At 41.6% G+C, this 288,358-nt stretch overlaps 3 protein-coding genes and 1 long non-coding RNA gene across 5 annotated transcripts in view; 3 read left to right on the top strand and 1 right to left on the bottom strand.

Moving 5' to 3' along the window:
- shha (sonic hedgehog signaling molecule a) overlaps positions 1-17,295 on the top strand; it is a 20,679-nt gene extending 3,384 nt beyond the window's left edge. The window contains exons 2-3 of the mRNA XM_055664321.1: positions 2,031-2,292; positions 15,392-17,295. Coding sequence (XP_055520296.1) covers positions 2,031-2,292; positions 15,392-16,092 — 963 coding nt within the window. The 3' untranslated portion in view covers positions 16,093-17,295. The remainder of the gene's footprint in view (positions 1-2,030; positions 2,293-15,391) is intronic.
- Positions 17,296-58,339: 41,044 nt separating this feature from the next.
- rbm33a (RNA binding motif protein 33a) lies at positions 58,340-208,955 on the bottom strand. Of its 2 annotated transcripts, XM_055664312.1 has the most exons (20): positions 208,791-208,955; positions 197,986-198,064; positions 183,931-183,979; positions 180,086-180,156; positions 162,180-162,534; positions 158,593-158,727; positions 153,022-153,190; positions 143,300-143,481; positions 139,550-139,835; positions 135,352-135,410; positions 124,632-124,755; positions 124,086-124,405; positions 122,159-122,329; positions 121,201-121,269; positions 113,346-113,669; positions 101,140-101,760; positions 87,554-87,754; positions 83,216-83,404; positions 69,329-69,417; positions 58,340-66,488 (listed from the first exon to the last, which is right to left on the bottom strand). In XM_055664312.1, the coding sequence occupies exons 1-20, from the start codon at positions 208,807-208,809 to the stop codon at positions 66,437-66,439; spliced, it is 3,564 nt and encodes a 1,187-aa protein (XP_055520287.1). In that variant the 5' UTR covers positions 208,810-208,955; the 3' UTR covers positions 58,340-66,436. The 2 variants fall into 2 exon arrangements, with proteins under 2 accessions (XP_055520287.1, XP_055520288.1); XM_055664313.1 differs by lacking the exon at positions 121,201-121,269.
- A 108-nt stretch (positions 208,956-209,063) lies between these two features.
- Positions 209,064-225,223, top strand: LOC129714589 (uncharacterized). The gene is made up of 3 exons (XR_008726366.1): positions 209,064-209,503; positions 218,475-218,667; positions 223,448-225,223. It is a non-coding gene; the product is annotated as an uncharacterized LOC129714589 (long non-coding RNA).
- A 5,252-nt stretch (positions 225,224-230,475) lies between these two features.
- Positions 230,476-279,423, top strand: cnpy1 (canopy FGF signaling regulator 1). Its single transcript, XM_055664306.1, has 5 exons — positions 230,476-230,938; positions 259,180-259,295; positions 276,378-276,584; positions 276,945-277,041; positions 279,003-279,423. Exons 1-5 carry the CDS (start codon positions 230,821-230,823, stop codon positions 279,044-279,046), a joined length of 582 nt encoding a protein of 193 aa, XP_055520281.1. The 5' UTR covers positions 230,476-230,820; the 3' UTR covers positions 279,047-279,423.
- Positions 279,424-288,358: the final 8,935 nt, after the last annotated feature.

The raw sequence follows: 288,358 nt of genomic DNA, 5'->3' as shown, positions 1-288,358 counted from the left end.
GCGCAAGTGATTTCTGGTGCAGCGGGGAAAGCGTTGAGAGTGAGATCACAGCGAGTCGGGCAATTTGTGGAGAGAAAAAAAAACTTGCTCGAAATCCGTGTCTCAATGAAGAGGAAGGTGCAGAGATGTGGGCCCGCCCTGCTGTCTGCGCGCAGGGGTATTTGCATGAAACTATCGTGTTCATTGTGCCTCGTCCGATGTGCGGTGTAAAAGGAGGAAATCACTCCCTCTCCCGCCAGCCCACAGAGTCGATAGTAGACTTTGTTTATTGACTAATTGGGCGTTAAAGCCAAATGGGTTCCCCGTGTACCTTGATCTGGGTGCCTAACTAGGAGAGAGCGGGCATCAGGCAGGGGCGCTGTTTATTGCGGGATGAATTATAGGGAAACTGGTCGCAACGTGCGTAATGTTGCCCCGTTGGTACGGAAGTCCAAATGACAGCAACACAACACGAGTGATGCTGAACTCCGTGCCTCGACCACCCCGCCCCCCATATGCCCCCAACAATCCGCGCTGCCGTCTCCAAAGGCCTTTGTGGCCCGCATTGGGGTGGCGATGGGGGAGAGTTGGCCGGGAGAAAGGCGAAGCCGCCACAGACGTCAGAGACCAGCTCCTTGACTGCAGTTTTATCCCACTTCCCCGTTCTCGGTGTTGGCGGCGCGGTCCGTGGGAAATTCCGGCCGATTTACAGCGGCGAAACCTCCGCGTATGTCAGCGAGCCGTGTATAAAATGCCCCATTCCTATCGGGTTAGGGAGGCCGATCAAACCACTGAGCAAAACTCAAATTGCTGGAGAAACTCAGTGGGTCAGGTAGCATATGTGGATCCGAGTTTCCCCATACCTCCCCCTCCCCCTCCCCCATATATAAACCATAGCATGTGTGGGAAGGCACTGCACATGCTGTGCCTTAACCCGAAGATAGATACAAAAACCTGGAGTAACTTAGAGGGTCAGGCAGCATCTCTGGAGAAAAGGAAGGAGTGACGTTTCGGGTCGAGACCCTTCACCATAGTACTGCCATTTCAACCCTTCCGACTCGAAAAAACATCGCCTGTCCATTCTCTCCCCCAGATGCTGCTTGACCCGCCGAGTTCCTCCAGCACTTTGTATTTTGCTCACGATTCCGGCATCTGCTGTTCCCCGTGTCTCCCAAACATTGCTGATGTCCGTCGAACCCCGCTGTCCCACGCACGGGCACCGAGTTACTGCCTGATCTAGATCAGGGGAAACGTTAGATATCTTTCCCAAAACCAGCCGATGTGCTGGCTGTTTCCACTTTGTTTTACCTTAGTTCCATTTACAAAGTAATGCATTAAGAGGGGAATTAGAAAGGCGATTGTGGGTGTAGTAAGACGTGGGCTGGCGAAGCGACCTCTTTACCGTTAGATATAGATGTCTCTGTTAATCACCAACAAGACACAAAGTGCTGGAGTAAAACCCTGAGGGTCAGGCAGCATCTCTGGAGAACATCACAGGTGATACCTCGGATCGGGACTCGTCTTCAGTCCTTGTGTCTCTGCTAGTGAGTGACACGCTAATGGGTCCGGGGTGGTGCGGCGGTAGAGTTGCAGCCTCCCAACGTTAGAGTCCCGGCTTACTGGTGATGTCTTTACGTTCTCTCTGCCCTCTGTGACCGCGCGGGTTTTCTCCGGGTGCTTCTGTTTCCCTGCACACTCCAAAGATGTGCAGGGCTGTAGGTTAATTGGCTTCTGTAAATTATCTCCAAGAGTGTAGAATACAACTAGTGTACGAATGGCGTGTAGCAAGGAACTGCAAACGATGATTCACACCGAAAATAAACACAAAATGCCGGAGTAACTCAGCGGGTCAGACTCTGAAGAAGGGTCTCCACTCGAAACGTCGCCAATTCCTTTTCTCCAGAGATGCTGCCTGACCCGCTGAGTTACTCCAGCATTGTGTGTCTATCTAATGCAATGCATAACGGCATGTAAAAACATCCTCAAGTTGACGGCATCTTTAACTGAGGTCTCGTTTCCACCTTCTCTCCTCTTTTATTCATCTTTGACAGAGGTGTAAAGATAAATTGAACTCTCTGGCGATCTCGGTGATGAACCAATGGCCCGGGGTGAAGCTACGAGTGACCGAGGGCTGGGACGAAGACGGACACCATTCAGAGGAGTCCCTACACTACGAGGGCAGAGCTGTGGACATCACCACCTCCGACCGGGACAGGAGCAAGTATGGCATGTTGGCAAGACTGGCTGTCGAAGCGGGCTTCGATTGGGTGAACTACGAATCCAAAGCCCACATCCACTGCTCGGTGAAAGCAGGTGAGAGGCAGCGCTTCTTAAAGAAACTGCGCAAAGTCACCTGTGATTAACGTGATCATATTTCATATCGGAATCACACATTTTTAATCTGAAAGCACCCCAGGCGCCAGTCAGAGCTCCCTGTCACTCATGCAGGGTGCGGGCGCGTTGGTATTGTCGAGTGGTTTTACTAATCTTGTCATGATTAATATGGTCATTAGTTCATGGTGAATGGGAGGAAGTGTGTGTGTGTGTGTGTGTGAGAGAGATGGAGATAGACAGAGAGATGCAATAAAGCAGGACGGTTCCCTGAAGGTGTCGTCAGGCGCTCCGCTGGGAGTGGCCCAGGTCTTCTGAGTCAGTAGGATTGTGGGTTGTAGGCGCGGTGTAGGGAGAGGGTGTAAACAAACTCCAGTGTACAGATGAGCGAGTATCACAACAACCACAAAATAAACTGACCACATCCTTCAGAGCTCTCCGAGTTTTCCGTGTATCACACTGCACTCTTTAACTGACACTTCGCCGAAAACCAGAGCCTGAATCGGATGCAAAACTGCCCACAATCCCAACACGTTATTTGCTTCAGACTTTAGACTATAGAGATGCACCTCCCACACAAGCACTATCCTACACATCAGGGACAATTTACAGTCGCCAATTAACCGGCTATCCCGTGGGCTTTGGAATGTGGGAGAAAACCTGGGCACCGGGGAAAACCCACGCGGTCACACAGGGAGAATGTACAGACAGTATAACGTGGTCAGGATCGAACCCGGGTCTCTGGCGCTGCACCACTGTGCTCAACTCTTTAGAGACCTCAACTCTTTATAGACCATCGACTAGTGGAGCATTGAATGTTAGAGCACAGGATCAGACCATCGGCTCAGAGTGCCGCTACCGAACATGATGCTAACCTGCCTGCACATCATCCTCATTCCCTGCATTTATATGTCCCTATCCAAAAGTATTTTAAACGCCACGGTCACATCTGCCTCCACCAGCGCTGCCGACAGCGCATTCCAGGCACACGCACACTTGTGTAAGTAAAACATGGTCCTCACATCTTCTTTAAGCACTGCCCCTCTCACGCTAAAGCTGCGCCGTCTAGTATTTGATATTTCAATGCTGGGCAGAAAAACAAGGTTCTGGCAGTCTACCCTATACATGCCTCTCATAGTTATATATGCTTCCTCCGGAGATACCGCCTTTCGGACCCCCCCCCCCCCCCCCCCCCCCCCCCCCCCCCCCCCCCCCCCGTTCTGTGCGGTGGCAGAGTTAGTATTTTAGTAGAACAGGGGGCATTATTTCTGGTGCCCTGCCCATTTTGTATTTACCTGCCCCCATCATTAAAACCGAGGTGCCAGCGGGCTTGCTGCATGCTATTGGCTACGACTTTTGTATAGGCTTTAAAGTATAACGGGACATCCATACACTTAAATTCAACCCTTCCCTTGTGCCTTGTGGAGACAATAATGATGCCCCGGTAGTACCGTCCAATTATTCTGGTTGTCGCAAACAGAGACTCCATCGAGACCCAAGGAACTGCAGGTGCTGACATCTTGAGCAAACCACAAAGTGCTGGAGGAACCTAGCGGATCCGGCAGTATATGTGGAGGGAATGGACAGGCCACGTTTGGGGTCGGGACCCTTCTTTAAACCCAAGAAAAAGTCCGAAGGGAGGTCCCGACTCGAAACTTCGCCGGTCCATTCCCTCCATATACGCTGCCTGACCGGTCGAGTTCCTTTAGCACTTTGTGTTTTGTTTGGAGACTCCACTCCACTCCAGAGCGCGCTCCACATCTGGCCGGCATTGCATCTGGGGTTAGAGTTGGTTTTCGCCGAAGGAAAATTCTCCAGATATTTAATGACTGAGATAGTTTATGCTCAACTTAGAAGCAACCCATGTGCTGGTGGGGTCGACCGTTCGCTCCACCAAGACACCGGGTAGTTAATCGGATCCAGCGTGAAATATAATTACTGGGTAAGAAGGAACTGCAGATACCTGAAATAGCTGAAAAATCGGATACTGTTATCCGCGGGTGTATAGGTTCCAGCATGGAGCAAGGCTAATTGATCAGGGATCAGCAACAAACCACAGTACTGTAATGGTGATTCAAGAGGTTCATGGAAACAAATGATGCATCGGATTTCTGGAATCCTATTGCTGGGTCTGTTTTCTAGGAGTTAACAAACCGCTAGAACCCGCCTTTCTGTTCTGTCTTCCCTCGGGAATACGCATCAGTTGTTCAGAGGGCGGTTAATTTTGTTTTGCTTTAGTTCAGTTTAGGGCTCTTCGCATAGCCCAAGCGGGCTAGGATAATGTCGAAAACTACACACCAGCAGAATCTATACATCAAACCGCTAAGATTCGTTTTGTGTCAGATATTTCAAGCCATGCTCAGTCCATTCAGTCATCGCCAAGAAATAAACCATTATACTGTGTAAATATGGTATACAGGATGTAGTGGAAGGTATGATTAGTTGTCTTATTAACATCGGAATTCAAAGCCTGTGCTCCAAACCAGAAGAAGACTAGGTCATTTTATCTCTTTTTTCATCATATATATTTATCATATATATCATATATATTTCATCATATATATTTATATATCATTTATATCATTATATATATATCATTATATATATCACACACACACACGTGTGTGTGTGTGTACATACATATATGTGTATATATATATATACATATACATTTGTGTGTGTGTGTGTGTGTGTGTGTGTGTGTACATATATATATATATATACATACATATATGTGTGTGTGTGATTTCTTCTCTCTAGAGATGCTGCCTGTCCCGCTGAGTTACTCCAGCATTTTGTGTCTGTCTTCGGTTTAAACCACCATCTGCAGTTCCTTCCTATATATATACACGAACCGTGTATTGTTTATTTACTGTGTAGGAAAGAACTGCAGATGCTGGTTTAAATCGAAGGTATACACAAAATACTGGAGTAACTCAGGCAGCATCTCTGGAGAGAAGAAATGGATGACGTTTCGGGTCGAGACCCTTCTTCAGACCCATTCCTTCTCTCCAGAGATGCTGCCTGTCCCGCTGAGTTATTCCAGCATTTTGTGTCTGCCATTGTTTTTTTTTTACTGTTCACGGTGCGTTCTCAATATTTTGTAGATCACTTGCTCTTTGTCCCGCATGATGAAGTTACTAATTAGTGGTCCAGGATATTAATTGCACTTCTACCCAACGAAACCCCATACTTTTACATGCATTTTCTCCAATTTCCTGGTAGACACTGAATGCTCGATGTGTTATATAAGTGTATGAGGTTGAACATACAAATGGCAAATATTGAATGTGCGCCACAGACTTTACCTAAGCATCTGTATAGAGAACTTTCCGCTTGTATCTTCCAACACTATGGGCCGGGTTTGGATTAGATTTGTCATTAGTTTTTGCTGAATGATTCGCCACTTCTGGATTAGCCAATGCAGGATTAGGATTGATCGACGATTTTACCTCCATTAGGTTCTGGAACATTATTATAATCAAATAACCCCATTAATCGGCATCTCCGTAATCACTTTGTCGATTTCTCTCTCTCTCTCTCTCTCTCTCTCTCTCTCTCTCTCTCTCCCTCTCTCTCTCTCTCCCCTCTCTCTCTCCTCTCCCTCCCTCCCTCCCTCTCCCTCTCTCTCTCTCCCCTCTCTCTCTCTCTCTATCTCTCTCTCTCTCTATCCTCCCCTCTCTCTCTCTCTCCCTCTCTCCCTTCTCTCTCTCCCTCCCTCTCTCTCTTCTCCCCTGTAAATACATATATATATATATATATCTTCTAGCACTATCTATACTCTTATATATCTACCCATCTATCTCTATCCATCTTCTATATCATCTCTATGCATCTATATCTATTTATCCATCTTTCTATTCATGTATCTGTTACTCCATCTGTCTCTATCACAACCCGACTCTGTCCGTTTCTCAGTTTTCACGATTGTTTCCCGTTCTATCTACTCCGCGTGGTTGCGAGATGACAAGTCCCAGGTATCCGTAAGTCTATTCATTAAAGTGACCTCGCAAACGGGCGGCGAGTAGTTGACGGGAAAGCAGCGAGGTGGCGACCATTGAGATGCTGCTTCAGACCCCGAAGGCGATAGGCGATCGGCAAACTCTCTCTCTCATTAGTCGTACCTGCTACGCCACTCACTGTCTTAGAGAAGAATTAACCGCGCTGTGCGTGCCAACAAACAGAGATCTGGAATGATTAGATAGAAACGCCGTGAAGACTGGTCTAACGTCTGGTCTAATCTTGCCCTCCTGTTATTTCTCTCTAAATAGGAGGGCGACAAATCTAACATTTAAAATTCCGAACACACTGGGCTATCCAAATTCATCTGAGCCCATGTCATGTGGGTCGTGTGACTGTACCACGTAGATTTGCCTGACTATTACTGAGCACTGTTAGACCTGGCTCCGCTCCGTTTGTTCCGCCACTATTTCATGCCAGTGAATCATATGAGAAGATTAAACGCTGTCTGCGGAGGAGAGGAATTCCAGAGAGGAAGATTCGTTTTTTACGTCTCTATTTGCTGAAAGAATGATCCCGGGGAGAGGAATTCAAAGCCGGGGTTGTCTCGAGTCGCGATTCATTGTCAGGCTAACAGAGGAGACGGGGCCATTGATGCCGGCCCTATAGTTAGCGTCTAAAGCCAGCCTCGGTCATTTAAAATTCAAATACACATCTCGAGTGTCCAGAAAAACGAACAGTGTTTCTGCTGTGCAAATACCGCTTGCAAGGAGCCTTAACATTCTGGTGTGCAGCGTATGTATGTGTGAACTGACACATAGGAGGTTCCTGCACCTGAGCAAATAGCGAGAGAGAGCTGGGAAAAGAAAAGTGGAAGTCATCCTCTCTTCCACGAGTGTCTCGTTTTATTCGTCGTATCAGAATGACAATGCGGCGCCTTTATTGGATTTTAATTAGTCGGCACGGACTGAATCCCCCGCCTCTGAGGAAAGCATTCACCGACCTTAGAGGGTCCTTTAGACCGCAGCGCCCGCCACAACCTTGAAGCTTGCAACCAGAATCCATTAGTTAAATAGTGTAGGGAAGGAACTGCAGATGCTGGTTTAAACCGAAGATAGACGCAAAATGCTGGAGTAACTCAGCGGGACAGTCGGTATCTCTGGAGAGAAGGAATAGGAAATGTCACAAATTCCTTCTCTCCAGAGACGCTAGTTACTCCAGCATTTTGTGTCTACCACCACCAGTTAAAATGTAGACGGCCGCATCTGCAGTCGTGCCCATAGCACCCTCTACTCCCCACATAAACACTAACACTTCGGAGTGTTTACTTGCTGTGACCAGCCATTCAACTGAAATCCCCCACCCGTTCGTTTCTATTAAACAGAGGCGAGAAAGTCGTTAACAGATCAATAAAATCTAATTTGCGGCTCTTTTTCGCCAATTATAGTGCGATTTCCTGAGAAGTAGACGGACGGCTTGTTTCCAAACGCGCTTGCCGCGTGTAATGGGACGAGAGTTGATTTTTTTTTCTTAAAGTAGAAATTGCTGCGTTTTAATATTGCGATCCTTGGTTTGACCCCCTCGCCAATAGCCTATGCTGCATCTGGTTAACGAGACAGCTCAACATTTGTCCGATCATCCTGCCCCTTCCCACAATGCAAAAATAATCAATCTCCTTCAGAAAGCTTCCTTAGAACGAGATTGATACTACATTTCAACAAGAAAGAAGACAAGTCCAATGGTTAGACATAGATGGGGTAGAGTCAATAGGGAATCTCTTGGGGCTAATGGAATTAAGGGATATGGGGATTGACAAGGGATATATATGGTGCAGGTACTGATTGTGGATGATGATCCATGATCATATTGATTGGCGGTGCTGGCTCGAAGGGCCGAATGGCCTACTCCTGCACCTATTGTCTATGTTTCTATGTAATATCTTTTCCCCAGGGTGGAAATGTCAAAGACAGAACATAGCTTTAAGGTGAGAGGAGCAAGGTTTAAAGGAAATGTGCGAGGCAAATTTTTTTTACATAGGTGCCAGGGGGTGGCGGTGGAGGCAGATACAATAGCGACGTTTATGAGATTGGTAGATTGGTACACTGGTTATGTAGGGAATGGAGAGATATGGATCAGATGCAAGCAGAGGAGATACGTTTAATTTGACATCATGTTGGGTACAGACACTGTGGGCCGAAGAGTCTGTTCCAGTGCTGTACTGTTCTATGTGGAGGAAGGAACTGCAGATACTTGGTTTACACCAAAGATAGACACAACATGCTGGAGTAACTCAGCGGGCCAGGCAGCATCACTGGAGAAAAGGAAGAGGTGACATTTCAGGTGGAGACCCTTCTTCTCCAGAGATGCTGCCCGACTCACTGAGTTACTCCAACACTCTGTAGCTATCAATCTGTAGCTATCTATGTTCTATGTTTTAAGTTTACAATCTGTAGCTATCTATGTTCTATGTTTTAAGTTTAAATATCAAATATAATTGGCAGTTTTACGTGGAATAATTCAAGAGGGATTGTATAGAACTGGAAATCTCCCCAAATCCTGTTTATTCATTGCTGACCATTCACTTGCCCCATAGATGGTCATTTGATTATTTCTTTGTATGTCCCAGTTACCCATGTACCTCTCTGTCTGTGTGCTTAGCTATCAATCATTATACCTAGCTCTTATCTATGCACCTATATATTTATCATCTCTTTTTGTTTTTATCATATATCTTCCTATTTAAGAATCTGGGTGTCCACAATTTAGAAGGAATGTATGTGTTTATGAGAAAGCACAAAATACTGGAGTAACTCAGAGGGTCAGGCAGTATCTGTTAATGGAGTTAATGGATAGGTGACATTTTGGGTCAGGACCCTTCTTCAGGCTGGAATATATCTGTACAAAATCACATGGATATGTACAAAATCATGAGAGGAATAGGTCGGCTAGGCACACAGAGCCGTTTGCCCAGAGTAGGGGGATCAAGAACCAGAGGACTTAGGTTTAAGATGAGGGGGGGAAAGATTTAATAGGAACCTGAGGGGTAACTTTTTCACACATAAGGTGGTGGATGTATAGAACGAGCTGCAGGAAGAGGAAGCTGTTTAAGAAAGTTTAAGAAACATTTGGACAGGTACATGGATAGGGCAGGTTTAGAGGTATATGAGCCAAATGCAGGCATGTGGGACTAGTGTAGATGGGACTTGTTGGTCAATGTGGGCAGGTTGGGCTGAAGGGCCTGTTTCCACACTGTATGACTATGACTTTATCTCTCTAAAGCTAGCATCGTTGTATCTATTAATCTAGTCACAACAGCAACATATTTAACTTTTTATGCTCGAACAAAACACATATTGGTGGAGGATCGCTGTGGGATAGGCAACATCTGTGAAGGGAATGGGCAGAAGACATTTCATGCCAGGACATTTCTTGAGATGTTATATGTCCATTCCCTCCAGAAACCCCTTGGCCCTCTGTGTTCCTCCAGCACTTTCCTGACACAAAACATTGTTTGTTCATTCCCTCAACAGATGCTACCTGACCTGTTGAATTCCTCCAGCACTTTGTGTTTTGCTTGTGTATCCCACATCTGCAGTTCCTTGTTTAAGGTTCAGCTTAAGGTTCAGGAACTCCCCCTCCCATTCCGAAATCCGACCTTCCTGTCCTGGGCCTCCTCCATTGCCAGAGTGAGGCCCAGCGAAAATTGGAGGAACAGCACCTCATATTTTGCTTAGGTAGTTTACACCCCAGCGGTAGGAACATTGACTTCTCTCATTTCAGATAGTCCTTGCTTTCACCCTCCTTCCCCTCCCCCTTCCCAGCTCTCCCACAGCCCACTGTCTTTGCCTCTGTCTTTCTTTTTCCTGCTCCCCTCCCTCCCCGACATCAGTCTGAAGAAGGGTCTCGACCCGAAGCGATGTCTATTCCTTCTCTCCATAGATGCTGCCTCACGCGCTGAGTTCCTCCAGCATTTTTGTCTACCTTCTGCAGTTCCATGTGTGTCTATCTTTTTATTCTATGTGGCACATTGTATAGCAATGGGCGACAATGAGAACTAAATGCTCGTCAAAATGTTCAAAGCTTTTCCTAACATTGAGACTAATGGGTGACATAGAAACGTTTTGAATATTAATATTTAATTTGAACCCCCCCCCCCCCCCCCCCCCCCCTCCCCTCCCCCAATTCCCTCCAACTCCAATTCCTAGCAGGGGATTCAGAAAAAAAAACTTTCTCCAAGGGACATTAGGACAGTAAAGGAAATGTGTAAGAAGGAACTGTGGATGCTGGTTTAAACCAAAGCTGGACAAAATATGCTGGAGTAAGTCAGCGGGACAGGCAGCAACTTTGGAGAGAAGGATTGGGTGACGTTTTGAGTCGAGATGAGTCGTCACCCATTCTCACCAGAGATGCTACCTGTCCCATTGAGTTACTCCAGCATTTTGTATCTATTTATTGGGACTGTAAAATTGAAACCACAGGAGTGTTGTAGATGAATAGTCAAGATCTATTTACAGGGAAACTGTATAATCATCTGAGGGAGAGGGGAATGGAGGATTAAGTCAAGTCAAGTGAGTTTATTGTCATGTGTCCCTGATAGGACAATGAAATTCTTGCTTTGCTTCAGCACACAGAACATAGTAGGTATTTACTACAAAACAGATCAGTGTGTCCATATACCATAATATAAATAGATACACACATGAATAAATAAACTGATGAAGTACAAATAACAGATAATGGGTTATTAATAATCAGAGTTTTGCCCGAGCCAGATTTAATAGCCTGATGGCTGTGGGGAAACAACACATTGGCGGAAACAACAACACAGAGTGTGGAGGAACTCAATGGGTCATGCAACATCTCTGGAGAACATGCATTGGCGATGTTTCGGGTTGGGTCTTATTATTCTGATTGATATGAATGATGAAAGATGGAATGAAGTGGGAATGGTGCACAAATGCTGACATGCTCCAGTTGGGCGGAATATCCTCTGCTGATTTTTCACATGACCCGGGATAGTAGGAATTACGTCAATTGCTTCTGTCCTTCGCATCCCAGATAGTCATGGACACTAAATAATAACAGCCTACTAAATAAACTAACGACAAAATTAAAATGTTTTACTTAAATTAGTAACTATCCTTAAATTCAGTGTATAATCAGGACCTGTACTTTTTGACTGTGTCTGCAGTTAACTTAGAATATCTTGCCCTTTGCCTGACCCTGCTAGACTTGCTCGGTAGTACCCTATTATCAGTGTCACGTGCTTCTTTTTAAGTCTTACTCTTTTTGGATTGAAAAAATGTAAACTCAGTTATACCGCTGCTTGATAAGGGAGAACTTGTGGAATTCATTGCCACAGATGGCTGTGGAGGCCAAGTCATTGGGTATTTGTAGGGCAGAGATTGACAGATTTGTGATTGGTAAGGACTTCAAGGGTTACGGGGACAAGGCAGGAGAATGGGGTTGAGAGAAAAAGATAGATCAGCCATGATTGAATGGCGGAGTAGTCTCGATGGGTCGAATGGCCTAATGCTGCTCCTATGACTAATTAACATGAACAAATTGTACAGCACTCTACAATGAGTGAAACCTCCAAGGCCCAGTACAACAATCATTAAAGAGATTGAAGTAAAAAGGCTAATGGAATGTTAGCTTTCACGTTATACGGACTGGGAGACAAGGATAGAAGTGCTGGTGCATTAACTCAGTATGAGTTGGGCCGAAGGGCAAGTTAACCTGCGTTTAACCATGAGTCTAACCTGCGTTTGAGGCAGCTTACTCAGGAAGGATATAGTGGTGTTGGATGAGATGCAATGCCAGCTCTGTACATTTGCTAATGTGTCTAGTTTCCTTTACTATCTGGGCGGATGGGAATAGATCGGGTAAACACACAGAGTCTCTTGTCCAGAGTAGGGAATCGATAACCAAAGGATGTAGGTTTAAGTGATAGGGGAAAGCTTGAATGGAAACCTGAGTGGTAACCTTTTCACACAATGAATGGTGGGTGTATGGAACGAGCTGCAGGCTCGAGACATGCACTACAGCAACATTCAAGAAATGTTTAGACAAAGTACTTGGATAGGTCAGGTTTAGAGTGTTATGGGCTAAACATAGACAGGTAGGACTAGTGTAGATGGTACATGTTGGCCAGTGTGGGCAAGTTGAGCCAAAGGGCCTGTTTCCATGCTGAATGACAATATGACTATGTTACATTTCTATCAGGCTATTAACTAATCCCCCCCCCCCCCCCCCCCAATCCTACCCCCCCCCCCCCCCCCCCCCTGCTCACCTCTCTTCTTTAAAACACCAACTTCCAAAGAAAACAATCAAAGTATATCCAACCTTTCTCCTTATAGCTAATACAATGTAGTGCAGATGTCAGGAAGAGTGCTGGAGTAACTCAGCAGGTCAGGCAGCGTATCTGGAGATTGAGATGGGTGAGTTTTGTGTCAGGGCCCTTCTTCAGAGTGAGGAACTGTCGGTCGAGACACTTCTGGCAATCTGAAGAAGGGTCCCAAGTCCTGAAACGTCTTCTACAGTTTTTCTCCAGAGATGCTGCCTGACCCATTGAGTTACTCCAGCGCTTTATGTCTATCTTTGGTTTAAACTAGCGCCTGCAGTTCTTTCTTTCCAGTGTTTTAAAACGGGTCAGTATAACGCTGCATCATCCTCTCTGGAGTTGTTGAGTCCAGGCCTAATAAAAATTACAGACTGATTTAGATACAGATTTGTCAAACAGATACAATAGAAGCTTTAGACAAGAGGCAAATGAATAGCATTAAGGTGCAGGGCTGAGGATAATGCAAGGAATGGTGCGATATGGATCACATGCAGGTAGAGGAGATTAGTTTATCTTATCATTATGTAAAGTATGAAGGACCTGGTCCTCTGCTGTGTGCTCCATGTTCTTCTCTTCATAGTAAAGCACAGTTTTAGCAGAGGGTTGTGTTTCTGGAGGTGTGTGATTTCACTTCTCTGGGCTCCTGAAGCCGATTAAAGGCAGCACAGTGTGGTGAGGAGTGTGCTAATAGCATTGTTGCACAAAACTCCCACAGTGGATGTTGTATTTAAAGATCTTCAGGGAATCCAGCAACACGGTTAGTGCAAGAGATTGGAGCCAAGGTGAAACATTAACCTTGATCTTATGGAATGGAGAGCAGGCACAATGGCCAAAAGGCCAAATCCCCCTAGTTCTGTGTTGTAACATTACAACAGATGGCACAATGGGCTAAGTGTTCGGCTGGCGACCGGAAGGTAGCCGGTTCGAATCCCGCTTGGAGTGCATACTGTCGTTGTGTCCTTGGGGCAAGACACTTCACCCACCTTTGCATGTGTGTAAATGTAATGTAATTATGTGAAGCACTTTGGGGTCAATGCAAGTTGACTAAAAATGTGCTATATAAATAAGATTATTATTATTATTATTCTCATTACTATTTTGTATTGGGTTATTCAATACCACCAGCAGGGGTAAGATTTATTAAGAACCCACAGGTCAACTATTTTACACAAAGGGTGGTATGTATATGCAACAAGCTGCCAGAGGAGGTAGTTGAGGGAAGTACTAACACAACGTTTAAGAAACATTTAATCAGGACATGGGTAGGTTAGGTTTAGAGGGATATGGGTCAGACACAGGCAGGTGGAACTAGTGTAGATGGAGCATGGTGGGCCAAAGGGCCTGTTTCCATCCTGAATGTGGCACCATCACAATGCTCATTGCTTCCGAACTGTGTGCAGTTCTGGTCAGCACAATACAGGAAATATGCGGAGGCTTTGGAGACGGTGGAGGAAAGGTTTACCAGAATGCTGCCTGGATTAGAGGTATTAGTTCTAAAGCAAGATTAGACAGGTTTAGATTGTTCTTTCTGTTACGCCGAAGGTTGAGGGGAGACTTGATGGAGGTATATAAAATCATGAGAGGCATAGAAAGGGTAGGGTGGGAATGGCAAAGACTAGAGGATACAGAGGATACAGCTTTAAGGTGAAAAGAGCAAAGTTTGAAGGGGGTGTATGGGGCAGGATCTTTACACAGAACAGGGGGGGTGCCAGGGGTGTGGTGGAGGCAGATAAGACTTTTAGAGATGCACATGTACATGCAGAGAACGGAGGGATATGGATCACGTGCGGTTGGGAAAATTAGTTTCCCTTGGCATCCGAACTGTGTGTAGTTTGGTTGCTCCATTACAGGAAGGCTGTGGTGGCATTAGAGAGAATGTGGACGAGGTTCAACAAAATCCAGTCTGGATTAACATTGTGGGCCAAAGGGTGCTGTACTGTTCATAGAGTCATAGACTCATACAGCATGGAAACTGGACCTTCAACCCAACTTGCCCACACAACACTAGTCCCACCTATCTGTGTTTGCCCCAAATCCCTCTAAACATATCCTATCAAAGCACCTATCTAAATATTTCTTAAATGCTGTGATAGTACCTACCTCAACTACTCCCTCTGGCAACTCGTTACATATACCTACCCCTGTTTGTGTAAAAAAAAAGTAGACCCTCAGGTTCCTATTAAATCTTTCTCCCATCACCTTAAACTTATGTTCTCTGGTTCTTGATCCCCCTACTCTTGGTTAAAGACTATGTGCATTTGCCCTATCTAGTCCTCTCATGACCCTATACACCTCACTCATCCTCCTGCGCTCCAAGGAATAGAGTCCCAGCCTGCTCGACTTCCAAATGCTTCATGGTCCTCTACACCCTTTCTAGCTTAATATGATCTTTCTTGAAATGAGGTGACTAAAACTGAACACAATATTTTAAATGTGGCCTCACCAACATCTTGTACAACTGTAACATGACCTCCTAACTTCTATGCTCAATCCTCCGTCTGATGGAGGCCTTCATGACCACCATATCTACTGTGATGCCACTTTCAATGAACCATGTACCTGCACTCCTAGATCCACCTGCTCTACGACACACCCCAGAGCCTTGACATTCACTGTGCATTATATTATATATACTCGTACTAACACCAACATGTCCCTGTTCCTCTTTTCCAACAGAAAATTCAGTGGCTGCTAAATCTGGAGGCTGTTTCCCTGCCTCAGCGAGAGTCAGTCTGGAGAACGGCGACACCAAACAAGTCAAGGACCTGACGCCGGGAGACCGGGAAAATTCAGTGGCTGCTAAATCTGGAGGCTGTTTCCCTGCCTCAGCGAGAGTCAGTCTGGAGAACGGCGACACCAAACAAGTCAAGGACCTGACGCCGGGAGACCGGGTACTGGCGGCAGACGAGCGGGGCAACCTCCTCTACAGTGACTTCGTCATGTTCTTGGACAGAGCTGAGGAGGTGGAGAAAGTTTTCTACGTGATCGAGACACGAGAACCTCGCCGCAAACTCGCCCTCACTGCGGCCCATTTACTTTTCGTCGGGCACGCTACGAACGAGGGGCAACTCGGACTGAAGGCAACTTTCGCCAGCAAGGTGAGGTCGGGACAGCTGGTGTACATCACGGACGGAGACAGTCACCGGCTGCGACCCGCCAGAGTCGACAAGGTTTACCTGGAGGAGATGATCGGTGCTTACGCTCCGCTGACTATCCAGGGCACGGTGGTGATCGACCAGGTCCTCACCTCTTGCTATGCAGTGATAGAGGAACACTCGCTGGCTCACTGGGCTTTCGCCCCTGTACGGATGAGGTACACGGCCAGATCTTTACTGCTGCCCAGCGACCCACCAGCGGTCAACTGTACTGTCCAAGCAGGTGGGGTCCACTGGTACTCCAGCGCCCTGTATCAAATAGGCAGGTGGGTACTGAATGGCGCGTCCATCCATCCTTTGGGAATGGCGCTAGACTCCAGCTGAAATGGTTCACCCGCATCCAGACTTTCACAAACAGAACCCGCTCAAAGTCAAATCAAACAAAGCCGAGTTTCCACAAGAAGATTTCCATGGGGATATTTATTTCGTTTTTGCTTTATTTTACCTCCCTTGTTTCTCTTGCCTGTTGTTGATATCGTCTTCTTGTTTAACGGAAAAGAAACTGGAACTTTGGAAAGCCTTAAAACTCCGTCAATAATTTATTCCTCGGTGACCCCACCAGAACGGAAACTATTTTGTGTGGTCAGTCAAGGAGAAGAATATATTTTTCTATCTGTTTTTTGTCCCGTGCAGCATTCTACAAACGTTTGCAACGAATTATCTTGTTGTTTTTTGTAATCTCTTCTTCCCGCTCTCATTTTTGTTTTTTTAATTTCTCTTGTCTTTTGGACAAAGCTACACTTCGTTGGGGGAGGGGGGGGGGTCCACAAATTATATTTTTATACACAGAATTGTAAATTAGATTTTGGAGACATCATTACTTAACTGAATCACATTTCGTTATTTGAAATAGTGTAAAATACGAGAATATATTATTTTAATTTAAAGTCTAGACGCAAAAAATTATAACGTTTTGACCATCCCATCTGCGATGTATCGTTTGATATTAAACGTGCTATTTTGTAAACAGGATGTGCTTCAGATAAAGTAGGCGTGTTCAGCGAACATATGTCCCTCCATCAACTGTGTCGCCCTTGACATCTCCATCTGGGACTGAATTTTATTCAGAAGAAATTATTTTTTAAAAGTGACAAACCTTGATGATCAATAATCATATTCTAATGAAAGTAGTAGTTTGTACAAAGTTTTTTTTGCATACGAATTAAAATTCGACAAAAAAGCTGTAAATTTACTAAAACCGTATTATTTGCATATTTTGTAATAGATTAATACAGTAGTTTTATAATATAGAAATGTGCCAAATACTCTGAATATTATTGAATAGCATTTCGATTACACGCGACTTTTGATAATCGAGAGGTAAAGAGAGACGCTGTGTACAGATACTTTAAACTATTTTGCAAAAATGAAAAGAGATATTTATGTTTTAGGGTCAATCTTTTACGCCACAGCATACCGGACGTGGAATGGTTGTAATTTCTGCGGCAAGGTCCGGAAGACCGTGTCATATTTTACATTCTATTTGATTCAATCATTCTGCAACTTATAAAAAAAAAATGTAAGAAACGAACATATTGCTTGTAGCCATTATTTGGTCGCTTGCGAACCAACGGACTTTTCTCCCCCTTTTGTTTTCACAAACGTTTTTCAAAAATAAATTTAACCTGAAGTCCAATGCAACGGATCTATTTTGGAGAAGAGCGTGCGGGGAAGTTTGTTTAAAAACTGCAAAACATACAATTTACCAAGGTATTTATGACGAGACCTTCAGCTCCGAACACCAAACATACCGAGAGTTAATTTGTTCTTTGTACCTTTTGATACCTCTAGTTTCCCTTTCCCCCGACTCCGAGTCTGAAGAAGGATCCCTGCCTGACCTGCTGAGTTACTCCAACACTTTGTGTCTATCTTCCGACGGTTTAAAAGTTCTTTAGATTATTAATCCTCATATCATATTATTTTGCACAAGGGGTCCCGACCCGTAACGTCGCCTGTCCATTCTCTCCAGAGATGCTGCCCGGCGCGCTGTGTTACTCCAGCAATTCGTGTTTCCCACGAGAGCTTAAAACAGTCTAACGTTCCTGCTGATACCGTTATGCCCCTGTCCCACTTAGGAAACCTGAACGGAAACCTCTGGAGACTTTGCGCCCCACCCAAGGTTTCCATGCGGTTCCCGGAGGTTGCAGGTGGTTGCCGGAGGTTGCAGGTGGTTCCCGGAGGTTGCAGGCAGTGAAAGCGGGTAGGGAGACTGACAAAAACCTCCGGGAATCGCACGGAAACCTTGGGTGGGGCGCAGAGTCTCCAGAGGTTTCCGTTCAAATTTCCTAAGTGGGAAGAGTCAAAGTCATAGTGCGGAAACAGGCCCTTCGGCCCAACTTGCCCTCGCCGACCAACATGTCCCAGCTATACTAGTTCCACCTGCCTGCGTTTGGTCCATATTCCTCCAAACCTGTCCAATCCGTGTACCATCACTGTGGAAATCGAACTGTAATCATAAGTTTTACCAACTCCAGCTTCTGAAGCGAATGTGTCTGGCCAACTGAATTCAAAGGATCAATGAAGACTATGCATACCAGTTATTTTAGTGAACCAACCCATTAGCCTTACGAAATGACTTCGCTTCCCCTTAGATGGTTGGCATGTGCTTCCACCGCAGGCAGTACATTGTAGATCAGCGAGGCTCATGACCCCCTCCCCGTCTCTCACAGTCATAGAGTCTGCATACACCCCTCTGCATATCTCGCCGACTAAGCTAGTCCCACCTGCCCGCGTTTGCCCCATAAACCTCGAAACTTTTCCTATCCATGTACCTGTCCAAGTGCTTTATTTTTAAACGCTGTGTAGTACCTGCCTCAACTACCTCCTTTAGCAGCTCGGTCCATACACCAACCAGCCTCCGAGCGAAAGGCACGATGGCGCTAACTGGAGTTGCTGCCTGACAGCGCCAGAGACCCGGGTTCGACCCTGACCTCGGCTGCTGTCTATGCAGAGTGTGTCCGTTCTCCCAGTGACCGCGTGGGGTTTTCCCTGGGTGCTCCGGATTCGGCCCACATTCCCAAGCCATAAGATTTGTAGGTTAAATGTGTAAGAAGGAACTGCAGACGGTAGTTTAAACCGAAGATAGACACAAAAAGCTGGAGTAACTCGGCGGGACAGACCGAAACGTGACCCATTCCTTTTCCCCAGAGATGCTGCCTGTCCCGCTGAATTACTCCAGCTTAGGGATTGTAGGCTAATGGGCTTCTGCAAAATTGTAAATAGTCCCTCAGTGTGTCTGTATCTCTAAACTAAACTAACTATATACTAAACTAAAGAGAAACACGAAGTATAAGAGTAACTCAGCGGATCAGGCAGCATCTCTGGAGAAAAACTTGCTCCAGATACGGTTGATTTGCACAGAAACGCTATCAGCAGGAATGTTTTCCTTGAGAGATGCAGCCTCGTCCGCTGAGCAGCCCTTTGTGTTTATCTTCAGTTCCTTTCCACACACTCAACTACCTCCCCCGCATCTCGTTCCTTACACCCACCACCTTCTGATTCGCATTAAATCTTTCCCCCCCCCCCCCCCCCTCGTTTTCAACCCACGCTCTCTTGTTTTAGTTTCACCTACCGAAGAGTCCGCCAGGGACTGACTATATCAGGGATTTACATTTATCAAATATACAATTATAAATTATAAAAGGACTGGACAAGCTCGATGCAAGAAAAATGTTCCCAATGTTGGGCGAGTCCAGAACCAGGGGCCACAGTCTTAGAATAAAGGGGAGGTCATTTAAGACTGAGGTGAGAAAAAAACGTTTTCACCCAGAGAGTTGTGAATTTGTGGAATTCCCTGCCACAGAGGGCAGTGGAGGCCAAGTCACTGGGTGGATTTATGGGTGGATGGAGATAGCGCTCTAGGGGCTAGTGGAGTCAAGGGATACGGGGAGAAGGCAGGCACGGGTTATTGATTGGCCATGATCGCAATGAATGGCGGTGCTGGCTCGAAGGGCCGAATGGCCTCCTCCTGTATGTTTCTAAGTCAATTAACTTGTTGGAGGAAACCGACGATCTCGGAAGGAGCCCCACGCAGGTCACGGGGAGAACGTACAAACTCCGTAGTCGGGATCGAACTGGGGTCTCCGGCGCTGCATTCGCAGTAAGGCAGCAACTCTACCGCTGCGCCACCGTGACTGGGTGAAAGATTCACTGCATTCACGCTATCCCCCCCATCCCCCCCACCCACCGCCAAATCCCACTATGTCTTTTTGTCGGATTAAAGCTCTCGACCCGAAACGTCACTTATTCCTTTTCTCCAGATATGGTGCGTGACCCGCTGAGTTACTCCAGCACCTTGTGTCTATCTGCGGTTTAAACCAGCGTCTGCAGATCCTTCTTTAATCACCCAGCACTACACGGACCCGGGTAGGAGCAACGGCTGCCGTGTGTTTGCTTTCTCTAGAGAGGCGAGGCTGTTTGAAGCGGTACAAATTATCTGGCAAGCGGTTTGCTCAGATTAAAACCAGTCTTTTGCAAACCACTCCCGCGAACGAGGAGGCGTTAAAGACCCAGCTTCCTCAGAGACGCGTCTCGTACCTTCCTTCTGGAGCGGTTGCTATAATTAACTTTAAACAAAACCCGTGCAAGTACACAGACACGGATGATTGAAGGGATTCCGTTCGCATTTTAAACATGCGTGTTGCCCTGACAAGTAGGTGCTAACTATACGGGGTATAATGACTGCTTTAGTTAGTCCCGAGCAGCGTTCACAACCTCGACTGCGCGGGGTTATGTAATATTTACTTGCGGAAAGTTGAACTAAGCTACCAAATGCAACGGTCCCAGCCGGCAGCCGGCAGCCGCAGACGCATTAGATTGCTGCTATTAGTCATGGAGACAGCGGCCTTCCATGACCAAATCCCCAAATTAAATATAACACCGCTTCAGAGCAATGCGTTAACATTAACCTGTTGTAAACACAAGACAGTAACACTGACTTCCAGGATTACAAGCAGACTTTAGTTTAGTTTAGAGATACAGCGCGGAAACAGGCCCTTCGAGTCCGCCCCGCCAAGCGACCCCCGCACACAAACACTATCCTACACACACTAGAGATCATTTACATTTTTATCAAAGGCCCATTAACCTACAAACCTGTGCGTCTTTGCAGTGTGGAAGGAAACCGGAGCGCCCGGTGAAAACCCACGCGGTCACACGGAGAACGTACAAACTCTATACAGAAAGCATCGCCATCGAAGCGCTGTGAGGCACCACTGTGTCGCCCTAAATCCACGCCACCTCACTATGACTCTTGTGTCCACAAGTGCATTCCATCAGTTGCTTATCTTCTTTGCACATCAACCTTAGTGCTTAAGACAATGAGGCATTTTACCATGAGAATCCGTGCAAAACTAAGCCCAATTGCTCTCTCCTGCCCACGGTAACTCGAGGCTCTTCATCATTGCTGCATGTGCATCCTTTATTGGTCCTTTAGAGGACAGAGCGTCTGAAACAAGTGACAGACGATAAACACCCATTACACAACCATGTTCCCTCTCCTAGGCGGTTAAAATCCAGTAAGAGCTTCCTAGCCAGCGTCACCCCATTGGGAACAACACCAACTGGAGCTTGCCTCTAGATGTGGAAGAACAGACTAGCTACTGTCCCCCATTTCCACCAAGATGGGCACATACCAGCAGCAGAGCGCCTATCACCAGGTGCTCATGAACACTGGCCGAACTGGAGATGTCTCAACCGACTGCGAACTGGGGTCGGGCGGTCAAGGGTGACAATGCACAAATGGGGCTACATCGAGGGTTCAACAACCTGTGGCTGTGGCACATAGACCCGCACAATGCAACACCTACTGCAATTCAATGCCCATTGTTGAATAATCCATGTACTACTGCAGATCTTGCACTTAACACTCCAATAGTGCAACGATGTGTACAACAGTGGCGAGCCACTGTACAGCATAAGGACATGAAAGATGATTGATGATCTAACAACAGTGGCTGGTACAACAGTGCACAGAAGTCATGTGACTGCAACACCCAGCTGCTAAAGGTGCACAACCCCTTATACATTTCACATGGCTGAAGGCTGGTCGGTATGACTGTATATCTGGCAGAGCTAACAAGAAAGCATCTTCTATTAAAGCCAGCCAGTTCTCAACCAGCAAGAGATAAAAGCAGCAGCTGATGCAACAATGTGTTAGAAGTCATATCACACGTTACATTCAGTTCTCAAAGGTACATTTACACTCTTCAATGCAGCAGCTGTATAAATCTTTAGTTTAGTTTAGTTAAGTTCAGTTCAGGTTAGCTTAGAGATACTGTGTGGGAACAGGCCCTTCAGCCCACTGAGTCCATGCTAACTATCGATCACCCATACACTAGTTCGGTGTTATCTCAGTTTTGCATCCTACACACTAAGGGCAATTTACAAAAGTCAATTAACCTACAAACCTACATGTCTGTAGAATGTGGGAGGAAACCGGAGCACCCGGACAAAACCTCTGCGATTGCAAGGAGAAAGGACAGACTCTGTACAAACAGCACCCGCAGTCAGGATCAAACCCAGGTCTCTGGCACTGTAAGGCAGCAACTCTACTGCTGGGCCACAGTGCCACCCACATTTACCTAGACCACATTTGGAATATAGTGTGCAGTTCAGGTCACCGCATTAGAGGAAGAATGTGGGGGTTTTGAAGAGGCGCAGAAGAGATTCTCACAACATCGCCTGAAGTGCAGGGCTACAGCGAGAGGTTGGATAAACTTGGATCCTTTTCTTTAGAGGCTGAAGGACAAGCTGATAGAAGTATATAATATCTTGGGAGGTATAGGCAGGGGAATGGATGGGCAAGATTGTAAAAGACTAGAGGGTTTAGCTTCGGGTGAAGAAGATGTCATTTCATTACACCGGGAGTGGTCAGTGCCTGGAACATGCAGCCAGGAGAAGTGGTGAGGACAGATACACTAGCCAGATTTTAAGGGCATTTAGAAAACATATTCGCACTTTACTTTAGACTTTGGAGATACAGCGTAGAATCAAGCCATTCGACCCACTGAGTCCACGCCGACCAGCGATCACTCTGTACACTAGCACTATTCTACAATTTACAATTTAATTGAAGCCATTTAACCTACAAACCTGTAGGTCTTTGGAATGTAGGAGGAAACCGGAGCACCCGGAGAAAACCCATGAGACCACAAACTCCATACAGACAGCACCCATAGTCAGGATCCTGGCATGAGGCAGCAACTCTACTGCTGCGCCACTGTGCCGCGTGTACTGCAAAGAGCAGGTGGGGAATTGAGGAACATAGACCAGGTGCAGCGTAAATTGGCATCATGGTCGGCACAGATATCGTGGCCTTACGTACTTGTTCCTGTGCTGTCCTGTACCATAGATGGACACAAAAAGCTGCAGTAACTCAGCAGTTCAGGCAGCATCTCTGGAGAAATAGTATAGGCGATTTCGGGTCGAGACCCTTTTTCAGACTGAGGGATTCTCGAAGGGTCTCAATCTGAAACGTCACCTATTCCTTTTCTTCAGAGATACTGCCTGATCCGCTGAGTTCATGCCCCTGTCCCACTTAGGAAACCTGAACGGAAACCTCTGGAGACTTTGTGCCCCACAATAGGTTTCCGTGCGGTTCCCGGAGGTTTTTGTCAGTCTCCCTACCTGCTTCCACTACCTGCAACCTCCGGCTACCACCTGCAACCTCCAGGAACCGGACGGAAACCTTGGGTGGGCGCAAAGTCTCCAGAGGTTTCCGCTCAGGTTTCCCAAGTGGGACAGGGGCATTTCTCCAGCATTTTGTGTCTATCTTCGGAGCAAACCAGCATCTGCATTCCCTTCCTAAACACTGTACTGAAATGCAGCCTGGAATTCCTCTTTGTCACAGCCATGATGAGGTTGTTCCAAAGAGTTTGAATTCAAAAGCATTGTTGCAGCTGACACTGTGATTCATTCTGGTTTCAGCACGGGCGGTTAGCCTGCCCTTTCACACTCCCCGGTTACACAGCCTCAAACAAACTTTGTCTTCTCAAAACAATTGTAGCAATCGTGCTGGGTAGACCCTGATAACAGGAGTCAAGGTCCCATCTCCAGTTAAATGAAACACAGGGTTGATGATTAACAGGCGGGGGTTTCCAACTCCTGGGAAAGATGCCTCAGAATCCAGGAGGATTCCCTGGGTCAGAGACTCACTAAAACCCACACATCAGCTGTCAGAGGACATAGGTCTAAGGTGAGAGGGGGTAAAAATGTAATGAGAACCTGAGGGGTAACCTTTTCACACAAAGGGTGGTGGGTATATGGAATGAGCTGCCGGAGGAGGTAGTTGAGGCCTGTACTATCGCAATGTTTAACAAACGTTTAAACAGGTACATGGATAGGGTAGGTTTAGAGGGATATGGCCCAAACGCAGGCAGGTGGGCAAGTTGGACCACGGGTCCTGTTACCTCACAGTAGGACTTCATGACTCTATGAGCTCTAGGAGCATTTACCCGCTGGATAAAGCACGGGGCATCTCGAATTGTGTCCAGATTTGCACGGGCGGAACGTGGTATGTTGTGGCAAATGGTTGGGATTGCTTGGATTTTGTCAGTTTGTCAGGATATTTCGCCTCATCCCCATCCCCCACCCCTTTGCCATCATCAGCCCTTTTCCACAAGTTCTCACTTGTACAAGAGCCTCACTGAATCGGGCCGTTGCTTCAGGCAAGTACAGAGCTATCTTCTCCCGTCATAGGCTCACCCCAAGATTAGATTCAGGACAGGTTGGGGCAGCACAGTGGTGCAGCGGTAGAGTTGCTGCCTTACTGCACCAGAGATCCGGTTCGATCCTGACATCGGCGCTGTCTGTATAGAGTTTGCACGTTCTCCCTGTGACCGCGTGGGTTTTCTCCGGCTGCTCCGGTTTCCTCCCGCACTCCAAAGACGTACAGGTCTGTAGGTTAATTGGCTTTGGTAAAATTGTAAATTGTCCATAGTAGGATAGTGCTAGTGTACAGGTTTGCGCGGACTCTGTAGGCTGAAGGACCTGTTTCCACGCGGTATCTCTAAAAAGTAAAGTAGAGTGTGTGCACAAGGTTCCAACCTCAAAGGGCAAAACCAAATGAGGACAAGGCGACCATTTTGCTGAATATTTACTCTCGGTCCATCTAGGCCTATGGGGCCCCCTGGATGCCAACTATTTCGACTTCCCTTCCCATTCCCACATTGTCCTGGTCATCCTCCATTCCCAGAGTGAGGCCACATGCAAATTGAAGGAACAACAATTTCACCTGGGTAGCATACAACCCAGCGGTATCAACTCTGCATTCTCTAATTTAAAGTGACCTCATCTCCTATTCCCCTCCCCCCTCCCCCTCCCCCTCCTCCCTTGGGATGTGGGCCAAATGCAAGCAGGTGGGACTAGTGTAGACGGGGCATGTTGGTCGGCGTGTGCAAGTAGGGCCGAAGGACCTGTTTCCACGCCTTATGACTCTGACTATAACAACTCTGCCCAAGACGGAGATAAATTACAGAGTTGTGGATGTAGCCCGGTCCATCACATAACCAGAATCTCCACTACTGGCTCTATCTACAGTTCACTGCAGTATCTACAGGAAAGTGGCCAACACATCTAAAACCTTTCCCATCCTGGCCAATCCTTCTCCTCCTCGCTCCTGTACAGAAGTGTGAAAGCATGCACCACCAGACTCAGGAACACCTTCTTCCCCTTTGATATTAGACTTCTAAAAACCCATCCATAGGCTAGGATGTCCAATAGTTCAATTCTACTCTACCTCATAATGGACATTCGACCTTGTCTCAGGAACTGTTGCGATTCAATGCTGAGAACTATATTCTGCACTCTATATCTTTTCCTTCACTCTACCTATTTTACTTGAGTTGGACCTGATTGTATTGATATATAATATTATCTGACAATTGGATAGCGTGCAAAAGAAAGCTTTTCACTGCACCACACAACAATAAACCTAAACCTAAACAAAAACGATGGCCCAGTTGGCAATGGTAACAAGTAACTAAACCAATCAAACTATCAGAATCAAACTGGATTTTTATCCCAGTGGCGGAACTATGGTGCATTGGTAGCGTTGTTACCTTACAGTGCCGGAGACCCGGGTTTGATCCTGACTATGGATGGATGCCATCTTACTGAGTCTGTATATTCTCCCTGTAACAGTGTGGGTTTTCCCCGGGTGCTCCAGTTTTCTTCCCACACTCCAAAGACGTACAGGGATGGCTTCGGGAAAGATTGTAAATTGTCCCGAGTGTGTAGAATAGTGTTAGTGAATGGGGATCATTGGTCAGACGGATTTTGTGGGCCGAAGCGTCCATTTCCACACTGTATCACTAAACTAAGCTAAAGTAACGTCAGGAAAGATGGACAGAAGACTGATGACAATCAATCATCAGGTGAGAAATTAAAGACTTCAAATATTATCTTGTTCCACAATAAGTCAGCAACTGTAAGCATGATGTTGGGCCAGTGTCAACTGATCTCTGTTTTCTTTGTGTTGTTTCACATTTTACAATGGATGCTGCCAGAGAGGTCCATCACACCATTTCCAATGCTGTTTGCAGCCATGTGTCATGCAGTGAACTCAGCTACAATCTGGTCCTCAATGGCTTAATCAGGGGTGAGGAAACTGCAGCCTTAAGGCCATATGCGGCCTTCTAGGCCATTAAGTGCGGCCTTTTGAATGAATCCATATTTTGTAGAACAAATCCTTTTATTTTTATTAATATGTTATTGTTCATCTTTTATTATTTTAATTTTAATTTTATAATGAACGTATTTAAAATACCAAAGAGTAAAAGAAGATTCAACAAAATAATCCTCCCCTTTCTGTGTGATATCGTGTCGAAGCAAAATGGCTTGAATGTTTCTTTGCAAGGTAAAACTAAGTCTATATATGATATGTGGCAAAGAATCCAAGCATTTCGATAAAAGCTTGGATTTTTTTCAAAACACTTCTTCCTCAAAATGAAATTTCGGATGAACATTTTCCCGAGTTAATGAAGGTCATTGATGAGCAGGAGGATTCATGCGAATCGGTTGAAGAATACGCAGCTGTTATAGACTTATTAATTAAAGAATACAATGGAAGGTTCACTGACTTTGAGAATCATGACATCACACTCAAATTAGCATTTCAATCTCACCTAGTTGATGTCTCCAAGGCTCCTAAAGAACTACAGATGGAATTGATTGAGCTCTCAGAAGATGGCATTTTAAAGTCCTTATTTGACGCTAAGAGAGATCTGATTAAAATGTGGAAAAAATGCAGTAGAATACCCACGTCTTCGCAACATGCACGAAAAATGCTTTCTTGCTTTTCAACCACTTACTGTTGCGAATCTGCATTCTCCTACCTAACCCAAATCAAGCCGCCCTTAAGGTCACAAATGACGGATACCCATCTAGAAGATCAGCTGAAACTGCGTACCTCCATGTTGCAACCAAATATTCAAATGCTTTCCCACAAAAAGCAGTCACAACAAAGTTATTAAAAGGTTAGTTAACATTAGAATTAACATTTTTTTTTCATCTTCTTGAAGTTAATACATAGTACCTGTAGTTAGATTTTTACAAAATAATGAACATTTTGAAGTATATCTAATTGAAGTTTCTTGGATGCGGCTTTATTAGATTACAGATAACTTAATGTGGCATGCCAACATGAAAAGGTTCCCCACCCCTAGTTTAATGGTGTTTTAGTTGTCACATGTGCAACTGCACAGTGAAATTCCTTTTTGCATATTTATACATGCATGCGCCGCCATGATTTGGCACCAGTTCCAAAGTCCGAAGTCCCTCTGCTCGCCCGGACATCTTTGTGTCCCCGGGGCGCCTCCTGCAGCCGATCTTGAAGGAGCTGGACGCATTACCCTGGTTCACCCTTCTAACGGCCCTTGCTCCTCACATCCAACATCTCCAGTTGGTCAGCATGGACAAGTTGGGCCGAAGGGCCTGCACCTGTGCCGGATGACTCTGTGATTGTCTTTATCCTGGTACTGCACTGAGTGGGAGCAATGAAGTTAAATCAGCACACATTAGTAAATCCCTGGACAGAAGGAAGAGGTGAATATGAATGTGAGATAGCGGGGTTACACCACTGGTGAAAGCGATAGAAAAACAAATCAGCTTGGAAAGCAAAGAATAGTCATAGATTCACAGTTTGAAAATAAGTCCTGCTTATCCACTACGTTTAACAGATCATTTACAAATAAAGACGAGGTATTACATTGAAATAATCACATTAGAACATGGAACATAGTACAACACAGGAACGGGCCCTTTGGCCCACAATGTTTGTGCTGAACATGATGCCAAGCTGAACTGATCTTATCTGCCTGCAAGTAATCCATATCCCTCCATTCCCTCTACATGTGCCTATCTAAAAGCTTCTTCAATGCCACTATTATATCTGTTTCCATCACCACCCTTTGCAATGTGTTCCATGCCCCACCACCCTCTCTGTAAAATAAAACCTGCCCTGCACATCTCCATTAAACTCTGGCCATCTCACCTTATAGCAATGCCCTCTAGTGTTGGGCATTTCAAGCAGCCAATTAACCTACACACCGTCACGCCTTTGGGATGTGGCAGTAAACCCGAGCACCCGGAAGAAACCCACGTGGCCTCAGAGAGAATGTGCAAACTCCACACAGACAGCACCTGAGGTCAGCATTGAGCCCGCGCCTCTGGCGATGTGAGGCAGAGACTCTACCAGCTGCACATCTGTGTTGCCCAACTTAATCTGTAAAAATAAAACCAACAATTTGATGAAGAAACCCTTAGAAATAAAATGTTAACTCAGAATTAGCAAAATTAATCAAGAACTTCAAAGGAACATTGACATGCAGCAGAAAAAAACAGTACAACGTTATTTCCGCAAGACACAATGCGTGGACAAAGGTTCACAGGGGAACCTGTGAGAGATAAAGTGAAATATTCTGCTCTTTTTATTTAATTGGTTACAAGTTCAGCCACAGGCAGCATAATCATATTTGTGTTTCAGAGGGAACTGCAGATGCTGGAGAATCGAAGGTTACACAAAAAAGCTGGAGAAACTCAGCGGGTGCAGCAGCATCTATGGAGCGAAGGAAATAGGCAACGTTTCGGGCCGAAACCCTTCTTCAGACTCATATTTGTTGTGGCTGAACGAAAAGTTACTGGAGCCGAATATTTGATTTAGTGGACTCTCAGCGCCATCTGCTGTAGAGAACGTGCAATGCAGCACTAGGAGGCAATTCATCTTTCACTCCAGAGTTCCAGGATTTTTAGGTTGTTTGTTGTCATATGTACCGAGGTTTATTGTTCATGTACATATGTTTATTATTGTCATATGCACTGAGCTACAATGAATAACTTTGTTTCACATGCTATCCCATCAGATCAGATAACACTATACATAAATACAATCAAACCAAGCTTAAGATGTACAGCACGGCAGCGCAGCGGTAGAGTTGCTGCCTTAATGCCCCTGTCCCACTTAGGAAACCTGAACGGAAACCTCTGGAGACTCTGCGCCCCACCCAAGGTTGCGGGTGGTTGCCGCAGGTAGTGGAAGCAATTAGGGAGACTGACAAAAACCTCCGGGAACTGCACGGAAACCTTGGGTGGGGCAAAGTCTCCAGAGGTTCCCGTTCAGGTTTCCTAAGTGGGACAGGGGCATTACAGTGCCAGGAACTCGGATTCAATCCAGACCTTGGATGCTTTCTGTACGGAGTTTGTACGTTCTCCCTGTGACCACGTGGGTTTTCTCCAGGTGCTCCCGTTTCCTCCCACACTCCAAAGACGTACAAGTTTATAGGTTACTTGGCTTCTGTAAATTGTCCCTAGTGTGTAGCATAGAACTAGTGTACGGGTGATAGCTGGTCAGCATGGACTCGGTAGGCTGAAGGGCCTGTTTCCATGCTGTATCTCTAAACTAACTAAACTAAACTCGACTGAAGGGAAAGACGCAGATGCAGAATATAATAAGGGCCTGTTTCCATGTTGTATCTCAAAACCAAACTAAATGATTAACCTTTCTGGCAGGGTCAGTGCTCTCAGTAGATCAGACTAACTTGTTTTCTCTCTTCCCTGTTCTGATGAAGGGTCTTGGAGCTGATGCGTTCACTCTGTTTTTCTCGACACAGCTTCCAGATTTCCGTCACATGCAGTTCTGTCCATCGTTGAGCCAGGCTCATGGACTGACCAATGGATAATCCACTCAGTCAAACAGTAAGAACGTTGATGAATTAGGATTCCCCACTACCAGCAGATGAACGCTACATATCACTTGGAGAAAACTTGCCACTCAGCCGCAAAGACTGGAAAGTTGAGGAGCAGGGAGCCGCTGGCGACGAGGGATGCGAGGAGTGGGCCGGTAGGAGAGGGACCAGGGTATTGCCTGCAGTGGCTTCAGGGCCGGCTGCAGGAGGAGGGGCCCGGGACATGAAGGTGGTCGGGCGAGGAGAGGGACGTCGGTTTGCGTGCCTAGCCGGTCAAGGGGCTCGTGCATGTGTGATCTATGCAAAAAGAATGCAGTGCACACATGACAATAAAGCACCATTGAACCATTGAACTACTCCATGTGTGCTTTGGACTTTAGACATTAGAGATACAGCACGGATACAGGCCCTTTGGCCCACCTAGTCCGCCCCGATCAGCGGTCATCCTAATACACCAGCACTATCTTTCACACTGCGAACAATTTGCAATTTTTACCAAAGCCAATTAACCTACCAACCTATATGTCTTTGGAGTGTGGGAAGAAACCGGAGCGTCCTGAGAAACCCTTGTGGTCACAGTGAGAGCATGAAAACTGGGTACAGACAGCACCCATTGTCAGGATGGAATGTGAGTCTCTGGCTGTGTAAGGCAGCAACTCTACCAATGCACCACTGTGCCACCCTTGCCCCAGTGCTCTGTGTGAGGATCTTCTGATCGCTTTGGACACCATCTTTTAATATTTAATGTAAGCAGTTCCATTTATGATGTTTCTTCAATTTAATTGTCATTGCCCCTAGAGGTCCAATCGAAATGCCGTTAATGCAGCCATACATTACACCAAATGCGACACAACTGCTCCATAGCTTATAAGGCCAAAAAAAAATTTAACATTGCTCTACAGAGTTCAAACACTCAATTTCATTGGCGGCCCATGAAGCCACGCCGGGTGGTGCGAGGTCGCACACCGGGTCTTGGTGTTGGAGCCCCCGGTGTGCGCTCGCAAAGTCCCACGGCCATTCCAGCCGCGCGGGGCGGTGTAGTGAGGCCCTGCTCCAGGAGCTCTTCAACCCCGCAACACGGGCGGGAGAATTCGCCGTTGCAGGAGCCCCGAAAAGCGGTCTCTCTCCAGGGATCCACGGGCTCCCGGCGCCGCTGTCCGCAGACCCGCAGCAGCAGCCTCCGACTCAGCAGCGGCATCGGCAGCAGCAGCAGCAGCGCTCCTCCACCGCTCCAACCGCTCCGGACTCGGCCAGCCCCGCGACGGCAACGGTGAGTCGGCACCAGAGTCCCCGGCTTCTTCCTGTTGGAGGCCGCTCCTCGTTGCGGCCTCAACGACAACGGAAACCCGACGAGAAAAAGGTCGGGTCTCCAGTGCAGGGAGAGATTTAAAAAGTTTCCCCCCCCCTCCCCCCACCCCCCCACACACACACCCCAACAAAAAAATAACAAAAACTACATTAAAACACAGACAGAAAATAATAAAAACGCAGACAGACTGCAGAGGCCGCTGCTGGCCAGAGCCGCGCCGCCTATTCTTCAATAACTCGGCTTCTTCTCCAATCATTATTAATGGCACTGCCTGCGCCTGCTCCATTTATAATGAAACTTAACATTGCTTACAATTCTAACACTCAATTTCATCGGCGCCCATCCAAATGTTTTTGAACTGATTTGCAAGGTTGAGATACGAGAGACTGCAGATGCGGACAACTGAAGCAAGACAACAAACTGTGGGAGGAACTCAGGGCTCAGGCAACATCTGTGGAGGGAAAGGAATGGCCCTGCATCAGGACTGAGAGAATAGAGAGAGAACAGTCAATATAAAAAAGACAGAGGAGATGGGGTGGTGCAAAAGAGCTGGTAGACGATAGATAATCAGAGAGTGATACAGTGTGGAAACAGGCACACACCAGCCAACATGCCCCATCTGCACTACGACCCACCTGCCTGTGTTTGGTCCATATCCCTCCAAACCTGTTCTATCCATGTACCTGTCTAACGTTTCTTAAACGTTGGGATAGTCCCAGCATCATATACCTCCTCTGGCAGATTGTTCCTTAACACCCACCAATCTTAGTTCCTCCTTCTCCTTAAACCCATGTCCTCTGGTCCTCGATTCATAAACTCCTTAAACCCATGTCCTCTGGTCCTCGATTCATAAACTCCTTAAACCCATGATTCATAAACTCCGTAAACCCATGTCCTCTGGTCCTCGATTCACAAACTCTGGGCAAGAGACTCTGTGCATGTTACCCGATCTATTCCTCTTATGATCTTATACACGGACTGAGCAGGGATGAAGGATGATGAGCAGAGGTAACCGGGAATGGGAAGAGGAAGGGCGGGGTTGGGAGACAGAGGCTGGGGGTGATAGGTGTAAACAGGTTAGGGAAATTAAATGGCAGAGGGGGGCAGATGGGATGGCGGGGAGAGAGGGGGAGGCAAGGGAAAGGCGAAGGAGGAAATAGAGTCAGGAGGGTGATATGTGGATGCACAAGAGGAGAAAAGCTCTGATGAATAAAGAGGGTAATAGGATTTGGAAGGACAATCAGTGACATTGCCATGTGTGTATATATTTATTCATGTGTGTATATATTTATATTATGGTATATGGACACACTGATCTGTTTTGTAGTAAATGCCTACTATGTTCTGTGTGCTGAAGCAAAGCAAGAATTTAATTGTCCTATCAGGGCCACGTGACAATAAACTCACTTGAACTTGAACTTGAACTTGAACTCATTGTTGCAGCCAGGGTCATTGGCGCCATTTCACACAACAGGGAGAATGACATTGTCGCCACTTGATTCAGGATTAATCTTCAATATAGGGAGATAATTCCTTCTTCTCACTGGAGTATTGCCTGCAGCTCTGGTTGCCCCAGCACAGAAGGGATGCAGAGGCTTTAAAAAGAGCACAGGCAAGGTTTCTGAGAATGATGCCTGGAATAGGGGATGGTAGCTACAAAGAGAGGCTGAACAGACTTGCATTGTTTTCTCTGGACTTTAGACTTTAGAGTTACAGCGTGGAAACAGGCCCTTCATCCCACTGAGTCCACGCTGACCAACAGTACACTAGCACTATCCGACACACTAGGGACAATTTACAATTCACAGAAACCAATAAACCTACAAACCTGTACGTCTTTGAAGAGTGGGAGGAAAGCACAGCACCCGGAGAAAACCCACGCAGTCACAGGGAGAACCTACAGACAGCACCCGTAGACAGGATCAAACCCTAGTCTCTGGTGCTGTAAGGCAGCAACTTTACTGTTCCGCCCCACATGTGAGAAGTTGAACGGGAGACCCAATGTAAAATTATGTAAAACTATGGGAGGCATGGACAGGGTAGTCAGTCAAAGCCTTTATTCCAGGATGGAATTGTCAAATACTAGAAGGCATAGCTTTAAAGTTAGAGGGGCAATGCTTAAAAGAGATGTGTAGGCTGTCTTTTGCAGGCAATGTTAGGAGCCTGGAACACACTGCCAGGAATGGTGCTTGAGGCAGATATACGATAGTGGCATTTAAAAGTATTTTCGATAAGCACATGGTAATTGCAAGGAATGGAGGGATATGGATTATGTATAGACCGATAAGACTTGGTCTTGGCAACATGTTCAGCACAGACATTGTGGGCTGAAGGGCCTCTTCCCGTGCTGTTCTATGTTCAATGGTCCAAGTTGAAGTGGGATCTTGGAAAGCCAGCTGAATCTTGGGCAACAGTTGTATCTGAAGGATGCCGCTGTTGAATTGCCTTAGTAAAGTACTACATACCATCAGGCGATGTTAGGAGCCCAGCTCACTTCCCTCTGAGATCAAGTTGATGGCTGCAACGATTTGGCTTCAGTGTAATTCATCAGTTTCTGATGCAAGTAAAATTCCTTCTGACTGAACTATTAGAGAGAATCTTGATCATCTGCTGAATATTTCATTAGATCTGCCTCCAGGGTGCATTTACTCTTGGCTCATTGAAATCTGTCTGTGTTACACAACCTCATAATTCCTTCTTTCCCAGTTGCTAATGAGAAATCCCACTGATATTTCACGTTTATCTATCTATCTATCAGCGTCCTGGTAACATTCTTCACTCTTTCCATCCCTCCCCCACCCTCATCGCCCTCCTGGTTTCACTGTTGTCCTGCTTATTTTCACTGTTCTTATCCCCTTTTCCACAGCCAACAATGGACCATTGTGGGCTCCACCTTTCCTTGATCATCGGTGCTGGCTTAAAATTGTTCTTGCCACACCTTTCATTCATTTGTTCTTTGTACCTTTTCATATCTTTAATTTCCCACTCCCCTGACTCGCAGTCTGAAGAAGGGACTCAACCCGAAATGTCACCAGTTCCTTTTCTCCAGAGATGCTGCCTGACCCGATGAGTTACTCCTGCACCTTGTGTCTATCTTTCCATTTCCATTTGCCCAGGAATGGGGATTGTGAGGAAGAACGTATTAATGACATGACTGAGGACCACATCTCTCTGGCCTATTGGGTTAATTCCACTGGCAGATGCTTGAGCAAATCTGATTTACAGTACTACCTCAGTAAGGACAGCAAGTCAGTAGACTTCCTTGACAGTTCATTTTTTGAGACTCATGTATTGCATTCTCTTCCGCCATATCATGAGGACCTCTCTGGGCACATCATACATCAGTGTTTTGATCAGAAAGGAGCCCCCTAAACGACATTGCTTTGGTCATTTTATGATTCCATCTACTCAGAGATGCTCCCTCCTACCTAACACTTATTGCGGTCGAACTTGCCCGAAGGCTCGGTGGACCACAATACGGGGAGGGAGCAGCTGGAGATGTAGGATGTGAGGAGCAAGAGCCGGTAGGAGGGTGAACCGGGATATTGCCTCCAGTGCCTTCAAAATGGGCTGCAGGAGGCACCCTTGGGTCACAAAGTTGGCCGTGTGAGGAGATGGACGATGGTTCGCGGGTCGATCCATTTGAGGGCGATGGAGCAAGGCTGGGGCTTACTGCGTTCGGGAACCACTCCAGTAGACCAAACGGCAGACTTTGGACTTTAGACATGGCGCCAAAACATGGCGGCACCTGCATGTGTAAATATGCAAAAATAATTTCACTGTGCAGTAACACATGAGACAAATAAAGCACCAATGATTGATTAAGCATTGATAATACAATTCCCAAATCAAAATGCTGCATATGATTGCAGTCTGGTGCAAAAACTACAGACACTGGAGGTACTCAGCAGGCTGGGCAACATCTGTTGAGAAAGAAGCAGGGGGAATGTTTCAACTCAATGTCCTTTCATTTGAAAAGTCTTGGTTAACTTGGCCACACTCCGTCCACATTGTTAGATCTCTGGGTCAGGAAGAGTTCAGGCATTTTGGTAGGAAAGATAGTCTTAGTGAAAAGGTGATCACTGGTCGGTGCCAACTCGGTGGGCCGAAGGGCCTGTTTCCGCGCTGTGTCTCTAAGCTAAACTAAGCGTGTTATAGTATCTTCTTCAACCACCTCCTCTAGCAAGCTCGTTCCACATACCCGCCAGCCTCTGAGTGAAAAAGCTGCTCCTCAGGTTCTTATTAAATCTTGCTAAAGATTCCTAAACTAAACTAATCGCGGTTCTTAATTTGCGAATTACTGGCTAACTTGCCAGTGATTTCAAGAGGAAACTCTTCCGTTTCGTGTAGCGCCTCTTGTAATGTCCTCGGGACATTTTAGAGGCCCCGAGAGTCAACGACACACCTTGATGAAGTGCAGTCGCTGCTGCAGTGTGATTGGTTTTACCTCCATTCCCATCGGTGGAACTCCGAACCCTCCATTATCTGCCAGTCTCCATCCCTCACCACCGTGGCAGATGACAGAATTTACTCCGTGAATTAAGCAAGATAAATAAAAGCTGCCCAGAGTGAATGCACTCGTGGTTTGGAAGCACTTTAATCTCGGAAGCAGACTAACAACTCACAATTGACCTGAGACAGAAAGGAATTACAGACCACTAACTCTGACAACATTTGCTAGAAAATGTTGAAATCTATTGTTAAAAAAAGAAAGAATCCGTATTTAGAAATTGATTTGACCGGATCGGCGCAGATTGAGTATAATTTCTGTGGCAACTTTGCTGGAGATTTATAAGGTTGCAATTAGTAAGATCAAAAGACGTGTGTTATCCAAATGAGGAGCACACAAGGTTGAGATAATTTAGGAGCAGGGATGGAGGATTGGTTAAAGGAAAGATAACAGAAATGGGACATAGATGGATAAACAAAGGACTGTGGATGCTGGTTAATGCACAAAAGGACACCAAGTGCCGGCTTAACTCAGCAGGTCAGGCAACATATCCGTTGGAGATATGCATGGGTGATGTTTCAGGTCAAGTGTTTAGTTTAGTTTAGAGATGCAGCGCAGAAACAGGCCCTTCGGCCCACTGAGTCCGTGCCGACCAGCAATCGCTGCACACTAATACTATCCTACACATACTGGGGACAATTTACACTTATTCAAAGCCAATTAAGCTACAAACCTGTACGTCTTTGGAGTGTGGGAGGAAACCGAAGAGCTTGGTGAAAGTCCACGCAGGTCACGGGGAGAACGTGCAAACTCCATACAGACAGCAGCTGTAGTCGGGATCGCACCCGGGTCTCCAGCGCTGTGAGCGCTACAAGCCAGCAACTGTACCGCTGGGCAACCGTGTTAAGGAGCAGAGGAAGCTGCAGAACTTATGCTGTCAAAACAGAGGCAGTCAGTTCTGGCTTGATAACTGGGAGGAGTTCATAAATTCATAAGTTCATAAGTGATAGGAGCAGAATTACGCCATTCGGCCCAACAAGTCTACTCCACCATTCAATCATGGCTGATCGATTTTGCCCTCTCAACCCCATTTTCCTACCTTCTCCCCATAACCACTGATGAATATCAGCGAGAGAGCATCAGTGACAGTTAAGTGAATGGTTTATGAGTGAGTGCAGAGGAGGTTTAGAGGATGCTGCCTGGATTAGAGTGCTTCAGCTACAGGGAGCAGTTGGATTGACTTGGATTGTTTTCTCTCGAACGTGGGAGGCTCAGGATAGACTTGATAGAAGCATATAAAATTATGAGGCATACATATGGTAGACATTCAGAACCTTTTTCCCAGGGTGGAAAAGTCCAACACTAGAGGGCATAGCTATAAGGTTGAGAGGGGGAAAGTTTAATGGAGGCATATAGGACAATTCCAGAGAGTGGTAGGGGCCTGAAATGCTAGACAAAGGAGACAGAGATCGACTTCAGCCAGCGTATATATTGTGTGGGAAGAAACTGCAGATGCTGGTTTACACTGAAGATAGGCACAAAAAGCTGGAGTAACTCAGCGGGACAGGCGGCATCTCTGGAGAGAAGGAAAGGGCGACGTTTCGGGTCGTGACTGAAGAAGAGTCTCGACCTGAAACGTCACCCATTCTTTCTCTCCAGAGATGCTGCCTGTCCTGCTGAGTTACTCCAGCTTTTTGTGTCCATCCCCAATATGCATTGATGGCACTGATTAGTTCCCATAGAGTAAATATCACCAGCATCTTGTCCTGGTGCTATTACTCACATCGAAGCAATGGCCAAGAAAGCACACCAATGCCTTTACTTCCTTAGACCACTTAAGGAGTTCGGCAAGTCACCAACAACTCACAACAACTTCTACAGATGCAGCGTAGAAAGCATTTTATCAGGAGATATCAAAGTTTGGTTTGGAAAAAGCTCAATCCAAGACCGCAAAAAATTGCAGAGAATAGTGGGTGCAGCCCAGACCGGACATAGACACAAAAAGCTGGAGTAACTCAGCGGGACAGGCGGCATCTCTGGAGAGAAGGAGTGGGTGATGTTTTGGGTCGGGTCCCTTCTTCAGACTCTGAGTCGACCCAAAACGTCACCCACTCCTTCTCTCCAGAGATGCTGCTAGTCCCGTTAAGTTACTCCAGCAATTTGTGTCTATCTACACAAACCAACCTCACTTCCATTGACTCCTTCGACTCTTCATGCTGCCTCGGCAAGGGCACCAGCATAATCAAGGTCAAGTTGCACCTCGGTCACTCCCTCTCCTCCTCTCCCTGTGACCACCTAGCGGTTCTCCGGATGTCCCAGTTTCCTCGCACATTCCAACAACGTGCAGGGTTGTAGGTTAATTGGCTTCTGTAAATTGTCCCTAGTGTGCAGGGTAGAACTAGTGCAGGGGTGATTGTTGGTTGGCATGAGCACGGTGGGTGAAGGGCCTGTTTCCACGCTGTAATGCCCCTGTCCCACTTAGGAAACCTGAACGGAAACCTCTGGAGACTTTGTGCCCCACCCAAGGTTTCCGTGCGGTTCCCGGAGGTTTTTGTCAGTCTCCCTACATGCTTCCACTACCTGCAACCTGCGGCAACCACCTGCAACCTCCGGGAACCGCATGGAAACCTTGGGTGGGGCGCAAAGTCTCCAGAGGTTTCCGTTCAGGTTTCATAAGTGGGACAGGGGCATTACTCTCAACAAAAACTAAGACATTGTTGTTACAGTTTGTAGGAGAGGAAGGCAGCCAATATGCAAACAATAATATCTTGCAAGCTGCAAACAAGGTGAAGGATGTTGATCTAATTCTGGCAGTGTGGTTCACGAGGGAATGTTGGGGGTCCAGAAATGTCTGTGCTGACCTGTCAGATGGGGCCATGAAATGTTTTACATTTAACAATGTGGAGAAAGCCAAAGTTTGATCTTCTCTGACAACAGGCCTGTGACAGTGCGGCACTCACTCCGGGGAACATCGGTCATATCATATTTATTTGTTTAATAAATATATTGAGGATACGGGTAACAATGGTAAGCACAGTATTTGTTCAAAACCAAAATCTGTGCAAAGGATAGAGGATCAGGACCTATCACAACGTTTAAGAACCATTTAGACAGGTACAAGGATAGGACAGGTTTAGAGGGATATGGGCCAAATGCAGGCAGATGGGACTCGTGTAGATGGGACATGTTGGTCGATGTGGGAAAGTTGGGCCGAATGGCCTGTTTCCATTCTGTATGACTCTACGACTCTAAGTACAGCGCAGCAGGAATCAGGGGTGAGGACAAGTCCCTCCATTCTTCTCAGACTGAGGGGACTTGGACTCACCGCCAACAACTTCTCCCTTGACTGCCCTCACATTAAAAGCCACCCCCTATCTTACAATCAATCTGAAGAAGGGTCCCAACCTGAAACATCACCCCTCCATGTTCTCCAGATATGCTGCCTGACCCCGCTGAGTTACTCCAGCACTTTGTCTCTTCTTCAGTCCAAAGGATGCTGCCTTGGATGCTGCACGATGGTTTGCTTCATAGGTGACTTCCAGCAGAGTGGCGGAGTGTATGGTACCCACCTCCTAAAGTTTATCGCACCTATTGTTCCCGGCAGCTCGCCTTTCCAAGTACTAATCAGGCTTTTGAGATTGGACAAAATCAGATACTTTTTTGGTGTCTCGACAGTTTAGTTTAGTTTAGTTTAGTTTAATTTAATTTAGAGATACAGCATGGAAACAGGCCATTTGGGCCTACACATTAGGGATACTTTACAATCTTTACCAAAGCCAATGAACCTACAAACCTCCACTTCTTTGGAATGTGGGAGAAACCCAAAGCACCCGGAGAAAACGCACGCGGTTACGGGGGGAGACAGTACAAACTCCGTACAGACAGCCCCCATAGTCAGCAACGAACCCAGCTCTCTGGCACTGTAAGGCAGCAACTGTACCACTTCACCACCATGCCACCTCATGTGGAGGGAATAGAAAGGCAATGTTTCAGTTCAGGGCACTTCTTCAGACAATGTCCAGCTATGAGTACTGAGCAGATCCTCCTCCTGAGAATCCTTGGAGGGTTGTAAGATTGCAAGGGATAACTAGTAATGACAGGTAGAGAGGGCAGCCAGGTACAGCTTTGAATACCAGAGTGAGAATTTTTTAAACTGAGTTCTTGTCTGACTGAGATCCAGTGTTGGTCGGCAAACAGATGAATGATAGGATATTATAAAGGTACATATAATTACGGAGCTGAGGTCAAGGGAAGAGTGTTCCTGTATCCACCAAGCTCTCCACCACTATGCACAAGAAGCACAAGAAGCACAAGAATTACGGAGCTCGGGAAGCATACCATAATCAGCCACCAGGTGTCACACAGTATTACTGAATCAAGACTCGACCATGATACCTCCCCGGCCCATTCATTATTTCTCAAACCAAATCACTGCATTTCTCCTAATTTGTGCCATTAATAAAATATTGTGATTTCTTTTTAGAATTGCCTGCAAAAGGACATCGATTGTATTCACAAAACAATCCCAGTGAGCAAATTCATAAATTCATAAATCATAGGTGCAGAATTAGGCCATTAAGCCCATTGAGTCTACTGCACCATTCAACCATGGCTGATCTATCTTTCCCTCTCAACCCTCTTTTCCCCGCATCGCTTGATGCCCTTACTAATCAAGAGCGTGTCAATCTCCGAATTAAAAATGCCCATTGACTTGGCCTCCACAGCTATCTGTTGCAATGCATGCCACAGATTCACTATCCTCTGAGTAAAGAAATGCCTCCTCATCTCCTTTAGAAACATAGAAACATAGAAATTAGGTGCAGGAGTAGGCCATTCGGCCCTTCGAGCCTGCACCGCCATTCAATATGATCATGGCTGATCATCCAACTCAGTATCCCGTACCTGCCTTCTCTCCATACCCTCTGATCCCTTTAGCCACAAGGGCCACATCTAACTCCCTCTTAAATATAGCCAATGAACTGGCCTCAACTACCCTCTGTGGCAGAGAGTTCCAGAGATTCACCACTTTCTGTGTGAAAAAAGTTCTTCTCATCTCGGTTTTAAAGGATTTCCCTCTTATCCTTAAGCTGTGACCCCTTGTCCTGGACTTCCCCAACATCGGGAACAATCTTCCTGCATCTAGCCTGTCCAACCCCTTAAGAATTTTGTAAGTTTCTATAAGATCCCCTCTCAATCTCCTAAATTCTAGAGAGTATAAACCAAGTCTATCCAGTCTTTCTTCATAAGACAGTCCTGACATCCCAGGAATCAGTCTGGCGAACCTTCTCTGCACTCCCTCTATGGCAATAACGTCCTTCCTCAGATTTGGAGACCAAAACTGTACGCAATACTCCAGGTGTGGTCTACCATGACTCTGTACAACTGCAGTAGAACCTCCCTGCTCCTATACTCAAATCCTTTTGCAATGAAAGCTAACATACCATTCGCTTTCTTCACTGCCTGCTGCACCTGCATGTCTACTTTCAATGACTGGTGTACCATGACACCCAGGTCTCGCTGCATCTCCCCTTTTCCTAATCGGCCACCATTTAGATAATAGTCTGCTTTCCTGTTTTTGCTACCAAAATGGATAACCTCACATTTATCCACATTATACTGCACCTGCCAAACATTTGCCCACTCACCCAGCCTTATCCAAGTCACCTTGCAGTCTCCTAGCATCCTCCTCACAGCTAACACTGCCCCCCAGCTTAGTGTCATCCGCAAACTTGGAGATATTGCCTTCAATTCCCTCATCCAGATCATTAATATATATTGTAAATAGCTGGGGTCCCAGCACTGAGCCTTGCGATACACCACTAGTCACTGCCCGCCATTGTGAAAAGGACCCGTTTACTCCTACTCTTTGCTTCTTGTTTGCCAGCCAGTTCTCTATCCACATCAATACTGAACCCCCAATGCCGTGTGCTTTAAGTTTGTATACTAATCTCTTATGTGGGACCTTGTCGAAAGCCTTCTGGAAGTCTAGATACACCACATCCACTGGTTCTCCCCTATCCACGCTACTAGTTACATCCTCGAAAAATTCTATAAGATTCGTCAGACATGATTTACCTTTCGTAAATTCATGCTGACTTTGTCCAATGATTTCACCACTTTCCAAATGTGCTGCTATCCCATCTTTAATAACTGACTCTAGCAGTTTCCCCACTACCGATGTTAGACTAACTGGTCTGTAATTCCACGTTTTCTCTCTCCCTCCCTTCTTAAAAAGTGGGGTTACATTTGCTACCCGCCAATCCTCAGGAACTACTCCAGAATCTAAAGAGTTTTGAAAGATTATTACTAATGCATCCACTATTTCTGGAGCTACTTCCTTAAGTACTCTGGGATGCAGCCTATCTGGCTCTGGGGATTTATCGGCCTTTAATCCATTCAATTTACCCAACACCACTTCCCGACTAACCTGGATTTCACTCAATTCCTCCAACTCCTTTGACCCGCGGTCCCCTGCTATTTCCGGCAGATTATTTATGTCTTCCTTAGTGAAGACGGAACCAAAGTAGTTATTCAATTGGTCTGCCATATCCTTGTTCCCCATGATCAACTCACCTGTTTCTGACTGCAAGGGACCTACATTTGTTTTAACTAATCTCTTTCTTTTCACATACCTTTCTGAAGGTGTGCCCTTTTATTCTGAGGCTATGGCCTCTGGTCCGAGACTGTCCCACTAGTTGAAACATCCTTCCCACATTCACTCTAACTAGGCCTTACATTAATCGGTAAGTTTTAATGAGCCCCCCCCCCCCCCACCATCCTTCTAAACTCCAGTGAGTACAGTCTCAGTGCTGTCAAACTCTCATCATATGTTAACCTAATGATCTCCGGGATCAATCTCGTAAATCTCAAGCAAGACGCCTTTCTTTGTTGTGCAAATTATTGCAAGCTGCTTTGAGAAGCTGAAGATTAAAGATCAATTGGTCCGCCATGGATCCTTGTTCCCCATGATCAACATTACCTGTTTCTGACATTGCAACTGGCGGTGGCTACATTTGTTTTAACTAATCTCTTTCTTCTTTTCACATATCTTTCTGAAGGTGTGCCCTTTTTATTCTGAGGCTATGGCTTTGGTTCCCAGCAGTTGCTTTTATGCACAGGGTTTGTAAACATCCTTCCAACACCGAATCCCACCTCATGGGAACTAGGCCTTACATTTTAAGTGGCGGTGGCTTAAAGAGAACTGGCTATGGTGTCCCCCCCCCCCCCCCCTGTCCCCCCCTCCCGATTCATTTTTCGAAACTCACAGCGACGTAGTCTCAGTTGCTGTCAAACTCTCATCATATGTTAACCTGGAGCTTGGGACCCGGGTGGGCAATCCTCCAAATCTCAACCACACTCCTCCATCCAAAACAATTTTTGTAGGTTCATTGGCTTAGATAAAAGTGTAAATTGTCCCTAGAGTGTAAGATAGTATTAGTGTACGGGGATCGCTGGTCAGTGGGCGAAAGGGCCTGTTTCCGCATTGTATTCTGTATCTCTAAACAAAACGAAACGTGCTTTATTGTTATATGTTTCCGACAGAACAATGAAATTCTTACCTGAAGCAGCACAACCGAATAAATAAACATAGAACTCTGTAAACAATATAATAAATGAGAAAAAATGTTTATTTATGTATTGTTCATATATATATATATATATATATAGAATTCTTTCTCATTTATTATATTGTTTACAGAGTTCTATGTTTATACATTCGGTTGTGCTGCTTCAGGTAAGAATTTCATTGTTCTGTCTGAGACATATAACAATAAAGCACGTTTCGTTTTGTTTAGAGATACAGCGCTGAAACAGGCCCTTTGGCCCACTGAGTCCGCGCCAACCATGAAATATATATGAAATGTATAAAAAATGTATATATATATATATATTTCATCTTTATATATTTGGTTGTGCTGCCTCAGGTAAGCATTTCATTGTTCTGTCTGAGACATATAACAATAAAGCACGTTTCGTATTGTTTAGAGATACACACACAAACAGGCCCTTTGGCCCACTGAGTCCGCGCCACCACACATGAAATGTATAAAAAAACACATATATATACACACACACACACACACACACACACACACACACACACACACACACACGCACACACACACACACACACACACACACACACACACACACACACACACACACACACACACACAAACACACAAGTAAAAACAACAAACAAACAATAATAGTGCAGAAAGACAAAACCAATGTCCCCAAGTCTATGGCATTCAGAGCACTGCATTTTATTTCCTTTTTGACCATTTACACGATAGCTTTCAGAAAAGTTATTATTCAACTCAATCTGCTTGGCTGAGCAGGCAGCGGACTCCCGATCGTATCAGCGGCTGCTGATTAATGAAGACCTCCCTTCATCTCCCCTCTGGTTTATTCCTGCCTTTCACCTTAAACCTGAGTGGCCAGTCACCAACACTGCTGCCACTAGAAACAATCCCCCTTCCGCTGATTGACATGATATCATCCTGATTGGAGTGCATTCCACTCACATTCACTGCCAGTAGCATAAATATTTTATGCCAATATTTTACGCATGTAAATGGTCTGTGATCTTATTATAAGTTGCTATAGTAACAACTAGTTATCTTAGCAAGAACAGACAAATGGATAAAAAGTTAACATTCCTCCTCAGTCCATTGGGGAAGGCAATTAAAGCTGGATGAACATCAGCCGATCGTTAAATAATACCAGTTTGATCACCATCTTTTGCCATTTAACCGATAGATGGGGAAGAACAATACTTAGCATTGCCACTATGAGGCGATGTTTGCACACAGTTTGGAAGGAGCAGCGTGGAGAACATTGCAGGTGGATGGAGTAAAAAATGTAATTGGACAATAAGCAGAGGTAAAATGGCAGGAGAGGTGGCACACTTTGTTGGTCAGTATTTGCAGACAATGTCACCATCTACTTATAGCTGTCCTACCTTCAGGCACAAAACGTTCTTCGGTGAATTAGGTTATTCCCACATAACTGCAGCTCGTCTGGCAATCCATGGGGAAATTATTTGTAACGTAATGACCCTGTTAGGTATTTTCATTCTGCACCTCAAGAGATTCTCTTTCCCAAGCCTTTATACAATCTCCCACACGGCAGGTTCACATTTTTTTTCGTACGATAAAAGAGGATTGTAGAATTATGTTAAATAAAAATAGTATGCTCTGAAATTTTTGTTTAGTTTATTATTGGCAGGTGTGCTGAGGTACAGTGAAAAAGCTTTATTGTTATAGAGTCGTACAGCGAGGAAACAGGCTCTTTGGCCCAACTTGCCCATATACCAACCACCATGTCCCCACCACCAGTGTCACGTATTATCCAGTCAGCTAAAAGACTACAACTGATTAATCAGGCCATCCACAGTGTACAGATACAGGGTAAAGGGAATATAATTTAGTGCAAGATAAAGTCCAGTAAAGTCCAATAAGGTAGAGTGAGGGTCTCCACTGAGGTAGATGGTAGGTCAGGTCCGCTCTGTAGCTGGTGAGAGAATGGTTCAGTTGCCTGATGACATGCTGGGAAGAAACTGTCTCTGAATCTGGTGGGTTACGTTTTCACATATCTGTACCTCTTGCCTCTTGGGAGAGGGCATGTTTCTCTGTTGATTCTTGATGGTATGTAATGTTGGGGTATCCCCAGTTAAACAAGGGGATGGTGAATTCAAAATTCATCATCAAGTGGTTTCAAGAGTCAAGGGTGTTTAGTTGTCATCTGCACCAAAACAGAACAATGACATTCTAACATAAAGCAGAATGGTGCACATACAGTTTTTTTTTAGAGATACAGCATTGAAACGGGCCCTTTGGGCAACCGAGTCCACGCTGACCAGCGATTACACGTACACTAGTTCTTTCCGACACACTATGGGCAATTTTTCAGAATTTTTGGAATGTGGGAGGAAGCCAGTGCACTCAGAGCAAACCCACGCATTCACAGGGAGAACGTACAAACTCTGTACAGACAACTCCTGTAGTCAGGATTGAACCCCGGGTCTCTGGCGCTGTTAGACAGTAGCTCTACTGCTGCACCACTGTGTCGCAAAGATCAGGCTGAAGAACCCCCGTGATATCTCCGCCCGGTGTAACAGGTTGAAGGGGCTGAATGGCCTTTTCCTATGAAATCAACCGCAGCCTTTGAAGGGACATGGCAAGTCAGAATCGGTATTGGTATATGACTGTCGCGTGTACCGAGATACAGCAAAATAAACAGAGTGCAGAATGTAGTGCTCTTACTGCAGAGAAAGTGCAGAATTTAAAAGTGCAACAGTCACAATGGGGTTGGGTGGGAGATCGGGACGACCACCTTAGCTCGTGAGAGGTCTGTTCAAAAATTTGCTAACAGCGGGGAAAAAGCTGTTCCTGAATCTGGTTTTATCATCTGGGAATGACTTGGCCAATGGGGAAACCAAGGGGTATTGTATGAAGCCAGGCATTGAATTTGCTTACATGGAAGTCCACAAACAGCAGTGTGATAACAGGCAATCTGTTTCAGTGAGGAGTATATATAGGCCAAGACACTATGATAACACCCCTGTTATTTTACTAAATAATGCCAGGGGACCTATTACATCCACACGTAGAGCTGACAAGCTCTCAGTTTAACATCTCATTTAACAGACAACACCTTTAGCCAGGCAGCATTCCCTCCGTACTGTACTGCAGGGTCAGCCGAAATATTTGTACTTACATTTTCAGAGTGGGATTTGAACCCGTAGCCTACACACTGAGAGAAAAGTGTCACCTTAACCAAAGCCACAGCCAAGCGAATGTACCTGTTCCTTTAGGAGAGCTAATTCACCTGTGCGGGCCAAGTGACAACTGTTCAGCGAGAGCAGGAGAATTGAGAATTAACATCAACGGCCAACAAGGAGCATTTCAAATCAGTCTGGTTATTTCTGTCCTCCCTTTCCCAGTGACCTTGCCACCGGGAGGAGTGAAACAATTATGAAACCGTTAACCCTATGTTTGCTTGAAGGAAGCAAAGTCAAATGAGCTAACAGTCTATTTCAGCAGCAAGTGGAGTGAGTTTAGTGCATATTTCCTGCCTGTTTCCTCCGTACCATTTACACACCTCCTCTGTGTACAGGGTACTGGAATTGGCTCCAGCAGAAACAGCAACATCCAGCTAGATCTGGGTGCAGCAGTAAAAATGATCAGGGCTTTTAAACGCAAGTTTTGAACAACACAATTTATGACACAGGGTCTGAAGAAGGGTCTCGACTCCAAACATCACCTATCCCTTTACTCCAGAGGTGCTGCCAGACCCGCTGAGATACTCCAGCATTTTGTGTCCATATTCAGTGTAAACCAGCATCAGTGGTTTCTTCCCACACAATTTAACATTGTTTAGTTTGGAGATACAACGTGGAAACAAACCCTTCAGCCCTCCGAGTCCGTCAACCATCAATCACCCGTTTACACTTGTTCTATGTTATTCCACTTTCTCATCCACTCCCTGCACACCAGGAGTAATTTATAGAGGCCAATTAACCTACAAACCCGCAAGTCTCTGGGAAATGGGAGAAACCGGAGCATCGAAAAGAATCCAAGAAGTCGCAGGGAGAACGTGCAAACTCTATACAGTTATTACTAATTATCTAAATGGTGGCCGATTGGGAAAGGGGGAGATGCAGCGAGACCTGGGTGTCATGCTACACCAGTCATTGAAGGTAGGCATGCAGGTGCAGCAGGCCGTAAAGAAAGCGAATGGGATGTTAGCTTTCATAGCAAAAGGATTTGAGTATAGGAGCAGGGAGGGTCTACTGCAGTTGTACAGGGTCTTGGTGAGACCACACCTGGAGTATTGCGTACAGTTTTGGTCTCCAAATCTGAGGAAGGACATTATTGCCATAGAGGGAGTGCAGAGACGGTTCACCAGACTGATTCCTGGGATGTCAGGACTGTCTTATGAAGAAAGACTGGATAGACTTGGTTTATACTCTCTAGAATTTAGGAGATTGAGAGGGGATCTTATAGAAACTTACAAAATTCTTAAGGGGTTGGACAGGCTAGATGCAGGAAGATTGTTCCCGATGTTAGGGAAGTCGACCCAGGATAAGGGGTCACAGCTTAAGGATAAGGGGGAAATCCTTTAAAACCGAGAAGAACTTTTTTTCACACAGAGAGTGGTGAATCTCTGGAACTCTCTGCCACAGAGGGTAGTTGAGGCCAGTTCATTGGCTATATTTAAGAGGGAGTTAGATGTGTGCCCCTTGTGGCTAAGGGGATCAGGGGGGGATGGAGAGAAGGCAGTTACGGGATACTGAGTTGGATGATCAGCCATGATCATATTGAATGGCGGTGCAGGCTCGAAGGGCTGAATGGCCTACTCCTGCACCTATTTCTATGTTTCTATGTTTCTATCACCCGAGGGAAGGATCGAACTCGGGTCTCTGGCACCGTGAGGCAGAAACTCTACGTTGCACGATGTGTTTTCCATGTTCTTTCATGCTGATTTAAGACCAGCTCATCGTAAACAGACCATGGCCACGAAATGACCAGGCCCCAAATTAGAAATGAGTGACTCCACCCCTCAGGGAAGGATCTTCAAATGGAAATCATGTCCCAAGCACATCATCTGCTTTAAAAATAAATCAAATTTGCTAAGGGACTGGTTAGTATACACCAAAGTGGTATGTTGTATAAAAGATAGACACTATTTGCTGGAGTACGTCAACTGTTCAACCAGCATCTCTGGGGGAAAAAGAAAGGTGATGTTTTGGGTCGTTTTTATTTAACGGTCAGGCCTCCAGACAACATCGGCACCTCCCTTCTTTGTGGGTTTGATGATAATATCGGGATTGTCGCAAAGTGAGCGAAGGGCTTGGCGATCAGAGGGGTGAGATTAGAGTAGATAACGGGAGTGTAAGTCAAGACGGTTGATGTCTCGCTGGCAGGTAGAGATAAAAAGGTCCAAAAAAATATGGTCCCACAAGATCATAAAAAAATTAAACGTGATTTTCGCTGGTTTTAATGTGATCTTCAGAACTGTACGGTTGAGTAGCCTTGATAATTATTTTTCTGTTAAACCTGCTTTATTAATGAAAGTAGATCATGTTTTCTAATTCATCGATGATTTTGTGGTCAGGGTTGTACAAAGATTTTATCAGACATTTTAAACCATATACAAAAAATGTGTTTTCAAGTCTACCTTGAGCAGAATTTCTGACTGCACATGAGGCTGAAACTCTACCCCATTACATCAGTCCTGCTTTTGAGTAGTGATTGTGATATCTTTGAGATTCACCGTGAAACATAGTTTAGTTTAGTTTATTGTCACACGTATCGTAGTGCAGTGAAAAGCTTTTCGCAGCAACTTGAGCACAAATATCTGGGAGGTCACTCAGTGATTCTTTGCTCTTCTGTGGGGAACAGTGGCGGACTGGGTCTAAAATATCGGTTGCCAGGAGACAAAGGGGGCCCACTTCATCCGGGGCCCATTTGATATAGAGGGCCTACTTCATCAGGGGCCCACCTGCCATCGGGCAATCTGACACCCTGGCCAGTCCGCCACTGGCGGGGAACATTGTGTTGGAACATTTCCAGCATTGTCTTCAGAAATTAACATCTGAGATGAACTTCAGGTTCACTATCCTTTCTGTTGAAGAAATTTTAGTTTAGTTTAGTTTAGAAATACAGCGTGGAACACAGGCCCTTCGGCCCACGAGTCCACACTGACCTATAAACTAACACTATCAATAAACACGGGACAAGTCACCATTTTTACCGAAGCCAATTAATCTTCAATGGAACAAAAATACCATGTATATATTCTCTCATCATAGTTTAATCCATGGAGTTCTGATTCTGTTGAATTTGCACTGTACTCCTTTGGAGCAATGACTAGTATAGTACACTACATCCCACATGTGTTTAAACCAGAGATCTGCATAGACCAAAATTAATATAATATTAACTAATCACTATCAATTAAGACATATATATTCCTATATTTTCCCGATAATAGTATTGCAAAAGTGAAGTACGAATATATATTTTGGGATTGATGTTTGGAAAGACATAATGAATCCATTTAGGAAAATTATATTTGCAAGAGGTATTTCAAGCAAAAGAAGCACCTGAGCAAAAAGAGAAACAAAATAATAATAATAATAATAATAATAATAATAATAAGCCTTTATTGTCATTGTACTTAGAAATACAACAAAATTAGGAGAGCTACTCCTGATCAGTGCAACCAAAACAAGTCCAAACAAGACAAAAACACATCCAGTACATTCAATACATTATTTAACTGCTTAAAATAGTAGATAAATTATAATTATCACACCTAGGTAGAACATTGGGAGAATATTACATTTTAAAATTTAATAAATACTTTAAAAGAATTAAAAAAGAAGAAATATTAGCTGAGTGGTCTGTTTTATAGTGGAATGGATGACAACATTCTCATGTCGTGTAGATATTTGATGAATTCAGAGTTCTAATGGCCCAGGGAAAGAAACTGTTCTTGAGTCTGTTTGTCCGGCTTGTAACGCACCTGTATCGCCTACCAGAGGGCAGGAGGGTGAACAGGAACAGGAACTGGAATGGAGAAACAAGCTTTTTTCCTTTTTTAAATTAGAGATCATAGAAGCAATCTGGTTTCTTATTTAATGATGTTTTTACTCGTGCAAAGTAACTAAACATTCCAATTCAGATTTTCATTTTAGACTTTGGACTTTATAGATACAGCGCGGAAACACATCCTTCGGACCACTAAGTCCGCGCCAACAAGCGATTATCCCGTAGACTAGTTCTATCCTACACAGTAGGGACAATTTACATTGGGAGTGTGGGTGGAAACCGGAGCACCAGGAGAAAACCCACATGGTCACTGGGAGAACGTACAAACTCCATACAGACAGCACACGCAGTCATGAATGAACCCGGGTCTCTGGCACAAATGAGGCCGCACCACTACCACTGTGCCGCCATGTATGTCAAAAGGCTCGATACCAGGGAATTGTAACCTGACAGTAACTGATGTTGCGAAAAATAAAATCCACATTACAATAACTTGATAGAATTTTGTGCGCAACATTTTTGCACTCAGTGTGCCAAGTCTTTACTTTGCCACTAAGTTCAAAATCTACGCCATCGGTTTTTTTGGTTACATCTCGAGAACTGAATTGTCGTCAGATGACAGATTGGAGGATGATTGATTTTTTTTTTTTGACTGACATTGATTTTGAGAGGACGATAAGAATATTATATCACAAGCAGAACATTATATCCTTCAACAGTTCACACTATATTCATACAAACAGAATATAATATCCATCAGCATGTGAATACAAGGCACCTTTGTACGACAGATACTCAAAGTTGACATTACACGAGAATGATTCCGTTATTTTTTTCACAATTGCGCTGGATAAGTATAATTTGGGGCTAAAATTAGAAATTAAGATCTTCTTCACTGGAGACCCTCGGACTATCTTTACTGGATTTTATTTTGCACTAAACGTTATTCCGTTTATCCTGTATCTGTACTGTGGATGGCTCAATTGGAATGATGTATAGTCTTTCCGCTGACTGGTTAGTATGCAACAAATGTTTATCACAGTACCTCAGTACATGTGACAATAAACTAAACTAACCTTGGGGTAGGTGAAGCTTCTGTGCTACCTGGTCCCCCAGTGTTAAAAGATCTATTATAAAAAAAATAATTAGCCTCTTTTAATGAGGTCCTTGTATCTGGGAGATCTATTGGTGGAATTGCAGTGACAACTGGAAGGCCACTAACTCCAAGGAAAGGGCCAGTTCAACTCATTGACGGGAGGAGCAGCAAAGTTTGCCTGAGCTCCCTCCTAGCTACCTCAGAGGCATCTTGGCTCGGCAGTACTGTTGAGTGTACTTTTCTAAACACAGCTTTTCTGCTGCGGTTTACACTGTGTGCCTTTCCTCCCAGCAGTTGTGAGCTCAGGATTGAAGCTTGCAATAACCTTGATGGGCCTGTTAGGCAAAAACAAAATCTTTCCATCTGATCTCTAAACAGCTTGTTGCCTTCAATGGATGATCACATGACAGTCTTGTATCACTCAGGGCACTTCCTAAGATCTTCAGCTGAGCAAGTCTGGAACACCAGAGTATGTTTACCAGATCAAAAGCTCCCTGCAGTTTTAGTTGAATTGTGTGTAAGACATCCTTTTATTCAAACAAAAAATCTGTCATGGATTGGGTATGTAGTACAGGCGCTGTGTTACATTACAAGGAGAGCTATTTAAGATGAACAAATTATATGTCGAAAACGCAATTGAGGATGTTTAAAATGTACTCAGTGTCATAGCCAGGTTGCATTGCTTGTTATCAAAGGTTTTAACCATTATGAAATAAATATTTTACAGTGAAACATGCATCAACATCAGGCATACCCCTATTTGTCAAGGTAAGGTGTGGATTTAGGGAAATAGATTGTCCACTGAGTTCATATCAGTGGAGTCAAGGAAGATAAGTTGCAGTGGCACACATACCCCCAGTCCTTTCAATGGATTCCCAGATCAATCTAGTCTCTGTATAAACAGTACAAGTTGAAAGAGATTATGGATGTGGTTATGAAAGAGCGAGTAGTCAGTAACATGCACTCTCTCTCTCCCCGTCTCTCTCTCAAAACCCTTCAGGTCTTCAAGACTGCAAATGTCAGGACCAGTGCTACATGAATTACATTACTTCTGCTTTCGTCTGAAACGGTGGTTTAGGTTTGTCCACGGGGACTTCTGCCCAGGAAGGGGCTGGCAGTGGTCCAGCGTTGCAGCATGACTCCAGTATTTTGTGATTAACTCAGTGTTCTCAAGATGTCTGGAACGGCGCTGTGAAAAGACAAGGCCTGCCAGTGTTGACACATCCTGAGGACCGAACCACACTACACCACGCAGTACAATCGGACGTTAAAGGGTCAATGGTGGAAAGGGGCTATTTAAGATTGGATGAAATTCTGCACTGGATTACAATGGTGCATTAGAAACATAGAAAATAGGTGCAGGAGTAGGCCATTCGGCCCTTCGAGCCAGCACCACCATTCAATATGATCATGGCTGATCATCCAGAATCAGTACCCCGTTCCTGCTTTTTCCCCATATCCCGTTAGCCCTAAGAGCTAAATCTAACTCTATCTTGAAAACATCCAAAGAATTGGCCTCCACTGCCAAGTGAATTCCACAGATTGACAATTCTCTGGGTGAAAAAGTTTTCCTCATCTCAGTCCTAAATGGCCTGCATCTTATTATTAAACTGTGACCCCTGGTTCTGGACACCCTCAACATCAGAAACATTTTTCCTGAATCTAGCCTGTTCAATCCTTAAAGAATTTTATGCTTCTATAAGATCCCCTCTCATCCTAAATTCCAGTGAATACAAGCCCAGTCGATCCATTCTTTCATCAAAAAGGAACTGCAGACGTTCCATTGGTTCCACTGTTAGCTCCAATACTAGTTCCACTCTCCTCCTGATTAAATATTACTGATTGTATGCCTCGTTGTCACCTTCCCCTCAGCTGACAATCTACCATTCTGCAATTCCTTAACATAATCTGCTTCGATTTGTTGTTTTCACACCTGACCTATCCATATCCCTGTCTCCCTTTCCCCTGATTCTAAATCTGAAGAAGGGCCTTGATCCCAAACGTCACCCATTCCTTCTCTCCAGTGATGCTGCCTGTCCCGCTGAGTTACTCCAGCACTTTGTGTCTATCTTCGGTTTAAACCAGCATCTGCAGTTCCTTCCTACACACCAGATTAGTTTATCTTGGCATCACGGTCGGCCCGGACAAGGTGGACCAAACGGCCTGTACCTGCGCTGTACTGTTCTGTGTATACAACAGGTTACCCAAGGGGACGGCATGGTGGCGCAGCAGTAAAGCTGCTGCCTCGCAGCGCCAGAGACCCTGGTTCGATCCTGACGACGGGTGCTGTCTGTACGGAGTTTGTACGTTCTCCCCGTAACCTGTGTGGGTTTTCACCGAGATCTCCACTCCAAAGACGTGCAGGTTTGTAAGTTAATTGAATTGGTATAAAAGTAAATTATCCCTAGTGTGTGTAGGATAGTGTTAGCGTGCGGGAATCGCTGATCAGCATGGTCTCGGTGGGTCAAAGGGCCTGTTTCCCTGCTGTATCTCCAAACGAAAAACACCCATCACAAACACTAACTAATGAATCATCAAAGCAGTCATGATTTGAGTTTGCCTTTACACATTCTTGCCCTTCCTTTTATCTCTTTTGCATTCGATCTTTACTTTTCTTTCTGTGCCTGGTTTAAATTTACCAGTTTTGCCATTTCTCAATTATTTAATCTCCTTGGTTGATCTCTCTGAAAGTGACAACCAAATGGCAAAGGTAGCATATGCTTTCCTTCAGCATTCAAGTCATTGCCTATAATGTCGGGAAGTCACGTTGCAGCTTTGTAAACCATTGGTTTGGACCAGTGTTCAGTATTTTGTGTATTCCGGTGGGCCGGATTTAGGAAGACTTTCGAAAGGATGCAAAAGTGATTTATTGGCGATGCTGTTTGGATTAGAAGGTATTAGCTGCAAGGCGACGTTGTTCTCCCCGTAGTATCGGAAGTTAAGGGGAGATGATAGTTTATAAAATTATGAGGAGCATTAAGGGTAGACATTCAGAATCCTTTACCCAGGGTGGAAATGTCAAATAAATGGTATTGGTTTAAGGTGAGAGGAATAGTCTGGCCGTAGGCTCTGCTTATCAAGTCGAAAGCACTCCTCCAAAAGGCTGCTAGCTTAGGGCAAGACCAAAACATATGACTATGGTTGGCAGGAGATTGATTACATCTGTTGCAGGTGTCCCTAACAGCAGGGTAAATTCTAGATAATCTTGCATTTGTGTAGTGGACTTTGCATTGGATTAGGCCATGACGGGCACATATGGAGGAAGAATGGATCAAATCCAAGGCAGAGTCCCATTGTTGGTCTGTTAGTTTCGTATTCAGCTCACCCTCCCACACAGCTTTTAATGAGGTATGAGGTTTCAATATAACCGACCCTAACAAGTCATACAAAACAGAGATGCATTTCTTCCGGTTGGGATCTAGAGCTAAGATGGTATCGGTCAGGGTTTCAAGGGGGTGATTTGGGAAATGGGGGAATGTCTTCTTCACAAAATCCCTAATCTGGAAAAAACGAAAAAGGTGGGATTTTGGGAGGCTATAGTTGGACGCGAGCTCCGCAAAAGACGAAAAGATGCCATCCTTGTATAGGTTTTTGACACTACTGATACCGTTGCTATGCCAGGTTTTGAATGCGTGGTCTGTACTTGAAGGTTTAAAGATGTGGTTTTTAAGCAGTGGGGTCAAGATGGAAGGGCCTTGTAAACCGAAGTTTTTCCTGAGTTGACTCCATATCTTGAGCGAGGGACGCAATTGGGCCTGCACCCACAGATGTTATAGGAAGGGGGAGTTGGGAGCATAGGATAGACCGCAACGGGAGATGTGAACACGCCTTATCCATGTGTACCCAGGTCGGTAGGTGGTCGCAATCATCATTCATCCAATACAGGAGTTTTTGCAAATTAGCTGCCCAATAGTATCGTCTAAAGTCAGGAATTGCCAAACCGCTGTCACTCTTAGGAGACTGCAATATCGCCTTTCGGATTCTAGCCGGTTAGCTACCCCATAAAAATTTAGATATTGTCCTTTCTAATTTATCAAAAAAAGATTTAGTGATAAGTATAGGGACGTGCTGGAAAAGGTACAGGAATTTGGGTAGGACGACCATCTTGACCAGATTTATCCGGCCCACGAGGGATAGCGGTGAAACTGACCAGCGGTCAAAATCTCTTTCAGCTTTTCTCAACCAGAGGCAGAAAGTTTGTGCGAAACATATCAGATAAGGGTGTTGTGATAAAGACGCCGAGGTAGCGAAACCCGTCCTCTGCCCATTTGAATGAGGTTAAAGAGCGAGGGAGCTGCTTAGTCAATGAGTTAATCGGTAATAGCTCACTCTTTTGATAGTTAAGTTTATAACCAGAATACGTGCCAAACCGTTCTAAAATATTCGTAATCACAGGGAGAGAGCCGACTGGGTTCGAGATGTACAGGAGCAGGTCATCCGCATACAATGAGACTTTATGAGTTGTGTCGAACCGTGTAATACCTTTAAAGCCCTTCTCTGAGCGTAACCAAATTATTTTCATTTTTTTCCCATGTGCACCGTACCTATACCCGTATAGACTTCTTTCTCTTAGATAACAGACTGCTCTCCAAAATCAAATCCAGCGAGTATCATAGCATCGTAATATCAGATCACGCTGCAACCTCCCTCGATCTCCACTTTCGTATACGAACTAACCCCTTTAAACAGTGGAGGTTCAACTCCTCATTATTAGCAGAGGCTCACTACATGCAATTCTTGCACTCCCAAATTACCTTATATTTTGAGCTGAATGACTCGCCGGACATAGAAAGAGGTATACTCTGGGAAGCTTCAAAAGCCTATATTAGGGGCCATTGATATGCAAAGATGGTGGGATACGAGGCAGAAAGGATTAGTTTACTTTGCCATCATACTTGGCACAGATATCATGGGTCTAAGGGCCTCTTCATGTGTTGTCCTTTGTGCCATGCTCTTTACTCAGAACATGGTGCCCTCTACGTTTCAGCTGATGCCGAGTGAATTACACTAACACTTCTGGACAGAAGACATTTGGTTCATCGATCTACATTATGCTCTTGAAGTTATAACATCTTCAAATTTTACTTTGCAACTTGAAACTCACTTCAGTCTTTGCAATATTCTGCCATTTTGTATTTGTCATTGAATTTATTGTTGTTATTATCATAACCATGTATTTTATTTACCCTATGAGCTGCGTGCGAACAAGAATTTCATTGCACCCTTTGTATATGACAATAACAATAAGAAAACTTTCAGATTAGTTTAAAGTCAGAGTTAAAGGAACAAGCTCTTCAGCTCAAATTGCCTATGCTGAACAATTTGCCCCATCTATGCTAGCTCTACCTGCCCTCATTTAGCTGATCTCCCACTAAACTAGTATCTTGCTTCAGTATTTCAGACTGATGCATACGAATAGCAATCTGACTACCAGAGGCCTTTCCAGAAGAGCTTGTGTCCTTTAAAATGGTCAGCAATTAATTGGCAACGCCTGGTAGAATTTTAAACCCCCACTTCTTTCTGAGAGATTATGTTGGTAGATTATCTTTACCACTTCTGCTTCATAAGTGGCAGAATGTGAACTTTACATTTATGCTGTCAAAACCATGTACTAGCTTTTACAGAACATATTAAAAGAAAATAGACAAGACTACATTTAATAAAATATCCAAACTATTGTTAACAATGGCAACAAACATCTATTTCCCCAATTTTTGCCACACAAGAAAACTACTCGGTGAATAGATCTTCCATTTTTCTTTTAAGACTGCTACTCTTTCAGCTGCACTTAAGGTGGTGGTTGGCAGATGAGAAATTTGGAAAGGGGAGAACAATGATGAGAGAGAAAAGGAAGCCACCGCTTTCTGAAACTTAACACAATGGATTTGTGAAACAAAAGGCAAGCACTGGAATTCTATGTAATTGCACCTCCACACCAACAATCAACACAAGTAAAGAATTCTTGGGAGGATTTTCAACAGCTGTGAAACCAAGGTTGAATGTGAGATTATGAAGTCAGTACATACCGTGAGCAATTGTTGAAAAGCAGAGACATTTGTGCAGTTTTACAATAAACTGGGTGCCCACCCAAAACGTCATCTCGCCACGTTCTTCAGAGATGCTGCCTGACCCGTTGAGTTACTTCACTTCAGCATTTTATGTACTTCTCTGTAAACCAACATCTGTAATTCTTTATTTCTACTTCCCGATTCCTGTCCTTTCCATTTACTCTGACCTAAACGTACAGCAGTGAAGCATGAGCTTTGGCTCAAGCATGTGCCATCAACAACACATTTAAACAAATCCTCTGTTAATACCCTAGTTTATTCTCTCCATATTCTCATCAACAATGAATTGGACTGAATTGAATCATAGAGGAATACAGTGTGGAAACAGGCCCTTCGGCCCAACTTGCCCACACTGGCCAACATGTCCCACCTACCTGTGCTTGGTCCATATCCCTCCAAACCTGTCCTATCCACGTACCTGTCTAACTGTTTCTTAAACGTTGGGATTGTCCCAGCCTCAACTACCTCATATGGCAGCTTTTTCCATACACCCACCACCCTTTGTGTGAAATTGAATTGAAAGATGGAAAGCATGGAAACAGGCCTTTTGACACACCATGTCCATGTCGACCACCCGTTCACATTCTACCACACATCTATAAACCAGGGTGTTTACAGTGATTAATTAATGTACCAATCTGCATTTCTTTGGGATTTGGGAGGAACCCGGAACATCCAGAGGAAATCCATTGGAGAATGCAAATGACCTCTCCTCATTTTTTAGTAATTGGATAACCATTTTTACAAAATAGCACTGATGTGAATATTGTTAATTGAGTGTTGGGAAAGAAACGCCAAAACAGAAAACATGTCCGTCATGATCCTATGAACTCAGTATTTAACAAATGAGAAATCATTATTGTGCCTGTCTGTGCTCCAACTCAAAATGAGACAAAATATACCAAACTCATTTTAGAACATTTTATTATTATTCATTTTACTCACAGTTCAATATAAATACAATTGTTGATATTAAAATTCTTTATTTTTAAATAGTAAACATGAGAAACAAAAATCTTATGCACTCCATAAATAATTGACATAAGGACACGAAAGAAGAAGATTGAAAATAAAGAATCAAACATAAGATATTTTAACAGATTAATGCATTTAATAAAACATTGTACAGTAATATTTGGAGCGTGAAGCAACTCCAAATCCATTAGCATTTAGAAACCCTGAGAGTGAGTACTCCATTGTAATGTTAATGCTTCTGTAATTCCCAAAGAGCATCTATTTAAACCTCAACTGTAAACTCAGGTTAGGAAGGATCAACTTCAGTGACAGATATAACTTTGAACACAACAACCCTTTTAAGTTAACCATATGCAGTTTTCAGGTGTCGAACTGCTAAGCACTTAATCGTTTCTACCACAGAAAACAGTGGGCAACTCAAGTGAAAGGCAATCCCTCTACATTCCTCCTGTTGGCTTAAACTGTAAGAAAAACAGTAAGTTAGTGCCATACATTAGGATAATTTCAACATACATTTAACAAGCTTGCAAAGTTCCAGGGTTATCTCCTCCATAAACCATCTGCAAGAAAAACTAATTAGCAAATAAGCATACTTTTCTTAAAGATATTACCAAATCCTCAATCATACAATGGAATCTCCATCACCACCAGAAAACAGAACACCAGAGTTTTTTTAAGATGGCACCCATGTTCTTAAACTATCATTTACTTTTGGGCATGATATACATGCAAAACATATCAAAATTTAACAGCAGATAAACTTTTATCAAAACCCTTTGCCTAAAAATTATATGCAATTAGTCGTCTAAGGAATCAGCATGAAAATAGTATTACCCAAGCACGCGTTTGTCATATAAAAAAATTACAACACCCTCAAAAACAAATGTAAGCACTCATCAATGTTATTGGAGGCGATGTTTGCGATGTGCTGGGACTTTGAAAATGGTGCCAAAACCTGGCAACTCTTGGATATGAACTCAGTGGAGTTTCTATACATTCTGTATTTAATCTGGGATTGTACTTGTGTATGGTAATAATTTTACTGAACTGTGTGGAAAAAAAGAATTTCACTGCACCTTAGTACATGTGATAATAAAGAACCATGAACCATAATCTTAACTCTTTGCAGTTTGCTTATAGAAGTGAATATTTATATTCAATATTCAATTGCATATTGAATCTTGAATTCAATCTTGAATTCATTATTCAAGTGAATACTTCTATAAGCTATAATACTTCTAAAAGTTATTCACTGAGAGAAGTGAATAGCTAGGTTGCAAACTAGAAAAGTATAAACCACAAGATATAATATTGGTTATGTGTGGAGACAACTATTTCCTGAAAATACAATTCTAAAATCGAGGCAGCATATCAGGAAGTACCAAACAGATTCCTCCATAAGTTGAATTAATAAAGCAAGGAATTCTCTGTGGATTAAACAAGAGTTATTCAGGGAGAAAATAAAACAGGAAGCAGACATATATGGCATATCAAAATACTGCGTCTGTAAGGACAGATATCTGTTAGAAGCTTCATCCTGACACCAACTCCTACTTCTTAGTTCCTACAAAAAAATACATCTGTGAATAATATTTAATCATTGAAACGCAAACCCAGTGCAGGCTGAATCAGTTTCCCTGCCAACCCTCAGCCCAAGATTGGAGAAAAACACACTGGGGATACCTTATAGTTTAAGATAAAGGCTCTTAAGTATAATGCAAGGTGCTCAGTGGGGAAGAAAAACAAAGTGAATGAAGGGATACTGCATAAATAATAAGATGGCTCTGAGCAATTCAGGCATTGTGGGAAAGCAGAGTTACTTCACACTGATGAGTTTTACTTTCTTGTCTCATCTGCTTAGTGAACAGCTAATAAAATGATTCAATAAATGTTAAGGTCAACTCTCTCCAGTTTACAGATTTGCTCAAATCATCTGCTGTGGTTATCTATTTTAACAGTGCACAGCCGTCATCTAGGATCACCAACAGTTCATAATGACTACAAGGGAATAATGTGGTCCTATTTATTTTCTGATAAGTCTCTCATACTTTCGTATTGCTTGAACCCAAGACATTAAATAATGTATGGATGGGGAGGAACATCATGGGTTATAGTGAGGATGCAAGCTGAATATGCAAAGCAGCAGATAAAATATACTTTTTCAGACCCTGAATTTTTGTGAACTCATTATTTGAACTGGATAGCAATAAAAATAATCTAAATGCTACGGGGATGTGAGATAGGAAACACATGCAAAATACAAAATCATTGCAATCCTTCTTGCATAATTTTTACATAAATAAAAAAGAAAATGCACCCAATACAACAATAAAAATTTTTTAAATACAATTATCCTGAAATATTAAGGAAATATATTTTTCAGCATCTTACCATGCTGAATACTTTTACACTCAAACACAGCAGATTCAAGTGGTTGCAATTTATATATCGTCTAAGACAAAACTAAACACAAATGATCAATGTAACTGTTATATAGCAAGGGGAAACTTTAGTTTATGTCTAAATACAGATGTTGTTGCTCATAATGCATTCTTTCGTGGAATCCCTGGGCCAAGAGATGCAGGAACGAAACAGCATACAAGTTGATATTACAACATATAAATACTGATCCTTCCCAACTGTGTTCTGTAAAGCGCTCTGGTAAAAGCTACACATAGATTCAATGTGAATCAGTTTGTTTATTTAACATGTAATGGTCTCAATTACCAATACCAACCTATTCAATAGTTTTAAAATAAATCTTACATGATATCCTTTGGATTCGTAAGATGTTAACCACATAAAACTGTGGGTATGCTTACTATCTAAATAGCCATGGATATTACCTAATTTTCCAGTAACCAGTTTAAAATAAAAACAAAAATATTTTCATGCAGACCCATTAAGTTCTGTTTCTTCTTAAAATAAAAGCAGTGTGGCATATTTGATATACTGGGAAAGAACATGCTTTAGCATTTTGTACTTCTAATTAGCTCTGCATAAATGCAGCAACTTTGAACTGGTTATTGTCAAAGAAAATAAAATTGAAAGTATATAAGTGCTTATTATATTCAACCGATTGAGAGACACCAGTTATAAATAATGGACAGAAAGCAATGTCAATAAGTGATCACGAATGGTTGCAGGGAAAAATATGGTTATTCTTAACGCACTGAAGCTATAGATGTAAATATGGGTGAACTGCAATATGTAATTTCTTGAATTGTTATACACAGCTTGAATGAAGTAGCAAAATAGCTCAAGAAAACATTGAACCTTTGTGGCACGATTCATTAACTCTTGCTTGCTCTACCTTATATATAAATATTAATTGAATTTCTCTACAAGTGTAAGGGAAAGCAATATATATATATATATATATTTTTTTTTTAATTCTTCTGTAATCCACCAAGTGAGTAAGTGAAGCCAAATTTAAAGTAAACAAAGCAACACCACGTAATAAATAAAGCATGACAATAAACTTGAACAATGCTACACTAAAGTCACATTACAAACGCAGAAGCGGCAGCATATTAACAAAACAAAACCAGGGAGTAAGGCTCGGTAATATTTGAAATATCCACACAGCTCAGTATTAATTCTAACCTTGTGGCAGGATATACAAATCTAAACTACACAAACAGAAGCCCAATACGTCTTCACTGACAGACAAATACATTGCTACCACTCTAAAAACATACTAAAAGCTACATCTCTTCCCTTACAATTCCGTCTTTTAGCTCTTCCACAAGCAAATGCAAGTTGTGGCCTCTTTGAAAAAGGATCGTAGAGGGCACTTCACGTTCTCCAAGTAGAATGTTTAAAGATCCTTCATATCTTGACTGCTCATCAATTATCTTCCATACTTTCAAGTTATGCAACTGAGTTTGGAGGAGGAGGAGGGGCTGGGAGTCCATTGAATTACACTAATCTATCAAAAATAATTTGACTAAAAATAGTCAAGAATTTCACAAAATGTCAATATCTGGGTGCAATTGAATGCACAATTAAATGAATACATGTGGAATATATTTAAAGGAGAAAATATTCCGTTTACAGATGTTAACCTACACAACTCTTTAGTGTTAACCAGAAACAATATAACCAAAACACTACATTTTGGTGGTGAGGGGAAAAAAAGAGTAGGAAAGAATGCTTTCCTTAAAATGTTTTGAACCACATCTTCTACATACAGTATTCCAAAACTCTCATACAGAATGTGCGCTTTTCACATTTTCATCAGTGGTAAGCTGTGAAAAATCAACTAGGATGCTTCAGGAATCATGCGATGACTTTATCCAAATTGAGCAAGAACTGCAACCCACTTGTTAAAGTTGGTGATGTGTTTGGGAACATTAGAACATTAGTAAAACGGCAACATGACTCAATCTTTCCTGAAGCACACCATAAAAGCCTTCAGTTTACTGCTTACACATTTGTAAAATGTAAGTTGTCCTTGCACTTCAAGGCAGGTACTCATTTTAGAATACTGCATGTACGAGATTTAAAGGTGGCCAATAACACATTTTTCGACAACCCTTTAAACCATGGTCCTGGCTCAATGCTGTATAAAGTACAACTTTATCTGTGTCGATGTGTGGGACAGCCCATTTAGATGCTACTAACTGCTTACAAGATTCCCACTGACATCCAGAATATGGTTATGCAATTCGATTCAAATTACACCATTTTAAAACTCAACCCCACGAACACAAGAAAGGATTCACTGCATATGGAACGATAAAACAGTAACACCCCAAAAAATATTTGGCTCCACATACACACTGAGGAGTTTGTAAAATATCACCTCTGAGTAAAAAGACTCATGCAAATAAACAGGAGAAAGTACATATGGAAGAACTGTGATCTTTATAAAAATGTATTAATACACAGAATGTCTTGTTCAGTTCAATAGTCATTGCATCCAATAAACTTCCAAATACATGAAAAAAACACAAGCAACTTCAGAAAGTATTAGCTACTGCAAAACTTCTAAAAAGTAGATGGAACACCACGGACGATGACTTGAAAGCATTTTGCTCTACTTGCATGCTGCTGTACAAATGCTTCTTTACACTAAGTGAAATCCACCAATGTGTGGTGAACAACACTGATGATGGTTGCAGCAAATCTTCTTCTAAACACCTATAGGTTTACCACACCTATATCCTTAATGTGATGTGTGTATTCCCCCACTTTCTCTTCCTTCTGGCAACAATTCCACTACCATTAACAAATGACTATATACACAAGTGAACGCACGTCCCTCTAAAGCTTCAGCTTTGAAAATTGCTGTTTTGGTATTGAAAGGCAGACTTTACAGTATGTGTATACACACAAGTATATATATATATATATATATATATATATATATATATATATATATATATATATGCTTTACATTTATACGCTGTATATTGTTGCTGGGGATATGCACAAGTTGTAATCCATTTGTTTTTCCGAAGCGAAGATGGTATATGCAAGTGTAATATCAAAGAGGACCAAATATTAACTCTGTTTATGAGTGACACAATGCAAACCAAATAAAACTACAAAAAAGGTCAACGACCCATACCATCTGTAATACCTTCCAATCCATCTATGTGTGATCATGATATAGCAACTGTTCCTCATATAGAAAGAACCAGCAGAGACAGATCCATTCTGACCCTATTTTGTTAGATTAAACAAATGGCATACAACAAGATTCTACTTCTTTCAACAGAAGTTTATGGTGGGGGGGAGGGGGGGGGGGGGAAACAACAAATGAAAACCATCATGATACTTTCAATCTTTGTACCGAACCAGTATTGACCGTTTGATCAAAACCAAAACAACTTGCATAAACTCAATTACACCAGGGTTTACAACCTGCCCTTGTACTGCCATTGTCGGTAAACCTCCAGTGATAAAATCTCCAGTGTTTATGGTCATAAATCACCATTAACAAAATATGCAATTAAATAATAATAAATTCTCAAGGTACAGCAAGATCTGACAAATCGGGATTAGTAGCACTGTTAAATGTTATAACTTACATAGTTACACAAAATGAAACCCTGCAGGGTTGACTCTCTCAAACGTTACATTAAAATCTTGGTTCTGCTAACACCTATATAGTTTGCTCCATTACAAGACAGATTAAGTATCCAAGTTCCCCTAACCAATAAATCTGTAGAAACAGTTTCTCCAGCTGCACTTAAATTAAATTTTAATCCGAATGCTGATTGGGTCAAAGAAACCTGATTTGATTGCAATTCATTTTGTTGCATAGAATGACTGATAGGGAAGTCGAGCACCTCGTTTAGCACAAACTCAACAATTAATTCTCAATTGTCTGAGTAAGAAATACAATGCTATATCTAATTAAAAAAACTTCTGCAGGTCTACGGAGCATACGTTAAAACAGCATCTAAAACAATTTTCATCAACAACCCTGTGTACCCTGCAATAGCAACCCTGCTTCTTAACACCTTTCAGTTTTCAGTGTCACTGCCAAAGCAGAATCCCATCCTTTTTAGAAGGCCTAATTCTACCAGCAATCCAAGATGAGAAAACTGAGTAACTCAGCAGTCACTGCCTATGGCGGTGTTTATGTATAAGCAGGTGACAAGAATTCAACAGATTCATTATAATAGTTAAACAAAAAACTAACTGATAAGACAGGGGAATGAAAACCTGATTCTGGATTTTAATATGCATCTATTTTTGTACGCGCTCTGTGCTGTTTATAATACTCAAGTACAAAATCAAACGTTTCACATGAAGTAATAGACAACTATCATCACAGTGATATATCCTCTAATGTACAACGGTTGATGAAAATATTTAAAACACTTGCACAATGTCTTGAAATAGACCTTAGACCAATCACAACTTCATGGTCTATAACACGGGGAGGGGAGGGGGGAAATCAACCATAGATCAACCTATAGGAATGTATCAGCATTAATTCTGCAACTCCTTAAGCATCTCTGATAAACTACCCAACGGCATCTAACTTCAACCTTTAATTTTAACAATGAACTTTGTATTGTCCTCTTCCACTCAAAAAAACGTTTCCCAGTTGGATATCAAGTATTTTGAACGTTTGAAGGTTAAATCCTTCAAATTTATTTTGCCATAGGTTAAAAATCTTCACATTCCAACGCTAGATCTGATCTTTCATTCACTCCTGAACAAAAAGGATAGGTATATTAAGGCAACCAGCAGAATATATAACCCATTTTTCTTCAAATCATATCTTTTGAAAAAATTAAATGTAGACTTCTTACTGACAGAGCATTTTTGTGCTTAATTATTAATTTTCCAATAAGTCAATTTTACCAAACAAAAGTAAAACTCCATTCCACAACAAACAGGCAAGTCCTCGTCCAATACACTCCCTTCAAGTTTCTATCTAACATTATATATCGCGGCTCAATTCAGGAGGTCTAAAAGAATGGAATAACATGAACTTGGAACTCAGTCAGTAGCATGCATTCCTCAATGCAACTTGGCTCTTTCCAATTAATTCTTACTCGAATGTACATAATGATGAGTTACTTGGAAGCTAGACATGCCATTGTTACGAGATAGCTTAAAAAGGGGGATGTATTTCACACAAATCTAACCCTGCAAGGAAAGAAGTCTGCAGCAACCATTATCTAGTGTTATTCACCGTAAACGTCTTCTATTATATAAGCAGCCGAACTACTTCTACAGTGCCTACTTCAGTCACTGTTCACAGATAAGTCATTCTTTGTGGTATTTTCAATCCACATAGGTGGTTTTGCCAAGATTTTGTTCCATTTGGTGACAAGAAACAAACAGGTAGAAACAAGAGTACAAACAGTCTTCTTCAGTGTCATTACATACTTCAACCCACAATGGACTTGGGTCAACTCCTTTGGTTTCACCAATTTGACAGCTTACACACTGGCTAGAAATTGATTGCTGTATGGTAGGTAGCTCTGCCATATCACATCTTCACTGGACTTGATCTGATCTTCTGCACTAGTACGTAGCTTTGTTTCCATTCAAAGAATAATCATTCATCCATGATCAGTGCCACATTGATATGAGAGAGATCTATCATGTGCCTGCAAAAATATCCAAGGAAAAGTAATGCTAAAGCAATTGAAAGAAGCCCAAGATTTGAAAAATCAATAGCATGTAAAATCAGTATCAAAAACACAAAGTCTTGCAAACACTATCAACCACAATCAAATAATATCACATAGAACAAGTTGTCCTGCAACTTTAGGCTGTGCACGCCATATGCAAGAAGAAGTAGTGGGTCAGGCAGCATCTCTGGAGAAAACGAATAGGTGTCATTTCGAGTCGGGACCCTTATTCAGATTAAAAATGTGGATGCTGCCTGACCCACTGAGTTACGGCAGCATTTTGTCTTTCTGCAATATTTAATATCATTATTATGCATTAATAAAGCAGCAGGTTCTCTGACAGTGAAAAAACAAAATTTACTGGGCAAATTAAGTTTGTTTCAAGGTAACTTTAAACATGGGTAGATATGCAAAAGAGCAAGACAAAAAAAAGTGTAATAATACCCACCCATGATCACTAATGGAGGAAGTAGTACAACCTTGAAGTATAAATTGTACTTTTGGTTTAGTTTAGAAATACAGCATGGAAACAGGCCCTTCCGTCCAGAGTCCATGCTGACCAACAATCATCCATTCACAGTAGTTCTATGCTAAACCGTTGTCTAGTCTACTCCCTACACACTAGGCGTAATTTACAGAGACCAATTAACCTAACAGCTGCACGCCTTTGGCATGCGGGAGGAAACCCCAAGCAATCACAGTGAGAATGTGCGGAATCCACGAAAGATAGCACTCGATGTCAGAATGGAGCCTGGGTCTCTGGCACGATGAGGCAACAGCTCTTTCAGCTGCAATACTGTGTAGCCTTATATCATAAAAGAATCTCCGGATGCTGTAAAATAAGTTAATATACACAGACAGCGTATTTACTGTGATAATTATGGTTCAGTTTTCAGATAGAATGAAAAGTAAAAGGTTTGCAATTAATCTGCATCTGCTAAGACTGATGGGATGAGTTACTGCAACTTTATATAGAATGGATTGATGGCAGAGACACAATGTGCAATCGCAGTGATGGAAAAGAGTTATAATCTATTAATCAGGTTATTTAGGCAAGTGTCATTAATATGTATAAGATATAGAAAAACATTGTTTTTTGATTAACTCCAGGTGAGAGGAATCTGATTTTTTACAGTAGTGTTTATTTTTTACTGTTATGCATTTTATTAAAAAGTAAAATATACAGTGCAAGACAGCTCTATTTCCCAATGTTGGAGATCACTTAAGTGATACAGTGTTGACTCGCTTGATGTTTCAATAACCAAAGAATAATACTCACCCAAAACTGAACTAGAGGGCAAAATTAGAGCACATGATATTGGGGGGTAGGGTACTGACATGGATAGAAAATTGGTTGGCTGACAGGAAACAAAGAGTAGGGATAAACAGGTCCATTTAGGAATGGCAGGCAGTGATTAGTGGGGTCCCGCAAGGCTTTGTGCTGGAACCAATGTTTACAATATACATTAATGATTTAACTGAAGGAATTAAAAGTAACATTAGCAAATTTGCAGATGACACAAAGCTGGGTAGCAGGGTGAACTGTGAGGAGGATGCTATGAGGATGCAGGGTGACTTGGACAGGTTGGGTGAGTGGGCGGATGCATGGCAGATGTACTTTAATGAGGATAAATGTGAGGTTATCCACTTTGGTGGCAAAAACAGGAACGCAGATTATTATCTGAATGGTGTCGAGTGAGGAAAAGAGGAAGTACAGCGAGATAGAAACATAGAAAAAAGGTGCAGGAGGAGGCCATTCGACCCTTTGATCAAGTCTTGTGATCATGGCTGATCGTCCCCTATCAATAACCCATGCCTGCCTTCTCCCCATATCCCTTGACTCCACCAGCCCCTAGAGCTCTATCTAACTCTCTCTTAAATCCATCCAGTGACTTGGCCTCCACTGCCCTCTATGGCAGGGAATTCCATAAATTCACAACTCTCTGGGTGCAAAAGTTTTTTCTCACCTCAGTCTTAAATGACCTCCCCTTTACTCTAAGAGATCTGAGGGTCCTTGTTCATTAGTTACTGGAAGTAAGCATGCAGGTACAACAGGCAGTGAACAAAGCAAATGGCATGTTGGCCTTCATAACAAGAGGAGTTGAGTATAGGGGTAAATAGGTCCTTCTGCAGTTGTACAGGGCCCTAGTGAGACCACACCTGGAGTATTGTGTGCAGTTTTGGTCTCCAAATTTGAGGAAGGATATTCTTGCTATCGAGGGAGTGCATCATAGGTTCACGAGGTTAATTCCAGAGATGGCGGGACTGTCATTTGTTGATAGAATGGAGCGGCCGGGCTTGTATACTCTGGAATTTAGAAGGATGAGAGGGGACCTTATTGAAACATATAAGATTATTAAGGGTTTGGACATGCTAGAGGCAGGAAACATGTTTGCGATGTTGGGAGAGTCCAGAACCAGGGGCCACAGATTAAGAATAAGGGGTATTGTGGAATTCTCTGCCTCAGAAGGCAGTGGAGGCAAATTCTCTGGAGGCTTTCAAGAGAGAGTTGGATAGATCTCTTAAAGTTAGAGGAGTGAAGGGACAGGAATGGGGTACTGACTGTGGATGATCAGCAATGATCACAGTGAATGGCGGTGCTGGCTGGAAGGGCCGAATAGCCTACTCCTGCACCTACTGTCTATTGTCTATAATTTACGAACAAGCAATCAAATTCAAAATAAATTCAACCTTTTTTTAGTTTGCACAGAAAATACATTTTACGTGGATTACAAGTTTGATTGTTGAACCCAATTTGATGCGTCCTTTTCCAAATGTTTCCTTTCTAGCGAGAGAACATAATGATGGATAATTACCTGTGAAATTTCTGCTGAAACGTTGAAGCATGTGTCGGCTCCTTGAATTTTGCAATGGCTTTTCGTTGCTCTCGCATCATCTTGAAGTCCTGCAACAGCATTGCAAATGGTATAGTTTTGTAATTTGATTTTTGACAAAAAGCCGTGAAAAAGTGAGATTCAAAAGGGAACAGGATAAATACTTGAAGAGTTTCTTTTTAATATGGGAGTATAGAACTGCGGGAAAATCTGGCCAGAAGACAATAGGCAAAGCATATCCTTCTGTGCTGCCTCCTTCTGTCGTTTTATGCAATAACACAATATTCACAAATTTATCTGTTAAGACAAACCCCCAAAAACAATTGCACACTCATGTGGTAATCATAAATTAGTACAGTATCAGCTACAAGACAAACTGCAAGCACTCTGAACACCAAATACAAGTTACACCAAACTCAAGTTTAAAAATAAATTCAGATATTTTCTCTCTCTTATCTATTTTGCTTTCATTGTTCATCTTCAACTTGCACTTATTACATTCTTCACCATTCGCATTTTGTGTTGCTCCCTTATTCATTCTACAGGTCTCATGGTTTTTTATTCTCCATAATGTACTCTTTGAATGCCTGGTGAGTTATGGATGACTCAGAATTACTTAAGCTCAAATCAAAATACTAAAGCTATCCTATTCAACTCTAACCAAGGTCTGTCTCTGCCTTCAAATCCTATTTCCCTGCCAGACATGGGATTCATTGAAAACTCGCATAATTTCATTATCCTACTTAACTAAGATTAACTGAAGCTCTGCCATGAATACTCTTGCAACAGCAACATTTAAATAGCGTTGTTAAAATAATAGAACATCACAAGATACATCGCAAGAACATTATACGTCAATATTTGGCACCAAACCAAATAGGGGACGTCAGAGCTTTGTCAAAAAGCAAGCTTCAAGTAGATTTAAAAAATAGAATTGGAGAGCAGAAGATATTTATGGAGGAATACATAGAAACATAGAAACATAGAAATTAGGTGCAGGAGGAGGCCATTTGGCCCTTCCAAACCAGCACCACCATTCATTGTGATCAAGGCTGATCATCCCCAATCAGTAACCCGTGCCTGCCTTCTCCCCATATCCCTTGATTCCACTAGCCCCTAGAGCTCTAACTAACTCTCTTTTAAAATGTTCCCGTGAATTGGCCTCTACTGCCTTCTGTGGCAGAAAATTCCATAAATTCACAAAAGTTTTTTCTCATCTCAGTTGTAAATGGCCTCCCCTTTATTCTTAGACTGTGGCCCCCGGACTCACCCAACATTGGGAACATTTTTCCTGCATCTAGCTTGTCCAGTCCTTTTATCAGTTTCTGTAAGATACCCTCTCATCCTTTGAAATTCCAGTGAATACAAGCCCAGTCTTTCCAATCTTTCCTCATATGATAGTCCCGCCATCCCGGGGATTAACAACGTGAACCTCAATAGCAAGGATCTCATTCCTCCAATTAGAAGACCAAAACTGCACACAATGTTCCAGATGTGGTCTCACCAGGGCCCTGTGCAACTGCAGAAGGACCTATTTACTCTGATACTCAAATCCTCTCATTATGAAGGCCAACATGCCATTAGCTTTCTTCACTGCCTGCTGTACCTGCATGTTTACTTTCAGTGACTGGTGTACAAGGACACCCAGGTCTTGTTGCACTTCCCTTTTTCCTAATCTGACACCATTGAGATAATAATCTGCCTCCTTGCTCTTGCCGCCAAAGCTGATAACCTCACATTTATCTACATTATACTGCATCTGCCATGCATCGGCCCACTCATTCAACCTGTCTAAGTCACCCTGCAACCTCCTACTGTGTAAAGTACTGTTAACACCGAGTCATAGAACTTCATAATAAGTACTTTAATAAGGATACATACAGAAACCATAACTACAGGTACTGTAGGCTCAAAGTCGTAGCTCAAAACTGAAAGTATGATTGCTTACATTCCACTGGATGGCATGGTGGAAACTGGACGTGGATTAGGGATCGGGTCCTAAATAGCAAAACCAGACATGGATCAAATCAGAAATAGTGATTGATGTACACTAGCATCCTCTTCGCAGTTAACAATGCCACCCAGCTTTGTGTCATCTGCAAATTTGCTAGTGTTACTTTTAATTCCATCATGTAAATCATCAATATATTTTGTAAATAATTGTGGCCCCAGCACCGAGCCATGCGGCACTCCACACGACATTGCCTGCCATTCTGACAGGGACCCGTTTATTCCTACTCTTCGTTTCCTGTTTGCCAACCAATTCTCTATCCATGTCAATACCCTAATACCATGTGCTCTAATTTTGCCCATTAATCTCCTGCGTGGGACCTTATCAAAGGTTTTCTAAAAGTCCAGATCCACGACATCCACTGGCTCTCCTTCATCCATTTTACTTGTCGCATCCTCAAAAAATTCCAGAAGATCAGCGTCAAGCAGGATTTCCCCTTCATAAATCCATGCTGACGCTCCGTTATTACTTCTTTAATAATTGACTTTAAAATCTTCCCCACCACCGATTATGTCAGGCTAACAGGTCTATAATTCCCCGTTTTCTCTCTTGCTCATCTCTTGAAAAGTGGGTTAACATTAGCTACCCTCCAATCCACAGGAACTGATGAATCAATAGAACATTGGAAAATGGTCCACAATTTCTAGAGCCATCTCCTTGAGTACCCTGGGATGCAGACCATCAGGCCCTGGGGATTTATCAGCCTTCAGTCCCATAATACCCAATACTATTTCCCGCCTAATGCAAATTTATTTCAGTTCCTCTGTCTCTCTAGATCCTCTGTCCTCTAGTACATCTGGGAAATTGTTTGTGTCTTCCTTAGTGAAGAAAGAACCAAAATACCTGTTCAACTCTTCTGCCATTTCCTTGCTCCCCATACTAATTTTACCTGTTTCTGCCTTCAAGGGACTCATATGTGTCTTTACTGATCTTTTTCTCTTAACATACCTAAAGAAGCTTTTACTATCCTTCTTTATATTCTTGGCCAGCTTACCCTCGTACCTCATCTTTTCACCCCACATTGCCCTTTTTGTTACCTTCTGTTGTCCTTTGAAAGTTTCCCGATCATCTGGCTTCCCCCTACTCTTTGCTATGTTACACACATTTTGTCTTAGTTTTATTTCATCCCTAAATTCCCTTGCCTGCCATGGTTGCCTCTTACTCCCCTTAGAATCTTTCTTCCTCTTTGGAATGAAAGAAATGATCCTGCATCTTCTGGATTATGCCCAGAAATTCCTGCCATTGCTGTTCCACCATCTCTCCCGCTAGGATCCTTTTCCAGTCAACCCTGGCCAGCTCCTTTCTCATGCCTTCATAGTCCCCTTTGTTCAACTGCAACACTGACACTTCTGATTTACCCTTCTCCCTCTCAAATTGCAGATTAAAATTTATCATATTATGGTCACTACCTCTTAGCAGTTCATTTACCTTGTTCCCTTATTAAATCTGGTTCATTGGACAACACTAAATCCAGAATTGCCTTCTCTTTGGTAGGCTCCAGTACAAGCTGCTCTAAGAATCCATCTCGGAGGCACTCTACAAACTCCCTCTCTTGGGGTCCAGAAACAACGTGACTTTCCCAGTCTACCTGCATATTGAAATCTCCCATAGCCACAGTGGCATTACCTTTGTTACGTGCCATAGTTATAGACCCTCTTGATCTTTTGCTTATGATGATTATAGACATAATGGAAAGCCTTTTGGGTAAATAATTACTTAGCCAACATATAAACTATGACAAGAGTCGGTGTTTCTGTTAACTATTTTGGTTTTGCAATTTCATGGAAAGATGTTGTAGAACTCAGAGAAGGCATAAAGATAGATACCTCTTTGTGTTGGGGTCTATTGTTAATTACCCTTTCTCGGCAGTAACTGTTAATGTATTCAGTTGTCCATCTGTTCTTTAGAAAGCTGGACCAAAATCATACAATTATTAAGTTGGCAGAGCAAATGTTCCCGTGATGAGGGGGGAACTATTTATTCATTTTCTGGGTACTTAACTGCCCTTAAGAAAGGTGATCCACTGATTTTATCAACCACTGGAATGCTTCTAGTAAAAGTATCCCCACTGTGCAGTTAGGCAAGAGCCTTCTGATTTTAGACCAAGTGACGATGAATCATTGCCGAAAAGGTTACTCTATGTTGTAAGGAAATATAACATCAATCAAACATGATTTACCATTCTTAAAAACATGTTGGTTATGCCATATCATGTTAATTTATAAGAGCCCTCTGTAATATATTGAATGACAAGTTCTAACATTCCCCTCTTACAGATAAGCTAACTGCTCTATAGTGTTTAGCATTCTGTCTCTGTATCTTTCTAAATAAATTTTTTTTTTTGCAATTTTCCAAACTAATGGAACTTGTCCAAATGCAGGTATTTTTGGAAATGTAACACCAATGCATCAACTATATCACCAGCCAATGCTTTGCAGCTCAAGATGAAGTGCATCAAATCCCAGAGACTTGACAACCTTCAACAATTTGCTCAGTTTCACATTCACAGTAATAACAGTTCCTCCCTGTCTTTCAATTCCCAATTTACAGCTATTTTTGAGATACTATCTGGCATCCTTTAAAGTGCAGCCTAATGCAAAATAGTCAATGAATTCATCTGTCATCTTGCTGTTTTCCATTATTTATTCCCAAGACACTCTCCACAGGAACAAATCTAACCTCAAGTATTTTCTATTTTATCTATAAACTCATTTTCTAATTTATATTTATGGCTAGCTTTGCCTCATACATATTTCCTTCTTCTTCATCAATAACTTGCCTTTCTGTACATAAAAAATATATTCTGACCAATCTTCAAACATGTCACATGCTATGATTTTTCCCCTTAAATTTAATATCACCTTTAATTTTTTTTAGTTAATCATAAATAATGTATCCTCTTTGAAATTGTCCCTTCTTGTCAGAATGCATCGGCACACTACCCCAAATAACAACCCTACATTAGCACCAAACTACTGTAAATAAGGCTGCACCCTATCCACTGGCTTGCATTATTATGGTCTGGTTTACCAAGTATAACTCATAATTTATTGAAAACTTGTGTTCTGTACGACGCCAAGTAAAAATGGCATTGTTCTGGTCTTGATGCATATGACAATTAAATACTCTTGACTCTCTTGCTCGTTATTTTTAAGGTACCTTTAAATGTCCAACACTGCATTTTGAATGACCAATTCTTCAATATTCCAGTTGACTTTAGTTAATGTCTGCTTTCACACCCTCGTAATTGCTCTTCATTTACAGTATCAGCCTTGGATCATTTCTCTCTATACCAATCTGAATGTAAAGTTCATATTATGATTGTTGCTACTCATGATTAAATGTTGCTCCACAAACCAAGTCTACTATAGCGTGATCTTTGGTTGGCTCCAGAATGTACTATTCCAAGAAATTATCCCAAAAGCAAACCATCAACTTCTCATCCAGATCAATTTTCTCCTGTTCATTTATTTACCCAGTCTACACAGATTAAAATCAGTGAATATCACTGCACCCTTCTTCCTTTATACTCTGTACAACTATGTGGTGATGTTATAGTGGCTATAGCACCATAACACCACCCCATTCAGCTTTATTTATTGTTGCTCGCCTTGAGCGATTGGCAACTAAGATTTAAACTTCCAAATCACTTCCTATGCCATACATGGACAAGGGAAAATATGGTATGGAAGGTGAATGCATGGCATAGGGAAGATTCACATTTTTGACAATCGAGACGGGATAGTTTTCATGTAATGCAAAATTAGTCAAAACCATAATAGAATAGTTGCAACAGATTAACTGCAAAAGAGCAGATAACTGGGAGAGAGTAGCTGGCAGTTTTGACATAAGGAACGAGGGCCAACAAACGGCACATGCTTCAGTCCAGTCAGAAGCTGTGATTAACAAACTGCTGGAGGAACTCAGCCGGTCAGGGAAACGAACAAACAACATTTTGGATTGGGACCCAACAAGAAACGTTGTCTTGCCTATTTTCCTCCACGCATGCAGCCTGAGCCACTGAGTTCCACTAGCAGTTTGATTTTATGCTCAAGATTCCAGCAACTGCAGTCTCATGCGTCTCCGGATCAAGTGATTGTTGGCTAAATTTGACCGCCATCAGTAGAGGCACAAAGAAAAACGATAGGACCAGTTTTACACTATATGACACCAATCGCTAGTCATCAGTAAGTCATGACAATGATAATGGACAAATTAATTCATCAGAAGAGGAACTTTTCTTGTCCTTTTTGTGAACCAAGTTATTTTTTAGTGCTACTATTACCATCTGAAAAGCTCGGCTTGAATTATTTTTGGCCCATATGGCTCAGTTCTTCACGAGATAAATTCAAGAGCCACCAAGGGAACTCGTTATATGGACTTTCACCAAAATAAAGTCTACATTGCTCATTTAGAGTTTCCTGTCTTCCACAGTATTTTTATTCCACTGCCTCATTTGCATATTTCCAAGTTTTTTAATTTGAAATAGAGATTTTTTTTTTTGCAGACTCCGAGTTCCTAACTATCCAGTCTTTCATTTAGTGCTGGGTAATTAGTAGAGACATTCAGACTGATGCCCAGTGCTCATTAAATTACCAATTTGGGAACAAAATATCGACAGCTTTCTTCTCCTGCTATTAGCATTTTAGAATTTTTTTGCAATTGAATGCAACTACTTTTGAGTTAGTTAGCATGGTGTTCGGGAGACTTTAATATGAAAGGCATTTTGACAGTAAACCTGCAGGCATGTCAGGTGTTACCTCCTTTTAGGTTATGTCAAATGAGTGCTACACCAGTTGTGAGACTAAAAGAAACTCCATGTGTTATGTTTTGGCTGACATTCAATTTAAAAACAGCATTAAACATAAAACATATCCCCTCCAAAGGCCTTTCCAGATCACAGCAACAAATTTGCTAAAGGAAATTCTTGCAGCCGTTTTGTCTTTTCAGCTTCTGATAATGATCCAAATTATTTGTCTGCATAAAGCTACACATTAAAAAATAGTATCTTTATCCTAATAGGAAATTCACATAATTAAAAACTGAAACAAATGATGCCTTAGAAATTACAGTGGTTTAAACTGGAAACACTGATTCTCACCAACTAGCGTGCGGTCCAGACCTTCCATCTAACACATTGGATACCTTTGAACTAACTATAATTGGACTTTATCTTGCACTAAATGTGATATCCTTTATCTGTGCACTGTGGACAGCTTGATTGTAATTATGTATAGTCTTTCCTTTGACTAGATAACATGCAAACAAAACTATTCACTGTACCTCAGCATAAATGACAATAAATTAAACTAAACTAAACTGATAGCTTTGCAGGACATTGAATAGATAATTGATGAATTCAATAACTTTGCCAGCAGATATTGGATCAACCAGGTGGCTTACCATTCCATTCCATTATAAGGGACACAACATGAAGTTTATTGGTAAAGGCAAAAAAAAAATCGAAAGTTTGCACACAGACTTTATAAAACTGTGTAGAGCAGAGAAGACAGGAAATTCTACCAGATAGACACTGTGTCTGAATATGTACACTACTAAAGCTGAAACAAAATGGGCATGGGGTGAAAAATTCACCGTTGTCAATGATATAACCCTGCTTGAATTTCACAATATTTGAATATTAAAGAAGGGCAAGTGAAACTACAAAGTAGATGCGTTTATGAGGATAAGCACCCAAAAACACGCTCAAACACTGGTGGAAGTTGAAATGCCAATAAACAAAAGTTACAAAAGTTAAATTGTAAAAGTGATGTACATTCCCCTGCAACCGCAATAGATGCAACACCTGTCCTTGTACCTCCTCCCATCGAGTCCATCCAGGGACCCTCACAGTCCTTTCAGTTGAAACAATTTACATGTATTTCCTCTAACCTCATTGACTGCATCCAATGACCAATGTAGGCTCCTGTACATCGACAAGACGTAGACTCAGTGACCATTTCGCTGAACACTTACTCCCAATCCGCCAAGGCCTATTGGATCACCCGGTTGCCATCCATTTCAACTCCCCTTCCCATTCCCAAGAAGCGATAGCCTTTTTGTTCTGTGCCTCCTCCATTGCCAGAGAGGCCACACACAAATTGGAGGAACCGCACCTCATATTTTGCTTGGGTTGATCCTTTATAAACCTCAACATATACAATACTCATCTGCAAAACTCCTTAAGCAAGTTCCTCGAGTCATCTTCTCCATTGTTCCCAATAAATGTAATCATTAAATCTAGCCATATGCAAATTCTCCAGGTTTGGATAACCTTACAATCTTCTCCAGGCTCAAACAATGCACTTGCCCTCTGCCATTCGCATCCCCATCAATCCCACAAATACACAAGAAAATAATACAATTATGCAACAAGCCGGGCGGCATTTGCAAATCGAAAAACAAATTTAACATTTGAGAAGCAAAGAACTGCAGATGCTGGTTTCTACCAAAGATAGACACAAAGTGCTGGAGTAACTCAGCGGCTCAGGCAGCATCTCTGGAGAAAAAGGATAGGGTTGGGACCCTTCGCCTAAGGAAGGGTCCCAACCCAAAACGTCTCCTATCCTTATTCTTCAGAGATGCTGTGTGACCCAGAGTTACTCCAGCACGTTGTGGTTCTCTTCAACATTTTAGATCAATGACAGAATTTTCTTCTAGCTCAGATTCTCTTTTAAATTCTTCAGTATTCTGAACTCAAGAGTTGGCTTTTGCATCACCCTTCCTCGACAACATATTCTTCGGTCTATTTTACGCAATTCTCTGAATAACATGGAATTAATACCAATAGTTGAGCGATAAAATCAAATAAATATCTGGGACGACCAATACAACAAACAGTATTAAATGGATTATTTTAATGGATGCCAGAAACCTGAAATAAAAACAGAAAATGTTGGGGAAAAAATTAGCAGGTCACGTTGCATGTATGCAGAGTGAAACAGTCAAACTGAAACATTACTTTGCTTCACTTTCACGACCTACTGAATATTTTCTGTTTTTAGACAGGATCAAACCATTGCCAAGGGGAGTGCAAAGATTTGCAAAGGACACCAAGTTTAAATCGGATTTTGAATTGAACCTCACATTGTTTACCTGCAATGCATTAAGCAGAGTCATGAATATATTAATCAATAGAGCACAAAATGGCAGTTGTCTGTTATTGTACAAAATACAACCACAGCTGGTTAAAAATAAGGCACACTGAAGTTGTGCAATGACAAGCGCCTCCACACACAAATGATCAGATTAAAACAAATCAGATTTTCACCGTGGAATAATTAAGAATGAGAAGGAGCCCTTAAGAAGACAGCAGCTGAAGGCCAAGCAAAATGTGCATTATATAAAAGTTAATGAGGAAGCGAAGTACAACTGTAGATTTGAAAACCTGCAGGTTTTGTAGTTATAGCAATGGAATACTACTTGACAGCACTTATTAAATTTTGGCTTTATGACAAAAACATTCACTTCAAGTATCTGCAATTAAAAAAAAAACATAATTGACTATGAGTGATCATACTGTACATGTGCATCAGGGGACTTTTCCTTGAGAAATAACTGGAGACATAAACCTAGAAGCATTATTGGTTGCAAACAGATATTAAAAGGTAAATTATTCAATGTAAGATTCAGCAATCTGCTTTCTATGAAGAAGTTATGCACTATACATCCTGCTTAACTAGAAATATCAGTGCTACCTGTCCCATGAATAAATCCTGGCAGAAACCCAAGGAATAATGTCCCTGCACATTTTAACACCTAATTAGCGTCACACTTAAAATAGTAGAGAGAGAAGGTGCGCTGAAAGGCAGAAAATGAAGCAGACTGTAGGAAGAATAATTTATATATGATACAGACCAAGTAACGGCTCCATGGTTGAACCATATCCAACCCTGTCTTTTCTGAGACTGAAGGGTCTCGACCCGAAACTTCACCCATTCCTTCTCTCCAGAGATGCTGCCTGTCCCGCTGAGTTACTCCAGCATTTTGTTTCTACCTGTCTTTTCAACTATAATTTATCTTGTTCAACAAATTTTATCCATACCATTGAATTTCCTCATATTTTTTCATTCAAATATAAAGATGTGAATATATCAGTGAATAATTAAATATATATACATACATTTACTCAATTGCCTTCATCTACCTAATTAGTTACCTCAACAATTTGCAGACAATTTAGTTTTTAATACATTCCTGTCAGTTATCTTTTGTTCACTAATTTTGTACCAATTTATCAGTCCTTAAGAATATGGAACAGTATAGCACAGGAACAGATCTTTCAGTTCACCATGTTTGTGCTGACCATGATGCAAATCTAAATTAATCCCATCTGCCAGTACATGGACTATCTCCATCTGTTTACTACCTGCTCATGTATTTGTGTAAATGCCTCTGAAAAGTTACTTCTGAAGGGCCTGTCCCACTAGGGCATCATTTGCGCGTCACGGAGGTGGCGCATCACGACGTGTAAATGATGTCACGTCATGCGTCGTGACGCGTAAATGATGTTGCGTAAATGGCGCGCAAATAACGCCCAAGTGGGACAGTCCCTTTACTGCTTCTTACATCTCTCTGGCAGCGCATTCCAGGCACCTACCACTTGCTGCGTAAAAGAACTTGCCTTACAAATCTCCTTTAAACCACTTCCTCTCCCGTTTAATCTAGATGTTCTGGTGTTGAGCATCTTGACTCTGGGAGAAGATCTCTGACCATTTATACTATCCATGTCGCTCATAATTTCATGCACCTTTAGCAGATCGACCCTCAGCTTCTGGCATGCCAGATGAAACAATCCAAGTTTGTCCAACCTCTCCTCATAGCTAATACTATCCAATCTAGTGCTCGTGAACATTTTCTGCACTCTCAAAAGCGTCCACATGCTTCCCATACAGTAGACTGGAACTGCACACAATACTGAACAATGTGCCTAACCTCAGTTTTATGCAATTGAGAATGTCTTACCCCAAAGAAGGCTCCCCAATAATTTTCCCGCCAGTGACGCAATGCGCCTCGGCCTATAATTCCTGCATTATCCCAGTTGTCCTTTTTAAACAAAGGAACAACTTTGGCTATTTTTCAATCAATCAACTGGCACTTCACCCATGGCTAAAGAGGATACAAAGATCTCTGTCAAGGTCTCAGAAGTTTCCTCCCTTGCTTCCCTCACTATCCTGGGAAAAATCTCATCTGGCCGTTCAAGATAAAATGCCATAGAATATCAACACACCCTTCCCTAATTTCACCATTATCAATGTAATTTTACTTCGTGATTACCAAAGTGAAATATTCATTAAGTAAATGTGGTGAATTCAGAATTTTCTGTCAGAAGACATCTAACCAGGCAAGCTTATTTGATGGTATTCTCTAATGACAGCAGTTTACATATCCTGCAACGTGAAGATGCTGTTGGAGCAGTAACAAGCAATACAAGCCAGGCTTCCACATTTAAACCAGGAACTAAAGTGCTTCTGCAGACACAGGCCAATATTCTGTTTGAATTTCAAAAGTCCATTGAGAATTCTAGCAGGAAAACCACACATCATTTCTCCCACCTTAATAATTCTCTCCCAATTAAAGTTGCACTAAAGTTGCACAACTTTAAAAACAATTTACCACAATTGACTTAATTAGAATTGCTAAGTCTAAAGTACTTGTGTTTCTCCCCAATACACTTGCTTCAACCCTTTGATGCACTTCTACCCACCAGAACCAGGTGCATGAACTATATTTTGTTTTGACAGTTATCACTGCCAGCACATCTCCAAAAAGCAACTTAAAATACAAGGAGCAATAAAGTGGTTCGACTATTCCACAAGCTCTTATCTGGAATACAACAGCAATTCCTTTTGGTGTTTAGCTAAATAGCCCCCAAATTTCTCTGCAAATACTTGAAATGGTATTTATATCTGAGTATCATTAGGGGAAACTGGGTTCAAATAAATTCTCATAAAAAGAAATTACGAACCAAAATTTCTGTATTTTCAGCTTATCAAGAATTCATCTGAATGGTTGGCAGAAATGGATAGAAATTGATCCCGCGAGAATCCAGTTAATTTGTTCACTCCAGTTTTACTTGGAGGACTTGACTCAGAATGACAGTTAATAGGAGTTATTCAACCCCTGCCAATAATAGCAATGCATTTGGCCAGTCATAAATTCTTTCCCTCTGAAGTGATTACCAATTGCTTTAAAATGAATTAGCCAGCTTCTTAATTTAATCTGAATGTGTAATAATACTGATTTTTTAACCATTCACTGAAAACTTACATCTATTTCAAAATTATTTTTAAAAAATGAAGCTGCTGGAAATCTGAAATAGAAGCAGAAAATACTGGAAACACTCAATATATCAGGCTGTATTTGTGCAAAGAGAAATACTTTAAGATCTGAAACTCCTTATCCCTCAACTGATCTTTCCAAAGAGGTTGCCTAACCTACCAAGTGTTTCCAGCAATTACTGTTTTTATTTTCCATTTATTTGTCATTTATTGTAACCTGCTCTCACAACCTCATCTTTATCAACAACTATCTTTGACTTTGATTTATTCCATAAGATATTTGAGTGATGGGTCTCTCTAAAGACATTACTGCACTTGCTGAATGTCTTTATTTCAGATATACAGTATCTGAAGTATTTCCCTTTAAAGTTTTTCTGCTATAATACTTTCAAAATCATATTTTAAAATATGAAAATATTAAATATTAAACTATTTTAAAATTATTTACCGATGAGGGATAAAACAACATACATTATTGTGGAAAATGCTGTAAGTTGGCAAAGGCAGAGGGGGAAACGTGAATAAAGTAAGACCACTGGGCTTTGTGGACAAATTAGAACATGTGAGTGACAGCTTAACTAACAACAAAGATGGCCAGTCAAAAGCCAATGAAGGTGTAAAGCAGTGCAAGAACAAGCTCTAGACGAGAGGGATGGGAAAGTGTGAATTGTTTTACCAGTTCTGAGGTAGGCCAGTCCTTGATTCCAGCTTTTACGCATTTGTGCAGTCAAGTTCCTGAACACTACAGAGCACTAACTTCAACTATGAACATCTATGGACTGTCTCGGGTTGCATTAATTTTTTTTGCATTTTTTTAAAAATTTCACTAATATTGTGATTATTGTTATTGAATTCATTTATTATATATCATCTATGTATATTGTGTTTACAGGTCTGTTCTGCTGCTGCAAGTAAGAATTTCATTGTTCCATCGCTGGTACATATGACAATTAAACACTCTTGATTCAACTCTTGACACTTAACTGGTATTATTACATAGTTAATGGAAGATGACAAAAAACATCTGATTAATGCATCATCATTTTATTTAACCTACAAAATTAAAGCGTTAACTTATTAAAAAAAGATCCATGATTTCCAAACCACGGCATAAAGAAACCATCCAAGATGCAGCGATATGAAAAAATGGTCAAGGGCAAAGAATCCCAAGACAAATGAGATGGAAGAAAGTGTTAAGACTCGAGGTAAATTATAGAGCAGAATTTGGGTGATGCACAGCAATCTACATCCAAATCCAGACACTTCTGTCAATGAGGGTGACAAGCTAAGACAGGATGCTGCCATCTGTGCATTAGAAAAGGCGTAAACCATGTAAAAAGCTGTATGCTAATACATGTCCTGCAAATCATAAAATTTACCAGAAGCTGCAATTTATTGTTCCCACATATTATCACATTCTTTAAACTATTTAATCCAACATGGTAGTACTTACCAACAATAAATGTCTGATAAACTTTACACAAACATTAGGTTCATAGATTTAAAAGAATCAAAGCAGATTTTTAATAGTCTTACAATAATTTGTGTGATAAAAAATGCATGCAAGAGGTCATTTACCTGAATAGGTCCAACTGACATCAGCAGGTTTTTCAACTGGATATCAGTGGTTGAAGAAGAAAGCCCTTCAATTGACACCACACATGGTTGAGGTCTGCATTCCACCACTCGCAGATTCTGTTTATGTTGCATCATGCGTCCTCGGCCCATCTGGCCTGGTAATGCTATGCTGCGCCCCTGCATAATGACCTGTAGAGAACACAGCACTCAGCCAATTTATTTTGTCCTTGGGGTGTCAGCTTGTGGCTCGAAACTTTCCATGGGTCATATAGTGGCTTCACAGCAACGTGGTATGACCGTACAGTTTAAGACAAGGTTATATCTTTGAAGGTTTTGTGCCCTGTATTTATCTAATAACCATGAGCCCTTAAATCTTGCATCAATTTCAGTACTTTCAACTTGAAACAATATTATAACAACATGATCTAATTTATATGCGCATCTATGTGCCATCTTTATCCTGTCTGGTATGTCTCCAGACCCACAGCATGTTGTTGACTTTAAACTGCCCCTGAAATCACCCAGCAAGCCATCCTGATGTAACAAACTGTGACTTCAAAGCACAAGAATAAATATGGATCAACTATCCTTTATTGACCTCGGTAACAGTCTTGGTGTCAAACACACAACCAGCAGAGTCAACCCTGTAAAGTCCTCCTCTCATCACCAGGGGACCTCTGGCTAATTTAAGAGAACTGTCCCACAGATTAGCCGTGCAATAGCAAAGTCATACTCAGAGAATAGCATTTCTCAGCCCATGCCCCAGACTCCAAGTTTATGGCCTGCCTGTATGGCAAGGCTAATGCATCAGAGTAGCAGCATAGTACATGGTTAGATGGAATGAGCCATGGAGTCAGAGTCATACAACATGGAAACAGGCTCTTCAGTCTGTGGTAACCATCAACAATTCAACCACCCACACTCGTCCTAAACTAGATGTTACTCCTATGTTATGGCCATTCAGATAATGGAAATTCGCCCTTACAGAATCCACACACTGTACAAAGATTGAAGATACGGAATAAAATTAGTTCTCTTGGAATTTGTTTGGAAAAAGGGGAAATAAATCCCCCCCCCCCAACATCTTTCTTGATGCAAGTGCAGATGTCGTGGAAATCTCAATTGGAGCAGATTTCCATGAATGCACACAGCCTCCTGCAAGACTGGAATCGCTTTATAATCCTTTTGTTATTTGCGTGAACACATTCCTGTCAACTCCCAACATAATTTACCACTCCCCTGCACACAATGGACAATTCACAGCAGCCAATTGAGAGCACTGGACAGAGTGAAAGCTAGTGAACCAGACAACATCCCAACAGCAGCGCTGATGACCAACTCTCCGGTTCTAATTGTAACTCAAGCCAAGCTCTTGTGTTACGGTTAACACATGGGCATCTACGCAACATAGAAAATGACCCAGGTCTGTCATGTTCATTAAATACTTCCAAATCAATCTAAGAGCATGAAAATCAAGACCAAACAAGTATTTAACACTTTCAGCCAGCTCTGCCATGCATCAAAATCCCAGCTAGTCATATACCTCTGCCGTTGCCCTGTATTATTCCCTTATCCTCTCAATATCCAGATATTTATTGATTTCGTTCTGAGTAAATGGCGATGACTATCTTCTACTGTAGAGAATTGCAAATAGTTAACCATGTTCAGGTGCTTCATGAATGACCTTCATGCAATCATGAGATCAGAAGTTTGCTGATGATTGTTCCATTTGAAACTCTTCAGATAATGAAGCAGTCCACAACCAAATGCAGCAAGATCTGGACAATATCCAGCCTGGGCTGATAGATGCAAGTAATATTCGCACCACATTGTGCCAGACAATGACGATATCCCTCAAGGGAAAATTCCACTATTACTCCCCGACCTTCAATGGCATTACTAATCTCCACTCTTGATATAATGGTGGTTGCAACCATTGACCAGAAATTGAACTGGAGTAGCCATAAACTCAATGTGGCTACAAAAGCAGGTCAGGGGCTAGGAATCCTGCCTACACACACAAAGCTCAAGTTCGGAGTATGATGGAATATTTTCCATTAGCCTCATTGAGTGGAATTTGAAAACAATCAAGAAGCTCAACATCACATAGTACATAGCAGCAAGCTTAAAAGGCACCGTCCACAACAATCCATTCACTTCACCGATGCACTATGGCAACAGTTTGTACCATCAACAGGATTAATTGCACCAAACTCACAATCTCTACCAGCTAGAAGGATAACGAAAGCAAAGACATGGAAACACCATTATATGGAAGTTCTACAAGCCACAAACCCATCCTGTCTTGAAAATGTATTATCAATGGATCATAATCCTTAAATTCTCTCAACAATACTGTGGCTTAAGAAGGCAGCTCACCAGCACCTTCTGGCAACAAGGGATGGGCAATTAAAAGGCTACCCGTGCAAAGGCCACGTCCCTTTAATGAATATTTTAAAGAAACATCATCAATTTAAAGTCAGTTAGTTTGCAAAGAAAGACCAGTAGAACCAGCTCAGGGAATCCAAGATGGAATAGATTGCCACTTGGCCAACACAAAGAACATAAATCAATTACAATGCAATTAAGGGCATGCTGCACATAATTAGCAAAAGCTCCAATAGAAACCAGATGTAATGAAAGCATAGACCTCGCTCAACTCTTTGGTAAAAGTCCTGAAACATCAGGAAATGATTATTCAAACCTCAGCCTCAAATTTCTAAGAGACGATAATTAAATCGGCAAGTTAAATGTAAAGTGAAATCTAAGCAAATTCAACAAGCTTATCTCAGCTGCAAGTTAAAGTTTGGTAAGCCTGAACAAAAATCATGCTCTGCACTCGAACAATAATCATTATTGAAGATTATCTAGATTTGGAATTGATAATAACTGGACATCAGTAGAAATGGTGTGACATACATCACTGACTCAACAGCCAAGACAAGAGAGAGATCTGGAGCCTTGAAGCCTATAACAACGCTAAAGGGTGACAAGTGTCATTTGGAATGTATGTAAATAAGATATAATCAATTGAAAACTTTACTTAATTAAATTTCATTTAATGACAGCATAGGACAGAAATTTCATTTAACAGGACAGCTGGGGTTTAGACTAAAAGTTCCTGATGTATCAGACAACATAGAAACATAGAAATTAACAGGAGGTTCGGCCCTTCGAGCCTGCACCGCCATTCAATATTATGGCTTAATCATCCAGACTAAAAGTACCTCCTTCTCTCATACCCCCTGATCCCCTTAGAACTAACTCCATCTTAAATATAGCCAATGAATGGCCTCAACACCCTCAGCAGAGAGTCCAGAATCTTTATTTGTGCTTAGAATACAGTCGCATTGTGGTTAGGGAATCAAACAACCAACCCAATAGCCAAGTTCAAATTCCACCAAATCTACAAGTTTTGAAGTGTATTTTTAATAAACCGTTAATTTGCAAAGTAGCATCAGATAAAATGAAAGCTGTTGAAATGTTTGAAATCAAATAGGTTCAAAATAACTATTAATACTTTCTTTCAACCCCAGGTATGCTTTTAACTAGCCTGTGTTAAAGGGAAAAAATTGCTATTATTTAAAGCTCTTCAAACCACATGTCCTTGTAGAGTTTTGCATGCAAATTAAATACTGCACTGCTGTAATGACAAGATCCCAACATCTGTAAAATAGCTTAGTTTGATTTTCAAAGTTCAGGATTTTGCCATGAACATATTAGCTGGTGACTTTCTCGACTGCAATACGGACAAATCATATTGATGAATTTCAGCAAGGCCCATTTTCAATGATTACCTTTATCCACAATGGAAAGTAAACCTGGTGCACAATCCAATTTCAATGAAGATCACATTAGGCAAACAACTAAACTTACAGCAATAGTGCTAGATTGTAATGAGCAGAGCATAGTTGAAAAGTACCCCAATGTGCCTCGTCATCCTACCCCCTCAGCCCACTACTGACCTCAAGGTAAAATGCAAATCACTTTAACAACGCTTCAGCAACAGACACTGCTTGCAAACGGTAGCATTGCTAAAAGGAAACTACAGTATGTCATCTTCAAGCAGGTACAACATTGGTGAGATTTATCAAAATCTGTTAACATCATTTCAATATACAAAATGTAACAACATCCCAGGTGAATGCTTCTTTCTCTTTAAAGTTGAAACACAGTATTAAACTTATCTTCTGCCAAAACGTATACATGCATATTGTAATAATTTCACATTGCTGGCCCATTACTGCCGTTGGGGTTGAGGAGATCTGTAATACTTTGAACCTCTTTTATCAACACAACATACGGCATTTCCAGCATTTGAAAAGTACACATGCTTACCCGGTTCTGTTGACTGGCTAAATTATTTGCCATTCCCAGCAGCTGTGGTACAGACTGCTGCCGCTGTTGTTGCAGTCGATGCTGTTGCGCTCCTTTTGTCAATGTGACCTTCCGAACGGTCTGTTGTTTCTGGAGTTGTTGCTGGTGCTGCCGTTGAAGCTGGACCTCGGGATGAGAAAAGCCAGTGTTCTCGCTCCCCTGCTGCAAGAACACAGCATCACGCTGCTCAGTGTCTTCACTCAACACAAAACCTTTTTATCACCCACCATGTGCTAAAAGCTATTTGACCTTGCAAAATTTTTCAAGATATAAACTACACATCACGCTGAGGAGATAAATTCACCTCGCTGATAAAAAGACAGCAATTTAAATCCATTTTGCAGGACAAAAACAGAACATTTCATGGAAAATATTCCCTTTACTTCCAAAAAGGGATAAAACCATGCACCAAAATTGGATGATCATTTTAATATCCACTAAGAATAGCAGTTGAACACCCTCAACGACATTCCAAAAACACGGAGATGAATCACTCAGGAATTTATGATTTTACTATCTCCACTGATTTCGGCAAGGGTGCCAAAATTCCATACTGCTGGATTCAAACGGTAGTTCAGGGACAGGTTAAAACAGCTGTGTACCTGGTGTGGAGCTGTGTATCATCTGCGCAAACGTCAATCCGATTGCAACACGCCATCCCAGCAGTACCCAAAGCAGGGAAACCAGACCAGTACAGATTGGTTCAGGATTTGCGGTCCATTAATGCCATAGTAGAACCACTTCATGCATTGGTGCCTAATCCAGCTCACATCTTAGCCCAAATTTCAGCACAGGCACAGATCTCTCAATAGTGGACTTACAACATGCCTTCTTCTCCCTACCTCTGCACCAGGACAGTCAGTAACTTTTCGCCTTCACCTACAAACAACAACAGTACACATGGACTCAATTGCCTCAAGGATTTGTGAATTCTCCAACATTATTCTCCAGGGACAGCTGCAAACCTTAAGCTTTCAATGTGGCTCCACCCTAGCTCAGCATGTGGATGATTTACTTGTAGCCAGCCAAGAGGAACAAAGCAACCGCAAAGATACCACTCAGTTATTAAATCATCTATCAGCACTGGGATATGTAGTCTCCCAATCAAAGGTGTTAATGGCCCAGCAGAAGGTGAAATTCCTTGGTGTGATACTATCAGCAACAGAACGGAGTCTGGAGAAAAGCCGAATCGAACCAATCTGTGAATTCCCTGCACCACAGTAGGCAAAGTAAATGAGACAATGGCTCGGCATGGTAAACTATTGTCGACAGTGGCTACCTAACATTGCTCTGGACACTAAAAATTTAACACCATACACTACTATGGAGGCAAGGTTCAATTGTCTGAGGAAACTCAAGAAGCCTTTGATAATCTGAAGAAATCTCTTACAGGCACCAGCATTAAGACGGCCACTTTATGATCGACCATTCCAATTATATTGCACAGTCCTCTCTGATTGCTCCACTGCAGTTCTCACCAAGAAACATGGAGACAAACATCGAACAGTAGCTTACTACTCCTCAAAGATTGATCCTGTAACACGAGGACATCCGATTTGCACACAGATCTTGACTGCGATCTACAACAGTGTATAATCAGCTGCTAATTTGATTTTACAACAGAACATAACAGTATACAGTTCTCACAAAAAAGCTGGAGAAACTCAGCGGGTGCAGCAGCATCTATGGAGCGAAGGAAATAGGCCACGTTTCGGGCCGAAACCCTTCTTCAGACTGATGAGCCCCCGCTGTATACAGTTCTCACTCAGTTGCTGCCTTGCTGGACAGCTGCAAACTCAACACCTCACCATGGCTTGCCAGAATAAGTATGAAATATACCTGGTCAACAACCCCAAATTGCAGTTCAAGTATTGTACTACCATCAATCCAGCATCCTTTCTCGATAAACCACCAGAAGAACAGATTGAATCAAGGCATGACTGTCTATTTGTAATCAAGGAAAATACTTCTGTTAGGGAGGATTTAACAGATATTCCTATGGCAGACCCTGACCTAACCCAATAAGTGGATGGGAGTGCATCAATCGGACTCCTAGGAGAAAGGCTTTCTGGATATGCCATTGTAGATCAAACTGGGAGTAGTACAGAAGCAGCTGCCTCCGAAGCACCATTCTCTGCCCAACAAGCAGAACTGTTTGCCTTAATAAGAGCCTGTATCGTAGGGAAGAATATAAGCGTGAATGTTTACACCGACTCTAGGTATGCCTTTGGAGTGGATCATGACTTTTGCCAGTTGTGGAGGAACAGAGGATTCTTGACTTCAGCGGGAACACAGATGTCCCACCGGAAATTAGTATCAAGCCTTAATTTTGCCGAAACAAATTTCCGTGATAAACAGTAGTGCCCGTACTACAGGTCAACCCCAGTAGATATAGGAAATTGTGCTGACCAAGAAGCTAAAGAAATGGCACGGGAGCGCAGGGTGGTTGTACCCTGATGAGGCAGACTAAAAGTGTCGATGAAGCCAAGTCTCCTCGGAAAAGCCAAGACGTCATTAGGTTACAGGAGGACGGCCCTGTGAAAAATGCGAAATGATGGAAACAACTCGGTTGTACGGTTGATTGTCTGTCAGGATTGTGGGTTCCCGGCAGGACAAATTTGTATGTCAGATGAATTAGCAATGTGGGTATTTGAATGTGTACACTTTGCAACTCATTGAGGTGCTCAAGCAACCAGCGATACACTGTTAGCTACATGGTGGCATCTGAGGTTGCTGAGCCGTTGTCTGATCTTTCAGCAACATAATCCCGGGAAAGGTGAAAACTGTGGAAGTGGGAAAACATCCTTACCCATGGGTCCTCTTTGAAACCCTCCAGATGGACTACATTGAATTGGTTAGATGTCAGGGATATAAGTATGTGTTGGTATTTTTAGATGATGTATTCAGCAAGTGGATTGAAGCCCATCCTACAGCGGACAACAAAGCCTCTACAGTGGTCAAGGTACTCATGAGAGAGATTATTCCGAGATACGGATTTCCAATTTGGCCAAGTTCAAATAATGGTCCTCATTTTGTAGGACAGATAAATAAAGAGTTTTGGGAACGAATCGGCATCCAGCAGCAGTTACACTGCGCCTATCGACCACAGGCTGCTGGGCTTGTTGAAAGAGCTAACCAGACATTAAAAATGAAACCTGCTAAATTAAGAGCTGAGACGGGGGTTAATTGGTTTAAATTACTTCCTGTAGCATTATTCCAGATACGCACTACACCATGCTTGAGCATAGTGTAGTGCGCATGCTTGAGCCCAGCAGAAATTGTATATGGTCGTCTAATCAGAACCCCATGGAACCAGAGTACCTCAAGAGTTGTTAATTTCCATCATACAACCACAAAACTGACTGATTATGTCTTATCATTGTCCACAGTAATAAAAGATTTGCATTCCCAGGGTACATAGAACTACCACCTTTAACTACCTCATCTAGAGTTGAGCCCGGTGATTTTATGGTTGTAAAGAATTGGGTAAGAAAGGGTTTGGATGCTTGGTGGGAAGGACCTTATTAGGTCATCCTCACAACCCAGACTACTGCCAAGGTAGAAGGGAGAAATGTGTGGGTCCACCTTCACCATTGTAAAATTATCGGTAGTAAAATTTAAGCTGCTAACTTTTCTTTGAGAGATTTCTTTTAGTATGGATGAGTTGAGTTCCCCTAGACACTGCTGCCATTTGTTTACTTTGGACTACTGGGCATAAGAAGGAAGCATACTAACGTGATTGGCCCTAGAGGATCCATGCCCATGAACAGTTGGGAGGTGGAAACTCATTACTTGGATGTCTTAGAATCTACGCCCATGAAAAGTCGGGAAGTGGAGACTTACTCCAAGCACAACTTCACCATCATCACTGTTGGACTACTGAATTATGGACTGTTGTCATTTCACCCTGCTTGTAAAGATCATGCAATGGAATCCTTTACGGAAAGTGTTGGTTATTATGGAATGATGAAAGAGGGGGGGGGGAATGTAGATATGCAGGGATTTGGGAACTTTGGAAATGGCAGATATCTGTGAAAGACTGGGCTTCACAGATAGTGATAATACATTACAAGGTGCTCGAGACCCATGTGACCTAACTGTCGCCAGTAAGTCTGGACCTCTGAAGAAGCTCCAGGAAGCTTCAGCCCATGTGACCCACCTGTCGCCACGAAGTCTGGGTTCCTAAAGACGCTTGTTCTGTGTTGGTGATTGGTCTAGAGGGGTTACCTAATTTAATATGTTTTACTTTGTTTCTGTGCACTGAATAGGTGCTGTGATTGGTTTGTAGGGGTTGCCTCCCCCTGTACTTTCGCGCCGTTAGTTTTCCTGCCACTATACAGGGGTATATTAGGGCGATCTATCATTGGGGCGTGTCAGTTGTCTTTCCTTCTGTTCCGTTTACGCGAGGCTGCTGAGGGCTCGAGTGAGTGCATCCGAGGCCGGCTCCGTGGTGTAGTATACAAATAAAGAAGGGTTTGGACTCAGTGGTTTTACTGAACCAGACTAGGGAGAGAGTATTAGATCCGAAATCAAAAATCCATGACCTCAATGAATTGTAGGTCAGGCTCAAAGGGATGAATGGCCTACATCTTTTTATCTTTGGTCCTCTACAATGTTTGGTTACTTTGCATGTAAATGTGTGCTCCTTTGATGGACTTCTGCACCTCAAACTCATTAATTGCCACATATTTAATTAATCCTTTCTTCCCATTTAACCTGCACTGATGTCTTTCTATAGAGCAGCTCTCTCCTCACTGTCAACCATAACCATTTATCATAGTGCATGAGTGAGACATTTAGTTCAGGACTAATCCACTGTACTGTACATAGTAATTTTATATTACTGTATACTTTAATTTTTCACCATTGTGTTATATACTATTAAAGTTTGTACACTACACTAATACCAACTGCTGACGGTTAAAGGTACAGAAATAGAAGGTTTTGTAAATGCTTTCCAAGCCTAAGGCACAAACTTTCAAATGCCCATTTTTTAGACATATAATGAAATTCTTCTCTCAGAATCTGAAGATAGATTCCAGAGTTCTTTTCTGCATAGAAGATTTTTAGCTGGATCAGGTTGGCTGTCGTCTTCCTTAGAATCTTCACTTGATGCAATAATTTGCTCAATAATATTTTGGATGATTTAATCATCAATTAATGTTGACATCAACATCAGCATCCAAATTCGCCCTTTCTTCAAGTTATTTGTCACTACGAACGAGTGGGTTTGAGGATTCAATAGTTTTAAGGATATTCAGGATTTCACTAATTAGCTTCTCTTTGCTTCCTTTGAAACTTTTAAAATCCTTCTCATCAGAGGAATCGTTCTCAAACATAATGTACTGTAAAGTCTCCTCCGGGCTCTCCTCAAAGTTCGATTCTTCACAGAACTCCACACGCATTATAAATTATAAATAGCATCTTTGATGATGAATTTGGATTGAAATCCTTAAATGCTACCTTTAGAGTTCGCTAGCTTGTGCATTAAATCCTTCCTGCAGAGCAGGGATTTTTTTTTTTCAGAATTCTTTGATTGGCTGCATTGGGGATGTCACAATGACAGACTGGAAAGCCAGAAAAAAGACTTTGGAGGGTGGGTCTGCAGTGAGCAAAGGGAACGATAAAGTGCAGGATATAGTTCTCAGCATTATAGCTCACCAGTTCCATTGACAAAGTCTGCAATGAGCCAGAGGTGGATCGGACAGGAACCCTAGCTTATGGAAGGACCGATCTGATAAGAGGGGAAGAAGCTGTTCCCAAGTCTGGTGGTGCCCACTTTCAAGCTCCTGTACTTTCTGCTGGATGGGAGCAGGAAGGAGGAGGGACAAGTCTATCATTATGTTGGCTGCTCGTCATAGCCAGTGTGAAGTGTAAATCTGGTGTATGTGATGGACTGGGCTACATCTACAACTCTGCACATTCTTGTAGTCTTGGGCAGAGCTATTCCCAAACAAGCTGTGATGCAACCCAATAGTATGCTTTCTATGGTGCACTTCTCAAAGTTATTAGAGGCATGCCAAATTTCCTGTCTTCTGAAGAAGTGGAGGGGTTTGTTGCCTTCTTGGCTATCACATCAATGTGGTTGGTCCATGACAGATCATTGGTATTATTAATGCCAAAGAACTTGAATCTTTCAAACATTTTCACTTTGGCACCATTGATGCTGATTTTGGCATGTACTCCACCGTGCTTCCCGAGGTCAAGAGCTAGCTCCATCATCTTGCTGACATTGAATGAGAAGTTATTGTCCTGACACCGCGGGCGGGCGGCCCAGGATTTTAACACCGCGGGGCCTGGTGTCCGAGTTCGCCGGTGTCCGAGGTCTGGCCAGCGCGGCCTGAGAACTTTTGACATTGCAGTCTTCAGGGAGGAGTGGGTTCAGTTGTCCTGAAGACACCGATGATGTTAGAGGGCCTGAGAAAATCGAGTTGGCTCTAGACCCCGACCTCGGGTGGACTATGAGGGAGAACTGGATATTTTTAGTGCCTTCCCTCACAGTGAATTCTGCTGTGGGGGGACGTTTCTTGTTGATTTCTATAGTGTACTGTTTCTGTGTCTTTTTTCTCTTTTCTCTTTTTTCTCTTTTTTTTTATGGTTTTTTTGGTTTTTTTCCTTTGATTTTTTCAATTTATTTAATTAATCTCTTGTAAAGCCCCTTGTTTCAAATACTGGTTTTTTTGAAAAGTGCTATATAAATACGATTATTATTATTATGCAGATTATTAGTATGTTAGTAAGTTCTCTGCCTATTTCCTGTACTCATTATTGGTTGTAATTCAGCCCACCAGTGGTGTCACCTGCAAACATTTAAATGGACTTAGAGCTGACTTTGGCCATACATGCAGAGGGAGTATAGTAGGGGACACCATCACCAGTCGATTGAAGCACTTCATGATGGTAGAAGACAGAGCCACTGGACAGTAATGATGAAGGCATATACATTATTTTTCTTTGAAACCAGGATGAAAGAGGTCTTCTTGAAGCAGGTGGAGACCTCAGAATAGAGTAGTTAAATGAAAAATGACTGAATACCCCTGCTATCTGATCTGCACGGGTCCAAATATGCTGCCAGGGTCGCCATCTGGGCCAGTTACTTTCTGCAGATTCACTCTGAGGAAGGCTGATCTTACTTTTTGTACAGGCACACCTGAGAATGGCAGGGTGATGTTCCTCCTCTGACCATCTGTTCATAGTGGGCGTAGAATGCATTGAGCTCTTCGTGGAGGTGCCCATTGTTGATAGGCATACTGCCAACCTTCGCTTTGAAGCCGATTATGGCATGCAAGTCTTGCCACAGTCTACAGATGTCAGTGACATTGCCTCTGGACTCCAGCTTGATTTGGAATTCCTTCATGACATCCCCAATGGTTCTGCAACGGTTGTAGATAGATTTCTTGAACTAATCTGGATTGTTTGACTTAAATGCTGCAGACTTGCACTTCAGCTAGGAATGGACCTTGCAATTCATCCAAGGTATCCGGTTGGGGAACATTTGTATCACCTGTTCCACTGATTTTCCACTGGTAGATGTGTGGTGCCCTAGAAAGCTCTTGACCTTGTATTTTTTCAGCAACCAAAAACGTTATCTGCGACTGCCTACTAGGGTGGTGAAGCTGTGGAATTCTGCCGCAGAAGGCTGTGGAGGCCAAGTCAGTGGTTATATTTAAAGCAGAGATAGATAGATTCGTGATTAGTACAGGTGTCGCAGGTTATGGGGAGAAGGCAGGAAAATAGGAAAGAGATAAATCAGCCATGATTGAATGGCGGAATAGACTTGGGCCAAATGGCTAATTCTGCTCCTATCATTTATGATCTTATGGTGGCATAAGCATGAACAGTAAGATAATGCTTCAGTTAGCTTAAACCTAGATGCATTTCTCTACTTTTCACTTACTCTTGTTGATTCAGGAAGACAACAAATCATGCACCAATCTCATCGGCACAATGAATTTGTTTGGGAAAGGGCACAGCCCATGTTCAACCACCATCTTCCAAAAACAGCTGACTATATATTTTAGCTTTTTTTTCTCTCTGCCAAAATACCATGTCTTCACCAACCAGCAAAAATTTAGTTTTGTAATTTCCATCATCTCAAAAGTCTCTAGCCTATTCAATCAGCATAGATTGAAACACCAGCACGCCCTCCAAAATTTCAAAACACAGTGGAGTCACAAGAGACTGCAGATGCTGAAATCCTGCGCAAAAAGCAAAAGCCTGGAAGAACTCAATGGGTCAGCCACCATCTGTCGAGTAAAATCAACAGCTGATGTTTCTGGTTCGGATCTGATGGAGTAGGGGAAGAAAGTTGGAAAACGAAGTAAGAGGTGGGACAAGGCAGCTATGATGTAGGTGGATACAGGTGAGAAGGAGGCGCTTGGTAGATAGGTGGAGTAAGTGAAGATGGCTAGGGGTGAAAAGGAGACAAAAGGATGTCAGATAAGGAAAGAAGAGTGAAAGGGGGGGGGGGGGAGGATATGAGTGTAAGGGAACAGGGAGCTTGGGAAAGTGGGGAATAAAAAGGAAATATGGGACTTGGGACGGGGGATGAGCATACAGAGGGGAACGGAGCAGGGTAACTACGGTAATGGGAGATGGCAGGTGAAAGGTTGCCCACAAGGGTTGTGGTGGAGGGTCAAGGGAAAGTGTATTACTTGGAGTTGGATAATTCAATGGTTAAAAAGGTAAAATGGTAAAAAAAAGGTCTGAAGCAGGGTCTCGACCCGAAACATCACCCATTGCTTCTATCCAGAGATGTTGCCTGTCCTGCTGAGTCCAGCATTTTGTGTCTACCTTTGATTTAAACCAGCATCTGCAGTTCTTTCCTGCATTCAATGTTGATACTATTAGATTGTAAGCTACACAAGCGGAATATGAGGCGCTGTTCTTCCAGTTTGCATGTGATCTTACTCTGACACGGGAAGAGGCAGAGGAAAGAAAGGTCAATATGGGAGCAGGAAGGATAGTTAAAATAGCTCACAACCGGGAACTACAGGCCTTTGTGGTTAAAGCGCAAATGTTCAGCAAAAATGGTCACAATACACACTTGGTCTTGACAATATAAAGGGAGCCACATTGGGAACACTAAATGCAACAGACGAAGTTGGAAGAAGTGCTTGTTAGCCAGAGGAAGGAGTTGAGGCAGGTACAATAATAACATTTAAGACATTTGGAAAGTTACATGGATAGGAAAGATTTGAAGGACATGGGTCAAATGTTGGAAAGCAGATCTAGCTTAGTTGGGGCATCTTGGTTGGCATCGACAAGTTAGGCCAAAGGGCCTGTTTCCATGCAGTATGACTGGAATGGTTGCTGTGGTCAATGGATGGAAGTGTTATAGCTAATTGTTTGCAGAGAAAGGTGCCTGGGGAAGGGGTGGATTGAGCGGGAAAAGATAAGCAAATCAACGAGTTGCGGAAAGAGTGATCTCTATGGAAAGGGGTGAGGACGGGAAGATGTGATTGGTGGTGGAATCATATTGAAGGCGGCGAAAATCAGACAGTGATGATTTGGATGCGGAGGTTGGTGCAGTAAAAAGTGAGGGCCAGGGAACTCAATCTTTGTTCCGTCTGATCCTCCCATGTCCAGTCCCTTCCAAGCTACATCTTGGCAACACTTCACACGATCTGTATTACTTACTTAAACTTCCAATTCCTACGCCCCCATCGCCTAATCTTTCCTACTTTACACGCTCTTTTATCACTTCAGTAGCTTCCAAATAATCTACTCCATCGCCTAATCTTTACCATGGATGCCCAGAACCTTGACATCTTCATTCCCCATCGGAACAGTCTCAGGCCCTCTGACTCTTCCTTAGCAGAGGCCCAAACCATTCCCTCAACGAATACTTTCCTCTGCCAGGCGGAATGAGTCCTTACCCTCAACGACTTCTCTTTAGACTCCTCACTTTTTTCAAGTCATAGATGAAACCATGGAACCTTACATGGGCTCCAGCTAGGCCCGTGTTTTTATTGGTTACATTGAACACTCATTGTTCCAAATATACCCTGGTACCTTTCCCCAACTCTTTCTCCACTGCATCAACGACTGCCTCGGGACTGGTTCCTACACCTGTGCAGAACTTGATTTCATCAACTTCACAACTGAAATTGCTCTCACCTGCTCTCAAATGAACGTAGACGTTCTCTGGCACCATTCCTTTCTCCATCTGTCTCTGTCTCCATCACAGGGAACAGATTATCAATTGACATCTATAACAAACATCCCACAGCTACCTTGACTGTATCCCTTCCCGCCCAGCCTCTTGCAAAGATGCTATCCCTCACTCTCAATTTCTCCATCTACCCACACCAACACCCAAGATGATCTCAGTCGTCCTAGCCCTTCCACCCTATGATGACTGAGATAAAGTAAACGGGGATTCCTCCAACGCTCTTCACACGCACACTTCCCCCCACCTCCATTGTGAATGTAGCCATCACTAGTCTCCTCTGTGCACTGCTGCAGTTCTGCTCTCACTCTCCCTCCCCACAAACAGAACAATGATACGTTCCCCTGCTCCTCACATTTCACCCCATCGTCCATTTCTTTCCCATTGTCACAGAGCCCACCCTCTCTGCAATTCCTTGGTTTGCACATTCCAGAGATCAAGGACTTACAACAAACATGGATCACAGTGAGGAAGGGGTTTGGAGTAACAAACACCGAACCTAGACGATATGTTGCATAATACAAAGTGGGGCGGCAGTGTGAGTTGTGGGGATGCAGCAACAAAGCTTCAAAGGGATAATGACAGGTTTAGTGTAGAGAGAAGGTAGAACAGAATGTGGAAAACTGTGTGGGCATTTACCTTTGAAGAATAGAAAATATAATAGCGAACTCCTCTTTTTAAAATTGTAAAAGGCTGAAACGCGTGTTGGTGTTCAGATGAACACTGGATTGCCTAATACACTAATCAATGATAGTTAATGTGCTTCTTCAGGCCTGACTGCCTAACTATAATCAAGTGTCTGGTTTTGTTCATCATTCGTTCCTACTCTCCTCTTCATCTAACACCTTGTATTTAATGTTCGCAATGTTAAAGGACTGACCACTGACTGCATAATTCTCTTTAAACATATTTTTTTTTCAAAACCAAATAATTTAACTTTCAATTGGTAGAAAAACTATCCAATTCTTAATCCCAATATATAGCATTTCAACGTAAATAAATACAGTAAGTACAAGTCAATAGCTTGACATTTTCATAGCAATGGCCAAAAAATATTTGATAATATGGACAATATAGTGCTTAAAAACATGAACATTTGTTCAGGTAGACAAAAATGCTGGAGAAACTCAGCGGGTGCAGCAGCATCTATGGAGCGAAGGAAATAGGCAACGTTTCAGGCCGAAACTCTTGTTCAGAACAGTCCCGAAACGTTGCCAATTTCCTTCGCTCCATAGATGCTGCTGCACCCGCTGAGATTCTCCAGCATTTTTGTGTACCTTTGATTTTCCAACATCTGCAGTTCCTTCTTAAACATTTGTTCAGGGATGCTTGAAGTAGACGGTTTCCAATATTGAGTCATCATGACACGGAACAAAGATGTAAGATTAAATGCTGGAATCGTGGAAGAATACGGGATAATAATATTTATAGATTTCCTTTTCAGGGTTAGTGGTCAAATCAAAAACAAGGAATTTTACATGGAATAGTGGGTTGAAGGAAATTGGGTTAAAAGGTCAAACAGCATCTGTGGAGAGAGAAGCAGAGTTAATGCTTCAACAAAGTGGAGAAACATTAATTCTTGCCCTCTACACTAACGCTGCCTGAACTGCTGAGTATTACCAGCATTCTGACGTCATTCTCTCCAACTGCAGTTTTTGCCTTTTCTAATGGTTTAAAGGGAACTTTATGATTTATAGTGGTTAGGCTTCTTTGCCTAAGGGAAAAATGAACAGACATTAACTCGCCAGGAAGAACCATTTATATTTTGTGCATATGTCTAAAGGTTTTTGCAATTATCAAGTTTAAAAGGACATTGGAATTTTTCAATAAAATGTCCTTGATTTTTAAATATCAGTTACATCTTCCTAAATATCTTCAGTATTCTCTTCTATAAAATACATTTTTATCAATGATTTAACTTTAGCAAATACATAGTCTCCAAATGTGCATGTTTCTGCCAGAAAACCATTATGTTTTTATTAAATTCCATCAGTTTTGTCTGGAAAAAATCCTTTCCAAAAGACCATAAAAATCTCACCGATTAAATCTTATTCCTATTCCAACACAAGCAAGCGATGATAACACCAAGTACATTCAGCAGAGTGCAAATTGATTAATCCCCTTCTATAGAATTGCACCTCTCTTGATTACACCTATCAAATGTTAAGTACCATTATTCTGAAGTAACAACACATGACAAATTCCCCATCCATTTGCTGCAGTCTTTGTGGTCATGCTAGTCTGTACTAACGCTGATGAAAAATTAATTTCCCTTATCTACAACTAAGTCCCGAAATCCAAATCCTGCAAACTGGCAACTCTTTCTGTACAGGTATTATGAAAACCTCTAAAGATTAATTGCATGTCAGGTGACATTAAATTAATTTCTGTATTCCTGACAGACATTTGATACTCTGTACTGAGAGAAAAGATAACATTGTCAAAGTGCACAGAGCGACAGCAGTGCAGCTTCCCGGGCAGCATTGCAAAGATTCTCTTTATAAAAAGGCTACACTGCACTGTCAAAGGCACTGCCACCAATTCAGCTGCCGGCAGACTTACCAAGACAAGAATCTATTAACAGTGACACAATGCTTTTATTACGACTTGCAAATAAAAAAATTTCAGATTTATGTCCAAATCCCATCGGCATTTACAGGAAAATAAGCAGATTTAACTTTCTTCTTTCATTCTAAGCCGCAATCATTTGAAGTATTATTAAGATCGGTCTAAAGTTTAATTAGTACACATGGGCTTTACCTACAGGCGATTTTATTTTGTCGTTATTATAGATTATTTTTGGACTTCAAGTCATACCATCTGGCAAAAAAATCAGATCACCATAGAATCAAAATGTTGATATTTTTTTAAAGAGTATTTTTATCAAGCTATCTTACGGGCATACTTAAGAGATAAGCCAGATGGTATCCCATGCTTTCTCAATATGCTCAAATGTATAAGGAATCTGTGAACTACTGTCGAAATCACTTAATACCAAATCAAAAATATCCAAATAAGGTAACACAGTATGAATAATTACTTTCATCACCACAAATGAAACCGTAAGATGATTTGCCAATGTACTTCAAAAAATAAATCTTATATCATCTTTGGTAATATCCAGTTTGAAAATAATGGTCATTTAAAGCAAAGCGATCCAGAAATAAAATAAACAAAACTCAGTAGATATCTGCAACATATATAAAAATAATTCACGTGAATTTAGCTAAAGTAACTGCTGTTTATGCATTGAAAGCTCTCCTTTCCTCAAGGTTTTCTATTGATACTCCTGACTAATATGAAAAACATTTTTAAAATATTTATTTATTTTAATTTAGCATTATTACACATTTTTACAAAGAAACGTAGGTCTTACCATTGTTGGTAGCTTGAGTACCCTTATTTTGGGATTAATGTGAGGCCCATCCCCTCCTCCACTATTCATTCTTTGCATTACTGTCCGTTTAACACCAGGCTTTAATTCTTGGGGCTTGACTGCAGATTGTACACTGGGTCCAGAAGTCCCAACTGTTTTAGACTGGGCTAGTTTGGGAAACTGCAGTTGATTTAAGGGTGCAGGTCTGATCTGTTTGATTTGGTTGACATTTCTTCTCATTTCTGTCTGAATTTGAATATTTCCAGATTGTTGAGTTCTATTGACTTGCTGCTGTACTCCTATACTTTGTTTTCTTGTGAACAGTCTAGTCTTTATATTTGGCTGTTGGTGATTTACAGCCTGTAACAAAGCTGGGTTAAAATTCTGGGGAGCCTGTTGCGTATTTGCTTGGTGTTGATGTTGTTGAGGTGGTTGTTGGGCTGCAAGTGGTTGTGGAGGCTGCTGCTGTTGTTGTGCAAGTCTTTCAAGAAGTTCTTTCTTTCGGGCACCAGCTTGCTGCTGCCGTCGAAGCTCCTTCTGTCTCAGTATTTCTTCTCTGAGTCTTTTCTGTTCCTCAATTTTCAAACGATACACTCTCGTTTCTTCATCTTCGTCTGGAGACTGGCAGAGGGGAAAAAAGGATTAATAAATTTAATAAAATAAAATGTCGATATTGAATGAGATTAATTTAAACTACTTTGAAACCACCTTTTTAAGAGCTGAAGCTGGAAAGAAATCTTCCTCTGACAAAATTATACAATCAGTAACTTGGAGATAGTAGTCTGCAAGTTTGTTGCCACAATGAAAATAATGAGGAGTTAGTGGAAATTACAGCAAATCCAGGCAAGATGCACCATTTTTTTTCTTCTTAGTTTTAACCTGGTATTGGCAATGAGTGGTAGTCGGTGAACTGGTGTGTTACTCGTGTGAACTGTGGGAGATGAAAGAGAAGTCATGTTTGCAGGAAGTGTATTCAGTTCGAGCTTCTCACAGATCATTTGATCCAATCAGACCGATCGGAGGGTGAGATGGACTCAGGAAAATATAGGAGGCAAAATGCGTTATCGATAGGAGTTTCAGGGAGGTTGTCATACTACAAGTTCAGCTGGATGGGTAATTGCCAGGATTGGAAGACAGATTAGAAGTCTTCTGGGACTGTTCCTCTTTAACAAATACATTGTTTTGGATACTGTTTGGGGGTAATGGCCTGTGGGAAAAGCTACAGCTTGATCAGTTGCACTGTGGTTGGCTCTATCGTACAGGAAGGTAGGTCAAAGTCTAGGCGAGCAGTAATGATAGGGGACTCTGTAGTCAGGATCATTGGTAGGCAGTTCCATGGATATGAGAAAGACTCCAGTATGGCATGTTCCCTCCCTGATGCAACAGATAAAAAATGTCTCTAAATTGCCACGGGACATGCTGAAAGGTGAGGGAGAGCAGTCAGGGGCCTTAGTCCATACTGGTATCAATGACAAAGGCAGCGATGTGGTCCAGCAAAGGTAATACAGGGAGATAAGCAGAAGGTTAAAGAGCAGGTCCTCAGTGGTTGTAATCTCAGGATTACTCCCTGAACCACATGCTAGTGTAAGTAGGAATAGGTGGATAAAGCAGATTAATGAGTGGCTGAAGAGTTGGTGTATGCATGATGGCTTCAACTACTTGGACCACTGGGATCTATTTGGGGTCAGGAGGTGTCATGTACAGGAGGGACAAGTTACATCTAAACTGGGCAGAGAGGAAGAGATTCAATTTCCTTGTGGGGGTGTTTGTTAGTGAATCTCGGGAGATTTTAAACTAGTTGAACAAGGAAATAATACCCAAAGTGGAAATGCACCAGATGAGAAAGAGGAAACAAATATAGAGGCTAAACCAAGTTATTTCACCAGGCAGAGGCAGGACAGGGGAGTGGAAGGTCTGATAGGCTAAACTGCATTTATTTTATGAAAAAAGTATCTTGGGTAAGACAGATGAACTCAGGAGCATGGATCAGAACTGAGGATTGCAATATTAAACCTATTCCAGAAGCACAGCAAAGAGACAGGCAGGGAAATCCCTAGTAGGTATACAAAAGCTGGGAAGGAGTTGCTGGGGAGAGAGTAGGTCCCAAGAATCAACATGGTAATCTATATGTGGAGCCATGGGAAATGGGCAAGGTTTTAAATTAATACTTCTCATCTGTATTCACTGTAGAAAAGAATATGAAAGCTAGCGGGTTCGAGGGAGGGAAAAGCGATATTCTGAATCATATCACCATTAAGAAGTTAGTGCTGTTGGTGGTCCTGAAATGCACACAGATCAATAGGAGAATAATAAAGAGAACAGAGAAAATGCAGGAAAATAAGTCTCTGCCTGAACTTAGACAAGAACTATAGGATGTGAGCTCAACTTTGAGTTGAAACTTCTTAGTCTGCATTAGATTGATGAATACCCAAAACATATGTTCCTTGGTTTTACTTGTTTTCTTTCACATTTAAATTTCCTTAAAATTACGAAGTATCTTATTCCCTCTTTTAATTTTGTAATATTTTAAGCAGTACATTAAAATTACCAATTACCTTCAAACAAAATATACACTGAAAATTTCCCTTTCTTTACTTAGTTTCAAAAATTGATTATTTTTGTTAAAAGGTTTTTAAAAATGACAGATGCAGGGTTATAAGATTAAAAGCCAAGATGCTGGAATTTTGAAATAAAAACAAAAAAATGCTATTAATACTCAGGCAGTGTCTGTGGAGCGGGAAAAATTAGCTAATTTCATCTTGCTAAGATGCTGGCGATGCTGGCTCGAAGGGCCAAATGGCCTACTCCCGCACCTATTGGGAGATTGCACGGCAGTCGGGTCACGACCCATGACCCGTACTGTTGCTACACTACGCCAATTGGAGTACACGTGATGAACTGCAGGTAAGCATTTACCATTGTTTCCAGCGTAGCGGGCCCGTTAAAACCCGCCGAAATTGTCAATTTTTGTGCTGTAAATAATTATGGAAACCGGGATAAGTGTGTGAGACATTTATCCTACTTCAGAATTCCAAAAGTGAGGAGAAATGACGATAGATAGAAGTGATAACTGAAGGGACAACAACAGCCAAAGTGCTTGGCGAGCATTGGCTGTTTGCTCTCTGCATTTCATCAATAGTAAGGCATTATTCGTGTTTTTTCTTGATTCCTTTGGCATCTAAAAAGTTTCAGAAGTGATAAATCTGGCTGTAAAATGTAAAAATCGCCCATGGTTCTCAAGGGCGTTTTTACATACAAAATGTGAAAACACCTCTGAAGCAAACTTTACAGACAGATTTATCACTTCAGTATCTGCACGGCCAATGTTCGCCAAGAACTTTAGCTGCTGTTGCCCCTTCAGCTATCGTTTCTCATTACCTTCATTTCGCTTCACTTTTGGAATTCTGAAGTTGGTTACATGTCTCTCACACTTACCCCGATTTCCACAATTTTTTACAGCGGAAAAATTCAACATTTTGGCGGTTTTTAACAGGTAGGAAAGTACACATTTTGTGTATTAACAACATATACCGGAAGCTGCAATGTCCTCCAGATGGATTGAGCGGCTCCGTGAAGCCCTATGACCCGGTGACCTACGTGCAACCCCCTGTTGTCTATTGTCGAACCTTTTGCAGTTCTAATGAAAGGACTGTTTTAATCTGTGGCGAAGGGAGTGGACAAAACAGAGGGAATGTCTGTGATATGATGAATATACACCACATCCCTGACTTCTGCCCTTTGCTCCCTCCGCCTCTCTGCACATAAAACTTGTTTGGTTTCTAACTTCCCGTTCTGAAGGTCATCGACCTGAGAAGCCAAGCTGAGTTCTCTCTCCACAGATGTTGCCAGAACTGAATATTCCAAGCAATTGCTGCTTTTTGGAGATTAATATGAAAATATTTAATCAATTAGAGCAAGCCACATAACCAGAAATACAAAATTCAATACTTGCAAATCTTGGCAAACCACTGCACACTAACATTTTCAGTTTTGCTGCAGTTTTCATTTTTCCTGCAGCTTTTTCCTCCAATTGATCCACTTCAAAACTCATTGATAGATAAAACCAACAAACGATCCTCAAAAGCATCAACAGCATGCCATATTGGTGCAGAACTACTGCAAACTCAAGAGAAATATCAGATCCTACAGGAATCTGGCACCATCTTGTATCCTTCAAGTTCAAAGTTATAAAAAATGCGGTCTTAACTTGGCCATAAAGGCCACAAGAAAGGATTTTGTGCATTTATTTATTCATACTGATGTGTGGAGGGCAGGGGAAGAAGAACACCAGTTTATTTAGGTGTTTTCCTCCTAACCTCCTCACCCCAGAAATCTTCACACTAGATTCACTCCTTTAATGCACGGCTTTATATTTAAAAAAATTAACAATTGTTATTCTCAACTTAAAAGAAAACAAACTAAAAAGAAAGCTCACATCATAACAATCCTGACAATGTCCCTGTCTTAGCAATTCCAAGATAGCAGCCAAGTTCTGCCCAATGATCTGCATGTTTGTATCCATTTTCAGTGAAGAAATATGACAAAATAGCAGTTGTAGAATGACTATAACAATGAGTTGTGAAAAGGCTTTATGTATTTATTTTTTTTTAAGTTAGTAACAAAGAAAACAATGAGACATAAATTAGACAAATCTCCAGGACCTGAAAGCCGGAACCACATGAAAAAAAGTGTAGAAATGTGGGTTAATTTGATCAAGGTTCTACAAAGCTCCTAGATAGTCACTCAATGAATCAATTAATATTGTCAGTTTAACAGCAATTCTGAATGTTACAAGAATCTCAGAAAATGGGTCTTGAAGCAATTGCAAAAATCAAAGTTCATCAAAAAGTGTCAAACATGAATGGTAAAGTTAGATCCCATATGCCAAATCGAGTTAATTATTTTTAAAAGGTCGCCAGCATGATGGATTGGGGAGTTCCCTTGCATGCTATTAATTTACTGCCACAGAGGTATTTGATAAGATTCCCCAAGTTTATTGAAATGCATCAAACTTTGCAGAATTGGAGGTAATTTTATGACATGATATCTGGTTGGCAATTAACAGAAGGAAGGAAAGGTTACTTCTGGATTGTCCAGTCACTGACACGTGCACCCCAGAGATATGTAGAAGGTCTCATCTTTTCAACATATATGACAAAAAAAATTGGATATCTAAATTTACAAAATAACACAAAGTTGGAAGTTACTGCAAGCTATACAGATGGGAGACTGGGAGTGACAGATAGAAACAATAAAATAACTATGATACATTTCATTCTGGGTGAGAAATTCAAACCAGAATATTCGAATGGTAAGACTGATGTGAAGGAGCAAATCATTTTGGATTAATATGCACATATGGCTCCAAAATGTGAAAAATATTATATAATATGAATCCCTAAGTGAAGTGAGGTGTTAGTTGTGCAGAACTTTGGCCTAATTCAGCAAAATGATGCTCTGAATTCCTTGCATTCAGATTATTGTGACCGAAGCAGTCATGTATTAAAATGGAAAAATGTATGCCAAAAATAGCATAGTTAGATAATATGCAGTAAAGCAAACAAGCAAAGTTTTTCAATGAAGATTGGCACAAAATGCAGGAGGAACTCAGTGGGTCAGGCAACATATCTGGTGAAAAAGGATAGGGAACTTTTTGGGTCAAGACCCTTCTTCAGACTGAGAATCAGGAGAGAGGGAAATGAGGTACACAGAACAAATTGAACAAAATATATGCAAAAAGTAATGATGATGAAAGAAAAGGTGGAGCCCACAATGATCCATTGTTGGCTGTGTGGAAGAGGATAACGAGTGAAACAAACAGTGAAACTCAGCTGGACAACAGTGAAACGAGTATGACGACTAAGGTGGAGGAGGGATGGAGAGAGGTGATGCACGGGTTACGTGAAGTTAGAGAAATCAATATTTATACCGCTCAGTTGTAAGCTGCCCAAAGCGATATACGAGATGCTGTTTCTCCAATTGGCCTCACTCTGAGGTGGCCCAGGACAGAATGGCCAGTAATGGAATGGGAAGGGGAATTAAAGTGTTTGAAAACTGGGAGATCGTGTAGGCCAAAGCAGACTGAGCAAAGCTTTTCAATGTATCTCAGTACATGCGACAATAATAAACCAATACCACATTGGAAATAAACGCCTTTTAAATTCTGGAAGTTTAGTTTAGTTTAGAGATATAGCACAGAAACAAGCCCACCGAGTCCACGCCGACCTGCGATCCCCACACATTAACACTATCCTACACACACTAGGGACAATTTACACAAACACCAAGCCAATTAACCTACAAACCTGTACGTCTTTGGCGTGTGGGAGGAAACCGAATATCTCAGAGAAACCCACACCGTCACGGGGAGAACGGACAAACTCCGTACAGATAGCACCCGTCGGGATTGAACCCAGATATCTGGCCTGCAAGCGCTGCAACTCTACTGCTGCACCACTATTTAGCATATCAGATTTGAAGAGGACATAAATGTAAAGTAAGATTATGGCCTTCTTTAGAGCACCAAGGCTCCAAGTTACAACCTGCCCACCGATCGAAGTGGATGTTGAATGTTTTCCCTGTGGCCAGGTTCTCCCTCCCCCAACTCCCAGAGTCCACTGGCTTCCTCCCCATCCAATTAAAGATGGTAGATTAATTGGCTATTATAAATTGCTCCTAGTGTAAATCAAAAGAAAATAGAAGAGCATCAGAGAGAATAAGCTGCAAGAGAGGGCAGCACAGTGGCACAGCAGTAGAGTTGCTGCCTTACAGCGCCAGAGACCCGGGTTCAATCCTGACGATTAGCGGGTTTTCTCCGGGATCCCTGTTTTTCTCTCATACTCCAAAGACGTACAGGTTTGTCGGTTAATTGGTTTGGTATAATTGTAAGTTGTCCCTAGAGTGTAGGATAGTGTAAGTGTGTGATCGCTGGTCGGCGCGGATTCAGTGGGCCAACTAAACTAAACAAGAGAGAAAAACAAAGAGGAGGAATGAAACCGATGAGATTGCCATGTTCTGCAATGACAAGGCCACCCTCCCTGTCGTAGGATGTTCAGTCAAGATGGTGCGTCTGATTGAGCTGATGTTTCACAACTACAGTGACCCAGGTTCACACCTGACATCAAATGTCATCTGCCCAATCTCCTTAAAGTTCTGAAACTGCAAATTTAACGATATATCTGCAGTGGTGATCTAGGAAAATCTTAAAATAAGTAGAAATATCAACTAAAAACTTGATTTCACTATAAAATTATAGATATTGACCCCAGGCCAATTTTCCTGCAGGTTAATTTGCATAATTCATATTTCATACTTTGATAATGATGCACGTAGCATAAGCCATATAACTATAAAATAAAAATGTGACTAATTTATTTGAAAATGTTGTTTCCAGACACACATTATTGCATAAAATACTATAAATCTTACCATCACTCAAAGCTGGAAAATAATTATCCCTTATCTAGTCTCTCCTAAAGCTGATATATGTAAGGATACAGATACAAGAACAGTACTTCAGTCACATGATATATGGCTAATATCCTTATCCTCTCTATAAAGATTGGGGCAGTCACGAAGGATTGCAGGACAGTGATTGATAAAATCCAGCTGAACAGGCAGAAGGAGCTGCTGAACATTTCTGAACAAAGGGGTGGCACAAAGGGGTGCCTTACAGTGCCGGAGACCTGGGTTTGATCCTGACTATGGGTGCTGTCTACGGAGTTTCCCCTTGGGCTTCATCCAGGTGTTTCGGTTTCTTCCCACATTCCAAAGACTTGCAGCATTGTAGGCTGCTTCTGTAAAGTGCCACTAGTGCATAGGAAGCAAAACTGGGATAACATGGATCTAGTATACAGGTGATCGGTGATCGGCACGGTCTCGGTGGGCTGAAGGACCAGTTTCCACCCTGTTTCTCTAAACTAAACTTCCTACAAAGCAGTGCTCTAGCAGTACTGCAATATGTTGGGAATGTGAATCTAAATCATATTTTTCAATTCCTAAAGTGAGACTTGAACCTAGTGAGTTTTCTGAGCCCATAATGAGATTAACAAGAATCAAGGAACTGCAAATGTTGGATATCTGAAATGCAACCAGAAAATGCCAGAAACACTTAGTTGTTCCAACAATATCTGTGGAAAGACAAACGGGATTAATGTTTCAAGTTCAAGACCCTCCTTGAGTTCTGACAAAGACATCATTTGCAGCATTTTTTTTTAAATCACGAGGAGGATAACTTTGGATAATTAAGCTCTCCTGAATCCTGGAACGGGGCAGTTGCATAACCCCAAGCTTTTTCTTTAATATTTATAAAAGCCAGCATTCTAATTCAATTATAACACAAATAGATTTTGATTTCCAAAGAACACAGCACATGCCGACATGGAATTCTTATTGAACAACGTCTTCTCAATCTTAAAAATGTCACTGAAAAACATTTCATTTGGCACCACTCTTGCCTTTAACTCTATGCTAATTGTTATTTCAGTTCTCATTCAATGGTGCAGTTGAATGCTGTATCATCACAGGAGTGTAAAATTGCCTATTGGTTTCAATGATTCAGGTAAAGTAAAGAAAAAAATACAATACTGTTCCACAAGTACTATCGCAACGTTGAAGAGACATTTAGACAGGTACATGGATAGGATAGGTTTAATGAGATACTAGACTAGTTACACAGGAGGCTTGGTCCCCCAACGCAATATGCCACCACTCACACTTAGCCCCCAACTGCACAGGAACAGCTCATTTCCCCTCATCCCTAGCACTCTCCCCCTCTTCACCCTCCCTCTTCTTTCCCCTCCCTTCTCCAATCCCTTCCCCACGTCTCTCCTTTTCCTTTCCCCTACCCTCAGTCGCTCCCTCCCTCCCTAACTCCTCTACCCTCCCTCCTATCCCTCTATCCCCCACTCCTCACCTCCCACTATCCCCCCACTACCCCTCCTCACTTCCCCCATTGCCCTCCTCTCCCTCTATTCCCCCTTCTCCCCCACTCTCCCTCCTCACCACCACCCTCTTCTTTTCCCTCTCCTCGTACCCTCCCCAATCCCTCCCTCACCTCTCCTTTCCCCTACCCTCAGTCACTCCCTCCTTCCCTCAATAACTCTTCTCCCCTCCCTACTCCTCTCCCTCTATCCCCACTCCTCCCCCACTCTCCCTCCCCAGGATCTCGAGGTTGCTGCTCCTCTCCCTTCTTGCATGCCCCAGAGGAGCATCAGCCGTCAGCGCCCTCAGATCCAGGCAGGAAGGGGGAAGAGCTCGGAGAAAAGACGGGTGAAGTGCCATGGGGAAGAGGGGGGTATCACGGGGGAGGGTGGCAGGAGCTAGTGAGGGAGACCAGAGGGAAAGGGGCTGGAGCTGCGGGATGTTGCGTTTGGGACTCACAGTGGGCGCTGGACGGTCGCCTCCGCCGGGATCAGATTCACAGCTTTCTGTTTGGCGGCATCGCCGCGCTGCTTCTGGTCCGTTCGAAAATTGTGTCCGGTTGAAGATCTCCGCCGGCCACCTCCAGCATCCCTCAGTTCCAGTAAAGATGCGATGGCGCAGTAAGGGGCGGACGGTCCCGGGGAGTGACAGGAGAAGAGACCAATCAGCGCGGCACTGACTGGCAGGAGAGGAGATTGATCTGCGCACGTGCGTTTTTACGATTTTTAAACCTCGCTAACTTTTACTATTACCGATTGCAACAAAACTCGTTGCACTCGCAGCACAGGAAATCGGTGAGTGAGCTGGCAAAAAATCGTAGCGCTATCGAGTACCGTTTTTGCACAAATAGGAAAACCGCACAAACCGGAAGAGCACAAGATCAGAGCTTTAGTTATGTATAGATTGCCCAAACCCAGGCAGGTGGGACAAAAGTAGACGAGGTATTGGTTGATGTGGGTAAGTTAGGCCGAAGGGCCTGTTTCCACGCTGAATGCCTCTATGAAGTAAGGATCTTCAGTGACACCCAGAAATAGCCACACTCTGAAGCAGAATAATTGATCAGCTGCCCAATTGCTGCTTTGGAAAATTGTTGGAGTCAAACTGCCTGTTGCATTTGCCTCCAAATACCATTCGCCTCCAACTATCACATTTCAGAATAATAATTCTGGAGGATATGAGGAAGAATCTTTTCACCCAGAGTGTGATGTGAATCTGAAACATAATGCCTGAGAAAGTGGCAGAGGCAGAGATTGTCACAACATACAGGTATATGAGTACTTCAATTGCTATGGCAAAGAGGCTACGGATCAAATGATGGTAAATGTGGTTAGTGTAGGTGGCGGACTAAATGGCCTATTTCTGGGTTGCGTGATTCTATCAAACGATACTGGAGTAAAAAAATCATCTCTGTTATATCTTAAGCTGATTCAATAATTACTTTCTGTCCATCGTAAAGTAAGTGGGGAAATTTGCTGAGCATTGCACAATGTTCAATTCAATTGCCAGCATCTCAGTAAACGAAGCCATCCATGCCTACATGCAACAAGACCTAGACATGATTCAGGCATAGGTTGATATGTGGCAAGGAATGGTCACGTCACTAAAATACCAGCCAATGACAATTTACATCAGGAGAGTCTAAGTATCTAAGCCTGACATTCAATGGTTGTACTATCACTGTGATACTCACCACTAACATCCTAGGTGTCATGTGTTACCAGAAATCCAATTGCACCAATGATTAAAGTGATGTCGTTTCAAGAGAAGGTCAGAAGCCGAGTATCCCAAGGAGATAAGAATCACCCACTGACACACAAAGAATTTCTCCCACATGTCAGGGATGTGATGGAATACCATCCTCTTCCCTGGATGACTGCGGCTTAACGACTCTTAAAAGGCAACAGCATCCATGACGAAAAGCCCACAGGAATGGACCTCATCCGCCACCCTAAATATTTGTTCCTTCCACCGGTTGTGCAGTGAAGAAGATTCAGTTTGCAAAATACATTGCAGTTACTTATTAAGGCAACTCAAACAGCATCTCCCAAACTCACAACCTCCATCATCAAGAAGGGGCATCAGACACAAAGGAATTTCAGACTGAACATTTCCCTTCAGATCGCACACTATGTTGACTTGGAAATATACTCGCATTCCCTCATTGTTGCTGGAATCTTGAGACTCCCCTCTTAACAGCATTCACTACGAATGCAACAATTCTAGAAGATTGCTCGCAACCCACTCTCAAGGTGAATTGGAAATGTTCAATAACTGTTAGCCTCTCCATTGACACCCAGGTTCCCCAAACAGAAGTAATAAATAATCTGATATCCTGCTTCGGTTATGGTGACTGAGGGATAGATATTTTCCAGGAAATAATTAAGAAACAATTAAGAATACACACTATACAGGGAAAACATTGGTTTTCCAATATATATGGATGAGTTAAGATGAATAAAACCTTCCTTTTCTGATGTAAATATGACGTCTATGATTTTGATCCAAAAGCACCCCACAACAGAGGCGTTGAAGCTCGTGCCTAAAAGAGCTCCTCTGGGCTCTCAAAATCTCAAAGTGTAGACAGCAAGCTGGTATGAGAACAATCTGTCCTCAACTTCTGAATGGGAACACCTTACAACAGCTAGACCACCAGGGACCACTGGGAAAATTTTCAGACTGTGCTGTGTCATGCTTTCAAAAATGTTAACTGCTGCATCCATAGCTGCAACATTAAATAGGTACTATCTTCTGCCTGCAAATAAAGTAACTGGTTGATTGACCATAATCCTGCTTGGAAAGAACAATGGACTAATGTTTAAAGGTCCTACAATATAAATTAAATATATGAATGAACATTATTAATAAGGATAATTAAGCAAAGAAATGCTACTCATAAATTAGTGCATGTTCTCTATTAAATTAAAAAAATACTTATGCATGGCTTACTCACTTGTTAAATACATCACAATCTCCGCATCCATGCTCCTGTTTATAAACCAACTAAATTCCTCATCTCTAATGAATGCTTCACATCCCAGGGCACGAGTACCAATAATTCTGCCCAAAAAATGAGTTAATTGAATGCTTCATAAATGAAGCCATTAAATATAAAGGATAAACTATGAATCTTGTTTTTCCAATACCAAATTTAAAAAAAATAAACGCCTTCAAAGTATAACAATTCACATAAACACTGAACAGATTAAAAATCAGCTGCCTACTAGCAGAGTTCTTTATCTCCATTTAAAAGCATGCATTGGCAAATATAGTTGAGAAATTCTAACCTCTCCCACTGTAGAATCCTGTGACACTGGCTTCTGCTTCTTGTTTTTTTGCTGCAAGATCTTCGGTGGCATCCTCTCTCCTGATGCAGGCTGAACAACAAGTGCACCTTGAGCAGTCTGGTTCATTCGAGTAGTGGTTGTAGATGAGGCAGTGGATTTTGACCAGGAAACAGTCGTAGCTTGAGCAGCAGGAGCCGACAGAGGACGGTGTTGTTTTGTGGTACTGTTATGCGGAGCAATAGGCAATTCACGGAGATTGCTGTTTCGTTGAGAAGCCTGGAATTGATTTGGAAGCTTATGGATGTTTTGAATACCAGGTATATTCTGCAGATAACAAAAATGTGCAGGAAGTGATATTTCGGATGACATTTTATCGTAAAAGACAATGATGTTAATAGTTTCATAATGATCAAAGTGGTATTAAACCTTTCACTAAGGAAAATAATTAAGCAATGCTTTTCCAAACATATATTTTTTAAGAGTTAGTAAAATTTCACAGAGCTCTCAAATCGATTCCCTTTTGTGTTTAACTTTGCTTAATTTCAACCAGACTGAACTGTTAATCACCCAACGATTTCTCAGCACTACCATCAGATGTGCAGGACCACAGTGATTCTGTTACTAGCTGCCCATTCCTCAATTCTAGATCAAATGAGCTAAAGACACAAGCTTAAATTCCACCAGGGGAATTTAGCCCCATGCACCCAATCAGCCATTGAATAACATAACAGGTAACCCTTTACCTCTGTGGCACTTGCCTGCAATAACATCATATCTTGTGATATTGAAATGCACAAACGCCTACTGGGTATAGAATTACTAACATATCATTCGCAAGATGGAGATTCCTCCTCATCTTTTTCTGAATGGTTAACATGTTATTTTGAGATTATGACCCTTGGTTATAGATATCCTAGCAAAGGGAATAATCAATTTCCTATAAGTTCAGTCAAGCCCTGAAAGGAGGTATATTAAAAAATTATCAGAATGACCAGAAGACAATCTAGTTAACCAACACCCTTTGGGGAGTGAAGCTGCTTCCCTCACCCGATCTTTGCAACACACAAAATCAAAGGAATGGGAGAACTCTTCAAGGGCAATTTGGGACGACTTGCCAGTGATTCCAAAATCCTTGAACAAATTATTTAGAAGATGTGTAAGCAAGGAAATGGCCCGAGGTGGGACGAAACGACTTTTGGCTGTAAAATTGATTTGCCAATTGTAACTGCTCTGACCCAGCAGGCAGATAATTAAAATCGATTCTAAACACAAATGAGAATTTAGGACAAATGTGGAAAGAAAGTTGAGAGATGATGGCATGAAATGGTTTCGAAGAAAATATATATTTCAGCTAAAGTACATTTGAATCGACCATAATTTAACCAGAAAATCGTACATCTTTTAGATTTAAGGATTATAAGCTTTAAAAAAAATGCCTTCTTCTGGAAAAGCCGGAGTGGCAATTCAATTCAAATATTCAAACAAAGACAAGTAATGAAAAATGTACCACGCTATTTTTAACTAACAGCGATTCCACTTTGAAGGAAATTACCCGAAATTCGGGAAATTCTGGTTGGTTTCGGGTAATTTTAAGGAAATGTAATAATTTCAGGAAATTTCTGCATGCGGCCTGTGAAGGGGTGTAAAGGTAATCCATACAGTATTGCCGGTTTGCGTTCAAAGATTTAAACAGAACGCTGTCAGTTTAACGCGTGGGAATTTAAACAAAGAGCTGTCGGCTGCAGTGCTACGGGTTCTAAATATAACGCTACCGGCTACAGCGCTATGGACAGAGCTCTGGGTCACAGCCTGTTCTGGAAAATGCTCGTATAACAATGAGTCTTTGGAATTCTCTTTCTCAGTGGAAGTTGAGCCTTTGATTATTTTTCAGGCAGTGGTAGAATTCTGGATAAGCCTAGAGGTGGAAAGTTACCAGTGGGTTGTGGGATTGTAGTTACATTGGGATTGGCCTTGATCTAACAGAACGGTGGGTGGGCTCAAGGGGCCGAGGGAAGGGTGGAGAGAGGGAGAGTGGGAGGGGTGGAGAGAGGGAGGGAGAGAGAGAGGGAGGGGGAGCGAGAGAGGGAGGGAATAAGAGGGAGGGAGAGAAAAAAGGAAGGGGGAGAGAGAGGGAGGAAGAGAGAGGGATTGCAGTTACATTGGGATTGGCCTTGATCTTACAGAACGGTGGGTGGGCACAAGGGGCCGAGAGGGAGAGAGGTAGGGGTGGAGAGAGGGAGGGAGGGAGGGAGGGAGAAGGGAGGGAGAGTGGAGAGAGAGAGAGAGAGAGAGGGATATGGGAGAGAAGGAAAGAGAGGGGAGAGGGGAGAGAGTGTGAGAGACAGAGAGAGAGAGGGAGAGGGAGAGAGAGAGAGGGGGAGGGAGAGAGAGAGAGAAAGAGGGAGAGAGAGAGGGAGAGAAGGGGGCAAGGGAGAGTGAGAGGAGGGAGAGGGAGAGAGGGGGAGGGGGAGAGAGGGAGGGAGGGAGGGGGAGGGAGGGAGGGAGAGAGGGATGGAGGGAGAGATGGAGGGAGAAAGGGAGGGATGAAGAGGGAGAGGATGAAGGGAGGGGGGGAGGGGGAGGGGGAGAGGGAGGGGGAGGGGAGGGAGGGAGAGGGAGGGGAGGGGGAGGCGGGGGCGGGGGGGAGGCGGAGGGGAGAGGGAGGGGGGGAGGGGGGAGGGAGAGGAGGGAGGGAGGAGGAGGGAGGGAGGGAGAGGGGGAGGGAGAGGGGGAGGGAGGGAAGGAGGGAGGGAAGGGAGGGAAGGAGGGAGGGAAGGGGGGAGGGAAGGAGGGAGGGAGGAGGGAGGGAAGGAGGGATATAGGAAAAGAGAGAGAGCAGGGACTGAGACACATGAGAGCATGTTGAAAAAAGAGGACAACGGAAGCTGCCTTGCATATCACTACGAGTGAGTAAACAGAAGCAGGCAGATACGGTGTCGTTACATAGATATGTTTTGCCTCGTTCTTTGTGTTGCTAATGTGTGCCAGCGGGGAAAAAAAACACACCAAATAGCACGCAGGAAGCATTTTTGAAAATTTCAGGAAATACCATTAAATTCCAGGAAATTTGGGATTCTATTTAAGGGAATAATTTTGAGGTGTGGAAGCACTGCAGCAACATCTAATAATATTTATTTAAAGGTAGTCTTACTTCTGGATAAGCTATTGGCATTAATGACAAGCAATTTAATTTTTTTTACCAGGAGCATGAAAGAACAGGTAGGTGAAAAGGAAGGGTGATTAGGTCTAGGTTAAGATCAAGATTTGTATTACCAGGGTTATCCATGAGAGGCACGAAGAGTCATGGGGTATGGAAACAGGTCTTTCGGCCCAACACGTTTTTGCTGACCAGGATCTATAACCAAGCTATATTTGGCCCATATCCCTCTTAACCTTTTCGATCCATGTTCCTATCTAAATATAATTTAAATGTCACTATTGTATTCATTTTTATACAAGATACATTTATTTGTCACATGTGCCAGTTGGCACAGTGAAATGTGATCACCATACAATAAAATATTACCCCTTACCCCTCCCCCACATAGAAAAAACAAAGAATCCCCAAACAAAACTATTTAGACAAACTAAAATTTAAAAAAAGAATAGGAAAAAACGGATAGGCTATAGGCAGAGGCGCCTTCAATGCAGCGCCCCTAGTGAAAATTTTATACTGTCCTCTGGCAACCTATTCTATATATGCACCACACTTTGCTACTCTAGCCCAGAAAAACGTCCATGACCATTTACCTCTCATAATTCTGTATACCTCTAAGCTCACCACTTACCCTCCTTCAAGCCTGGGAATAAAAGCCCCAGTCTATCCTGTCTCTTCTTTTACCAAGAGTCCTTGTAACACCCAAGTGAATCTATTCTGCATCCTTTCCAGCTGACATTCTTGCAACAGCAGGGTGGCCAGAACTGCACACAATACTCTCACCATTGTCTTGTACAACTGTAACATGACGACCTAATTCCAGTCCTTGTTACACTTTTAACACAATGCAAGATGTGAATGTTAACAGGGTAAATGATAGTGTGCACCAATGGGAACCACGAAAATGAAAATCAATAAAATTGTGAACAATTATCATTGAATCATTGTAAAACAATAAATATTGTATTACAAATAACTTGCTTTTTCTGTCATTAGCATGGGAAACATCCCAAATTGCAAGAGAAACAGACAATAAAACAAAAGCAAGAAAAAGGAATGTCCCCCCCCCCCCCCGCAAATAAAAATAAAAATATAAACAAGTGCAGAAAATGAAAATATAAAATGAAAACAGAAGCATCAGATGATTAGGCAGTCTCCGTTGAAAGATAAACAAAATTAATCATCAGGTTTAAATCTGACAATATATTTCTAAGAATTACACAGAATGGAAGCAGACCCTTTGGCCTATGATGACCATTGACATTGCGAGCTAGTCTCATTTTCCTGCATTTGACCCACATCCATGTAAACCCTCCCTAACCATGTATCTATCCAAATGTCTTTTGAAAGTTATACCTTCTGTATCCACTTCTGCGGCGTCCTCTTGCAGCTCATTCAGACTGTCTTGAGTGAAAAAGTTGCCCAAGGTCCCTCTTAAATAACTCCCCTCAGTTTAAGTCTATGCCCATTCGTTTTAGAATCCTCTACCCTGCGAAAAAGACTGAGTGTTCACTTTATCTCCCATAATTTTGTATATCTCTCTATGGTCGCTCCGTTGCCTCCTACACTACGAATAAAGCATCAATCCAGCATTTGTGTCTATCTTTGGTATAAACCAGCATCCTGAGTTGCTTTGTAATACATGTGTTTGAAAGCATTCACCAAATAGTGAAGAATCAGCGAGGAATTAACTGTTATTGAGACAATGGTTGGAGTAGACAATTTATCAATTCATTCTTTCCCCCGTATACTATATAATTCATAATGAGACACACATTAGTAATACCCTCTTCATAGGAAAATTAGGGACATCATTTTCACGAGACTACTCAAGGATGTCAGCTGCTAGCCAAAGTGGCACAAGCACTAATCAGGCCAAATAGAATTCAAGGCACTGAAGGAACTGAATAACTTAGGTTAGATCTTGAAGCATTCAGATTACTCTCAGCATCACCAAAATAAGCAAATATAATATTTCCAACTGGTTTTACAGTCATAGTAAAAGAAAATGCTGGAAATAAGTGCAGTCATCAAATGTACTTTCTCTGATATTTTTTCTTACAAAAGGTGACTTTGCTAAATGAGAGGCCCTTTATTTTATTCCCTAAGTGAACACGAGGGTTAACTTGAAAGTCTGCTCGTTTCCTCCATATAATTTTGTGAAGCAACATATAACTACACATGAGATAGCTACAACTTTATGACAACTTGAACGTATTCGTAACCTGACTATAATTTAATTTGTTCAAACATAGAAACATAGAAAATAGGTGCAGGAGTAGGCCATTCGGCCCTTCGAGCCTGCACCGCCATTCAATATGATCATGGTTGATCATCCAACTCATTATCCTGTACCTGCCTTCTCTCCATACCCCCTGATCCCTTTAGCCACAAGGGCCACATCTAACTCCCTCTTAAATATAGCCAATGAACTGGCCTCAACTACCTTCTGCGGGAGAGAATTCCAGAGATTCACCACTCTCTGTGTGAAAAACGTTTTCCTCATCTCGGTCCTAAAAGATTTCCCCTTTATCCTTAAACTGTGACCCCTTGTTCTGGACTTCCCCAATATCGGGAACAATCTTCCTGCATCTAGCCTGTCCAACCCCTTAAGAATTTTGTAAGTTTCTATAAGATCCCCCCTCAATCTTCTAAATTCTAGTGAGTACGAACTGAGTCTATCCAGTCTTTCTTCATATGAAAGCCCTGACATCCCAGGAATCAGTCTGGTGAACCTTCTCTGAAGGAAGGAACTGCAGATGCTGGAAAATCGAAGGTACACAAAAAAGCTGGAGAAACTCAGCGGGTGCAGCAGCATCTATGGAGCGATGGAAATAGGCAACGTTTCGGGCCGAAACCCTTCTTCAGACTAATTTATACCTCCGGTTAAAAATGGGAATGATTTTAGATAAGGCAATCTGTTTGCCGAGAAGGAACATTCGTCACATTTGGATCAAATACAAATAAATCACATTTGGATCAAATAGAGCTCTAGGGCCTAGCAAAATCAAGGGATATGGGGAGAAGGCAAGCACAAGTTACTGATGTGGATGATCAGCCATGATCACAATGAATGGTGGTGCTGGCTCGAAGGGCCAAATGACCTCCTCCTGCACCTATTTTCTGTTTCTATAGTACAAACACTGAAGCAAAGTGCTGTCTTTCCAGGAGGCAGAAATTTCTTCAGAGATCTATAAGATAGAATAGTTTAAAATGGAGAAAATATCAATATGCAAGAAGCATTTAGAGGGGTAAATAGATTCCTGTGAACCTTTATGGGTGTCAGTTTGATTCAGCACCAGTCTCACAAGTTTGGTGTGAAAGGTGCAAACCTCCATGACTTATATTTTATCACTTTTCATTAGTTGAAACAAATATACACATATAGATAGAGTGAGTAGAGCTGGTCAATGATTAGGAAATTAATACTGATTAATCACTTACTACAAAAAAACAAGCACAAGTTAATAGTTTTAACCAGTGTTAAAGAATAATACAATTCCAGGAAAGTTTAATGGTCCAACAGAAAATCATTTGCCTGATGATCTCTAAAGAGCTTTCAAAATCCCTCTGTTGGCTTGTCACTCTTTACTGCCTCCAGTGAGACAACCTCATATTGCTGCATTCCTCCAATTTTGACCAATGCCCTTGAACACGCTTGAGTTCCTGGCACCAATCCCTGTGGTACACCACTTGTCACAGGCCTCCAGTCAGGAAACCAATCCTCTGTCACAACACTCTGTTTCCTACCTGACAAGACAATGTTGTATCCAATTGGCTGGCACTCATGGGATCCCATGTGGTCTAACCTTCTAACTAACCTATTTTGAGGTACCTTGTCAAAGGCCAAGTAGGCAACATCTGCTTTCATCAATCTTCTTGGCCACCTCTTCATAAAACCTCAAGTTGTTTCAGACATGATTTCCTACACACAAAGCTATGCTGTCTATCCATAATCACTTGCCTTTCCAAATGCCTGTAGATCACCTCTCTCAGAATCACCTCCAATAACTTACTCACCACTGATGTTAGGCTCACCAGTCTAGTTCCTAGGCTTTTCCCATGTAGACTTTACTAAATTTGCAATTTTAAATCTCGTAATTAAATTTCGAATCTGTGCCCATAGCATAAAAAATGCTAATACAATTAATGCAAAAATTTGCTTCTATGTTCACAATGCTGAATAGATATGCCCAAGAATGAATGACATTCCAATGTTCCCAATGCAAGGCAAATCTTTGTCGTACCTGGTAATGGCAAGACAATTCATTAAATAATTTTCTGAGCAATTTGTTGACATCAGCAAAATTGAAGGCAATCCGAATAAAGTCACAATGCAAACAAATTCTAAATCTGATTTGGTTAATCAAGAGCATTTTGAGTGTCAAATACAGACAAGTATTAAACAATACTGGAGGAAGCAATTAACAGAGAAAGCCAGATTGAATAATTTACTGAATGGACAAAGGATATGGGACTTCTGCTTTTATCGAATAATCATGCAGATTATTGGTGCTGTACTTGGGTGCAAAAAAGAGTATATGTGCATTAGCAGTGGAAACATTTATAAAGAGGGATAATGTCAGATCTAAGTTATAGACTTCAGCTAGATTACTTAGTGATTAGTCATTACCACTTTGAAAGCTTTATAAAAAAAATGTGAGTGTGCAAACTGAAGTTAGATTTGTTTTTGATTACCTTTTCCAACAAGAACATGTTTCCAAAATTATTCATAGGACTGGTGAAGCTGATCCAGGTCGAGGAATACTGTTCACAATGAAAAAAGCTTCAAAAATTATGGGGGGACAGAATTCAGCAGGAATATTTCACACAATGAAAGCAGAGCTGAGAAATAAAGAAATATTTTTGAAGTGAAGATTATAAAACAAATTAAAAATGAGAGGAAATAGGGATATAATAGAAAAGCTAGAAGATGTTGAGAATAACTAAAAAGGGATTTGTTGATTGGACCCAATGACCTTTATTATTCTTTAAATTTTATATGCTCCAATAAACCTGCATTGATTTTTATTCTCAAGTCCTTTACCGTATGTCAGTTTTGCAGTTCTTCATATTATGCTCAATCTTAGATGCCCTGAAGCTATGGGCCATGAAGCTTGATGACTGACAAATTACCAGAAACTGTTTGTCTTCTGCAACTAGTGGCAAAGCACAAAACAAGGGCTTCAATTGATAGTTGACACAGACTGTTCAGAAATCAACTGCTTACAAGGTAATAATCTTGCAGTCTACGTCGGAATGCATGACATTGGATAACATTTCCAATAACAGGTGTCCATGTAAAGTAAAACAAAATCAGAATATCAAGACGCCTCCACTGAAACCTAGAAAAACAACACATTAGAAGTGCTGAACTGAAGTCAATCCGATATGTTTTATGATTAAAGGGTTAGCAGGATTTTTTTTCTATTTCACGCTGAGATAATGGGGTCACAGTGAGCCGTCATTAGTTAAATCAAAACACACCAATTTCTCTAAACCTATTGTCAAGCACCAAGTGAAGCACCAGAGTAAATGTTTCGGCTGGAACTCTGCTTCCAGATAACCGAGCAGTAAGTATCCAGATCAAAAGTTAAAATTACATTTCCTACATGATGACTGAATGAAACTTTTCGTAAATGAAGATGGTGCTTACATGTCGAAGCTTCATCATATTCTGCCGCTGCGGCCGTTGAAGTCGCTTGTCATTTACAGGCGTGGGAAGAATCTGTAAGTGTGGCCTAAACTGGTGTGGAGGATTGGGAATGATCGGCTGGGGAGAACAGCTATTCTGGTGTTGCGGCAATGGCTGCAGCTGCATGGGAGGCTGAAAAAATGAAATGAGGTTAACACTTCAATACCTGGAAGTCACCCACGTTGGGAAAAAAAATATATAGTCACGGAGACGCGGCATGGAAACAGGCCCTGCAACCCACCGAATAAAACCTATTTATTCTCTCCACATTGCCATCAACTTCCCCAACGCAATTGTAACATTCAACTACACACTATCGGCAATTTACCAAGATCAATTAACTAGCCAAACAAATCTTTGAGATGTGTGAGGAAACTGACGCATTTAGAGGAAAGAGGAGTCACAGAAAGAACAAGGAAACTTCACGTATACAACACTAGGGGTTAGAATAGACAAAATCACGTATCTTGCTCAAGTTCAGCAAGTACTGCGTACTATGCATTGCAGCAACCCGAGTTATTTTAACAGCATATTTTAACAGATGTGTATCTTGTTTTTAATTCCGTTAGTAAATCACTGATTCCCCTGCACTCTACTTTTTCCATCTTCTGAGAAGACAATTCTTCATTTCGCATGGAGAGATAATAATTTCATTTATTATTGATGACATTGCTGCTTTAATAGTTACGTTTACAAACAAACATCTTGTTTGCTTCAATTATTGGCACATACCATGAATATAACTTGGTGAAAATACTACCATGGTGATTCATATCTACTTAGCTTTTTGATTATAAAACTAACATTTTGTGCAAAAAATTGTTTTATTTCGATTTCAGAGGTCTACTCTTAAGGATCAGTGCAGGAGTAACTCAGCAGGTCAGGCAGCATCTCTGGAGAACGCAGATAGGTGACGTTTCGGGTGGAGACCCTCCTTCAGAAGGGTCCTCCTTTATTTAAGATGGCGCTTTTACATTTTACGCAAATTATTGATGAACAAAATTTATTTTAAAAAGCACATAAACAAGCCTGTTCATTGACACTGTGAATCTGAAGCTCTATTTACTACTTAGGCAGCAGAGGGCGCTGCTATCTGCCTCTAAGATTCTCTCCAGACATTTTCTGCAGCAAACAATTTCCTGTTCAACACAAACCCAGGACACAGATGATTCTTTTTGGCAGTTTCAACCAGAGCATTTTTTTAATGGTATGCTCTGGTATAGCGTACTGACACCTCTAAATAGTTAACAAGATTTTCACATTTCTAGAATTTTTTGAATATTGCAAAATGATTACTAAAGTTCAACAAACAAAAATAAACACATAATGCTGGAATAACTCAGCAGGTCAGGTGGCATCACTGGATAAAATAGCATTTTCTCCAGAGATGCTGTCTGACCAGCTGAGTTACTCCAGCATATTGTGTCTATCTTTGGTATAAACCAGCATCCTTTTTATTTCAAAAAACAAAATGTGTTCATTCAATTAGGCAATCATGCCACTAAACAGTTTAAGCAGCTTATAGGATAATGTTCTGATTTAGACACCAACAGTAAGGTATGATATGTGATCTGGCATCTTTTTGTCAACCAAAAAAAGGGTGCTGGTTTCATCTATATTGTGGCTTATCTAAATGTCCACCTGGTATGCTGTGAATTTTGGTTCAGAGAAAGCCAATAATCACAAACATTTAAAAACTGATTGATCAGAGAATAAAATAATGGTACTGTAAACTAGAAGTATCATCCTTCACAAAAAAACATCAATACCTAATATTCCAAAATCTTCATTTGATGCTTGTGCTACCTTCTGCTACCACAAATGGCAAAACATTGGTTACATCCTTAGTATTCCCATATAGCTAATTATTGTGCGTAATTCCTCATACCTGTATGTTTTGCTGGATGTGGGGAGATGGTGGAAATGGCTGCCCAGGAGCTTGTGGAAATTGTTGTCTTGGAGGAATGAATGGCCTTGGATTTAATAGACCAGGTTGGTTAAAGGGAGGCATTCCCATATGACCCTGGGGCTGAAGACCAGTTCTCAGTGAAGCATCCCTTGGAAACATATGATGTTGCCCCTGCAAGTTGAAACCTGGACCTGGGTGGTTGTACACCATGGGAGGTTGCAAAGACATTGCATGGTTGTTCATGAGTGGGGGAGGTGGACTCCGCTGTTCAAACAAATGCTGTCCTTGAAATCTTGGTTCTGCAAATTCAAACAATCATTAATCGTCTATGGTATAATACCAAGATATGACTTCATTAACGCGCTAATTAATTGCATTGTAAAACCTTTAGTTATTTCAGCATGATTAATAAAATGAACATCCAAGTTACCGGTAAGTATTTTGAAAACTATTCACAATTTTTATTGTTATTATAAACATTTCTTTTGACTGATGGTTTTAAAAAGATACTTCTCAATTGCTTACCACTAATGAAGAAGGGCTCTCTCTCTTGTGGGTGTGGGCCTCTCCATGGCACCGGAAGAGGCTGCCGAGGCGGCTGATTAAAGTTAGTCGGGACTGGAATAGGTGGCTGAAACTCTGGTGGATTCTGCCAAAGAAATAACAGTGGTCAGAGTCGGACTGACTGTTCTCATCCAAATGATGTAATTTCAAAGGTTTCACAGGTCTTTTATCGTCACGTGTACCAATTAAGGTACAGTGATATTCGAATTGCCATACAGCCATACAAAAAAAAAGCACCAAGACACTCAACTACTAAACGTTAACATAAATTGGCTTTATGTACCCATTGCTTTCTCAAATCAATCAGGACGCACAATATCTGATGTCAGAAATGAGTCCTCGCTATCAGGACAAACCATTTGATGACCATCCTGGATTGGCAGATTAACCATTTTCATTTGTAAAGAAATGTACTGTATTGCCCGGCAATGAAGAAGCTATTTTTTACCCAAAAATAAGGTATGAAAATTTACCTGCGTCTTGGAGGCCAAAGGTTAGATTGTTAGCCAAGAAAGATAGACTTGGCTATCCCTCAGTACAGCAACATCAAGAACGATGTTACTGTACCGAGGGATAGCCAAGTCTACCCCTCATTGCTGGCAGCTGGTGGGAAGCAGCTGTAAAGTGGGAAGTGGCTGTAAAAGGACAGCGCCGCTGGAGGGGGAGGGGGGGGGAAGAAGAGTTCCTTTCACAGTGTGTGGGGACTCTGGCCCGGGCCTGGGCTGCACAAAGTAGTAAACATGGCTGGGCTGCCAGTGGTAAAGTTGCAGGGAGGGCAGGAGCGTTGAGAAGGAGGGGGTCGGGGATCATTCCAGCAACTCACTCAGTAGCTCAGATGGCCACGAGCAGCCGCCGGGAATGGACAGAGGAACCGGCAGCCACCACAGCACCTTCTGTGATGGCCGTCCGCCAGCCAGCCAGCCAGCCAGCCACGGTGTCCTTTATCACAGGCACAACCGGTGGAGATGGTGGTTTGCAGGTCACGACTGGGCGGAAGGCTGGCTGCTCCGTCCCGGGCTCCCTCTCTCTCTCCCCGTTATGTGATCTCCCTGTACCAAGAAGTCCCCGTCCCTCAGACCTGAACAGCGCATTGTGGGACAGGCGAAGATGGAGGCTCCCTGGTCCTCATTGCCTCCTTGAAGGAGTTTCACATCTTCCTTTCTACTGACTAAAGCAAACCCTTGACCCTGTCCCACCAGCCTTTCCCCCCCCAAAATTTAGCAACTCAAAATGGGGGTGCGTCTTCGACGCAGATGCGTCTTCATTGCTGGGAATAACGGTAATTCAATCAATGGATCTCATCAACTGTGGCGTGGCGGTAGAGTTGCTGCCTTACAGCGAATGCAGCGCCGTAGACCCAGGTTCGATCCTGACTACAGGTGCTGTCTGTACAGAGTTTGTACGTTCTCCCCGTGAACTGCATGGGTTTTCTCCGCGATCTTTGGTTTCCTCCCACACTCCAAAGACGTACAGGTTGGTAGGTTAATTGGCTTGGTAAATGTAAAAAATATATGATTGTCCCTAGTGGGTATAGGATAGTGCTAAGGTGCGGGGATCACTGGTCAGCGCGGAATGTACAAAATTTCAAGTCCAAATTTCTAATTTATCCACAATTCTCTTGAAAGTGACCAAGTTAAGATTGTGATCCATTTGTTTTTAACGGGTTTAAAAGGCACAGAAGAATGTTTCCCAGTGGGAATAAAGTCCGGTTGCAAGCATAAGGTTAACTATTCCACCAGTCTGGTCAGCAATTTACTTGTTTGTCACTTCTGTGCAAAGGAATTATATGTGACATCTATTCATTGTACTTTATAAATAGCACATTCTACATCACACTTCACACCAGAGACAGAAAGAGGAAGAGATGCACATACTTTTCACCATAACTCTTAAAGAAAATAAGCAAAGCTGGTTCCTCCAATTGCAGAATAAAATCACACCTGGCCACTCATTTTATTTTCTCACAGGCTCTTTCCAGTTGAGAAATTAACCTTCTTTGGCATGTGAAACTTGCACAAATTATGCTTTTGCTTTTCAACCTTATGTTAATTATATGATATTATCAATGGTAATCCATCTTTTCATGTGGAATGATGGCAACTACTTACAATAGTAAAACAGCTGAAACTTCACATAAGGTGCTCAACAAAAAGTTAATCAACGACTGAAAGGAGGCACAGCCAACCAAAGGGATCAAATGACTATTGTACGACTTATCAGCTTTCTCAATAGCTTCAGCTGTGTAGTCACAAAAACCTTTAATTAAATACTTTAACAACACTGTTGAAATCTTACGAATTGTTCAACGAATTAATAGTGTCCGTCTTCAAGGCAGACATTTATTATTAATCCTACTTAAAATGTAAAATATTTATCCGTGAAAATAAATCTGATATAGTGGGTGAGCACAAGTTAATTCAACTGACTGTGTTTGGAGCAAAGAAGCAAAACCTAAGTAAATTAAATGATTGCTATACAGCAGGCATTACTACAACAATGCACAGTGAAGTATCTTCAGTTACTGGATATAGATCCCCTTATCTTCCAGACCAGAAGTGACAGTATCAAATGCTTGAGGGGGAAAAAAAAGATGTCATGAATAAACCTGTACGCCTATCTCTTTACATTCAAAGAGGCTATATACAGCAGAGTGGTTATTAACCTCAGAGACATCCCCTGGGCATACATTTTTTTTTGTGTTTAAGCTATATCATATGTTAGTAATAAATACAGGATCCCATAAATCTTTATTTAAGATCCACATTTACAAACAAAAACATTAACTATTAACTACTGCCTCTTTACCACTAGCCATTTATATTATGTATAAAGTGGGAGACTCAACACATGATAGTTCATTAGAACAATACTTAGCAAATGAACCCAATGAATTATAAATCACAAATTTAAAAATTAGATTCAAAAAAAAATTCAGACCATGAAAATGTTCTTTTTATAAAAGCTATCTCAACTTCAAAATGAACTAATGAGGACGATATGAAAGCCACCCTTGTAAAGTTTAATTGTATATCTAACACCTGCCAGCCCAAATCTTAATTTTATTACTCCAAGTACACATAATTTGCAAAAGTTTAAAATATATAAATAAGTGGGAATATGGCAATTAACACTTTAAGATGTCTATTCACTGATATGTGCGCAAGAGAGGTTTGAAGTCCTTTAAGCTGCTCTCTCATGTTAGATGTACCAGAATGCAAGCACATTAATTTTAAATGCAAGAATTAATTTGCAACTTAACATCTTTGAATATTATTTTTCCCCCCATAATTTTCAAATGGGCACAAGCAACAGAGAGACTGGGGTGAGGGGATGAGCTCTCATTTACCAATCTCTGAAAGCAAAAGGACAAATTGTTGATGATGTTAAAGCAGGTAATTATACTGTACAAATGGAAAGCAGTTAGGCTAAACTTTTATGAATCATTAGTTTGTCCTCAGTTGGAGCATTATGCCGAGCACAATGTTTATAGAAAGCATTTCAAGGATTTGGAGGCAACGGGGAGGAATTTCAATCACATGGAGAGCTCATAGAAACATTGTTCTCCTTACAGCAGAGATGAAAGGAGATTTTGTTGTTGTTCAAAAATTAAACGGTTATCATGGAGTAAATACTAAGAAACGACTTCCAACAATATCAACTAGATAGCTGGAGGGGTTAAAAATTAAAGTACTTAGCAAATTACCACAAAATGAGAGGAGATTAATTTAACATTATGATCCAGAATCACCCGCCCATAAGGGTAAAGGAAGCAGAACCAATGACATGTTTCAAAAGACAATTGATAAAATATTTGAAAATAAAATGTTTACAGCATTTTTGGGAAACGGCCGGTGATTGTGACTTGTTGCACTGTTATTTCAAAGAGCTGACACAGGAACAATTTAATCCTCCTGTGCTACCCAGTTCTACAATTATCAAACTCTTCAAATACGTCACACAGATGAGCATCTCAGTAAACTGCACAGATGCCAATAAAATATTTATACTTGAATGTCAACCTGAACATCAAAATTGGCAGGGGTGGAGAGAGTAAAATATTCAAGCCTTTTTAATCGTAGTATACATTTATCTAGTTTCAGTTACGATAACCACAAAGCTACTTGGCCGCATTGAAAATATCCAATACCAACACTGCCCCTAAAGGAAACTATTCTACCATCCATATCTGTCCTGGCACCCCAAAACCACCCATACACGGGTAGTGGTAGCATTTACTGTCCATCCCTCATTATTTCCAAATTACGGAGGAATTAAATCCTTAGTTCGGGATCAAATAGGGATGGAGAGTAAATGCCAGCATTACCAAGGATGTCCATGAATTAATAAACAAAATAAACATTTATATGCACCTGTAAGAAAATATTACATTTCTTTTCAATTCACACCAATTTGATCTCCTATGTTTCCGACCTCATAATTCTAGCTCGCTTTTATCCCACAGAAGCTGATCCACTATTACATCAAAAAGATCATTATTTCTGTCTGGGTCTTAAGGTTGTCAGCCATGGTATCAACTGCGGGGACATCACAGTAAAACCAAATTATCTCCATGTGCAATCCCAAATGGGATTTGCTCAATAGCAATTGTGAATCTCGCCTAATTTATCTTCAGTCACAAAAGGTGTTGAGGCCAATTGTATCTTGCAGCCTTGTTGACAAATCAACTGTACACATTGATCAGATACACCTCTGAACCTGTATATTTCAATCATTAAGAGACATAAGAGATTGACAATGTGGGATGTGGAACAAAAAAACAAGCTGCTGGAGGAACTATGCAGGTTAAGCGGTGTGTGTGTGTGGGGGGAACCGAACCGTCGACAGCTTAAGTTAAGGCCTTCCCACCATCAGTATTAAGAGTAAAGAGGGAAGATTGCTCGTACAAAGTGGAGAGGGGAGAGCCATTGCAGATACAATAACAACTTTTAAAAGACATCTGGACAGGCACATAAATAAGGACAAGTTTAGAGGGGCATGGGCCAAAAGCATGCAAATGACATTAGCTTTGACAGAGCATCGAGGTTGGCATGGACCAGTTGTGCCAAAGGCCTGTTTCCCTACTGTATGACTATGACTCCATCTTCCCTCTGTCCTGATTCAGGGTCTTGACTCTGATCAACTATCCCATCCCCCACCGCCCCCTCCCCCAACAGATTCTGCTTGACCTCCTCCGAGAATTTAAACTTCAATCATTAGTTCAGAGAACCAACTGAAAAATCAGAAATTTATTTTCATAATTTGCAACGGCTAGGGTTTAAAAAATACAAAATATAAATGTTAGCGTTGGGTAACTTAGCATTTAAGAAGGAACTGCAGATGCTGGAAAATCGAAGGTAGACAAAAGTGCTGGAGAGAAACTCAGCGGGTGCAGCAGCATCTATGGAGCGAATGAAATAGGCAACGTTTCGGGCCGAAACCCTTCTTTAGACCCTTAGCAATGTAACTTAGCATTGCTCCTGGATCCATATATGCTAGCAACTAGCCATATAAATGGCATTTTGCTCTAAACGTCCATACACAGAATCTAGCAGCAGAGCCCAGTTTGTCCAGATTTCCTCAGTCTTATACCAAAGACAAACCACATGGATTCTGCCATTGTCCAAAAATCCATTGATTTCAGTGGGACTAAAACATTGGTGGGTTTCTTTTTTTTTTAATGATCTTGCTTTAATTATTGTTTAAAGTTGTTTTGCTGCTTTATAAATTTTATTTAACCTTAATCACCTATTTTAATTTTAGAAATTCTAAATGCTGGTCATTAACCAAAATATGGCAGACATTTCTAATTCATTAAAAAGTCACTTACAACTTTTATAGTAATACTTGTTTGGCTTTCGAAAGCTTTTTAATGAAGCAGGACTACCTCAATGTGCCAGTGCTCGGCCCACATTGCTGGAGTGCTGGGTGGAACTGTCCTGCAGCATTTGTCATAGAGTCATACAGCATGGAAACGGACCCTTCAACCCAACTTGCCCATGCCGATCAAGATGCCCCATCTACACTCGTCCCACCTGCCTGCATTTAGCCAACATCCCTCTAAACCAGGGGCCTCCAAACCTTTCAGCATGAGGGCCACATTATATATTTGCCACATTTTTGCAGGCCGTAGGAAAAAATAAAGAAATGTCAGTTTTATAAATTTAATGAACTCAAAAAAGAATTGAAGTAATTCAAACGGAAAATTTTGATTTCAAAATTTTGCTGAATTGAGGATCCAATTATGAGGATGGACTTCAAATGCTCATCAGATAAATTTGCTCAACATTTAGACTTGACATACTTCATTCTTGAAAATGTTTGTTCACAGAGGTAAGTTGTACCAAAAATGGACAAAAATCTACAAGCAAATAGCTGGAAATTTATAAAACTCAATCAGATTTCTTTCTTTATACTTGTCTTTCAGTCCGTCATCTGCCGGAAGATTAATAATTTCCATTTGAAACTGACTTGGGAGATTTTCAACATTGCAATCGAATGGATTTTGAAAGAGCCTGATTTCATTTGCTTTGGCATCAAGGTCAGAAAATCGCTCATGAAATTGTTTTTTCATTCCTAAAATTACTTCATTTGCAAATGAGGAAAGAAATTCTTCTTCTGCTGAAACCTACTCCAATGCATTGTACAGGTGGAAAGGTTATATTGATGGTTTATCAAAGATGATCATAAATTTCCACCTCCCCAAACACTTGTACTGGGATGTTGCACCGGGCTTGCGTTATAGAGAGAGGTTTCTAGGCTGGAACATTGTTTTGGAGCAGAGAAGGCTGAGGGGTGAACTTATTGTGGGGCAGAAGATCATGAGGGGCAAGGCTGAAGTAAACACTCAGTCATTTTTTAAATTAGAGTGGATCGGCTTAAGTTGAGAGGAGAATTAAGAGGAACCTCAGGGACACCTGTTTTTCATTCAGAGGGTATTCCATATATGGAATGAGCTGCCAGAGGAAGCTATAGAAGTGGAAACAATTACACAGGTTTTAAAAGATATATATGGGCAGATATATGGATACGGATGTGTCATGGGACAAATGCAGGCAAATGGGACTGACCAACTTGGTCAGCATGAACATGGTGGGCTGGGGCGCGTTCCCGTGAAGTACAACTCGATGACCCTGTGAGCAACTTTAGATTTAGATGAAGCACCTTGCATTTACTGAAGTGGGAAACCATTTGTGCTAAGCTGTTCAAAGTGAACAGGTAAACATTCACAATCAGGTTGCACTGATCACCAAAGACTGCAACTGGTGCTCCTGAGCTACCCAACAAAGATCTGCAAAGAAATCAGCAGAGATAAACCCCCCCATAAAATACACTTAACCTAACCAGCATTGCTACCAATCACCACAATTCAAACAGAACAGCCTAAAATTGCAAACAACTAAAAAGAAAGGCCTGCAGCCAACATCCACTAACCTTGGTCACAGGAGTATACAGGAAGTATAAACGGGGAGGTGGAGTCAGTCCCAGGCAGCTTTAAAGGGACATTATCTCTAATGCAGCACCATGGCTTTCAATTTCAATTCGAAGCTGCACATAAACCCTCAACTTGATAGCCTACGGCAGACTGATGTGTAAGTTCCCGTGCTATGACAGAACCCGCTAAATAGCCCGCCGCACGGAACGTGCTAAGAGCTTGCTGCGGGCCAGATGTGGCCTGCGGGCCACAGTTTGGAAACCCCTGCTCTAAACCTTACCCATTCATGTACTGTCCAAATGTCTTGATTTAGTTTATTATTGTCAGGTATATCGAGGTATAACAAAACACATTTCCTTGTGTATTATCCAGTCAAAGACCACTATGCATGAGTACATTCAAGCCATCCAGTGCACCAATAAAGGGAATGTTGTTATACCCATTTGTGTATTTTAAATGATGTTATATTACCTGACTCAATTACCTCCTCTGGCAGCTTGTTCCATTCACCCATCACCCTCTTGTGAAACATTACCTTCAGATTCCTATTTAATCTTTCCCCTCTCACCTTAAACCTATGTCTTCTGGTTCTTGATTCCCCGACTCTGCGTAAAAGACTCTGTGCATATACTCTATCGATTACCAACATGATTTTATACACCTCGATACGATCACTCCTCATCTTCCTTCACTCCAAGGAATAAATTCATAGTCTGCCCAACCGCTCCCTATAACTCAGGCCGTCAAGTCCTGGCAACACACTTATAAATTTTCTCTGCACTCTTTCCAGCTGAAAAATAACTAGGGGCATGGGAGTACCATGTGCATAAGGAATGGGTCAGCAAGCTCTGGTCCAACATCAACGTAAATATGTTTGTTAATAATAATCAATGATTCACACCACCCTTGTCAAGCTCTCATCCCGCCGCCACAATCGCGAAAGTGGTACAAGAGCCTGAGGACCGTTGCCTCCGGTTTAGAGAACAACTTCCTCCCAACAACCATCAGACTCTTGAATACTGTGCAACACAAACCGCAACCCTACCTCGGCAACTATGATCCACTATATAATTTCATATAATAAATAAGCCCTGGAAATGCTTATAAACACTATAATTTAATATAATAAATATATAATTTCATTGTTCCATTTTGGTACAAATGACAATAAAACACTCTTGATTCTATACTTTGTTTAGGTTCCAATACATCCTTTGGTTTTTGTACTATTATGATCTGGTTACCTATTTTTACAGATTGTTAGCTTCTGGTTTTACAGTATATTTATGTATTGTGCTATTATGTCAATGGGCCTGTAAAGCGGCAACACCAATTTAATTGTTCAATAGCCAATACAATGACAATTAAATATCTTGACTATCCTAACTAATAATATGGCCTTCAACTAATGCCCTCAATACTTCCTATTTTAAAGCAATACAATTGACAAAGGTTTTATTAAGATCAGAATGGCAATATGCTTAACACCAGAATATATTATAGAAAGCAAAGATTAAGGACACTGCTGAGGAAGACTTTTGAAGAGCAGTTCTCAAGTATTCATGAGAACAAAATTGAAATAATTTAAGAGGCTTTGCTTTGAAATAAATTATTTTACTTAGAATGATCCTCTGGAAGCTATTCACAAACACTGAAATTGCAAATACAGTATAAAGTAAATTAAGAACCAAGCTTTAGTGCCAAATTTACACAAAATCATGAATATCATGGTCTCAATCAATAAAGGGCGACATCCACCTTGATTTCCTGGAAAGCTAGATTAAAACTATATCTCTCTAAAATTATTAATCTTGGTCTTGAAAATAATCAAAGGCCCACATGATATTAGCAATTATACGAACAAGAGCTGCAATACATAAAAGTCTTTAACAGGCTGCATTACAATTAATGGAAACATTTACGTTATTTTTTATTTCTTGATCTTCAAATACAATACACAAGCACACAGCTCAAATGCAAACCATATTCTGTATAGCTTCACAGAGGTCTGCTGATGGAAACCAGCGGATATGATTAAATTTGATAGTATGATAATATATGCTAATCATGATTAATCAGATGCCTAGTGGCAAATGGAAGTTGCTTGGTATTATGTCACCTGCATTTTAAATTGTGCACTGTATATGCCAGTCTGACAGTATTTGACAGCTGATACTGCATCTGCTCTACGCTGCCCAAGATGTGATGAGAGAAAATGCCCATCATTTCTTTACCACCTATAAACGTTATAATTACATTGCTTTACAAAACATGGTTTGAAAACACAAAATGCTCAGGCTAAAATCTTGTGTTACCCTGAACACATCTCTGCCTCATTTTTCTTTGCAAGGCCCATAACCTAAATGAAATGTAATTTGCTGCAGCAACCTTGTTCATACTCCATTTGCATAAACCGCTATGAGAATCTCTACCCAGGAAGTGTCAATCACCACCACCTGATGTCTTGTACCCTGTAGACGACAATGCTACTCTCCATGGTTCTGCACAATAACTACAGCATACTACCGATTTTCTCTTAGTTGATCTCTGTATCTATTATAATCTTGCCTGCAAATTCAGATTCCTCTGCTTGTTATTCCACCAGCTATACTGATTTGCAAGAGGACCAGATTTGAGGGGAATTTAGGTGTGGAAATTGCAAATATATTTTACAGCAACTGCATTAAAATAATACTGATGTTTAAATACTGCAATTGTTTCAGAGTCAATCAGGGCGACCCAGATAAAATTTGCAAGATACCACTGATTCAGACATACATTAAAGAAGCCAAAAAGAATAACAAATGCAAAACCATGTAGATATAGCAATGAAATGTCAGGAACTAAATGAATACACAGAATTTAATCAAGCCCTCTGACCTTGACTAATACCATCAAATGGAACAGTGGGAGTATCTCTTCTCTTTTATTTGAAAAATAATAAGATGGTGCGTTCATAGAGCAAAATTCTGTCTTATCTACTTTAATAGATTTTGCTTTTTAAATCGTATGAAGTCCATGTTATATCTCCTGTCGCTTTCACATTTGTAGAGCTTACAGTAAAATCACCAAACCTATCAAAGCATAAAGCTCCTATCAAACATTTCCAGCTGTGCAGGGAACCAACAATGTTTACAGATTCCCAAAACTTTATTTAGCTTTGCTGGTATTTAATTACTATGTTAATACTACTTTACAGAGGTACGTGCAATCAATATTGCAATACAAAGGGAAGCAGCTGCTACTCACCAGGAATCTCTGGGGGCCCACAGCAGGCCTCGGCTGGTTTGGCGTAGGCATCAAGGGCACTGCAATTACAATGAGGGGAAAAAAAACACCAGTCATTACCTTTGTGTTCTGACCTTTCAAAGCATTCAGGCATATTTGCTGTGAGAAATTCAATACTCAAAGCTGAAATTACATTATACTGAACTGAAAATAAATTATAACCACTTCTCTGCAATTGTTTGTACCAGAATATCATATTGTACACATGCTGTGTATAAATTATTACTTAAAACCATTTTGGATCTGTACCTATAGCAGTTAATGTTGTCAAAACAGGTTTTGACATAGGTACACTTCCAATTAAAGACCACTTGATCCCATCACAAACTGATTAAGCAAATCAATTGGCATGTGCATATTTTGACATGATTTGACACTGTTGGGGAACACTTTTATTAACATTTGTTTAAGCAAAAAGTGTGAATTAGGCGATAATCTTGGAAGGACTGGGTGTAAAGAACAGTTCTGAGGAACATGAACAAAAAGCTCAGAGCTACCAAATACATATTCATTCTATGAAATGGTATTTACTTTTATCAGCATTTCATCCATCGTCCCCAACCAATTACTGCTTTCCTTTCATCCCTGAAAGCTCAAAGGTATATTCCAGTATAATTCCATGTGCTGGCAGGTAAATGCTGCTTTATTCTATAAGTATATCTGCCGGTGGTCATACATCATTTTATACCAAAAATTGAAAAATATTGGAACAAATATCTGGAAATTAAAGGTGTGACCTCACAGAACGAATCATAAACAATTCTAAGTGACAAAATGGTATATTAGGAAAAACAACGAGCCAGTCTAAATCATCATTCTTAAAGGATTCTCACATTCCTTACATTCTGAATGTTTTCAAGACACTTATCGAAGAACACAAACATAAAAGTTTTAAACAAACTGAAGCGACAATCTATACAGGACCTTAAGTAGCCCGTTAGATAAAATGATTTCCTTCACATTTTTACTTAGTTACATTTGCCTTACTTTAAAGGTTGCCTCCAGCACAGACGCTAAATGGCTTCGACATGCTTTATTTGTGAAGTATGAATAAAGTACGTTTTTTTAATCATTTTAATCATCAACTGTCCTGAACATAACTGCTTTGCATTTGTCATTTAAAGCAAGATATACCACAAGACTTGACTAAAATTTACTTACTGCACATCAGAACTGATATGGCATCAGCCAAGTGGTCCACAAAAGCCTTGCAGGAATCAAGTTGATCATATTAACGTAAACAGTACAGCGATATAGTGATTAAGTTATTGGACTGATGTTTTGAGATCCGGAATATTAATCTGAAGGCAACAACTTGAATCTCACCATAGTAGCAGGATGAACTTGAATTCAAGTAATTAAATAAAAAGGTGTTTGAAATGGTGACCAAGGAACTGCTTGAATATAAAGGTTCAATCAGGAAGGTGTTCTTTCCTTACTTGGCAACAACGTGAGCTCATAACTGATGTCAAATGGCCCTAGCAAGCCAGGTAGCAATTATGAACCAATAAATGTACATTCTGTAAGTGATTAAAACAGAACAGAATCTACATAAGCATTCCTTTTAAATCCTAATACTAAACAGGCTTTGCTTACAGCTGTGGTGCTGAAAGCTACAATTGTTCATCGTTACATTAACTGCGATTGAATACAAAAAGCTTAATAGCTAAAGAAATGCACAGTAACCATTTAGCAGTCCACTGATGCAAAGAAATGCTCAAAGTGCCCGCAATAGGGTCTGACTATAAAAGCTAAATAATTTGTCATAATTATTCCCATTTAGATTGGAAGTATTTATTTGCAATTATTTTCAAAAGATAGGATTCACTTTAACTAATTGCTGAAGTTAAGTTTTAATTTCAGAGATACAATGGGGAAACAGGCTTTTCAGCCCATCGAGTGTGTGCCGACAAGCGATCACCCCACATAAACACTACCCTACACATGCGCGACAATTTACAATTTTTATCAAAATCAATAAACCTACAAACCCGCACATCTTTGGAGTGTGGGAGAAAGCGGAGTACCTGGAGAAAGCCCACGCGGTCACAGGGAGAATGCACAAACTCTGTACAGACAGCACCCGTAGTCAGGATGAAACCTAGTTCTCAGGTATTATAAGGCAGCAACTCTACTGCTGCGCCACTTGGGATTTAAGTGAGAATATTAACACTTCAAAATTAGGGTTTAACAATTTGAAGCTTCTTGAAAATTGATGAAAATTTTATTGCGACATGTTGATTCTAACAGTTCGACTTATAGTCTGGAATGAATCACTGAAATTAGTTTAGTTTTGAGATGCAGCATGGAAACATGCCCTATGAACCACTGAATCCACGCCAACCAATGACCACCCACCACTAGTTCTATCCCATGCACTTGGGACAATTTACGGAAGCCAATTAACCTACAAATCTGCGTGTATTTGGAATGTGGGAGGAAACAGGAGCACCAGGAGAAAGCCCACGCGGTCACAGGGAGAATGTGCAAACTCTATATGGACAGCATCCATAGTCAGGATTGAACCCGGGTGTCTGGACCTGTAAGGCAACAACTCTACCACTGCACCACTGTGCATGACAACACAAAGTAATAAAAATCAAACCAAAATTAATAAATTTGTGTATAACACGAAAACAGGTGTTATGAATCGCAAGGAACTTTGTCAAAGGCTACAGCAGTATATAATATAGCTCAAATAAAAAGTTCAGCAGAGCATTAGCAGTTGGAATTTACTCCCAACAAGTACAATGCATTTTGTACAATACAGAGCGATGCATTTTGGGAAGTCAAATAGAAGTAAAATATATATATATATATATATATATATATATATATATATATATATATATATGGTGAATGGAAGGGCACCAGGGAAAGTTGATGCGCAGAGATCTCAGGGCCCAACTCTATAGTTCCTCAAAAGTGGCAACACAGGTAAAATAGGGTGGTGAATGTGGCTTAAGGCATACCTCTCCTCATTTATCAGAATATAGAATATAATAGCGGTGACGTTATATTTCAACTTTACAAAACACTGGTTAAGCCACACCTAGGAGCATTGTATACAGTTCGGGTCGCCACAGTACAGGAAGGACGTGGTTGCATTGGAAGGTGTGTCGATAAGATTAATAAGAATGTTGCCAGGATCAAGAGCCTCAAGCATGGGTAAACTGGAGAGGTTGGGCTTATCGTCCCTGGAGCAAAGGAAATTGAGAGATTATCAGACAGAGATGTCCCAGGTTATGAAAAGTATATATAGGGCAGACAGTCAAAAATGGCAGGGGTATCAAAACAATACAGCATAAGTTTAAGATGGGAGGAAGTTGTTTTAAAGGGGATCTGAGATTTTGTGCTTTTTTAAGCACAGAAAATGGTTAATGTCTGGAATGCTGTATCAGGAGGTGGTGGAATCAGATATAAACACTGTTTAAGAGCATTCAAAAAGACATTTACATAGACAAGGCATTGAAGAATACAGTCCTTACGCGTATGGGATTAGTGCAGTTGGGCAAAATGGCTCAGCATGGGTATGGTGTGCCGAAGGGTCAATTTCTCTTCCTATGACACCAGGAGTCTCTGACATCAGCCATATCAAAATGAAGATTGGGCTGATTAAACTAGAACTTTTGTTTTACAAGTATTGTCAGTCTTTAATCTTGCTATACAAGTTATTTTACATATAGCAGAAATTGGTGTAGCATGTACCCAATGACAGAGTTAATAAATGTGTGATCCAAATAGCTGCGTTCAAGTTCTAGTCTGCGACGTTAAGGAACATCAAGTTTAACTGTTAAAGCATTGGGAATCATCTCAAATGCTTCTATCCATCGTGGGGAGGGGGGAGGGGGGGCAGTGCTCTAAAAGAGCTACAATGTTTGGTCTTAATGCCAGGCAACCTATGGCAAATTGGTCATATTTGCACGCAGAAGGCACAAACATGCTCTGATCTAATGCCACCTAAAAACAAAGGCCCTGTACCAATCCAGATTTGGGGTTGGAAGTGTTATTTGCAAGATATTGGTGTGGCAGTTGCAATCGACGTCCAGTTATTGCCTGAAGGTCAAGATTACCATATAATAACTTTAACATAACCATGCAAAAAGGACTATGATTTCTCTCAGAAAGCATAATTTACACAATCTTTTACAGTGCTAACCTTGGACAGGGGGAACCACTGGACCTCGGAAATGAGGATTTATATGAATGTTCTTTGGTTGTTGTGCAGGAATTACTGATTGATTTAAACTGATAGACGCAGCCTCTGAATTCTGTGGTTGCTCTTGCTGTTGGTGCTGCTGTTCTGGTTGCTGCGGAGGGCAAATGGATAATTGAGATGCGGAAGGATGTCTTTGAGGTACCAGGAGAGGCTGTGGCTGTTGTCGTTGTTGAAAATTACCTCTACCAGACTGAAGATCTGAGGAATTTACAGCAGTACGAGAATTCTGGGAAAAGAAATAACTGATTATTCTTTGTTTTCCACGGGAAAAAAAAAAATCAATGTTACTCAATGTTATTTTATACAAGGCATTATCTTATTACAATTTTATTTATTTTATTACAATTCTAAAACTGAGAATATGGGAGGAAAAAAATAATGACACACATTTTGTGGTAATCCATTACAAATTGAATTTGTACGACCATTCCAATTTATATAAATTCTTGAAACCATATCACATTATAAATATAACTTAGAATGCATATTTCAAAGCACTCGTGCAATGCTATAATTGCTACAATTCTAGTTTGTTTTTATTAATTTGAATATTTTCCATGATATTTAGAATCAACATGCAACATTAGGTTAGCTCAATTTTAATTTACAAGCTTTCTCCTCTTTGATCAGAAGGTTGTAAACTTGCATATTATTCTACAACTTCAATAAACTGTATGCAGAGCAATGAAGTATAGCAGCACTGTCAGATGTATTAACCCAGCGTGGTGTCCACTCAGCATTTTTTTGGTGAATGCCCTGTATCTGACTTTACATGGATCCTTGTTTCAACTCTCCTACAAGCGCAAAAGGAAAGTGCTCAACTGCTTCTCTTTTGATTCCTCTCACTTTCGCCAAGTTAAAGGTGTAGTAGTCATGGACCCTTGCATGTGCCCCAGCTATACCTGCATTTATGTCGGTTACGTCGAACACTCCTTGTTCCAGGCTGTGCCTTGTGCACTGGCACTTAACTCTTTCTTCGTTACATTGGCAACTGCATTGGTGCTGCCTCCTGCACCCACACAGACATCGTGATTTTTATTAACCACCACTAACTTCCACCCTACTCTCAAATTCACCCTGACTTCTCTGACACCTCCCCTTTCTTGGTCTGTCTCCATCACAAGGGACAGATTATCGACAGATAGCTACGAATCCTACCAAAACCCAGTTATCTGGATTACACTTCCTCCCACACTTCCTCTTGCACAGACACTATTCCATACTTGCAATTGCTCCGCGTTCATCTCTGCGGTATCTGTTTCCTAGATGGACGATTTCCATTTTAGGACCTCTTTCTTTAGTAAACATGGTTTCCCCCCTTCAGTCATAGATGTATCTCCCACTCATTTTCCCATGTGACCTGTAGTTCTGCTCTCGCTCTCGCCCCCCCCCCCCCACCCCCCCAAACGGAACAAGGATAGTTACCCTGGATCCTCACCTTTCACCCTACCAGCCACCACATGTAAAACATTGTCCTCCGATATGCCCGATGCTGCCAACCTGATCTCACCACCAGTCACATCTTCCCGTCTCCACCTCTTTCTGCCTTCTGCAGAGACCAGTCCCCCCACAACTATTTGGTTCACTCATCCCTTCCCATCCAAACCACCCCGTTCCTAGGTACCTACCCCTGCAACCACAGAAGATGTTACACCTGTCCCGAAACCACCTCCCTCACCTCCATCCAAGGACCCCAGTAATAATTACAGGTGAGACCGAGACTCATGTCCACTGCCTCCAACTTCATCTATTGCATCCAGTGTTCCTGATGTGGCTTCCTATACATCAGCGAGATCAAGCGCAGAACAATAATTCAGTCCACCAAGGGTCATCAGATCTCCCAGTTGCTAGCAATTTTAACTCCTTCCCATTCAGATTTTTCTATACACCAAATTCTCCAACTCCTCCTTTCCCCCCCTTCTAGACTAGTTGTATCCGCCACACTGGGGAATTAACCTAAAATCCTGCATGTCTTTGGAGTGTGGGGGGAAACCGGAGCACCCAGAGGAAACCCACATGGTCACAGGGTGAATGTACAAATTCCATACAGCCAGCACCCACAGTCTGGTGTTGTAAGGCACAAACTCTACTGCTGTGCCACTGTAACAATTTTTTCTATAGCTTATAACTTTGCAGCTTTTTCTGGTTATCAAAAGATTTCAACATTTTCATATTGAAAAACCAAATATAGGTCACTGGATTTTGTAAAATGGAGAATAATCATAAGCATCATAAAAATCTGATCTAATGGTGAAATAACCATTGAGCTGGTTATGAAGGCAGATTGCTTGCAAGTTCTCTATATTGAATGGATTAGGTAAAGAACACAACCCCGCATTCAAACCATCTCTCATCGACAAAACATATCAACAATGGGATAGACTGGGGATTAGGAAAGTAGGGGATATGTATGAATTGGGCAAACTGTTATCATTTCAACATTTAAAATTAAAATTTAAACTGAAGGATAATCAATATTTTAAATATATACAGATATGTGACTTTATGAAGAAATATACACATAGATTTCATACTATATTTTTAGACCCTTTAGAAGAAGCAATGAATATTAAGGCTGATTCACAAAAACTAATATCATACTTTTATAACAATATATTAAATAGAGAATTACCCTCAACAGAAGCACTAAGAGAAGATTGGGAACATGAGCTAATGATAAAGATCTCGAAGGATAGATGGGAAAAGTATCTGATGAACACACATAATTATTCTATTAATGCAAGACATAATTTAATTCAATTCAAATTATTACATAGACTATATTATTCAAAAACGAGGTTGAATAAATTTTATCCAAACGTCTCTCCCAGATGCGATAAATGTTTGTTTCAAAACGCTAATATAACACATTCATTTGTAGGATGTACAAAGTTGAATACATTTTGGAGCGATATATTTGATAAATTTACAAAGCTTTTCAAGTCAAGAATAGAACCTAAAACGGAATGGATTATATTTGGAATAATAGTAGAAGATATCAATTTAAATAAAGGCCAAAACGTATTTTTTAAATTATGGGTTAATAATTGGAAAGAAATTGATACTTAAATTTTGGAAAAATACAGCCATACCAACTGCTAAAATGTGGATTAGGAATATGATGGACATAGCACGCCTTGAAGAAATGAGACTCCGACTAATAGATAAATATGACCAATTCTTAAGGAGTTGGTCTCCTTTCATCGACTTTTTGGAATCATGTGATGCAGCGGTACCGTAAAGATTGCTGATTTCAGTTCATGCGGATAGATCTACATCTCCGAATAAAGATTTGAAATTTTCTCTTTTAAGGGGCCTTCTCTCCTATTTCTACTTTCCACTTTTTCTTTTTTTTTTTATATATACACACTTCACGTTTTTCTATTCTCTACCATCTATTTTTTCTCTTTTTCCCCTTTCTATTGTTTTCTTTTTCTTGTCTTGCTTACTTCCTTCTCAAAACATAAAACTAGAGGTTGTACATAGAATGGATTACGGTATGACATAGTTGGCACTTAAAATTAGGTTCCACTGTACTGTTTTGTACTGTATTAACTTCTAATAAAATTAAAAAAACAAACAAAAAAACACTAGATGCAATAGTTGGTCAATTCTGAAAGCAGTCAACCATTTCTTACAGTATGTCAACAAATGATTTAAGGAAAACAAGTGCAAATAAGATAGTGTTACCGGCAGCGTTGGAGGCACTTGGATCAAAGGTGGGCGCTGGTCTTTCCTCCTTCCACCATCTTTCCTTGGATCACAAAAACCAAATGGGCCTGGACGGCCTCTTCGCCCTCTTTTTCCTTGTTTCCGCTGACGTTCCGTCTCCTCAAATTCACGTAATGCTGCCTTCGCCTCATCAGAAAGTTCTGAGGTTAAAACGCAATTATTATTTCCTTGTGTTTATTATCAGAACATGAATGAATGAATGTAGAATGTAGATCAATAACTTTAATTCTAATTCAAATCTATTGCAGTAGTAATTATCATAACTCCTAACTGAATCATGAGTGCAATTGAAGGTGGGATTCAAATAAGTAACATCAATAATCACTAAAAAGTTAAAATACAAGTGCTAGAAAGCCGAAATAAAATAGATGCTGGTAATATTTTAGTCAATGACTTTTCAGAAGAATTTGGAAAAGACACTATTCTAGTCGACTCCATGATTGCACCACTGTGTAGACAATTAAGCCTGTACATATTTAATACATAAGGAACTGCAGACGAAGATAGTCACAAAAAACTGGAGTAACTCAGTGGGTCAGGCAGCATCTTTGCGAAAAGGAATAGGTGATGTTTCGGGTCGAGACCATTGTAGAGACTGAGTGAGGGGAAAGAGAAATGAGAGATATAGACATGGTTATAGAACAAATGAATGAAAGATATGAAAAAATGTAAAGATGATCAAGGAAAGGTGGAGCCCACAATGGTCCATTTGTTGGCTGTGGGCTAGGTGATCCCACTGTGGGCTCCATCTGTCCTTGATCATCATTACTTTTTTACATATCTTTCAGTCATTTCTTCTATATCACCATCTATACCTCTCATTTTCCTTTCTCCTTAGTCTGAAGAAAGGCCTTGACCCAATAGTCCAAAACAAATTCTCCAGAGATCCTGCCTGACCCATTGAGTTACTCCAGCTTTGTGTCTATCATAATTAATACATTTTTGTTAAAAAAAAATTATGCAAACCATTCTTGGCTCAACACAGGATTAAGAGCAATCAGTTAAGAGAGTTCAGTATGTCGAACTAGAATTCAACTTTTCTGGATGAATTCTGCCCGTGCTTTCAGCTGCTCTATATCTCACCATACCCTCAGGTGACCTTCTTCGCTATCTATAACTCAACCGAGTTATATATCATCTGCAAATTTACTAATCAGATTACAAAGTGTGTAATACAAACTTTGCAGCTCCAATGCCTGCAGTGCACTACTTATAGACATCCAGTCAAAAATATCCCCAACCACCAGTACCCTCTGCCAGGCCAATACTGGATCCAGTTTCCCAACACACTTGGTGCCCTGGTACCTTAACCTTCTGGAATCTCGTCAAAAGCTTTACGGAGTCAATATAAGCCACTTTTACTGTGCTGCCTTCATCAATTTTCTTAATTACCTCATCAAAAAACTTACATTCATGAGATTTTACCTCTCAAGCACAAATCCATCCCTCCTCCTCTTAATCAGTCCCTGCTTTTCCAAGTGATTTAAAACCCCGTCCCTCAATCATTTCCATCCGCTTCTTTACTATCCTTTTTGCATAAAGGGGCAAAATTATTTATCCTTTAGTCATCTGAAGCCACACCCAGAGCTAACGAAGATGCAATAATCTCCATTAGGTTCCAGCACTGTACTCCCCGCTTTCCTTTGCATCCTGGAGATTTATTTACGTGAATGTGTTCCATATCTGTGTGGTGTGGGAGAGTGTGCTGGCGTACTGTATAACCACATGGTATGCCAGCTGCTCTGCAGTGGACAGGAGAGCCCTTCAAAGGGTCATCAACACCGCACAAAAAATCACTGGCTGCCCACTGCCCTCGCTGAAGGACATCTTCAGCTCTTGCTGCCTTGGCAGGGCAGCCAACATCCTAAAGGACCCTTCCCACCCTGGACACAACCTGTTCCACCTGCTGCCCTCTGGCAGACGGTACAGGTCTTTCAAAACTCGCACAAACAGACTCAGAGACAGCTTCTACCCCATAGCCATACGTGAACTTAACAATGCAAAATAAGTAATAACACTCACATTCAACTGAATGGTTCTACCTCAGCTGCTATTGTTATTTATCTGTAAATTTTTTTAATATGTATATATTTTTACCTTTTCTTATATATTTAAAATTGCTCTGTGAATCGCACTGTGGGATTGACTTTTAAATTTTGTTGTACCATGTGCAATGACAATAAAGAGATTCATTCATTCATTCATTCATCTCTACCATTTGTGCCTTCCCGATTCAAACTACGTCAGAACAGTCAAACACACTCCGCGGCTTGGAGATCCCGAATCCGCACTTTCCTACCGGAGACCGCGGCTTCCGAATGTTATAAGGTGCTGGTGAGGCCACACTTGGAATATTGTGAGCAGTTTTAGGCCCTTTATCTGTGGAAGGATGTGTTAGCATTGGAAAGGGTTCAGAGGGGCTCACGAGAATGATCCCAGGGATGATTGGATTAAGGTAGGAGTGTTTGATGGCTCTGGGCCTGAACTCGCTGGAGTTTAGATGGATGAGGGTTGATCTCATTGAAACCAATCGGATGATGAAAGACCCTGATACAGTGGATATGGAGAGGATGTTTCTACTACCGGGAGAATCTAGAAACAGAGTGCACAGCCTTAGAATAAAACAATGTACCTTTAGAAAGGAGATGAGGAGGAATTGCTTTAGCCAGATAGATTGCTTCTTGATTAGTGTCCAAGATTATGGAAAAAAGGCAGGAGATTGGGTTGAAGGAAAAATAGCTCAGCCATGATTGAATGGCAGAGTGTCAATGGGCCAAATGGTTTAATTCTGCTCCTATGTCTTATCGCTACTGTTGTCATGCCTATCCACTTCCTTTCTGAAAGCCATGGTTGGTTTGGGTTTGAGATTATAAACCACTCTGCATTAAAAGATTATCCTCGCTTCCACCCATGCAATTTAATGTGTTCCCCTATTCCTTAACCATTCACAGGAGGTTCCAAGTCATTTACAATGTCCTGCCCTGGTTTAAATAGATAATAATCCTATTCTTGGAAATGCTGATTTGGGGATGCATAATGCCCAGAACAATAAGGACAACTCCTCCACTCTCTAAAATAGTGCCACTGAAAAAAAGACAGAGGTTGGGTTAAGGATCGAATCTGGGGGGGGGGGGGAGCCACACCCCCTTAATATCTCTCGGTGTGTCAGCCTCTAAATGCGTACTCTAGTGTCACAGGTCTCAGTTGAAGGGACTCGGATCTCAGTTAATTTATCAGTTTGCAGAAAGTGGAAGATTTACTTAGTGCTGTAACAATTCTTTGACAATTCTCTGGCACCAACTAATTGAACAGTTCAAGGAATAGAACATATTTTATATATTCGGTCGTTCCATAGCACTCTTCAGCAACTTAAGGTTAATTACCACCGTATGAAGGCAATAGCCAATATATAGCAATGACAGACAAACCCAACAAGATATGCAAGGTTATAAGGACGGACTTCACCTGAACGGTGCTGGGACTGGGGTCCTGGCAAATCATATAACTAGGGCAGTAGAGAGGTCTTTAAACTAAGTAGCGGGGGGGAGGTATCAAGGGGGGTAATAACGGCAGGGGTAGAGGAAATAGAGCAGGGTATCAGTGGGGAAGCGGAAAGTCAAAATGTGACAGGAGACAGAATGTATGAAGATAAAGCTTTAGATGTAAAAGGGGCAAAAACGGAAAGGAAGGGTAGTAAAAATCATCTGAAAGTGCTTTATCTAAATGCACGGAGTATTCGTAATAAGATAAATGAATTAACGGTGCAATTAAGTATGTATAGTTATGATATCGTGGCCATTACGGAGACATGGCTGCAAGGGGATCAGGACTGGGAGTTAAATATAGAGGGGTACTCGACAATTAGGAAAGATAGACAGGAAAGAAAGGGAGGAGGGGTGGCCCTTTTAATAAGGGAGGGAATAACGGCAATAGAGAGGAAGGATATTGCGTTGAAGGATCAGGATAGTGAAACAGCTTGGATACAGATAGAGAATAATAAGGGGAAAAAAACACTAGTGGGTGTAATTTATAGACCTCCAAATAGCTGTGACGCTGTTAGTCAGAACATAAATCTGCAAATAGTTGACGCATGTAAAAAGGGAACTGCTGTAATCATGGGGGACTTCAATTTTCATATTAATTGGGCAAACCAAACTGGGCAGGGTAGACTAGAGGAAGAGTTTATAGAATGTATTAGAGACGGGTTCCTAGAACAGTATGTCACAGAACCGACAAGGGAGGAGGCAATCTTGGATCTGGTCCTGTGTAATGAAGCAGGATTAATTAAAAATGTCATAGTTAGGGACTCGTTGGGAACAAGTGACCACAATATGGTCGAATTCCATATTCAAATAGAAGGGGAGCAGGTTGAAACTCAGGCTAGGGTGCTTAGTCTAAATAAGGGGGATTATGAAGGTATGAGGACTGAGCTGATCAAAGTTGACTGGGATAGCAGACTCAAGAATAAGACGGTACATGAGCAGTGGTGTACGTTTAAGGGTATACTGTATAACCTTCAAGAAAAATTTATTCCTATGAAGAAAAAAAGGGGTAAGGGTAAGAACAGTCAGCCATGGCTCAGTAAAGCTATAAAGGATAGTATTCGGCTGAAGGCAAGGGCATATAAGGTAGCCAGAGATAGTGGGAGGGTAGAGGATTGGGAAGCATTTAAAGGTCAGCAAAAAATAACTAAGAGATTAATTAAGACGGGGAAAATAGACTATGAAAGGAATTTAGCGAACAACATAAAAACTAATAGTAAGAGTTTTTATAGCTATATAAAAAGAAAAAGGGTGGCTAAGGTGAACGTTGGTCCATTGGAGGGTGAGACTGGAGAGTTGTTGGTGGGGAACATGGAAATGGCAAAGGCATTAAACGAGTATTTTGTATCAGTCTTCACCATAGAAGACACAAAAAATATTCCAACGCTGGATAAACAGGGGGCGGTAGGAATGGAGGAGCTAAATACTATTAAGATCACCAAGGAGGTGGTATTAGGGAAATTAATGAGACTGAAGGAGGATAAATCCCCTGGGCCTGATGGATTACATCCAAGGGTCTTGAGGGAGATAGCGGTGGGGATTGTGGATGCATTGGTGATAATTTTCCAAAACTCCCTGGAGGCAGGAACGGTCCCAGTGGATTGGAAAATGGCCAATGTAACACCTATATTTAAAAAAGGAAGTAAACAGAAGGCGGGTAACTATAGACCGGTTAGTCTAACATCGGTGGTGGGTAAAATGTTAGAGACAATTATTAAAGAAACACTAACGGGGCACTTGGATAAACATGACTTCATCGGACAGAACCAGCATGGTTTTGTGAAGGGGAAGTCCTGTTTAACGAATCTGCTCGAATTCTTTGAGGAAGTAACAACCCGGGTGGATAAAGGGGAACCGGTGGATGTGGTATACTTGGACTTCCAAAAGGCTTTTGACAAGGTGCCACATAAGAGACTATTGCTAAAAATAAAAAATTATGGGATTGGGGGTAATATATTAGCATGGGTAGAGGATTGGCTAACAAATAGGAAGCAGAGAGTGGGGATAAATGGTTCATACTCGGGATGGCAACCGGTAACTAGCAGGGTTCCGCAAGGGTCGGTGCTGGGACCCCAGTTGTTCACAATTTATATAAATGATTTGGAGGAGGGAACCAAGTGTAATATATCAAAATTTGCGGACGATACAAAAATGGGAGGAAAAGTAGGGGATGAGGAGGATAGGAAGAGTCTGCAAAAGGATATAGATAAGCTAGGTGAGTGGGCAACAACTTGGCAGATGAAATTTAATACTAATAAATGTGAAGTCATTCACTTTGGGAAAAAAAATGATAGGGCAAGTTATTTTCTAAATGAGGAGGAGCTGCGTTGTAATGCAACGCAAAGGGATCTAGGGGTATTAGTACATGAATCACTGAAAGTTAGTATGCAGGTGCAGCAAGCAATCAGGAAGGCCAATGGAGTTTTGGCCTTTATTGCTAGGGGGATTGAGTATAAAAACACGGAGGTCTTGCTGCAGCTGTACACAGTATTAGTGAGACCACATTTGGAATACTGTGTACAGTTCTGGGGTCCATACTTAAGAAAGGATGTACTAGCCCTGGAGGCAGTGCAGCGAAGGTTTACAAGATTAATTCCTGCAATGAGGGGATTGACATATGAGGAAAGGTTAAGTAGGCTGGAACTCTACTCTTTGGAGTTTAGAAGAATGAGAGGCGATCTCATTGAAACATATAAGATCGTGAGGGGCCTTGATCGGGTGGATGCATCGAGGATGTTCCCAATGATCGGGGAAACTAGAACTAGGGGACATAGTTGCAGAATAAGGGGGGGCTCTTTTAAAACTGAGATGAGGAAGAACTTCTTCACCCAGAGGGTGGTTAATTTATGGAATTCACTGCCCCAGGGAGCAGTGGAAGCAGAAACTTTAAATATATTTAAGACTAAAATAGATGGTTTTTTAGCTGCCAAGGGGATAAGGGGCTACGGGGAGAGGGCAGGGATATGGACCTAGGTATGGTTAGTATAGTAAGACCTGAGTGATCTCCTGGACAAGTGTCGATCGCCTAGATTGGGGTCGGAGAGGAATTTCCCGGATTTTTTTCCCGAATTGGACCTGGGTTTTATATCCGGTTTTTTGCCTCCCCCAGGAGATCACGAGGTTCTTGGGGTGGAGAGGGGTGATAGCGGTATAAAGGGGAGGGTAGTGTCTTGTGTTCTGTGTCTTGTGTCTACTGTTTGTGGGTAAGTGTGTCTGTTTAGTGTTCAGCCATGAGCGAATGGCGGTGCGGGCTCGATGGACCTGGTGGTCTGCTCTCGCACCTACTTTCTATGTTTCTATGTAAGTTGTTCCCTTATTGGTTGACAGGAGCACAACAGGCAGGGCTGCCGCCACACACCTCCAGCAACATGGGCTCCATCCTGACCGTGGGTGCTATCGGTGGAGTTTGCACATTTTCGCCATGACATGGGTTTCCATTCATCTCCCCTTTGTCCCAAAATTGTGCTGGTACATTAGCTGGCCAGAGATAGAGAACCAGGGGGACTAGATGGGCCTAAGCAGGAAATAAGCAGGAAAATGGGGCTGGCAAGAATGCTCAGAGCTGAAAGATACTCAATGGCTTACTTCGCATTCAAAGAAATTACCATTTTTAATTAAATACGAAGTATATTTCCTCCAAACTGGGTGTCATTTCATGCAAATGATCTTAACGAGTCTTATAATGCCACATAATTAGTTCTCCAAAAACAGGTGCTTACAAATGTACCAGTCTATCTAAAAAGTGATTGAGCTTTGGTTGTGACAAGCCACGCAGCAAGTGAATGAACATCTTCAATATTTACCAAAGATCAATGTAAGAAAAATATATATACACAACATCTGCACATCCCAAACAGTTTCAATATTAAAAACATGCCACTCAATTTGCACAAGGTTATACGAACAAAAATAATGGAATCCCTAACCTCATAACCTATTTAAATGCCCTGAAATCTCAAATCCCGATGAACATTTAACATCCCATCCAAAAGATGGCATTTCAGAATTCCCTCAGTACTACAACGAATTAAAATTCGATACAACATGCTGAAACCTTTGGATTCAGAATTGAATTTAAAATCGAAAATGTTGGCTTGGATAATTTTGCTGTTTAAGCTATGTTTACTTAAAGATTGAATTCTGCAGTTATATATATTAGACTTTCATAGTACTACAATGGAAGTAGATTGTCACAATGCTGCCATAAAGCAAACAAAATATTACTTGAAAAAGTCAATTGTCAACCGATAGAATATCAATGTCAGATAAGACTTTTCTCACCTCCTTATCTTACAAAACATTCAGATTACATCAACCCTCATAGAAGGCCTTTTATTTCAAAAGAGTACAGAATGTTTTCTCATATTTTTGTGCTACAGTGAATCAGCAATTATAAATGTTACTCGCACATTCTTAGATGTCGGAATTAATTTCAGTATAGACGACAATAAAATGGTTTCACACGACAACTCTAATCAGTTGGCAAGAATGCTTTCACCCAATAGAAATAAGCTGTCACATTAGGTCAGCAAAATCTGACAAAGTGAAGATTGCATTTGCAACTTCAACTGAAATGTCAATTGCCCTTTAAATGCTTTTTCCAAGTGCTTCAAGATTTCAGTTGAAAGTGGTTGCAGGCTTCCTTTTGTGTAGATGTTTATAGATTTTTCAGTTTTTTAACCTGTTCATTTTTATGCCCAAGAAAAAGCTAATAAATTTTCAAAACCTGTTATTTTGTTGCAACAATTAAATAATTTTAAAACTAAAAAAAAAACATAATTTTGCAAAACAAGTAATCTTTTTATAAGCAATGAACAGTGGAAAGAATAATATTCCAGTTTGCTTTCCAAGACCAAATAAAGAAAATAATCTGTAAACTAGCACCACAAAAAAAGAAGAGGCATTATTGCAGCCCTTGTTGGAGGGAAGCATTTTCTTTCTATTTTAATCTCCATTTCTTGGTGGGACAAGAAGAAAAAGAAGCAATCTTTTTCTTAATCTGCTCACAGGATGTGGATGTCACTGCCAATGTAGACAATTATTGTCCATCCCTAATTGCCCCCGAAATGTGCATGAAGGAGGGGGGAGGGGGGGGGTGGAAGAGTTAACGTTCAACCACATTGCTTGCTTCCAAGTTACATACGCACCAGATTGTCAAATGAAAGAAAATGTATTTGGAGGAATCGCAAACCAGGCGGATTTTTATGACAATGTATTAGTTTCAGTCATCATTGATGACATGTGCTTCTGCTTAAAATGCTTATTTATTTAATTACCAGAATGTAAATTTCTAAGCCGCTATAGTGCGATTCAAACTCATCTCGAGAGCAATGGTCCAATACACAATATGTCTTGGAAAGCAATCACCACAGTACAAGTTATCCATCGATATTCCAGCAACTGATGGTCTGGCACCACCTTTCCTCCGGACAAAATTATGAAAGGGCACTTGAAATCCCCCCCGACGTCCTCCTGAAAATGTGGCAGGTATGTTCCCATGGCCGACTTCAGAGGCCCATTTTTGCGGGTCAATATTTCAGGGCCCCCACCAGCCTAGGCGGAACGTTCTAGTACCAGAGGACTCCGCTCGGAGGCTCGTGCCAGATGACCCTCTGTACCGCATTTTCGGCAAACCTCAGGTCGACCCAGTAGTCCTGCTGGGAAAGCGGAACCTCAGTCCCCCCCCCGGCAGCCACTGAACTGGCCCTGTTGTTATTTCTTCGGGCAATTCATTAACTGCCGCATGGCTCCCCGAAATACAAGTGTCACTGTAACATTTATTTATGTTTAATATCTGTTCTATTTAAGTTTCCTCTGTCCATGGCGCTTTAACAATCATGAAGACTGCCTATTTTCACTCCAGTAACATTCTCCATCGTCACCTGCCTGAGTTAACTAATGGTGAAAGCTCACTGATTACATCTTCCACTTCAACAATCACATGCATCCAAATCATCTTATTCCAGGGGGGTCAACAAAAAATTTCCTCATACTAAAAAAATCTTGAATTTACCTCCTCACATCAAAATCTCAGCAGGTTTGAGTTAGCTCCCGAGTCAGGATAGCAAAAAAAAAAAATTGGGAAATATCTTTTTAAATATGTTGTACAAGATTTATAGAACATATTTTGTTACTTACCCAAGGTGTCTGGTATATTCCTCCTTTTTCTTGCTGCATCTGTTAACCTAATGACAGTTCCTTCTTTCCGTTCAGTTTTAAAACGAATTCGACCAGATTCTTCATCGTCATCATCTTCATCATCAGAAACATCCTTCTTTTCTACCACTTCATGTATAATCTTCACAACCTAAACAATTTAAACAACAATACTGACATCTACAGCAACTAAAATTAGTTTCACATTTACTATTTAATTTAATATCACTGAATTTTTTTCAAGTTTTTTTTTTTAGTTGTTATTCGTTTTTTAAGGAAATGGTCACTGTTTGCAAAGCCTGCATTTATTTGGCTGAAGTGGTGGAGATTGCCTTATAGAATTGTTGCAGTCCTTCTGGTGAAGGCATTCCCCCCAATGCGGTTTGAAAGGGAGATAAAACTTTCAGACCCAGCAATCTGAGAGGTCAATAAGCTTAAAGGAGGCCGTGATTTGGAGAAGAACTAGAAGCCCTAGTGCCCCTACAGGTTTGAAGTCTTTGCTCTTTTGTTCAACGTCAAGGATTTGGGAGATCCTTGACCTTGAATTAGGTCAATTCTGTGGCTGACAGTTTGTTGGCAAAAATATTTGCTTCTGAATTGGTAGGATTTGAATGTGATTAGCATGGCTGGTATTTAGTAACCATCTCTAACTACACCTGAGAAGATAATGATGAATCATACTCAACCCAGGAGACTTTGTAAGGTTATTCCCAGGAGGAAGATCCAGTCCTTTGGACCCAGTAGTGATGCAACAGGGAAAAATATCAGAATCAACATACAGTGAGAGTTGGAGCTTCTGTCTGCTGCTAAATTGTAGGAAGACAGTAAGAGCCAAGTAGATTTATTTGCTCATACTTTATTCAATACCATAAGTGTTCACTTGATCTGGGATTATTGGGAAGGACTCCACATTCTCCTTCAGATCTGAAGCTATTACAAAAGCTTTCATGAAGCTTCCACAAACTGAGAAGGCCATCAACCCTGACTCCACAATTTTTTATGTGAGATGACAGAAATTCCATAAGGAAGGAACTAACACAAAGAGAAGTTCTTAAAATTTTAGTTGCATCTCAGCCAAAGCAGTCTGGGAGTCAGAGAGAGGTTTGGTTAATAACTTGGAAAGTAGAAAACATTACTTATTCAAAATGAGTACGATACAAATTGAGTTTTCATGGTTAAATGCTTACAAATGGTGCACAGCCTTTTGGCAAGTAGGGTAATGTGATAATTGCTTCTGAGAACGTGGATGTAGATGTCACTGGCAAGTCCTGCTTTTATTGACCATTTCTGACTACCCGAGAAGGTAAAGAATAAACACCTTCAACTCTACTACTGAACGCTGCAAGGGATTCCTGTGATTGTCAATGACAGCACATTCCAACAATGGAATTCATAAGGAACATTATATCCCTATTGTTGCCACTGAACCCTCACTCAGTTAAATGTCACACAAGTTAGCAACACCACTCACCTCAAGAATATCCCTAAGAGTGTACATTTTGGGTAATGTACACATTTTCAATTACGTTAGTTTAAATGTATTCAATTTTTTTCCAAGTATTTTTGAGTGGTGTATTTTAAACATTTCCAATCCTTAATTAAAATTGAATAATTTAATATTTTAATAGTATATTAATTTTTAATACTACTTAAATGTTTTCAAAACACATCTACAAATCCCTTTTGATGGGTTTAACTGCTGATAAGCACAAGAGCACGGCTTAGCCAGCTGTAAAGCATTTCAGGGAATTGGAGGCCATCAGTAATGAGAAGGAAAATATTGCTTACATTTTCAGCAGTATTGCCGTGTTTGATTATCAGCTTGGGGTTGTCAAATGTGGGCAGAGAAGAGTTTTCTTCTCTTTGAAATTGGACCAATCATTGACAATATTTATTATGGTTCATCAAGTTACTCCTGCCATCATTGTGACTTTCTGAATATAACATAGTACAGAAATAAGAACTGAAAATACACACAACACAAAATAGACCTCAACATTATATGGGCAATCTAAAGCTAAATTATAGATTGAATTGCAGTTTAACAGGCTACTAAAAATCAATTACCACTTGAAAAATGCAATTTGCAAAATATTTCGGTAACTACTAGACCAAGTGGGTCCCCGTCACATGGGAGGCCTAGTCCCCCAACGCAACCCGTTCCCCCGATGCAATACAGAGAGGGACACAGACAGAGAGACAATAAAATTCAATGCTATGAAAAAAAGAAATAAACAATGCTTTAGTCCACCGCGGGGGGGGGTGGGGCCAGGAGACAGGTGGGCCTCTATTGGTGTGCATTGTGACGTCAGCAGCTGGCAAGCGGCGATTTTTTTTTTTTTTAATGTGAATTTTGTGAGCAATTTTATTCAAAATCTGGGGAAATAATTGACCAAGGAGTGGATTTATGAAATCATGTTAAATCCTTACCGAAATATGTAAAAATTTCCACGTTTTTGCGTCCTGGTTTTCGAGGAAATAAGTTTCAAAGGCAAAATGACACACACACAGAGTTTTAAAAGTATATAGATACTAGACCAAGTGGAATCCGTTGGGTCCCTGTCACACGTGAGACCTGGTCCCCCAACGCAATATTCCACCACTCACCCATAGTCCCCATGGGAGGCCTGGTCCCCCAACGCAACCCATTCACCTACGCAATATTCCAGCACTCACCCATAGCCCCCAACTGCGCAGAGGTGGCTCATTTCCCCTTATTCACCCTCCCTCATTAAACTTTATTTTTAATCCTTGCTGCCAGGAATATTTAAAAAATGCACCCTCCCTCATTAAACTTTTTTAAAAACCTTGTTGTCAGGAAAATAACAAAGGGATTGTGACATTGTAGCTTGCACTTGTTGGGGCTGGCATGACTCAGTGTCCTGGGTTAGCAACATCGTAGCAAGCAGGCTACAATCCCATTGTGACGTAATAGCTGTAAGTGCCAGTGCAGAGACAATAGACAATAGAAAATGGACAATAGGTGCAGCAGTAGGCCATTCGGCCCTTCGAGCCAGCACCGCCATTCAATGTGGTCATGGTTGATCATCCCCAATCAGTACCCCGTTCCTGCATTCTCCCCATATCCCCTGACTCCTCTATTTTAAGAGTCCTATCTAGCCCTCTCTTGAAAACATCCAGAGAACCTGCCTCCACCGCCCTCTGAGGCAGAGAATTCCACAGACTCACCACTCTCTGTGAGAAAAAGTGGTTCCTTGTCTCCGTTCTAAATGGTTTACTCCTTATTCTTAAACTGTGGCCCCTGGTTCTGGTCTCCCCCAACATCGGGAACATGTTTCCTGCCTCTATCGTGTCCTAGACAGTCATGAGTATAGAGTGAGCAGAGCTGAGGGCTGAGCAGGCATCCTTGAGGTGCTCCCGTACTGATTGTTACTGAGGATGAAATGTTTCTGCCAATTCGAACAGACTGGTCTGTGGATGAGGAAGTCGAGGAGCCAATTGCAGAGGGATGTGCAGAGACCCAGTTCCGTGAGCTTGGTAACCAGCTTACAGGGGATGATGATATTGAACGCCAAGCTGTAGTCTATAAACAACAGCCTGACGCAAGTATTTTTATTGTCCAAGTGGTCCAGTGCGGAGTGGAGAGTCAGTGAGATTGCATCCTCCTTGGACCTATTGTGACGGTAGGCGAACTGTTGTGGGTCGAGGTTCTTGTTGAGATGCCCCACAACCAACCTCTCAAAGCACTTAATCACCACAGACGTTAGTGCCACTGGTCGATAGTCGTCGAGGTACATCACCTTACTCTTCTTAGGCACAGGTATTATTGGTGCCCTCTTAAAGCAGGTGGCAACCTCAGACCTCAAAATGTCTGCAAAAACAGTAAAAATGTCCGCAAATCCCCCAGCCAGTTGGTCTGCACAGGTTTTGAGAACTCGACCGGGTATATCATCAGGTCCAGACGCTTTACCAGGATTCACCCACCTGAAGAATCTACTGACGTCGGCCTCTGTGACCATCAGGATGCATGGGAGCTCGGGAAGGCACATCAGTGTTCTCCCTATCAAAGCGTGCGTAGAACGCATTGAGCTCGTCAGGGAGTGATGCTGTGCTGTCGTTTGAGCTGCCTCCTAATTTTGCCTTATAGGAGGTGATGGCATTCAAGTTCTGCCACAGTTGTGAACATCCGCCCCATCCACCAGCTTTCAGTGGAAGTCCCTTTTGGTCTTTTTGATGGACGTCAAGGTCGTATCTGGACTTTTTATAGACCTCTGCGTCACCAGACCTGAACGCCCGGGATCTGGTCTTCAGAAGAATGGGGATTTCTTGGTTCATCCAAGGCTTCTCTCCTTCTTACTCAGCCATTAAAACCTCTTTGACAAAGGATTTGGTCACCTATCTCAACGTGGCAGATTTAGTCAATAATAAGTAAAGAAATAGAAGCTAGGATAGACCATGTCACTTCTCTAGCCTGCATAAGATTGTGACCGAATGTTGCATCAATTCCCTGTGAACTACTGTAGAATATTTCACCGTGGTAAAGACATGGACCAAGAAATTATTTATCTCCTCAAAATCTACATTAAAACTGTGCTGCTCAATAGAGCTGTTCAAGTTTTAGAAAGAACATACAGGAGCAAATTGTGTATGAGGCATAGACCTGGAATCAGAAGAGATCCAGTCTTCAAGCATCAAAATGGGGAAAGATGATTGTGCAGCTGGATAGTGTTGCAGATGCATGAGAGAAAGTCATCCTTTCATGGCATGTCAGAGAAATGAATGGAAGGCTTGAATAAAATGAATGAGGAAAGATAGTGGGTTGGAACTGAGCACCAAAGAAAATGGTTAAATGCTCGACATAGCCAAAAGAATATCCACATCTCCGACAACAGTCAGTGATCAGAGATCCTTGGGTCATCTTACATAATGCAGAGGCAGGCTTCAATTGTTACTCCAACTGGGCATACTTTATCCTCAGGTCTTCGAGAGGCACATTGCTTTTGGTCTTAATAAATAAGACCCCACATGCACTCTGGCCAACAGCTTACATCTTTTCCACCTTGTCATGAAAACTAGTTCAGAAAGACAGAACTCTTCCATTTAGATTAGTTAAATCACCATGGTTAGCCCTTGGACACTCTGGTCTGTACAGCTTAATACACAAGTGTCTTTCAGGGACTACCAGTAGTAAATGCTTATCAAATTGATTTTTCACTCTTCCTCCCAAGTCCTAATTTGAGAAAGTGAATCCTACACGACTGTCAACTGTACTTATCCACTAATGACAGAGTGAAAGGAACCAGACTGCTTCCATTATCGACAAACCCATCTGAAGAAGCAATTTTTCTTTACATTCTGAAATTTTCTTTGTTGACCCAAATAAAATGTCAGGAAATGATTAGCGAGGAATTGAAAAACAAAGCGAAAAACTACAAACGTTGGTAATCGGAAAGAAGAATATAAAATGCTGAAATCAGTCAGTGACAGGCAGCATCTATGGAGAGAGAAATAGTGTAAACATTTCAGTGACCTTTCATCAGAATTTCGAAAGTAGTGGGGGTCTACGACATCTGAAATTATAATTCACAATACCTCTTCAGGTTCGTTCACTGTTTCTGCAGCATGCCCTTGTATATCTGCCATGACTGCAAATTCTTCATTGCCCTCAGTTTGAAGCTGTCCTGGCATATCTTGGTTTGCAGCATACAATTGTGAATATTCTTCATCCTGGTAATACAGGGTAATGATGGTGCAATTTAGCATTACAAAACTCATTTCGCTTTATTGCAAATACAGTGAAACTCTGATATTCCAGCCTGCTCAGGACTTTCATATTGCCAGACTACACATGTTCCGGACAAAGGGATGTTACTCAAACATGCAACACTTTTTTAAACACATTACATAGCAGTATAATATATCTTCCAGTCAACCCGATGAGTTCAAAGGGAGCAGTAAATATACAAGCACGCTGGAATGCTCATTCATGACCACTTATGCTCCACACCATAATGCCAGCACTGGCCCACAGTTCAGATCCTGGTCCAGATTGCTCTCCAAACACTTAGCTCTGCTTACAGATTCCACTTGCATTCTGGACAACACCTCATATTCTAGATGAATGATCGTACTTAATTATATGGATTTCTGAACGATGGTGTGTAGGATTAGTTTTATTGTAATTAATTTTTGAAAGTTAATCAACTCTCAGTGAAAGTCACACTATAGTTTAGACGGTTAATGACTAATTAAAGTAGGATCAGTATTGTGGGTGGAGAATATCCAACCATGTAACTGGGAGGAGGGGGGTTGTGTTTGCAAGCGAGAGCAGGAGCATTGCACCTGTGTGCTGGGGAGGGTGGTGAGGGTGGTGAGGGCGAGGGCATGCATCCATATTTGTATTTGCATTTGAAATGGAGGGTCATCGACATGGACTAACACAACGCAGTTGATAAGCTTCCCGAAAGAGCTTTGAACAAAGTTGGCAACACGTTGAAAAGGAGAATGGTTTGAAGGAGATTCAGGAGTGAAAAGGGAAAAAACAAAGAAATTATTAAGATCAGTAGGGTATCCCCAGATATCAATACGCATAGACTTCAGAGATAAAGCGCGGAAATAGGTAGTTTAGCCCAAGTCCGCGCTGACCAACAATCCCCTACACCAGGGGTGTCAAACTAATTTAAACCGATTTTAGGTCATGGGCAAAATGCGACAATGCACGCCGGATCACAAAGTGCACACGCAAACACAGTCCGATCTGGCACTGGGGACAGCTGCAGCCCGCTGGCACCGGGAAATTCATCCTGCGGGCCGGATTGGACCCCTTCGCGGGCTGCATTCGGCCCGCGGGCCCCGAGTTTGACACCTCTGCCCTACACCAACACTATCCGACAATGTAAGGACAATTTTACCAAAGCCAATTAACCTGCAAACGTGTATATCTTTGGAGTATGGGAGGAAACCGGAGCATCTAGAGAAAGCCCACGTGGTCACAGGGAGAACACAGACAGCACCCATAGTCAGGATTGAACCTGGTTCTCTGGCGCTGTAATGCAGCGACTCTACCACTGCACCATTGCGCCGCCCTTAATATCCCAGAGATCAAACGTAGACTGGGCTATCATATCGCTGAGCACCTTCGCTCAGTCCGCCTGGACCTCACGGGTGCTGAACACTTTAATTCTCCTTCCCATTCCCACACTGACCTTTCTGTCCTAGGCCTCCTCTATTGTCAGAGTGAAGCTAAACGCAAATTGGAGGAACAGCATCTCGTATTTTGCTTGAGAAGCTTACAACCTAGTCGTATGAATATTGATTTCTCTAAACTTCAAGTAACTCTGGCATTCCCTCTCTCTATCTCTCGATTTCACCCCACAAACAGGTAACAATGGCCAGTTTCCTTTACCATCATTACTTTTTTGCACATCTTTCATTTGTTGTTCTATATCTCTCTACATCATCATCTATATCTCTCGTTTCCCTTTCGCGTGACATTCATCCTGAAGAAGGGTCTCAACCCGAAACAGCACCCATTCCTTCGCTCCAGAGATGCTGCCTGTCCCGCTGAGTTACTCCAGCTTTTTGCGTCTATCTTCGGTGTAAAGCAGCATCTACAGTTCCTTCCTACACATTCCAATCCGAGAACTATCCTTCCATGAGGTCCTCTCATTGCTAAGCCAATTTTAGATCCAATTAGCCAGCATGTCTTGAATCTAGTGCCTTAATCTTCTCGACAAGTCTACCATGTCATACCTTGCCAAATGATCAGCATTAAAAACTTTCAGGTTGTGGGTTCAAGCCTGACCTTGGGTGCTGCCTGTGCGGAGTTTGCACATTCTCTGTGACTGCATTGGTTTCTTCCAGATGCTCCAGTTTCTCCCCACAACCCAAAGGCGTGTATGTTTGCAGGTTAACTGGCTTCTGTGAATTGACCCTAGTGTGTTGCGAAAGTGGGATAACATAGAACTAGTGCTAGTGGGTGATCGATGTTCGGTGTGCCAACTAAGCCCGCTTCCATGCTGTATTTTGTAAACAATCAAAATTACAAACCAAATAGGATGAGATCATGTATTTTTCAAATATGCCAGAAGTCATCCTCTTTATTCCTGATCATCAAGGATGAATTTAAAGTGTTAAGAAACTGCATTATCTAAGGCTTGCACTGCATATGCATTACTCAGGATATGTATGAGCATGTATTCAATTCAGGGAAAAGTTGTGTTATCCCAGCCGAATAACACACACAAGCTTTTAAAAAGGTCTACAAAATACCAGCAAAGTTCTGGTTTCTACATCAGCAAAGTATGTCCAGAAATTCACCAGAGGCTAGAATGGTCAAGGTGTGGAGGCTCAAATAATTTTGATGGGCATTTTCACTGATAAGAGTGAATTTGCCAGCTTCAAATGGTGGTCTAAAAGGGGAATTTGACTATTATTTAAAGATGGGTGTAAATTGAACTTATCAATTAAAGGGCAATTGGCAGTGTGTTTTTGGGTGCAGACAAAGGTATTAATATAAAGCTGCAATTTTATAAATATACCATTTAATTAGAACTTTTTGAAAATGCCTTCTAATTAAATTTATCCTGCAAAAAAAATTCATAATAGACGCATTATATAGATCAGCATTTCCTCCTATTCAAAAATATACTTGACTTGTGGTTTTACCCATTTAATGATGATAAATGCTTCGACACTAGAGATCATCTCAAGAGCTAAGAGTTAATCTCTTTATTCAGCTTAAAGCTGCTATGTGTTGAAAGAAAGGATGCAAAGAACATCAATCATTTCTAGAAAATTAACATTCTAAAGAGGTTAGTAATCTATGCACCTTTACAGGGCTCAATCAGATCCCATCCAATCTGCTGATAAAAAAAGCTTTTCACCTTAACTGTGCTGACAATTGGCAGTGCATCTGCATCAGACAATGCAGGGTTTTTCACAAAGATACAACCCTCAAGGTCATAATGCTGAGCAGTCTCTAAGCCTGTCAGAAGGGTATTGCCTACCTCCAAACAAGCCGTCAACATAAACTTTGTCAGACAGGAGATAAAGAAACTGACAGCAAGTGATAATAGGTCTAATTTTCACTCCTCTCCTGGGACTGAAATAGTTTTAAAATCAGCCTGGATCCTGGTGATGAAGTGTTATCTGAAATGATACAACAGAAAAGGACTTACTTGAAATTCATCATCTAGAGGGTCATTGATTACAAGGTCTAACACTTCATCATTGTACATCTCCTCTTCGCCCTGTTCTACCGAGTAATCCATTTGGCCGTCTCCTAGATGAGTGTCGTTGCTTTCATACTGTATACCTTCTTCCTCTTCAACATATTCATCCTGAGGATAGTCTGCCATCTCTTCCTCTCCAGCATCCTCTACAGCTTGATGGGCTACACTTTTATCATCTGCATCTCGGTCTGCATAATGAAGTATTTCTTCTGAAGATTTGTCACCAATACTCTTCGACAATTCTAAGGATGTACCCGTAAAAGATGTCGAGGCATTGATGTCGATAAATGCAGCATGGTAACTGAAAGAAAAATAAGTGGCATTGCATTTTTAAAAATGTAAAAAGCCAGTGTTTCTAAAGTATTTGCCAACAATATCTATATACATACGTGTGTGTGTGTGTGTGTGTGTGTGTGTGTGTGTGTGTGTGTGTGTGTGATTTTGCCTGTAAAACGTTTCTCCTCGAAAACCAGACGCCGAAATGGGAACATTTTTAACATATTTCAGTAGACATTTTCCTTGTGATTTTAGAAATCCACTCCTCTGTACATTCGGCACATTATTTTCCCGGCTTTTGTATTAAAATTGTTGATCAATCTGACCTTTTTTTAAAAATCTGACCGCTGCCCAGCTGCTGACGTTACAATAACAGTGAAATTTTTACATCTTCTTGTAGAAATGTTCATTATGATTTCAAATATCCAATCCTCTAAAAATTTGGTCAATTATTTCCCGAGATAGTTGCTAAAATTTATAACCAAACTGACATTTTTTTAAAATATTAAGGTTGCTCAGTTGCTGACCTCACAATGCCTTTCCTCGTGCCACCCCCCCCCCCCGCCGCCGCTCTGGATTAATGCAGCTGCTGTCCACACGTATGCGCAGTTTTCCACGAGGTACGTTAGCCCACCCACCTCCCCCGTACTTCAAAAGGCGCAGAAAGATCGAGAAAGTTATGCAGCAAAGAGCAAAGATCCTACAGCTCTGCTCTGGTAGTTGAGGCCAGTTCATTGGCTATATTTAAGAGTTAGATGTGGCCCTTGTGGCTAAAGGTATCGGGGGGGGTATGGAGAGAGGGCAGGTACAGGATACTAAGTTGGATGATCAGCCATGATCGTATTGAATGGCGGTGCAGGCTCAAAGGGCCGAATGGCCTACTCCTGCACCTATTTTCTATGTTCCTATGCTATAGGATCTTTGTTCTGCAGATCGCTCACGCGCTGAAGAAGCTTCTCCTCACTGTTGGCGCAGTTTGTGAAGCCCCGCCCCACCCATCACCCGCCTGCTCAGCCGCCGGTTTCCAGAGAGTCAAGCCGCTTCTGTCTCTCTCCGCTGTTCGCAGCCCACTCGCTCGCCCGGCTCCACCCCCCCCCCTCCTCTTTTCGACCTCCTCTCCGTGCCCGCGGCCCAATCCTCTGTAACACGGGCGGAAGCTTTTGGCAGTCCTCAGCAAAGAGCCTATAGCTCGCTATAAGATCTTTGGTCCTCGAATCCCTCCGGGCTAGCTCGGGCCCCCGCGACCTGCCGCCCCGCCCCACTCCTCTATCTCTCTCTTTCCTCCATCTCCCTCCCCCACTCTGTGTCTCCCCCTCTCTCTGTCACCTCCCTCTTTCCCCCTCCCTCTCCCTGCCCTCCCCTTCCCCCCTCTCCTCCCCTTCCCTCCTCTCTCTCAGCCTCCTGTCTCTCTCGCTCTCTCTTCCCTCCCCTCCCATCTCCTCCCCCTCCCCCTCCCCCCCCACCCTCACTCTCCTCCTCCCCTCCACCCCCTCCCTGTCTCTTGCCCTTCTGTCTCTGCCCCTCTCTCTCTCCCCCCATTCTCTAGCCCCCTCCCTCTCTACCCCCCGCCCCTACCCCGCCTGCGAGGTGGGGACTATGTGTCAGTGGATAGGGCGGTTATATGGGGGTAAAAGGAGCAAATGAATAATATTCATATAATATCAAGAGGGGTAGTTAGCGTTGTGCTGGAGGGTAGTTAGTGTGTGTGTGTGTGGTTAGTGCGTGTGACGCTGCATGCCGCCCCCCCCCCCCCCCCCCCCGCGTTGGAGGAACAGACCCAACAGGTCTGCACTTGGTCTAGTCATACCTATCTATCGGGAGGGTAGTTCGTGTGCGGGAGGGGTGTGTGTGTGTGTGTGTGTGTGTGTGTGTGTGTGTGTGTGTGTGTGTGTGTGTGTGTGTGTGTGTGTGTGTGTGTGTGTGTGTGATTAGATTTTCGGCCTTTGATTTTTTCACATTTCGCTAGTGATTTTTCACTGCTGCCGCCCAGCTCTCCTCCACACTGCCCCCCTCCCCCCCCCCCCCCCCCCCCCCCCCCCCCCCCCCCCCCCCCCCCCCCCCCCACGCAGGTGGAAGTCACACAGGCGGAAGACCACAGATCGGCTGGTACCTCCGCTGCTTTTCGCCGTCGCCGCGGGCTTGCACTGTCCGAAAATCCCGCGCGTCAACGGCCCGCAAGCGCATTGAGGGCGTATGCAGTGTCTCGACGGGCGCACGCAGTGTCCTGACGGCGTACGCCTAGCGCGTGGCGTTGCGCAATGACGTCAGGCTGCCCCCCCCCCTTGCAACCGCACGTTGCGGGAACAGACCAAACGGGTCTGGTGTGTGCGTGTGCGTGTGCGTGTGCGCGTGCGTGTAGAACGGGGCATGGGGAAGAGGGGGGGGGAAGAGGAAGGAGGAGTGGGGGTGTCGGGAGCCCTCCCTCTCTGCCCCCCCCCCCCCTCTCTAGGGAGTGGTGAACATTGGGACCTATGGGTGGGTGGTGGAGTACTGTGTTTGTGAACCAGCCCTCCCCTGCCACACCGTTAAAAAAAAAAGGGGGGGAAACGCTTGAAATTCTCAAGAGGTTTGAACACAACCGTTTTGATGAGTTATCACAAGCATTGTTTCCTTCACTGCAGAAATAGCTGCTCCTTGGAAATTCCATAATTTACCTTTAAAAAATTCATAGGCAGTAGGTTGGCAGATAAATAGGTTGTGGTAAAAATATAGTTAAAGCAAGTCCAGTTGCCATACAACGTGGAAACAGGTCTGAGATAAGAGAAAGAAAGATGGGGGTCTATGGGGGCATTGCCCCCTGGTGGGATTCCATGCAGTATTTTTGAGATAATTGTGCCTTGAAACAACACCGTTTTCTCACCAGTTTACTCTTAATTTCTCGCATGGTCTTCTGCACTCACACTCACAGGGACCCCTCCTTACCTTTGCTATCTCACAGGGACCCCCCCCCTTAAATCGTTAAATTCATCTCACACTGAAAGTTGGACACTGTCCCCTCACCTTTATCACACTCAGAGACTCCCCTCTCTGCTCACCAGGATACACACTCCCTCTCTGCTTTAAAAAAGTGGAAAAAAATTACCCCCCCCCCCTATAATTAGGAATTATAATGAATATGTCCAATGAATATAATATGCTAAATTTATACCAATAGGATAAACGGTCTGGAGAAACGAGTTAAAATGCTTGCAAACGGTGATTACTTGCAAACTCATGGTGTTATTTAATTACAGAGGTTGCAAGTCAGAAGGATTACAGATGGATTTAACAATGCAAATCCTCATTTCCCTGACAATTATGAGAGCAATTTCATGTTTAACAATGCTTATAGCTTGTGTGTGTTAAGCAACCGACAATCGCAGTCAGGAGATGGGAAATTTGCAGATCAACAGGGCATGACAGAGCTACCAACTCTCATTTAGTAACCCTCGTTATCCTGGAAATGCAATTTTTCGATATGGAACAAATGAAAAAACATGAAAAGATTTTTGCAATCATCAACCCAAGCTGTCAATCACGTGCACTGATATTGTTGTATACAAGTGTCTACCAATAAACCTGTTAAGTTTTTCTTCAAAAAATGACTAACATTTCAGTCGTAGACTGCAAATCAATAGACAAAATTATTTTAAATAAGCTTTGCTTCCCAAATATTAATAACTTCAAAAGTAATGGAGTAAATCATGATCTTCAAACAATATCCAAATTGCCAGCTTACAAACAGGCATGAGCCAGGAAAAAACTGAGATAAGAGAAAGAAAGATGGGGGTCTATGGGGGCATTGCCCCCTGGTGGGATTCCATGCAGTATTTTTGAGATAATTGTGCCTTGAAACAACACCGTTTTCTCACCAGTTTACTCTTAATTTCTCGCAGGGTCTTCCGCACTCACACTCACAGGGACCCCCTCCTTACCTTTTGCTCACACTCACAGGGACCCCCCCCCTTACCTTTGCTCACACTCATAGGGACCCCCTCACTGCTCACACTCACAGGAAACCCCTCACCTTTGGTCACACTCACAGGGAACCCCTCACCTTTGGTCACACTCACAGGGAACCCCTCACTGCTCACACTCACAGGGATGTCCCCTCACCTTTACTCACACTCACAGAGACTCCCCTCTCTGCTCACCAGGTCACACACACACCCTCTACTTGCTTTAAAATGCTTATTGACACCGACAAGGCCTCGGGCCCTACAGCTGCGCCCCAACCTTACCCAGCCCAGTGCCCACTCTTCCACTGCCCTTCCCCAGGGCCACCGCAACCTGCGCTCCCGGCCCCGGCGCCACGCTCCACCAAGCCTCGCCTTGTCCCGCCCCCGGTTGCCTCCCTCCTCCAATCACCGCGCTCTATCCACAATCCCGCCCGCCACTTCCTGCTGACCGATGTCACTCTCGTCCAATCGGCACCCTCGATCATCAGCCCTGGCCCCACGGTCTCGCGGAAAGCCATTTATAGATTTATAGAGATTTATTTTTTTTTGTAACTGATTTCAAAATCCACAGAATCTGCGGGACCGCGGAGAAATCTCTTGCCCGTTACAAAAGGCCTGCTACTGATATTTGAGAGGTGTGCAGTACCTAGAAGGGCTACTGGGGTCCTTCGATGGAAGTGAGAGAAGAGATGTAGGGCGTCTGGAAAAGCTGCAGAGGTGCCTGAATGGAAATGAGGGGGGAAGTCCACCCCTGGTCCCTTACTTCCATCTAGGGGCAATAGCAGCCCTTCAAGATAGACAGAGGTTCTCAATGTCTCTTCAAATTTCATCTACAAAATTGTGGCCTACTTTACATTGGGGAGACCAAGCATATACTACACGATGACGACTTGCACCTTGTCCGCCAAGGCCTGCTGGATGTCCTGGGTGCTAATCATTTTAACTCCTATTCCAATATCTCGTCTGTCCTTGGCCTCCTCCATTGCCAAAGTAAGGCCACATGCAAACTGACCATGGCTCTCTGAAACTGGCAACACAAGTAGAATGACTGGTAACGATAGTGCATGGTATGCTTGCCTTCACTGGACAGACTTCAGAACCATCAATGTGGTCGAGTCATAATGTTATCAGCAGCCATTAGGAATAGGTACTAAATACTGGACTGGAAATGGTTTGGAGAGCCAGACGTTGGCTTTTTGTCAGAAAAAAAGAAGAAAATACTTAATAAACTCAACAGCAGCTGCAGCATTAAGCAGAAGTGCGTTAATCATCAACTACAAAAAGTTTAAAAGAACAAGTTCCAGGGGAAGGTGGGGAAAATTAGAGATTCAACGGATTTCTGTGATAAGGTGACAAAGGTTTATTAATTACAACTGATCTAACTGGAGGATATGTAAACAGAAGGAGATGAGCTAAATCAAAGGGGAGAGAAGAAAAAATAATAATGCTGCAACTGAGACACACCGAGCACAAAAGCAGCTGGAAATATGAAATAAGAGAGAATGCCCAAGCTACTCAGGCAGCATCTGTGACATGAAAATCTGAGTCTGAACTACAGACTAAAGACTTTAGATCAGAACAGGGCAATTCAGACAAAAACAGAGGGCATGTCATCTGTGATAGCTGAAATTCAATGTTGTGCTGCAAGGCAATAAAGTAACAAGAAGAAAGAATGAGGAACTGTTCCTTGCGTCTACATTGAACTTTATTAAAACAGTGTACATGGCTAAAGACAATGAGTTTAGTGTTAAAATGAGTTTGAAAACTAAAGTGACAGGTATCTGAGTATCCGTGTGGACCGAACAACAATGTTCTGCAAAGTGATTCCCCTTCTGCTTTTGATTTCTCCAGTTTAGAAACCTGCTCTGACCTGTTGGAATAGACATCTTTAACTGGCTGATCTTGTCAAGTTTCTGGTCACAAGCAATGCTCAGATTGATAGCTAGCTGTCAAGAGGTGTCATTGACTTTTGTCAGGTAAAGAAAATAAATGTTAAAAATAGACTGTGTGTAGAATTTAAACTGGAATCTACTATTTATAAACACACGAACAAAATAAATTGTTGAACATCGAGCATAATTGATGATGGCAATGGTGCAATGACATGGATAGGTGATTCGACTCTCCTTTGGAGATGAAGCATGCCTGGCACATGTCGTTCACTGGTATATAGGGGGGTTTCACGTAAGGTCACTGGCTCATAGGGCTTGACGCACGGAGCCGCCAATCCATCTGGAGGTCATCCGTAACTTCCGGTATATGTTATTAATGCAAGAAACGCGTACTTTCCTACCATTTAAAAAACGCCAAAATGTTGAATTTTTGCGCTGTAAAAAATTGTGGAAGTCGGGGTAAGTGTGAGAGACATGTGCCCAAATTCAGAATTCCAAAAGTGAAGCTAAATGAAGGTAAAGAGAAGTGAGAGCTGAAGGGACAACAGCAGCTAAAGTGCTTGGCGAACATTGGCTGTGCAGATATCGAAATTGAAAATATTGGGAATTATCGCGTTTGCTCACTGCATTTCATCAACGGTAAGGCATTATTTGTGGTTTTTCTTGATTCTTTTGGTATCTAAAAAGCTCAGAAGTGATAAATCTGGCTGTAAATTTTTCTTCAGATGCGTTTTCATTTTATATGTAAAACCCCACTTGAGAACCATGGGATTAAAAAAAATTACAGCCAGATTTATCACTTCTGAAACTTTTTAGATGCCAAAGGAATCAAGAAAAAACACAAATAATGCCTTAGTTGATGAAATGCAGTGAGCAAACGGCCAATGTTCGCCAAGCACTCTGGCTGTTATTGTCCCTTCAGCTCTCGCTTCTATCTACCGTCATTTCTCCTCACTTTTGGAATTCTGAAGTAGGCTAAATGTCTCACACGCTTATCCCGATTTCCATAATTATTTACAGCGCAAAAATTGACAATTTCAGCGGGTTTTAACGGGCCCGCTACGCTGGAAACAATGGTAAATGCTTACCTGCAGTTCATCACGTGTACTCCACTTGGCATAGCATAGCAACAGTACGGGTCATGGGTCGTGACCCGACTGCCGTGAAACCTCCCTATACCCAAAAGCTGACCAGTTCCTCACTTTAAGCTTTTAGAGTGGAGTAAACCATACCATAATGATAAAATAACAGAAGTTCAGCTGTATGCATTTATCCAGCATTATCCATGATTCAAGGCAATCAATCTTACTTTCTTATTCAACATCAATCACGTCCCATTTTGAGAATAGCAAGAAGGAAAATCACAGCGATCAGCTCCACTTCATTTCTTGTCAAAACACACCTGCATAATAATGGCTGACAAACAAAACCTCAGCGAATTAACTCTTCTGGCAAGTTGTCGAATAAGATTTATAAAGCGACCTGAGACTGAGACATGAACACAATGACAGAGATGCACAAACAAACCTTTTCATGTATTTGGAAATAATGTTCCAAACTCACAACAATTCATTTTGCTAGTGTTTAGAAGTATCAGAATCATGAGTAAACCCACCGGTCGAACTGATTACTTTTAAGAATATTTTATTTTCTTGACAAAGAACTAGACAATGGAACTTTTGATTGCATTAAAACAATTTGTATCTGCAGAGATTGGGTTCTATGTTTCAATTTCTTTTCAAGCAAACCCAGACAGATAACGTAGCCTTTCAATAAATGCTTAAAAGTTATCTGAAGTTATGGAACACACATCCAATTATCAAGGTCTACCAAATAAGACGTTCTACATTTAAAATATTACAATGGCAAAGGAACCCTATTACTAGAAAGCAATCAATTAAAATTCAAAGCAATAAAAAAAGCAAACTAATTAAATATCTAACCTACATGCATGAAACTGCGATCATCATCAATGATATGATTATAAACACTCCAATTATGAGAAGCACTATATCTGCATCTACTTTGTCAAGTCCCATTAGAATTGTTCCATAAGATTTCACCTTATTCTTCTGAACTCCAGGTTGGAGGCCAAGTTGTTTCGTAAGTTTGCACGTCCTCAATCACACAATGAATCACACAGCACAGAAACAGCCCCTTGAGGCCATGGCAACCAAGATACCCCACCTAAGCTAATACCATTTACCTGTGTTTGGCCCATATCCCTCTGACCTTTCCTATCCATGTATTTTCTCCAAAGGTCTTTTAATGCTGTTATTTTACTTACCTTAACTTCCTTTGGAAGCTTGTTCCATACACCCATTGTTTGGAAAGGTTGCCCCTCAGGTTCCTGTTAAATCTTTCTCCTCTCATCCTAAATGACTAAGAAATTGCAGAGTTGTGCATGTTTCCCAGTCTGTCATACAGACTAGATTCACCAGCATCGATTCCAACTACACTTCATGCTGTTTTGGTAAAACAGCCAACATAATCAAAAACTTTTCCGACTCTGGTCATTTCTTCTCCCCGCCCCCATCAGGCAGAAGATACAAAAGCTTGAAAGCATGCACCACCAGCTTCTACCCTTTTGTTATCAGGCTTCTGACCATTCCTTCCATAAGGTAGGGTACACACAGATTCTGCTCTACCTCATTGTAGACATTGAATTTTGTTACATGGAACTGTAGTGCTACAATACGGAGAAATATATTCTGCACTCTGCATCTTTCCCTTTCCTCTACCTATTGTACTTGTGTTTGGATTCATTGTATGGTATTATCTGATTTGATAAAAAATAAAGCTTTTCACTGTACCTCGGCGACCATTAAAATAATCAACCCAAGCCTACGTTTTTTTCGGAGCATACAAGGTTGAGAGGGTGACCTTATTTGAGGTGTACAAGATCATAAGATGCACGGATAAAGTGAACGCAGAGTCTTTTCCCCCCAAGGTACAGGATACTAACACTAGGGGGGCTTAGACTTAATGTGAGAGGGGAGGGAATGAAAAGGGGCCTCAAGAGTACCTTGTTGCCGAGTGTAGTCAGTATCTGGAATGAGCTACCAGAGAAAGCTACAGAAGATGATTCAAATATGACTTCTCAAAGACATATTTTCCCAAGTACCAACCATTTCAAATTGACTGTCAATAAAATATTAATGACTATCTATTTCCATCATAGCCAAACCCCTAAGCCCAACAATGATGTGAAATATTAACTCTTCTTGTGGTACTCCTTTTAAAGATGTTTGCTTCAACCTGTTGCATACTCATTCCACGTAGTTCTGAGATTCTTGTTTGGCTTTCCATGCTCCTTCCTGAGTAGCCATTTGACACATATCTGCTCCACCATTCAACAGGACAAGATAAGCCAAAGCGCCTGTTTCCTTGCATGTAGCTCTATGCCTATGAGAAAGCTCAAGATTAAATGAATAGATGGAATGTATTGGAGAATTAGGCTGTTGAGGAAGAGAAAGGCTTCCAATGAAACTTGGAGGGAATAATTCTACTTCTAATAGAATTAGAATAATTCTACTTGAAATAATCCCTTCTCTATATTAAAGGCTTTAAATTTTGGTTCATCCCAGCAAATTACTTCATCCTGCATTGATGAAGCTTTAAATGCTATTGGTGGTGCCTTGATTAATGTCAGAATCATCAAATATCAAAAACACAAATAGGTTGTTCGATTGTGATATTTTATCTTGGTGATTTGGGTTTAAAAATCAAAATCATTGGTGTCAAATGGTCACAAGTAACAACTTAGTGGAGCAGATCCTCCTTTTCCCCACATTCACTGGCTATCTATCCCAGGGTCACCCTGTTTCTTCCAGGTGGCCACATAGATGTGACCAAGTATAAGGAAAGCAGACTATTGCACCAATAGAACTAATTTGACATCAATCAAAAGCATTACCCTGAAGGTCATCGGGTTTTAAACTTGTCAGCTTTATTGACTGTAATCTTTGAAATTCACAAAACATCCAGAAATTAATGGGGAAAAAAAATGGCTTCTCTCATCTAGGCCATGATTCAGTAAGATCATGACTCATCTGACATTGCTGTCGTCCACTCTCCTACCCGATCACCATAAACTTCAACTCCCATGCAGCTCAACAATAATCGTTTTTCAGCCTTCAATGTACCCAATGGCTCAGCCTCCGAATTATCAGCAGTTTATGAGTCACAAAAATAAACACCTAATTTCCATTTAAATTGAGTACCTTTTATTCTGAAACTGCGCACCCTTGAGCCAATTCCACATTTCCTCCCAAGAGGAAACACCCTCTGAACAGATTTCCTATCATGTCCTCGGAACCTTAAATCTTGTATGTTTCAATGCAGTCACCTCTCTTCCTCCAGATGAGATCACATCTCCGTCCCTGGATTCGACCTGAATGGACCAGCTGCAAGAGTATTGGTGGACATCTTTAATCTCTCCCTATTCCAATCTTAGGTTCCTACCTGTTTTAAGACCATTATCATACCAGTGCAAAAGAAAAAAGTAACTTGCCGTATTGACCATCATCCAGTAGCTGACATCCACCAGCATTAACCTCTGCAGCCACTGCAGTGCAATTATGTCCTCCCTATAGTATGACAGCAAGAACTTAATATAATACACCAGCTGTGGCCTAATTAATGATTGAAAAAGACGTGCCACAACAGTCAAGCGCATATATTCTATGCAATGGTTAACTTTGCTAAAATCCAATACATTATCTTCACCACCTTATTTACTTGTGCTGGCACTTTCAGAGTGTATTCGGATATGTACACCCAGGTGATTGTGGTTCTCAATCCTCTTTATCATCAGATAATTATGACAGCAAGAAGAATGGGGGGGGGGGGGGGGAACCTTTGAAGAAGGGTGCCGACCCGATCCGTTGCCTATTTCCTTCACTCCATAGATGCCCCCCCCCCCCCCTGAGTTTCTCCCATTTTGTCTACCCCATTCATCCTGTACTTGATACTGCCAATCATCCGGCCAATCTCCCCCCATAATCCCCCCTACTTCATCTTCATGGACTAAAACAAATAATAACCTCCCCTGGGAATTAAAACTACTCCAACCAACACGCACTAATTCCCATGCCTCAATCCATCCATTCCGCACCGATTGCCTTCTCAACCCCCCTCCCCCCGCCATCTATCCACCCTGCACTGAATCACATAACCCCCCTCTCTGACCCTATTGTGCTGGAAATGTCTTCAGAGCGAACATTGATTATGTTTGATAACGGAATGCAATCAAATGTGTTTTAATTCCCAAGGTTATTATTTGTTTTAGTCCATAAAGATGAATTAAATTGTGAACACGTGAAACATTAAAACCAGTTTTCGATTGTCACTGCTACCGTTGATAGGTTATTACAGAATTCATTTTAACGGAAAATCAATGCTCTTAATATGGAGTATCAGTACTGTAGTTATTTAATGAGCAACATTCACAACTATATGTTGGATTTATCCAGGTTTAACTTCTACAGTCGGTCATATACATCACAAATTTGGTCAGGAGATATTTCAGTTGAAATTTTAACGTTAATTCTGAAGTGGGAATGATGGAAACAGCGTTTATCAATAATTTTTTTTTAAATCTGGTGCATAAACTGGGTATCTTCATTGCTGTTCACAACACGTACATCTAATCTGAATGTCCGGTAATGTGGCGTTTTGACACCTTTAAACATATTACCAAAAGAACATTTGCTGCAGTTATGTCCTTTGGCCATCTCTTGTCAGTTAGTGTAATGTTTAACCTGTCATGGGTATAGTCGGTTTTAACAATTATTATCATAAAATGCCTTCAGAAATTTCCATGCAGCCTGTATATTTTGTTATGGATAAATTATGTGGGAAGCGAGAGTGTTTCTGTACCAATAGCAATAACGACCGATGCTATGGCCATGTCATGGTAATTTTCGGTCTTTCACAGAAAACATGCTTTTATCAATCTGTAGTGTGCATTGTTAAGCATATATGTTACCATGGTCCAGGATATATTGACACAGGTTGATCATACGCTGAATAATCCAACCACATTTTTGTTTGTAAGTGGAAATAACTAATAGAAATTGCATTAATTGCAGTCTGTAAAAAGAGTTGAGATACTGTATTATAATTTTGCTGCATGGCATTGTGGTATATATCATGTCTTGATTGATGTGGTGAATACATTTAGTTTGTGAGTTTATTTGAAGCAGAAATAATATGTGAATGCTTCATTGAGCATAATTCCGACTGGTAACTATGCACTTCGTCCAAGCACATTATAGCAAGCGTCATGCAAACCGTCTTAAATGACCACCTAAACCGTCATTTGGCAACCTAAAAAGCTGCCTAGGTTGCCCGGCTGGCACCAGGGAAAAAAAAGTTAAGTGAGAGCCCTGTACACACACATATATATATATATATCTATATCTATCAATATCTATCTATCTATCTATTAATATATAAAACTCAAATCCGTCCGCCGTCCGTCCGCCTGCAGTACGGATCCCTTCCTGCCTTTCGATTCGTTCCCGCCGTGTGATGTCACAATGCCCAATGCTCGCAGATGTCCAATCGGGATGGATCCATTTACATATGCCTTTGCACCAGCCCCAGCCCCTGGTGACCATGTCATCGTGTGATGTCACAATGCCCAATGCCCAAAGACATTCTTGCCATAGAGGGAGTACAGAGACGGTTCACCAGACTGATTCCTGGGATGGTAGGGCTTTCATATGAGGAAAGACTGGATAAACTCCGCTTGTACTCGCTAGAATTTAGAAGACTGAGGGGTGATCTTATAGAATCTTATGTTTCTATGTTTCCATCTCCTCACCCCTTCCTGCCTTTTGGATCCCATCCTGCCTTTTGATTCGTTGACGGCTGCTCCTTCCTATCAGCTTCCAACACACTTCGAAACAAAGTTGCTAGACAGGAACACTGAACTTTTCACTGCTGCAGCAGGCAGGGGAGGTGCAATTGAGGGAGGCAGGGGAGTGCTGGAAACTTACATTTGGCAACGGCTTCAGTTCCATTGGAGGAGACGGGTGCATGGTGGAATATTGGGTTGGGGGAATCACACCATTGGGGGAGCAGACCCAACGGGTCTGCACTTGGTCTAGTCTACATTTAAAACTCTGTGGCTGCCGCCTGCCGTCCGTCCGGCTGCCTTTCTGCCTTTTGATTTGTTCCATCGTGTGATGTCACAATGCCCAATGCTCGCAGATGTCCAATCGGAATGGATCCATTTTCATATGCCTTTGCACCAGCCCCAGCCCCTGGTGAACGTTCCATCGTGTGATGTCACAATGCCCAATGCCCAAAGACATTCTTGCCACAGAGGGAGTACAGAGAAGGTTTACCAGACTGATTCCTGGGATTTCAGGACTTTCATATGAAGAAAGACTGGATAGACTCATTTGTACTCGCTAGAATTTAGAAGATTGAGATCTTATAGAATCTTATGTTTCTGTTTCCCTCTCCCTCTCCCACCCATCCCTCTCTCCCCCACCTCCCTTCACTCTCTACCCCACCCCCTTCCATCCCCCCCCCCGAGTCCCCTCTTCCACTACTGCCCCTCCCCCCCCCCTCCCCACTCCTCTCCTCTCCCCAATACCTCCTCTCCCTCCCCCCCCCCCCCCCCCCATCTCCCTCCCTCCTCACACCCCCCCCCCCCCCCCCCTCCCCCTCCCTCCCACACCCCCTACCCCCCGGCTCTCCTTTCCCATCCAAATCGGTGCTGTGTCCTCCTCCTCTCCCACCACCTGTGTGTTTGGGGGCCCGTTATGTGAGTGTGATGCCCCCCCCCCCCCCCCCCCCCCCCCCCGCAAACGCCGTTGGGGAGACACACACCCACCGGCTCTGCGCTGGGTGGGGGGGGGGGGGGGGGGGGGGGGGGGGACGACGACACACACACACACCTCTATATTGCTGAAACTCTCATCTTGTTTGTTTCTATGCGTGTCTGTCTGTGTGTGTGCCCCGTGATTCCGGAACGCTAAAACGGCACACGATAGCGCTACAATTACTTACCACCACCTTACTCACAATTGCCCTGTGGTGTGGTGTCGCAAGTTTCGTTCACATTGATGTTATATTTTACCACTTATTCACATTTTTTACATTACAAAACCCAAATTTGATAACAAGATTCTTCCCTCTGCACCGGGAATTGCAGCTATGACGTCACAATGGGAATGTAGCCCTGCTCGCAACAATGTTTTATAGTTCAAAACGAGGGCGAGTGAATAAGGCAAAATGACAGCCCTTGCACAGTTGGGGGCTATCGGTGAGTGGCGGAATATTGCCTTGGAGGAACAGGTTGCGTTGGGGGAAACAGGTGCCTGTGTCTTGTATATCTATCTCTATACATAAAACTGTGATTTGGATGTGTATGTCTTTGTGTGAGGTTCGTGTGCATTTCACATCTCCTCAAAAACACGATGCGCTAACAGTGAATTTTTTATATATTCCAATAGAGGTTCAAGCAGTGATGTCAAACATCGCCTTATGTGAAAATTTAATGCATTTCTTGAGTTATTTATGAAAATGTTCACATATTGCAAATAACATGGAAAATAAACGAGATGATCTCGTTGATGACATCACAATGGCTCTGCTCATCGCGGCCTGCTGCCCTATGTTCCACGCACAGCGAGTGACGTCCACCCCTCCCACCCCCTTCTTCAAAAGATGCAGAAAGAACGAGCAAGTGGGCTCTGTACTGCTGCTCCCGAGCACTCCCGAACATTCCCGAGCGCTGCACACTCGTGCCTCGGCTCGGATTTACCGAGAACTCACGAGTTTTTTCTCGGCTCCTCGGTCGCCTCGCCCTATTACCACCGGCCTCTTTCACCACGTCCCCCCCGGGCCCATTCTTCCCCCCCCCCCTTTCCCCCCCCCCTTTTCCCCCCCTCCTCTCCCCCCCCCCCCCCCCCCCCCCTCTCCCTCCTCAGCCTTTCTCCTCCTCCCCCGGCATCCCTCATCCTCCCCCTCCCTCCCCCGTCCCTCCCTCCCCCCCCCCCCCCCCCCCCCCCCCCCCCCCCCCCACGCTCGTTGAGGGACGGGACCCAATGGGCCCCCCTTTGTCCAGTATACTTATAAAACTGAACTTGGATGTGTATGTATTTGTGTGATTTTCGAGTGCGTTTCACATCTCTCAAAAACACGACACGCTAACGGTGAAATTTTTACATATTACGATAGAGATTTACGCCGTGGTCAAACAGCGCCTTATCTGAAAATTTGAAGCATTATTTCTCAAGTTATTTATGAAAATGTTCAAATATTGCAAACAACTTAGAAAATAAGCGAGCAGATGATGTCACACAATGGGTCTGTGGCGCACTGTTTTCCACACGCAACGTGCCGTGCACTGTTTTCCAGGCACTGCGAGTTACGTCCCCGTCCCCGACTCGGTCATTTGGTCGCCGCCCGTCCGCTCGCCATGGGGGCCCCCCCCCCCTCCCCTCCCCTCCTCTCTCTTCCCCCCCCCCCCCCTTCCCCCCCTCCTCCTCTCCCCCCCCCCCCCCCCCCCCCTCCTCCTCCGCTCCAGGTATCGCATCGCCCGCTCAGCGGTGAATCCAAAATGTATTTTAAAACCAATTCTTTAATGACAACATACAGTAGGATCTAAAAGTGTCACACTGTCACTGTCGGGTAGTCATGGTCCTCTAGTCGTGGGGGTGGGGGATTGGGATTGGGGGGGGGGGCTCACAAGTGAAATAGCTTAGGGCCTCTCTTCATCTAAATCCGGCCCTGATGGAACTACATCTGGAGCACTGAAAAGGTTTTCCATTTTTATTTACAGTGAAGGCAGTGAAGAAGGACGATTAAGAAGATTTGGCCTCTAATCAATGGAAATTAAAAGAACGAGAAGTGATGGTTTTATTGAAAAGTGTATGATTTGAGGGAGATTGATAGACCCTGAGAAAATGTTTTCTCCAGGGATCACCCTCTTAAGATAAAGGAGCGGAATAACTTCTCCCCTCAGCAAGTCTTTCGAGTTCTAAGCTCCTCAATAAGATTATGCCGAAACTATTTTTGGCCTGTAAGAGCTGTGAAGCAATGTCATCGAGCATATTCAAGATAGTGACCCACTAATTCGTCAACTACAAAAGAATCGTGGTCTGGGGAGAGAATGGTAATATGGCGTCAAAACCAAAACTAGATCAATAATATTATTGAAGGGCAAAGGCTCAACAAGCCATTTGGCCTACTCCTACTCATCTTTTCTGTGTATTTATGAAACAACAGCTTATCTGTCACAAGGAAAATATTAGACACCATAATGAAGGACATTATTAAAGCAGACCAAATTGGAGGTAATCATGCAAAATCAATATAGCTTTTGCAAAAGAGAAAACATGTTTGACCAATTAATTAATTAAGTAGTTACCAGAGTTAAAAACAACCAACCCAGAATTTGCATTTTGAACCAACATTTACAGATTTCCATATAGAGTCATTAATGATTTCTGTAATTCGCCGAGAATGTCAAGAAAAAATAAGCAAGGAAAATAATAACTTTATTGCAGGATTGATTAGTCACAGATGAATAAAACGAAACCAAGAAAGATTTGGTGCTGAAATGGAGCAAAGAATTTTGCAAGCATGGGGCTATGAGGAAAATTAAGGTAAAGGCAATCCTTATATTCTCAACATGAAAGATGTAAAAAGACACTGCATTTCAAGATTATATTAATAGTTTCACCCTTAGGTTTCACTCTGCCATAAGTCACCCAAACAAAAAGTTCCTCAGCAGCTTTGGTTTCATTTTTTTTTTTTTTAAACTGAGTAAGATGCAACTGCTACCAAGAACTGTTTAATAATATTTTAATCTGATTAGGCATGTGGGTTATGTACTTGTCAATGTGAAGGATTTGAACAAAATTACTTTTAGACCTTTTTCACCCAGAGAGTTGTGAATCTGTGATTTTCACAGCGAGTTATGAATCTGTGGAATTCTCTGCCACAGAAGGCAGCGGAGGTCAATTCACAGGTATTCAAGAGAGAGTTGGATATAGCTCTTCGGGCTAACGGAATCAAGGGATTTGGGGAGAAAGCAGGAATGGGGTACTGATTCTGGATGATCAGCCATGATCGTATTGAATGGCGGTGCTGGCTTGAAGGGCCGTATGGCCTACTCCAGCACCTATTTTCTCTGTTTCTATGTAACATTTCATCATGCAAAAATTTTAAGGTGCAGGTCCACCACTGATCTTCCGGTAACTGATTGTCTGCCTCCTCTTCTAATCCAGACAAAATTACAAAAGCGCAATTGAAATCACTTGAAACCAGGTGAGGCGGCGAAACACAACCTATTTGGGACTTCCGCAACCGATCGGCGGGTCGAATTTGCGGGTCGGATCTGCTCCCACAGCCAACCTTCAAGGACGACTTGGCAGGCCAGTATCTCAGCACCCTGGCAGCCTAAGCTGACCATTCTAATCCACTGAGGACCACTCTTGGCCCGTAAAAGGGATAATCCGGCAAGGCTCTGGAACCTGTGTCTACATTGTTGAAATCATTTGAATTTCTTCTAACAAAAAATACAAGACAAAACAGTTGGTTCAGAGTACAGAAGGCAGTTCTGTACCAAAATCTACACACATCAATTGAAGAGAAGTTCATTGCAAAACAGCACTGCTGTACATATGCATGATTATAGACCAATTGGTTTGGTTAAAAAAAAATTGTGAAAGTATAATTTTGAAACTCCACAGAAAACATTGCACAAGAGAATTTACTGTACCTATCATTTGCTTCTTCATCGCTCTGTAAAAGGTTATCATCAAGTTCTTCGTCAGATTGGTCTGACAGATTCTAATATGCAAACAAAAAAAACAAATCCATCTCAATTACCGTTTCAGAATTACCTCCTAATTTCCTTCTCTAACAAGCTTTCAGCAGGTGTTTTAAACTATCAGATTGCAGCAATTTTCAACTTTGTTTCTCGTCAAGTTTTTATCTTCTAAATTAACAGTGAAAAGCTGATACAACAAAGACCAAATTGAAATCTGAAAATTGACATTCCTTAAACACTTCAATTACGTCTTTCTTGTACACATCAGCATTATGCTTTTCTGTATTCTCAAATAATGATATTGCATACATGGCTTTTAATTTAACCACAACGTACCTGTATCATTCCATGTTTTGCAACAAACACATTAATATCTACAAAAACATAGCTGGGAGTTCCATGCTCAAAATGCATCTCTTGCATCCTGTGCAAGTATTTTTCAGTTTGATCGTGAAATAAACCATTATTAAGGTATCCTAAAATATTTTGGCATCAATGTCTTCATACGACTGCTAAATGTAAGATCCTTTTTAAAATTTGTATAATTCAAGTGCAATTTTTCCCTACTTGATTTGACAGATCATAACCTGATGTTGACTCTGCTGCATTGGTGAACTGGACCCATTTTTATCACTTCAATTAATGTCACATTTAATTTGTAGGAAAAATATGTATTTTTGCTGCACTGCTCATTTTTATGTAAAAATATGATCAGGTTTAGGACCACGATTTAGTAATTGCACACTCTCAAAACCATATGGACATGTGTTAGGAGCAGAATTAGGCCCATCAAGTCCACTATGCCATTCAATCATAGCTGAAATATCTCTTCCTCCTAACCCCATTCTCCTGCCTTCTCCCCATAATCCGCACAAAATCATGCATCTCTCGGGTTTGAGCAGGGATGTTCCTGACAAAATCAGCATTAAATGGCAATTTCCAATTTCTCTGGAAGTGGCTGTGCAAGATACCCACCTACAGAATGGCTAAAACACAAAAGACCATTTCAGAAGACAATCAAGCCCGTATCTGCTCATAAGAGTAATTCCACTCATTATATTGCTATTACCACCCTGCAACCCTGCAAAACTGGTCCTTTCCGTTGGACTCCAATTGGAGCCTCGACTTCCTCATCCACAGACCACAGTCTGATCAATTGGTGGAAACACTTCATCCTCAGTAACAATTAGTACGGGAGCACCTCAAGGCTGCATTTATCTGCTTTATTCACTCTATATCCATGACTGCGTAGCCGGACATAGTGTCCATCATCAAGTTTGCCGACGACACCACTGCTGTTGGATGATTCACAGATGGGAATGAGTCAGAGTACAGAAGTGAGATCGACCGACTGACCAAATGGTGCTAGCACAATAACCTGACTCTCAACATCAGTAAGACCAAGGAACTGATTGTAGACTTTGGTAGGGTGAGGATGAAGACCCACAATCCTGTTCACATCAATGGGACGATGGTGGAGAGGGCCAAAAACGTCAAATGCCTGGGCGTGCATATTTCCAAAGATCTTTCCTGAACCCAGCACACCGATTATAAAGAACGCACATCAGTGACTCTACTTCCTGAGAAGATTACGGAGATTCGGCATGTCGAAGAAGATTCTCCTAAACTTCTACAGGTGCACGGTAGAGAGCATTCGGATTGGTTGCATCGTGGCCTGGTTCGTCAACTTGAACGTCCAGGAGCGGAAAAGGCTACAAAAAGTTGTGATCACTGCCCAGTCCATCACCGGCTTTGACCTCCCCACCGTCAAAGAGATCTACCGTAGTCGCTGCCTCAAAAAGGCAGCCAAAATTAGCAAAGACCCACACCATCCTGGCCACACACTCATTTCACCATTTCCATCTGCAAGAAGGTACAGGAGCCTGAAAACTAACATCCGGGTTCTAGAACAGCTTCTTCCCTACAGCCATCAGGCTATTAAACACAACAACAAATAACTCTGAGCTCTGAACTGCAAAAGACTATATTATTATTGCAGTATATTTGTCATTTGTTATTTATTGAACTTTTTTTTTCTCTTCCCTGTTATATACTGTTTACATATTCACATATTCTGTTGTGCTGCTGCAAGTAAGAATCTCATTGTGCCATCCGGGACATATGACAATAAACACTCTTGAATCTTGAGATTCTTATCCAGCTCCCTTGTGAACACTGCAATGAGATCTCCCCTCAAAGTCATTGGCAATGTATACAAACTCCAGGCATTCCCAAAGTTAAAAAAGCTTTATCTCTTGTTACTTCTGTTCACTCTTCACTTGATCGTCCCAGTTCTCAAACATTTTATCAAAGGTAACAGTGTTTCTCTAATTGTTCTTTCTTGACTTCCATGACCCTAAATATCTGTGTCTTTGCAATGTTCTCTGTAACATTCTTCAAGTAGCTCAAAAATTTCAAGCCAATGATAGGGCAGCACATTTGGTGGAATCACTGCCTCAGTGTCAGATACCCAGATTCAATCCTGACCTTGCCTGCTCTTTATATGGAGTTTGTACACCTCCCCTGTGACCATGGGGGTTCCATCTCGGTGCCCTGGTGAATTACCCCTTGTTTGTAATTGACTGGTAGAATCTGGGAATAGCTGATGGGATCATGGGGAAATATATTATGTCATTAATCTACGGTTGGTATAAATGGACGATTGATGGTTAGCGTGGACTAGGTGGATCGAAGGAACTGTTTCCTTGCTATGTCCACCTATAACTCCCTTATAAGAATAAAAGACTGGTAATCTTCTCCGACAATGACGGTGCAGAGCAAAACCATGGTGTGTCTGTGTTAGTGGAGGTAAACATTTAAGGTAGTGGTCATAGTGCAAATCATTTTCTTTTTGAATGGAACCAAGCTCAAATGTTGCAGAGGCTGCATTTAGAAAAACATAGAAACATAGAAATTAGGTGCAGGAGTAGGCCATTCGGCCCTTCGAGCCTGCACCGCCATTCAATATGATCATGGCTGATCATCCAACTCAGTATCCCGTACCTGCCTTCTCTCCATACCCCCTGATCCCCTTAGCCACAAGGGCCACATCTAACTCCCTCTTAAATATAGCCAATGAACTGGCCTCAACTACCCTCTGTGGCAGAGAGTTCCAGAGATTCACCACTCTCTGCGTGGGAAAAAAGTTCTTCTCATCTCGGTTTTAAAGGATTTCCCCTTTATCCTTAAGCTGTGACCCCTTGTCCTGGACTTCCCTAACATCGGGAACAATCTTCCTGCATCTAGCCTGTCCAACCCCTTAAGAATTTTGTAAGTTTCTATAAGATCCCCTCTCAATCTTCTAAATTCTAGAGTGTATAAACCAAGTCTATCCAGTCTTTCTTCATAAGACAGTCCTGACGTCCCAGGAATCAGTCTGGTGAACCGTCTCTGCACTCCCAGGTGTGGTCTCACCAAGACCCTGTACAACTGCAGTAGAACCTCTCTGCTCCTATACTCAAATCCTTTTGCAATGAAAGCTAACATGCTGGAATTTAGAGAATTCCACCTCATTCCCAACTTCAATCTGTAAGATTGTGGAATGGCTTTCAGAGTCAAAGTATAGAATATTTGCCACAGTAAACCTAACCTGTCCTGCTCATATTAACTGCAGAAGGTATAAGGCTAATCCAATTATGTTTTAGGAACATCTATCAGGATGGTAGTTAAATTGGTTTTGAGAACATTTACAATTGACAGTGCCGTTTCCGGCGCACAGAAATATATACAAGAGAAATAAAAACACTGAAATATGTGGATGTTCCAAAGAATGAATCCAGTAACTTTTGCCTTACCTTTTTGCTCAACCCCCAGTCATCACTAAGCAAATCGTCTTCAAGATCACTGTAAGACATTGTAATTGTACACAATTTTATTTACTAACTATTGCAGCAAAAAAGGTACATAATTAGAATTATCATTGGATTCATAGTTAGAAATCGTTTAATACAACAATTAGATTAATCATTGTATTCAGTTGGAAATGGTTTAACAATTCGTGAACATAGCAGAATTTTAAGTAGTTAACACAGATACAACTAACATTAGAAATATGAAGATAGACAAAAAGCTGAATGAACTCAACGGGTCAGACAGCCTCTCTGGAAAAAAAGAAATGGGTGATTTTGGTCGATACCCTTCTTCAGACCGAGTCAGGAGTAAAAGAAAATCTGAAACTCCATTATCTACACATTCAAATACGTCTTCATGCAGGTTTACTTGATAAGCAATGTATAATGCAAGGAAAATGACAGCGCAAATAGTACATCTGCAATGAATAGGGGTTTTTTTTTTAGAAATGCATGATGTGAACAGACAAAGTTAATGCATGGAGAAGTGCATCCAATTCTGTACAGTTTTCCATTTTTGATCCAATCAACAACTTGCATTTATGTAACAACTTTACATAAACATTCCACAGTACTTCACAGGTATAATCCAGACAAAAACTGATAATGTGAAGGAAACAACATTAGGACGTATGTACATAATTAAACAGGACCACTGAGCCATAAGTCCGTTTGAAGGATATGGGAATCTCAGAGCCCGAGTTAGAGGAATGTTAGATTATAGAGTGCTGCCGATCCAAAAGTTAATATTGTACCAGGCCACAAAATGAAAGCTTATCTGAGCTTGAAAATTTTGAACAAAGTGGGAAGGAATGAATGTTGAGGGTCACGGATGGGGTGCCTATTGAGTAAACTGTATATCCTCAATGAGGCAAAACTCGTGTTGTTGCGGGAGATTTCTCTGTTAAAGTGAAGAATGTCCAATCGTGGAAATCATGGACTGGGCCGACCTTGAGGTGTCATAGGGAAGACAAAAATGCTGGAGAAACTCAGCGGGTGAGGCAGCATCGTTGGAGCGAAGCATCTATCCTTCGCTCCATATCCACCCGCTGAGTTTCTCCAGCATTTTTGTCTACCTTCGATTTTCCAGCATCTGCAGTTCCTTCTTAAACAACTTGAGGTGTCAGAAGATGAGTTACGGGATGCCCAGTCCCAAGACAGTTCTTGTATTAACAGTATTTATCTGGTTAATTCAAATGAGTTTCCAGTCAATCATCATCATCAAGATATTGTTGGTGGTTGACTTGGCAATGTGGTGATATTGAATGCCAAGGAAATGTAGTTAAACATGCTCTTATTCAAGACAGGCATTGGCATGTACGTATGATGCAAACATTATGTTCACTTGTAAACACATTATGTTCACTTGTAAAACTTTTTAAATCTTTCCCTGCACGGGAGATCCGACCTTTTCTGTCGGGTCTCCGTTGTCGTTGGGGCTGCAACGAGGATTGGCCTCCAACGGGAGAAGACCGGGGACTCTGGTGCCGACGACTCACCTCACCGTCGCGGAGCTGGCCGAGTCCAGAGCGGGTGGAGCGGTGGTGGAGCGCTGCTGCGGCCCGACCTCCGGAGATTCGGAGGCTGCAACTGCGGGTCTGGCGGACGGCGGCCCCGGGAGCCCGCGGGTCCCTGGAGGGAGACCGCTTTTCAGGGCTCCTGCAACGGCGACTTCTCCCGCCCGAGTTGCGGGGTCGAAGAGCTCCTGGAGCGGGGCCTGACATCACCGCCCCGCGCGGCTTGGAGTGGCCGCGGGACTCTGCGAGCGCACGCCGGGGGCTCTAACACCAAGACCCGGTGTGTGACCTTGCATTACCCGTCGTGGCTTTAATGGCCGCGGGACAATCGCCATCGCCAGCCGGGGGCTTTGACTTTGACTCTGACATCGTGGGGGGGAGAGTGCAGTGGAGAGATAAGTGTTTTTGGCCTTCCATCACAGCGATGTGATGGATGTTTATGTAAATTATGTTGTGTCTTGGGTCTATTTGTTTGTAATGTATGGCTGCAGAAACGGCATTTCGTTTGGACCTCAAGGGGTCCAAATGACAATTAAATTGAATCTTGAATCTTGAATCTTGAACATGCCCGAATACAAGCCAGATCTTCGTGTAAGCATCCATGGGCTGTTTCATTTGCTGAAAAGCTGAGAATAAAACTGAATGTTATGCAGTCATCAGAAAACATGCACATTCCCAATCTCGTGAAGAAAGACCATTGATGAAATGGAAGATGGTTTGGGTTTAGATGCAGTTGTGAAGAAGTTCCGCAGCAATATTCTATGCTGGGGATAGTTGACCTCCTACAACCATAATCATTTACCTATGTGCAAGGCACTAGAAAATTTTCTCCTATTTGCCTATAAAGCCTATTTGCCTATTCTCCAATAAAGGACCCAGACTTCAATTTCACTCTGGGTCCTTTACAAAGGCTGTGTGAGAAGGAACTGCGGATGCTGGTTTAAACCGAAGATACACACAAAAGGCTGGAGTAACTCAGCGGGACACGCAGCATCTCTGGAGAGAAGGAATGGGTAACGTTTCAATCTGAAGAAGGGTCTCGACCCGAAACGTCACCCATTCCTTCTCTCCAGAGATGCTGTCGGTCCCGCTGAGTTACTCCAGCTTTTTGTATCCATCTTTACAAAGACTGCTTTGATGTCAAGGGAAGTCATTCTCACATCTCTGGGAGTCAACTATTTGGTTCATAACTGAGTTGTGACCACAATCAAGTATCGAGCAATCCCCGCAAAATCCATATGGCGATTTAATGAACAGGTTATTGGTGAGGAAATGCACTATCAAGAAGCTTCCAACCAGCGCAGGGGATCCACTTGTGATCCATTTATTCTGCTGACTTTGCATGGTATTTCTGTGTGTCTGTTGCATGGTTTCGAAGTTCTCAATACCACTCCAAATACTCCTTTTCCACTTTGAGTAGTCAGTGTTAGAGATTCCAGGAGTAAGTCATTTGGCTGCAAAGAGACATTCTTGCATCCATTTCCTCCATCTGCTTGTTTAACTCTTCCCATGAGAGTTTGGAATTCTGGAGTCAGTAATGAAAACATGATCTGCCAACGGAACCAACTAAGAACAACATAGTGTTTAAGAAGGAACTGCAGATGCTGGAGAATTGAAGGTTACACAAAAAAGCTGGAGAAACTCAGCGGGTGCAGCAGCATCTATGGAGCGAAGGAAATAGGCAACATTTCGGGCCAAAACCCTTCTTCAGACTTCAAGAAGGGTTTCGGCCCGAAACGTTGCCTATTTCCTTCGCTCCATAGATGCTGCTGCACCCACTGAGTTTCTCCAGCTTTTTTGTGTAACCTAAGAACAACATAGGCCTGATTGACTTTTCTTGCAAGTGAGGATTTTAGAGGTGATGCTCATACAAGGTCATAAGTGATAAAAGTAGAATTAGGCCATTTGGCCCATCATGTCTAATCTGCCATTCAATCATGGCTGATCTATCTCTCCCTCCTAACCCCATTCCTCCCCATAACCGGATGCCTGTACTAATCAATAATCTATGTACCTCAGCCTTAAAAATATCCATTAACTCGGCCTCCACAGCCTTCTGTGGCAAAGAATTACACAGATTCACCACCCTCTGACTAAAGAATTTTATCCTCATCCCCTTCCGAAAAGAATGTGCTTTAATTCTGAGGCTATGACCTCTAGTCCTGGACTCACTCTCCCACTAGTGGAAACATCCTCTCCACGTCCATTTTATCCAAGCCTTTCACTATTCTATACGTTTCAATGAGGTCCCCCCACATTCTTCTAAACTCCAGCGAGGAGAGGCTCAGCTGTTTCTTAATAGAGCAGAGTGAATCAAATTGAAAGATTGCCTTCTGTGTGGCAGGATCTCAAGATGAAATTGAGATGTATCATTTTTCAGACTTCTGGCTGAACAAGGTTGTGCCTTGTCCTTCGCACTCACGTCCTGGACTCTACTATCATTCAGGATATGGATGATTTTGAAGCCCTTCTCTTCTATAATCTGCTATAATCTATAATTGTCCACCAGCATATACAATAACATGTAATGATACGGCAGAATTCTAATCCGACTCCAGGTCAATCTGAATTCCTCGTGAACCACCACTGATCACCTAACATTAAAGTAATAGAAAAGCATGAGTTACCAAGGACCATTAGGTTACAGAGTATGGTACACTTGCCTGTCCCACTGAGTTACTCCAGTATTGTGTCTACTATACATTTTTGTTGTTGCCTCAATAATACCTCATGGATGGCCACTGCTAGTGTTAGATTTCCAATGTAATATTTGCATCCAGTATGCTCTCTCTGTATGCCATATTGATATCATCATGAAATTCAAGCGCCCGTGCATCCAATCTTTAGCAGGAAAAGTCTGCAAGTCTGCAATTCCATTTATTTATTTATTTATTTGATTCTTAATTTCGAACAGAATAAAAGAATAAAAAGCAAGTGTGAAACAGCATACAAAAAACAAAACAAGAATATTTATAAAGTGTCATAAACAAAATCTATAAATAAATGAAATTGTATGTGTCCGAAAAGGAGCAGGAAGAAGCCAAAGCTTATTAATTCCCACCCCTTATTCAACTGCTTATAATTATCTTATACAAATTTAGCAGCTATATGTACACCATATGTACACCAAATTATTTACATTTATACACTAATCAAATATTTACAAAGCCATACAAAAAAAGAGAGAAAAAAAGAAGAAAAAACCCTCATATACTATACAGTATCTCTTAGTCATATATACAACCCATCACCCTATAATCACCCTTCCCGATGGTCCAGCTTCACGGCAAGAGGGCCTGAAGACACCGGGCTGGCTGAGGAGGCCAGATATAGGCCCCGACCTCGGGTGGACTATGAGGGGGAGAACTGGATATTTTTGGTGCCTTCCCTCACAGTGAAATTTCTATAGTGTAGATTTCTTTTTCTCAACTCAATTAATTTAATCAATCTCTGTAAAGCACTTTGGTTCAAATACTGGTTTTGTTGAAAAGTGCTATATAAATAAATATTATTATTATAATTATTTATTATTCCCAATACAATCAGTATAACAGATATCCAACTCACAATCACCTATCCTCATCCCAATATCCTTTAAAAAAAGTGTTTTTGTACATCTTTTTTAACTGAATAATGTGCTAAGTTGTATCTCCTATTCCAGACCATTCCACAAATTCACCCCACAGATTGCCATGCACATACTTTTAAGAGTTGTTCTGACATTTAGTTTTTTTTAATTATGTTCCCCTCTCAAATTATACCCATCCTGTCTTTCCATAAACAATATTACAATCTTTATTTCATAAGGTAGCTTGATAAGACCAAGGAAAATGCAACAGTTTTGAATTGAATCAGCAATCAAAAAAGTACTCAAAGTCAACTGAAGTTCAGTTTGCCACTGGTCACATGAAGTTTTAATTGTATATACCATAGGTCTTTAACCTGGCTCATCTGTTTACTTGGCTGCAATTTTCCTTTTACCGATGAAAATGTTTAGTTTAGGTTTAGTGCAAGGAATGTCTAATGGTTTAGTGCAAGAAATGTCTAATGAAAGGTCATCACCCCACAACCTAGCTCTATTTTTCTCTCCACATATATTGCCTGACACCAGTACCTCCTGCATTTCCTCTTTTCACTGCATTGAAAAGTATTACATTCTAGTGACCATAATTCAAAAACCAATCGGTTAAAAAATATATTAAATTTTCAGTTTAACAATAATGATAAACGCAAACATGGAGGCTTCAACATAAAAAAAGTGTTTGGGGAATTTTACAGATGCATGAACATTGAAGAGTAAAGATTACGGCAGGGGTGGGGAACCTGCGGTCTTCTAGGCCATTAAATGCGGCCTTTTAAATAAATCCAAATTTTGTAGAACAAATCCTTTTATTTCTATTAATATGTTTGTTCATCATTTATTATTTTTATTTTAATCTTAAAATGAACCTATTTAAAACACCAGAGAGTAAAAGAAGATTCAACGAAATAATCCTCCCCGACTGACGGCCACAATTAAAACATTAGTAACTCATGAGGGCTATTTTAACAAAATAATGTACATTTTGAAGTATATCTAAATGAAGTTTCTTGGATGCAGCCTAATTAGACTGCAGGTAACTTAATGCGGCATTCCGACCTGAAAAGGTTCCCCACCCCTGGATTATGGGAACATTATAATTATCCTTCCTATCATACAAGTTTTGGAAAATCATAGTTGGAGCCACAATATCAAAAGAATTTCATGATTTTTAAACTATCCAAATGATCCAATATTTTCTTCTTAAACATGAATGTAAAATGAAAGGAAGCAAAAACGTTGGGCTTTTATATTTGAAATCCTTAACAACTCTCGCCATGGAGAATATATTAGATAAAAATGCTTGAGAAACTCAACCTGATGGGGCAGCGTCTATGGAACAAAGGAATAGGTGACGTTTCGCAAGAGGACAGGGTTCAGACAGAAGGGTCTCGACCCGAAACGTCACCTATATCAACTGCCTCACCCACTGAGTTTCTCCAGCATTTTTACCTTCGATTTTTCCTGCATCTGCAGTTCTTTCTTAAACATGGAGAACATAGGATCAATCCAGAACAACGGAGGTAATTTGTGCCTGTAGCCAGAGGAGATGGAAAAGGAACCAAAGGAGTACTTTGTGTTGGTATTCACAAAGGAGAAGGACATGGAGCAGTGAGACATCAGAAAGAAATATGTAGGATGGAACTACAGGTGCTGGTTCACACTGTAGACGCAAAATGCTGGAGCAACTCAGCGGGAACTGGCAGCATCTCTGGATAGAAGAAATTAGTGATGTTTCAGGTCAAGAGACAGGGGAGAGGGAGACAGAGATATGGAAGGGCATGTATGTCGGAAGGGAGAAATATGCTGATATATTCTACGGCATATCATGTTCATATGAAATAGGAGCAGAATTAGGCCATTTTGCCCATCGAGTGTACTATGCTTTTCAATTATGGCTGATCTATCTTTCCCTCAACCCTGTCCTCTTGCCTTCTCCCATAACCTTCTATGCCCCGACTAATCAAAAAGCTATGAATCTCCACTTTAAAAGTACCAAAGACATGACCATCACAGCCTTCTATGGCAACAAATTACAGGGATTCACCACCATCTAGTTAAAGAGATACCTCCTCATCTCTTTTCTGGTGGTCAGAAATGGTGCGGAGGAGCTTCAAGATCAGGCCCTGGTGCCATACTGTATCGTAGGTGGCGGTGAGGTCCACCAGTGTGACGCCCGCCTTGCAACCCTTTTCGAAACTGTCCTCGATGCCATTGGTCAGCTTGACTATTTGGTGGGTGGTGCAACATCCACGACAAAATCCCGCTTGTTCAGCGGGTGGTTGGGGGTCTACGATTGGATAGAGCCGGACCAGGAGAAGCCTGTACGGGACACAGAGGAGTGAGACGGGCCTATAGTTCCTTTGGTCGTCCGTAGGCTTGTTTGGTTTTGGTAGCGCAATGACGGTGGCTTTCCGCCAGATCTTCAGAATGGACTGACCAATGAGCCAAGAGGAGTAGAACTCACTGAGCGAGACCAGGCATTTAGGACTACAGTGTTTCAGGAATTCTGGGGGGATGTAGATATGCCATTTATTGTCACTATACATGTACAGTGAAACTGAAAGCTGCTCGTACTCAGTGCATACATACAATTTAGCACAAAAAACAAGAAACAGAAAAAACAAAAAACAGAAGGGAGATGGGGGGGGGGTGGAATAGGTGCACAAATTCTGCGGCGCTACATACATATATACATATATACAGATGGAAGTCCGTGTTGGGCGGTGTAGTCAGTGCATGTGTGAATTTGAATTTATAGTAGATATAATTCTCGGAAAGCAACTATTCCTGAGTCTGTTTGTCCTGGATTTGATGCACCTATAGCGCCTTCCAGAGGGCAGCAGGTCGAACAGTCCAAACGCAGGATGGGAGCTGTCTTTGATGATCTTCTTTGCCCTGCTAAGGCAGCAGGAGGTGTAGATGTCCATCAGGGAGGGGAGAGGGCAGCCAATGATCCTCTGCGCTGTCCTGGTTACCCTCTGAAGCCTCTCCCTGTCTGCCATGGTGCAGCTGCCATACCATGCTGTAATGCAGTATGTCAGCAAGCTCTCGATGGACGAGCGGTAGAAGGTCAGCAGCAGGTTAGAGTCCAGGTTGTGCTTCCTGAGGACCCTCAGGAAGTGCAGCCGCTGCTGAGCCTTCTTGATGACCGCTGTCGTGTTGTCCGTCCAGGAGATGTCAGCAGCGATATGGACGCCGAGAAACCGGAAGGTGTTGACCCTCTCCACACACTCGCCGTTGATGTGTAGGGGGGCTAAGTCGGTGCTGTGCCTCCTGAAGTCGACAATGAGCTCTTTTGTTTTCCTGGTGTTCAGAGCCAGATCAGGTGTTATCAGGACCCTGGACTTTTACGCATTTCAATTGAGAGATGACAGAAGAGAGTTCTGCAGATGAAAAGGGTGCTGACAGGAGCCCATCAGCACCAGGAGCTTTCCAAAGATTAGTGGTTTCCTGTTTGACAGAACGAGTATGGTTCTTGTCTGCGTCTTTGAAGTGGCCGTTGGCCACGAGCTGGTCGGCGATGGAGTTGGCCGTAACAGGGCAATGCTTTGGGCGGGTACTTCGACCAGTGAGGCGAGTGAAGTCGATTCCTTGGACTCATTGTGATGTCATAGCTGCTAACTGCCAGTGCAGATGGTAGAAAATGTTGTCAAAGTGGATTTAGTAAAGTTAAAAATGTGAATAACTTGTACAATATAACATAAATCTGAACCAAACTTCAATACACCACACCACAGGACAATGGTGAGTAAGGTGGTCCAAAAATTGTTGTGCTAATGTATACCGTTTTGACGTAATTCAGGGCACGACGGACACACACAAACAGACATCCAGACAGACAAGATGAGAGTTTTAGTAATATGCTAGACCAAGTGGGACCCGTTGGGTCCCTGTCACACGGGATGGTTGGTCCCCAAACGCAATATTCCACCAGTCACCCACAGCCCCCAACTGCGCAGGTGCGGCCCATTTCCCCTCATCCTCAACACCCCCCCCCCCCCTCCTTTTCACCCTCCCTCTTCTCTCCCCACTCCTCCTCCCTTCCTTCCCTCAGCTCTCCCTCCTTCTTCTTTCCCCTACCCTCAGTGACTCCCTTCCTGCCTCCATAACCCCTCTCAGCCTCCCTATACCCCTCCTCTCCATCTACACAGCCTACCTGGGGGCAGCGACAGCGGCCGGGCCTCTGGCACAAAGACCGGTCCTGTTGCTCAGAAGGGTAAGGAAAAGAAGAGGAGGGCAATTGTAATAGGTAGTTTGCCTCCCTGGTGCCAGGGATGTGTCTGAACGTGTCCACGAAATCTTGAAATGTGAGGGAGAGGAGCCCGAGGTTGTGGTACATATAGGTCCAACGACATAGGTAAAAAAAGAGAAGAGGTCCTGAAAGAAGAATTTAGGGAGTTAGGTAGAGAGTTAAGGAGAAGGACTGCAAAGGTAACAATCTCAGGATTATTGCCTGTGCCACGCGACAGTGAGAGTAGGAATGGAGCGAGGTGGAGGATAAATGAGTGGATGAGGGACTGGTGCAGTGGGTATGGATTCAAGTTTCTGGATCATTGGGGCCTCTTTTGGGGAAGGTGCGACCTGTACAGAAAGGACGGGTTGCACTTGAACTCGAGGGGGACCTATATCCTGGTGGGGAGGTTTGCAAAGGCTACTGGGGAGACTTTACACTAGTATGGTTGGGGGGGGAGGGACTCAAATTGGGAAAGCTAGCAGTCAGTGCGCGAGGCAGGAGGCCGAGAATGGTAGCATTCTGACCCAAAATGTAGGGAGAGAGAAGAAAAAGACAATAAACAGAGAATAAGAGAGGGTGGGTTTCTTAAATGTGTATATTTTAATGCTAGGAGCATTGTAAGAAAGGTGGATGAACTTAGAGCCTGGATTGACAGCTGGAAGTATGATGTTGTGGCGATCAGTGAAACATGGTTGCAGAAGAGCTGTGATTGGAAACCAAATATTCCAGGATTTCGTTGCTTCAGGTGTGATAGAATTGGAGGGGCAAGAGGTGGAGGTGTTGCATTGCTGATCAGGGAAGATATTACAGCAGTGCTTTGGCAGGATAGATTAGAGGGCTCATCTAGGGAGGCTATTTGGGTGGAACTGAGAAATGGGAAAGGGGTAGCAACACTTATAGGGGTGTATTATAGACTGCCAAATGGGGAGCGAGAATTGGAAGAGCAAATATGTAAGGAGATTGCAGATATTAGTAGTAAGCACAAGGTAGTGATTGTGGGAGATTTCAATTTTCCACACATAGACTGGGAAACACATTCTGTAAATGGGCTGGATGGGTAGGAGTTTGTAAAATGTGTGCAGGATAGTTTTTTGCAGCAATACATAGAGGTACCTATAATAGAAGGGGTGGTGCTAGACCTCCTGTTAGGAAATGAGACACGTCAGGTGGCAGAGGTATGCGTTGGGGAACAGTTCGGGACCAGCGATCACAATACCATTAGTTTCAATATAAAAACTCTTGACAAAAAGCCCAGAATGTACCATCACTGTAGCATCCTGAAGAAATTTGATCTGCTGAGCTGGGAAAACGTAATAAAATATTCGGACTTGATTTTGGTTTACAAAATCTTCTGTGGACTAGCCCCACCTCCGTTAAAGGACTTCATAAAGAAAAACACAAATAGGTCGACAAGAGCAGCCTCCAGGGGTGATTGTATAGTCCTGTTTAGGAAAAGTGGCTTTGGTCAGTCAGTATTTGCATATCGAGCGTCGCATACCTGGAACGCGATACCATGCGTCATACGGGATCTGCCAACCCTTACCTCATTTACCAAACATCTAAAAACATGGTTACTGCAAAATCAAAACTGCAATCATAATCTACCTTAACATTATCCTATGGTACTCTTTCATTGTTACTTTTTTACTTTTATTGTTTGTTTTGTTTTGTTTTTGACTTCTGTTTTGTCTCTTCTCTTATTGATTGATTGTGTTGTGATGTGTTTACCTTGTTTACCAGAGGGACTAAAGATGGAAATTAGCTACTGGCTACAATCTTGCGTTTTACATGTAAATGTTTATTAATATGCACTGTCCCCTAAATAAATAAAATTACAATAACAATTACAATATAATTATGGAGAGGGTCAGAACTGGACCTAGGGTTGAGATTTTTGATTGAAGAAAGGCTAACTTTGAGGAGATGCGAACGGATTTAAAAGGAGTAAATTGGGACAGTTTGTTTTATGGGAAAGATGTGGAAGAGAAATGGAGTACATTTAAAGGTGAAATTTTAAGAGTACAGAATCTTTATGTCTCTGTTCGGTTGAAAGGAAATAGTAAAAATTGGAAAGAGTAATGGTTTTCAAGGCAAATTGGACACTTGGTTCGGAAGAAGAGAGATCTACAATAATTATAGGTAGCATGGAGTAAATGAGGAGTATAAAGAATGTAAAAAGAATCTTAAGAAAGAAATTAGAAAAGCTAAAAGTAGATATGAGGTTGCTTTGGCAAGTAAGGTGGAAGTAAATCCAAAGGGTTTCTACAGCTATATTAATAGCAAAAGGATAACGAGGGATAAAATTGGTCCATGAGAGAGTCAGAATCGCTGTCACACAGGAGGGCTGGTCCCCCAATGCAACCCGTTCCCCCAACGCAATATTTGACCACTAACCCCCGTAGCCCCCACTCACCCGTTCCCCCAAAACAATATTCCACCACTCACCAATAGCTCACCAGTAGGTTGGCTCTCCCTCAATTTAAACTTAAAAAAAAAAAATGCAATTGCACTAACATTTTTTCATTCTTTAATGTGATGTAGGAGCCACCGACAAGGCAATCTTTTGTTATCCAAATCTAATCATTAAACTTTCAATTTAGAGAGCAATTAAAAGGCTTTGCAATCACATATGTGCTGAGTTAGGCTGGCAGATTTTTTCCCCTGAAGGACACTTGCTGCCAAGGACTCCATGTCCTGGGATAGCAACGTTGTAGCCGGAAGGGCTACAATCCCATTGTGACGTCATAGCTGGAAGCTGCAAGTGCAGATTTGAAGAAATCCTTCTCAAAGTGGGATTTTGTAAAGCTAAAAATGTTAATAACTTGTAAAATATAACATCAATCTGAACGAAACTTGACACAAACCACAAATCACCAAGTTGAGTGCAAGGATTTAGCGCTATGGTGTACCGTTTTGGCGTAGTTCCGGGATCACATACAGCCAGACACGCACGCAGGCATAGAAACATACAAGACAAGACTTTTAATAGTATACTAGACCAAGTGCAGACCCGTTGGGTCTGCTCCCCCAACGCACCGGGCCCTTACCCGTAGACACCATGGGAGGAGTGGTCCTCCAACTCAACCCATTGCCGAACGCAAGATTCAGCAAAGATCATAGCTCGTGAGGCTCCCCCTGCACTGGAGTTTAAGAAAAAAATGCCAATTGCACTTCACAATTGCAATACCAATTAACCCTCCCCCTCTTGTCCTGCCAGGAGCTATGATGGCAACATTGTTGCAAATGCCAGGTGCACTTGCTGTGAGATACCATTGAGTTGAAAAGTTCAGAGTGTTCCTGCCAGTGTTCCTGTCTTGCAACTTTGTATTGAAGTGTGTTGGAAGCTGTGAGGAATGATTTTAACAGTAAAAATCATTTAAAATTCAAAGTATTTTTAAACATTTTCAGTAATGTCGAGAAAAAAAGCATAACGTTTTTAGGTAAGTTGATTTTGGACTCAACGGAAAAATGTCATTGTAAATATTTTATCGTTGCTGCGTAGATTTTTCGTGAAGATGTAATAACACACAAACACAAGATCAGAGTTTTAATAGTTACTAAATTAAGTGGGGTCAATTGCATTATTTTTCTAAGTCCTCGATGAGGAGGGAAGGCAGTGCTGGGAGACACGCCCCTGCACAGTCGGGGGCTATGGGCGAGTGGTGAAATGTTGCATTGGGGAAACGGGTGAGTGGTGGAATATTGCGTTGGGGGACCAGGCCTCCCGTGGGAGCTATGGGTGAGTGGTTGAATATTGCGTTGGGGGACCAGGCCTCAGGACCAGGTGTGACAGGGACCCAACGGGTCCCAGTTGGTCTAGTATATACAAGTATCTAATTTTGCAGTAGACACTCTTTATGAAGATCATTTGCCCAAAAAGATTAATGTTGGGGCACAACACACATCAAATTAATATATTTTTCGACATGTCATTTTTCACTTTTGAACTGAACCATTTCTGAAGAAGGGCCTCGACCCGAAACGTCACCCATTCCTTCTCTCCAGAGACGCTGCCTGTCCCGCTGAGTTACTCCAGCATTATGTGTCTACCATTTCTGAGTGTTTGTTTCTCACTCCTGGCCTCCTACTTCCCTCTTCACCGATTCTCTAAAGTTTTATCCATCTTCGACTTAAAACACAGCATTCTAATCCTCTTTCTACCTGTATATTCTTTGATTACAAAGAGAAAATTGTTCCAAAATATTCTTGCAAATATTTCTATTTGAAACTATACCTTGTTTCTGCAAAACTCATTTACACGCACTGATACTTAGAATTCAGACAAAAGCCCTCACAGGGGTTATTATCACATTGCATTACTGGTAGCACTGCTGTGCAGGGAACCTGACATGAACGCCTTCCCACGCTGTTGCTGCAAGAGGCAGTGCAAGGAACCTGGTGAAACTCAAGCTCTGAATCCACTCTGGCGAGACTGTGAAAGTTGATGGTGAATGAGCTAGGACAAGCACTGCAGCCACTCAGCAGGGATAGAAGACCTCTACCCGTTACTTTCTTTCAAAGTATGCCTGGGAACTGCCCCCTGCCTTGTGGTACCTCACCAGATATTCTATCATGAAAGACGTTATATAAATGTAAGTATGTTTTTGCTAGAAATAGAGCAATTCAGAATTTTTTTTTTAAGTACAAGAATTAAATATTTGAGCTACCTGTCCCATTCATCATTGGCTGTTCGTCTTCGCCGAAGTCTTTCAGCACCTGGTTTATCAACCTGGTCAAATTCATCTTCTATCAAAGCCAAAAGAGAAAATAAAATTACCAAACATGCTTCTGTCGGGTGAAAAAAAAATATCATTTCAACATATACTCCATAACGATAAACTATTGAACTTGAACATACAAGTTGATCTAATAGTAAGATGATAAATTACCACTGTTGGAATATTTCTCATATGACAGAGAAACACAAGAAATGTAATACCAGCCAGAACTAACATTTTTGTGAACCATGGTTAGTTTTAAAAATAAACTACATTTTCTACCAAATCCCATTAATACAGCAATAAAGAATTGTTAGAAAAAATTTAAATTAAATAGGGATTTGGCACAATTACTATATAATAATCTACAATTTAGTGAACATATCAATTTTACTTCCAATGATTATGGATGAAATTAAATGTATTATTAAATAACAAAGATTGTGGATGCATAACTTACTTGAACCAAAAAGCTCAGATTTTAATTCCAGCTTTCTGAAGAGCATGTCAACAATAAAGCCTACCTAAGTATAAGAGTCTGTCTGTGACTATCAATCCAGATATTTTATTATCATTTATACTCTGCAGTAGACTTGCTGTCACTTATCATTTAACAATGTTTACATTTCACATTACATTTTAAATTTCATTGTACCATGTGCAATGACAATAAAGAGATTCATTCATTCACATTTTCTCTTCACTAGACCTTAACACACCCAGTTGCTCTGGTACAATTCTGGATCATACTTCAAACTAGAAAATAAATATGAATCAGATGGATGAACTTGACTGGAATGAAAAAAGCAATGGCAAAATAGAGATCAAAGACAAAATATTATAAAATATGGACTAATATAAATCAGGTTTTCCAGGAAGAAGTAATATTCACCAAAATATATTTGCAGATGATTGACTTTATGCAATCACTCTTTGAAATTAAATTTAGCATGTCAGAGGTTATTGGGAGAAGGCAGGAGAATGGGGGTTAGGAAGGAGAGATAGATCAGCCATGATTAAAAGGCGGAGTAGACTTGATGGGCCGAATGGCTTAATTCTGCTCCTATCATTTATGATCTTATGTGTATTAAATACAATTATTTTCTTAAAAACACTGCTCTTCAAACATTTTCTTCCATAAACATTTTAAACATAAAGCTTCAAACACAGAATGTATATCAGCTTCTTCAACAGAAAACTATCTGAAAAACTAATATGTGAAACAGAAATTAGATTCCAACAAACACACAAAAACAAGTTACACGTAAAATTGCTAAAGGAAAGATTTAGCAAAAAAATCAAGACAGTGCAAAAACAATGAAAACAAGCCCATGGTAATACAAGAGGTGGAATTAGGTGCCCTGCTGTCAGGGCAAGATTAGGGTTTATGCGGTTAGTTCAAGGACCCGATAGTTGTAGGAAAGTATCTGTTCTTGAACCTGGTGGCGTGTGACCAGGTTTCTATACTTCCTGCCCAATGACAGCACTGAGAAGGCATGGCCCAGATGATGAGTTTCCTTGATGGTAGATGCTGCCTTCTTGAGGCGGCACCACATGTCAATATTTTTGATCGAGGGGCAGGCTATGCCTATGATGGATACGGATGAGCCAACCACACTATGCAGCAAGTGTGTTCTCATGCACTGGAATTGTTTACCGGAGCCATGACATATACCACAAAACTGAAACCTGCAGAAAACTGAACTCAATTTGTTATTTTTAGGAAAGCCTTTTACGAGGTATGTTACAATACTTACCTTCAGCTGCGCTGCAGTTCTGCTACTGGCCATGTGCTCGACTTTGGCGCCTTTGAGGGGCGGGGGGGGGGGGGGGGGGGGGGGGTGGGGGATTAAAATTCCGTTATCTCCTGCCTGTCCGAGATATATTTTCTCAGACTGCTAGCTGATGCTGAAAAATTGTTCCAACTTGTGTTCTCGGAAGTTTTTTTTTTTTAATTCGCGGGGCAATTTAATCGCTGGAGTAAAATAAAAATGCGACTTCTAATGGCGTCAACAACGATGAGCTGGCCTACAGGGAGGAGGTCCAGCACTTAGCAGCATGGTATGCTGACAACAACCTGGCCCTTAACTCCAAGAAGACCAAGGAGCTCATTGTAGACTTCAGGAAGTCCAGAGGCGGCACGCACACCCCCATCCACATTAACGGGACGGAGGTGGAACGTGTTTCTAGCTTCAGGTTCCTGGGAGTCAACATCTCCGATGACCTCTCTTGGACCCACAATACCTCTACTCTGATCAAGAAGGCTCATCAGCGTCTCTTCTTCCTGAGGAGACTGAAGAAGGTCCATCTGTCTCCTCAGATCCTGGTGAACTTCTACCGCTGCACCATCGAGAGCATCCTTACCAACTGCATCACAGTATGGTATGGCAACTGCTCTGTCTCCGACCGGAAGGCATTGCAGAGGGTGGTGAAAATTGCCCAACGCATCACTGGTTCCACGCTCCCCTCCATTGAGTCTGTCCAAAGCAAGCGCTGTCTGCGGAGGGCGCTCAGCATCGCCAAGGACTGCTCTCACCCCAACCATGGACTGTTTACCCTCCTACCATCCGGGAGGCGCTACAGGTCTCTCCGTTGCCGAACCAGTAGGTCGAGGAAAAGCTTCTTTCCGGCGGCTGTCACTCTACTCAACAACGTACCTCGGTGACTGCCAATCACCACCCCCCCCCCCCGACACTTATTATTATTTATTCAAATCGTTTGCTATGTCGCTCTTCAAGGGAGATGCTAAATGCATTTCGTTGTCTCTGTACTGTACACTGACAATGACAATTAAATTGAATCTGAATCTGTCAAGGCCGACAACGAGACGGATCTCACGTAGGGGGCAAAACATAAGGCCAGTCGTGTATTTTACATATAAACTTGCTTGTTAGGATGACTTTAATCAAAATTTCATTGGCAAAAATGTGATTATGTAAATATACGAACCAGCAGTGTTTTTCCTGCCGATATGGGGTTCAAATTCACTGCAAACCACAACGTTCCAATCGATCGCGTTCCACAAAAACCCACTCGCAAGATAGAAACATAGGAAATAGGTGCAGGAGTAGGCCATTCGGCCCTTCAAGCCTGCACTGCCATGCAATATGATCATGGCTGATCATCCAACTCAGGAGATTAAAATGGATATTAATTTACAGGAATTAAACATTAAATTCCTTCCAATTGGCCTATAAATTAATGACTGAAGATTTAAAAATCATGTTATATTGTGAATTCTTGTGTGAATGTTATTTGGACACTTAGGCTATTTAAAAATGTTAATCTTTTCTTAAGAAATGGATAGATGTTTAGATCTAGTAATTGCATTTTGTAATTAGCTACAATTAGGTAACTAACTAATTATATGCTTTAATTTCAGGTCATCCAAGTAAGATTGTTTCATATTTGTTTCAGAATGCATCAATCTATAATAGCTGAAAATTTCTTTCAGTTCTCTTAATTTTTAAGAAAGTTATGGGCTTTTGACAGTCCTCGATCACAGTTTTTGTATTAAGTCAATGGAAATGGAAAAGCAATAGGGAACAAGATGCTAATTTCCGAGTATGAAAATGGCCATATCTTTTTTAATACTGAAGATATGAAAGTGAATTAGGTGTCAAATTAAACTTCTTTTTATGCTTTATCTGATGGGATGAATTGCAGAGTTGATTTTTAAAATCTCAAAACATTGCTACTTTTACCACTGGCAAGCAACGAGTGAGAACGAATTAAAACATAATATTCCTTGTAATGGATGGTCTGTATATAACGAAAAATGAAGAAACAAGGAATTGCAGATATTGGTTTATTTAAAAAAAGCAAATAATACATTAATACTTGTTTCATTTATTAAGGATGGTCACCATAATGGTGTCTCAGGGATTTTCAGCTTTCTCTCCCTTTTAGAGAAAATAATGAGAATATGAATTGGTGTCAGACGCATTTCTTCGCCATACTTTATTCCTTCAGTGGGAAATTCATCTGCTTGAGAGGCTTGACTTTTTTTTCTATTGGATGGCCTTTTCAATCGCTTTCCAAGCCAGGGAGAGCCAAGATTCCCATTGCTGAAGTATTAGCAGTGAAAGAATGAGCAGCTTCAAATTCCTGGACTTTAACATCTCGGATGACCTGTCCTGGGCCCATCACGTAGATGTAATCACGAAGAAGGCGCACGGGTGCCTTGACTTTCTTTGAGGTATAAAGAGATTCAGCACATCACTGAATATTCTAATAAACTTTGAGAACTACACTGTATAAAGTATATCCTGACCGATTGTATCATGGCTTGGCGTGGCAATCCCAACGCACAGTAATGCAGGAGGCTCGAGTGGTGGACTCAGACCAGTCCATCATGGGGGCAATTCTCCTCACCATCAAAGCATCTGCATGTGGCGCTGCCTCAAGAAGGTGGCATCTCTCATCAAGGAAGCCAAAAGCCAGGCAATGCCCTCTTCCCACTGTTGCCATTGTGCAGGATATATAGAAGCTTGAAGTCACACACGACCAGGTTCAAGAACATCTTTCCTACCTATCATGTTTTTTTTTGTTTTGTTTTTTAAATCGACCACCACAACCGTGATCCTACCTTGTCAATGGAACTTGACAGGCTGCCTCTTGCACAACTATGGTGGGGGGGGGTCTTGTTTTCTAATTGTGTACTTTTGCACTCAGGACTTGTTTTCGTGCACTCTTTTTCTTTTCATTATCTCATAGAAGTTGAGTAATTTATGTGTAGGAAGAAACTGCAAAGCTGGTTTACACCAAAGCCAGACACAAAGTGCTGAAGTAACTCAGCAGGACAGACAGCATTTCTGGATAGAAGGAATGGGTAATGTTTTGGGTCAAGGCCCTTCTTCAGACTGAGAGTCAGGGGACGGACACAGAGTAAGGAAGGGCAATATGTGAAAACTAGATATTGAAGGAGATGAAGGTCAAGGAACATGTAGAATAGATCAGTGTAGGCTAGAAGAAGGTCACAACGAAGCATTCAGAGATAAAATTTAATCAGGGGGACAGTCAGACTGGTCGGAGAACTAGGAAGGAAGAGGGATGGAGAGAGAGGTAAAGCAAGGATTACTCAAAGTTAGTATTTATTCATACCACTGAGGTGTAAGCTGTCCAAGCGAAATACGAATTGCTGTTCCACCAATTTGTGCTGGGCTTCCCTCTGACAGTGGAGGAAGCCCAGGACAGAAAGGTCAGTGTGGGAATGGGGAGTAAAAGTGTTTTGCAACTGGGAGTGAGCAAAGGTGTTCTTTTTATGGGTTTTTTTTTTGTTTTTTTTAAACTGTTGTCTGTGATGTTGCTGCAAGATTTTTATTGTGCCTGTACCTTACTGTATTTGTGCATATCGCAATAAACTTGACCAAACTTGACTTGAATTCCTGTATCTCCCAGCAGTTCTCATCAAACTAGTCTGTCCCTTCTGGTGAAAGAGCCACGACCTGCCTTCATAGGTGCTCATTATTGTGAACTACAAGGCAGACGAGGCACTGTGGAAACTACCTTTACCTTCTCAAACTGGAAAAAAGCTTCTAATTATGTCAATAGTCTTAAATTTGGCTGTCTTCAAGCATCTGCCTGCTCCATAGGCATACAAGCCAAGGTCCTAACCAATGATCAACTACAGAGCCGATCCCAGTGTAAGCTGGGGTCAAGCAAGATTGGTTCATCTTTTAATTTTCCTCTCACATACTGCACCGCATCTGTAATACTTCTAACAGAGTGGAGTTAATCTCCATACAAATGGATTACTGCTCATCATATTCATGGACCAAATACTAGCCCAATCTCATTCAGTTTTTTAAATCGACCACCACAACCGTGATCCTACCTTGTCAATGGTAGGATCCGGTAGGCGGCGCGGCTCTAGCCAGCAGCGGCCTCTGCAGCCTGTCCGCGTTTTTATTATTTTTTGTCTGTGTTTTTATGTAGCTTTTGTTTTTTATGTTGGGGTGTGTGTCAGGGGGGTTGGGGGCGGGGTGGGAGGGGGGGGGGGGAAAACTTTTTAGAAACATAGAAATTAGGTGCAGGAGTAGGCCATTCGGCCCTTCGAGCCTGCACCGCCATTTAATATGATCATGGCTGGTCATCCAACTCAGTATCCCGTACCTGCCTTTTCTCCATACCCTCTGATTCCCTTGGCCACAAGGGCCACATCTAACTCCCTCTTAAATATAGCCAATGAACTGGCCTCAACTACCCTCTGTGGCAGAGAGTTCCAGAGATTCACCACTCTCTGTGTGAAAAACGTTCTCCTCATCTCGGTTTTAAAGGATTTCCCCCTTATCCTTAAGCTGTGACCCCTTGTCCTGGACTTCCCCAACATCGGAAAAAATCTTCCTGCATCTAGCCTGTCCAACCCCTTAAGAATTTTGTAAGTTTCTATAAGATCCCCTCTCAATCTCCTAAACTCTAGAGAGTATAAACCAAGTCTATCCAGTCTTTCTTCATAAGACAGTCCTGACATCCCAGGAATCAGTCTGGTGAACCTTCTCTGCACTCCCTCTATGGCAATAATGTCCTTCCTCAGATTTGGAGACCAAAACTGCACGCAATACTCCAGGTGTGGTCTCACCAAGACCCTATACAACTGCAGTAGAACCTCCCTGCTCCTATACTCAAATCCTCTTGCTATGAAAGCCAACATGCCATTCGCTTTCTTTACTGCCTGCTGCACCTGCATGCCTACCTTCAATGACTGGTGTACCATGACACCCAGGTCTCGCTGCATCTCCCCCTTTCCCAATCGGCCACCGTTTAGATAATAATCTGCTTTCCCGTTTTTGCCACCAAAATGGATAACCTCACATTTATCCACATTAAACTGCATCTGCCAAACATTTGCCCACTCACCCAGCCTATCCAAGTCACTTTGCAGTCTCCTAGCATCCTCCTCAACCTAACACTGCCCCCCAGCTTAGTGTCATCGGCAAACTTGGAGATATTGCCTTCAATTCCTTCATCCAGATCATTAATATATATTGTAAATAGCTGGGGTCCCAGTACTGAGCCTTGCGGTACCCCACTAGTCACTGCCTGCCATTGTGAAAAGGACCCGTTTACTCCTACTCTCTGCTTCCTGTTTGCCAGCCAGTTCTCTATCCACATCAATACTGAACCCCCAATGCCATGTGCTTTAAGTTTGTATACTAATCTCTTATGTGGGACCTTGTCGAAAGCCTTCTGGAAGTCCAGATACACCACATCCACTGGTTCTCCCTTATCCACGCTACTAGTTACATCCTCGAAAAATTCTATAAGATTCGTCAGACATGATTTACCTTTCGTAAATCCATGCTGACTTTGTCCAATGATTTCACCACTTTCTAAATGTGCTGCTATCCCATCTTTAATAACTGACTCTAGCAGTTTCCCCACTACCGATGTTAGGCTAACTGGTCTGTAATTCCCCGTTTTCTCTCTCCTTCCCTTCTTAAAAAGTGGGGTTACGTTTGCTACCCGCCAATCCTCTGGAACTACTCCAGAATCTAAGGAGTTTTGAAAGATTATTACTAATGCATCCACTATTTCTGGAGCTACTTCCTTAAGTACTCTGGGATGCAGCCTATCTGGCCCTGGGGATTTATCGGCCTTTAATCCATTCAATTTACCCAACACCACTTCCCGACTAACCTGGATTTCACTCAATTCCTCCACCTCCTTTGACCCGCGGGCCCCTGCTATTTCCGGCAGATCATTTATGTCTTCCTTAGTGAAGACGGAACCAAAGTAGTTATTCAATTGGTCCGCCATATCCTGGTTCCCCATGATCAACTCACCTGTTTCTGACTGCAAGGGACCTACATTTGTTTTAGCTAATCTCTTTCTTTTCACATATCTATAAAAACTTTTGCAGTCAGATTTTATGTTCACTGCCAGTTTTCTTTCATAATTTTTGAATCTCTCCCTGCACTGGAGACCCGACCTTTTCTCGTCGGGTCTCAGGTGTCGTTGAGGCCGCAACGAGGAGCGGCCTCCAACGGGAAGAAGCCGGGGACTCTGGTGCCGACTGACCGTTGCCGTCGCGGAGCTGGCCGAGACCGGAGCGGGTGGAGCGGTGGAGGAGCGCTGCTGCTGCTGCGGGGGCTGCTGCTGCGGGTCTGCGGACGACGGCACTGGGAGCCCGCGACTCCCTGGAGGGAGACCGCTTTTCGGGGCTCTTGCAACGGCAAGTTCTCCCGCCCGAGTTGCGGGGTTGAAGAGCTCCTGGAGCGGGGCCTGACATCACTGCCCCGCGCGGCTGGAATGGCCGCGGGACTTTGCGAGCGCACACCGGGGGCTCCAACACCAAGACCCGGTGTGCGACCTTGCACCACCCGGCGTGGCTTTAATGGCCGCGGGACAATCGCCATCGCCAGCCGGGGGCTTTGACTTTGACTCTGACATCGGGGGGGAGAGAGTGGAGAGATAAGTTTATTTGGCCTTCCATCACAGCTATGTGATGGATGTTTATGTAAAATGTAATTATGTTGTGTCTGGGGTCTATTTGTGTGTAATGTATGGCTGCAGAAACGGCATTTCGTTTGGACCTCCAGGGGTCCAAATGACAATTAAATTGACTCTGACTCTCTTTACAGAATGGATACAGCACTTGCCAGGATTAATTTGGAGATCGAACTCCGAGCCAACATTGACTCTTTCACTGAAGTACAAGCGTAAATTTGGGAGATCAGCCCCTCACGTCCACAGAACGACCCTTACAATCTAAGTGCACAAGATCCAGGAAAACAAGGGTCACATTCCACATTCTGTCTACCTCACAGGTAGACACCACTGCCTCCAATGTACCAGCTAATTGAGAAAAGGTGTGCTCAAAGACAAGACCTGACACATAACATCACACTTATGGTCATTGAGCAGCCATGATACCCGTCCCCCTTGCCCTCCTTTTCATGCTTTGGAACCATCACAAACACTGGAAAAGTACAACCAATGCTGATTCCATAAAATCATTAAATTCTACTTGCAGAATAAATTGTATTCTCAGATAAGCATCCAGTCTCTGATAACCGCCATCAGCCCTAGTGAGTAGAATCATTGTTAAATCATTAGACATGTCTGCACACCAGATGTGTCACATTATCAGATGTGTCTGCACACCAGATTCCAAAAACAAGCACTTTACTGCTCCATCACAGAAAGGGTTGAAGGAGAAAAATAATGCTTCAAGCGCATTATCAAACAGGTACAAACAGAGGCCACGCACAAACCGTGCAATGAACACACAACCCCCCCCCCCATCCAATTGTAACCTACCTAAACTCTGCCCAGTGATGCAATCCTGCACTTGAAGCCAGCGAACTCTGAATGCACAGAGAGCAAAAGCAAAAATTCCCACTACCAAGGGACCAGACTAAAAATATGTTAGCCTACGTGAATATATGGGCCGAATAAAATATTTGACTTTTGCCAGCTGTTAAATAGTGCAACGTGTGAATTACACAAAATACCTGTCGGCTGTGGTTACAATTATTTGACAGAGCTATCTTAATAATAGCCTTTTTTGATGCACCAAAAACTCTAAACCATTCAGTAACTTAAAAACAGCTCTGGAAATGTTACCATTGAATGTTACTGAACTGGAGCCTGAAACTGACAAAACAATAACAAGTGACCAAAATTTGTTGGATTAGGTTGATTTTAATTAAAAGTCACTGATAAGATTAATCATCACATTATTCTAACATTGAGCAATTTAGGATATTTTAAAAATGCTGTCGATGTTAAAAGGTTTGATAACATCAGTTAGGGAGAGATGGGAAGATGGAAGTATTCCCCTTTCCACAAATTCTTCATGAACTGTTGGATATTTCCCAGTAATTTCTGTTTCTGTTTTTACTCATCCAGCATTTGGCCACACTTTTTTAAACAATGGGTTATCTATAAGCCCTTCATCATTCCCACGTCAAGACATTGACAAACAATGCCAAGATTAAGAGTAAAACACACAAGAGATAAACATAGAATGAAAATAAAAACATTATTTTTCAAAATGGTCGTTTGTCTGACAATCAGCATTTGTAGCCGTGGACAAAGGAAAGCTACCAAATCCGTGTAATTCAATTTAATAACTGTGCTCCCTTTCGGTAAATATTATGACAACTGAAGTATTGACAAAGTAAAAAAAAACAAACTCAGTCGAGAAATGACAATGAAAGGGATAAACAAAAAAACCTAAACGCATATTGGAACCCGTAGAAAGATTTGACTGAGATCGGAAATTGCGCAAGTTTGTGAAATACAACGAAAAGGAGGAAAACAGTTTTAAAAAAAGAAATTGTAAATGACAAAGGACCCGCACCTTTGACGAACTAATATTTGCATCCCCGAGGATGGCAGCCATGTTAACCGCGTATTCAGAACTGTTTATTTTGACTCAAGACTCAAAGCAATTGGGAAAACATCATCAGGGGAGTGGCGAACACACGGCCGTTCACAAAACTCACTTCTCGTAAAAAGGAACCTTAAAACAACAGCGCAGTCATTAATCCCCACCACCCACAACCTTTCCCTCCCCGACATGCACAAATACAGGGACGACGGCGATGGACACCGATTAAACCCCATCAGGCCCATGGCGAACAAGTGAGGCCGTCAAGCTCCTACAGGCCGCGCATTACAGGACACCTGTGTTTGTTGTTCTACCAGGGTGAGGATTGTGGCCTCTTCAGCCACCGTGAGCCTCGGCCATAGTGAAGCCCCCAGTCCCAGGGCCTGCGCTGTTGCCACTGACGTTAACTGTCGCTTACCCTGTGCATTGCAAGCCATGGCGAAGGGACCCTCGTTACACTTCTTGTGCTCACCGCCCGCCTTGCATTAACCTGGAGCCGCGCTTCACCGGGCCACAAAACGATAGTCAGGACTGAAATGTTCCTTCTTTTCTGAATTTCCCCCCCACCCGCCCCCGCCGGCTCGTCTCCGTCTCCGTCTCTCCGGAGAGAAAATCACAACATGGCGGCCTTGCGCCGTCACCCGCAGCATCACGGGATACTGGAGGACTGGCAGACTGCCTTCGCAGCCGCGCATGCGTATAGACGGGTCAACAAATGAACATTGAGACAGACCGAATGTGGGAGAAGTTTGTTGTTGAGTGTTTGGAGAAAATCTTCTCTTTGATTTTCTTTTTGATTCTTTTGAAAATCTTCTCTTTGATTTTCTTTTTGATTCTTTTGAAAATCTTCTCTTTGATTTTCTTTGAACATTTCCCATACCTCAGTTATGTTTATTTTAAGGCAAAGGATCCCGACCTGATCACATTGCAAAAGCTTTCAGAGAATTAGATATTTTCTCTAATTGCTGGACGACGGCAATAACTTGTGGTTTGATGTCCAGCAGACCCGAATATACATATGTGGTTGATCTAACTGTGTGGAGCATTTAACCTGAAGATAGACACAAAGTGCTGGAGCAACTCAGCGAGTCAAGCAACATCTCTGGAGAAACGGAACAGTTGACGTTTCATGTGAGAATCCTTCTTCAAATGGAACATTTATCCTTATTGATTTGGGGCATGCTCTCCTATTGTCAGGGTTTAGTGGAGACTTACAGCAATTGGGAAGCCATGGTCCAACATCCTCCATACAAAATGACTACAAATATGTTTAAGATTAGCCATTTCTCCAGAATTGACTTGGTGTGTTCAAGAATTCAAGAAGAATCCTCTGATTATTTCAGTAATCATTCTTGGCGATAAGTTGTAGAACCATAATAAAGTTGTATATTTTTTAGACTCAAAGTGAGATACTGCATGCCCTTTGAAGTCTGAGCTGATCATTATCTCCATCCCAATTTAAATGAATGCTACATTTTCTTTAAACACTTGTAGGTTAAAAATGAAAAAGTTGCTAAAGACAATTAAATATTACTTAAGGTGAAAACAACACAGGGTGAGACAGTGGTGCAGCAGTAGAGTTACTGCCTTACAGCGCCAGAGACCTGAATTTAATCCTGACTACAGCTGCTGTCTGCAAGGAATTTGTACGTTCTCCCTGTGAACATGTGGTTTTTCTCTGGGTGCTATGGTTTCCTCCCATACTCCAAAGATGTACAGGTTTGTCGGTTAATTAGCTTCTATAAATTGTAAACTGTCCCTAGTGTGTCGGATAGTGCTAATGTATGGAATGATTGCTGGTCGGCATGGACTTGTTTCCACACTGTATCTCTAATGTCTAAAGTTTAAAGACAGTAGGAGACAGAGAGGGCATTTGGAGGAAAAAACCCATAAAGACATGGTAACCACAAGTAATAAGGGAATTGTGTAATCTTAAAGAAGCTAAATGAATGTACATGAGACCTGAATGCTTGCTCTGGTAAAACAAATGACTTTCACATAAAAAAATCGCAAGTTATAATTCATTCTCAGCCGTTAAGATTTCTGGTATACCATCTTTTTAAAACGAGGTATAATGACAAAATCACTGCCAAATGGACCTCCTGAGCTTAAATGATGTTGATTATGCGGCAGCAGTCTAAACATACAGGATGGTGTGCTGCCTCCCTGGTGCCAGGGTCCAGGACATCTCGGTGCGGCTGCATGACATCCTCAAGAGGGAAGGGGAGCAGCTGGAAGTTGTTTTGCATGTTGGCACATGCTATGTAGGTAGGAAGAGGAAGGAGATTCTGCAACATGTTTAGGGAATTAGGTAAAAGGCTGAAAAGCAGGACCTCCAGGGTAGTCTCTAGTTTGCTTCCAATACCTCGTGCTAGAGAGGGTAAGAACAGAAAGAAAGGGGAGATGAGTGTGTGGTGGAGGCAGCAGGGATTTAGATTTCTGGACCATTATGGTCTCTTCTGGGGCAGAGGAGATCTGTACAAAAAGGATGTCTTGCACCTTAATTGAAGGAGTACCAACATCTTGGTAGGCAGGTTTGCTAATGCTACATGGGTTTAAACTAGATTGGCAGGGGGGTGGGATCTCATACAGGACAGAGACAGGTGAGAGGTTAGAAGTTGGTATAGAGGGTGGTGAGAGAAAGGTTAGAGGACAGGAGAGGCAGGAGAGGCAGAGAGCGAGAAAGGAAGGTTGTTTTAAACTGCATGTATTTAAATGCAAGAGGCCTGACGGGTAAGGCAGATGAGCTTAGTGCATGGATAGGTAGGTGTGACTGGGACTTTGTAGCCATTACTGAAACTTGGTTAAAGGAGGGCCAGGAGGGCCAGCTCAATGTTCCGGGATACAGGTGCTTCAGGAGAGACAGGGGTGAGGGTAAAAGAGGAAGGGGGGTTGTGTTATTGATTAAGGAGGATGTCACCACATTGGTGAGTGGTGACATTACAAACTAGTGAGACTATATGGGTGGAGCTGAGGAACAAGAAAGGGATGATCACCTTGTTGGGGTGTACTACAGACCCCCAAATAGTCAACAGTAATGAGAAGAACAAATATGCCAGTAGATTGCAGACAGCTGCAAGTCAAATAAGGTCGCTATAGTAGGGGATTTTAACTTTCCCAATATTGACTGGGAAAATCATAGTGTGAAAGGTTTAGATTGGAGGGAATTTCTAGAAGGTATTCAGGAGAGTTTTCGAGGGCAATATGTAGAGGGCCCCACGCGTGAGAAGGCAACACTTGATCTAGTCTTGGGAAATTAGGAATGGCAAGTGAATGAAGTGTTCATGGAAGAGCCTTTTGGGACCAGTGATCACTGTTCGAATAGGTTTAAGATAGTTCTGGATAGGGACAGAGAGGGTCCATGTGTTAAAATGCTAAATTGTAGTAAGGCCAACTTTGAGGGTATGAGAGAAAGTCTTGCTCAAGTTGATTGAGGCAGGTTGTTTCAGGGGAACTTGAAGATTTCAAGTGGGATGATTTTAAAAGATTGTTGACAAAAGCTTAGGATGTGCATGTCCCTATTAGAGTGAAGGACAAGGCAGGCAAATGTAAGGAAGTTTGGCTGGCAAGAGAAATTGAAGCATTGGTCAAGGATAAGAAGGGTGCATGGGACGGGTATAGGCAGCTGGGATCAAGTGTATCCTTGCAGGCAGAGCCGGCCTTAATCCGATTAGACCGATTTCTCCCAATTGGGCCCCGCGCCTAAGGGGGCCCCCGCGTTAATTTTCCGTATTTCGTACGGAAATACAAATTCACTTTGTTAAATAAAGATTTAAAATAAAACATTCGCCATACGGATTTTTTTGCAAAACGAACATGGATAACAACCGCTGCACGGCCATCAGACACAAACGATTTGTTAACTACTGCTGTAGCACTTGTTAACAGCCAGTAGTTAACAAGTAGTTATACAATGTGTCGTCAATGCATCGATCCACATTCCTCAGTAAATGTAATTGTGTTTTGAACAAGTATTAATGACGCCGTGTTCCTTTGATTATAATACACGCGGCGTCATTAATACTTGTTCAAAACACAATTACATTTACTGAGGAATGTAGATCGATGCAACTTAGATCTTAAAACTTACCATCATGATTGAGGGTTTCTTCTTGGTGAGCTTCTTGGTGAGCAACAGGTTAATCATTCAATTTACCTACTGACCCACGTTGTGTCTCTCTGTCTTTCGCTCTCTCCCTCCCCTCTCTCTCTCTCTCTCCCTCTCCCCATCTCGTCCCTCTCTAGCTCTCTCACTCCCTCTCTCTCACCCTGTTGCCTCGGCATTCCCGGAACCATTGACGTTTTGCGGTAGACAAAATGCTGGAGAAACCCAGCGGGTGAGGCAGGATCTATGGAGCAAAGGAAATGGGCAACGTTTCGGGTCACCGGCTGAGGTTTTCCAGCATCTGCAGTTCCTTCTTCGACATTTTGCAGTGACGGCTGCATCTGCGGTTCCTTTCTGTTGGGAGGGGGGGTGTCCTGGCCCGTGGCAGCTCCTGATAAGTGATACAGTGTTTAAGAAAGAACTGCAGATGCTGGAAAATCGAAGGTAGACTGTGGAGGCAGGGTGCTGGTAGAAGGAGAGTGGTGCATTTGACAGCTGCCGTAGGTGTTCGAACATTGGGCTGTTGTAATGGGCTTGCCTTGTCATACATTTCTTGTATTTGTTATGTTATTAGATATATTAGCACAAGACCCAATAATACATTTAAAAGAATCTCCAGTGGTCTTGTCTCTCTGTGATACACGGAACCATGTCCGTATGTGGTGCCGTGCAATACTGGAGATTTTAAAGTTAGTTAAAATATGTCACCTGCCCTGTTTCAGCTTTTTTGACCGAGGTCAATATTAATAACACTCACGAGTCCGAAAGCTGCCATAGCCAAGCGTTGTCCATTACTTCTCTCCGGGGATGCTGCCTGTCCCGTTGAGTTACTCCAGCTTTTTGTGTCTATCTGTAGCCTAACGTTATTCGGCCGAGTGACCCTTGGACCCTTCCTTGTATGTTGTTTCCACGTTTATAATAAATGATTTTGGTGAACATTACCTCCACAGTTGGACACCCTGCCTCACATGTGGTGCGTTGTGTATTATTGGCACTGCTAGTTACTTCGTCAAACGGTCACTGGAAACTACGTTTAGAAATGCTGGCGAAAATAAGTGATATGTTCCTTCCGTGAGTGCTGCCTTGCCCGCTGAGTTCCTCCAGCACTCTGCGTTTATTGTTTGGCTCTGAAGTTGAAGGTGGACCCCCCTGTGTCTACCTTCAACTCTCTGTCTGTGGTGGCTCAGCGGGATGGGCAGGGGCTCTGGGGAGAGGGTTGCGTTTCTGGTTGAGACCCTTCTTCAGACAATCACAAGTACTCTCACCGACGAGAGTTCAGTTCAGTCTGAAGAAGGGTCTTCTCTCCAGAGTCGCTGTGCTGCCTGTCCTGCTGAGCTACTCCAGCTTTTGTCTAACTCCAATTTCAGAGTTAGATAAAATTTCTCATGGGGGGCTTATATTAAATTAAAAAGTTGAAAAAACTAACACGCGGCTGGCAGGGCTGCCGGCTTGCAGCTCCCCCACCGACCAATTCTCATTTCCTATCCACCATTGCTTAGCTGTTGTTTTAGTTAATGTTTACATCCTTATATTGTGATGTTTGGAGTTTTATATACTTTTATTTAGTTTGCGGGCTTATGCTTAAGAAGGAGGATGTAGATCAATCACTATTAGCTGATTTGATCCATGTCTGATTTCACTGTTGTACACCTGATCCGTTATGCAGTTCGGATTTCCACTATGTCATCTAATGTGCCGGTTCGGCTATTCTTCAGATTCATCTAGGAGCTTTAACCTACAACAATGTTGTGTATTTACTCTATGTATTCTGTTAATAAAGAACTCGTATGGCAGCGGTGGACGGGTTACTCGCTGTGTGAGCTGTGAGCGCCTTGGTCCCACTGCTGATGGCTCTATCAAGGTATGGTTGTCACGATAAGTACATCAGAATATTGAGGCTTCTATATGATGGCATGTCGGTCACAGTGCTCAGCAATTGCGGCTCTAAGTCCGAGCCCTTCACTGTGGAAACGGGGGTCAAACATTGATGCATCATCGCACCCACCCTGTTTGTCATCTTCATTGCTGCCATACTTCACCTCATTGGTGAAGAGCTGCCACAGGGGATCCCAATCCTCTACAGAACTGACAGTGGGCTCTTCAACCTTAATAGGTTGAAGGCCAAGAACAAAGTCAGTAACAACGCCATCATGGAGCTTCAGTATGCGAACGACTGTGCCATTGCAGCACACTCTGCAGAGGACCTCCAGGACACCCTGAATGCTTTCGCCAAGGCATACAGAGCCATGGGCCTAGCCTTAAATATCAAGAAGACGCAGGTCCTACATCAACCTCCACCCAACCAGCCATCTACCCAGCCCAATATAAAAGTGGGCGACACCACTCTTGAAAAGTCAGTGGAGCCTATGTCAGACTTGGGAAACGAATCTTTTGAGACCGAGACCTAAAGGTTCAAACAAAACTGTTGGTCTACAGAGCCATTGTCCTCTCCACCCTGTTGTATGGAGCCGAGTCATGAACCACCTACAGCAGGCACCTGAGAGCCCTGGAACAATACCATCAAAGATCCTTACAGAAGATTCTGAGGATCAGCTGGGAGGACAAACGCACCAACATCAGTGTTCTGGAGGAAGCCAACATGACCAACATCACCACCACAATAATGCAGCACCAACTTCAATGGACTGGCCATGTCATCCACATGTCCAAAACACATCTCCCTAAACAAATCCTGTACTCTCAATTGAAGGAAGGTCAGCGAGCCCCCGGCGGGCCAAAGAAACGCTTCAAGGACAACATTAAGAACAGTCTGAAGAAATTCCACCTCACATCGAGCAACTGGGAGCACATTGCACTGGACAGGCGCTCCTGGAGGAAATCTGTGCAGGAAGGAGCTGCACATCACGAAATGGAACTACGGCGTGTTGCAGAGACAAAGCGACAGCATCGTAAGGATAGAGAAAAGGGGGCTCGACGAGTACCAACCACCGCCAGTCTCCACTGCCCACGTTGCACCAAGGTGCGTAGATCGCAGATCGGCCTCTACAGACATCTGCAGACCCACAAGTAGACGACCCTATGGAGAGAAGGGGACAGTCATAATCATTTCATGTGACAGCCGATGATGAACTTATCGTGGGAAGAACTTATATACGAAGCTGAACCACTCAGTGCTTATACATCTTCGTACAGATAGGGTGGTCAAAAAGGCGTTTGGCACATTGGCCTTCATCAGTCAGAGTATTGAGTATAGAAGCTGGGAGGTTATGTTGCAGTTGTATAAGATGTTGGCGAGGCTGCATTTTAGAGTATTGTGATCAGTCCTGGGCACCATGTTATAGGAAAGATGTTGTCAAGCTGGAATGGGTACAGAGAAGATTTACGAGGCTGTTGCCAGAGCTAGAGGGTCTGTACTATAGCGAGAGATTGAGTAGACTGGGACTCTATTCCTTGGTGCGCAGGAGGATGAGGGGCGATCTTATTGACGTGTATAAAATCATGAAAGGAATAGATTGAGTAGATGCAGAGTCTTGCCCAGAGTGGGTGAATCGAGGACAAGAGGACATAGGTTTAAAGTGAAGGGGGAAAGATTGAATAAGAATCTGAGGGGTAACATTTTCAAGGTGGATGTCTGAAACAAGCTGCCAGAGAAGGTTGGTACACAGAAATGCTGGAGAAACTCAGCGGGTGCAGCAGCATCTATGGAGCGAAGGAAATAGGCAACGTTTCGGGCCGAAAACCCTTCTTCTTAGCCTGAAACGTTGCCTATTTCCTTCGCCCCATAGATGCTGCTGCACCCGTTGAGTTTCTCCAGCATTTTTGTGTACCTTCAATTTTCCAACATCTGCAGTTCCTTCTTAAACACTTTGCCAGAGGAGGTAGTTGAGGCAGGGACTATTCCAACATTTAAGAACAGTTAGACAGGTACATGGATAAGACAGCTTTGGAGGGATATGGACCAAAGCTGGCAGGTGGGACTAGTGCAGCTGGGACATGGTGGCCATTGTGGGCAAGTTGGGCCAAACGGCCTGTTTCCACACTGTATCTCTATGACTCTATTTTCCTTACTCTAATAACGACTTCCAATCACAGATTGGTATTTTCCTTCTCTTTACGTAGTTCAAACTGCTCTACTTCTTTACCTTTGCAGTTACACTAATAGTCTCCCATTTCTTGTAATTATCGCTAGCTTCAATCCTTCTGGCCTTCATCTTTTTATTTACTCTCTCCCACCCTTTGACGTCTATTTCTTCACAATCCTCAGAGAATCGTAGAACTTCATTGCATTGAAGGAGCCCTTTGGCAATTCTTGTCCATGCCAGCCAATGAAAGATTTCCCAATTTCCAGCTCTCGGTCTGTAGCTATCAAGTTTCAGCAATATGCATAATTGAAGGGAGAATTTAGCATGAGTTTGAAAAACAAACAAATGCTGAAATGAAGACAGGTTGCCAAGGCAACAACTGGTAATGCCTTTCATGGAGCAGATTAGTTTGAAAAATAAGGAGGAAGATTTGTTTATTTATCATAACATATAAAAGATTTAGTAAGGGAACAGATACATGTTGATGTATGATATCTATCATTAATACTAGCTCTTCGTGTGAACAATTATCATCACTAGCACCAACAAGAAGTGTGTTTATGGGAAAAGGAGGCAGCTTAAATTAAGGTTGGACGATTACTTCATGAAACCTCATCACATCGAATCTATCACTCGTAGAGACAAAGTGCTGTCTCTACAGTGAAGATACCCTCCATTGCTTTATCTAACAATGCCATGCAAATTGAGAGAGATTTTGAATGGTCATTAAATTAGATCTAATGTAAGGCTATCTGTGGAGGGAGATGGACAGGCAACATTTTAGGTCTGTCCGAAAAAGGGTCCTGACCTGAAACATTGTCTTCCCATTTTCCTCCACAGATGCTGCCTGACCCGTTGAGTACTTCCAGCGCATTATCTTTTCCTCAAGATTCCAACATTGCATTTTCATGTATCTCTCTTCTTTCTAGCCTATCCTCAGCAAAATAAGTCATCTCACATTATGCACATCATGTGCAGCCCAAAGTGATATTCGCTGCACTCCCATTGCCCACACTAAATTATTGAACAATTTTCAACCACGAATCAATGAGAATGACACCATGCAAAGTACAAATTCCGTACAGACAGCACCCGTAGTCAGGTTGGAACCCGGTTCTCTGGCGCTGTAAGGTAGCAACTCTACCACTGCGTCACTGTGCGAAGGCCAATTACCCGATAAACAGTTACAGTTGCATTATGCTATTGTTTTCTCTGTGCAACTGCTCATAATGAGGCAATGACAGTATGAACCCAGCAGGAAAAGCTATACAAGAGGAATATGAAAATTAATGACAGGCAGAAATGGCCAATTCTGATACAGAGAAATAAAGATGAGTTACATAAAAATGGAAAGTTTGATTATGAGCACTTAAGATGAGGTGTCTCTGAAAGTAATTATAAAGTTAAGAGGTTACAAAGTGGACACTCTGCTTGTAGATGTAGGAGTATATAAAATGGGTATCTTGCCCTTTAGTCTGAATACTCAGCCAGATTGAAATGTACAGACACTGGGTACCTTGCACTTTATTCTGAATATTCAGCTAAATAGAAATGTACATACGCTGAGTCATCAAGGTCAGAAACAAGGCCGCTTGAATCTGCAGATATAAGGAATTCTTGGAGCAATACCATATAAAGAAATAAAGACATAAATTTTCTGAAATCGGAAGAGACTACCGATCTTTAATATTACCATATATGGACACAGCGGGATTCTATTCAAGAATGTTCTGTAAGATAAAGAATTGCTGAATTGCTGACTGTGGAGTTTAATGTACGGTGTTTGAACGTTACATCTTTGAGTGGGACCACGAGGAGCTCTGGGAATGTGATCAATCATACCTTGAGCTTATCTCCCCACTCCCGCATGCTAAAATAAAGAAGTATTTGTTTAACTACTAACTTTATTGTGTTGTTGTTTATTGAAACGGATTGGACCTTAACATTGGCGTAGTCGGCAGGATCTCGCTGGGACTATCTATGATGACAAATAAGAGGCTGCGGTCTGGCCGGCACCTTGAAGGGAGTAAAACGTGCACTATCGGATCCATTGAGTTTGAACTCCTGAGAGTGCCTGGGAACACCGTGGTCCCTCGTCTGAGGTTGATCTGGTTCCCTGCCGAGATCCTTTAGACGGACATCGTAAGGTAAGTTTATTCTTGTGATTGTTGATTGAGCAGGTCAGACTATGTGCAGTCTGTGGAAATTTTATTGATTGAGTAGGTCAGACTAGGAAAGGTAGTCTGTGGAAATTAATAAGGTGAAATAATCAAGTTTAAAAGAAATTGAACAGGTCGGATGTTTATCCGTGGAAATTGTTTATTGACATAGAGCCGAATAATGAGACAGACTCGGGATAAGAGTGATGAGGGATCTCCGGTACAACATATGTGTTATTTGGATCCAGAAAAACATAAAGATTACATGATGATCATGTGAAAATATTTAAAAAAAGAGAAACGGTTGGCCAACAGAATAATAAACAATTGGTAATGCAAACACGGAAACCTAAGCAAAATGTCCCAAAGGGCCCCTTGTCTGGCATGGCGACCTTGTTTATAGAAGAGGGGGATGAGGAATAAATTTGGGAATGGTGTAGACCACCTCCCCCATATGCCCAGACCACCAGTCCCTAGCAGCAATAACTACCCCACTAATATCCCCTCGGGGGTTGGGGGGGCTCCGGCACCCCAACAGGGAAGGGCACCCCCAGAAGAAAATGATACTGATAGCGACTCGGAAACTAAAAAGGAAGATGAGAAAGAGGAACGGAAAGGGCTGAGGCAGAAGAGGAAGGAGGAGCAGTAATTGAATCTATCAGTGAGAGAGTGAAACAAAAAGCGCAGAGGAAACGCAAGGCCGAGAAACAACAGAAAACTAAAAAGACTAAAAAGGTATTGCCAATGAGATATTGCCAAATCCAATGGCTGAACCCAGACCAAATGGTCCGTCAGCAGTAATGCATGTATTCAGCCACTGGAAGCCACAGGAGATGCTGTTGATCTCTAAAAATGCCCCAGACCAAATTAAAGACCCACCAGGATTTGTAAATTATGTACGGTCGACGCTGACCATGTATGAGGCAGCTGTGATGGATGTGTTTCCCCTAAGTCCGCCATCCTAAATCCCACTGAGGGGGTGCGATGGGAAGACCCTCCTGAATGCTACAACTTGGGTGCCTCTCGAGGCACTGTACCCTAATGACCCCGCAAGAATTGAGGTTGTGCTGACCGCCCTGACTCAATACCTGAAACGACCTATTGATATGGGCAAAGTAATTGAATGCAGACCCTTACCCAAGAAATCAGCACATGATTTCTGGCAAAGATTTACGACAACGTATCGCACTTATGCAGGAGACGGGAACTTTAACCGCGACCAATAATCGGCACAGGTTAAAACAATCTTGAAACAACTTCAGTCCCCAAGGCTGCCCCACGGCTTGAAGACCTTTTGCGTGCAAGTATTAGGCCAAAGGGTAATACTGAGGACACTGATGAGTTACTAAAAGCCTTCCATTGCTGGGGTTACATTCTACCCAAAGGGAAGGTAGTTCTGGGTCAGACGCAAGTAAATATTTGGTATATTGCTCAGTGCTACAGAACGATCATTGACACCGACCCGGGAGGATCCCATTGTGAACCACACCAGCCCAACCACCCCTAAGCAGATGAAGGCTTTTCTGGGCTTGGCTAATTTTTGCCGGCAGTGAATCCCCGACGTGGCATTATACACTAAACTACTGTCACCCCTTGTCTCTGCTAAGGTACCGTAGCAATTCACTCTCTCATTCCAACAAGAAGAAGACTTTCACAATTTAATAACAGCACTGGCGACTGCACCATCCACTGGACGCCCTCTATCTGGTCGCCCCTTCCAACTCTATGTGACAAACCCACTGCAAGCCTTAGCCCTCCCAGTCCATCTGGCCATTATTAAGTGCAATGTTCATATGAGTGGCCATGACAAAGTCTTCCAGGGGAATGCCCTAGCTGACATCATTGCCCGCACGGCAGCTTGCGAATTCTGCACATTGGTCCCCACAGAACCAAAGATTCTAGTGGACAGAACGGCTCTGCCAGACATGGGTGATGTAATGTTAATGCAGGGGGATGCCTCTACCATGCAACGTGATTTTTGGAAACAAAAGGGCTGCGTGGTTGACTCTTAGATGGGCCTCTTGCTCACCCCTCTCGGACAAGTCTGTGTACCTGATGCTTTTCTGCCCATGTCTAAGAGGGAGGGAGCAGCAGCAGCAGCAGCAGCAGTGGGGAGAGAGAGAGTCGATTGCGATACAAGGGATGTGTAAATGTGTGTTTTGGGTCGAGTGTTCTTCAGTATGTGTTGTATTTATGAACAAAGTATGAACGTATTTGGGTGTATCAAAGTTTTAAGAGTTTGCATGATTTCCGTGAGGTGTGTATAACTGTGTTTTACTTTTGAGTGAGAATTTTATTGCTTTAAAGTGTGTGAATATCTGAGATTCAGCATATTGCATGAGGTATGGAAATTTGTGAGTGAATGTCACAGAAAAAAAGGGTTTTGAGTGAGTAAGTTTAAAGACTATTACTTGTTTGTGGAACCGGTTCTGGGTGAATGTTGAATTAATCCTATAATTCAGATGAAATAGGATGTCATTGAATGAGTTTGCTCTTCTACATGATAAATATTTTTAGAGTCTCATGTGTTTTAAGAGATAGTGTCTCTTTAAGAAGTTGTGTGGGGGTGGAGCCACACACAGTTATTTTCTTTTCCTTTGTTCTTTAGATATGCGTTAACACTATGTGGAAATTAACTGTTTATTTGTTGTTTTCCCTTAACTTTTAACAGAGTAGAGATGCAAATGTGCAGTTTGTTTTGTCTTATCGGTGTTTTAAGTTTGTTTTCTTCCTATTTCTTACCTTTTCAATTGAGTTCAAAAAGAGACCTGGATTCCACACCACGTGAGACATTGTAATAGTGCAGTCGGCCAAAGACAGTGAAGGCAGAGTGGGAGGGGATGGTGAATTGAAGTGGGAGGCAACCAAAAGCTCAGTATCTCTCCTGCAGACTGAACACAGGTGCTCTGCAAAACAATCGCTCAAATTGTATTTAGTTTCTCCAATGTTCTCTATTTTGAATAACAAATCTATCACACTACTCAAATGAATGACTACCTCGTCTGGAAGGACTGCTTAGGTCTCTGGATGGTGAGAAGATAAAAGATGAAAGTAGAGAAGTGGAAACAAGGAACAGTAGATCACATTTGATCTAGGGTGAACTAGTCAACTGCATAGAAAATTGGCTTCATGGATGGGAAGAGGTTATTTTTCTAACTGGAGACTTGTGACTAGTGCTGTGCTTCAGCAATCAGTGCTGGGCCCATTGCTGTTTGTGGTTTATACCAACAATTTGGAAGAGAATGTACAAGGCAGGATTAGTGAATTTGCGGGTGGTATTGTAAATAGCAAAGATGGTTATCAAAGATTACAGCAGAATCTTGATCAGTTGGGCAAGTGGGCTGAGGAATGGTTAATGGAGTTTAATGCAGATAAGTGCAGGGTACTGCATTTTGGGAAGTCAAACCAAGTCACACACTTTAAAGTTAATGGCAGGCACTTGCAAGTATTGTAGAGCAGAGGGATCTAGGGGGGCAGGTACTTAGTTTCTTGAAGGTAGTGTCACGGGTAGATAGGGTGGCCAAGAAGGTTTTCAGCACGTTGGCCTTCATCAGTCTGGGTGTTGAGTGGAGAAGTTGGGTTGCCATGTTACAGTTGTATAAGATGTTGGTGAGGCCACATTTGGAGAACCATGTTCAGTTTTGGCCACCCTGTTTTCGGAAAGATGTTGTTCAGCTGGAAAGGATATAGAGATTTAAAAGGTTGTTGCCAAGACTTGAGGGCCTGAGGGGGGGGGGGGGGGGGGGGGGGGGGGGGGGGGGGGGGTTGGGCAGCCTAGTATATTATTCCTTGGAGCACAGGAGGATGAGGAGTGATCTTATGGAGGTGTATATGATCATGATGGGAATAGATAGGGTAGATTCACAGAGTATTTTACCCAGGCCCTCTCCCGGGTGAAGCACGGGGCCAGATATGGCGCCCACGGACCGGATGCGGCCCGCGAAAGGGTCCAATTGATGCCAGAGTGGGCTGCAGCTGTCCCCAGAGCTGGATTGGGCCGCGGATTTTGGAATTCGGAAAAAAAAATCTACACTATAAAATTTCTTTGCTTTCATTTATAGCAGATACATTTTATAGCGGAGATTTTTTTTTACAATTTCAAAATCCATGAAAATCCTTTTGTGCGCACATAAATTTTCTTTGTGCGCTGGTTGCAAAACATGTGTGCGCGCACACAGCTTATAGGGGACATTGGTGGTGAGTACCTGGAACAAGTTGCTGGAGGAGGGAATTGAGGCAGGTACTATAACAATGTTTAAAAGATATGGACAAGAAAGGTTGAGAGGGGTATGGGCCAAACACAGGCATGTGGGACTAGTGTAGATGAGGCACCTTGGTCGGCATGGGCAAGTTGTATCAATGGCCTGTTTTGTGCTGTATGACTATATGAAAAACCAAGAGTTGGATTGGAAAATAATCTCATTTTTTTATGTACACTGGACAATTTTCAGACCTGGAAACTTAATTAATATTTTCTATATGTATTTGTGTTATATATTATTGTTAATTATTGTTTTGCTTATTCATCACACAAAATTTGAACTAAAAGCCTCTGTTACCGTAAATATATTTCTGTCAATAGGGAATAGGCTTGTTGGGAGTATAGGTTAATTACAATAGCTGAAGTAAAGAACACAAACATTATATTTTAATTGTCTTTTTTCCACATTAATGATAGCAAGCGAGTGGAAATAATTTTGAAATATAAGTAAATTGAAATTAATTGCACTCACATATATAACGCACATTCATTCCACATCTCTTTTAGTTTCAGTTTCAGAGATATGGCCCACCGAGTCTGCGCCGACCAGCGACATTAGCAGTATCCTACACAAGAGGGACAATTTACAATTTTTGCCAAAGCCAATTAACCTATAAACCTGTACGTCTTTGCAGCATGGGAGGAAACTGGACGCTTGGAAAAAATCCATGTGGTCACAGGAAGAACTTTAAAAGTCTGTACAGATGATAAAGTTTGCTTACTTAAAAACAGACAACACACAATGGGTTAGGTAAACCAACTCAAGCTTTACTGCCGGCGGGAGTGTCGGGGATACACCAGTCAAGTAAGCAACAGGCACTTGACCCTCCCTAGCCACCACTCCAATGAACCAAGAGATAGAGGGCCTTTTATAGTGTGTAGGAAACATGCTTATACAGAGTTGCAGCAATGACGTTTACACAAATCAATCACAAGCTGTACCCATTCAAAGTATACTTGTCACTAACACAATACGTCATACTGTGGTTATATCGATCACAAACTGTGTTTACAAAACTTCTCCATAATAGGAACTAGTCAATGGTAAGGATCCTTATCAATTACACACAGAAGTTTCTATTTACCCAATTTCCAGTCCACGGATAACCAGCATCCTCTCCCAGCAATTGTTCTTTAACAAGCATAACAGGATGAACCAACAGAAGAGTTTGGTATGCAAGCTTAATGATTCCATCAGCTCCTCTAGTATGGTACAGAATTGCAAACATCAGTTTATTCCAGACCCAAAAGGTCAAGCTGATCTTTTACTTATTCTACTATTTGATTCTCCTATTTTATTGTATCTGTTACTTACATACTCAATATATTCTCACAGACAGCACCCGTAGTCAGGATCAAACCTGGGTCTTTGGCTCTGTAAGGCAGCAACTCTACCGCCCAGGGGAGGCAGGAGGTGGAGAAGGAGAAAACTCCATGTACATTTCCATTTTATGCAAAACAAATACTTTTTCTGGACCTAGGGACTGTACATCTGACAATAGAGTGCCATTGAATAATTCAATCAAAGTCCTATAAAGGAAGAATCTTTATTGCTATTGTTGGCTCTTTTCTGTGATTTTCCCCGAATACAAAACTTAAAACTACAGCAAAAATGTTGGACTTTTTACATTGGGTTGCAGATCCAAAACATTGATTGTATCTCATTCCACAGATACTGCCAGGCATGCTAAGATTTTCCAGCATTTTCTGTTTCTTTGAACGAGAAATATGTTTACTTCATACAAAAAAGAGTAGATTATTTTGGATGCGATCTGAAAATTTGTGTCATTCATTCCATGTGCAAAGGCATTTATCTCCTTGCTTGAAGAAGAGTCCCGACCCGAAACATCACCTATACATGTTCGCCAGAGATGCTGCCTGACCCGCTGTTACTCCTGCATGTTGGGTCCTTTTGTGTGAACCAGTATCTCCAAATCCACGTTTCTTCACCTCCTTGTTCACCTTTTAATAAACGACAGGCGAAGCTGCACCTGAGACCAAAAATATACTCATTATCTTTTGCAACAACTGCCCCATGTTTAGTTTTGTAAAGGTTAATGTCCTACATCCCAGCCTTCTTTGAATACTAGGTTACAATTCAAGAGTCAATTATTTCCTCTTCCCAAGTGTCAATTATTTCCTCTTCCCATGATACCACGCAGTCAGAAAAGTCAAACGTTCCAGCGCCTAACTTCCAATGTTAACTGAAAATGCTCCAATAACACATAGTTGAACGAATGTTCACGATTTAATTAAATTTGATGTTTGCTCGGAAAAGTTCATGAATGGTCCTTAATAGTTCATCAACTGTCCATGTTATGTGTTTGCACAGCTGAACTGTTTATGGAAGATGTCGACAGAAATGTCATGAATTTTCATGGGTGAATGCACACAAGTAGGAATAATAACCACTTCATATTTTATGGTTCTTTATAAATATTTATGTATCAATTTTTTCTATTCAGGTTCATATCCCTGTATAGAACTCATTTAATTGCACATCACCTGTCTGAAACAAACTGTTGTGTATTCTTCAATGAAATGCTGAAAATAGCAACAGAATATTGTGAATATTGCACGATCCCCTCCCAGCACCGATCAATGCACCACAGCATGCAGTTCTGATCCATACACATCAATAAGACCCAATGGCCTAGAAACTTTCCAATGCATGGTGAAGAGCAGCTGTGCTTGGGATCACAAATGGTAACTGTTCTGTGATCCCAAGCACAGCTGGGATCTGGGATGCGTTCTGGTATCCCAAGCACAGCACATGCAATGGTTACCATACCATTACATGCTTGCCCTTATTTGTGCAAGTACACAAGACCGTTCTTCCAAAGTGATGGTTGGGATGATAATTGGGGATTGACGAGAATTTGGGGAGGATACATTCTTCATACTCAAATCTTGATTCATTAAAGGCAATTGTTTGCTTCACAATTGTTGGTCCCTACATGTTACATTTTAGTAGACACAAAATGCTGGAGTAACTCATCGGGTGAGGCAGCATTTAAGAAAGGCTGAACAGAGCTAATGGTAGAATACATCAGACAGGAGAGGAGGTGTGACAAAGATAGAATGTAGGCAGAGACAGTAAGACTAGTGGGAGAACTGGGAAGGGGAAGGGGACGGAGAGAGAAAGCAAGGGCTATCTGAAGTTAGAGAAGTCAATGTTCATACCACTGGGGTGTAAATTACCCAAGTGAAATATGAGGTGCTATTCCTCCAATTTGCACTGCGCCTCAATCTGACAATGGAGGAGGCCCAGGACAGAAAGGTCAGATTGGGAATGGGAGGAGGAGTTGACGTGCTGAGCCACCGGGAGATCAGGTAGGTTAAGACGAACTATTGACCGACACCTACTACTAACCTACTGATTCCCTCAGCGGTATGAACATTGACTTCTCTAGCTTTGGATAGCCCTTGCTTTCTCTCTCCATCCTCTTCCCAGTTCTCCCACTAGTCTTACTGTCTCTGCGTACATTCTATCTTTGTCCCGCCCCCTCCCCTGACATCAGTCTGAAGAAGGGTCTCGACCCGAAACGTCGCCCATTCCTATTCTCCAGAGATGCTGCCTCACCCGCTGAGTTACTCCAGCATTTTGTGTCCACCTTCGATTTAAACCAGCATCTACAGTTCTTTCTTATACATGTTAAATTTCAGTGATTTGCACACTCAGACGGTTGTGATCACCAGCAGCTTCCAATCCAACTATTTTGTCTAACTGATGTAGTCTTCCATGAGCTCTGTCCCGCCTTTCTTAAATGGTGGTTCAATTTGCAACCTTCCAGTCTGTGGGAAACATTCTAAAATTTACAGGATCAAGGTGTCCATTACCTTCATCAACACCTCTTCAAAATCTGGAGATGCAGGTGCAGCGGCACAGGAATGTTACCATAAATGTCTCCATAACAATTTTTTAACCATTTCTAATTTCTTTTTGTGTAGGAAGGAACTTCAGATGCTGGTTTATACCGACAGTAGACACAAAATGCTGGAGTAACTCAGGCAGCATCTCTGGAGAAAAGGTACAGGTAACGTTTCGGGTCTGATGTTCAGGTTCGAGTTGGGTCTGAAGAAGGGTTCCGACCTGAAACATCACCTATTCCTTTTCTCCAGAGATGCTGCCTGATCCACTGACTTAATGCAATTTTTTGTGTCTAATTTATTTTTGCTTGTAATTCACTATTGACCTGTTGTACTTTACTACTTTTGGGAGGTTTTCTTTGATTTCTTTCTTGAGGACAGAACTATTTTTTTTTTCTCTGTCATTTCCCAATGCAATTTCTCCAGTCCACAAGGGAACTGTATTAAATTTAGCTTTTTCATACCTACACATCAACAGAATATTTTACAGTTTATTGTCATACTTTTAGCTAGATTATTAATTTCCCTCCCCATATCAAACTCTGGATGATCCTTTAACGATTTTGCAATTTTCCCAATCATTAGGCTTAAGAAGAGTTCTGAAGAAGGGTTCCGACCTGAAATGTCACCCATCCTTCTCCTGCAGAGGCTGCCTGACTCGCTGAGTTACTCCAGCACTTTGTATCTGCCTTAGGCTTACTATTTATTTCTGCCAACATTCAAAAACCTTTCCCTTTGATCTGATAATATCTTTAATTTCTCATGATGGCTATGGCCAGATCACTTTTCCAGCTGGGCTTTAGTACCTTAGATTGACAGACATTTGGAGTAAACTTCATAATATTTCATCTAATGTTAGTTATTGTTTGCTTAATTTCATACTGTTCCAATCCACCATTACCAACATGTATTTCACAGTTGGATCTGTTTAAATTTAAAGTCTTAATTTCAGACCGAACTGAATCACTTTTGTCTTTGTATAAAATCTTACCATATCATGATCATTCTTCCCTCAAGAACCCATAACAAGCGGATTGTGAATTAACCCTTTCTTATTGCATAATACAAGATCAGAAATAAGCCTGCTCCCTCCAGGTTCAAATATTGGGTTGAGAAAATTATCTCTTCTATACTCCATTAATTCATCTTCCACACTGCTCATTTGACTTGTCCAGTTAATGTGTGAAATTTCCTTATTTACCCAATGTCCTAATTACCATGTTTGTGTGCCTTTAAACAACTCCCACCAATATTTTCTGTCCATGCCATTTCTTAGACCCACCCAAATTAATTCCACTTCTTGATTTTCCAAGCTAAGTACCTTTCTCTATGTTGTCTTTATCACATCCTTAATTGTCAGATCCAACCCCTTTTGCTTTTCCATTTTCCCTATCTTCATGAAATATTAAGTATTCTGGAATATTTAATTTCAAACTTTATTCACTTTTCAATGGCAGTATTATTATACCTATTTAAGTTTCTTCTCCATGGATTGTCACCTTGTCGTGGTGGAGACGTTTGTGTGGACCTGAGATCCTGAGAGCGGTGCCGTCTGTAAGGTCGGGGGGGAAGTCTCTTACAAAGAGCAATCCAACCAAGAGCTCAACGGTGGAACATGCGGAGGATCTCCAGAGATGTAGCCTGACCTGCCGAGCCACCGCAGCACCCCATGTGCACCCCCGCCGGCACCTAGGGGGCCAAACAACAGCCACTGGACAAGGAGAGAGCCACAGCCGACAGTCCCCAGCTCGCCAGGGAACATCCCTCCCCGGAAGCCAGAGCAGAGCCAAGCTGGAGACAGCACTTCTCCTCGCACCAGCTGCAAGCCTGCGCCGGCGCCCCGCCAGCCCAGGGCCACCCGGACACCTCCGGCCGCCCCCAGACAGGGACGAGACACCCAGGGAGGAGATGGGGGCAGCCCAGCAGCAACAGCGCCCGCAATGCCGGAGGCGCGGCTCGACCCCAAGTACGGACCCCGACCCTATGCAGCAGCAAGATCTCACTCACTTACTGGCATAAAGCAATAAAAACGATAAAATCATCGTAACTTTGTACAATGGAACAATAAATACAACTAATTCATAGTTTGAAAGCAGTATTTTCTTACCTAGAAGAATCAAAGCTGGAAAATACAGATGAAACAATGCTACCAACAATGTTTATGGCGAGTGACCTATGATCTGGGCAAGCGCAATCAGAATACCGAACTCACTTACTAACTTACAAACCTGCACGTCTTTGGGATGAGGGAGGAAATAACAGCCAAAGGAAACCCACACGGCCATAGGAAGAACGTGCAAACCCCACCCAGGCAGCACCCAATGTCAGGATCAAAGCCAGACTGGTATTAATTTTTTTAATTCCAAAAATAAACTTTTATTTAGAATAAAATACATAAAACAGTAACACTGCAAAAACTTTTCATTCGCCGCATGCGTAGATTTATTAGTGCTATGGACACAACGTGCTGGAGTAACAGGTCAGGCAGTAACTCTGGAAAGGATTGTGCGATATTTCATAGAAAATAGGTGCAGGAGGCCATTCGTCCCTTCGGGCCAGCACCGCCATTCATTGTGATCATGGCTGATAGTCCCCAATCAATAACCCGTGCCTGCCTTCTCCCCATATCCCTTGATTCCACTATCCCCCTAGAGCTCTATCTAACTCTCTCTTAAATCCATCCAGTGATTTGGACTCCACTGCTCTCTGTGGCAGGGAATTCCACAAATTCACAATGGGTGAAAAAGTTTTTTTCTCACCTCAGTCTTAAATGGCCTCCCCTTTATTCTAACACTGTGGCCCCTGGGTCTGGACTCGCCCAACATTGGGAAATTTTTCCTGCATCTAGCTTGTCCAGTCCTTTTATAATTTTATATGTTTCTATAAGATATCCCCTCATCCTTCTAAACAAGCCCAGTCTTTTCAATCTTTCCTCATATGACAGTCCCGCCATCCCAGGGATCAATCTCGTGAACCTACGCTGCACTGCCTCAATCACACGGATGTCCTTCCTCAAATTAGGAGACCAAAACTGTACACAATACTCCAGATGTGGTCTTACCAGAGCCCTATACAACTGCAGAAGAACCTCTTTACTTTTATACTCCGATACCCTTCAGTCTCGAGTCGACCCAAAACATCACCCATTCCTTTTCTCCATGATGCTGCCTGACCCACTGAGTTACTCAATCATTATATGTCTATCTTCAGTGTAAACCAGCACTGCAATTCCTTCCTACAGTACATATCCATTAGTGTTATATTCTGTTGTGTTCAACTCGTGTGGCCCCTGAGATGCTCTACTACCCCTCTTCTCGTGTTTTTTTGGGGGGGGGGCGCGGTTTCCAACCGAGCCCTGCCGCCCACCCCCAATGTAAACTAGCATCAAGCCTTGGCTCCGTCCACAATATCCTCCCAACCAAAGATCCTATAGCAATAGGATCTTTGCTCCCAACTATCTCCGTCCTCCTCCAGTATCTTTCTCTACGCTGCGCTTCCCGACGCCTCTATTGCCAGCTTCTCATTGGTTCCTCTACCCGGGGGGGGGGGCTGCGAGCGCGCGAGGCGGCCTTCCATTGGCTGAGAGGAGAGCGAGCGGCCAGTGTGACGCAGCCTGTGCGTAATGACGACGGTGGACGTGGCAACCAAAGGCAACGGCCGAGGAGGTGGGTGGAGGAGAGTGGAGCGAATCATTGGAGGCGAGGAAGCGGAGATGGCGGTGGGCGGGTCGAGGCGGCGCTGACGTTGCCCTAGTCCACGGACCCGGTGATTTCTGTTTTTGGTTCGGGAAACCTCAGCCGCAAAGGGTGACCGATCGATCTTTTAAACAACAGGGCAGCTGAAAGTTGGTCGCCGCAACTCACACGACAATCGAGGCGGAGAGTGAAGAAACTTTCGCCGTGTGTCTGTGTCTGTCTGTGTGTGTGCCGGTCCGGTCCGGTCCACTCCGCTTCCTTCGCCGCGGGGACGGTTGGTTGGTTGGTTGGCAGCGCGAGGACGGACTCGCCAGCATGGGCTCGCGGCGGCGCTGGGACGATGCGCTGCACTTGCTCGCGCTGCTGATGCTGCTGCTCTCGCCGGTCCCCCCGCGGGCACGCGCCCGGAGGGACGCGGAAGTGTACTGCGGAGGTGAGCGAGCCGGCCGTCTGCGGCTACTGTGGTGGTGGTGGTGGTGGTGGTGGGGGTGGTGGTGGTGGTGGTGGTAGTGGTGGTGGTGGTGGTGGTGGTGGTGGTAGTAGTAGTGGTAGTGGTGGTGGGTCGCCCTGTTGGCGCGGTGGACTTGGTAGCAGCCGGCATAAATGTAGGAACACTGTTTATAGAGACACGGGGAACTGCAAATGATGATTTATCAAACAGCACACAAAACGAAAGGGTAAAAAACTGTATAAACAAGGAACAAGATGCTATTTTACTAAGAAAAAACACAGTGCTGAAGTATAAACAGTAGAAGCTACAAAAGCTAATGGGTGGATAAAACAGAGCTGGAGTAAAACATTGCAAGAAATTGCAGATGCTAGTTTACCGAGGAAAGACATAAAATAACTGAGAAATGTTACATGTTCCTTTTCTCCAGAGATGCTGTCTGACCCACTGAGTTATTCCAGCATTTTGTGTCCATCTTATGTATAAACTAACATCTGCAGTTCCTTTCTAGACATTTTGCTTGCTCCACTGTGAAATCTCCTTAAGGTATGCTTACTTTGAAGAAGTTATCTTCCCGTCTGAAAAAGTTCTGAACCGAAACGTCACCGATTCCTTTTCTACAGAGACGCTGACCTGACTTCTCTATTGTGTCTATCTTTGACATAAACCAGCATCTGCAGTTCCTTCCTACACAAGTAACTCAGTGGGTCGGACAACAGTGGGTCTGAAGAAACATGGATAAGTGACGTTTTGGGGCGGGATCCTCCTTCCAAAGTGTCCCATTGAAGTCATGGTTTTCAGACTCCTTCCCGATGGCATGAGTGAATTGAGTGGTGGAGTATCTCTTCTTGGGGGCAAGTTGTTTTTATTAACGCGTAGGTTAAGGACTGGAGAACATAGCCCTGACCTGAAACGGCACCTGTCCATGTTCTCCAGAGAGGGACACAACGTGCTGGAGTAACTCACAAGGTTAGGCAGCATCTCTGGAGAACATATAACAATTACAGCATGGAAACAGGCCATCTCGGACCTTCTAGTCCGTGCAGGACACTTACTCTCATCTAGTCCCATCTACCTGCACTCAGACCATAACCCTCCATTCCTTTCCCGTTCATATACCTATCCAATTTATTTTTAAATGATAAAATCGAACCTGCCTCCACCACTTCCACTGGAAGCTCATTCCACACAGCTACCACTCTCTGAGTAAAGACGTTCCCCCTCATGTTACCCCTAAACTTTTGTCCCTTAATTCTCAATTCATGTCCTCTTGTTTGAATCTTCCCTACTCAATGTAAAAAGCTTATCCACGTCAACTCTATCTATCCCTCTCATAATTTTAAAGACCTCTATCAAGTCCCCCCTTAACCTTCTGGATAGATGATGTTTTGGTGTCGGGCTTCTTCGGACTGTTCTCTGGAAACGCTGCCTGACCTGCTTTGTTATTCTACCATTTTGGGTTTTTTTGTAAGTCGGCATCTGCAGTTCCTTGTAACTGAGAAGTGAGGTGGGTGTCAGGAAGAACTTTGATTCAAAGCGAGATTACGATTTTGAATTCACTAACTCTGAGGATTTAAAATCACCATGACCCGCCCCTTCAAATGGGATAAAAATAGTATTTGCTGGTGATAATCAACAAGTCGAGCAGCATGACTTCAACAGAACTGGATAAGTGAGAAATCGGTATTTTAAAGTCACAAAGAAAGGTGGGGTGGTGAGAACGTGGGGAATGGCTGTGATGGGGTGGAAACTTAAATTGTTTAGATGACACAATTGTTTGGCCAATTTTGTAGAGCTGCAGGGGAAGAGAGGGTGTGGGACTTGTGGGGCTACTCAACTTGGAGCTAGCTGAGAGTCATAAAGTTATACAATGAAAATGGGCCTTGCATCCAAACCCATCCATTGAGTCAATAAGCGAGTTTGGTATTCTGAAAAACGCAAGGAATCATGGGATTTGTTAAAGGTCACTCGCGATATACATTCTCGGCTACTGTGCTAATGCATGTATACAGACCTCTGTTTCATCCATAGTCAGGATCGAACCCGGATCTCCGGCGCTGCAAGCACTGTTGAATTGTTTACAGCCAGCGGGGCGAAGAAGCGTTAACTCCAGCTCAACTCTGCCTGTCCCGCCGGGTTAACCAACAGCCCTGGACTGACTGGACACTGGCCAGGGGCAGTGGACTTACCGCTTCTTCTCCACGCTGGCTGTAAGCCTGGGCCGCCACTGCAACGGGCCAGTAACAATTCAAGCCAGAGACCCTGGTTTGATCCTGACTACGGATGAAATGCAGGTCTGTATTCATGCAGCAGCACAGCTGCCGAGAATGTTTATCGGGAGTGGCCTATGACCTGGGCATGCGCAGTCAGAATATCAAACTCGCTTATTGTATTTAATTGTCATGTGTACTGAAAACGGAATAAGTAGAAGCGTGACTGCGACGTTTTTAAAGTTCAAAATGGCAATAACCTGTAAAATATAAGATCAATACGAAAGCATCTCATTCACCCTCTACAATCCCCTAGTCCCCTCCTACATTATCCTCACTCTCCCCACCCTCCACCAAACATCCTCTGCTCCCTCCCTCCCCTCCTCTCCTCCCCTCCCTTCCCTCTTCCCCATATCCTCCTCCATCCCGCAGCACTCCCTCCCTCTCCTCTTCACCCTCCCTCTTCTTTCCCCTCTCCACCTCCCCTACTCCCTCCCTGTCCTTTCCCCTACTGTCAGTCACTCTCCCTCCTTAACCCCTCTCCCCTCCCAACCCCCCTCTCCCTCTATCCTTGATGATGTCGGGGTCCTTGATGATGTCAGCCTTTTTGAGGCAATGACTGCGATAAACCCCTCGATGGTGGGGAGCTCAGAGCCGATGATGGGCAGTGGTCACAACTTTCTGCAGTCTTTTCCGCTCCTGGACGCTCAAGTTGCAGAACCAAGCCACGATGCAACCAGTCAGCATGCTCTCTACTGTGCACCTGTAGAAGTTTGAGAGGGTCCTCTTTGACATGCCGACTCTCCGTAATCTTCTCAGGAAGTGGAGGAGCTGATGTGCTTTCTTTATAATTGTATCAGTGTGCCGGGACCAGGAAAGATCTTTGGAAATATGCACGCCCAGGATTTTGAAGTTCTTGACCCATTCCACCATGATATAAACGGGATTGTATGTCCTTATGTTTAAGAAGGAACTGCAGATGCTGGAGAATCGAAGGTTACACAAAAAAGCTGGAGAAACTCAGCGGGTGCAGCAGCATCTATGGAGCGAAGGAAATAGGCAACGTCTGAAGAAGGGTTTCGGCCCGAAACGTTGCCTACTTCCTTCGCTCCATAGATGCTGCTGCACCCGCTGAGTTTCTCCAGCTTTTTTGTGTAACCTTGTATGTCCCTATCCTACCCCTTCCAAAGTCCACAATCAGTTCCTTGGTTTTGCTGGTGTTGAGAGCCAGGTTATTGTGCTGGCACCATTTGGTCAATCGGTTGATCTCACTTCTATACTCTGGCTCGCCACCATCAGTGATTCGTCCCACAACAGTTGGCGAACTTGATGATGGAGTTTGCACTATGTCCAGCTACACTGTCTTGAGTATAGAGTGAGTACAGCAGAGGGCTGAGCATTGAGGTGCTCCTGTGCTTATTGTTAACGAGGATGACACATTTCCACCAATACGGACAGACTGTAGTCTGTGGATGAGGAAGTTGAGGATCCAATTGCAGAGGGATGCGCAGAGACCCAGATCTGAGAGCTTGGTAAGCAACTTGGAGGGGAAGATGTTGTTAAATGGCGAGCTGTAGTCAATGAGTAGCAGCCTGTCATACGAGTGTTTGTTGTCCAGAGTGGAGTGGAGAGCCAGTGAGATCGCATCCACCGTTGATCTGTTGTGGCGGTAAGCGAACTGCAGTGGGTCGAGGTTCTTGTCGAGATTGTAGTTGATATGCGCCATAATCGACCTCTCAAAGCACTTCATCACCACAGACATTGGTCATTGAGGCACGTCACCTTGCACTTCTTGATGCCCTTTTAAAGCAGCTGGGAACCTCAGACCTCAGAAGTGAGAGGGTGAAAATGTCCGTAAAAACTCCAGCCAGTTGGTCCGCATAGGTTTTTAGAACACAGCCGGGTATACCATCAGGGCCAGGCGCTTTGCAAGGTTTCACCCCCCTGAAGGATCTTCTGACGTCGGCCTCTGTGACTGTGACTGAAATACCTTCACGTTGAATGGGGACTCGGGAAGGCTCATCAGTGTTCTCCCTATGAAAGCGTGTGTAAAACCCATTGAGCTCGTTATGGAGTGATGCTTCACTGACAATTGAGCTGCTTCCTGATTTCGCCTTGTAGGAGATGATGGCATTCATGCCCTGCCACAGTTGCCGAACATCCGTCTCATCCTCCAGCTTGGAGCAGAAGTCCCTTTTGGCCTTCTTGATGGCCTTGCCAAAATCTTATCTGGACTTCTTGTAGAACTCCGCATCTCCAGACGTGAATGCCCGGGATCTGGACTTCAGAAGAGCGCGATTCATTCAAGGCTTTTGGTTAGGAAGGTTTTTGTTGGGACGCAGTCTCATTCTCTTTTCCCTTTTCAATGTCTTGGTGCATTGCTGAATTATGAAATTGTCCCTGCCCTTGAGCTCACTGCTACTTTTTGCAACATTGTGGTAATTGTTCCCTAAAGTCTGCCTAACTGCCAAATAATCAGTTAACCTTGCACTACAGAATCGAAAATAGCCTGTTTATTGGCTTTTCAATATACAGGGGTACTGCAAAACAAATTTGCAGTTCCCTTAAATGACTACTGCTGATTTGGTTTGCCTAATCTATGTGCAGATTCAAGGTCCCCCATGGATATATTATCATGGTTACACGCATTTCTTGTATCCTGATTTACAGGATGCCCCACATTACCACTATTACTTTGGGCCTGGCCTGTATGCAATTCCCAGCAATGCTTTCTCTTCCTGAATGTTCATTTGGTCAGTTGATTTTTGAGCTAAGATCCTTCCATTGGATCCTAGTTCATGATCTTCCTGATGATATCTATTGTTATGAATGTATAACCATATTTATAATTTTGTGGTGGCTTCCTTGGGTAATCTTGGGAGTATCTTGCTTTAAACAAAGCCTTCAGCTTGTGCACTATATTAACATAAAATCCCAAAAGGAGGCTGTTGCACCTTTTCTAACATTGGAAAAGTTAATATTCTTCTTCCCCTGGAACCTTCCCTCCATCAGCATTTGTTATTTTGCACGTTGTCTTAGACCTGTGTTTTCTGGTTTCTTATCCATCCACTAATTAAACAATTATTCCCATAGTGGTTTCTCTTAATTTCTGTTTAATTTTTATTGAAAATAAATCTGTATCGTGCAATGTTGACGAATGTTCTGCTTGGAGGCAAAGGAACACTGGCCTGGGCACAGTTTTCTTTATAGGTTTTACTGGTGCTTAGATAGTCAAAACTATATTAATGCACCATTTGCAGATCTTGAGAACTTTTTATTTTTTTATTTAGTTATTATTTATATTTTTATTAGAAGCAGTGTACAAGATACAAGATAGATTTATTAATCACATGTGCCAGATGGCACAGTGAAATGAAATTCCCATACAGCCATACAATAAAAAAGGGACACAACACACTACAGGGTTTGACATAAAACATCCCCACACAGCAGAATCAAAGTTTCCCATTGTGTGGGAAGGCACCAAAGTCAGTCTCTTCCTCCATTGTTCCCCGTGGTCAGGGCCTCCCCGTGCCCTCCGCAATTGCTGCTATGGGCGGCCCGATGTCCAGGACCGCTCGCCGGGGTGTTGTAAGTCCGACGTCGGGGCTGCGGTACGTCCTCAGCGGTGTGGACACCAGAGTTGGCCCCCTCCTACTGGAGTCGGCGGCTTCCAAAGTCCGCAGGCCGCGCCGGGTGGAGACTGCTGCTGGAGACCCTCTGCAAGGCGCCCCAGGACTCCACGATGACGGTCAGCGCCGCCCGCTCTGATTTTCCTGCTAAGACAAGTCTCATATCTTCAAGATGTAGCGTTTCAGACATGTTTGTAATCCACATTTTTAGAGTTGGGGAGATGTATTTTTCCAAAATTTATGTATACGTTTTTTCGCCATTGTCGGGCCATAATTAAGGAAACGTCTTTGAAATATTGATGGCTCAGAGCAGGCTCCTGCTGTTCCGAAAATAATCAGTTCTAAATGGGGGTTCAGTTTTGTTTTTAATAATTTTGAGAACATTTCAAAGATTTCTTTCCAAACGTTATGGAGTTTTATGCAAGAGGCAAAGGAGTGTGTTATAGTTGCTTCTTGAGAGAGACATTTGTTGCAAATAGGAGATACATTTGAAAAAATCTTATTCCGTTTAGTTTTTGAGTAGTAGTCTGTGGAGTATTTTGAATTGAATTAAAATGTGCCTAACATTAATCGAACAATTATGTATATATAAGAGATATTTTTCCCATCTGTCTTTGGAGATTTTTAGGCCTAATTCCTCTTCCCATTCTCTTCTAATTACGTCTGACGATGGGATTTCTATATTTAGAAGGATATTGTCCAAGTATGATATTAGATTGTTTGTGACAGAATTTCTATTCATACCTTCGTCTAATATATCTGGCAGCGGAGTTTGATAATCGTGGGTATATGTTTTCAAATCTCAAATTTGAAGATATTTAAAATATTGATTACCTTTCAGATTGTATTTCGACTGTAATTTCTGGAATGATAGGTGGCTTCCCATCTCGTACAAATCTCCAACCTTTTTCATTCCTAGTCTTTCCCAATAAATAAACATTTTATCTATAATAGATCGCTTGAACCATGGGTTATTAGCTATTGGTGAAAGAAGAGATAGATTTCTTAGTTTAAAAGTAGATTTTACTTGTCTTCAAATTCGTAAAGTGCTGTGAATAATCTGATTTTTCTCATAAATTGTGTTCTTCAACTTTATTGGGAGAGAAGGATCGCGCCTATATTAAAAGGCAGGCAATACTCTCTCTCCATTACTAACCAGTCTACCTGTTGGCATGCGTTATCCAACCAGCAAATTACATTTTTAATAATTGCTGCCCAATAGTAGTATAAGAAATTGGGGAGCGCCAATTCGAAATTTTCCTGTTTTGTAATTTGAAATAATCTAATAACTCTTGCAGATAAAATTTGGTTTAGTTTAAATTTCAATATTGCTATCGTTGTGTTTATCTATAGTTGGATTTTTTGCGTTTTCTAAATTTGTGTGAGTACATTATATTAAAAAGACATCGCAAATCATTAAATTAATGTCTCTTGGGTATGAACCCCGTTTGATCCGAATATATTAATTTATTAACGTATTTGCTTAATCTTCTTGCCAAAGTTTTCGCTAATATGTTCTGATCTCTATTTAGTAGGGCATTTGCTCTGTATGGAACGGGGTCATCTAGATCTTTATCTTTTTTGGGTATAAGTGTGATAGTTGATTGAGCTAGCGGGTGTGGTAATTTCGTTCTTTAAATGCATATGTATAAAGCTTGTGTAAACGTGGTGAAATTACCTCGTGAAGTCTTTTATAAAATTCATCACTGAACCCGTCTGGTCCCGGTGTTTTACTGTTCTTCAGTGAATTTATTGTTTCTTCTATTTCTTTGATTGGCACCTGTGCTCCTAATTCCTCTTGTTCCAGTGGGTTAAGTGTTGGAAGATTACAGTTGTCCAGAAAGTTTGTAATTTTACTGCTGTCTGTTGATATTTTGGATGTATATAAATTTTGATAAAATTGGGCAAATCTTCCGTTAATGTCTTTGGGCAGCATTAACAATTCACCTTTATCTGATTTGATTTTTAGAATAGTCTGATCGTTTTCAACTTTTTTCAACTGACGTGCCTAAAGTTTGTGTGGCTTGTCGCCAAATTTGAAATTTTCCTGTTTTGTAATTTGAAATAATCTAATAGCTCTTGCAGATAAAATTTGGTTTAGTTTAAATTTCAATATTGCTATAGTTGTGTTTATCTATAGTTGGATTTTTTGCGTTTTCTAAATCGTTGTCTAATCTGTTCTTCTAGTTGCAATTGTTCAGTCCTATTATTTATATTTTGAGAAGCTTGGTATGAAATAATAGAACCTCTAATAAGCGCCTTAATAGATTCCCATAAATAGGGAGGGTGAGATATCTTGGGGTATCATTGGTCTCAAAGAAAAGTTCCATCTGTTGTTTTAAATATTTACAACCATTCGGATTGTTTAGTATTTGAGGATTAAACCTCCAAAACGATATTTTTATTGAACATTCCTTCTAGTTCTAAGGAGAAGGATAGCGGAGAATGATCAGAAATTACACTATTATGATATTTAAGGTTCGTTGTAAAGGGGATTAATTTTGTGTCCACTAGGAAATAGTCTATACGTGTATAGGTTTTATGTACTGATGAATAAAAGGAGTATTCTCTCGTGCAGGGTTTGCAGTCCTCCATACATCTGTTATATTTGTATTTTTTATGTATGTATTTAAAAGTTCACTAGATTTTGATTTTATGTTAAGTCTCTTTTGTCGGGCAGATTTATCAAGGTATTGATCCAGAATGCAATTGAAATCTCCCCCGATTATCATGTTTTGGTGATTGAACTCAGAGATTATATTCAGGATTTTATTAAAGAATTGCGGGTTATCAAAATTAGGAGCATAAATATTTACCATGGTGAGTGGAGTAGAGTGTATCTCTCCAGAGACTATAACATTCCTCCCCTCTTTGTCTGAGATGGTATTTTTATGTTTAAATGATATGCCTTTATGAATTATAATTGCGGTACCCCTGGATTTAGAGAGATAGGAGGAGTGATATGTTTGACCGATCCAATTTGCCTTCAGCCTGGTCTAAGCTTGAACTTTCAGATGTGTTTCCTGTAGAAATATTATATCGGCATTGAGTAATTTTAATCGGGCAAGAATCTTACCCCTTTTAATTGGCTCATTAGCGCCCCTTATATTCCTGCTACAAAACATAATTCCTCCAATTTTCTTTTGAGGGTCGTCTTGCATTGTAAGTTACATTGGTTCCTTTATTTCAGATGGTGCAACACAATATCTCAAGCTTCTGGGTGTTGGGTGGGTGCTCCCAGCTGCTGAACTCTGTAGGTATATCCCATGAAAATGTGCCCTAAAAAGAAAAATCAAAAAAAGTGCGAAATAACATAAATGATATGAAAAAACTATTTAAAAATACTGTGTGGAAAAAAAACACCTAATGGTGGAAGAAAAATTAATGTAACCTTCCGTAGGTGTAAAATTACATTAAACTCCGTTCCCTTTGAACAAGTATTATGAATAAGAAAGAGCAGGTCAAAATCGGGTAATATATTCAAAGAGAAAACGAGCAAACGTACTATAATTAGTTCCTCTGATATCTTAAACTGAATAAGTATTTACTATTTAATTACTGTATTTAACTTGGAAGACAAATCCCAATATATTTGAGTAAGAATCAGCTGGCTGGAAGGGGTTAACCAAGAATACAGTCTTGGCTGGCTGCCATCTGTTTTACTCCCTTCCAGCTTGGGTGATTCTTTGTCGGTTTGGCCTGGGCATATCTGAGAATTTGTCCACCCAAATCGATTAAACATAGTTTAGTATATCAATCCAATAAATTTTAACTAGAGATCATAGATCTAAAGAATATTCAATATTGGCTTTAAAAAGGAATTAATCATTGTTAGGTTATGATATTGCATTTTAGATTAAGATACATGAGTTAGTCCAATTAGTTATGTGTTAGTATAAAATTAATTATATCTTTTTGTTAGTGGATAAATATATATATATATATATATAAATAAAGACATAAATAAATATATATAAATATATATAAGGTATACATCAGCAAAGCCGTGATATTTAACTTATTCTTTAGTGTCCTTTTTTGGGTCTAGTGCGTATTTAAATGCTTCTTCTGGATCAGTAAAGAAATGCTCCAAGTCATTATATGTGACCCTCAGTTTAGCAGGATATATTATACCATATCTTAGGTTTGGAATTCCTTTAAGAATCAGGCAGGTCTTTGTAAAGAGGGCACGTTTCTTCGCCACTTCTGCTGGATAGTCTCTGAAGAATCTTACAGTTTCTCCTTCGAACATCAGATTTTTCCCGAGTGCTATTTTCTTCATAATGTCTTCAAGAACTGCTATGTCATGAAGTTTCAGGATAATCTGTCTTGGTGGGGCTCTTGCCCTCAAGTATGCTCTCTGAACTCTGTGTGCAACATCTACTTTCGGTTTTTCAGACAGCTTGGATACTTGTTGAAGTAGGTTGGCAGTGAAATCTCGAGGGTCTATTCCAGTTTGCTTCCCCTCTTTCACTCCAACTATCCTTAAGTTCTGCCGTCTGGACCGAGCTTTGAAATCGAGGCATTTGTCGGTCATTCTGGCCAGTTGCCCAGAAACTCGGTCTAGATCTTCTTTCATTCTCTTCATCACTTCACACATATCCTTAGTCACAGTTTCCAGATCTTTAATAGCATTGTTTTGTTCTGTAGAAGTAGTGAGAACGGACTCCTTTTTTTTTTTTATTGCAATCTTCTTCGACCCGTTCAATTTCCTCTCTTAGATCGGTATCTACTTCTTCAATACGGTCCTGTAGAGTACCAACTTTATCGACAATATCCTTATTCTCGACATCCAATCTTGTTTCTAACTTTCCCAACTGGGATAACAGCAGGGAAATCTCTTTATGCAACATATCAGCAAAGTCCTTTGTCACAGCTTCTCTTGGAGATTGTTCTTGTTCTTTTACTTTTGCTTCCATATCAGCAATAAGTCCTTCAGTTTCTTCTTCTTCAGATCATTCTGGAGTTGTTTGAGGTGTTTTCTCCAACTCTTGAGTGAGCCGGAGTCTGGTTAGAGATCTTGTCAGAGGTCGTTTAGGTAAATTGCGTTTTGTCTTTTAAAAGTCCCGGTATCCCCGTTAGTTTGTGGAGATTTATGATGACGTCACTTACTCGAGTGTTTTTGAATCGGTCACGTTTTCTTTTACAGGCTTTTGTAGCGCATTTTTCGGGAACAAAGCTAAATGCAGCGCCTCTTACTGCTCCATGGCGCCACCGGAAGTTCCGATCTTGAGAACTTTAAACAAGACAACTAACTATCTTGTCAACAGTCAGATAATAGAATAGTTACAAGGCTGTGATCTAGTCTTTGTAAATTGTAATCGGGAATTCTCTTTGAAAATCGATACAGAAAACAAAATATAAAGGTTGGTAATGGAGATGGTGGGTTGGGGCAGAGGAAGAAGAAATAACAAACATATTTTAAAAATAAAACAATATATTCGTAAGACTTTCTTAACATTTCTGTCTTTGGCCTTCTACTCCATTCCAAAGCAGCTCAAGTAAGCTTGAGGAACAACACATCTCGCAACTTGACATATTGCCACTGCAAGACTTCACAATTAATTTGATAACTTCATCTTAAACCAGTCTTGTGTCTCATTTTCAGCATTCAATGTTTCTTCTAATATTTCATGTTTCATTTATATGCTCCTTATATACACCTTCTCTAGTCGGGTCTTAATTTGTATGATCCTTCACTACCCTATTTTGGCTGGCATCCTATCACTGGTATCATTCATTGGCCCTTGGATTCCAATCTAACCCACCCCTTCACTTTCATTCGCTTTAGATCCTTCACCGGCCAATACCCCCCCATCCTGAGCGTGCATGCGCCATGCACGCAGCATAACAAAACCTGCCTCTGCAATCTAAAACATGTTTGAATTTTAACTTTCCCAGTTCTGATGAAAGGGCATCAAACTAAAAAGTTAACTGTTTCTCACCCCACAGATGCTGCTTGACAATTTCTGACTCTGTTTTTATTATGATTCCTCTCCTCTGCTGGAGAAATCAGACAGCATCTTCCAGTGATTTTCTATTTATTTATTAAAAGGAAGGTTCATCTTTTTATGAACAAACAAAACAGAAGGGAAATGATATATGAAATTTATCTTTACAGCTTGTCAACAGCAAACTTTTCTTTAAATCGTCATGGTAAAATAAGTTATTCTAAATACAGATAAATATAGTTTCAAAATCATGCATGGGGAAACAAAGGAGAGAGAGCAAGATAATTTAGTTGCGTGTGTGGGCTCTGATCTCTTCTCACGGGGCAGAAGAAATGCTAGGCTGATAAAAGTGATAATGGATAAGAGAGAGGCTATAATTCTGTGAATTACTGCCATGGAAATTAATTTATTGGTGTAAATATGGAAATTTTACCTCTGCAAGCTGAAGCGATTCTAGGTTTAATCTACAGATTTTGGGTCGAAGATGGAAATTTGATCCCATTATAAACAAAGCAATACAAAAATTATCATCAATCTTATGATTTCTTGCTCCTATTTTATTTTATCCATTCCTTGTGTGCTGATAATGTTAAGTTTAACACTTTGTTTACCACTACATCATAGAGTAAACCCACGAAAAGCAACTTGGCCAGACGGAGTTCCTGACCATGTCCTTCGTAGCTGTGCTGGCCAGGTAGCGAGAGTATCCGCGGACATATTTGTTCTTTCCCAACTCTGTTCTGAGGTACCTTCCTGCTTGAAGAAGGCCACCAAAGAAAAGCAAGACCTCATGCCTAAACAACTACCATCCAGTGACATCCACCATCATGAAATGTTTTGAGAGGCTAGTTATGGAATCCCTGCTGCCACAACAGGTCCACGGTCGACGCCATCGCCATATCCGTACACTCATCGCTGGAACACCTGGATAAGAAAGACACCTACATCAGGCTCCTACTCACAGACTTCAGCTCTGCCTTTAACACCATTATACCATCCAAGCTCAGCACCAAACCCTTTGGACGGTGTCAGCAGCCATCTCTGCAACTGGATCCTCAACTTCCTGACCAACGGACCCCAATTAGTGAGCCTAGGAGACAAATCATCCTCTACGATAATCCTCACCACTGGTGCTCCGCACAGACGCATTCTCAGTCCCCTTTAATCCTTGTACACCCACGACTGTGCAGCCATGGACAAATCAAATTCAATTTTCAAATTTGTAGACATCATCACCATTGGGATGGATATCAAATAATAATGAGGTGGAGTACAGGAAGGAGATTGAGAACTTCGTGTCCCAGTATTGAGACAACCTTTCAATGTCAGCAAGACAAAGGAGATGGTGATCGACTTCAGGAAGTGAAGCGGTACACATACTCTAGTTTGCCATGACGGTGCCGAAGTAGAGATAGTTGAATACTTCCAATTTCTAGGAGTCAGTATCACCAGCAACTTCTCCTGGATCACCCATATTGAAGCAACGACCAAGAAAACACACTGACGACTCTACTTCCTTAGAAGGCTTAGGAAGTAAGGTATGTCCCGACAACTCTTATCGACTTCTACAGATGAGCCATAGAAAGCATTTTATCCGGATGCATCACAGCTTGGTTGGGGAACAGCTCCATCCAGGACGGCAAGAAATTGCAACGAATTGTGGACACAGCCCGACCATCACACAAACCAACCTCCCTTCCATTGACTTCATTTATACCTCATGCTGCCTCAGCAAGGCCAGCAGCGTAATCAAATGCTGTACCATTGATGTTGATTGGGGCGGGTACTCCACCATCCATCCTGAAGTCAATAACTAGCTCCTTCATTTTATTGAATTTGAAGGAGAGGTTATTGTCTTGACACCTTGTGTCTCTAAGTTCTCTATCTCCGTCCTGGATTTCGTGTTGTTCCTGATTTGGCCCACCACAGGATGAGTTCATTATTTCAGCTGACATTCTTGCAATTTTATTGGCATATTTAGTTTTTTCAATACATTAATTGAATATTTTGATAATTTTGGCAATCATTTCTTATCATTATATTAGTAGATGAAGTATTCAACACCTTCAAATCTAGATTATCTGTATTAGCATTTGGAAATGACATAACCTGGATTATTTGAACTATTCTGTACATTGATAGTAATGAAGTAGTACTGTATGGACAGGCCCTTCGGGCTCAACTTGTCCATGCTGACCAATGTGCCTGCCTGAGCTGGTCCTAATTGCTTGTATTTGGCCCACATCCTCCTAAACCTTTCCTTCCATGAACATGTTCAAATGTCTTAAATGTTGTGAATGGTATTGATTTATTATTGTCACGCATTTACCGAGTTACAGTGAAAACTGTTGTTTGCATGCTATCCACTCAAATCATATTATACACAGCAGAGTCCAGCTGTACACAAATACGGGTAGCACAAGCAGAAAAATACCAAAGTGTAGAACATTGTATTACAGCATTAGAGATTTACAGTTACAAAGTAAAACTCCCAAGATCTGCAATGAGGAGGGTTGGAAGATCAGGACTACACCCTATCCTAAGGGCGGACTGTTCAGTAGTCTGATAACAGAAGCAAAGAAGCTGATTCTGAATCTGGTAGTACATATTTTAAGTTTATTATGAATCACTGCCCAATGGGTGGAAGCTTATCAACATCTTTATTATTTTATATAGTAGTGTTTGGTTTAGTTTTGCTGATGATCAGTGTCCTTTCAGCCTTCATTCTGTTTCATATTTAACACATGACTTAATTTGCGCCCCTCTGCCCCTAAAGTGCTGCTTGACCTACTGAGTTCCTCCAGCGGCTCTCCTTTTGCTCCAGAAAAAAAAATCAATAGGGACAGAAAAGTTTCCCTATCCACATATGCTATCTGACCTGCTGAGTTTTTTCCAGTATCCTCAATTTTTTTAATTTTTTTGATTTTCAAGGAGGTGCGTTCATATAACGTTAATTGTATCTCATCACATGCAACTGCTCTTCCCTGCTACGTCCAAAAGCAGAATAAATGGTGCTGAATTTCACAGTTAAAATTCAGTTACGAAAGCAGTGGTAATTTTTTTTTTTTAATGTGATGAAATACCTCAGATATACATAGCCTTCATTAAAGCCATTTGGAATACTATATTGACTTTTAGGAATCTCACCTTGTAACAGATGTATTCACCTTGGCAAGCAGATCGACCAGAGCTTGAAGGATTTAAAGAATACAATGAGAGAGTTTTAAATGGTGTTGGCTTCCAGATGGAAAGTTGTGGTAAATAATTAATTTGTTGTGCGAAAAGGAGCATGTGTGCTGCCTGCAATCGGTATTTGCATAGGAAGCAATGACCTAGAAAAGAGCAAAATATGTTGTACAATGTGCAAAGCTATGTCTGAGATTGGAGCTCAAAGGCTGAAAAATAGTCTTGAATACTGCCAATCTACTGGGTAGATTAGATGTGGACTTTATTATGGAATACACTTTATGGAGTGTGGGGAGTGGGAAACTTTTTTTAAAAAGGGATAGGTTTCACTTGAATTAATACACCGCTGATCCCTTATGCTAGGGGTGGGAACCTGCAGCCTTCTAGGCCATTAAGTGCGGCCTTTTGAATGAATCCAAATTTTGTAGAACAAATCCTTTTATTTTTATTAATATGTTTTTTATTCGTCTTTTAAAAATGTTTTAATCTTAAAATGAACGTATTTAAAATACCAAAGATTAAAAAGATTCAACGAAATAATCCTCCCCAACTGACTAGAGTTAGATAGAGCTCTAGGATCTAGTGGAATCAAGGGATATGGGGAGAAGGCAGGCACGGGTTATTGATTGGGGACAATCAGCCATGATCCCAATGAATGACGATGCTGACTTGAAGGGCCGAACGACCTCGTCCTGTACCTATTTTCTATGTCTAATTCATTAAAAGGTTAGTTAACTTTAGAATTAACAATTTTTTTCATTTTCTTGACGTTCGTACATAGTAGTTAGATTTTTACAAAATAATGTTCATTTTGAAGTATATCTAATTGAAGTTTCTTGGATGCGGCCTTATTAGATACAGCTAACTTAATGCGGCATTCCAACATGAAAAGGTTCCCCACCCCTGCCTTATGGTAAGGATAACCAGCCCAGAAGAAGGCAAATTGAGGCTTCTCTAGCGGATGTGGTTGGAGACTATTTAAATTACATAGGTGAAGAGAAAACAAATTGATTACGAAAGATCTTAAAATGATTTGGGAACATATGATTAACACATCATAACATTGGAACAATAGAAAAATAATACTTGTAATAATGATAAAGAGTTTGTAGCAACTTGTGTCCATTCATTTCTTCTACCTGAATAGCACAATCTCCTTTGTAATAGCAACTCATCTAACCTACCCCTTGACTCTTCAGGCATGTTGCTGGTGTCTTCCACTGTTATGACTGACATAAAAAACCTTTTTCAATTCACCTGCCATTTCTTTATTCCCCATTACTACTCATTTTCCAATGCCCACTCTTGCTTTACTTTTATTGTTAATTTATCTGAAAAAACTTGCTGTCCTCTTATATCATTGGCCAACTTCATATTTCACCTTTTCGCACAACACCTTCCACACTGGCCTATCGTGCCGGGGATACGTCCGTGCCCGGGTGCGGTTAGAAAGGGAATACGCCCTGTCCACAGGCACCGTGAGAGAGTTCCGGGACCGCTGGGCTCCCCAGGGTGTTGAATGTATCCTTGATAAGGATTGTATCATAGTTGTATAGTAGTTTACTATGGATATATGTTTGTATTGTATTATGGTGGTGGGTTCTGGCTTGTTTTATTGTAGTGTAAATATTATTTTTTAATAATTGAATCTATTTTTTGATTTAAAAACAAAACAAAAACACTGGCCTGCCATGTGGGACCTTGTGAAATGGCCTTACTAAAGTCCATATAGATAATGTGAACTGCTCTGCCCTCATCAATTTATTTGGTAATGGAAATGTTCAGGAAAACCTTGAGACACGACTTCAACATTTCAGATAAAATCAGCTTATCTTTACAAATACACATTAGCCTAACAGCTAAATGGAGTACAAATAATCGGTAATCAACAACTATTGGTGACTAGCTATGTACTTCCCATTCTATTTACGGAAAATTTGTGTTTAAAATAAAAAATGAAATAATAGACAAGAAGTGTCCTTCCAGAGGAACAGAGGGTCTTTTCTTTATTCTCCTTCCCGATGCCCCCAAAATGTTGCAACGTTTCATGTGCACGGAAAAGCAGGCAAGAGAACATTGCGTTGTTCTCTTGTTTCTTAACAATTGTCAAAAGCGATAGTTCTGCATTAAACCATTCACAACTTTCTTTGATTAAGAGGGAGGCATTCCATACACTGGTCCTTGCACCATGCCAGTCAGCTTCCTTCACATCAACTGTACAACTCAGTAACTCCTTTTTCTACTTCGATATATACTTCCTGCATCCATTACTTTATAATAAGACCTTGCACAATACTGCTCATCTCTTTCATTCACTCAATCCAAGGCAAACTGACAGGCAATATTATTTGGAAGGTACAAAAGTGAAAGGTACTCAGTAGTAGGTTAAAAATGTTTCTGTTCTTAGGGGTTGGTGCTGAATTGCAGTGTTCAAGAGCATAGGCTGTGGATTGATATTCCTTGACAAACACGTTGGAAATGTAAAACGTGATTCCATTCAGTTTTAAATGGGTTGCACTGAAGTTGCAGTATCTTTTTTAATTATTCCAAGAACCTCTCGCCTGCATTATTTAAATCTCTTGCATCATTTTTCGTTTTAAGGTGGTGCAGAATAGCATTATTTTATATTTGTGTGTTAATTGTCAGCCATTTGTTTGAATGTGGTAATGATAACACTTCAAAAGCAATTCACTAAATGCCATTTGACAAAATAAATAGTATGATCCTTTAAACAGTAATGAATACCATACCAAGGCATGTTCTTTTCTGGTGAGAACATTCTGATGTAATGAATCCCCACAGCCAAGTGGGCCCCTTTGGAATATAAGGTAATAGAAGGAGCTCCAGAATCTCAAAAGCAAAGGTGGTTAGTGAATAGGAAGGTGGATAGACTTGTCCTTACTATGTACAAGCTTCCCAAGGCAATAAGAACCACTTAATTACAATAATAGACTACCTTATGGATTGAAATTTTAACAATCATTAAATCAATTTTCAAAATAAAACCAGAATGCTCAAGAGAATGGGACAAAGCTATATACTTCATCAACTCCACGGCATGAATAGTACCATTGACCCCAAAGTCGTTAACACCCTCCCTCAAATGAGAAAAGATATAAGAAATTTAAATAATGCGGGTGAGAGGGTCTTCATATTAACCAAAAAGTACTGCGACTTAAATAATCCAATATTTAAAAACCGAATGGAATCACATTTTAGATAAACAATTTAACCAAGTAACATCAATCCACTGTCTATGATATTGGATTGCATAGCAACACCTACCGCAAAGAACAGAAACTGTTTATAAAAAATAGTAGTGCCTTGAGCACTACTTGATACTGTGACTTTACTTCCATCTGCATTATCCCAAAATTCCAAGAAAGTACTGGAGAAATATCAGAATGAATTATGTTTCTGATGCTATGCTTACCTATTATACATAAAATGTATTATCAACAATTAAATATAATTTCTTGATTTGTAACATATTTTTTAAAGTATGTAGTAATTTTCATTTAACAGATGGCCAGGAAACAAAACCGCTCATGGCCATAATGACAGAAGGCACTTTCATCACAGTTAGATGAAATAGACAAAAAAACACCATTGGCTATTTCTAGGAGGTGAAAAATTACGAATGTGTTTTTTGTAATCTGTAGTTTAATGCCACACAGTAAATGAGAGGAAAACATTGTCAAGCCAAGAGCAGAGCTGCAGTGCAGTTATGGCTTATCAAGCAGGCAATGAATGGGCACATTTTAGACAGACATCTAAAATGACCATACGAAGATGTTGCCAGGGCTTGAGGTTCTGAGCTATAGGGGGAGATGGGCAGGCTAGGACTTTTTTCCTTGGAGTGCAGGAGGCTGAGGGGTGATCTTAGAGGTGTGTAAGATCATGAGGGGAATAGATGGGGTGAATGCACAGTCTTTTACCCAGAGAAGGGGAAATCAAGAAACATAGGTTTCAGGTGAAATGGGAAAGATTTAATAGGAACGCAAAGGCCAATATTTTCACACGGAGGGTGTGGTGAGTATATAGAAAGAGCTTGGAGGAGGCAGGTACTGCAGCAACATTTAAAATACATTTAGATAGGAAAGGATTAGAAGGATATTGGCCAAATGCAAGGAGTTAGGACGAGAGTGTATAGGGCATCTTGGTCAACAAGGGAAGTTGGGTCGAAGGGCCCGCTACTGTGCTGTATGACATCCATGTGGATTTTGTCCTAAAGTCAGAAAATACACAATATGGTAACCATATCTCCAGTGTTGTAATGAACAGTATCAAAAGTACAAAACTGTGTGAAAGAGGGAGAGAACTAATTAATTCTGTCACTTGAAAAACGAATGCATGCACATATGCTGGTCTTTTGAATTTATATCATAGGAGCTCATTCTTATGCAAGGATGCCCATAAATCAAGCATTCTTAACCTAGAGATAGCTTGTATGTAGCTTCCTAACACCATCTGGTAACTGAAAACCAACCAAGCAAATCCAATATCTTAGTGCGGTAACATAACACATGGTGTTGCATTCAGAAATGCGATATATTTTATTACCAACTAAAATAGGGTGTAGTTTTGAAGCTTCTGTTCCAGAAAAGAAAAACAATAGAATTGTAAAATACTCGATAAACACGTGATGAAGCCATACAATTCATTAATTGTTTGTTGCACTGCAATGATAAAAAAAACAAATGAAACGCAAACTATAAAATGTGCCTTTAAAAAATCTTAATGAAGTATTATCACCAGTTTGTTCTACCTCTGAAACAAAACTAGAAAATGCTGGAAACACTGAGCAGGCCAGACAGCATCTATGGAAAGAGAAGCCATCAATGCTTCAAGCTCAGGACCCTTGGTCAGAACAGGGAAAGAAACAAAAACAAGTTTGTGTTCAGGAGTGAAGGTTGGGAAGGTTGCCGAGGAAAAATAGAATGCAACTACAGATGTTCCTCAACTTACGATATTTTGAATTTACGATGGTCCAAACGTAATACACAGTCAGTAGAAACCGTACTTTGAATTTTGATCTTTTCGACGAACCAGGCGTGGAACTGATGCACGGAAAGTGACAGGTCAACAACCAAGTCCAGGTCAATTCATTGACCGACTCGGCCATGGCTGGGTGAACGATGAGTTGGTATGGGTGCTGGACTGCACGCAAAGCCCAGCCTGTGGGCCAGTTGTGGAGTTTTGGCCCAGGCGCCGGACTTTGCCCACGACGTCCATGCAAAGTCTGGCGCCTGGGCCTAAACTCCTCAGCTGGCCCGCCGACTGGGCTTTGTGTTCTGCTGCACGCAAAGTCCAGCACCCTGTCCAACACATGAACCGATGATCGGCCATGAGAAGGAGACGTGGTGGTGTCGGCCCTAAGCGAAGGTTCGACATCTAGCTGGGCTGCCGACCGACGGGGCCACAGGTGAGGCACTGCTGCTGCACTCCATGGGCTGCACTACGTCGGGACGGGTGAGGCGGGGACGGATGCAGGGCTCCGATCTGACCGTCCCCTCGACCCGAGTCCGCCTTCTGACGGGTAAGGCATTGCAGCCCCCGGGAAGGCATTGTGCAAGGCCGGGAAAGAACGGGGGAAGAGGAGAAAACAGTCAGAAACTGTACAGTTAAAACTTGATATCTTCCTGAAGAACATTATGCTTGCTAAACAATCAACAAGTGTTGATGCCCCAAGTGCCTTCTCCCACTATTCTTGAGCCTTATCAGAAGAGAGATAATGTTTGTTAGGTTTGGTGTATTAAATGCATTTTTGACTTACGATATTTTCGCTTTAAGTCCAAATTCCAGATGTCAGTTACATGCATATTAAATGTCTTCCTCTTTGTCATGATTTGTTAATGGCAAAGCTGTGGGACATGCCCACAGTCCAGACTCTATGAATAGAATAAGAAAATCCAAGTCAAAATAATGACAGACTATAATAGCCATTTCTGATATAGAAAGAAAGTTGAGGGTTTGATAGTCTGGAAGGCTCCAAAATGCCCAGACAGAGGAGGTGCTGTTCCCTGAGTCTTACGTTGGTTCTTATTCTAACTGGGCAGGAGGACATAGATAGAGTTCATAGTGGGAGTCAACCAGGAGGTCGTCATGCCTGCAGATGGAACATAAGTGCTCTGCAAAGTGATCATCCAATTGCTTTTGGTTTCTCCAATTCAGAGGAGGCCGATAGTGAATATTAAGGGTAGACAAAAGTGCTGGAGAAGCTCAGCGGGTGCAGCAGCATCTATGGAGCGCAGGAAATAGGCAATGTTTCGTGCCGAAACCCTTCTTCAGACGGAAAATTTTAGTTTAGAGATACAGCGCGGAAATAGGCCCTTTGGCCCACCTAGACCGCACCGACCAGCAATCCCCACACATTAACACGAGCCTACACACACTATGGGCAATTTACACTTATACCAAGTATACAAACCCATTCCAATTAACCTACAAACCTGTACGTCTTTTGACTGAGAGGAAACTGAAGATATCGGAGAAAACTCACACGGAGAACGTACAAACTCCGTACAGACAGCACCCGTAGTCAGGATCGAACCAAGATCTCTGGCGCTGCTAGCACTGTAAGGCAGCAACTCTACCGCTGCGCCACCTTGCGCACCGTGAATATTGAATGTAAGAGAAGATGCACAAGTGAATCATTGCTTCAGCCTATAAGGATTGTTTAGGTTCCTAGTTGATAGATAGGGAAAAAGTGAAAAGTCAGGTATTGTATTTCTTGCAGTTGCATTGGAAAGTGCAGAAGAATAGAAGTGGTTGACAGAGACAGAAGAGCGGACCAGGGTCAGTAACAATCACTTTGAAACATTGAAAGGAGGGGAACGCAGTTTTGATGGTGGAATTTTGTAACTGTTAGAAATTATCAATAATTTTTTGATGAATTTTGGTGGAAGGCAAAGTCTTGGGGAAATCTGTTCTTGCTCTGTATAAAAAGAGAGAGGGCAAGAGCAGACATACATTGGATGCATTCAAGAGCTGTCCACTGCTGTAGATGGGAAGCCATGGTTTAGGAAGACATTTCAGTGGCACAAATGCTGAATGTCACATCACCAGAGCAAATGCAACTGAGGCAGAGGAGCTGGGAAACTCGCTCTATCAGTTCTTCCCTTTGTTCTACCCACCCCACCTCCATTTTCATCCCTTGTGAAAACAAACTTGTTTTTTTTTATTTCCTAGTTCTGAAATATTACTTGTTTTCTTACCTCGTATGTCAAGAGTGTTTAATTGCCACATATACTGACAGTAAAACAATGAAATTCTTACCTGTAGCAGCCTAACAGACCTGTAAATACAATATGCACAGATACTTAAGAAATTTAATAAATTAATAACCGTAGCACTAGTGCAACAACAAAAATCCTTAGTGCAACTAAAGACAGTCCATAGATGTTCACAGAAGCATAGTTGAGTGTTGTGTGAACATGCTTGCCTTTGGGTAAGGGTATTGAGTACAGAAGTACAGGGTAGTGTATTGAGCACAGAAGTTTGGACATCATGTGGTAATTGTGTAAGACTTGTGGGACCACACTTGGAGTACTGTATGAAGTTCTGATCGCCCAGCAATAGGAAGAATGTCATTAAGTTATGTGAGTTTACAGCCTTGAGTTATAGGCTGAGGTTAGATAGGCTGGGACTCTATTCTTTGGAGTGTTGGAGGCTATGAGTGACCTTATTGAGCTGTACAAGATCACGAGAGGCATGAATAAAATCTCACAGTTCTTCAGTTTCCATTCAATTTAATTTACCACTGGTGGACTCCAATCAAGTTGTAGAAACATCTCAAGGATAATCAATGGAAACAGGATGCACCTAAGCTCAATTTTGATTGTCACAGCAAAGGGTCTGAATATTTATGTAAATGTGCATTTCAGTTATTTCTTTTTAATTACCTTGCAAAAAATTCTAAACACCTGTTTTTGCTTCTTCATTCTGGGGTATTGTGTGTTGATTGTTGATTTAAAAAAGTGCATTTAATCTATTCTAAAATAAGGCTGTAACGTAACAAAATGTTGAAAAAGTTGAGGGGTCTGAATACTTTCTGAATGCCCTGTATCTAGAATGAGCTACCAGAGGAAGGGGCCAAATGCATAAAAATGGGAGTAACCCTAAATACCAACTTGGTCAGCATGGAGAAGGTTGGCTGAAGGTCCCGTTTCTGTGCTGTAAAGCTCTGACCCGGTAACATATATGGCCTTGTTTTTGGCTAGATTTGGGCAATTAACAGGGGGCACAAAGGTGCAGGTAGTAGAGCTGCTGCTTCACAATGCCAGAGGCCTAATTTCAATCCTGATTTTGAGTGCTGTCTTTTGGGCTCACTGTATTTCAAATGTGCTTTTGCCTAAAGTCGTTTGAAACCTAAACAAGACTTCCTTATGTTGCACTCAATCTCCCTTGCAATAAATGGTAACATTTAATTTCCCTACCTTCCTACTTGTTGTACCCATTTGTTAGTATGCTGTATCTCATCAACTAGTATATCAAGATCCCTGTGTGTACAGTTATTTGATCTGTGCAGAAATAGCTTGGGTCAGGTATTGTTTAATTCCTGTGAAGTCACTTGAAATGTTACTGTGTTAAAAGTCTGATAATGGTTTAGCTAAGGTAGTGTAGAGAAACAAATTTTGAGGAGGCCTTAGATGTGGAAAATGGCACAGAACACAGTGAGAAAATTGGACTACCGCTATGTAGTCTATTAACTAGAAATGAATACTGGAATAGATGACACAATACTGCTCTTGCACTTTATGGCAAAGAATAAAATAAATGGCATGATTCCAGCATCTGCGGTTCCTTGCGTCATCATTTGATTTTTTAGTAGAAAGGAAGATTCTGTTATATTTTAACCAGCTGATTAAAATAAGTGTAAAAATATGAAGTTTCTGGTTAATGTTCCTTCAGAAAAGTAAAATATGTTACAAATTCGCATACATAATTTGATCGTATTTCTAATAACTGAGGTGAAGTACACATCTCTGAGAAAAAACAATGTTTTGAACATGTATTCCCATAACTTCCTACTTCATGATGTTGCATGAAGAACTAGGTTAGAAGCTTCACAGAAACCAATGAAACAAATTTAAATTGTTTTCCCTTGAGTCTTGGGACATTCTGCATTCTCTTAAAAGCCAGTAACAGCCTTCTATATTCCTCTGGAGAGTATAATCCAGCCATTTTTCTTTTCATTATCCTGTCTGCCTCCAAATTGTTTGACTTGTGCGTGCTCTGAAGACCCAAAGAAACCGCTTGCATCAGCAGGAGTCTGACAGATTGGATTTTTTTTCTTCCCATAAACCTTTGCACTTTCTGAAAGCTCAAATATAAAGAAAATATGTTGAAAGAATTACAGTCTAAGGAAATAAATAAATATAATCACATTTAAAAAAATAAATCTTTGCCTGTTTACTTCTGAGAGAAGCAAAAGGTGTTTTACTTAAAGCATAAAAGTTTAAGAAAAGATTTTAGAACTGTGGTCTCCGAGTTAGCGATTCTGCCATGCAATTCTGGTGACCCAGGTTTGATGCTGACACAGGTTGTAGTCTGTGTGGAGTTTACTTGTGCTCCCAGTAACTGTATGAGCTTTCTCTTGCTCCTGTTTCCTTTCACATCTCATAAACTGGTTGGTAGATATATTAGACAACAGACAATCCCCAATTGTAGTTGAGTGACGGGAAAATTCGGGGGAGTTAATGGATATGTGAAAGAGAATAGTTACAGGGAAACACATAGGGGAATGGGGCTAGCTCTGGGGTGTGGGTATAGACTTTTGGATGGGCTGAATGGCCGCTGCTTTTGTAGTTCAATTATGATAATGAAGGTGGGGACAAGGATTTTGGCAGCAGAAAAAATTAGCTGGTACAGACTATCATGGAAAATGGACACGAGCTGAGTAACTCAATGGGTCAGGCAGCATCTCTGAAGAAAAGGTATAAGTGGCGTTTCAGGTTGCGACCCTTTGGACTAAGAGTCAAGGGGGATGAGAGATATAGACAGTACTTGGGAGATATGAATGGAAGAAATGTAAAAAGCACAAATGATCAAGGAAATGTGGGGCGTTGTTGGGTGTGGGGTCAGTGACAACGAATAAACAGAGGAACTCAACAGGGCGACAGTAAAATTAGTACTGGGATGGGTGAGGGACGGAGAGAGAAGGGGATGCAAGGGTTACTTGAAGTTGGAGAAACTAATATACATACCAATACATACGTAAGCTGCCCAAGTATAATATGAGATGCTATTCCTGCAATTTTCATTTGGCCTCACTCTTAACAATGGAGGAGGCCCAGGACAGAAAGGTCAATGTGGGAATGTGACAATAAAGTATTCCATTCCACACATGGAACAGAGGATACAGAACATGAGGTAAGAGGCGTGCAAGTGGACCTCTGTCTCACCGGAAAGAAGTGTTTGTGTCCCTGAACCGAGATGAGGGAGGAGGTATAGGTTCAGGTATTGCATCTCCTGCGATTGCTGGGGAAAGTATCTGGGGGGGTGGTGGGAAAGATGGGGCTAGTGATGGGATCCCGTTGGAGATGTTGAAAATGTTGGAGGATTACGTGCTGTGTGATGGCTGATGTGGTGGAGGGTGAGGACGAGGGGTTACTCTGCACCTGATGCAAATGGGCAGGGGGAGCAAGAGAAAAGCTGTGGGGTAACTAGGAGGTATGTGTGAGGGCCTCATCTATGAAAGAAAAGGGGAACCTCCATTCCCTAAAGAATGAGGACCATGGAAGAAACGGATTTTAACAAATACCTAGACTGCTAGTTCTTAAGCATTTTACAGAAGACACGTGGGTTCACAGGTACTCGAGTGATCTTTTGTTAGTTCAAATTTCTCCCCTGCCTCCTTCAGCAGAATTTGCCTAACCAATGGTGGGTGGGCATTGGTTAGGCAATGTAAGCATGTTCATCGTCACCAGCTCTAGGAAATTACATTTAAACAAAAAAATCAATCTTCATGTTTGTCTTTTGTCTTCACAATATTTTATGTAATCTTTGTGGATTTCTTGTCGACTCATTAAACTTTTACCATTTTCTAACATTTTTTATAATATCTGCCTTTCCAAATCTTCTGCAACTGTCCCTTTGATCATTTCCTGAGCACTGGAACATCTCTGGGCAAGGTCCCACTGAATGCAAGAACAACATTCTAGTCACTAAAAAAGTACACCTGCGTGCCGGATGATTTCGGGCTATGGGCCGGATCTGGCTCGTGGGTCATAGGTTGCCGACCCCTGCCTACATTCACACTGCCTGTATGTAAAGCATCAGCTGACATCACACTGATACAGTCGCTGACTGCCTCAGAATAAATGTATTTTTACACATAAATTATGAATAAAGATAAGAAAATGTTTCAAACACAAGTAATATTTTCTTATTCCAGTAGCAAACACAGTAAGGATTAAATGAAAATAATAAATCTTTAACTTTTTGAATATCTCACAATTGCAGATTAATTAACTGAACTGGGACTGTGTAAGTAATGTGTGAACACCAGAACAGCAAGGAAGCTATTGACAGAATTCTAGATTAATTAATTGGTGGAATAGTTAACAATTCATACACCGTTTATACAGCGCTGCGTTCGCTTTTTTCCCCTAATGACTTTTGACAAATCCCATGATTCCTTGCGTTTATTGGAATACCGAACTCGCTTATTACTAGTGTTTGCACTTTCCATTCAAGTCTCTGATACCCTCTAGAGGGCGCCATACTGTGTAGCAAAGAATAAACTGCAAATCGGGAAAGGGATTTCTTGCTTTCTGTAAATCATATTTTTGCAAAGACCAAAAATTAATAATGGTTGCATGCTAGTTTTTGATTTGTTTTAAATTAAATATTCAAATACATCAGTAGTACAATTGCGGTCTCCAGTTTGCAGAAAGTCATTGGGTTTTAAAAATGTCACACATTTTGTCATGAGATATTGACTGATTTAATTCCATTTGAATCCATTTCATTACATAAAATAAGCCATAACATAATATTTTAAAGTTTGATTTGTGCTTTCGCCTTCATTGGTTAAAAAAGTTCCACATAGCTGCTTTTGTTAATTTGTGTTGGTGTATAAAGACATTTTATTGGTGGATTGTAAGTAAAATGTTTCATGAAGCATTGCTCCAACAAAAAGTTGAGCAGAGTTAGTTGATTAAATAAAAGTTGAAGTTATCATTTTACAGCATTCTGTGATTGTATAGTTGGGAAAGTAAGTTTCCTTGCCAAAAAATACCAATGAATAGTTTCTGAACATCAGTACTAATAAATGTTTGCATGTTAGCTCATCTTGCCTCGCAGGAGCAGCAGACCTTTAAGATAGGTGAATATGGAAAACAATATTTTGGACTGAAGTCCCTGTACATTGTTGTGCTAACTGTGCCTTGGGAGGCTGCAGTTCGTGAAGCGCATGAACGCAAATGTCTGACTTAGCAGCCGAGGCAGAACAACGCGGCTGGAGTACCCAAGTGCTCCCTGTAGAGGTTGGTTGTAGAGGGTTTGTAGCCATGTCAACAACCAGACTCCTGAAGGGAGTGGGAGTTCGAGGACAGGCCTTCCGGCAAGCCGTCAGGTCGCTGTCAGAGGCTGCCGAGCGAAGCTGCAACTGGCTGTGGCTGAAGAGGAAAGACTCCAACTGGGATGGAAAATGACCAGCAAGAGGGGTAATACGGAGGGGAGCGCACCTGGGGCACCAGGTGTTGCAGTTGAGCCCTCTGGAGGTGTCGAGGGCCTCTCAACGAAACACCAAGATAGGAGGGTGCCCACCTGATGACCCCAATGAAGTCTTTATCCCTACCCCCACTCAAAATATTAAGGTGCCAATTATAGTAGGGATTGTAATATCAAGTCGTATAAGCTTAACTGTTGGTTACATGTTCAATTGAGGCAGCTCGAGGTCAACATGAGATGGAAATAGATAACAAAAGCAAATTACCATAACGTTGACCAGTAAAATGTTTTTAAGATTAAATATTTTTGGTGTAAAAGTGAAAATATTAATGTATCTTTAAATTGCTTTTTTTTTTTACAAATTGTAAGAGTAAAATTTGGTAAGTTGGATCAGTGTTGTAAAATAGAATATTGGAAATAGCATTGATATGTTTTCATCTTTTTTTATGAAAAGATGAGCCAGGCTTTGTCGATAATTCAAGCTTCCAAAAACAGTTCAGAGGATCAATTTTGTCTTTGAATACAAACTTTCTTTACTGTGTTTTAACATTAATTGCTTTTCATTTAAGTTTGCAGGGCATTAGTAGATGAAATAGACTGGGCAGTTAAGAAAGTGGATCCAAAAAAGACAATTCAAGTGGGATCTTTCCGAATTAGTCCTGATGGTTCTCAAAAACCAAATGAGGTATGTGTATTGCTTAATATGCATAATTTATAGCCATTTATCCAAGCAGCAGTGGTCCACAAATTTGGTAACCTTAATCATATGGGGTAATAGAATATAAATTGAATTTACCCCTGGGAAATGGATTTTTTTTGTAATATGTTGAATGGATTTGAATATATGAAGTAAATAAAACATTCAAAGTATCTAAATGAAATAGAACAGAGAAAAAATCCAAATTACTCCTTCAACGTGACACTTGTATATTTAAAGTTAAATTTGAATGACGGAATTCCATACGACACATTAAGATGACATTCTCTAAAATGAATTTGGACTGTTATTTGCCGTATACTTTTATTTTCTTGTCATTGAAGTTCAATTCCCGTTTACTTAAATTCACTTAATCTCTGTTATTGTATGAATACTTAATCAAATTTGTATTAATGGTTCAAATGGTTCATTAATTGAAGGTTAATTCGGCATTAAATTTACATCAATTTCCATCTGTCAAACAAACTTTTTTCGATGAAGTATATTAGTAAGGTAGGAATTGTACAAATAATACGCATTTGAAATCCGACCTACCGTTTTATTAATATTATGATCTATCTAACCAAACAAAATACTTTAAAATATGATGCATGGTGGATAAAGAAAAACAAATCTTCAAGTAGATTTAATCTGCTGTGTCTATAATATTGTGACCATAGTTAGAAATACTTTAGAATGTGCTGTTTTTCTTGGGAGATCTTCAAAGACACAATTTGGATTAAAGAAAATAAGGGAAAGGAAGGAAGTTAAATGTAAAGCTTATTCTATCTAAAGACAGATATAAAATCAGATTGCAAATCGATGCATCAGAGAACAGTAAGATTATAGAAATTTAATCTGAACATGAAATTTGTAATAACTTGGAATTAAGACATTGGTGAAAATATATTATGTGCTATAAAAGAGAATGCAAGTCTTTCATGAATGTTTCAGTAGTAATGATAACTAAGTAAGTAATTTATATTTATATAGGACATTTAAATCAACTTGCGGTGAAACCAAAGTGCTATATATAGAAGAAATTGGGTTTCCATACATCCATACAAAAATAAAAAAGAAAAGACACAACACACTATAGAATTTAACATGAATGTCCCCCCCACAGCAGAATCAACATTTTCCACTGTGAGGGAGGGCAGTAAAAAGTTCAGTCCTCTTCCTCTGTGTTCACCTGGGGCCGGGGCCTATTTGAGGCCTCCACAGTAGCTGCAGTGTAGGCTCAATGTTTCAGGCCCTCTCGCTGGGATAATGGAACTCCGGCGTCGGAGAGAACACTCTCAGCGGCATTGGAGTTCTGAATCGGCCGCTTCCTACCGGAGACCGCGGCTCCCAAAGTCCACAGGCCGTGCTGGGTGGAGATTCACACTGACGATCTCGTCGAAACATCCCAGGCCTCCGTGATGATGATGTCAGCACCGCGTGCAACTGGAAGCTCCGCAACCACAGTTCCGCGATGTTGGAATTGGCGGTCTCAGCACTCCGGACCTTACCACGGTTCCTCGGTAAGGCATCACCCGTTCTGCGATGGTGCTTCAGCGCTGCACTGCCGCCGAAGCTGAAGTTCTGGCCAGTCCCGACAGGAAACGCCGTTCCAGTCCAGGTGGTAGGCCGCGAGGAGGGAGCGAAGATGCGGCTCGGAGGAAAGACGCATCTCCGACCAGCAAGGGACTGAGAAAAAACGTTTCCCCCCCCCCACACACACACATAAATGAACCAGAACACCTCCACCAAAACATTTATACACACTAAAAAAAATTAAAAAGGGTGAAAGGACAGACTGCAGGCAGAGAAAAGGGTAACTAAAGGAAAATAAGGCTGACCAGCAAAGATCTTCTGTTGGAAGCGGGTTATAGCATTGGAATGTGTACTTTTCATCTATCTTCACTGGGAAAGAGTGAAGCAGAATTATCCAGATATTTAAAAGAGAATAAATTTACAGGCGAATGGGAATAATTGGAAAGCTTTAAATGAATTGAAGCATACACAACAACTATATGTTTTCCAATTCTGTCTTTCCAAGCAAATATTTTATTGACAATTGAATAAAAACCATGCCCTTGGCCCAACTTGACCATGCCGACCAAGATGCCCTGTCTATGCTAGTCTCACCTCCCTGCTTTTGCTCTATACCCCTTCACTTTATTAGTGACGTGCCATGTTGGCTTGGTGAAGTATTTTTATGCCAGTATCAATGCCCTTTGGCTGAATACCCATTCAGGACTTGACATATAACCAAAACTAATGGTTATCCACTATTTCTGTGGAACTATGTATATGGAAATGCTACTCGTTGAATTACTGGCACTCTCTACTTCTCCCATTGCCCTAGCCGGTATTCCTTCCTTAATTTTATTAAAAAGATAGATTGATACCGTATTCATTGTTTGTTCTAAATCGGTGACTTAAAATTAAGCTTGGTTTAGAAAAAAATGAAAATGCATGATATTCTCAGTAAACTAAGCCATTTCTGCAGAGAGAAAAACAGTAATGTTTCACATTCATGACCTGGGGAGTGGTTGGCTTTTTTTTCCATAGATATAGTTTGATCTGCTGAGTATTTCCATACTTTTGTTTTTGATTTCAGATTTTCACCATGCCTGTTTTTTTTAAACTCTGTAATGACAGCTTGTTTTCTTTCTCAGCACATTATTGTTAGTACCCACATTTTTGTAGACTGCCAGCTCCAGTTACTTAGAGTTGGTGGTAGGTTACCTTCTGGAGCGACTGATTCAAGTGAGTGTGCTGCTGGGCCATTTGGAGGACATTTTCTCAGGCAGCTATATTATCATAAATGAGGTATAGATGGCAGTTTACTATGAGCATTTGTAATTTTAAACTAATATGTTGAGTCAGCTTATTAGTAGCCTCATCGGTCACCTTTACTGATATTATTTTGCTTATGAAAACACTGAACTGATTCTATTTTCAGCCAGACATAGTTGGATTGCAACTCTGATTTGAAGTTTGATCCAGGAATGATTAGTAATTCCTTGATACACTATTGTAGACCGTGTTACGATGTTATATGTATCAGTCATTTGTGTTGAACAAAATATATAACTTATTATTGTTTAGCAGCAAGAGGTGCAAAAAAAAGCTTGCCAAAGATTATGTGGATTTAAGAATGGAACTGACGCCCAGCAGATAAAAATGTTTGTCCAGCAAATGCATGTGACTTCAAAACTCCCACTATTGTAATCAACACGTATTTGGCTTTGTACAAAGGTTTATACAATATTATTTGATATAAGGATGTCTATCTTTTTACCTCTTTGTAATAATGTAGTTCACTTTAATGTATTTACAGTAAAAATAAGTTTGGCTGAAGTGCTTGACATATACACATTCTGGCAGCAACTTCAGGCATGGCAGTTGTGCATGAAAAATTGGAACTGCAGCATAAGAGATATGTATCTCTTCGCTACAAGCTGCAATGTCTCGTAGTTGGCTCCATGTTTTGAAATCATTAAATGCTGTGAAGTTCATTTTGGTTGCTCTTTTAAATATGGACTAAGCTGCCACAAAGTTGGGTCCATTTCAATTCATGTTTACATTTTATTGCCACAATGAATCTTATTTCCTGCTGTTATTTCTTGCAAATTAACTGATAAATTCAGCTTGTATCTTGTAATTTGTTTGTATATGTTCTCCCTGTGACCATGTGGGTTTTCTCTGGGATCACCAGTTTCCTTGCACATCCAAAAATGTGCAAATTAATGGAATGATTGAACACAGCAAATTGCTCTGTGTGTGTGATGAATATCTTGGGTTGGGATAGGGGGTGTGGGTAAGGATGAGGGGTGATGGACTTGATTGGACTGTGAGGTTAGGATAGGATTAATGTAAAAATGGGTGCTTTATAATTGATGCAGACAGGGGCTGAAGGGTCTGTTTCTGTGCCATATCGCTCTCTGATTCTATTATTTATTTTTCTTTGAAGTTTGTGGTACTGCTAATTTGTTCTAAGATATAGGGGAATATGGCAAGTCTGTAATCATTGCTGTAACTTTCAGCAGTAATTGGTTCCAGTTTCAAAAAGACAATAAGCATTCAAGAAATGGTAGAAATACTGAGAGAGTAGGAGGCTGGTTCATGATGTGAACGCAGCTTATAAGGAAGCATTGGAGAAATATTGTTAAAGTGTAAAAGACCCCTGAGGTGAGTTTCTCTTATCAGAAAGGAATAATGTGTCAGTCAAAGGTTAATTCACTGAAAAGATTTTCAATCAACGTATGGAGTAAAGTGTTAGTTTAAAAACTTGGAAGCACAAATCCTGAACTTGTTTCATAATTAGTCATTGCAGTGTTCCGTTCCAGATGTTGCTCAGACTGAGCAACTGGGTACAGAGATACTCTGAACTGCAGATGCTAGTTTGCAAAAAAAGACACTGCAGGAATAACTCCGGCCATGCAGCATCTCTGGAGAACAGGGATAGGTGACATTTCAGGTCTGAATCCTTCTTCAGACTGCGTACTATAGTCTTAACCAGCCTTGTGGATGATGATGAAGCATTGAATTAGGTGAACCACTAAGAGGATGCATTGTCCTGTGTTTTCAGCTGTTACAATTAAGTCCCAGTTGAATGGTGTTAACAGTGGTTTGAGTAATAATAATTTATATTATCAATATAATGAGAAAATGTGACATACCATTTGTGATCAGTGTTGAACTGCTCCTGTTTTGAGAGAGGTAGAGAAGGTGTGAATGTTGAACGTATTTTAATTTCATTAATTTCGTAGCTTTTAAAGAGTACTAGACCAGGTGTGGACCAGTTGGACCCGTCCCCAAGGCAATATTCCACCACTGACCCATAGTCCCCCCCCCCCATCCCACTGCATGGGCGCGGCTGAGGGGTTCCTGTTGTGACGCCAAAGATTCTTGTTGTGATGCGAGTCACGGCAACCCTCCCCAAACTGTGCCTCGCCATCCCTCTTCCTACCCCTATCCTCCATTCCGCCTCATCCCCCCAGCACTCACTCCTCACCTCCTCCTCTTCCCACCCTCCCTCTTCCCCCCCCCCCCCCCTCCCCCCCCCCCCCCCCCCCCCCCCCCCCCCATCCTCCTACCCTGTCCCTCCTCACGTCACCCACTTTTCCCCATCCTCTCCCTCTATCCACCTGCTCCCCCACTCCTCACCTGCCACCTATTCTTTTCCTCTCCCCCCCCCCCCCCCCCCCCCCCCCCCCCCCCCCCTATTGTAAATGAGATTTGGGATCCTATTGTGACGTCAAATGCTGCTCATGGGCAGGGCAAGTGGAAAATGGTTTAAAAGTGTTTTTTGTTAAGATGTCAATAACTTGTAAAATATAACATCAATCCAAACGAACCTTGTTTAATTTGCATCCCAAGACAATGGTAAGGTGGGCCAAAAATTGTAGCGCTATCGTGTACCGTTTTGGCGGGGTTTTGGAATATCACATCCACGCACGCATACAAACAAACGAGATGAGACTCTTTTTTAATAAACCTCCGAAGAAGCTTCTTCCCAAAATAAAATCTTCAATAGAATGATAAGGTGCTGAAGGTTGTCACTTGGACTGCTCTGTTTTTTGCCAACTCTTTGTGCAATGTTCCTGCCTTTTGCTGATAATACTGTGAAACAGTTCTCTAAGTTGTATTATTATTACTGACTGCTATGGTGAATATAAAATTCAATTCCCGTGATTGATCTTTTGCTAAATAGTGGCATGAATTTTCTCTTTAAAATTCCTCCTTATTATAAGTCACTTCCAGAAGTATTCCAATAGTGTGACACCATGTCTCTGCATTTTTGACACTGGTATTTTTATATGAATTTTGATACCACTTTGCATACACCAGATAAATATTTCATTACTTGCAGGATCTTTTGTTATTCTATTTCTTCATGTCATCATTATAGACAAATGAGATTTCAACGAGGTATATCTCTATATTATGCTTTACCTGTAATAAATGATGCATTCAGAGCTGGTAGTGCTTCGTAAGAGTAGGAAAGAACTGCAGATGCTGGTTTAAATCGAAGGTAGATCACAAAATGCTGGAGTAACTCAGCGGGACAGGCAGCAACTCTGTCCCGCCCACTCCCCTGACATCATTCTGAAGAAGGGTCTCGACCCAAAACGTCACCCATTCCTTCTCTGCAGAGATGCTGCCTGTCCCACTGAGTTACTCCAGCATTTTGTGATCTTTTCTTAAGAGCCTTGTTGCTTTAAACCATCATTTTTTTGTTAGTAAAGACAAACAAAAACTGCATTGGTTGGTGTCATTTATGACTTGGAAGCTTCTAAGGAGTCTAACTCTAATTCAAATATATAATGGCCCTTTTCTTAAAAATATATAATCGTGATGTTAGATACTGTAATAGAATGACTTCAAATAATTAGAATGAATCACAAAAGTTAAATGGGCAGTAATTCCCACTTGTTGCTCTCTGGTACGATGGACATTGCCAATTTGTTGCTTTTGTATTTAGCTGCTGGTATTAAGAACTGGATATTTGGCAAAAAAGAAAGGAACACAGTGCTAGAGTAACTGAGCGAGTTAGGCAGCGTCTTTGGAGCATATGGATAGGTGACGTTTCAGGTCAGAACTCTTATTCAAACCCAAATTGGCCATATAAGAGAGAGGGTGGTGTTGGAGAGATATTACTCTGGCTGGAGGACTGTGACTGGTAGTGTTCATAATAGTAAACCACTCATAAAGAAGGGATGTCACAGACAAAGACAAATATGTTTTTTATACTTGAGGTTCCATTTTGAGGCACTTTAGATAGTGGAAGCAAATCCCTCACTAAATAGGAAGTATCTGGACATTCATTTGAATAGCGAAAGCATGATGGCTATGAACCAAATGGTGATAAATGTGGTTTGCATTGATGGATGCTTGATGGTTGGCATGGACATAGTGGGCTGAAGGGCAGTCCATGCATTTTTTTATCTGCACTTTATCTGCAGCTGTAACATGAAATTTTGCACTGTTTATTTTCTCTTTGCACTGTATGGTATGATTGTCCAGTATGATCTGTCTGAGTAGCACACAAAACAAAATTATCTGCTTCCAACCTGATCTATTTCTGCTTCACTGTTTTATTCTAAGAGCCTTAATTTTGTTAACCAACTGTTTTATGTGAGCAAAAAACAGAAAACACTAAACATTCATCAGGCACAGTCACATCTGTGGAAAGAGGCAAAGTTAACATTTCAGATTGAGATCTTATAGAAACATTTTATATTTTTATATCAGACTTCCAGAATCCACAATTATTTTTGTTTTTTTTACATGGGTCTTTATCAAATGTCCATAGGGACAGTGTCTACTGCATTCCTTTCATCAACCTTTTCTGTTACCTCATCAAAATATTCAATCAGGTTAGTTATGCACGATTTGCCTCGAGCAAATCTGTGTGATTCGTTATTAACTTAAAATGCCTATTAATTTTCTTCTTAATTATTGTTTCTAAAAACTTCCCCACTATGGATGTTAACCTGACTGATGTTTAATTATCTGCTTTGAGCTAGCATGCTATTTTGACCCAAGATAAATTGGAAGATCATGAAAAATCCTGCTTTGGGGCAACCCTTCTTGACCAGGTGAATTTTAATATACCTTTTTGTTACCACCTCGCCATTTTTTCATTCCATTCAATGTCTCTTCACTTAAAATAAGATTTTGATATGATGTGCACTAAAGTTGATAATTGTACATTGATATTCTCCATCCCAGGAAGCTGTGAAAATAAAGAACGATACAATGATCTGAAGCTATGCCCTCCTATCCTGCGCACGGATTGTCTTTTTGGTCCATAATTCTCATTCTGTTTGAAATAGGTGTACCAAATCCCTTTCAGAAATTCTTCCCTTTGCTTTGTTTAATACTCTCAATCAGTTTAGGGGTAATTGTAGTCTCCCAATATCAGCATGAAAGCAATTGGCAGGGAGTTCTAGTATTTGGACTGTAATGATGACCAGTGATATATTTCCAATTAGTTAATGTTTTGTAACTTCGAGGGCAACTAGTAGGAGGGATTACCATGCACCCAATGTCCTTATCTTTCTTGTGATAGAGGTCTTGAGGTGCCATCATTGGGAATAACTGCAGTACATTTTGTTGATATGCACTGCACTCTCTATATGCCAGCAGTGTGATGACTAGAGCCAGGATGTTTAGGCAAAGGGGCATAATAAAATTACAAAAAAGACATGTAAAAAGGCATTTATTGACATAAAAAGGCATTTATTTCCACCACCAAAATATGGTTAAAAATGATAATATAAGGGTATTCTACATTAAATGACCAAAGTTGCCTGGTTGCACATAATTACTAGCATTTTTTCTTTTCAAATTATCTGGTGTTAAGCTCTGCCGTCTGTCAGATAGAATATGCTTCAGTTGTGAAAAACCTCTTTCTACCTCAGCTGAGGTCACTGGTGCATACCTGAAACAAGTTCAGACTCTATATTCATGTCGAAATCTTGTGCATTACAAACAACTACCTTTGAGAACTTTAGCAATGTTTTGTATTTCTTCAAGATCTTTGTTAGCTAAAATCATTCTCTCACATTTTCCTTGTATGCCTTTACCCACATCGCCAGGAACGTTACGAATATCATCAGTTACTTTGTTGAAAACCTGCAAGTTATTCACTAATGTTTCGCCATGTTTCTCAAGGGAAGTGATAGCTTGTGGGAAGTTTGCAAAATTGGAAGCAATAAACACAAGACTTTTTCTGCAAGATTTCACAGAAGATCCTGACTGCAGCAGATTCTTCTTCTTCAAAACAGTTGACAATTTATTTTATCTTTTCAAAATTTGCAGCATAGTAGAGTACAGCAGAGAGCCATGTACCCCACCTGATCAAAACGGGCTGAGGAGGTAGCGGAATCTCGGGTGCCATTTCCTTGAACAACTGCACATGTGACGGTGCTTTGAGGAAGATTTTCTTGACATTGGAAACTAGGCGATCGACATTTGGAAACAAGCTATGTGCTTGGCAATTCTATGAAGTCCTTGAGCAAAGCATGTGAAATGCAACATTTTGGGGAATAAAACTAAGTCACGAACAGAAGACTTAAGTGTTTTATACCTTCTGACCAAAGTACAACAAGTGAAGAACAACTGAGCAATAGTTGAGCTGTTTGACTTCTCCAATACTTCCGTTGTCAATAAATACTCCTTTGATGGTTGACCTGCCTCCAGTGTACCGATGACCACATTGGCAACATAACTCCCCACAACATCGGTTATCTCGTCTATTGAGTTCCATATTTTGTTGCATGCAACTTCATCTCAAATTTTCTGCACAACAATGTTGAAGTTACTGTCAACATAATTTTTCCATAATGATGACTCGCTTGGTCTATGTTCCTCTGTATTTCTCTAACAAAACCTCTGAGAGGTTTGTTTTCCAATTTCCACAGTGGAATTCCAGCATCAATGAATGCCTTGCACAGTTCACTCAAACTCAGATTTGCGACTGGAGCCAGCAGTAAATGTCATGAGGAAACAAGCTTGGGTATTTCGCTTGGGTAGTCTACACCCCAGCGGTATCAACATTGACTTCTCTAATTTTAGATAGCCCTTGCCTTCTTCCTCTTCCCCCTCCCCCTCCTCAGCTCTCCTTCTAGTCATACTGTCTCTGCCTCTTCCATTCAATCTATACTGGCTCCAACTCCTGTATCAATTCCTCATGACCCTCCAATCTCCCAAATATTTATCTATCTCCATTGTAAATGTACCTAATCGTCTGCTGTCATAATGGGGCAGAAAAATCTGGTGATTCACTACCCTCTGGGAGGAGATTTATCCATGTTTGTTTTAAATGACTGATCCCTTGCTGTATCCTCTTATTTGTGACTCTCCATCTTGCAAAAACATGTAAATATCTACTATTAGTCCCCTCAGGATCTAGTGTTTCAATAACTTCACTCATTTTTCTATCTCCAAGTAATACAGACCAACACTGTTCAGCCTCCTTTGATCAAATAACACTCATCCCAGGAATTGGGCTAGTAATCTCCTTTGAACTGCCTCCAAGGCTGGTACATTTTTTAGATAAGAGGACCAAAACTATGAACAATATTTTGTGTGGTCGTGCCAATACCCTGTACAACTGTAACCAACCCTTTATATTTTTAAACTCCAGCCCTTTCAATAAAGGCCAAAATGCAGTTTCCTACCTTAACTACTTGTTGGGCCTGTTTGCCAATTTTTTTGTAATTCATGCATTAGAATGCGTCGATTCCTTTGAATTTTACTTCTGCAGTCTCTCTTCAGTTAGATAATAATACACCTTTAGATTACACTTGCTAAAGTGCATGGTCTCTCTTTTAGCCACATTAAACTCCCTTTGCAATGTTTACTCAATCTATTTATATCCTGTTGCAGAATCTATCTATTTTTGTATCATCAGCGAACTTGGAAGCCATGCATTTTGTTCCCTTTTCAAGCATATTGGGGCCATTCTTTGGAAAGTGAACCGAAAAGTCACACACGTTACATAAAGTAATACATTAAAAAATTATTGTAAGAAAATATTCTTATTCATTGATATTTTCCTACCTACAGAACTAGAATGCATATCTGCTAAAGATATGAACATTTTAGCTTTTTGAAATTCAGTTTGTAAGATAAAGCTGAGTTGTGAAAAAAATGCTTCCTTGAGGTCAAATGCGTGAGCAGTCATATCTGACTGTACATCACATCTGACCGTAAACAAACATTGACAGCATAACATAAAAATTTCACTTGATAAACTGAAAAAAAAATAGGAATCATATCTACTGTACAAAACACAATACCTGTAATGCTTTCATAATTAGAAGAGATGTATTTTTCATATTTTTGGTTACACACATGACTAAGAATGGGCCATTAATGCAAATAATAAACAATTGGGTTTATTAAGAATTCCCCCCTGGGCTACTCCACTAGTTGCATCTGACCAGTCTGAAAATGACACATTTTTTTCAAATTCTTTGTTTTCTAGCGTACAACCCAGTTTTCAATCCGTACTAATGTACTTTCTCCAATACCTTGGGTTCTTAATTTATGCATCAACTTTTTACATGGAACCTTGTCTAATGTTGTTTTGGAAGCCCAAATGCACTACCTCTTCAGATTTCACGCTTTTAAATCTGTCTGCCTCATCCTCAAAGAATTCCAGTAAATTTGTCAAACATGTTGACCATGTTGGATTATATTCAGTTTTCCTGAATTAATTATTTCTTCTTTTATTACTGACTTGAGCATTTTGCCAACAATGGATGTTAAACTAACTGTCCTTTTAGGTCCCCACCTTCTGTCTTCTCCTTACATTTTGTTTTGAAGAAGAGATTCACTTTGCCTTCTGATCTCTTGATACAATCCTGAAATTTAGTTCGTTTTGAAAATTTTGAACTAATGGACGCACTATCTGTGCAGTCATTTTCATTATTCAGGTACTTGGTGAGTATTCCATTGTTTTCATGATTTGTACCTTGTAGACAGTGGTAATAACTTGGGGGGAGGGGGGGTGGCTGAAGGCAAATATCTTGCCATAGGATGAAACAAAACTGATACTCTGGCACTAGGTCTCTGATGGTGCCAGACTGGCTGATTTTCATACTATTGGATATTGCTCCTGTTATAACACCAACATGTGTTTATTTCACGTGTTTGGATGTTACTCAGTTGTACAATAACTTTTCTGGTTAATTGTGTTATTTTAAATGAAATGTAGAAACAACAACAATTGTGTTTAAAGACGTGTATGACTGAGGTTGCAATGAGCCAAAATGCTGAACCATCGGGAATTGCCAACAATAGGATAGTGGATTGTTGAAGTTTTACTATACAGAACCTCTGATCTTCTGTCATATCAAATTAAAACATTTATTGTCAAATGACATTGAATAACAGCAACATTTCCTTCAGTGTCTTCCAAAGTCACTTTGTGTGTATACAAGGAAAATGAAGATATGCTTTTCTGATGTTTATTCCTTTTGTGCTTAGTTATTTACTGCATTGATGAATGTTGTATCGTTCACAAATTTCAAAATTGAACTCCTTGCACTTAAATTTCCACCATTTTTACAAGAAATGCAATGGTACTAATACTCCTGTATTTGACAAGGGGGCTGGGTGGGTGGTGATAAGACTGTTGGGGGTTCAGAAGTGTGCAGAGTGAGCTTATGGCAGCACCGTCAGTTGTCCCCACTGAATATTGCTGTGATCAACTGAACATCTATTTGTTACAATTCTGGGCTTTTAGCTATCCAACAGAAATTATATTATCATTTAACAGCACAAGCTTTCATTTTATGAATAATTATGTTTTGAGATCATTCAAATATTTTCCCATATAAATGGCATCGACCTTCCGCTTTACAAAGCACAAAGAGCGCTTGAATCGTCTTGGCATTAAAGGCTGGAAGATGCAATTAATATGGATGGGTGCCTGCTGGTCAGTGTGGGTGTGGTGGATTGATTTGGCAAGTTTCTGACTCTGACTAACTTTTTCATAAAATATTGTCTTTTACAAATCCATCATGCTTGGTCCAAGTTGACTATGCTTGCCCAAATGAGAATTAATGTTGTCTCAAATAGTGCACCACTGATCTGAACTAGATTTATCTCGCTTGTTTTGAGCAGGAGCATAACATTTGCAATCCTCCACGCCTCTGGTCTCCTAATTTCCATGCTCAATCTAGGATGTACTCCATCTAAACCAGGCGATGTGCTCTCACACTGCCAGCAGCTGGCTCATTTTCCATCCTCACATATTAGAAAATATATCCATTTCAAAGATGGTAAAGACTGAAAATTATAAGCTCTACTATTAATGAACATTCTTCATCATATTCTCTTTTTCTCCAACCCCATCAAATATCCAGTTTATTTTTATGCACAACAATATGGACGATCAAGATTAAAAGCTTTTTTCTATCTCCAGATCCCTCCCTCCACTTTCAGCTTGAAGGGTTCCAACCCAAAATGTCACCCATCCTTTTTCTCCAAAGATGCTTACTGACCTGACCCGCTGAGTTACTCCAGCACTTTGTCTTTCTTCAGATTAGCTAGCCATAGATTATGAAGGGTTTCTTTTTCTTATAATGGGTGGGGATGAAATATAATCTGTACTCCTCTACTATGTAACCTATTAAAGCAGCAAAGAGTTTAAAAAATGTTGCTTTGGGTAATTGGACAAAATATTTTATGTTTAAATATCTGATCACTTTCTGTTCATACACAAACTGATTGCCTCGGCCAAGAAGATCCGAAAAATGGCCTTGGCTGGATATGTTGCAGCAACTTGTATTATCCTATTGCATGTGTGCTTTTGAGAGAACAACAGTAGTATTACGGAAATTATTGAATTTAAAACAAAGTTAGTTGTCATTTGTGTACATGCTTGGGTAGTAAATTATGGATTTTAAATTCATGTAAGTAAAGGCAGGAAAAAGTTTTTCTGAACAATGTGGGAAAACGTGTGGAGGGGTGAGGGCAGCTAAAATGAAATACATAGAGAAGAAAATTGTTTAGTTTGCTGGTGTTAAGGTGGCCCTTGTTAATTTGAGAGCTGCATAACCTTGGCCTAGAAATGAGTCAATAGCTCATGTGTGGGAAGAAATGGTGTGTGGTCTGTGGTAGATTCCTTTAATGTTTGTATAAAAGAAATGATAAAGAATATGTAAGCTATTCCTAATTGTTTTGGCTTTTGAAAATTGTCTTTGCAAGTAGCTGTAAATGAATGTATACTTTATTAATTGGTTAGCATTTCTCCATTACTATAAGGAAATTCAATATACCTCTGAGCAAATGGTATGAGGGCAGTAGGTTTTGAAAAATGCACAGAATGTTTGGTTTTTAAACTTGGGTAGACTTTACAGAAACTTTTATATCTCAGCCACTTATTAAATTTTCCCTTTTCTGTCTAATTTTACAATAATGGCACAGAAAAATAAATAGTTAATCATGAAGATCATCATTATTTGGGTCATTTCAATGGCGTATTCATTGTCTGAACATTTTAATCTCTTCAACTATCCAAACCTGTTTCCCTATTTTTTTTAAAAAGCGTGTCCTTTGTAAATGTTTTTCCTTGGGTTGATATAATCTAATTTTGTTTGTGTGTGCTCACTTTTACTTTTTTTCTTGTCACATGGTGTTCTGCAGGAGGAATGTAAAATTATTGGGAAACTGCAAATGTATCAACTGCTCCCTTTGTCGATGTTTATATTAAGTTTTAAAATATATTTTAATTCTAGTTGCATATTAATACTTTGGCACAGCAGTGCTCTTTATTTGACTAAGTTACAGAATTATGTTCCTATAATCCTTTGTGGCCAATATTAAAGCTTACTTGCTGAATAATTGTCAAGTATACTCCATGGAATTTTATTGTTCACCTTCAGTTTAAAAAAAAAATGACTTGAGGGGTTTCATTAAAAGGTGGCTCGAGGCTTAAGACTGACATCTGACAGTTACTCTGTAAGCCATGAGCAATATGTTTTTGATTTGTTTGGACCTCTCTAGGTTTGTATTTCAAAGCATGGGTGAGATTTGTTTTCTGATGTAAACAGCTTTAATTCATCTTCCGTCGAATGCTCACACTTCTGATTTCCGATTGGAATTAACGTAGTAGTAGTAGTGGTAGTCGAATTTCTGTAAAGTTTATTTTAAATGTAAAAACAATCTTAAGTTTATCAAAATCTAACAGCCTGACTTTGGGCTTGAGCAACCAGATATTTTAACTCAAACCATCATCTTGTGAAAATGCAGCAATTTTAGAACAAATGTCCATGGAACTTAATGGTGAAATCCTTTCTTTGATGTAAACTAAAACCAGAAAAGGCCAGAAGTACTTTTTTTATTTCAGAGTTTTGGCTTGAGTACATTTTTTTGCCTTTTGATATTATTTAATATGAGCTTCAAACGGATTCATGTAGGCTTGTAGAAAACCTTTTTTTTTTAAATATTTTTTTTTAATTTTAGCCTTTCACAACAGAAAGGGCAGCTTTGATATGACTGTTTTGTCAAATACCACATTTGGTATATAAATGCTAAATAAATCCTAGCATAGCCCTGTGTCTCTGTTTGTTATCACAAATAGATTTATTGTGCTTATGAAATAAACTTTACAGTCATACATTTGTAGTACCTGTACCAACAATTTTTTTTACTCTATGTAGAACAAAGCAAAATAGAGTTTTTGCACTTAATTTGAGATGCAAGGTTTGAGATGCCAGTTATTTACTAAATCGGGGACTAAGTTATATTCATTAAAATAAAACAACAATTTCAAATGTTGAGTCCATATTTAGAAATCCAAATGTGTTTAATGGGTCCATGTGCATTTTATACATTTTTCTTTTTCATTCTTCCAACTTCAAATTGTGGACTTCCTGTAAGCTTTTTTTACAACATATTTGGGGTAATTTTTTTTATTAAATTGTGCAGGTGTGCAGTTTCATTAGCATTTGGTTATCTTTATTTAAAAGAAAAGTGCATCTGTATGTAGCTTTTGTTATCCTGAAAGTGGGAATCTATGCTTGTGTGTCTCAACATTTGAAAATCAAAAGTACTTCATCTTTATCACCTCTTTGCAGAGCATGTCTTATTTTTTTCAGTCAGATAAGAAACTTTTGTTCAAAGCAGACAGGGAAAATTGATTGTGACTCTCGTCCATCACATTTTAATGATGGCAGTCTCTTCATTCTTATTTCAATGGCAACACAATTTGCAGGGCGGTATCTCAGACATCTTTTCTACTGGCAGAGGGCAATGTGTGTTTTGCTTCCCCCTCCCCTCTATCTCACTAAGAAATGCTTTTTTATGTTCATGATGCATCCAAGCTCCAGTGGCTGCTGTAAGGAAAAGCTTTTTTTTTTACCTACTAGCTATTTGGTTGGTGCTCAGTTATATAAATTTGTTGCAAAGTCACCAGAGAATTTGATGTTGTTTACAATGACAGCTACAGGATTGTTGTGTTTATGCAGATGTAGAAAAAAATTTACCCATGTACATCTTTTCTTTCCCAGTCTAACGAAATATCTATATCGTTTGAAGATTTTACAAAAAAAAGTTAAATAAGGGTTATTTACTTCATTCTTATAAAATTGTATCAATTGAGTATGGGGGGGGGATGGGGGGGGGGGGGGGGTGGCTGAACTGGTAACGTAGAAAGTAAAATACTTATTTAAGGTTTAAACTCTGATGTATTAGCTTTGTGATCAGATGGCAATGAAGCAAGGAGAAACCTTTTGTGTGAATGACCTGCTTATGTGAAAATGCATCCATAATGTAATCACTGGGACCGGAAGGGGCCATACTGTGTTTGAAAGGAGACAATGGAATCTGGCCATATCTACATTGCTGAAATCGAGTTCATCAGCAATTCAGTCCTTTGACTGTGGTTGTCATGCAAACTTCCTACTTTGATCAGTAGAGGGTGGAGGGAGGGACGTGCAAAGGCCTGTGGATGTATCTCTGCTGTTTACCCTGTACTTGGCTTCAATTGAAACTCTTCCGGAGATAGCAACGGGGCACATTTTGCACCTTGACCTGTCTAGACAGTTAAAACTTTTTGTCCAGTTACCAAGGGAAAGGACTATTTTGACCTCTTGTGCTCTCTTTGTAGCAATTCATTCTAGGAGTATAGGTGTTGTCTGGGGTTTCTCTTGAATTTGGTGAAGGGGGGTGGAGATGAGAGACAATCCAGCAGCTTTAACTCCAGGAAATGAAAACTGAGACTATAGACTCGTGTGATGTTAACTTCGTGGGCCTTGCCTTTCCCCTCTGAATCCTGAGGAAGGATTAAGCAGCTGCTGATCAACGTCTGGACTAACCAGTCATGTGAGCAAACTGGATATAGTAGTCCTGTAACTTAATTTGCTAAAGTGAGGTGCTCTTTCTGATTTTGTCAAACTTACTATTGTTTTTGAAAGTGCAAATATTGTATATTTATTTAACTGAAATCACAAACAATTCTATTATTACATCTCAGAACCACATTATCAATGTGATGGTTTTTAATTTGATTTAATTTTAAAGAATGCATCATGTAATGGTCACGTTGCTGGTTTCCTACAGATTCCATATGCAAGATCCGAGACCCATCTTCTTGAGCTCTTTGAGGATATTTGTTCGAGCATGGATGATTATGCCCTATATGTGGATCCTGACACCCAGAAGAGGAGTTACATGAGATTTGCACCAAGAGATTCAGAGAAAATGGGTTCAGTAGATTTCAAGAATTTCAAATTTGATCCTGAAAATTCGAAATCTCTAAAGTTTGTGGTAAGGTTTTTTCAATTGCGTATTCAGGTAGCTATTACAGCAGAGGGCACTAGAACTTCAGCTTGTGCAATTGTCATAAAGAATTATGCTTCTAAGATTTTGAAAATCATCAATATGCAACAAAACTAAGCAAACAAAAAATTTTCTCTACATCTTTCTGGCCGTCACTTATTTGTAATTTCATATGTTAGCTGTTTTTATTGTGGAAGTACTCGGATGGCTTTGCCAAGATGGTAAGAAGGGGGAAGCAGAAAATGGCAGCAGGCAAAAAAAAGCTAGATTTTTGCATGCCCAGCAATGATGAAGATTCATTTTGGCTGTTCTGTAGTGTAATGCACTCTAATTTAACTGATCTTACAGTGTGAAAATATAGTGGAAGAATATGAAGACGAAATCATTTCCCTGTTCACCCATGAGGCAGACCATGTGGCTGACAAGTTATGCAATGCAAAATCAGGTATTGTGATTGATTTAATGTACAGTTTGTTTTCCTTCTTTCATGTTACCTTGCCAATTTGATGTTCTGTGGAGGAATATCTCTTCAATCCATTGAAAATGACTTGGGATGTTACTTGCAAATGCACCTTTTTTTCTATTAAGATTCCAGTAGGCAAAATAAAGTTTTTGCCTAATTATTGTTATTTGTGGTTGTTGAATTGTATCAACCATTTCCTTCCATATGCAGCCTAGAATTTGATTTTCTTGTAGTGCATTTAGTTTGCTTGTATGTGAATATATAATGTTGAGCTAAGTGTAACCTACTGTTAGTAACTAGTTTCCAAAAGTATTCAGAAAAGCTTCTTGCTGAAATGAGATTCTTCAGAGAATGAGTGGCTAAAATCTCAAATTTCTTTTGATTAAAGTCCATCTTTAACCAACATTTTTTCCATTGGTAGTGTTGATAATAAAAAGGAGATCTAGCATAATATTACAGGCTGCAAATTTCAGCAATGTTTTACTTGGCGTGTGGCCGTGTGACCCAAAAGCTTGTTTGCATTTGCTGATTCTTGAAGATATTTTTCTCGTGTTTCACTAGCGTTAATATTTTTCAAAATTCTGGTTCAATTATTTTAAGGATCCAAACTACCTTTAAGAATTGAAGCAATTTACAGTAGCATGTTTGTACATTTTGCAGCATAATTTTGACTGGTGATCCACATCATTACTCTACAGTGGACCAAAAAAACTCAAATCCTGCAACATAAGAGAAATTATTATTCTTGCAAAATATCTTGGAATACTATTGCCTATGAAGGTTCTGGCTTAGTTTTTAAAAATGAGCAGAGGAATTGACAAATGTTTTTGATATAGTGTAGTAATAAAAATGGGAACTGTACTATTGAGGATTAAAAGAAAATACTTGTCAGATCAGACAGAATACCAAGAATTGAATTTTCATTCTGTTTCTGAGTGTTCGTTTTTTGTTTACATCACCAACATAATGGAAATATTTAAGTAAATCCGGATATGGTATCTTCAGTATTGGATATTCAAAATTTACTAAATTGTAGTGTGATCCTCCAAGTTGGACATGGATTTCTTTTTGTACTTTTCCAAAGTAAATCTATTTTATGCCTACTATACACATGATAAGCTTGCAAGCGGGTGTAGCAGAATGCAGTGTGCTTTCCCAGATTTAACTCTATTATTTTATATGTTATACACCCTTGTAATCGGATAACATCTTGGGGCTGGGAAAATTATTACAACTTATTTTTTAAGTGTAACTTTGAATAGTTCATAATAATACATTTTAGCCCAGTGAATATAAAAATGTTAGGTGTTTTCCTGGCTTCCCAGTGGTCTTTTTTAAGAAAAGATGAAAATATTCGAAATCAAATCTATTTGCTTTTGAGAGCTATATATATTAGAACTGTATTTTAATTGCAGAGAGGAATCTTTACTTCAGTGTAGTACATGTATTTGTAATAAATTATTTCCTTGCCCATAATGCTGAATTTTGGAATGATCTAACATGCTTAAGAGTTTGTGCCACTGTTTTCCGTGTAGCTTTATATATCTAAATAGGTTCCTCCTCTATTACTAAGTTTGCTTTGATAAAGATTCGCCAGGTTTCAGATGCATAAATCATGTAAATGATAACTTTAGACATGTATTCATCTTCAGTATAACAGAATTATAGTGTTTTTGAATCTTACAGTGGTGCTCAAAGTGCAGAATATAATCACATATTTTGGAAAAGCGATTTCATATTTAGTTGCTGACATCTTCCAGTGGTGGATTGATGTGTACATTTTTTTTAAATCAGCAATCTTTCTAATTAAACAAACTAGACTAGTTTTATTTTCAATTTGATTTACACTGAGAGAAGATATAAATAGCTATTAAAAATATTTATATTGTTTGAACTGTTCTGTGTAATAAAATGTACATTTATTTTCCCTCCCACCTCACCAGAATTTTGTGATCCATCTGTACAAACTCTCCACCCTGAGCTATAAGATGTGTTGTGCATCAAGCTGGAATGGGAAAGTACTGAATGTCTGCATCAACAGCTGGCAAATTTACACTGGACCAGAACTGCTGCTGTGAATCTGATCTTTGCTCCTATCTTCTCTCCAAGAACCACTGATTCATATATTTTCATTATGGCTGTATCTTTTGATAATTCCAGATCTATTGGTATATTTGAATTATCCACAATGTATTAAAGAGATTTTATAACTCATTTGTATTAAATTAATGGGCATCTTCAACTTAATACAGGAAACAAAATAACACACGCCTTTTTAATGTTCCAATAGTGTGTGCTGATTATTTCTAAGATTTGTTTTCAATTTTATCTTTCAGTACTTACAATTAAAATTATTCATCAGAATTTGTGGGTCTGTTTTTATTTTTGTTACTATTTCCTTATTGACTTGAGTGGCACATTAATTTACACCTGGTTGTCAACTGTTTCTCTAAAAAAAGTCTAATATTCTTTTTACCTCTATTTTCATTCTATGAATTTAGACAAGTGTCCCTTATCCTTGCTGCAACTTGTTCTCGGTGATAACCATGTTTAGTAAATCCTTGAATTTTCAATGGGACAATAAAACTGATATATTTTTATCTACACATAACATAAATGTTATTTCTATGAATAATGAATAATGTACTCTACTGAAGATTTAGAACAGCCTTATTTAGAAATTATACCTGTTTATCTCTGCAGGGTATTTTTCCTCATATGAAAGCGAAAGTTATGAAAATGTCCACTACTCTGGCATATCCGCGCCCCATCCAGCTAATGTTTACATGCTGATTACAATAGACTTTACAGAACATCGCATTTTGCGTGGAAAGGATATGTTAATGCCAGTTATTCCACCTTGATGATTTAATATAAACAATGCTTCGTACACTGTAGACGTTTTTTTTGAACAGTTCCTTAACTGTGTGGTAAGTATTTGGCAATATATGAATTGGTGCGCAATTTAAATAATTAAACAATTCCTAAATTGTCGCGATAACTAAGTTAATAGCAATACATGAATTAGTGGGCAACTTTTTTTCCAACAGGTAGTTTATTACAATCAAGCCAATTTATTTAGTGGCAGCGCTGTCGTTTTATTTTAACGTACTGCCCAGTTAATTACAATAAAGGAGGGCAATGGGCAAGCGCCCTCAAATGTTTTATGCTTCGATCGATGACTCTTTAGCAATGCTTCGCGTAAACTTCATTGTCGTTTAATGAAACCAACGATTCCTTTACCTGAAGCCATTTCTATTGGCCCAATAACTCTTTCTTTAGAATGCTGAAATTGACATATAATCTGTGGTCATGAGGTCAAAGTCCTGGAGAATGACCAGTATAGAAAGGAACTTTCCAATTTTGAACCACCGGAGGTAAAACTGAAACGGTCTGATTAGCTGGTTACAACTGCCGACCGAATTTGCTGGATACTTTGAAACGATTTTTCTCTCTTCTGATGATCTGCAGCCGAGTATTAACTTTGTCGGCGTGCCCTGTTTACATCTCGAATTGTGCACCACCCCGTTAATTGTACGAAGGTCATTTCTTTAAGTTGTATTTCTTTTAAGCGAGGGACATATTATTGCAATTCAATGCAGAGTCCCGCTGAGAAGGCTAAACTCGTGGAGATTCAGCTCACGACGCTCCTTTTACAATGGGCACTTAACCATTGCGACTGTTTTTGTACAAAACCTCTGAGGGCAAGCGCTATCATCAACTTCCGTTTATAATAATTCCAAATTGAATTACGAATGTTTAGGCAACCTTTTCTTTGATTACATTGTAGTCACATTGACTATTTTCGAAGAGCAATCGCGTTCACAAATTGGACGTTAATGAGACTTTTCGTGACTTTCGAGTTCAGTGTGCTGGACGTTCCTTCCTCCCTTGCCATCTATGCTCATCCCATGTTACTTGCAGAAATCACCAGTATCATTTTATGGATTATCGCTGGCAACGTTTTTTTTGGGGGCCCATTGCAGATAAATAGCATCTTGCATTTAACCAGACTACCGTTTTTTCGTGAATATCCGGATATCAATATTACTATTTGATTCGACGGTCGGAAGAAGGGTTTCGACCCGAAACGTTACCTATTCCTTTTCTCCAGAGATGCTGCCTGTCCGGCTGAGTTACTCCAGCATTTTGTGGCTATCTTCGGTGTAAACCAGCATCTGCAGTTCCTTCCTACACTTACAATTTGGTTTACTGAGTGATGATCTGTACTTGCAATTATTTTTTTGGAGTGCGCCTTCCACCAACCAACCTCCCCATCGCCCTAGCATATTTTTATGGCACTTGACTTTCTGAATCTATTGATGCAAATTATATTTCTATGACTACAACACAAACTGTCATTAACCATTGTACCAATCAACGCGATCAATGGTCGGCGTCGATGTAAAATTAGTGGATTGGATTTAGTTTGCGATGTACAAACTGGACAGATAATGCTCATTTCCTCCCGCTCGTATATGACTTGGTAGGGGAGCTTTGCAAGGTCAGTGACACAGCTGCTAAGGCTTTAGATGGAAGGGAGGGAGTATCTTTCTTTAGACTAGCCTCGTCTGTATGAAGGAGCATTTTGTAAAATTACTTAAATTCAATATCATTGAACCAGGAGGTCCACCTCAATCAGACCTGCAGCAAAGTGGTTCTCTACAGTCTGACAAAGTTCAGCCTCTGAGCTGCAGCATTAACTTGTATTCTAACAAGATTAAAATATATTTGTCCTGGGGATTAGCATACTTAAATCCCCCTTTCCCTTTTTGGTGGTGGCAGTTCGCTTTGATCTGTGTTGCGTGGCAAGAGCCTGGCTTCGTCCTGGCAATTGGAGTGCCAAGTGTGAAATCGGCCTGATGTCATCCCTATTCTTCATTTTTACATCTTTCACCAGTTTAATTATATTTCCGCCACAAAAGGCTGGCGCTTCATTGCATATTCAAGTTGGACAAGGAAGCATTAAAAAAAAACTATGGGTGAAATAACTGTGGGGGGAGGGGTCGCTTTTGTGTTGAAGACAGCCAGTCGATTTCCCAAAAAAGAGTACATTTCAACTAACTTTTATTTCCCCCCGCCACTTCATAACGCTTTAAATCATAACAGCCTCCACTCTGCAGTGTAAACTGGAAAGACTAACATATTTAAGTTGGGGATTTTTTTCGCCCCAGTTCATTTTTTCACGCACCCGCCATTTGCAATACTTGATTGTAAAGTCACTGGAGAGAGGGAGGGAGGGGGGTGGTAATCCTTTTTAGCTCATCGGCGCAGGTTTTGATTGGTTAAAACGGGGGTTTGATGGGGGAGTGTCACCTCGACAGTTGGACTAGATGCTCGGAAAGTTTGTGAATTTTGTTCGGAAGCGCATATGATTTGGGACAGAGAGGAAACGAACCACCTGCAGTCGTGGCAGAAGCTTTGACCTTCACCCCGGTCTCCTGGCTCCAGACTCCATTCACAGTGTGTGAGAGGAGCAGTTGCTCCCCACTTGTACAGGTCCAGCCTCATCAAGGCAGTGACCATTGGGCGTTACTTCCACATACAAGCTGAGCAAGAATAGAAATGCAGATTACTTCTTTAGCATTTGATAGCGGGTCAATGCTGGGAAATGCTCAGGCCTGACAGCTACTTTTGTCTGACATTTTCTGTAACGTTTCCCAGTCTCTATATTTAGCAGAGCCAGGTAGAAACAAATGGAACTTAATGACGTTTCGGGGGGGGATAACAAAGGCACTAACGTTGTTTGAAAGGAAAGAGAAAGCTCGTATTTACGTTGTAGCTACATTGCAAATGATTTTTAAATTTATTTAAATATGGCTTCCTGCTTTAATCCAAACAGCCTGGCTAGGGTGTTAAAAGTTATTAGCCAAAACTTTGTTTCAGATGATTTACCATTGACTTAAGTACAAATAATTGCTTTAAATGTACTTTAACAGTCGCGCGATGTTTAAAAAAATCTTTAACCGAAGCCGTCCTCTTAAAAAAATGTTGATGGTGTTCCCAAAAGTTTGTAGGAAAGTTTGGAATGCTATAAAATATTCAAAGGTGCTTTGGATATTACACAATCCGATTACGTACTATGGATTATTAACACGTTAAATTATTGAAAGCAAAAACAACAGTTTGTACCCTCGAGCAAACTTTATTTCTTTTCTTCGGCGAAATTCACAAATCTTTGGAATAACCTCCATCTAAACCGCTACGTTTGTTCTCGAACATAAAACATCAGATTTACTAGAGTGACCAAAATATATAATCAAACCATAATCTTCTTAAAAAATAAGTTAATTTGCCAGCATCTTAGTTTTCTCTAAGTACATTTTCCAAAATAAATTAACTGGCCGGTTTACGGAAGGATTCTTTATTAGGGGGTGGGTCAAAGATGCATTGCGGCTGGCAAAGCCGAATAATGATTTTAAAACATCCAGAAACTTGAGTCTGGTCACAGATCAAACGTATATTGGATCCAATTAATACATTCTTTCCCAGCCTAAATATCACGGTCTGTCGCAAATAAATTATAGCTACGTGCTGTTGAATAGTTGTATTTCACCTTTTTATTTGCAATGCGTTACCATGATTAATCACAATTAATGTTCAAATTCACAACCAATTCATTGCATTAAACACTTACTGAAGTATTCGGATTTAAAAGCGATAAGAACGATGAGCATGAACCAGAGTGTGAAACGACGTTTATTTTGCTAACAATGACATTCCGTGAATGGGAACTGCTCTTTTATTTTCATTCCTGGAATGTTTACAAAATCTCTTCAAGACCCAAGAGTAAGGAAATACCTTAACTACATTCTTAGGTACTTCGGCGGCTCTGTAAATTCACACCTTTTAAAAACCTATAACACTAGAATATCTTCGCATTTTTGTGCCCATTTAGTGATATTGTTTACCAGGGGGGGGGGGGGGGGGTGCGGGGTCCAATTAAGCTTTTACTTTGTAACTTCTGACTGTCTATTGCCAATGGCTGTTAGTTCTATTTTATGTTCAGCTTTTAAAAAAAGGCAATACTTTGGGGAGGGCATAGGAGGCAAATTAAAAAAAAAATATGAACGGCAAGCCAATTGGACCATTATCTGCTAATAAGATATCAGGAAAGTTGTCGAGTCGTGTTTATTGCCATATATATGAGTACGGTGAACTACAGCTACCATGGATAACTTGCTTGCAAAATTATACTACTTTTAACGTTTTTCGCCAGTCTACTTTTAATATAGTTTGCCGCGTGAAACTTTCTTGTAAAATGAAATAAAATCCCCATTGAATCACTTGTAGTTACTATAAAGACCAACAAATGCCTGAACTGCAATGTAGCAATATATTGCACAGTTGGCAATTGTTATTACTTTGTTCTCTTACATTTACAGACCAGTCCTTGCTTTTCTATTAATCTCGTGCATATCAGCTACTGCACAATTTAGTTGTTGAAAACCAGTGGCATTTAAAGGAGAAACATTGAGGATATTGTTAAATCCGCACACCCCCTAATGTTTTATTAGTCACTGGACACTTAATATGGCAAATGCCAACCTCCAGCTTTCTTGTTCCTTGGCGTTTTGTGTAACGACGAATCAGATAATTTCTGCATTGAGATACGCCAAAATAATTTGTTTTAACCTGTATTGGTGCTTATATTTGTCTCTCTTCAATATTCGCCAGCGAGTGTGTATAATTTAGTTCTACAGTGCTAATAGGGTAATTAGTTTCCTTCATTTTAAAAGTTGAGGTGTGGGAAATCGGATTAAAACTATCCTGATTTTTAAACAATTTGATGTAAATGTAGTAAGTCATTGGAAACCAATCAAAAACTGTGTGGTGTGATACACTTTAATTTAAGAAACAATGGGCACAGTTTGGAAGAATTATCCACCGAATATTCATTATAATAAACTAAATCTCGAAAGCCTTTAACCAAAATAATACCTATATTACTTTATTAAGCTCTGCTTGATTTAAAAAAAATATATACTTAAAGGGCAAATAAAAAAAATATATATATATATATAATATGTGTGTGTATAGAGGTATATTTAAAGGGCGATTGATTGTAGGGTTCGAAGTCTACACGAGTACAAATTAGCAATGAATCTGTGGAGTGACCTTAAATGATCTGACCCCAACATTTACATTCACTTCTATTTTGTTTGCTTGTAATTCTCATTGAATTCAAAGAAAACCACGGTATACTAATCGGCGCAATGATCAGCTCCCATCTTTTCGATTACAAGTGAGAACAAGATCATCTTGTGACTTTTTTTTCTTGTTGCGCGAGTTCATTGTTTTAGAAATGTTTTTCGTCCCAGAATGCAAATATCTAATCTTTCAGGTCCCTGGCATTAATTTACTTGAATTCGGAAAGAAAAACTTTGTGAAGTTTCCTCGCCCAAATGAACGTGCGAAGACGCGGAGTTCATCAATTATTCCTGAAATAAAAATCTGGAATGATTTTTGATTTTTTTCGGAACATATTGGAACTGTTGACAGGAAATGTCAACAACAGCCGATCAGATTTAGTTCCCATGCAACACTTAATTTCGATAAATTCTTGGTAACCGCTTTAGGTCATCAGCGAGAAATATAACTCCCTTGGAATCAGTTTAACTTGCGTTCTCAGGGCGCAGGCTATTATTACCATTACAAGATCCTTTTAATATTAGCTATAATCAAGATTGGCTTATTGGTGGAAAACAAAGTTTAATTATCGCTCACTGCGTTTGATTCTTTTTCCAAACTGTGCCCTGTATTACTTACATTAAGTTGAATCAACAATCACTGTATTAGACTGATTCCCAATAACTTACTATGTTTACTTAACAAATTGTTTAAAAATCAGGGCAGTTTTAATCCAATTCCTCACAACTCAACTTAAAAAAAACCCGGAAATTCAGAACTTGGGGGACATTGACTTGAAGTTTGTAATCCCAGAATATGTTGCGATTGGAACGGCTCTTTAAAAAAAATTAAATTGCGAGTTTATCAAGCTTTTTGGCTACGTCCTGCCAGAAATTCTATTAGTTTGTAATAGAATCTTAAGCTCAAATATGAAAATGACGTAACTTCTAAATACAACCTTCATGAACAAACTCGTTTTTTCCTTTTATGTACTTGTCTGCGTCCAGGAGGTAACACAATATGGCGTCAATGTCAGTCTTTTCAGCCATTTATGTTTGATTTTCTACATGCTGTTTAGGGAGAACCTGGTTTTCTTTGGTTGCATTCATAAACAACAAATTCTGAAATGTCATAATGCATTTATGATTCACTAAACTGCAATCTTAACTATTTTTTTCTCATCGGTCAACTCATTGTGCAAGAGTACGATAACATTGCTTACGCCGACGACGTTTTGTAAAGTGCGAAATATAATTAATAAATAAAATTTGTAGATACATCAGTGCTAATATTTATCGCGAGCCTAACATATTATATAATATATAATGTAGTAAATCAGACGCGATTAGAAACTGCCAGATTTTCACAAAGAAGTGGAAAAGGGTCCATAATTTCTTGATTAATGCGTCATTTTCATTGTACGTTGTTATTATGTTATGATCTAAAATAAAATGCACTAAAGAAGACGAGTTTCAATTGTGTTGGTAATCACTTGATTTACCATTAAACCCATCATCTTGGCGTTAAAGCGAGATGTTGGTACTCGTTTTGCTAGTACTCTATAGGGCCGAGGTACTTATATTTTATCCCGTTTGGACCCCAGTGAAATGTGTTGTCTTTGAAGTATACACATCTTTACTTATCCACACCAAGGAACACTTAAACGTTAGAAATTTGAATGATTTTGGAGTAACTTATATTACGTTGTCACTGTTTTTAATCTGAAATCACACAAATAAAATCAGAGGTGCATATATAATTTAGGGAGAATAAACGCAGATTGATTCGCTTTCTTTGCATTTATCAGACAAAGAATCCATCCAGGATTTGCACTTCATACAGTCCCTGTGCAGTTTACCATTGACAGTTTCTATTCCAGGCGATTGTTACTATAGTATTTTTTTCTTATATACAACTTGTATACAGTGTTGGTGTATTAAAGCGGGTTACGTGGATCGCAAGTATTTAAAAATACAGGAAGGATACGGATATTTTACAGCGCCTCGGTGCATTTATTATATTTAGCTAACTTCACCATATCAAAATAACGAGGCGATATTGAAGGTATTGTAAAAAAGACTATAAATTATGTTACTGATTTCATATCAGTTACCAGCAAAGTCAAGGTATATTTGACTTCCTAAAGTAAACACTTTTTACCGGAGTCGACTCCACACAATTAGGACGCTTGCATCTTTGGACATTCACATTGCCTAATTGTTAGCGCTAGGATAACACTGATTCAAAATGTTACCAAGTGTATTCGGAAGAGTACTTTTTCCTTTCGAGTCTTTAGCTTGTCGATGATAAATTTATCAAAGAATGTGACTTGGAACATTATTCTAAGTCCAGCGCATTTGAAAACTAGCAATGAATACGACAATAATATGTTTTGCAAATGACGCTCTCTATAGGTCTTGGAAATTACAGCAAGAAATACGTTGCACTTTCTTGTGAAAGACAGGGTACAAAAAAAACACGTGGGCAAAGCAGCAGAAATTGTATTTCCGTGCGCTTTGATTGCGTCGAATTTTAGATCGGAAGACGAAGGAGAGAGGGCTGCTGTTTGTACAGCCCAGCCTCGGTGCCTCTAACTCAGACAGTACAAGCGCCCTGGCAATCGGACACAGAAAAAAAAATACTCCATGTTTCGACTAATGATCCGCGGCAGCAAAGTAAGTGGAGCCTTTCGTATTATTTGTTACTTTGCGTATGTTTACTCGAACAACGTTCAACAACAATGCCCGGATCCAAAATATAAAATGCCTTAAAAAAAAAAGATCTGTTTACAACCACAGTGAGAGGTTTCCGGTCGAATGCGTCGTGTATCAAGTTCTTGGTTGAACTTGACATTTTGAGACCTCGCCATATGCCGCAGGGAGGCGCTCCAGAGGCGGAAGCCCATCGGCTGAACACTTTTTTTGTAACCCAACCATCTTCCCCCACCCCATAACCGCCCACTCGGTTTATGGTTTTTAAAAATGGATGAAAACAATATCGTTTTATCTCCGCTGTTTGCTTCCAGAGTTTCGTCTACCGCTTGCAACGCCCCAACCCGATAACATATTTCAAATGTTTAAAAAAAAATTCAACGCTGCTCACCAAAACAAATGCATAAATGAAAGTTGGCTGGTTTCATTCTCGCCCCCTTAATATATTTCATCAAGGC

This window comes from Leucoraja erinacea, chromosome 2 (genome assembly GCF_028641065.1).
Source record: "Leucoraja erinacea ecotype New England chromosome 2, Leri_hhj_1, whole genome shotgun sequence".
Classification (NCBI taxonomy): Eukaryota; Metazoa; Chordata; class Chondrichthyes; order Rajiformes; family Rajidae; genus Leucoraja; species Leucoraja erinaceus.
The sequence above is the reverse complement of the archived record's forward strand: the minus strand, read 5'-3'. Positions and strand labels throughout refer to the sequence as shown.

Coding starts and splice junctions, on each gene's coding strand:
- rbm33a (XM_055664312.1), bottom strand. Junction 158,728..162,179: donor CTCTAGATGATGAATTTCAA/GTAAGTCCTTTT, acceptor CTGTATTACCAG/GATGAAGAATATTCACAATT. Junction 135,411..139,549: donor AGTGGTTCCCCCTGTCCAAG/GTTAGCACTGTA, acceptor TTGTAATTGCAG/TGCCCTTGATGCCTACGCCA.
- cnpy1 (XM_055664306.1), top strand. CDS start 230,821: ATGGGCTCGCGGCGGCGCTGGGACGATGCGCTGCACTTGCTCGCGCTG. Junction 230,939..259,179: donor CGCGGAAGTGTACTGCGGAG/GTGAGCGAGCCG, acceptor TTTTCATTTAAG/TTTGCAGGGCATTAGTAGAT. Junction 277,042..279,002: donor GTTATGCAATGCAAAATCAG/GTATTGTGATTG, acceptor CCACCTCACCAG/AATTTTGTGATCCATCTGTA.